This window comes from Lissotriton vulgaris, chromosome 11 (genome assembly GCF_964263255.1).
Source record: "Lissotriton vulgaris chromosome 11, aLisVul1.2, whole genome shotgun sequence".
Classification (NCBI taxonomy): Eukaryota; Metazoa; Chordata; class Amphibia; order Caudata; family Salamandridae; genus Lissotriton; species Lissotriton vulgaris.
Genome location: NC_141699.1, coordinates 583,101,437 through 583,389,794, shown reverse-complemented (window position 1 = coordinate 583,389,794; position 288,358 = coordinate 583,101,437). Strand labels below are relative to the sequence as shown.

At 45.0% G+C, this 288,358-nt stretch overlaps 1 protein-coding gene across 1 annotated transcript; it reads left to right on the top strand.

Moving 5' to 3' along the window:
- Positions 1-48,690: 48,690 nt before the first annotated feature.
- Positions 48,691-272,628, top strand: GFRA2 (GDNF family receptor alpha 2). Its single transcript, XM_086943661.1, has 4 exons — positions 48,691-49,782; positions 138,320-138,634; positions 202,509-202,592; positions 272,285-272,628. Exons 1-4 carry the CDS (start codon positions 49,743-49,745, stop codon positions 272,626-272,628), a joined length of 783 nt encoding a protein of 260 aa, XP_086799787.1. The 5' UTR covers positions 48,691-49,742.
- The last annotated feature ends 15,730 nt before the right edge of the window (positions 272,629-288,358 follow it).

Genomic DNA, 288,358 nt, shown 5'->3' with positions numbered 1-288,358 from the left:
GCTGACCCCTACGCAGCATCCCATCTGATCGTCGCCAACTTTGAAGAAAGTATCAAGCAGATGAGGTAAGAAAGTGCATTTATTCAAGAAGAGTCCTCTACAGAGCTTAACAGCCATAAGCTCAACTGGCCATTTCACAATGTCAGCATTCTAAAGTGAGCTGCCGGTGAGTGTTCTATTTCAGGAAGCAAGGCAATAACAATGGGGAAGAAAATGGGCACAAGAGAAAGGGGAATATACCATCTAAGTTAAATTGCAACACTTATTTTTCCCCCTCTGCCCCTCAATTATCATCTTATCACTTATATTTTGATCAATTTTTACCATTTCTTCTTCCTTTTCTTTTCACGTTGTTCTTTTTTATTTAAACAACTCTATTAATATAATTGCAGTTGATTAAAAACCTCTTGTATCAATATTTTCCAGTACCTCATCAGATACAAACTAAAGTGCTAAAAACATTTAAGTTGACATCTTCAAATTTTGTTTGAAATGCAGTCAATCCACAAACATGTATTTATGATAGGTAAACAAAAACTGAGAAATCAAATTACAGTCAGTGTCCTTTGTTAGCTGCAGTTTGAACAGAAAGGGTTTTCAAGTTAAGTACCTTGAACTAAAAGTGTAATATAAAAAAACATAATGGATAAAATATGTAAGATGATTCTGTATTGCCATCATATGGTGCTGGTGACATTTACAAAGCACTTGGCCTTTGGCCTTTTGGCGTAAAATGTCACCAGCAGCCATAGATGGGATGTAGTTTGTGTTGTGAATGAGTTCCGCACATTTAGTACTCCAGATTTTTGCTTTTTTAATAGTCCAATTTTGGACTTTTTTCGCCAAGGTAATTTAGATGCTCCCAAACTAGAATAGATTAGTGTTTCTGCTCTTTTATTCTCAGACAACACTCTCTTAACCTCCCAGACTCTTATGGAACTGCAGCAATTACTGGATAAATTCAAAACCTTTTGTGCAGCTAGGTGTTTGGAGATTAATGTGGCAAAAACAAAATTCATGGTAGCTAGGCCCCACAAATCATTTAGAAACTCCCTCACCTTGGATAACAGGAAATTGGATTGAGTTTTCAGATTTGAATTACCGAGTTTTATGGTGGATAGCAGGGTGTTGTGGTCCCCCTACATTCAAAAGCAAAGGACAGTGCTTCAGCACCAAGCCTCGCCCATCTATAAAAAATGCTAGGGAACAGCATCAATAATCCCACTTCCCTCTATAGAGATATATAAACTAAAGGCTCAGTCAGTGGCCTTATTTGATGCCAAAATCTGAAGCCACTTGAACACTGATTAACTCACCTTAAGTGACAACAAGTTTATTTGTTCACTCTTTCACCTCCCCAAGAGCACTTTCCTAGTACCCATGTACTTCGACGTGGCACTTAAAAGGCATTGACCAGCTAAGGCCTCTTTTATAATGGGTGAGGATCTGGACAGTGGAGAAGTTCCAGCCAGACCGGATTGCTGTAGAAGAACTGCTGGCACTCGACAAAGACCATACCTTCCTGTGGTTCAGACATGTCCATTCTTGGTTCTTAAGGCTGGGCCTTGGAATCTTCTGGTCTGACCCAAGCTCCCTAAATACAGCTTCAAAGAAACAGTTCGAATCTTTCTACTGGGAGGATATTCTAGCTAATCTCCATCAAACTCCCACCCTAGGGAGACTAACAGACCAGTTTCTGCTATTTAAAGACAGCGGCCAATATGAAGCCTTTCCATACATCCCTCAACAGCAATTGGTGAAATCTTTGTATCTAAAGTTTCGATATGGCACCCTCGAAATAGGGTTGTTTACATCCACGTGGAACGTCGGCAGGAGTACCCACCTTAGCAACATCTGCTCAATGTGTAGCCTGTTGTCCAAAGAAAATATAAGTCATATTTCATTTTTTGTCCTGTCTACATTAGGCCCTGAAGCTAATGGATTCGCCCACTGTGTAATCAACTAGGCATCAAGCCACACCACGAAGCTCTAAAAGTGTTGAAGGGAGAATGATCTACTTACACTGTGACTACCTTAGGCAAATATCTGTTTGCGTAGGATTCTTGAGGAAAGAAAATGATCAAAAATGTTAAGTCTCGACGAGTAGTTCAACTGGTCATTATTAACCCTGGGCGAAGAACTACGCTCCGTTTGCGGAGTTTGCGGAGTTTTGGCAACTCCGCGTTCCGCGGAGTTCGCGTAGCTGCCGATAACTCCGCTATCCGGTGCGGAGCGTAGTTGTCGCGCGCTAAATAACATTGTCGCGCGCTAAATAACATTATCGCGTGCGCGGCAATGGCTTACCTTGGTTCTGCGTTCGCTTTTTCCCGGTCGCGTCTGCCACCATGTTTGTAAACCCTCCCGTGCGACTGTGCGAACGCGATAACGTCATTGGAAGCGCGATAAAGCCATAAGGACGCGCGAACGAGAAGATGAGTTCCCGAACATGTCTTGCACAACGCGACCACGTTAATTGACCCGGAACAGGAAATAAGGGAACGCAAGCAGGCGGGACAAACCTCTGGGGTAATTTAGCGCGCTAGCCATCCCGAGCATGCAGGCAACGCCCCGAACACGTGCACCGCGCTCCCGAAGACGAAAAACGGCGCGCGAACGGGCCCAGCAAGCAACTCCGCATGGTTGCGGAGCTACGCGTAGTTCGCGGAGTGCAACTACGTCTTCGCGTAGCTCCGCGGAGTCCGACTCCGCGAACTACGCCCAGGGTTAGTCATTATATCAGATTATATTAAGTGTAGCAGCTCTCTCTTTACTTGCTAGCCCAGTAAAAAGAATTGCCTAACTTTGCATAATGTAGCTACCAGTATTAGATGTGAACTTTTTTTTAACTGGTTTAACTGATTTTTAAGAATTTTGAACAATTGCATATTATGTATGTACCATATCATTTGCACTAGCACTTTGGTGTGCACACGATCCATATCATTTGCACTAGCACTTTGGTGTGCACACGATTATCTGGATGGCCTTTGCAGCTTAACCATTAATTCCTTTTGTTTTCTAACTTGTATATTGACGTTGTAGCTTGATACTGAGTTGTTTGAGTGGTTATTATCCCAGCTTATTTTAAACATAATAGCTATTTCCCTCTGGCTAGTCCACTTAAAGAACTGCCTAACTTTGCACAACTTAGGGGTCGATTCCGATGTTGTTCAGAAGGACTCCGAATCGGATTTGTGCTCGCCAAACCCGATTCGGAACCCTTGTTTCCAACCAAATAGTACACACTTTCCAACGACCCAGTACAATGCCTGGAAACTGTTAGGGCTGTCTAAATCGGTTCCGAAAAGGATTTGGACAGGTTGCGACTTTCGGAGCTGAATCGTACAGCTCAATGGACTCGGTTTCCGAGCGAGCAAGTACGATGACCGATTGGGACGGCCCTTCCGATTTGTTTTCTCGGAAGCAAATTAGCTGCCTGAATCTGTCTTTGGGTGCCCATAGCAGGCCCCCCTTCACCTGGGGCATTCCGAATCGGTCCTGTGGTGTTACCCAAGGGACACCCCTTTCCAACCATGCATAATGTGGCAGGCACCATGGGGTGCCCGTCACAGGGTGCAAGGTTTTCCCCAGCCACCCCTTTCTTCAATGGGAGCCTGTGTTCTCAGTCAGAACACAGGCTCCCATCGAAGTCAATGGGAGGCTGGCCAAATCGTATCCGGAAGCATCTGGATACATTCAAATCGCTCAGTCAGACTCCCCCGATCTGAATTGTCAGGAAAGCATTCCAGTACCAATTTGGTAGGAATGCTTTCCGAACGAGATCGGAAACGGGCCCTTAGTCGTTAGCACTTGACCTGTACTATTTTAATCCCTCTATTCAATTTTTAAGAAATATGAACAATTCTTTAGCATGTATGAGTCATAGCAAATGCAGTAGCATTTTATTTAGTATACACTGAATGGTGGACAGAGTTTGTTTATTAAACCCTATTATTTCTTATTTCGTACATCACAACTTCCCAGCCTGTCGCTAAATTTCAAATGCCAATAATATGTATCTGATTAATGTTTTTAATAGAAATGTCTATTGAGTGTATGTTTTATGGAATTACATTTCCAAAATAACCATTACTTACTACTACTTAAAGCCCAGTTTTGGACTTTTACTTTGGGTGAGTCGTACACCCACAGTAATCACATAGTAAATGGACAGCGCATGTTATCCACGAGTGTCTGCCTTTTAAGATAAGGCCTCTCTGACTCAGATAGTGTAAGGGGCTCGTGGCTTGTTACATGTGAACACTTGCTGCTCAGCAATTTCCTATCGAACAGTCAGGCTTCCAGAAGGCTTGTTCCACAATTGATAATTCTGCATGCCTTCATTAGATCAGTGAAAAATATGTGAGTTTGAGTAAATTGAAGGTATTTGTGGTATTTGTTGATTTCAGCAGTGCTTTTGATTCTGTTGATGGTTCAACACTTTAGCATAAACTTGTGAGACTGGGCATTATGCATGATTTGTTACTCCCACAGATATCCCTCCATTCTGACAATTATTTGAAAGTACTCCTGCGCACTGAAAATCAATACTCAGATAAAATTTTCAGTAGTTAATTGTCTTAAACAAGGCTGTATTCTGGCTCCCTTGCTATTTTCTCTTTATATATCTGAATTTTCTATTTTTTATGCCAAAGTGTTACAGATCCTTCTAAGTTTGGTTCAAGGGAGGTATCCACCAATGTCACTCACCCACATTGATTTAGAGAAGCAACATGATATGCTTGCCTCTTTTACACTTACACATAGTCTTTCTGAGAATGAGAGAAAAACTAAAACTATTATAATGGAGGCAGAGAGGTGTTAAGTTTCAGAGGTCCTGACTTTTTAATGGGGGAACCTTAGGTAAAATGGTATATATACTTAGGAGTGAGTATGTCCAACAACTTGTCATGGGTAACTCAAGATACATCGCAGTTTTCTAAATCAAAGTCTACATGAATTGACCTTTTGCAATTTTTTAACGCACAGGGGATAAGAGATGCTCCATCACTTTTAAAGGTGTACATTGCTAGTGTTATTCCAGTTGCATTGTATGGTGTAGATGCATGGTCCCTTTCCTCATTTAAAACTATATCCAACTTTGAATCTGTCCTGTGGAAACAATATCTTGGCGTTAGCTGCTCAAGTTTGCTTGAGATGTTTTGTCTCAAACTGGGTTTGACTGGCATAATCTTTGGGTTTATTGCTAGATTGTCATTATTTTTTGCAGATGTTCTGTAGTCTTGAAAATACATTGGAAAACGATATATTAGGCAGGAACTTTTGAGGAATAACACAGGGATTTATACATTTGGGACTGTTTGCAATCATAGTTTACATCAGAAGGCCTTACTTAAATAGTAATAATGTGCTTGTTGGACTTGGTCCTTTTTTCAGGGACATCCCAGAACTTTTTGCCTTCCTCCTGTATTCTTTATGACCTGTCATTGGTGGTTGTATGACTCTGGGTACTGCTGTTTACTGCTAAAGTGCATGTGCTCTCTATAGTAAACTTGGTAAGATTGGTCTACAGCTGTTTGGCATAGTTAATTTACCTGTAAGTCCCTTATACAGTGGAATCCCATATACCCAGGGTCAGTAAATTAAATGCTACTGGTCTGCTTACAGCGCTGCTTGCGCCACCCACTGCAGGGCCTGCGCGCACAGTTTACTGCCACTGTGACGTGGCACATAAAGTGGTTGCACTATCTGCAACTCCCCTTTTACTATATGTCAGTCACCCCTAAGGTAGGGCCTAGCTAGCCCTATGGGCAGGATACGGTGTGCGTAATAAGTTGGACATGTGCCTCAACTGTGTGGCATGTCTGGTAGTGACAAACAGCCTATTTAGTTTCTCACTGCTGTGAGGCTGCCCACTTATAGGGATGCATTGGGGATTCCCTGAGATGTGCTTCAGTAGTAATTCCTGGTCTTAGAGGGGTAGAGTGATCAAGTTTGGCATGTTTGGAATAGTAGTGATAAAACCTGCTTATTGGTGAAAGCGGATTTAGTATTACTATTTTAGAAATGTAACTTCTAGAAGTAGTACAGACACCCAGGTCCAAGGACTGCGATAGGGTTACCCCATTTTTCCCTAATGGCTACTTATAGAAGTAGGCATTTCTGTGTGATATGTGTCTTTGTGCCTGCCTGTTGTTGTATGGACCGTCTGGTTCTGGCTGACAGGGAGAGAGGGGGTGAGCACTCACTCCAGCCATTCCCTAGGGGGGTTGAGGTGTGTCCTGGGTGACTCAGTGCTAGGCTGAAAAGACCATGGCTGAATTTAGCGTAGCAGGAGGGGTTTCCCCTGGCACCTGAACAGTCCTAGTCTGCATTTCAAATGGTGGGAGGAGTAGCATCTCAACCTGAATAGGGCTGTGCCTGCCTTCCACAATAATGGCTGCGCCCCCTGTGGTGTGTCTATTCAAAAACTTTGAATACCCCCTCAGAGGTAAAAAGTATGCAGAGACTTTTCCTGACATACTGATATGAAAGGGGAACCGGATATACTTCCAGAAAAGCCTTGAGCAATCAGCTGCCTGTGTGAGTGCTTTGTGCCTTTGTGCCTTCTTGTTGTGTATTGACCGTCTGGTTCTGACTGACAGGGAGAGAGGGGATGTGCATTCACTCCAACCAGTCCTTGTGGGGGGTTCACAGGGTGGGGTTGAGCTGTGCCCTGCTCTTCCTGGGTGGCTCAGCTGTAGTCTGAAAAGACCTTGGCTGAATTTAGAGTCGAGGGAGGGTATTCCCCTGGCACCTAAATAGGCCTGGTCTGCATTTGGAGTGGTGGGAGGAGTAGCACCTGCACCTGAATAGGGCTGTGCCTGACTTCCACAATGATGGCTCTGCCCCCCTGTAGTGTGTCTGGAGCCAAGTCTTACACTTTCGATGGGGAGTTGTGTGCACTGTAATGATATTGTTAGAAAGCCCCCAGAATTGATTTAAACTGGGCTCAGGGCCCTGTACCTGGACGGAACAAAGACTGTATGTACTATAAGTACTAGGGCTGTCACCCCATTTCTCTTGAGCTTGCTTGGAACTTGGGAGACCACACTGCGTGTGACCAGGAGGAACCGCCATGAGACTGGGCATCTGAAATGCTGGCCTGCAGCCTGTTGGGCTAAGAGAAGGACTTATACTCTAACTACAGACACTCTTGTGCTGGCCTTCCTGCCTGCACCCTGTTGCTGGTGCTACAAGTGCTCTGCCTCTCATGAGCGAGTGAGATTATTGGTTTGCTCAGCCCAAAGGTGAAGGGTGAACCTATTGGCAGTCATGCTCAATATTTTTGTTTTAAATATGCTGTTGTAAGGGACATTGGCGTGAGCTTTGACCAGTCTGTGGGGAGCACGGCGTGTGGCCTGAAAGGCCCTCCCCCCTTTCGTGATTCTGGCCACCAACAAAAGGGAAAATGAAAGAAGTGTGCTGTTTTCCCCTTACCTACAGGAGGACAAAGAAGTGTTGGCAGTCGTGACCACCTGGAGTCCCGGTTGCTAAGCAACCTCTGGAAGGAGCTGCATTGGAGGATCCCTGTTTGCCCAACTCCCGCCCTTCCTAGGGGGCAGAACGGACAGTGAGAGGAAGCTGAAGCCTTGCGGCTTCCTGTCAGCTGCTGGTCACAAAGAGAGAGAGAGAGGCCCCGTGAAGAGCAGAACAGACTCGACAGAGACTTCGGTCCGGATCCGACCGCAGCTGCCCTTCACGAATCAGAGGAGGAGTGGAGAGCTGTGGGGTCGCAGCACCCTCCCTCTCCCGGCCAGTGCAGGTCAACACATCCAGGTATTTCCTTAACCCAGCTCACCATGGTGAAGAGCTCCACATTGTTGCAGCTGCGCCACGTGGTCGCTGGCAGCTGCACCCTTTCTGGATGTTGGGGGCATTTGTTCTTGGCATTCTGGGGGAGGCCTAGTAGGGGCCCCGGATTTGGTAGTCACTGCCAATAAGGAGCCACACTGGATCTTGGCATTCGAGTGGGCGAGACCTCAACAGAGGCCCCTGGGTCCCACAGGAGAAAGGATCTCCACAGAATCGCCGCATTTGCTGATGTAGGCAGGCACGCGGCTCAGAAGCCTACACAAAGGACACCAGGTGCCCTAAAGGAGATCGCATGTGTTGCGCTGATTGGGGTGCTCATGTAGTAGTGTGTGCACCTTACGAGTTGTTAGGGTGGTGCACTGTGGCTATGATCTCATCCCCTTATGCATTTGTCTAAATGTGTGCACTGCTACAAGTGGGCTGTCGTGCACGACTTATGTTCGTGCTTTATATCATTAGGGTGCCAAATGTATCTGGGGGGACTTATGTGCATAATGCCTAATGCCTATGTATTATTACATTGCCCAGGTTGGCATCCTATATACCGCAATGGTGATCTACATGTGTCTAAGGTGGGCATAAGGTGGCTATGCTGTGTGCCCTGCTGCAAGTGTTTACTATGGCACATTGATAATTATATTTATGCATAATGTGTCCTACTAAGTACAGTTCCTACCAGTAGCTACTGGGTGGGAGCAACCCTGATGTTTAGGACCGTGGCCATGTTGGCCAGTGATTTATGTGAATCCCTGTGACGTCATTACAAGCGCCAAGTGGCACAGTGATATATGGGATTGTGTTATAATGTTTTTTTATGGATAATACAAAGGCTATTTTTATATAACCTTGTGTGGAGTTTCTTTTGTGGTGTGCCTAGTGTGTTGCTGCTGTGTGAGTGTGTTGTGAAAACGCTTTACACATTGCCTCTTGGATAAGCCTGACTCCTCTGCCAAGCTACCAAGGGGGTGAGCAAGGGTTATCTTCAGCGTGTAACTCCCTTGCCCTGACTTGAGTATGGTTTCTGCCTGACTTGGGCGTACGTCCTAGTCAACCAGAAACCCCATTTCTAACAGTGCTATACTGGCTAACTAGCAGTGCTTTAAAGTGCGGCTTGGAAGTTAATGCTAAAATTTGAAGCTTTTCTCATGACTTGCAACATTGCTTACAGGTAAAAAAAAATACTTCACTTGAGTTATATATTTGTGCAATGTTTTGAGATGCAATTTTATTTAAATGTCAATTTATGTCCTCTTGTACGAGGATTTTTTATGAAATGTAAGATTCATCAGATTCCGTTTGATGGAAATGTGTGGTTTAAGAAGGATGGGTTGAGAAGGCGGGCTTAGAGCCGACCGAAATGGTCACTCTGCTAAAGCTTTGTGTGGCTCTGTTGCAGTGCCCCCCTCACACTAGTCTGGTGGGCCCCCTGTCTGGCCACATTAATTCCTCAGAGTGCTGGGGACAGCTCCCTGTCTGGGGGGTCCGAATCAAGGGTAGGTCAGCCCCGTAGGAGCTGGGACCTGCAGTACGGCCTTCACCTCGCCCGAGCCTCCACTTTGCAGTGGCCCCAGTCCTGAACCCAGGGGTGGTGGGGGCCTCAGGCACATCAGTGGCCAGAGATTGGTGCCTGCGGTCCCATGCTCCCTTCATTGCGGCCCAGCACACAGGGACCCCCCCCCCCCGATGGAGGCCTCCAGGGGATAGAGGCCCGGTTTCAATTGCTGCCACATGCCGTGGTGGGTGCCACCATTGCTAGTCTACCTTTGGGCAGGCCAGCATCCTGAAGCAAGCAGTTGGGAATCCCGGGGGTGGTCAGTGACAGCAACCGTCACTATCCCCATTTCTCCTCTCTTATCCTGTGGTGGTCCTCTTTCAGTCCCCATAGACCGTTGCCTGTGGAGTTAGACACCTGTTGTGCCGATCTCACACTGCCGGACATGGCAGTGCAGATGCTGCCAACTTCATCTTCGACGTCCAGGGGGCTGGGATTGACACTGCCTCCCTCTTTGCTGTTGCTTACTCCTGGTTGGGGCCTTGGTAACTTTTTGCTGCCCTGGCCCTTGTCTTTCTGGCCTGGTGGTGCTCCGCTTGGGTCCTTGTCGAAAAGGGGGCCCCTCTTCTCCTGGACTGTCTTGCCTTGACTATCTCGATGTTGGGTTCCAGGAGCTGCCATAACAGCACCCCGTTCTCTGGACTGTTGAGGTGAGGGGCCACAGATGGGATTAATTTGACTGACCCAACTTTTTCTTCTCTTCCTGCAGTGCAGAATGCCCCTGGGTTGTTCTTTGCAGAGCATTGCCTTCCCTCCTTGGGCCTTTCTCTCTTGCAGTGTAGGTGTGTTTCCTTCCTTGGGCCCTGGCACATCACTGGACCAGCCTGCAGTGCTCTCCTTGTGGTCCTGGGCAGTCCTCTTGTCCGAGGTCCGTTGCCCCGGTGTGAGGCACTGATGTTTCTATTACTCTTGCTTGGCCTGCTGCATGGACCCCTCTTTCCCCTCTACGACTAACGCTGGTTTGCCCGCTTCTTACCTACAGGGTTGGCTCACTACCCCTGCCCAACAGTTGTGCTGCATGTCGATGCAGCAGAAACTGGCCTGCAAACTTCTATTTGCTGAGGCAGTGCTCCACCTTCTGGTCCTTCTCCCATGGCAGCCCATACAGCAAATGTCCACTCGGTCTGCCAGGAGGTGTCCTTCCTTCATACTCATCTGGACACGGTAGATCGTCGATTGGACAATGTCAAGTCAGTACGATAGCTTGTTTTGGGGCTGGGACATTGAGTTCTTGCTCCACTCGGTGACGGACTTCGAGGACCGGTCCAGGAGGGACAACTTTCCTATTTAAGGTGTGCCTGAGGAGTTGAAGAAGGATGCTATGCTTGGCTATCTTATGCCACTGCTGCTAGATTTGCTGCACCTCCAGCTGGAGGGCCCTCTGGAACTGCAGAGGGTGCTCTGGGTTCATTTACCACGGTCCCAGCAGCCCAACTACCCATGCTCCATAATTGCTTGTGCCCTCTGTCACCAACACAAGGGCTCTCTCTCTGCCTGGCGCTGTACAACGCCCCTGCTTATTGATGGCAGCCACATTTCCTTCCCGGCGGATATCTCTGCCATCACCAACTTCAAACACAGGTGACTTCTGGCTCTCCACCCTTGCTTGCAGCACTGTGGCATCAAATAGAGCCTTATGGAACCTGCGAGGATGGTGTTTATTGGTGACGGGGCAACAATGGCCTTTCCAGATCCAGGGGAGCTTGAACAGTTTATGGATTCCCTCAGCGACTCTGCCATTGACACAACCATGGCTGGGGCTGCAGCTCCCCCTATAGATGATCTCCTCCCACTGAAACCAAGGTACCAGCCCTATCACATCCACACTGGAGGCTTGTAGTGGCAGGAGTCTGATCGAGAGAGTCTGTATCGTGTGCTGGTGGTGCTTCATAAGGACAGAAACAGAGACAAATCCAGGACACCACTGAAGCTGGGGGGGGGGGGGTCACCACCACTACCAATGAGAACTGTGCATATCCTTTGTTTTGCAACTGTTCAGTGTCTTTATGTGCCTTTCTGCTGTCTCGTCTCTCTGACCCCTCCACCCTCCTAGTTGATTCATTGCTTGTGAGTGGCTTTGTTACCTGCTGCCTCCTGCTCACCGCTACTGCGCTCTCCTTTCCCTGGGTCCCACACCGGCTGGGCCTAGTGCCTTTGGCTCTCTTCTCTAATTTGCTGTTTTTATCTTGTAGGTGGGTCCTGGGGAGGGGGCTCTGCCTGTGTCCCTTTTCATGGCTGATGGTTGTTTGTCCCTCTGCCATCTGCTCCCCCAGCTGTCCCCCTGGCCCCGCTCCCTGTCCCTCTATCCTACTCTCATGAGGTGGCTTGTTCCTCTTTCCTCTTCCTTTCTTTACTCGAGGTTGACCCTTCTCTGAGCAGGCTAGCTGCACCCTCATGGGGCTTGGCCCACCTTATTTCTTCTTCATCTTTTCAGACTCAGACTCAGAAATCTTTATTACGGCTACTTTAGCCATAAAAGATACATACATAAAAACACAGAGCCATGTCGTCTTACACATACAAGTCTAAAAACAATTAGAAACGTATCCATTAGTTACAGAAGTCGTAATAATCATCCTCAATAAGAAATACGTACACAAATGCATTGGAAACACAGAGCTTCATGGCAGTTGACATCTAAGGTCTGGGCATATATCATAATTAGAGGGAGAATCATACACCATCATCATATAAAAGCAACTATAACGTTATAAACCAACAAAAGGGTAACGGCTCCAAGTAATTGACCAATCTTCCTGCGAGCAATATACACAGACTAAAGGAATCTACTAATGCTGAATACAATAGATTGGGAAGTGTTTGTTTTAATAATTCTATATGCCATGACACAAGATCTTATTCCTAGAAGATTGCACTTTTTTCCATGGCATGGAGGACGGGGGCCTCGGCGAGTGCTGCAGGTGCAGCACAAGCCCAATTCTAAAAGTAGCTTCCTTGTTGGGCTTTGGCCCTGTTTTGCTTTCCTTTGTTTTCTCCCTGGTTGTCCCATCTCCCTGTTCCTGTTGTTTTCCTGCCCCATCCGGCTCCTGGGATTGTTAAGCTGGGGCCCTCTCTTTGTCTGCACCCGAGGCTATTCCCCTTTGGGCTTTGTCCTGCACTCATTTCCTTCATCCCAGGGGTTATTCCTTGCCTCAGGGCCCTTGTCCCACCTCCCACATTTGAGCCATGTTCTCCGAACCCCCTAACCTTGATCTCCATGAATGTCAATGGTCTGTTCCACTATGTCAAGCGCAAGAAGCTTTTGCACTATCTCCATACCAAGCATGTGTGGACATAGCCCTCAAGCAGGAGACCTATCTGTCCCCCGTTGAGTCTGCCAAGCTTAATCAGGAGTGGGTGGGCCAAGCTATTAGTAGTAGTAGGTCGTGGCAGATCCCAGGGCTGCCTGTCGGTTGTGCAATAGTTCCAAGAAGTGTGGGGTGGCTATCCTTATATGAAAATCTTTGCCTTGTTCGGTGCTAAAGACCAGGTTGGGTGCACGAGGGCATTGGGTGCTGGCAAAGTTGCAGATTTTGGATTGGCATATGGTGGTTGGGGCGGTCTATCACGTCGGGAAATTCTGACTTCTTTGCCCAGCTTTTCCTCCTCCTGCTCTCCCTCAGCAGAACGCTGGTGTTGTTGGGAGGTGACTAATCTGGCACCAGATCCTCTCTTGGACCGTAAGGGCTGATATGCACAATAGGTACAATAGGGTACTTCTGTGTGATCTGATGTCCGACCATGCTCTGGTGAATGTGTGGCTCCTGCTACACCCTCGGGACCAGGAGTACTTGTTCCTCTTGTGACCACATGGGATTCAGTTCCAGATAAATTATTGTCTTTTGCCTGGCCGGCTCTTGCCCTGTGGTACCTCCTGTGCAACTCTAGAGACAGGACTCTCCAACCATATTTCGGTGTTGCCTGGCCTAGATGTGGGCTGCAAAGCACGCTTCCCCTCGGTCATTGGCACATGCAGGCTTTTGTCTACCAGCAACCTGAGGGAAAGGCCAAATTACGCGATTATGTCCAGTCCTGGTTTTTTTTAAATGACAGAATGATGTCCTCAAGTAGGGTGCTATGGACGGCCTGCAAGGCATCCCTGCAAGGCAGTATGAAGGCGGACACAGTGTTTCCCAAATGTAGGAAATACACAGCTAGGGATGTCCTGGAATGAGAGGTTCGCAATCTTACGGTTCAGTACATGAAATTCCCTACCCACCTCTCCCCCGGCAGCTGGAACTTGCCCAAATTCAGTTGAACTCCTACTTTGTGAAGGCTACTGAGAAGGCCCTGGTCAAGCTATGGTGGCGTCGCTACGACCACAGGGAAGTGGCGGGCTGGCTTCCGGCCGCTCAGCTGAACCAACAGGAATCACAATTCGCTATCATGCCGAGACACACTGGGTGTTGTATTTATCTTTCTGTTTTTCTTTTTTTGGGCTCTTTTTTGATGTATGTTGTATATAGAGGTAAGTCTTCTATAGGGCTGAGTACTGCACTATGAATAATTACTGAAAGCGTTACACGGAGAGTATCACTCTTATGATTTTACCTGTACACTGTTTGTTTTTATTGTAAGTGTTGTAAACCAAATATGTGACTATACATACATTGTGTTTGCAGCCCCGAGGAAGCCCCATTTGGGGCGAAATGCATTGGCTGTATTATTCCATCACTTTACGCTACCAGTGGTCCAAGAAGCTATTAAAGGATCATCTGTTGAAATCACTGAAGAGTCCGGATTGACTGATGTTTTGTGCATTTATGCCTTGAAATATTTGTATTGCCTCTCTATGCATTTTGTACAGAAGAGCCCTTGGCCCCTCATCGGGACGCTCCTCTCTTGACGTGGCTAGAGTGTAATTTGCTTGTCGTTCCATTTACACCCCTGCCAACCTATCTGCATTCCCCCCTGGTAGGGGTGTCCTCTAACCCAGTCTTGGCATCGATTGCAGTTGCCTGGAGAGATGTGCACCTGTGGCTGGGTGTGCCCCCGCCCTTGCACATGAAGACCCCATTATGGCACAGTTCTGCTCTGTGAATTGGGGGGCATCCTTCTTGTGGGAATCCTTGTGTGCCCATGACTGCTTTTATTCGTTTAGCTGCATGAGGGGGCTGCAACTAAGTCTTCCACAGTTCTTTGCACAGAGTTTGGCTGGCTTCCTACCCACAGACTACTGGTGGTTCTGCCAACTGGTGCACTGTCTGGAGGTGGCCCTGGGGCCAGCGCCAATGGAATTTTCCATTTTGCCTGGCTTGCAGTACCTTTGTGCCCTGGGTTACTACCGCGGTCTGGTCTCTGGCATTTATGAGGTACTCATCAAAGTTCATCATTCTTGTCCCTTAGCACTGTGATGCAGCTGTCATGGCGGGCGGTGCTCAGCAAGGCCTATTCCCAGGAGGCATGGGCTTCCCTCTTGCTGGGGAACAATAGGGTCCTCTGGGAATCCCAACTTAGATTCCTGTACATTATGGTGTTGTATGATTGGTCTTGGTCGCCATGGAAACTCAAGCAAGCCAAGTTTCTCCCTCACAACAGCTGCTTGAGAAGCAATACCAATTACTGTGCCTTGTTTCATATCTGGTGAGACTTGTGACCTACTGGCCCAGTATATGGTATCAGCTCTGCAATTACTGCTCCTTCTTGGTCCCCCATTGCTCTATCCTGCTCTCTTCCATTGTATCTTGGACCAAACTAACCATACCTCCCATGAACACCGGTGGGCTGCTGCCACTCTCTGCCACTCTCACCGTGTCAAAGCAGAGCATCCTTCGGTATTGGAATGGCACGTGGAACTTCATCGTATTGCACCTCATGAACAGGTGCCGTACAAGCTCAATGATAACCTGGTTGTCTTGGAGGTGAGCTAGGATCATTTTCTCGCTTTTGTTTGCCCAGATTCACCATGAGGTGTTTGGTGACCTCCCTCCCTACAGCAACCCACGTGCTTAAAATGTTCCCTGCCTTCTTTCTCCAGAAACTGGAAGGCACTACTCCTGTTAAAAAGGATGGGTTAACCTGCCTCAATGTTTTCAATATTGTGGAGCAGTGAAACAGGATTTGGATCACGTTTTAGTTTTTGGTCTCTTGTATTTGCAGTAAAAATGTATATATCCTGTGATTTCAAAGCACTTTATAGGAACTCATGAAGGCACACTTTATTTATTGTTAAATCCAAGTACTGTGAATGCCTATTTAAGTCTAATTAGATTTTTTGGATTGTTTCTAGTAAATGTACTTATTTTCTTGTTTGGATTGTTTCTAGTAAATGTACTTATTTTCTTGTCTTTTCATTTTTGTGTATCATGTATATTGAATGTTTTTATTATGTATAATTTGTTTTGATTTAGTTTACCTCCTTTAAAACATCTTTTTTTGTATTGTATTTATTTACTACTGGTTCTTGTGGGTTTAAGTGCACTCTGTAGATGCACTTTACAGATTAAATAAATAAACACTTATTCACATGTGTAAGTGTGTGTGTGGGCTGCATGTGTGAGACTACCATTGTGTGTAGCACGGTAACTGCGCACAAGTAGACTTTTGAAAATGGGTGTCTCCAAGGTTGACATGTTGATCTGTGATTGGCCTTATAATATTAGTGCAAAAACAACATTTGATGGACAGAATTCAGAACAATGTCATACATTCAGCCCAGGGACCTCAATGGGTAGTGTATTTGTGCCGAGCCTGGAAAACCTATACATGCATCAATTCGAACAAGATCATGTATTGAACCACAGTAACCCCTTTATCCACCAGGTGGTACTGTGGAAACGTTATATCGACGATATTTTGGTGATTTGGAGAGGGACGTCAACGGAGGTTTCGTCCTTTCATACATGGTTAAACTCAAGGAATCAGTTCCTTAAGTTTACCATGGAGAGCAGCAAAGAGAAATTGGCGTACCTGGATCTCCAGATCTTCCCAGCAGAAGGAGGCCTACAGAGTGAGCTCTTTAAGAAACCAATGGCACGGAACTCGCTTTTGTCCTATCAGAGTTTTCACCCCCAGTCCCTTCACGAGAATTTACCTGTAGGACAATTTCTTAGGGTGAGAAGGAACTGTTCATCTAACACCCTATACGAACAACATGCGAAGGAACTAGCGCTCAATCTGAAAGATCGTCATTATCCGGATCATCTAATACGCCGCGCGCGGAAGAGAGCCTTCAACAACAATCGAGAGGCACTTCTGCAACACAAGAGGCCAGAGACCACAAGAGGCCAGATGACTATGGTCCAAACTTTCACCACATCTTCCAATCAGGTGAAGAAAACCATACTCAAGCATTGGAAGATCCTGAATACAGCAGCAGGTACAATACCTCGCCCTTTGTTTGCATTCAGAAGAGGACCCTCTATTCGGGATAATCTGGTGCATACCAGACCTCACACCGAGATGAGACAAACTATCAATACCATCTGGAACAGCAATCCAGTTCAAGGCCATTACCCATGTGGGAATTGTGCTGCCTGTCCACAGACACGTAAAATCTTAACAGTAGACATTGGCACCAATAGACCCTGGAAATTGACAAGGCACACTAACTGCAATTCGGAAAAACTGATTTATTTGATCATCTGCCCATGCAAAAAACAGTATGTGGGCCATACAACGCGGATGATTAAGGCTCGCATTAGCGAACACAAAAGCACTATCCGATGTAGGAAGCAATCTACAGGCCTTACCAATCACTTCCTGGAAGCGAAACACAAACCTGAGGATATGTTTTGGTTAGTGCTGGAACAGCCATACATCCCACCACACATCACCAATGTCTCCCATTTCCTCTTTGTGAAGGAGCAACGGTGGATTCACAGATTGCAATCTGATGTCAATGGATTGAATGACAATATTCCATGGTTATCTATCTAAGGGGACCACTTGCCATGTGTGCTCTTGGTAGTCATAATGAGTCGGGTTCGGTGCGAGTAACCACTACACATCCGTGGCGCTAACGACACCAGGCTCTCCGTAAACCATTTTCAGGTTCCTAAGTTAAATGCAGTCTACTGGTCTACTTTTGACTTTCATAACAGACACCTTTATCATATATTCACCATCAACCCACACCCACTAGGAATTTATGTCCACAGTAGGGGTTAAGGTCTCCTTGTAAGCTGGCCCAGGACTTTGTTAATTCCTCAGGTGTACATTTTGTCATCGCCGTTTTTCGGCAACACAGCGCTTATTTACGCTTCCTGGGCTAGGGTATCAACTTATGGGGCTTTAAACTCACAACATTGCTAAATAAGATCCCTTTATATGGCTCCCGCCCGATAATTTAACTAACAAGTCGCGGTGTTATTTGCAACACAATCGCGTCCCCATAGCCTTTCAACACGCGATAAATAATGCTAGATTGGGGCCGTAATACGCAAGCGCGATACAGCTGCATGTAGGCAGCGTCTCGCCATTTGCCGAGACAGATCTAGTTAGCGCTGTGCTAATGTGCATGCGCGGTACGCGTGAGCAGGCGTACTTGTGTTCGCGCATGCGCGCTAGATGACTACTTTGCGGTGCACATGCGCGAGGGTGTAGTAAGTCGTGTATCGCGCAATTGCAGCGCGTACACATTGAGACTCAGCTGAGCCCCATTACGGATGGAGTAGCGCTATAAATAGACGCCAGACCGTCCGTTCGGTGCCTCCCCTTCGGCTCGTCATTCAGCCTCAAGGTACCGACGGACAGGTAAGCAGGGACTGGGTTTCTTAAACTGGAGAGGCCAAGTAGTTCATTGTTTGATTCCTCCACTTAGTTAATAGATAAGAACAGGAGGACTCCCTTTCACCAAGTTTTGAACAGCATTAATTAACACCCTTACTCTGCTGTTGAGATGGACTTTAGTAGGTAAAGATGAGGGGGATATTTCCCCACTGCTTCTAAACAGTAGTAATCAACATCATTACTCAGTAGTTTAGCTGGGAAACAGTAGTTGCTTGAGTACAATTGATGAGCATCCCCTTGAATACACTGGAGGGGTAGATGCCGTAGTCGTTAGATGTGGCCACCTTAGACACCGGTGGGGTACATGTGACAGACAGTTGAGAAAGTTAGTGGGTTTTAATAATATACTGAGGTCTTATCCTCTAGACATGCATCTTTCACAGATATTGTCTTTGTATGTTCAGAGCGGTGCCTTATCCGTCCGAGCAGTTGCCGGGTGAGGTGAGGTCCACTTCCCACACACAGCTGGGTAAGTGTTAAACTTGTGTACATCATTTCATCCACTGGGTGACGTATTACAATGCACTTTGTATGTGACTATTACTAATGAGTGATGGTCCAGTCTGAGGTTTGTGAGTTTTCACTGGTTTTGCACGGTACATCATCCACTACAAAATGGTTGGTGTAGATTTAATTTTTTGAACAATGTCTAAATGCAATGTCTACATTGTTCTTTTTCATCTTCTTGTGCTTCCACAGGAAAGACCTATCGCATCACCAGAACAACACTGTGAAGATGTGGTAGGATGGTTCTGTTTTGTTCACTTCGTTGTATATTTACTTTAGTTCAGCACATATTATAGTGCCTTGCAGTAGCAGATATTAATTTGGCCCTGACGAATGCCAGTGACCCTTCACATTTAAGGCAGAAACATGTTGGCCCTCTTATATCTTACTTAGTTTTCTACCAAGCAAGTCAAACAGTGATTTTTTCCCACTGTTATTTCACTATTTTTAATCTGACGTCCAGGTAAACGCTAATAAAGGTCTTTGTTTGCCTTGATAGCCATTTTAACACACATCACATTATTTTACTTTCTTGCACTGCACATATCAGCCTCACCTTCTGGTCTAACAACTGTGGTGACCATACCATGGTTTAGTAATGCGTCGCTAAATTACAACCGGGCGACTGCACACTTACCTTGGTATTGGAGTCCTACATGATGAGGCTCCGCCATCTGGTGGGCTGATAGGACTTAATCAGCTACAGTTGATAGTCTTTTGTTGGATTCACTCCTGTGCAATTATACCAGTGTCAATTTGTCATACCTCAGCACCATTTGACTGACAGGCTTTGTTGTTATTTAGAGGCATTCAGCCCAGTACAGAGATCTGGGCCTAAATCCATCGTTTTTTTTGCACTCCACACCACCCCAGTTCAGACATGGCCATATGCAAATCAGCCTTGACCCTGTGCCTCATGGGAACAGTCCAGCCCTAACTGCCAAGCCATGTCTTCCTTGGACCGGAATCAAGCATCCTAGGACCGTTTTCTGGCTATCAGTCGTCATCAGCCAGCATAGCTTAACTCCAGTGGTGTGGAGAGCACTGGACTCACGTCTGAGCATACCCGTCCCACTCGGGGTGATAAATGCAAAAACAACAGTTGATGGACAGAATGCAGAACAATGTCATATGTTCACCCAGTACAGAGATCTGGGCCTAAATCCATCGTTTTTTTGCACTCCACACCACCCCAGTTCAGACATGGCCATATGCAAATCAGCCTTGACCCTGTGCCCCATGGGAACAGTCCAGCCAGAACTGCCAAGCCAGGTCCTCCCTGGACTGGAAACAAGCATCCAAGGACTGGTTTCGGGCTTTCAGCCCTTATCAGCCTGGATAGCTTGATTCCAGTGGCATGGAGAGCACAGATCTGTTGACTGGGTGTGAGTGTTTGATTGGTTCAGATGCTCCGTCCATCACCACCCCCTTTTGTACCGCTTTGTTCGCCATAATTTGGCAGGGTATGCTCAGATGTGAGTCCCTTGCTCACTTTGCCACTGGATTCAAGCAAGCCTGGCTGAAGACGGCTGTTTTGCTAGAAACCAGTCCAAGGAAGCTTGAATCCGGTCCAGGGAAGGCATGGCTTGGCAGTTCGGGATGAACTGTTCCTATGAGGCACAGGGTCAGACTGATTTGCATGTGGCCATGTCTGAACTGGGGTGGCAGAGTGGGATAAATAACAGTGATGGATAAAACCCAGATCTGTTGACTGGGTGTGAGTGTTTGATTGGTTCAGATGCTCCGTCCATCACCACCCCCTTTTGTACCGCCTTATAATATTAGTGGGCACTCAGGTAAAATCAGTTTGGTTTACTGCTTTGTCTGAAGTGACACTGTATTAAATGCATAGGGGGGAATATTCCTTAGAATGCAGTTTCACTTCCCTTTGGCCTACAAAGTCTTATAAGGTACGAAACTGGGTCAAATATATTCACCAGGTTTGAAGACACAAGTCCCAAGATTGTACATATATACGTTATGGGTCGTCCAAAATGTTCATATTTCTTTGGCTCAGATCAGGTTTCACCTTTTCCCACTCTGCTCCTAAGCAGAGCGAACAAAGGCATCCCCACACAAAAGAAGTAATTAACAGTGCTTCACTCTACTCCTGAGGAGGAAGGAATGATAAAGAAAAGAAAATCTGCATGTGTTAATTAACTGTCGCATTAGCTGGGACTGCCCAGGCCCACTGAACAATGAAAAAAGCCCAGACCTTTGGAGCCAACACAGGAGGGCCCCCCTCTTTGAACTTTTGGTGAGAAAGTAATTTGCAGTGATGTCAGTAAGTGGTGGAGCTGAGGGTCTCAGAGGAGATGTAAACACTGACTTCTTGATGGATCCATCCTGAACTGCCCCAGCATGCTGTGCAGGAGGGTTAGGACAGGAGTGGAATGGTAACCTGTCACCCTAGGATCGGCCAGGGGTGCCTGATTTGTAGAACGTTCCAACTCCATTTAAAAACTCTTGCACAAGGCAGAGAGTTGTTGTAGTACTTCAAGTTGGACTCTGGAACTGGGCTGCACCGCAGCAACACTGTGCAAAGCTGGAAGAACAAGCACTCTGATTGGCTTGGGACTTTGCCCAAAGCTGAACTCAGGACCAGTGGGCCTCTCTGGACCAGAGGTCTTCAATCTGTGGGGTGTGACCCCCAGGGAGCTGTGGAGTCCTGGGAAGGTAGTGCGCACATTTCCCAGCCTCACTTGTTTCTGAAATCCAAAAAGTTTGCTTTTGTTTTGGAAAAAAGACAACTGTCTTGGACAGCTAATTTCGATCATTAAAAGGCTTCAGTTGAAGTTTCATTAATTGAGTCTTCTGTGCTGTGAAAAGCCATCTTGCCCAGGTACCAGCTTGCCTGAATGAAATGCAAATATTCACTATTAATTTGCAAGTATAAAGAGTGCTTGGGAACCGGTTCTGGGTTTGATTGATCAAATCACACTCCAAGTTTAGTGATGACGAAAAAATTTTTTTTGAGTGGTAGTGCATGCTGTTAATCGTAATTGTTTTTACACAACCCTTAGTACCCCTAAGGAGGTGTTGAAGGGAAAGTTATGTAAAGAAAAGTGCCTTACATACGCTCCGGTATAACTAAAATGAACATTTTGGAAGCATCATTTTATGGTAAAACTATTGCACATTTTAAATAAGTCTATCCTATACTGTGTGTAATGCAAGTATAAAATAATGACTTATGTCTTCACAGTGCTTTGTGTCTGTGCCCTCGTAGCACTAAAAATACATGTCACTATTCTCCAAAGCTCCACCAAAGATTTCATTCTGTGGCTCTCTGGTTGCACACAGACCTCTGCAATGCATTAACTAATAATGTACTACAGTGCATTTCCCACTGAGTAACAACTTTTTAAATTTATTTTTCATTTACGCTACCCATTAATTTATATGTAGCTACCTTATGGTGAAAGACCTAAAAAACATACAGAATGCTTTGGGGCTTATTTATGAGAGGCTCGCTCCACCAGAGCATCACTTGGTTTTGATGCTCCGGTGGTGCAAGCGTCCCAGCCATACCTGTGAGGCGGCGCAAAGTCACCCTGGATCGCTTTGCGTGGCCTCAGAGATATGGAGTAAGACAAAGCAGCACAAGTCACTGCATTGCCTTATTCTGCATCAAGGAGGCGTTCCATGGGCATGGCGTGTGGGTTCCCAACAACACCCATGGATTGTGATGCTGCCCAGGATTTAATAAATCATGTAAACCTGGGGTAGCACTAAAACGTATGCCTCCCCAATGGAGGCGTAATGAGTTGTTCCCTTTCCATGTGTGCTGCATTCAGCAGCTCACATATAAAGAAGAAACACCTCTCTGGATTGTTTTTGTGAAGAAAGGTGCCATTTCCTGCACAAAAATAATTCTTCTTATGTTGTGATAGGCAGCAATTTATTTTCATAAATACGGTGCATTCCTGACGTTTCACATTGGGGCAGGGTAGCGCAGCAAGAAGACTTGCGGTGCTGCCCTATGCCAGTTCCTCATGAATTAGGTCCTTTGTTTTTAGCTAAACCTTTGACCACACCCCCGCGCTGACTGACCTTTGGTTTGCAAAATACTGGTTATTATTATTTACCCACCATAAAAATGATTTGCTGTGGGAATTGGTGGTGGTAATGGTTGTCGATGAATAGAAGGCGTACTAGGTTCTAGAAAGTTTTGTCAGGAGATGATCCTTACACCTTAATATTTTTGACATGGGGATCTCGGCATCAAAAGGTTTGAAGACCTCAGGTTCTAGAACCACTGGCAGTGGTTCCCTTACACTTCTGAACGACCAGTTGGGGAAAATCTGGACTTTTGCACCCCAGAAGGAGGAGTGGAGCACAAGAGACAAAATCTTGGGGAAGTCTACTTCACGGAACCAGTAAATCCAGATCCCTGAAAAAGTCAGTAGACCTGCTGAAACTGCTCCTGGTGGCTAGAGCTCACAGCCCGAGGTAAAATGAGCACATAATCATCCAAATCAGACTAACTGGTCCAAGCTATGGCCTTTAAAAGGATGTAACCTTTGACCCCTGGGAGAAGACAGAGACCGTGGTGCTCTGCCACATTTCATAAAATTACCAGTGGGGTGGGCCAGTCCCAGGGAGGGGGGTTGATGGGGGTTCATTAATGATTAATGAGCCTGGGAAGGGGTGTGAGTGGTGCCCCGTCCCTAGGCTCTCTGAGGCCTGGGCACCCTATCACCAGGGACCATTTTCATAAAACAAAGCCAGAGCCACCTAAATGTGAGTCACTGCTTCCATTGCCTGTGCACCCCATAATGCAGTGCATGGTTTATCTACATGACACATAAATCGCTACATAGCAACACCCCCAGCTATTTAGCACAAAATCTAGAGCGGTCGGGAGGATGCAGACATTTGTGAAGTTCGAGCTCACTACTACTAAAACTTCAATCCTTTCACAAAAAGAGAACTGGGTACAGAGCTTTCTCAGGTATCGCACCGAAGATTTGGAACCCCCTTCCCCCAGATGTACGCAGAATCTCCTCCTTTACCGCCTTCAAAAAAGAAGCGAAAATGTTTCTAATGAACAAATTAACATCCTAAAACTTAGCTCTCGGATGACTATTTGCCACCGATTATATCCAAACACCAATGTCTACCTCTTTTATAATATATGCGATTTCCGATTGTATGTATAATGTGTGATAACAGTGTACCGTAAAACGCTCTGATACCCCGTGGGTCATGTTCGCGCTATATCAAACTTTATAAATAAATAAATACTTTTTTCCTGCTTGTGGTGGCCCCAGTTTGGCAAATGGCCTATATCTCTAGCCCAACACTAGCTGGGCACGGTCCTGGGGCAGGGTGCTTTCCATTCTTGCTCATCAAGGATGGCAGTATCCAATGAGTAGTGGGAATTATTTTAAGTATACAGCGCTACATCTGGCTGTATTGCTGTTGTTCTTGTGTGCATTCACATTACACTGGGAAGTATTTTATGTACAAATGGATGTTAGCAAGGCAGTCTAAGATACGTTTATATCAAGCACCCTGTGAAGTATTCTGTATTCTCTTGGAAGTACTGCAGGGAAGTGTTGCCAAAAAACGAGGTGAGGGTATTCGAATTGCCTGGGCGAATATTGCAAATGTTCTCGATAGTAACATTATTTTGGGGCGCAGTAAATTCCCTGGGAGGGAGCAGTGTTATAATGTGAAATCATGGGCCTAGTCCCTTCAGAAGAATGTTATGAGGCCCTCTGAGTCTCCCATATATCACAGATATTAATTGACCTTGGGATGAATGGGGGCCCTGAAGGGCTGGAGGCCCCCTGGACTATGAGGCTGCAAGGTCCTGCCTAACACCTCTGGGAAGGAGAAGTGACATAACATAAATTGATGGGACACCCCAGGTTCCCCCCCCCCCGCAGAAAGTGATGAGGGCCTCAGAGACTGCTATATATTACAGGTATTCATTGATCTTTGGGTGAATGGGGGCCCTGAAGGGTTGCGGGCCTCGCGCACCACGTGACTGCAGGGGCCTGCGTTGTGCCCCTGGGATGGAGTAGGGGAGCTCTGCTAAGCACAGCAGGTAATGTTAGTGAGCATTGAAGACACTATAGTGAGAACACCGAACCAGTTGCAGCTGGTGTTGTCAAAGAGTGGCAGGGCAGGGGGCGGTGTGTCAGGAAACAACTGATAACAAATGACAAAATTAAATTAAAAAAACATACCTGCAGCCGGACGCGTGGCGCTCTTTTGCTCATCTCCTCTGCAGGAACAGGCTCCCAGACTCCACTGTGGCCAATCCTGGTGCTGTTCTCATGCTGCTGGAAACAGCGTTGGAATTGGCCTGAAAGTTCTGAGTTTGCACTCCCAGTGAGACTAGGAGCCTGTGCCTGCTGTCTCCAAAGCAACTCAGGTTGGAGATACCTTAAGGGCGCATGATGGTTTGGCCGGCCTGAGATCGCCGGTCAACCCGTCATGTGCACTGATCACAGTGCACTTACTACTCCTCCTGCAGCCTGTCATTCCCGTGGCCACAACAGCAAAGACTTTTTTGTTTATTATCGTTTTCTTTTTCCTTTCCTGCTGTTTTGAGGCAGCTGGCAGGTGGGACGTTGTTCACCTGCCATATCGACCCACCGCTGCACCAAACAATATTTGAGTATAGTAGGTACTCCGGAAAACAGAGAAGGCATCCTGCTTTCTTGTCCACTGAATGCCTACTCTACTGCAGATGGACAAGTAATACTGTGTAGAGCATCAGCACTATTCCACAGCCTGCCTACTATACTGTGTATGGACCATCAATACTGTGTAGAGTATCAGTAATACTCCACAGCATGTCTACTATACTGTGTATGGACCATCAATACTGTGTAGAGTATCAGTAATACTCCACAGCATGTCTACTATACTGCGGATGGACCATCAATACTGTGTAGAGTATCAGTAATACTCCACAGCATGTTTATTATACTGCAGAAGGACTTGCAATATTGTGTAGAGTATCAGCAATAGTCCGCAGAAGAGAGACCTTCGATACAGTGTAGAGTATCAGCAAAACTCCACAGTATGTTTACTATACCTTGGATGGACTTTTGATGTTGTGTAGTGTATCAGTAATAGTCCACAGCATACTGAGGATGGACCATCATTACTGTGTAGAGGAACAGCAATACTTCACAACAGATGGACCTTCAATACTGTGTAGAGTATCAGTAATACTCCACAGCATGCCTACTATGCTGTGGATGGACCTTCGATGATGTGTAGAGCATGGGTATAAACTTTCTGTCGGGGCTAAAATTACAGTGTGATTTGTGGCCGAGGGCCGCACCGACGGGGATGGGTTCAGTAGGGGGTGGGGCTAGAGTAAAAAAAATCAAACCCATTTCAAAACATTAGACAAATCGACAATGCTGTATTTCAAAAGCAGATGTAACTAAAAAGAGCACATCTTGATAATACATTGTTATTAGCAGATAATAGCAATCTTAAGAGGCATTGCATAGCTTCATACACAGTTTGAGCCCAATTCCACCACAGTCTCTCTCTCTCTCTTTCTCTCTCTCTCTCTCTCTCTCTCAGTCAGTCAGTCCTTCTCTCGGTCATTCAGTCTCTCTCAGTCTATCTCTCTCTCTCTCTGTCAGTCAGTCTCTCTCCCTCTGTTAGTCAATCAGTCTCCCTCTTTCAGTCTGTATCTCTCAGTCAGCCAGTCTCTCTCTCAGTCAGTCAGTCTCCCTCTCAGTCAGTCTCAGTCAGTCAGTCTCTCTCTCTCTCTCTCTCTCTCTCTCTCTCTCTCTCTCTCAGTCAGTCTCAGTCACTCAGTCTCTCTCTCTCTCTCTCTCTCTCTCTCTCTCTCTCAGTCAGTCTCAGTCAGTCAGGCTCTCTCTCAGTGAGTCAATCTCTCTCTGTCAGTCAGTCTCTCTCTCTCAGTCTCAGTCAGTCAGTCTCTCTCTGTCAGTCTCAGTCAGCCTGTCTCTCTCTTTCTCAGTCAGTCAGTCTCTCTCTCTCTCAGTCAGTCAGTCTCTCCCTCTCTCTCAGTCAGTCTCTTTCTCTGTCAGCAAGTCTCTCTCTCTCTCTGTCAGTCTCTCTCTCCCTCAGTCAGTCAGTCTGTCTCTCTCTCAGTCAGTCTCTCTCTCAGTCAGTCGGTCTCTCTCTCTCGTTGTCAGTCAGTCTCTAACTCTGTCAGTCAGTTAGTCTCTCTCTCAGTCAGTCAGCCTCTCTCTCTCTATTGCAACCTCTCTCCAAGTCAGTCTCTCTCTAAATCAGTCAGTCTATCTCTCTCAGTCAGTCTCTCTCTCTCTCTGTCAGGCAGTCTCTCTCTCAGCCAGTCTCTCTCTAGCTCTGGCATTCTCTCTCTCAGTCAGTCAGTCTCTCTCTCAGTTAGTCAGTCTCTCTCTCTATTGCAGTCACTCTCTCGGTCAGTCTCTCTCTCAGTCAGTCAGTCTCTCTAACAGTCTGTGAGTCTCTCTCTCTCTCTCTGTCACAGTCTCTCTCACAGTCTGTCTCTCTTTCTCTCTCTCAGTCAATCAGTCATTCTCTCTCTCTCTCTCAGCCAGTCTCTCTCTCAGTCAGCCTCTGTCCGTCTCTCTCTCTCTCCCTAAGTCAGTCAGTCAGTCTCTCTCTCAGCCAGTCTCTCTCTCAGTCAGTCAGTCTCTCTCTCTATAGGTCAGCCTGTCTCTCTCTCTCAGTCAGTCAGTCTCTCCTTCTCTCTCTCTATGTCGGTCTCTCTCTCAGTCAGTCAGTCTCTCTCTCAGTCAGTCTCTTGCTCCATCAGTCAGTCTCTCTCTCTCTCTCTCTCTCTCTCTCTCTCTCTCTCTCTTTCTCTCTCAGTCAGCCAGTCTCTCTCTCTGTCTGTCAGTCTCTCTCTCAATCAGTCTCTCTGTCTCTCTGTCACTCAGTCTCTCTTTCTGTCAGTCTCTCTCTCTCTGTCTCTCTCAGTCTTTCTCTGTGTCAGTCTCACTCTCTCTGTCAGACAGTCTCTCTCTCACACCTAGTCAGTCAGTCAGCCAGTCTCTCTCTCCTAGTCAGTCTCTCTCTCAGTCAGTTAGTCTCTCGCTCAGTCATTCAGTCTCTCTCTTTCTCTCTCAGTCAGGCAGTCTCTCTGTCGCTTTCAGTCAGTCTCTCTCTGAGTCAGTCAGTCTCTCTCTCTCTCTCTCTCTCTCTGTCAGTCTCGCTCTGTCGGCCAGTCTCTCGGCCAGTCAGTATATCAGTCTCTTAGTCAGTCAGTCTCTCTCTCTACTCTCTTTCCACTCTCTCCACTCTTCCTCCACTCTCTCTCCACTGTCTCTCTCCACTCTCTCTCCACTGTCTCTTTTCATTTTTTCTCTCTCTCCACTTTCTCTCTCTCCACTTTCTCTCTCTCAGTCTCTCTCTCTGTCAGTCTCTCTCTCTGTGTCAGTCAGTCTCTCCCTCAGTCAGTCAGTCAGTCTCTCCCTCAGTCAGTCAGTCTCTCTCCCTCAGTCAGTATGTCTCTCTCTCTCTATTGCAGTCTCTCCCTCAGTTAGTCTTTCTCTCAGTCAGTCAATCTCTCTCTCATTTAGTCAGTCTCTCTCTATCCGTCAGTCTCTCTCTCTCTCTCTCTCTCTCTCTCTCTCTCTCTGTCAGTCTCTCTCTCAGCCAGTCAGTCTCTCTCTGTCAGTCAGTGTTTCTCTCAGTCAGTCAGTCTCTCTCTATTGCAGTCTCTCTCTCAGTCAGTCTCTCTCTAAGTCAGTCAGTCTCTCTATCAGTCCATTAGTCTCTCTGTCTCTCTGTCAGTCTCTCTCTTAGTCAGTCTCTCTTTCCCTCTCTCAGTCAGTCAGTCATTCTCTCTCTCTCAGTCAGTCAGTCTCTCTCTCAGTCAACCTCTCTGTCAGTCTCTCTCTCCCTAAGTAAGTCAGTCAGTCAATCTATCTCTCTCTCTCGGTCAGTCAGTCTCTCTCTGTAGGTCAGTCAGGCTCTCCCTCTTTCTCTATGTCAGTCTCTCTCTCTCTCTCTCTCTCTCAGTCAGTAAGTCTCTCGCTCTGTCAGTCTCTCTCTCTCTCTCTCTCTCTCTCTCTCTCTCATTCAGTCAGTCTCTCTCTCTGTCTTTAAGTGTCTCTCTTAGTCAGTCTCTCTCTGTCAGTCTCTCACTCTGTCAGTCTCTCACTCTGTGTCAGTCAGTCTCTCCCTCAGTCAGCCAGTCAGTCTCTCCCTCAGTCAGCCAGTCTCTCTCTCAGTCAGTCTCTCTCTCTCTCTCTCTCTCTCTCTCTCTCTCTCTCTCTCTCTCTCTTTGCCAGTCAGTCTCTCTCTCTGTCAATCAGCCAGTCTATCTCCCTCAGTCAGTAAGTCTCTCTCTATATATATTGCAGTCTCTCTCTCACTTAGTCTTTCTCTTAGTCAGTCAGTCTCTCTCTCAGTTAGTCAGTATCTCTCTATCAGTCAGTCTCTCTCTCTCTCTGTGTCAGTCAGTCTCTCTCTTAGTCAGTCAGTCTCTCTCAGTCAGTCTCTCTCTGTCAGTCAGTGTTTCTCTCAGTCAGTCAGTCTCTCTCTATTGCAGTCTCTCTCTCAGTCAGTCTCTCTCTAAGTCAGTCAGTCTCTCTGTCAGTGCATTAGTCTCTCTGTCTCTCTGTCAGTCTCTCTCTTAGTCAGTCTCTCTTTCTCTCTCTCAGTCAGTCAGTCATTCTCTCTCCCTATCTCAGTAAGTCAGTCTCTCTCTCAGTCAACCTCTCTGTCAGTATCTCTCTCCTTAAGTAAGCCAGTCAGTCAGTCTCTCTCTCCCAGTCAGTCAGTCTCTCTCTCTCTAGGTCAGTCAGTCTCTCAGTCAGTCAGGCTCTCCCTCTTTCTCTATGCCAGTCTCTCTCTCTCTCTGTCTTTAAGTCTCTCTCTTAGTCAGCCTCTCTCTCTCTGTCAGTCAGTCTTTCTTTCTGTCAGTCTCTCTCTCTCTCGCTCTCTCTCTGTCTCTCTCTCTCTCTGTCTCTCTCTTTGTCAGTCTCCCTCTCTGTCATTCAGTATCTCTCAATCAGTCTCTCTCTGTCTCTGTCAGTCAGTCTCTCTCTCAGGCAGTCAGTCTCTCTCTCTCTGTCAGTCTCCCTCTCAATCAGTCAGTCAGTCTCTCTCTCTATCTCTCTCTCTCTCTCTCTCTCTCTCTCTCTCTCTCTCTCTCAGTCAGTCATTCTCTCTCTCACTCTCAGTCAGTCTCTATCTCAGTCAGTCTCTCTCTGTATCATTCTCTCTCTCTCTCTGTGTCTCTCTCTGCCAGCCAGTCTTTCTCTCCCTAAGTCAGTCAGTCAGTCTCTCTTTATGTCAGTCTCTTTCTCCTAATCAGTCAGTCCCTTTCTCTATCTGTCAGTCAGTCTCTCTCTCTCTGTCTCTCTGTCAGAAAGTCTCTCTCTCAGTCAGCCAGTCTCTCTCTCTCAGTCAGTCAGTTTCTCTCTCTCTGTCAGTCAGTCTCTCTCTGTCAGTCTCTCTCTCTCTATGCCTCTCTCTCTCAATCTCTCTCTCTCTCAGTCAGTCAGTCAGTCAGCCCCTCTCTCTGTCAGTCAGTCAGTCTCTCTCTCTCTGTCAGTCTAAGTTAGTCTGTCTCTCTCTCTGTCAGTCAGTCTCTCTCTCAGTCAGCCAGTCTCTCTCCCTCTCTGTCTGTCTGTCAATCTCTCTCAGTCAGTCTCTCTTTCTGTCACTCAGTCTCTCTATCAGTCTCTCTCTCTGTCTGTCTCTCGCACTCTCAGTCTCTCTCTGTGTCAGCCTCTCTGTCTCTCTGTCAGTCAGTCTCTCTCTCCCCCAGCCAGTCTGTCAGTCAATCTCTCTCAGTCAGTCTCTCTCTCTCTCTCTCTCTCTCTCTCTCTTAGTCAGTCAGTCTCCCTCTCAGTCAGTCTCTTTCTCTCTCTGTCAGTCAGTCTCTCTCTGTCAGTCTCTCTCTCAGTCGGTCAGTCTCTCAGTCAGTCAGTCTCTCAGTCTCTCAGCCTCTCAGTCAGTCAGTCTCTATCTCTACTCTCTTTCCACTCTCTCTCCATTGTATCTCTCCACTCTCTCTCCCCACTGTCTCTCTTCAGTCTCTCTCCACTTTCTCTCTCTCCACTCTCTCTCTCTCCACTTTCTCTCTCTCCACTCTCACTCCACGCTCCCTCTCCCCCCCCTCTCTCTCCACTCTCTCTCTCCACTCTCTTTCTCTATCCACTTTCTCTCTCTCCACTCTCTCTCTCCCTCTCCCTCCCTTTCTCCACTTTCTTCCTCCACTATCACTTTCTCTCCACTTTTTCTCTCTCCACTCTCTCTCTCTTGTTCTCTCTCTCCTTCCACTCTCTCTCTCTCTCTCTCTCTCTAGCTCCACTCTCTCTCTCTCTCACCCCACTCACTCTCTCTCTCTGGTGGGCCATGGGTACATTACCTGCAAGGTCTGCGGGCCGCCAAGGAAGGCCTCCCGGGCTGCTGACGGCCCGCGGTCCGTACTATGAGTACTACGGGTGTAGATTATTAGTACACTTCATAGCATGTCTACTATATTGCAGATGGACCTTCAATACTGTGTGGAGTATCAGCAATCCTCCACAGCATGCCTAGTATTCTGCAGATGGCCCTTCAATACTGTGCAGAGTATCAGCAAAACGCCACAGCATGCCTACTATACTGCAGATAGACCTCTGATACTGTGTAGAGAATCAGCAATACTCCACAGCAGATGCACCTTTGATACTGTTCAGAATATCGATAATACTCCACAGCATGCCTACTATACTGCAGATGGACCTTCGATACTGTGTAGAGTATCATCAATACTCCACAGCAGATGGACCTTCGATACTGTTTAGAATATCGATAATACTCCACAGCATGCCTACTATACTGCAGATGGACCTTCGATACTGTGTAGAGTATCAGCAATACTCCACAGCAGATGGACCTTCGAATCTGTTTAGAGCATCAATAATACTCCACAGCATGCCTGCTATACTGCAGATGGACCTTCGATACTGTGTAGAGTATCAGCAATACTCCACAGCAGATGGACCTTCGAATCTGTTTAGAGCATCAATAATACTCCACAGCATGCCTGCTATACTGCAGATGGACCTTCGATACTGTGTAGAGTTTCTGGATTTCTCTAAGGAAGTCTTGCTCTACTCCATGTGGTACCCCGAGCTCTGAACAGAGTGCGTGGAATACTCCCTCATTCTCTTCTACATTACCCTTGGTACCCCCAGGACTGTGCTCAGTGACAAAACTACACCACAGCAAACTGCTCTCCTGCTCACGGTACCTGTGATGCTAGACAGAGTATCGGGACATAAGTCGAATTATACTTGCCATGATTACCTGCAATTCTGTTTGTAGTAGCTGGAAGTCTCAACCGAAGTCCTGCCATGGTACCTGAAACCCCGCACAGTGTAACCAGGGCCGGACTGGCCATAGCGGACACCGGGCAATCCCCCGGTGCGCCGCACGGGTAGGGGTCCAGTTTGGGACCCCTAGGGGCGGTTTTGTTACAGGGCCGTTTTTGCAGCATAGCTGCAAAATCGGTCCTGTAATAAAATCAGCCGAAAACCGTCCGTGCAAAGAGCTCGGCGGCACCCTGGGTACTGCATACAGTACACAGAATACACTATCCGAATCCTGCAATGCTTCTATACTACACCTATAATATTGCACCCTGCATGTGGAATCATTCACAAAGTTCCTGCGGTATTACCTTTGAAATAGTAAAAATAATGGGGTAACCTGGTGTCCCTCAGAACCTGGGTATAAGTATTAAGTAAAACAATTGGTTCTGTCGACGATTCTCAATTGCTTAGAATACTCAGGGAGTAGAGACTTATTTATAACACATGTATCAATAAATGAAATAACACACACCAGAAATAGAATTTCAATAATGTATTAAAAAAATAAACATCAAAATGTTTAAGGCTGTCATGCTTTACAAATTCAATTATAGTGAGGATAGGTGACTGTGGTGAAAATAGTGACATATAGTGATTGGTGATATTGACAGTACACTATGTACAAGACAAAAAGACATGTGACACTAAGCTTGGGAAAAAGGGGGATTTTGTTTTGTCCATAATATTTATTCACATATGCTGTAGGATCCATTGATAAGAATAAACTGTGATCATGAGCACTGTGCGGACAAGTGCAGCAAGTCGACGTTTCGACCCTGTAAGTAGCGCAAATATAAAAAGCATCAAGGTGGGTCTTCCTCGGGACTAGAAAGGGGGGATCTTGTTTGACAGCCGAAAGCAGATGCAACAGTAGATGAAATCTGCCGGTTTGTGTGATTCCTCTTATTTAGTATAGAGCCTGGTCTCCACCAATCGGTTGGAGCCTCAAATAGTTCTTCACTTAACTTTCCACCAATCGGTTAGAATCTGCTGAGTTTAGCCATTCAAGTCATTTACGTGATGAGGCAAATGCGTGTCCATCCGCTAACTAGAAGCAGTCTCATGTCTCATGTGTCACATGTTTATTTGTCTTGTACATAGTGTACTGTCAATATCACCAATCACTATATGTCACTATTTTCACCACAGTCACCTATCCTCACTATAATTGAATATGTAAAGCGTGACAGCCTTAAACATTTTGATGTTTCTTTTTTTAATACTTTATTGAAATTCTAATTCTGGTGTGTGGTATTTCATTTATTGATCCATGTGTTATAAATACGTATTTCCTTTGAAACCACAATTCCGTGAGAGTGTTAGAAATATTCCACAGGATATTGTTCTACAACCCCTAGTATCAGTAATCCTACTCGAAGCATCTGGAACCCTCCACATAAGTTCTACTATACTAGCCATATTACTAAAAATACTGTTGAGTAGCTCTAGAATATCCCAGAGGCTTCTTGTGATCCTACTCATAGTAGCTATGGTACTGTACAGAGTCCCTGAGTATACCGAGTACCCACAATGCTGTACAGAGTATCTTGAATACTCCTTGGGTATCCTGCTATACTACCTACGTACCTGCAAAGCTGTTTAGAGTGTCTGGAATAGTCCTCGGTGTCCATCTATGCTCCTTGATCCCAAAGCATTACTGTACAGAGTTTCTTCAATACACCACAGGTATCCTCCTGTTTTGCACGGGTACCTGTAATACTATTTAGAGTATCTGGAATTCTTAATCGGAGTCCTGCAATACTGCCCAATGTTCAGGCATGTGTGTACAGAGGATCTTGAATACTCCAGGGGTACCCTGCTGCACTACCTACATACCTGCAATGATGTTTAGAGTATCTTGTGTTCTCTATGGGAAACCAACAATACTCCACAAGGTTCATTTATTACTGTACAGAGTATCTTTAATACTCAACTGTTATCTTCCTATTTTTCCCAGGTACCTGCAAGGATGTTTAGGGTATTTGGAATACTCCACAAGATTCTTGCTATACTCCTTAAGGGCCTGACATTGTAGTACAGAGTATCTTAAATACTCCACAGGTATCCTGCTACATCAACCACATTCTTGTAATGTTGTTTTGAGAATCTGGAGCGCTCCACAGGAATCCTGCAATGCAACTAAAGGTACATGCAATACTGTAGAGAGTATAGTAAGTAAAGCTTTATTCGATTTTCATATAAAATCATAAAAGCACAACAAATACATCAATTCATAATCATAGTTAATACAAGAAATGCTTACTTATGCACATTCAATTAAAAACAAGTGTAAAAGACAACCAGATAAAAGAATTTCAGTTATTATAAATTTAAAGTGCAATATCTTCAATCAACAATCGTGGGCATCGTGAAACCAAAAAGAGGAATATTTTACCACATGGATTTCCGATACTTTATAACAGTTCTTAAAAAACATGAAACAGCGAAAATCACGTGCTCATCTTCAAATCTTAACAGTTTTGAAAAAGCTGGCCTGCATTTTCTTAAACCCCATCGTTTTAGTAAAGGTTTCAAATATAGTTTTCTGGGGTTAGAATAAAATGTGCAAAAGAACATTATATGCATATTAGATTGCACTGCGATATTATCGCATGTGCAGATCAGCTTAGTGGTTGACCAGTTGTTCATGTCAGGTAAAGTTACCATGCGATAAAAAATCCCAAGACGTAGGCGGGACAGAAGCATTCGATGGTACGGACTAGGATCGACATTTAGGTAAGTTTGCAAGCCTTCATTGGGGGTAATTTCCTGGAAATTTAAGATGGTTTGTTTGTGTTTTTCGGAATTCCATCTCGCAGTTTCCAGGTGGATGGTTAATATTTTTTTGAGAGCTGATCTTGAAACACCCTCCATAGATCTCGGGTTATCATAATATTCTGGATGACCTATTTCAGTAAGTAAGGATCTTACATATGATAACCATCTAAAATTAGCAACCCCATCTAGGGCTAAGCAATCTTCTAGAAGGTCCCTGTTAAAACTGGCTTCAAGTGTTGTCCACACCTTGTGCCACAAAAGAATAGGGGACATCTTAATTATGTTGCTAAGATGTTTAACTCCTGTCTCGATATGCGTCATAAATGAGGATGTGGTTTTAGGTACTCCCAAAAGGTAGCAGATAAATTGATTTTCACAGCCCTGCAGGCATTGGTCCTTCTCGATGCCCCATAATCCTGCACCATAGGTAGCTGTGGAAACGCATTTGGCCCGATAAATCTGGGTCAGCTCTTTGATTGGTTTGCCACCGATTCTGTTAGAAAAAACGCGCAAAGCGCCTATGGTGCGAATGAAAGCCAGTTTTCTTGCTGCAATCGCCGGCTTCCAACGGCACCGCCTGTCGAACAGAACTCCTAGGTAGCAAAACTTATCAATGGTAGCTATTTTTTGTTTGTCCAGAAATATATTACAGGGAGCCCTCTTGAGCTTATTGGTGCATGGCATAGTGTATGTTTTGGAGATATTCACTTTAAGGCCTCTTTCCTGCATGTAACCCGCAAATTTAGTAACCGCCCTCTGTAGGCCAACTTGAGTCTGGGACATTATGGCCGCATCGTCGGCGTACAGGAGGATTGGTACTGGTGAACCTTTCACAATGGGGTAGTCATTCGGAAAAAGGGAAAGGTATTGACCCACTGAGTTTATGTAATATGTAAATAGCCTTGGGGCCAAAATACAGCCTTGTCTAACCCCTCTTGAAAGTGCAAATTTTCCAGTACATTCCCCCTGTTTGCCATATCTCACTCTTGCCCCACAGTTGTTGTACAGCTCTTTAATAAAGGTGATTATACGGGCATCAATGCCCATATCGCCCAACGTGGACCATAATAACGTGTGGTCCACGCAATCAAAAGCGGAACTTAAATCAACAAAAGTTATAAAAAGTGCTCCACCTCTAGCCTGGGTATATTTGGAAGTTAAAAGGGACAGGTTTAAACACTGTTCGGATGTCCCTATGCCTTTCCTGAACCCGTATTGCAGGTGTGACACGACATTATGGTCTTCCTCCCATTCTTGAAGTCTTTTTAAAATGATCCTGCCTGCTACTTTCATTAGACCGTCCAGTAAGGATATTGGCCTGTAGCAAGTCGGGTCGTCTCGGCTACCCTTTTTAAAAATGGGGACCACTATTGCGTCCGACCAGGTTTTAATAAACCCCTTTCGGTTTCCCTTATTCAGAACATTTGTAAGCAGGGGAGCCCAAAAATCTGGTTCAGCTTTATAAACGCCTCCCGGAGTGCAGTCGGGCCCCGCTGCTTTGCCTGGTGCGCTATCCCTAATTGCGTCCTGGACTTCTCCTACTGTAGAGAGTATCTTAAATACTTCACAAGTATCCTACTATTGTAACCGCATACTTAGAGAGTGTTGTTTAGATTATCTGGGATTCTCCATGGAGGTCCTGGAATAGTTCCAAACATCCATGAAATATTGCACAAATAATCTTTTATACTCCAATGGTATCCTGCTACACCAACCACATACTTGCTATGTTGTTTCGAGTATCTGGAATTCCCCATAGGAGTCCTGCTATACTCCCCTAAGTCCCTGCAATACTGTACCAAGTATCTCAAATACTCCACAGGTATCCTGCTATACTGCCCATGTGCTTGTCATGCTGTTTCGAGTATCTGGAATTCTCAAGTGTTCTGTAATACAACCATTGGTCCATGCAATACTGTACAGAGTATCTTAAATGCCCCGTATGTATCCTGCTATACTGCCCAGGTGCTTGTGATGTTGTTTCACGTATCTGGAATTCTCTTCAGGAGTCCTGTAATACTACCAATGGTCAATGCAATACTATACAGAGTATCTTAAATGCTCAATAGGTATCCTGCTATACTGCCCTAGGTTCCTGCAGTACTGTACAGCGTATCTTAAATACTCCATAGGAGCCCCGATATCCTTCCCTAGGTTCCTACAGTACTGTACAGCGTATCTTAATTACTCCACAGGAGCCCTCTTATACTCCCCAAGGTTCCTGCAATACTGTACAGAGCATCTTAAATACTCCACAAGAGTCCTGCTATACTCCCCTAGGCTCCGGCAATACTGTACAGCGTATCTTAAATACTCTACAGGGGTCCGGATTTTCTCCCGTAGGCTCCGGCAATACTGTACAGAGCATCTAAATACTCCACAGGTGTCCTGCTATTCTCCCCTAGGCTCCGGCAATACTGTACAACGTATCTTAAATACTCCACAGGAGCCCCGATATCCTCCCCTAGGTTCCTACAGTACTGTACAGCGTATCTTAAATACTCCACAGGAGCTCCGATATCCTCCCCTAGGTTCCTACAGTACTGTACATCGTATCTTAAATACTCCACAGGAGCCCTGATATACTCCCCTAGGTTCCTGCAATACTGCACAGAGCATCTTAAATACTCCACAGGAGCCCTGATATACTCCCCTAGGTTCCAAATACTCCACAGGAGTCCTGCTATACTCCCCTAGGCTCCGGCAATACTGTACAGAACATCTAAATACTCCACAGGTGTCCTGCTATTCTCCCCTAGGCACTGGCAATACTGTATAACGTATGTTAAATACTCCACAGTAGCCCTGATATACTCCCCTAGGTTCCTGCAATACTGTACAGCATATCTTAAATACTCCACAGGAGTCCTATTATACTCCCCCAGGCTTTGGCAATACTGTACAAAGCATCTTAAATACTCCACAGCAGCCCTGATATATTCCCCAAGGTTCCTGCAATACTGTACAGAGCATCTTAAATACCCCACAAGAGTCCTGCTATACTGCCCTAGGCTCCGGCAATACTGTACAGTGTATCTTAAATACTCCACAGGAGTCCTGCCATACTCCCTTAGGCTCCGGCAATACTGTACAGCATATCTTAAATTCTCCACAGGAGCCCTGATATACTCCCCTAGGTTCCAAATACTCAACAGGAGTCCTGTTATACTCCCCTAGGCTCCTGCAATACTGTACAGCGTATCTTAAATACTCCACAGTAGTCCTGCTATTCTCTCCTAGGCTTTGGCAATACTGTACAGACTATCTTAAATACTCCACAGGAGCCCTGATATACTCCCCTAGGTTCCTGCAATGCTGCACAGAGCATCTTAAATACTCCACAGGAGCCCTGATATACTCCCCTAGGTTCCAAATACTCAACAGGAGTCCTGCTATACTCCTCTAGGCTCCGGCAATACTGTGCAGAGCATCTAAATACTCCACAGGTGTCCTGCTATTCTCCCCTAGGCTCTGGCAATACTGTACAACGTATCTTAAATACTCCACAGGAGCCCTGATATACTCCCCTAGGTTCCTGCAATACTGTACAGCATATCTTAAATACTCCACAGGAGTACTATTATACTCCCCCAGGCTTTGGCAATACTGTACAGAGCATCTTAAATACTCCACAGCAGCCCTGATATATTCCCCAAGGTTCCTTCAATACTGTACAGAGCATCTTAAATACTCCACAAGAGTCCTGCTATACTGCCCTAGGCTCCGGCAATACTGTACAGTGCATCTTAAATACTCCACAGGAGTCCTGCCATACTCCCTTAGGCTCCGGCAATACTGTACAGTGTATCTTAAATACTCCACAGGAGCCCTGATATACTCCCCTAGGTTCCAAATACTCCACAGGAGCCCTGTTATACTCCCCTAGGCTCCTGCAATACTGTACAGCGTATCTTACATACTCCACAGTAGTTCTGGTATTCTCCCCTAGGCTCTGGCAATACTGTACAGAGTATCTTAAATACTCCACAGGATCCCCGATATCCTCCCCTAGGTTCCTACAATACTGTACAGAGTATCTTAAATACTCCACAGGAGCCCCGATATCCTCCCCTAGGTTCCTACAATACTGTACAGAGTATCTTAAATACTCCACAGGAGCCCTGATATACTCCCCTAGGTTCCTGCAATACTGTACAGCGTTTCTTAAATACTCCACAGTAGTCCTGCTATTCTCCCCTAGGCTCTGGCAATACTGTACAGAGTATCTTAAATACTCCACAGGAGCCCTGATATACTCCCCTAAGTTCCTGCAATACTGTACCAAGCATCTTAAATACTCCATAGGAGTCCTGCCATACTCCCCTAGGCTCCTGCAATACTGTACAGAGCATCTTAAATACTTTGCGGAGTCCTGCTATACTCCCCTAGGCTCCTGCAGTGCTGCTCAAAATTCCTGCTGTACTACCACGTTACCTGTAGTGAATAGAACAATAAGGTACCAGTGGTGATAACCGCATGGCTTGCACATCCACAACGTGGGTCAAGTAGGTATATAAAGCAAGTAATGTGTGCTTAAAGGGAAAAATAACCACTAGGCCACCCAACTACTGTAGAGGTATACATGAAAAAGCAGCTCCTCCATACATTAATACAATAACTAATCCAGACCACTCCATAGTATTTTTCATCATGATCTGTCCAAGGAGCAGTTCCCAAGCTTTATTTTAGATACATCTAAAATTCAGTAGCATGTAAATCAGTGTCATAGGACATGAACAGCTGACACATGTTTCGTCGTCGACGACTTTCTGAAGTCTGGATAATGTTCGAGCAAAACAATTCAAATATAAGGCACATATATGAAAGGAGTTCTGTTGTCCACAGAGCCCCAAGGACTAAGCATGTCAAACTGTGCTAGAGATCCTCTGTCCAGAAGACCTATATTCAAAATATATATGAGGTGAGGACACCGTTAATGCATTTAGACCAAATCGAGCGACAGAAGTACAAATGTAGAAGAAAGTAATCTACCATGTTCTGAAATTGTAGTGACACGAGAAAGAAGTAAAGACAGCCCCAAATCGCACAAAAAACAATAGGTTAGATGTCATATGAGGATGTATATGCAACATGGGCCAACTATAGCACTCGTCACCACAGCCCACACTTTGACAATTTGGAGTTATCTTTACTTCTTTCTAATGTTACTACGATTTCAGAACACAGAAGATTACTTTCTTCTACATGTGTACTATTGTCACTCAGTTTGGTCTAAATACATTAATGGTGTCATCGACTCATAGATATTTTGAAGATAGGTCTTCTGGATAGAGGACCTCTAACACAGTTTGACGTTCTCAGTCCTTGGGGCGCAGAGGACTATAGGACTCCTATCTCTGAGGACTATAGGACTCCTATCTCTGAGGACTATGGGACTCCTATCATACACGAGCCTTACATTTGAATTGTTTTGCTCACAAAATTTTCCAGCCTTCGGAAAGTCGTCCATGACGAAACACGTGTCGGCTGTTGATGTCCTATGGGACTGATTTATTTGTAACTGAACTTTGGATGTTTCTACAGGATCACTCAAATAATATCGACCTCACAAATATCGAGTTGACAAAATATCGTTGACAAAATATCGATGGACAAAATATCGACTGGCTATCTTTAAACAGGTAAGTGCAAAAATATCGACTCTAAAATATCGAGTTACTAAAATATAGACTGTAAAAAATATCGTTTTTTTTAAATGTCTTTAAATTAAGTTAATACTAATGTAGTAATAAATATATTTAGTCTGAACTTACTTTAAATTATTAAAATAATGTTATATTAATAAATATTTATTTTAAATTAAAAATAAATCTAAAAAAATAATACATATATATTTATATAATTTTTTTAATATTAAATAAACATATATAATAATTTTACCGTAGCATAGCAAAATAGTTAACAATTATTGTAACAACTGTAGTGAATTCTACTATAGCTAAAGCGTTGGATAGCGTAGGGGTAAAATTTACTATTCCCACTCCAGTGGGTGCAACAGTAGGGAAAGCGTTGGATAGCGTAGGGGTTAAAATTACTATTCCCACTCCAGTGGGTGCTACAGTAGGGAAAGCGTTGGATAGCGTAGGGGTTAAAATTACTATTCCCACTCCAGTGGGTGCAACAGTAGGGAAAGCGTTGGACAGTGTAGGGGTTAAATTTACTATTCCCACTCCAGTGGGTGCAACTGTAGGGAAAGCGTTGGATAGCGTAGAGGTTAAAATAACTATTCCCACTCCAAAGAGAGCAAAAGTAGGGAAAGCGTTGGATAGCCTAGGGGTTAAAATTACTATTCCCACTCCAGTGGGTGCAAAAGTAGGGAAAGCGTTGGATAGCGTAGGGGTTAAAATGACTATTCCCACGCCAGTGGGTGCAACAGTAGGGAAAGCGTTGGATAGCGTAGGGGTTAAAATTACTATTCCCACTCCAAAGAGTGCAACAGTAGAGAAAGTGTTGGATAGCGTAGGGGTTAAAATTACTATTCCCACTCCAGTGGGTGCAACATTAGGGAAAGCGTTGGATAGCGTAGGGGTAAAAATTACTATTCCCACTCCAGTGGGTGCAACATTAGGGAAAGCGTTGGATAGCGTAGGGGTTAAAATTACTATTCCAACTCCAGTGGGTGCAACAGTAAAGAAAGCGTTGGAAAGCGTAGGTGTAAAAATTACAATTCACACTCCAGAGAATACAACATTAGGGAAAGTAAATCTTTCACATATAAATCAAAAATCTAACAAGAAATATCTAATAATAATTTATAAAAATTAAATAAAAATGTTATGTAATAGAATAAATAATAATTGACATTTAATAATTAACAATAATTCTTTTAATTATGCACCTATTAATACAAAATAATTAAACATAAACAATTCATTTTTTAATAATTAAAAATTATTTCACTATTATTTCCAAATAAATAACTTGTATTTTATTTTATTATTTTATTAATTATTAATATATTACTTTCCACCCTATGCCCCTATAAACTCACAACCCGCTACAGAAATTAAATTAGTAAAATTCACATAATAACCAATTAATCAATTAAAATAAAATAATTAACAATTAATATAAAATTAATTAACACATATAAATTAATTAACAATTAATTACTAATTACTATCAATAAATATATTTACATATTTAATTATTTTTTATTAAATTACTTCCCACCCTATTCCCCTATAATCCCACAACCCGCTACTGAATTAAATTAGTAAAATGTACATAATTACCAATTAATCAATTATTAATATTTATTTTGCAATTACTATTAAATTAATTGACACATATAAATTAATTAACAATTAATTACAAATTAATATCGATTAATAAATTTACATATTTAATTAATTATAATTAAATTACTTCCCACCCTATTCCCCTATAAACCCACAACCCGCTACAGAATTACATTACGCAATAATTATTAAAAAAATCATTTAATAAAATTATTTATAACATAAATACACACTTTTCACTAATATTAATACATAAAAATACACAATAAAATATTATATATTATTGAAAAATCGATATTTTTGCTATCTATATTTTATACATTCGATATTACTTCACTTACCTTAAAAACGATATTTTTGTAGTCTATATTCTGTCCAGTCGATATTTTGTCCAGTCTATATTATTTACTCGATATTATGTCCAAACGATATTTTGGACTCGATATTATGTCTGTGCACCGTTTCTACAAGAAAGCTTGGGATCTGCTACATGGACAGACCATGATGAAAAATACAATGTAATGCTCAGGATTAGGGGTGGGTGGACATCTCCGTTCCGCCCACAGAATGTGCGGAGATTTGCCCTTCCGCCCTTGCGCAAAGAAGGCGGAAAATTGCGGCAAATCTCTGCACATTCGGGGGCGGAATGAAAGTTGGCCGCCTGTCCGCCCGCCTCCTGCCCGCCTTAATAAATTATATGTAAAAGCCTAAAATTAAACTTAACTAAAACTTACCTTATTGCGGCCGCATCCTTGCCCATCGCGGCTTCATCTGGAAACTGTGCATGCGCGGGAGCGATGAAGCCGCGATGGGCAAGGATGCGGCCGCAGTAAGGTAAGTTTTATTTAAGTTTAATTTTAGGCTTTTACATATAATTTAATAAGGCGGGCCGGAGACCGGCGGGAGGCGGGCGGGCGTCGTGTAACGGAAATGTTGCGGAGAGGCACAGAGATTAGTTCAATCTCTGTGCCTCTCAGCGATAGTCTCTTCCGCGACTTCCGCCCACCCCTACTCAGTATTAGTTATTGTACTAATATATGGAAGAGCTTCTTTTTCAAGGTACCTGTAGTGTTGCAAAGAATATCTGGAGGCACCAAAGGATTTTGTCCATACTACCCTATTGCAATGCTGCACAGAGTATCTCTCCACCTACACATATCACAGTATTATATATCATGTATATCATGCTTCAGTATTCTCGTCTCTCCACCTTCCTCCTTTACCCACATCGGTGTGATGCAGTCTTTCCTCATTCGTTTCCTCCATTCCTTGGTCTCAGCAGCTTCCTCCGGTTGCATCTTCAGTTTCCTCCACCCTGTGCACACTCAGTTTCCTCTGTTCTCATTATCCTCTGCCCTTCTCACTCTCCCATATCTTCCACCGCACATCATCTGTCTGCCAACCTGCACCTTCCTGGGTATTCTGTGCCATGCTCTCCCTTAGTCAGGGTCGGATTGGGATCACAATTAGGCCCAGGCACTCCTAAAATAGTGGCCCACATTCCCAAATGGTTAGTCTTTTCTTGTGTAGCTTTATAAAGCATGAACTTGGTCCGAAGGCATTCGAGCAATTACCATGAGCACCAGCTACATTGCACACAAGTATTTTAGGTAGCTTAAGTGATCTGTCCAGAATCACTGGATGTTGCGCTGACGCCAGAACTCAAACGTACTTCCCCAGTTCCAATGTCAGCAGCTCTGAGAGCAGAATGCTACATCCTATGTTTGTTTTCCTCAGGGAAAGGTGATCTCATGTGAGGCCTAAGCAGAAACTCCCCCTTTCCCTCATCAAGGCCTAAAAGCAGGGGAGAGATGTACCAAAATCTGGCCCCTAGCGAGGCCACTTCTCTTAGGATGTATGACGGTACAACGTGTACCGTTACAACGCGTACTTTTACGACACAGGTTTAACAACGCAAGTCATTACAACGACTTGCGTTGGGGGGCGGTGGATAGTGAATAGTTTAATTTACTATCCCAACTCCAGTTCCCGTGGATAGTAGGGAAGGTGTTGGATAGTAAATTAAACTATCCCCTGTCCTAGAGCGCCTTCCAGCGAAAGTCGTTGTAACGACTTTCGTTGTAAATCCTGCGTTGTAACGGTACAGCGTTGTAACAGTTCCGTTGTAAAGGATGTTTCCCCTTCTCTTACTCACTCCCTCGCCAGCCCCCTATAGCCTCAGGTTATGCCCTGGCAGGGGAAGGGGTCCAGAAAAGCACACAGCTGCTACTCCAGGGGGGACCTAGGGGAGAATGCCCCCCTGTAAAGGGGCCCCTGCATACTCCCACCCTACCCATGCCCGCCATGGCCTGAAAGTCAGTGTCCAGTGAGGGAATGACACTGCTTCTGGGCCAGGAGGCCACATGAGGCAGGAGGGCGAGGTAGAATGACCTTCGGGCCAGAACAGCATCTGGCCCCCCAGGCCTCAGTTTCACAGCATGACAGGGGAGTGCCCTTGATACTGGCGACACTTTACAGTGGCCTGGCAGGGACCATGGAAGATAGTAAGTTTCCGTGGGCCAGTTTACAGAGGTCCTAAAAAACCGTCCCACAGATGACCCTGAGGCACCGGCCCACCGCCCAATGCCCGACTGCCCACCTTCCCAATCAACTCTGCCCTTAGTATCTTACAACCTTCAGCCCCAATTGTACCCCATACTGGGATAGCCTCTGGCTACCAAGCTGCACTTTCCTGGGTAGTCTGCGCCCTGCTCTCCCTCCCTCTACCCCATTCCTCCCCCATATAGGGACTATTACTTAGTGTAGCCTGTTCAATTTCCTCCTTCCTGTCCTTTAATCACCACACTGTCTTCTGCCTGCACCCTTCTCAGAATACTCGCTTTGTACCCACCTCGGTACGCCCCCAGATTGCCTTTGTTAGCATCCTCCACCTGCACCATTCTTAGTAAGTGCCACTCGTCCCTCCTCGGTGTCCTCTCCTACGCCCTCCTGGGTAACCTCCACCAGCAACTTCCTCGGCTTCCTTCACTTGTACCCAATGGTTAATTTGTAAAAAAACATAGGTGCCAGGAATCTTGTCAGGAGGCAGCTTGCACCAGCCCATTTCTCCTGTTAGCGCCACCTAAAACAGAAGCAACTACTGACCATGAAAGTGGGGAGAAGATGTGGCATAGTGGCCAGAGCTGCCGACTTCGGAGCTGGAGAACCAGGTTTGATTCTGGGGTCGGCCCAACATCCTATGATTCTGGGCAAATCACAATCTTCCTGTAAATTAAAAAATGGTGTTCATGAAAAGCACCGGAGTTGATGATTAAGTGCTGGTGCTGAGCAACGGAAACCACCGGCTGAAATTGAGCACTGCTTGTACCATTGTCGGTAGCCTCCTTCCGTACTTAACCGCCTCCTCCTGCACCCTCCTCTTGCACCCAGCTCGGTATCCTCCTCCTATACCCTCCTCAGTATCCTCTCCTGCACCCTCCTCGATATGCCCGTGCACACGATCTCTGTAACCTTCCGCACCCTCCCCCTGCACCCAGCCCGGTAACCCTTTCCTGCACCATCCTAGGTATCCTCCTCCTGCACTCTCCTCTGTCTCATCACCTGCTCGATATCCTCCTCTGCAGCCTCCTATGTGCCCCCCTGGTGCACCCTCCTCGATATCCTGCCCTCTATATCGTCCTCCTGCACCCTCCTCTGTACCCTCCTACTGCACCATCCCCGGTGTGCTCCTCCTGCAGGTATCCTCTCCTGTACCTTCCTAGGTGTCCTCCTCCTGCACCCTCCTCTGTATCATCGCCTATTCCCTCCTCCACATCCTCTTCCTGCACGCTCCTTCAACCCCCTGGTGCAGCCTCTCCTGCACCCTCCTCTGTGTCCTCCTCCTGCCCCCTCCTCGATGTCCTGTGTTTGCAGCACCCGGCTCGGTTTCCTCCTTCTGCAGCATCCCTAGTATCCTCCTCTTCGTGCACTTTACTGGGTACCTTCCGCCTGCACCTTCTTTTATCCCCTCTCCTGCACCGTCCTCGGTGTCCTCTTCTTCCTCCCTCCTCGGTATTGTCCTCTCCCTGTACCTTCCTAGTTGTCCTCCTGCTGCACCCTCCTCTGTATCATCGCCAGCTCCCTCCTCAGTGTTCACCATTCGCCCCTCCTGTGTAACTTCCCAGTATTCTCTTCTGCATTCTCCTCTGTGCACTCCCCCTACACCGACCTCGGCATCCTAGCATGCACCATCCTCTGTGTCATCCTCCTGCACCCTTCTGGATAATATCCTCCTGCGCCGCCCTCCGCATCATTCACCTGCACCATCATCTGTTCCCTCTTCGTGCACCTTGGCAAATATCTTCCTCCTACACAGTTAGCAGGATCCGCCTCTTGCACCATCCTCAGTATCCTCTTCTTGTGCCTTCCTGGCTATAATCCTCCTGCACGATTCTGCACCCTCCTCTGTACTCTCCTCCTGCTCCTTCATAGGTTTCCTTCCTCTCTTGCGCCCTCCTCTGTTCCCTCTTCTTGCACCTTCCCACGTATCCTCCTCCTGCAACCTTCTCGGTGTCGTTACCTGCTCCCTCCTCCTGCACCCTCGCCTGTATCCTCTTCCTGCACCATCCTTTGTATCCTCCTCCTGCGCCATCCTCTGTGTCCTCCTCCTGCACCATCCTCTGTATCCTTCTCTTGCACCCAGCTTGATATCCTCTTTCAGCACCCAGTTCGGTATTCTCCTCTTACACCCTCCACTATCTCCTCTTCCTGCACCTTCATAGGTATCCTCCTTCTGCAGACTTCTCTACATCGTGTCCTGCTCCCTCCTCTGTACCACCTTCCGGAACTCTCTTCTGTATCCTCCTCGTTCACCCTCCTGTGTATCCTCTTCCTGCACCCTCCTTTGTATCCTCCTCCTGCACCATCCTCTGTATCCTTCTCTTGCACCCAGCTTGATATCCTCTTTCAGCACCCAGTTCGGTATTCTCCTCTTGCACCCTCCACTATCTCCTCTCTCTGCACCTTTCTATGTATCCTCCTCCTGCAGAGTTCTCTACATTGTTTCCTGCTCCCTCCTCTTTACTCTCCTCCGGGACTCTCTTCTGTATCCTCCTCGTGCACCCTCCTCTGTACCCTCCTCCTGGAGTCTCTTCTGTATCCTCCTCGTGCACCCTCCTCTGTACCCTCCTCCTGGAGTCTCTTCTATATCCTCCTCCTGCACCCTTCTCGTGCATCCTCCTCCTGGAGTCTATTCTGTATCCTCCTCCTGCACCCTCCTCTGTACCCTCCTCCTGGAGTCTTTTCTGTATCCTCCTCCTGCACCCTCCTCTGTACCCTCCTCTGAAGTCTCTTCTGTATCCTCCTCGTGCACCCTCCTCTGTACCCTCCTCTGGAGTCTATTCTGTATCCTCCTCCTGCACCCTCCTCTGTACCCTCCTCCTGGAGTCTTTTCTGTATCCTCCTCCTGCACCCTCCTCTGTACCCTCCTCTGAAGTCTCTTCTGTATCCTCCTCGTGCACCCTCCTCTGTACCCTCCTCTGGAGTCTCTTCTGTATCCTCCTCCTGTACCCTCCTCTGTATCCTTCTCGTGCAAACTCTTGTTTATCCTCCTCTTTTACCCAGGTTAGAATCCTCATCCAACACCCAGCTCGGCGTCCCCCTCCTGTCCCCTCGGCGGTATCCCCCTGAACCACTCTCCTCTGTAACCTCTTCGCGCCCTCTACTCGGTATCCTCTCCTGCCCTCTCATTTGTATCCTCCTCTTGTACCCTCCTCTGTATCCTTCTCGTGCACCATCCTCGCTATCCTCTTCTTGTACCCTCCTCTGTACCCTCCTCGTGCACAATCCTCGCTATCCTCCTCTTGTACCCTCCTCTGTACCCTCCTCGTGCACAATCCTCGCTATCCTCCTCTTGTACCCTCCTCTGTATCCTCCTCGTGCACCATCCTCGCTATCCTCCTCTTGTACCCTCCTCTGTATCACCCTCGTGCACCCTTGCTTCCTGCCTGGTAACCTCTTCCAGCACCCTCCTCGGTATCCTCCACCTGCACTCTCCACGGTATTCTCCACCAGCCAGCCATCTCAGTTTCCCTCCACAGTATCACTCACTATGGAGTTACCTCAATAGTCTCCACTCTCTCCCCTTTGCTGTGCCCTGATCCTTTGGACAGAGGACCCGTTTAAATCTCCGAGCAAAGGCGCCTACCTCCTCTTCTCTTCTCGCCTCCTCTCCTGGCCTCTCTCCTTACCACAAACCGTACCCTTCCGTACTCTCCCCTCCTCTTCTCTCCTCTCTCCTCGCCACAAACCCTCTCCTCTCGTCTCCTTCTCCTCACCACAAACCCTCTCCTTTCGTCTCCTTCTCCTCTCCTCACCAGAAACCCTCTCCTCTTCCTCCCCTCCCCATCTCCTCTCTCTTCTCTTCTCTTGCTGTCCCTCCTGCTACCCTCTCTTTCTCTCCCCCACCCTCTCTTTCTGCCCTCCTGTACCCTTTTACTTCTTCCCCTTCCCTACCAGCCCCGTTCCTGCACCGCCTCTTTCCAGTACCCTGTCGCCTCACCCTTGCAATCTCCTTCTCTCTCCTCTCCTCCACATCCCGTGTTATTCCTCACTGCAGCCTCCCCTTGATCACCTTCATCCTTCCGCTTTCCTTCCCTCCCTGCGCTCTCCTTCTCCTTCCCCTGCACCTATCTCCTCTCTTCCCTGCACCCTCCTCCTCCTCTCTCCCCTGCACCCCTCCTACCTCCCCGCACCCCCTCCCCTGCTCTGCTCTCCACCCTCCCAGCTGCCTGGGCTGACCACTTTCAGTGCGAGCCGCGCGGTGCCAACGCTGCAGCTCCGTCTCTCCCCAGCTCCCCGCAGCCCTCCACCCGGCACTCCCCCCTATCCTCCACCCTCCAGCTGGGACTCCACCAGGACACTGAAGCGCTGGAAGCAGCTGCAGCCGCCCCACGTGAGAGCAGCGGGGAGCATGACAAGGATCGCGGTGCACCTCAGGGCCCTGCACCCCCTGCGCCCCTGACGTCTGCCCCCTCCTGGCGCCCCTGCCCCCATCACCTGCGCCCTGCTGCTGACAGGACCTTCCAGCCGCGCACTCCGGGCGCCGGCTCCTCTCCGGCCAAGGTGCATGCAACTCTGGCTTTGCCAATGATTAGTGCCCGGACCTCGGAATTGTATACCTTGGACGGATATTGGGGAGCCCAGGGCATTTAGTTCCCCGCAAGGAGACCCCCCTTGGTTGCTGCACCTGCGACTCCCCCGGGAGATCCGCGGATGTCCCACACTGGTGAACATCTGCGCTCGACAAGCAGGAGCGAGGAACCAGACACCCTGGATTCGTGAGTCCTTCGCGTAGCGCCCAGAACCAGGGATTTGTGGATTCAGGATCGGAGGAAACGACAACTTGCACCCCAGAACAGGTCCAGGGTCCGCGAACCGCGAATCCGCGAACAGGGAAGGCATCGGACCTCTTACTGATTGATCTCCGGATCCGAGTGTTCAGCTGAACGGGGACTGGGATTTTCGACCCCAGAACGCGCATCACGAATTCTTTTCTGCACCCTCTACCTCCTGGCTGTACCGCTCACCACCACACACTTGTGCAGAGATACCAGTCAAGCGTGCAACCGTCCCTACACCATCCCTGGTGCCTCCGAAAGATGCTCGGGAGCTGCTCTCGGATTTTGCTCCAGTGGAAGAGTTAAGGGGCACCTTTTTTGGCAGACTGCCGCGTTTTGGAGAAAGCTGCCGTGTTTTTGTCGGGGGGAAAGAGGGTTGACCCCCCACGTGAACGCTGGAATTGTGTGATCTGTGTTTTTGGGGAGTTTTTGCGGTGAACCCGTTGGATCTATCATGTTCTTCACACACGCCGTCTGCATCATCCTCTTTTTGGGTGAGTCCGGCCTCTGGGCGCTTGCACTGGCGCTAGAAGCTGTGGGTGTCTTCGTGGGGGTGTCGGGGCATTTGTGGTGCACGGGAAGGGGCCTTGCTTCAGTTTGGTGGGGAAGCCTCTCTACGAGGGACAGTCATCTCTGCCTGTTTAATTTGAGTTGGGGTACAGAAGACCAGGCTTGAGGGGTGGTTTCATACGTTTGTTAAAGTTGGACAGGGAGGGGGGATCTGAAACTCTTTCCGGGGGTGGGGTGACATGTTTGTGCTTCCGTTTTTAGTGGTGGGGCGCCTGGAATGCTAATGTGTCACCATCAGTTTCAGGGCACACCAGGGAGGGTGCGACTTTGTTCGACTTGCAGGTGTCAGGAATTTGCCTCACTTTGGGGGTGTTTGGTAGTTTTCTGTCATGTTCTGCTTCAGTTTGGGAGGTGTGGCACATGTGACAGGACTTCCGGTACAATTGTCGCTGCTTTGCTGTGTGACTGGGGGCTGGAGGGCCCTGAGGGGCAGGTGTCCTGTCGTTGCTTCAGTTTGGGAGGAGGGCATGGGGCATTTCTCGTGGGGCAGATGCCTTGTATTCAGTTTATTGGGGTGGGGTGGACCGGGGCGTATTTAAAGGGGTACTAGGTGCATTGACTGCAGTTTATTGGGGTGGTGGATGGAGGGGACATGTTTTGATTTAGTTGCAATGGCGTCCACCGTGGGCATTTTGTGGGGGGGAGGTCTAATCTGCAGGTTGCTGCGGTGTCTTTTCGGGGCAGCTTGTGGTGGTGCTGATTTCTCGAGGGACGAATGTCTCGGCTTCAGTTTTTGAGGTGAAGGGCACTGGGGGCATTTCTCGAGAGGCAGGTGGATTGTCCTCAGTTGATGGAACAGAGCGCACTGAAGGCCGCTGTCTAGGAGTAGGTGCCCTCTGTATGGTTCATGCCCATCAGGGGTAGATCCGCTAGAGGTTCGGAGGTGCGCCAGCCTCAGGAATGGTACCTCCGGCTACGAGGCTGTCAAATGAGGTGGGGGCAGAAATTCAGAAAAAAATAAAGCTCCGAGGAGGGCTTACTTCGCGCGCTAGAGACCACTTCCCCACCCATCCAATAAAGACCCCACACCCCATACCGGCGATTATTTCAACCTTCTTTAACCCAGCCCAGATCACACCTGTTGGAGCCATGCATAATTATCACCCCTTTCTACATACGCACGCGGCCACGCACGTACCACGCACGCACGCTCACTCACACCTTTCCTGGAGGTGCCAGGTTCCTGCTCTCAGCCACTCGATAGCGTCGCCTCTATCAGCCCCCTGAGGCCAGGGTGCAGCGAACTTCCGACCCCTCTCATTTCACGAACCCATAAACCCCTGACCTCAAGAGGGGGGGGGACGAATGACAGAGACTGTATGTTTGTCTGCCATGAAATGGGCGCCCGTTATCCCTGCCCTTGGGCAGAGTTCGAGACAGGCGGGCTAGTGATGCAATTCTTGGGGTTATATTGAGGGGTGCACCGCTGGCTTCAAGCCCCGCAGTAATGGGGCGACTGTCAAGGAATGGCTGCTTTAGCGAGGAAGAGATGCTCTGCGCACGAGCCACGCAACTCGAGCCACGCATATCGACGGGAGGTGAGGCCCAGCCACTCTGCCCACCGCTGCACCGCTGTAAAACCACAGTGCATGCACAGGGGGTCTCTTGATTTACACTCGTGCAGGCTTACCAGCCCCGCCCCTCTTCCACATCGCCCTCTCTCGCTTGCTCCTCTCCTGACCACCTCCGTCTCGCTCTCTTTCTCTCTTTCTCTCTCTCTCTCCCTCTTCCACCTCTCTCTCACCCTCTCTCTCTCTTCTACCTCTCTCTCTCCCACTCTCACTGTCTCTCTCCTTCCCTCTCTCTTTTTCTCTTCCCACGTCTAGTTCTTTCTCTCCCTCTATCTCTTTCTGGCTTTCTTCCTCCTCTCTATCTTCCACCTCTCCCTCCCTCTCCTGACCCACCCCCTTTCTATCTCTCCTTCGCTCGCTTGCTCCTCTCCTGACCACCTCCGTCTCGTCTCGCTCTCTTACCCTCTCTCTCCCTCTTCCACCTCTCTCACCCTCTCTCTTCTACCTCCCACTCTCTCTTTCTCTCCCTCACTCTCACTGTCTCTCTCCTCCCTCTCTCTCTTTCTCTCGTTCTTTCTCCCCCTCTCTCTCTTTCTGGCCATCTCCGTCCTCTCTCTCTTCCACTTCTCCCTCCCTCTCGTGACCATCCATCCACCCATCCATCCATCCATTCACACACCCACCCACCCACCCACCCATCCATCCATCCATCCATCCATCCATCCATCCATCCATCCATCCATCCATCCCTCTCCTTGTGTCCCGCTCCGTCTCTCTCTTCCACCCCCATCGTGACTCTCTGTACTTAGCTCTGCATGTCTGTTTCTCTCTTTTTTCTTCTCCCTTACACCACAATACCAGTTTTTTTTTGTTTTGGCGATTTTGGAGACATTTAGTTCTCGAGAACGGTAAATCGTAGATGCCCCCTCTCCTGAATGACCTCTTTTGAATCCCCCCCCCCCCAGGTGTCTTTCCGCATTGACCCCTTTGGAAAAGAACCCGTCTTGACCTCTTTTGAACCCCCCCCCCCCCCCAGGTGTCTTTCCGCATTGACCCCTTTGGAAAAGAACCCGTCTCTGGCACCCATGGCACGCGCACCTTCCTTCGTGCGTCCTTCCTCGCGCTTCTTTCCTTCCAAAGCCCCTCCCGTGCAAGCTGCACACCTGTCCTGCGCCCGAATCCCCACCCTGAAGTCACACCCTCCCTCTGCACCCCCTCGCCCAGTGGGCAGAGCTGGGGGTCCTTGGACTCTGTGCTGGATACAAAATATGGGACCCAAGGTTGCAATAACGAGCGGACATTTTGAGGCAAAGAGATGTGCGGGCTGTGACCGGTGCACCTGCCGTGTAAAGAATGTAGGGCTTATTTACAAGCTTCTTACGCCCCTTTTGCGTCATTTTTAACGTGGGAAAAGTGACGTATGGGTGGCGCACGGAGCTTGTAAATAAGCCCCTGTATGTTTACAAGAAGCAAACCACAGAAAACGAAAACAGGGCGAATCCGTTTCTAAGTGAGATGAAAGACTCGATACCGTGGTGTGTTGTTTTGTATTATAGCGCCTGTGCCGCTGGCATGACACGTCAAGGCGCTGCTACTAGACGCAGAAAAGGACGGGAGAAGTTGGTAATCGCATTGGAATGGTTGACTGAGCTTTATGAAGTGAATGTGGGCAAGAGAGCGCCATTTAGGCGAAAGGGGCGGTTTGTCGAAGGTTTCCTAATTGAGAGTAATCTAACATTTTGAAGACAAGAGCCTGGGATTTTCACCTCAGGGCTGGTTTAAAGCCAGTAGCGTCGCAAGTTCACCACGGGCCATGGTGCAAGAAAGGATAGGGCCTCTTTGACTGCTGTTGGGGTAGTGACATATAATCATTATCAGGGTTCAATGGGCCCCTCGGGCACTGAATCTTGGTGTCACTGCACCTGCTGCCCCACTGGCAGTTACACCCCTGTTTATAGCCCCCCTGGCTAGAAAGGGGAGGCCCCCCCTAACCTGGTAAAGTTTGATCGGAAATAAAAAGCAAGTAGAAAGCTGAACAGGGCTAAGAAGGCGGAGAACGAGTGTGCGCGCTTGTACGGTGGGGGAGGGGCGGGAGTCTGATGTTATTACGTCATTTGATTTACTATCCCACTCCTCTCGCTTTCGTCTCTATTCTTCATTCCTACCGCAAGCGCCCCAAAGCAGTCATCTGAGTCAATCAGCGCTATTTAGAAATCTTTGAAGCATGTCATACCGTCACACAACATCACACCACAACTTAACCTCCTGTTCACACCTCCCGCGTCACACGCGCCAGTCCAGTCTGCCACACCACACCATACCATGCCACTACGCCACTCCACACTTCATAACACCACATAACTCCACACCACAACATGCAGTCTACTCAACGTCACCCACCACACTGCAGTGTATGAAACAACACACCAGACAATAGCATGTCATACTTTACTAATCTAGAGTATTTTACAAAATGACCTCCAATATTCCGGCCCTGCTTACCTACCGTATTATATCGTTGCATGCCGTACCGTACCATACCACGACAAACCGTACTATACCATGGGATGACACCATACCACAAACATATATCATGCGGTACATACCACGTCATGTCATGTCGCACCACACAACACCACATGCCACACTGCACCATTCCATTCATGCAATACAAAACGATGCCATATCATACAATATCTTATCATACCTTGCATGGCATATCTTATACGTCATCATACCACACTTCACCGTACTGTGAACTGTCGCACAACTTAACACAGCGTTGTTTGATGTGTAGAAGGTATTCTCAATAAGACGACCTGATTTCCCACTGAACGCATTTTCCTGTTTTCGCTGGTATTTCTGATATCCTGATCCCCAAAAATGCTGTTTGGTCACTTTTTTCCCCTATTGAAGGGGAGAGGTGTGGCGCAGTGTCCAGACGGAGCGCGGGGCTCACGGTTCGTTTGCTGGCGACCGCTCAGCTCAGCATCATGTGACTGGACAATAGCTCACTTAATCTCGACCCCCCCCCCCCCCCCCCCCCCCCCAGCGCCTTGAAACCCTTGAGGGTGGTATGTTCGCGCTTTACACATAGGAATTAATATTATTGTATTGAAAGTATGTATTTCATGCGAGGCATGCCAGCGAAAGATGAAACCATGACTGCAATGTCGAACGTGCCTTGCAGGGAGTCTAAAAAGCTCCTCCCCCAGTACCACTACCATGTGGGAGACAACTTCGAATCCAAGCAGGACCGACTCAGCCTTTCGTCCGAGGGCCACAGCCAGCCAGGAGGATAGATCGCGCCGTTATTACCACGAAAGGGCCTTTTTCAGGATCACGGCTCCTTCGCTGGACCTGCAGCTCCTTCTCCTGCCCACTTGGGGCCGCTGTTGCCTCTGGCTGAAGCCATTTTTACTGTACAGTAATTTTAATCTCCCCTGCACCGGAGAGAAATGTGCTGATTTCCCCTTTCGTCTTTTCATTTCGTCTGTTAGAAGGGAGAAGAATGCAGTTTTTTGATCAATAAGGTTTTTTTTTTAATCGCTGTCCTCGCGCTATCTCCGTGGAGTCAGGAGGGAACGGCGCACACCTGCCTCGCGTGACACCTTACACCAGCAGTTTAGGAAGACACACAGCGCCCAGTATCCACCGCCCCCCTCCCCTTCTGCAAGTCTGTGTTGGGGACTCACACCTGGAAAGAAGAATTTTTGCTTTTATTACATTTGTACCCTTGAGCTTGCTGTCTGGGCAGAGCTCCAAGAATTTTCCAAAATGCTGTGAATTCTTGTTAACCTGTCCTATGTAAACACAGTTCTCCAAGTGCTAGAATATGGCAAATAAACCGAGTTCTTTTCACAATTACCAATAGACAGAGGAAAAGTCGAGGTGACCATTATACACGACTGATCTTGGGACATGACCTGTTTTATTTGTTCCTCCTTTATAACTTGAATGCATACCAAACATAATGTCGCCAATAATTAGTAAGTAGGTTCTTAGGTGAAGGAATAAGGGGCATAATAAAAAAATGGAATAAAATGTCGTGTAATACTGGGAATTAAAATCAGGGGTGGGCATAATCCGCATAATCCAATCACTAGAATTACCTAAAAATTAAATGAGATTCCGCGGAATTACGCAAGAAGAGTAATTCTAACTTTAGCACTATTTTCTAGCTAAAAAATGTCCCATTGTATTCAAAATGGATGCAAGGATGTATTTTGCGGTACGAAATAGCACCAAATTAAACAGAACACGAATAGCAGTGCGAACAGCCGCTCAGACTCGCAAAATGCGATTTTCCCCGAATGTACTCCTGGCATTTAGCGCTAATTTCTTTGTGCACATTGCACCCTCTTATCCAAAATGGAAGCACTAAGAAAATAGGACTAAATGCAACGGAACACAAACAGCAGGTAAATGTGCTCTCTCTGTAGGATTTTTTCCTTCCAAATTACTCTTAATTATGCCAGCAGGTGTAATCGCGTAATTTTGTGTCAGAGAGTAACATGGAATTTGCAAAATTGCTCCGCTTACTCCGGCGTAATTGAAATTTCTCCCTGGCCTAATTAAAACATGTGCAGCTACTTGCAATGTTCTTAAAACACTGCACTGAATTCCATAAGGCATGTTCGCAGAGCTACACAAATTGAACTTGATCTGAACCAACCGAAGGGTCTCTGAGTCTTGAGTAAAATTAGATGTGGCTCTTACAGCCTTTGACATTTTGAGAATTTATGACTTTTCAACTGTTTCCTCAGGGGGAGGAAGTGATATCATAGGGCAAAGGTCGTCTGGGAACTTGTAGTATAGTGAGTGAGATGGAGAAAATGAAGGCATGAGCGCGCTGTCAGCCATGTCACTTTTAAAGAGAATTTGTTTCAAGGGCTAATCATCACCCTTGCGATACTGGTGGCTTTAAACACAATACACAATGCTTGCTTCTGCAAGGATGTTAACAGAGCTGACTGGATGTGGCGGAAGTGATGTGTTAGGGCGACCAGTCTCACAACTGCGCTTCGAATTGCCGGAAACTGGGAGGAGAAGGGAAGATGGCTTGAGGAACACAACGGAAAGTGGATTTCTGTGGTTAAGCACAGCACTGATAGAGCAAAGTCTGTTCCACACACAAACAAAAGGGGTATGTGGAGTGCACAAACTCAACGGAGGGAAATTCCCAAATTTGGAAAAACTGCCCTCACTCACATACCAAAGTATGTGACATGCTTCATCATAGGGCCTGCTACAAACGCCCTGGTGTAGCCACATCCAGGGCGGAGCATTAGGAAGGGGAAAAAATAATAAATTCCACGTAACAAGACGTACAACACAATCAGTACGTACAACGAGCAACATACATGAGTGATACAATGTGCAAAAGAACACCTCGTGGATCTGATGTAAGTGCGACGAAAAATAGTGCAGTAGGAATATAAGTTAAAACTGATTAGGTGTGCCAATAGGAAGAAATACTTTATTAGACCCAATTGTGGTACCCTTATCAGGATTAAAAATGAAAGATGGGAAAAATGTCTTTATGAGAAAATAGGTCTGTTCCAGCCAGGCAGGGTTCAGAGTTTCTTTCAGTGGGTGGAGTCTGGACTGCAGTAACACGAGGATAGCTTCTGTCAGGTCTGTGTCTGCAAAAGGCATGTATGGCTGGGGCGGAATCACTCAAATATTTGGCATATCACGTCTGCCTTTTGGATGCACTCAACTGTTGGCAAATAATCAGATCACTCCCTGGCTGGTGTAACTTGGTTTGGAAGACGTGCAATTTAGTAATGGTCTGAAATTGTTTTTAGGGCGGTATGCTGGGATCCAAAGGCTCGCTTCAGGATTTTATCTGGATCATAAGTCAGTTTCACTGCAACACCTGGTATCTCTTTCTTCTGAGAGGCCTGGTTTGGAATGATCTTCTCCACCATCCTTTAGATCAGTGCCACAGTTAGGGACATACGTGAGAACGGTTCCATCTCCTTGGCATTACTAGGGGGAGTTGTCTTGAAGGAGGCGTGTTCCTGCCTACACCAGGTAATCGATAGGCCACAAGCTGTGCTCTCTAAGGAGGCAAAGCAATATAGACCTACAGAATGCTGAAGACTTGATCAAGGGCAACTGTCAAGATGACTTTTTGTCCGGTGACCAGGGTGGTCAAATTGAAATTGGTTGTACCCTGCTAGATCTTTTCTGGTGGCGGAAAGTCATGGACGACACAGTGAGCAAATTGGACACTTTGTAGGCAGCTAGACAAGCCTTCTGCCAGCACCAGATTGTTAAAAAACGAAAACAAATCTACTGCCACTGTAAAACAAGAGGAATCCTCTCTCCACAGCAGTGTTGCGAGCAGGCAAGACCATCCCCATACTCTCAGCACAGACTGTTGGACTCCTTTGTAGGAACAACTTTAGTGTTTCTTGTTTACATCAAAATTCATCTCCTGAGTGCATGAGACCTCCAAGCCTATCATGCCCAGCAAAATGAGCATGACTGAAACAAACCCATGTAGAGCCTGAACTAAGGATGTAAAACTCCCTTATGAATCCCACGGTCTTTCTATGGAAAAATACTGAATTCACATATGAAGGTAAGCATCATCAGAGTAAAGATACCCCTTCTTAGAATAATCACTTGGTGTTGCTCCGAAGTGCCATACCTCAAATCAGGTTTGAAGTGACCTGAAGGCCGCTGCATGCTAGCCATCATGATAGGGGCTTAATGTGTTCACAGATGTTGACATACGATGTATCAAATGAACGATCTTCTCTTTCTAAGAAATTGTTAGGAAAAAATGTGGAACCAAATTGTGCACCTTGATGCACATTTCCAAATGTATCTCAATATCGGCAAAAAAAATCCTGAAGTGTGCAAAGCAATTTTAAAAATGACTTACAAAATATGACTGGAGCAACCAATAACACACTTTTCACTATAGTGTATTTACTTAGTTCCAAACAAAATTAGGGAAGTCTGGATGCACACGTGTGAGGGACCAGCCCACAGGCCCTCTTGCTCATACACACAATAAAAATATGTTACTCACAACTCCAAAGTTAGTCACAAAAGCAATATGACCCCACAGACAATATGAGTCTATTGCTAATGTTTCAAAAGGGCAGAGTGGAAAAGTCCTATATGTGGTTACTATTCAGCTATTTAGTTCTCATCTTCTCATCATTTTTTTTTACTGAAGCCATGGCCAATGTGTTTCACCCCCCTGCCCCCACAGGACTTCTTCAGGGCTCCTTCCAATTACATTTTGAGGGAAAAAAATAACACGATTATACCTGATTACTAACATACCTTATTGGAGCACCAAGCACATTGTTTTGACATCACAAAATGTGATTGTCACTTGGAGTGAAAAAGAGTTCACAATTTGCCTGCCTACTTTGCCCAAAGCTCTCATCATCAAGAAGATGGAGCTGGGCAGCCGTAACTCAGATGCACTGGCCCATATCCACGCCCATCACATGGACCTCCACCATGGCTGTTAGTATATGTGACCTATCACTTTAAGAATTATAAGCTACCGAGAAAGGCAACTTGAATTTTTGGGACCATTTGAGTTAAATGCTGTGAAACATGGTATCAGCATAATCGAAGAATGCCTTACATATGTATAAATATTTAAATAAACTTTCCACTTAGATTTGCTGTAAACAGAGAACAAATAAATGAGATATTATTTTCTACAAGGACTGTGCACATATTGCCCATCATGCGCTACACCACAACATTTTTTGTGTCTCCGTTACTAGACAACGCGCTTTGGAACAATTGTCTGTTCACAATCAGTGTGCTGCGCAAAGCCTAAACTAGGAGTGTTAATCTTTTACTCAAGTGGAATGCCATGTAGACCCTGATAATTGGTCATGCATATCACAACTCATTTTGTTGACTTTCTGTGGCATATTTTTCACTTGCGGAAGACCTGGTCCAACCGGAAAGTGTCTTGTGGGAACAGTAGTGTGGCAAAGATACCATGGGAAATGGCCCTTTTGACTGCTATTGGGGTAGTAAGTATGGCAATTTTCAGGGTTCAGTGGACCCCTCACAGATCTTGGCCCCAATGCCTCTGCACCTGCTGTAAATAGGTAAATAAGTCTAACTCCACATACACGTATCTATGCAGTACATATATATTTATGGTATGTAGATGTTAGTAATAGTAAATCTATACTTTCCCATATGGACTTTGGGCATATATTGTCCCTTAATATTCTGTCCTCAATATTAGTATGCCACACAATTGTTGGTGTTGACATTCAATAGTACAATCCCGCTGCGCCAATGCTGGTTACCCCCCTGTGTGGGGGCAGTAGAACTAGATGTGTGCCATGGCTACAGCATGGAATCTTGTAGACATTTTGGATTCAAGGGCACACCCCATGTACAATTCCCACAATAGTGACTGCCCATGCACATGCTAATAAATTCCAGAACTCACATGAGAATCCCCAATACTACACGTGGAAAAGCTATACCTATTCTAGACCTCTCAACTCGCCTCACGTGGCAACACGTGTCCATCAGATACTATGTCACAAAATCAGGGGCTGCTTTAGCGCTGGGGGCGCCCAGTGCGATAATTTGTTTTTAGCACCCACCCACCCCCCACATGGCCTCTTCAGATTCCCTCAGTACCACCCGGCAAAAGGGCCCCTCAATTCTCCATAGCCCCTCTTTCTCATATATTTCATTTGTTTTAAAGCACTGGTGAAGGCTGGCTTTACTAATCCACTCAGATATCCACTTTAAATACAGATCTGTTCTTTGCAGCAGGCACATTAATCCTCCGTACTACTTTACAATGAGTCAAAACTGCCACCAGACAAAACTCTGACCTCTCTGTCTCTAGCAGGAACATTAACCAAAGATTTATCATGACATTTTTATTGCCGCCAGAAATCTGGACGTACAGTTAACTCTTCATCAGTTGCTTTTACACCATTGTAAGTTATTGGTAAACACAGTGCCCCCACCTGCGGTCAGCGCCCCCCCTCCAGGTCAACGGCCAGTGCGGCTGCACCGGTTGCACTGCCCTAAAGCCGGCCCTGCACAAAATGCCCACCAATCATTGACTGCTAAACAGAAGACCTGCCCATTACTTAAGTTACCGCAGGATGCAGTGTGTCATATACATTGATGGTAGCAATTCCTGCCCTGCTTTCAATTACTGTGCATAGAATGTCTATTAGTCACTACACTGTAAGACGCGTGTTCATCAATTACTCTAGCACAGAAAGTTTGTGATTCATTCAGTATAGACAGGTTACCAGCCTGTCAGTCGCTGTTCACAGTGCCTTTCACTCACCGTGCTAGGGGAAGCCTACACATCCATCAACATACCACAGCTTTCTGTGCACACCAAGCCACTGTTCAATGTGCCACTGAAAACATCACACAACTTCCTGCCATAAAAATGCAAGTGGGTGACTGACTTCCATTACACAGAAGGGCTACCCATCATTGACAGTGTGGGTGAAGGGTGAACCTCACATGCCTCTTATGACTTATTAAAGGCACATTCCCTTGAATACTGTTAAGGCCCGCTGGTACCCGCCAGCCCTTTCTTAGACCCTTGTGGGAACCAGCAATCTTGGCCAAACTTTCACAAGTTAAGTAAAGGTGGTTGGATTTGTGTATTATTTCCTTGCACAATTTCTCAACATTACGTAAGGATTTTGCAAACTTGTGATTTTCACTAAAAAATGGCTTTTTCCGTATCAGGTTTGACTTAGGGGTGGGCGATATATTCCTATCCAGCAGGGCAGTTGGCACAGTTTTGGCCACTCTGCGTAACGCTTGTAAAGTAGAGTTCCGGCCAAATTCTGCCAATCACTGCGTGGCAGAGTTTTTTGTCATGTGCAGGTCACTAATTGTAATTTGGAGAGTGCCAGAGAGATTTGGCGTCCCCTAATGCGATTTTCAGTCACTAGGAGTGCACCCAGCGAGATTTCTCCAACGCAGGCAGTTGTGGGAGGTCACAACTGTTCACGGTCAGAAAGTTGCTGCTCGAGTAGGAAACTTACTCTAACGGCAGAAAAATCAACTTGAGAAGCGGTGCCCTCTGGCATGCCAGGTGATGAAGTTGGCTGATTTTTAAGCATGGAGCAAGCTCCTGGTGCTAAATCACAACGCAAGCTGTGCAACATGCCTGTTTCCCTCTGTTTGTGGAGTTCTGTGGAATCACGCAGAGTTCCACAGAGTGAAACTCAGTGAGTTCTGCTCAACTTTACTTTTTGAATTTGAAAGTTCATTTTAAGACAAAAAGTCTCATGAGATACAGAAGGGAAACTGATTTTAGAAAAAAATTCCAAAATACTTTCTCTGTGAACGAGTCTCTCGCAGGAAAAAAAATATGCAAAATTCTGGAATAAGAAGTTTGAAGTAATTTCAGGAATTGCGTGAAACTTGAAATTAGAATTTAAACAAATTTCACCAGCATAAAGATAATTTTACCCAAGAATATTAATGAATCAGGCAAGACAATTCTGGAATAAGAAAGACAATTCTGGAATAAGAAGTTTGAAGTAATTTCAGGAATTACGTGAAACTTGAAACTTGAAATTAAACAAATTTCACCAGCATAAAGATGATTTTACCCAAGAATATTAATGAATCAGGCAAGACACAAGGATGCTGTGGCATGTTGAATCTAGGATGGTCGGAGGCGGGAGCTAAGCCTGGTCCTCTGTAAGGAGAGAGGATACTGTCACGTGGAGCATCGATGAATGCTGCGATGGGCCAGTGAGCCACGAACATACCAGAATATCAATAGATGCTAATGAAAAGTCCCAGGTTTCTTGAAATGTGTATGGTTACATGACTATGACCCCAAAGGGCACAGAATTAAGTCAAAATGAAAGCAATCAAGTTAGGGAAAAGTCAGCACACCATTACAATGCCATGCTCCTTCCTAACAACAGGATCTCAAACAAACCACAAAAATAGAGATGAAAAGTACGATGACATCCACTAACGTGCACTGTGAGATCAGATAAAAAAATAGTGCCAGTAAGAAGGAAGGTGGAATAACGTCAACTGACAGAGCGTGTAAGTCAACGATCCTACAAGAAACTAGGGGGCATATTATCAAGGGGGTTTATCTCCGCTTTTTTGGCTTTAAAAGCCAAGAAAGCGGAGATAAAATGATCTCTCTATTACCTAGCTGTCACTAACACCAGTTAGCGACAGCTAGTAGGAGATAGCGACCATCTTGGGCCCCCCTTTGCATGTCAGTGATATTTATCACTAATGACATGCAAAGTGGGCGTGCCAAGATGTTAGCGACTGGAAACAGTCGCTAACATCGCTATCTCCTATTACCAACTTTTGGAGATATTCGCGCTAAGCGCGAATATCTCCAAAAGCTAACACCTGCCCTGAGCAGTTCTTAGCCATGTTATCCAATGGTAGGTGGATAACATGGCTAAGAGCATTAGCTCGGTAATGCATGAATATCGCTGACTTTTCAGCGATATTCATGCTTTGCGGCGATTTTAATCGCTTAGGAGATAAACCTTGATAATAGCAAGGCTCCTAAGCGATAAAAATCGCCGCAGCTATGCGATAAAAATATGGCTGCTAAACCAACATAGCGATAATTATCGCTAGTTGTTGGTAATATGCCCCTTCATTTCCTTGACTTTAATCCAATTACACAACGTGTAAATTAATCCTTTGTCAGTCTTCAGAGCTTGCTTTGTAAAAAAAAAAAAAGTGCAAGCGACAAATTTGTCTCTTAGGAATCATCTCCTCCCACTGCTTGAGTCCAGGAGGGATGAATGCCAAGGCTGCCTAGTCTTGATTTCACCTCATGCCTCTTTCTTCCACAACTTTACACTTTCAGTTTCTTTCCCTCCATTTTGCAGGTCCCTTTTCCCACTCCCTGCCTTCCTTTGCTGCTGTTTGCCTATCTTTCTCTTCCTCCTCCTTTCTCCCTATTCTCTGCCTTACTCTGGATTGAGGTCTTATGATGACAATCACTCTTCAGTCCTCAAAAATGAGTGCAGGTGCCAACCACCTGCAACCGCAGATGTAAATTGAAGATTCATTAAAATCTGACATATGTTCTCTGAAATGGATACCAGCAGCCTTATCTATAAAGTCTCCAAAAGAGGGTCTACTCAACAAAATGGCTGAGCCTCAACGTTAACTGCATCAGGCTTTATCAGTACAAAAACTGCCGCAATTTGCGGTCACCGGTACTTCATCAGGTAATGTAATCTAAAAGAGAGAATTTGGTGACCCACCAGACAATTCCAAACATACTTTTATCTACTGAGAGAAGTCACAGTGGATACTCAGCTGCCTACCAGTTGTCTTTTCATATGCACTGTAAAGATTTCTTGTGGATAAAGATGGGACTTTCCGTCAGAAATATTATAGGTATTGCCCGAAACGAGTATTGGACAGGATAATTTGTTGTCTGTCCCCATTTCAAATTTGACATTACTGACCTACAAAATATCACATTCTTTCTATCTTCTGTCACATCACTGCAGACTAAGTACATTTTCTAAACTTAATCCCACAACTACTTACATAGACTTACCATGCGATGTTGTGATTAGGTCTATGTAGTGGTTAGGTCGATGTCGATGTCGTGACTAGGTCGATGTAGTGGTTAGGTCGATGTAGTGATTAGGTCGATGTAATGGTTAGGGTGATATAGTGATCCTCTACTGAAGAATCCTGGTGGCAAAATAGAGTCCCACTCCTTGGTGCAAATTTACAGCCTGCCTATCATGATGTGAAACCAGAGGAACGCTGCCCCACCAGATCGGTAGAAGGCTTCCTTAGCGCATTCAACTTTCAACGACAAAAGAGTCGTAAGCTATTGTGTCATATATTGTCAATTCATTAGTTACTGTACACAATAGTACTTACCTATTAGCAACAGTGTCAGTCAGTGTCTATGCATCCATTATTGTGCCATACAATATCTGCCAGTCATTCATTCTTCTATACCAAGCTTGTCCGTCTATTACAGTACCTCTACCTGCCCATTAATCTCCTCTCTCTTGATTGCCCAATTCCTCTGGTCCTCTTTCTTTCTAAATCAGTCTTATGTGCTTATCTAAGGTAATCAAAAGGTTGCTGTGGTAATGTCACATCCAGAATGACTGATACAGTGGTTCCTGGGCAAAGCAAAAATTGATCCCCCGGTTACAAGTAGTCCTCTACTGTGACTAACATCAAGACAGGGTTTCTGCTCCAGTTACAAAATGTGATTCTCCATTTCTAGACCTTTTTGTGGTGACACATTACTCCAGGCAACCGAACCCACCCCTATTTAAAGTAATTTGATGATATTTTCTTATTAAATTTTACTCCACATTCCCCTATAGCTCACTTTTATTTGTCTGTCTTTCCCTTCCCTCCATTCAATTTATTAGCCATTTTTCTGCCTCTATCTCCTAGTGTTCATTTCCTAGCTCCCTATCTTCTGTCCATTTCCTCAATGTGTGAATTTCCCTGTATCCCTTGTCCCTTAGTTTCATAATTCTTTGCTTTAGCCCAGGGATGTCAGAACTTGTGAGCCGGATCAAAAAAGGTCACGGAGGGCCCAACAAAAGATGAGGACCTGTTTATGAGTAAGATTCAAGATTTTCCAGGTAAAAGAAAGCATAGAAGCTTCAGCATCTGGCACTATCTAGTGGTTGGACGTTTGTAGCTCCCTATCATTAATAATAAGTAAGGGAGATTGCTTTAAAGTCTATATGTGCATTTGTATCCAGTACGAGTGCGGAGTCCTGAAAAAGCTGATGCCTTAGAGATTAATGCTCCCTCCGTGCCCCTTCTGAAAGCCTTGCCTCAGTTTTCACTTTCCTCTACCCACCCTCTTTCTTTTTGTCTCATGGCTTCTCTCACCCATTTCCTCTTCCTGCTCTTTCACTTTCGCTTTTCCCTATATCCTAGCCCCCAAGCCTTTGAAAGGATGATTGACAGTGGCATCCCAGAGAAAGCAAGGCTTGCCTTTTGATAGCATCTACCTCTGCTCAAAAGCTACTTTTGACTCTTCATCCTTCCTCTAGATAGTGGCTGGTTCTGGCAGCTGTAGACGAATGTACCCTCAGAAGTGTATATGAAGAGGCTCCTATATCCTTTTAATGGACCATTGCATGCCAGTATATCATACCAGACAGGGTTGTATGACGGAAAGCGAAGGAAAACACTTTCTTGATTTTACCACACCTTTTTTACCCTGCATTTTTCTAGAATGCAAATGCTTTTGCAACACCTCAGCACCACGCATTTTTTATTATATATATATATATATATATATATATATATATATATATATATATATATATATATATATATATATATATATATATATATATATATATATATATATATATATATATATATATATATATATATAAAATATGTTTGTGGGGGAGATCCCTGCAACCCCCCAACCCACAACTAAGCTTAAATGTGTGGTAAAGGCATGCATAGTAAAAAATGTGTGGTACAGGCAGAATGTGGTAAAAACCTTGTTGTAAAAGCTGTTTCCCCCAGATAGCACGGATCCTCCTCAGTGGTAAAAAACAGAGCAGTGGTACCAAGGGAGCTGAAATGAAACACAGAGAAAATTAGTAAAATGTCCCAATCCATGGTTCAATGTGAGTCAATGTTTTTGATACTTTACCCAGCCCGTTGGACTTCCCAGGTGAACTCCTAATCCAGAATAAGCTGTTGCTGATAATCTGAATCTCCCTCAGCTCCAGAAACATGGCACAATAGTTTCTGGGAGAGCAACAGGAAGCTACTTCAAGAGCAAGTGAGTGAAGTCAGCCAGAGGGAACCCTCCCAAGGATGGCTTCACTGGATTTGGAGTGCATAAGCCAAAATAAGAGGAGTCAGGGGAGGGTTACACAGCAGGGCGGTACAAGCCCCAGTGGCACTCCTCCTATGGAGGAAGGCAGGCGCAAGAATAAAGTCAGCGCTGAGTCTAAATCCCTAAAGTGTCACGGCAGAAAAGCAGAAGCATGCCTACTTAAAGGAAACAGTCTAGCAGAAAGTGTCTCATAAAGAGGAAGTTGCTGAGCAGTGGCGGCTCCTCCACTAAGGCAGAGGAGAGCCGCCTCACTTCTTTTCAGCAGTGAAAATAAAGGAAAAGTAAAATGATAATAACTCGATGTTATTATCACTTTATTTGTTCCTGCTGCTGCAACTTCGTGGTTGGGCAGGGCTGCTCTGCTGACAGAGGAGCAGGGGAGGAGGGGTGGGCACATTGTAAGTGCGCATGAGTGTTTGGGCAGCCGTCTCGGGCTGGCCAAACAGTCATGCACACTTTCCATGTTCTCCACCCAGGCTGCATCACAACCTGGGTGGAGAACATGCCCAGGCTCCCAGTCCCTGTCTGAGTGCCAAACCGTGGTGCTCAGACCAATCACAATGCTGCATTGCAGCGTTGTGATTGGCTTTAGGGAGCAAGGGTGCTTCCTGTTCTGTCCTGAGCAGAGGGACGACAAGGAGGGACTCAGCGAGGAGATAAGTGCAATTTTCTTTTTTTAGCGCCCCCGCCTGCCTCACCCCGATCTGTGCCAGCCGCCACTGTTGCTGAGACACTGCACGTTTGTGGGAATGCCATTGTTAGGCCTTTCCCTTATTCCTAATTATTGTCAGGTGCACTTGCGTGGGGCATGAGAGAGGCGTGGGCCCAGCCGCGGCCGGCAGTGGGATTACCTGCAGGGCGGTGACGTGGGGAGGGGGAAGGGCAGGGTGGGGGGTAGTAATGTATGGATTACGGAGTTTTACAGGTAAGTAAATAATTAAATAAATAAAACGAATTTCGTTGAGTGCACTGCATCCCCAAATGCGATGCAGTGCACGCAACAAAATTCGTTTTATTTATTTAAATGCTTTCTTACCTGTAAAACTCCGTAATCCATACATTACTACCCCCCACTCTGTCCCTCCCCCTCCCCATGTCACCACCCTGCAGGTAATCCCACTGCCGGACGCGGCTGCGTGGGCCCCTCCAGAGTGGCTTGCGGTATGAATGCAGAGCTTTCTTGCCAGCGGTTTCCAGTTCCCTGCATGGTCCTGGGGTTTCCGGGATCCCCTTGTTGTGTTGGCTGCCACCCTACAATAGCCGCAGTCTGCCTGATGCTCCACACTCCACTGTGCCAAGCCAGCATGGGTAAGTGGGCACACGCTGCCTGCAGTAGGTTGGCAGGAATGGTGGAAGGATGAGTGCAGTGGCAAAAAGCCCTAACAGCAGGACATGCTTCCAATGCTGGAAGCCAAAGACATCCCTTCTGTTTCATCCTCTACTTTTCCATATGGATTTTCATGGCAATTACTTTATGCGAATTAAACATGTGTGCTCGCCTTCATGACAGTTGTACTCCTGATGCGCTCATGCATACAAAATGCACACACTATAAGTGCCCGGTGTATTGGGCGGGTATTTCTATGACAGTTTCTACTCAAACTGTTTCCTGCATGCAATAATTATGCAAAAACATAAGTTAAGTGGAAAAATATGCAACACATGTGAAAGTCAATATTCAAGATTTGCATGAGATCACAACTGTGCTGAAAAAATCCCTTCCCCTAATGCTGAGGTCAATGCCCCCTCTGCTGCCAAAGCTTGTTAATTTTTTGATGTGTCAGCTGTAGTAAGTACCTTGTCACTGAAAAAAAATCCACAACCTATATCGGACTCTTTGGATTTGGATAACTATCTCCGAATTGCAGCTTGTCTTATTTGGCTAGGACCATAGTAAGTTTTGTGGAGGCCCAACTTCCATGATGTGTGAAGCAGGGGTGTCTCCTCGGTGGCCGACGGTGAGGGTTCAGCCCCCCCCCTTATCATTCTGGGGTCCTCTGAGGCGTCATCCTGCAACACTAGTTTCTCTTTTCACTGTATGTCATCTGCCTCCAGTTCTCCTTCCAACCTCCATGCTCCCCAGTTGAACTGCTCCTTTTCATGCCCCATCTGTGCTCAGCAGATGTAGAAGTCCTCTGAGGACGTCTTCAAACTTCTCAAAGAATGTTTGGCTTCATTTTGAGCAGTGCAGCGGTAACCGGATGTCCTAAAAAAATGCCGGATGTCCAGCCCACCCTCCTCTCCCCTTTCCCTCCTTGTTTAGAGTGTGGATTTCTCTTTGAGGGAACCTTTGGAATTACCACCATGGCAAATCTGTCACTGGGGGAAATTATGTCATAGAAGATGTACTTTTTATTGTGTACCTTCAGACGTCATTTCCTCCTGCATCCTCATGTTTGGTTGGGACATGTCAACCATGGAAGTCTTGGACAGAAACAGTGCAGTAAAGTCCCCACGTGCAGAGAGTAGGCTCCCAGCACATGGAAGACATTAATTATAAAGCAAGCAAACATGGACCCCTGATTTTGTTGGGGGCGACTTCAGAAATAACGTTACAAAATGTCCGCCATGACGGTATAGCATGGTCGACCTGCTGCTACAATTTTACACTGAATTCTCCCTGCCAAAGATATGGAAGCCATTTTGTAGGGAAAATGTGGACCAACAAGGTCGGCAGCTTTAAATGTGACAGGGCAGCCACACTTGGTGTGCCCTCAGTGCTGTCTCCGCTGTAACAGCCACTCAACATGCGGCTCATAGTAACACAAACGACCCTCAAAGTCGATGTGACACATCCTGTGGGGAGATATACGCGCAGAAGCATCTGCACTCGGAAGTCCTTGGACGAACCTTACCGGGCGGGGTGGGAAGAACCTGGCACAGTAAAACATTGGGTGGGTGCCACTCGGCTTTCGATAACTGCTGCTGAGAAAAGATGGCGATGACCCTTCTGGGGCTACTTCATATTACTATTTAATTATTTTCAGGGCTTAAAGTGGGCCGGTTCCCTCTGGGCCTCAGAGCCGGTGGTAATTAAAAACAGGCATTAAAAGGAGGTCCCTATCCGGGCCCTGTATTCATGTCCTGAACATTGCTGGCAAATAACACTGATAAATTTCATAACCATTATTAAAAAAAAAAACAGTAGGGTAATCCATGTCAGTAATTTAGTTCCTGTATATATTTCACAGGTTTCACTTAATCTTACATTCCCTAAGAGTGTTAGCTATTTCCAGGATGTTGTGTTTCTGTATTTTTTTGTAGCACATTACTCTAGTATACACACAGTTTGAACTGGGTTCCCTCCAGGTGTTTATAAAGAACCACGACTGAGAGCTCTCGAATGGAAGCTGAAGGCAGAGCGAGTTCCTCATAGTGCCTGTCAGTGGGTGAAAAAGGTGCTCAGAATACACAGTCATCCAATCTTGGCCTCTCTGCAGTGCGCACAGAGCAATGGTCACGCACCCATTCAAGTTAGAATTTTGACTCTGTGCAGCTGTGTGGGAGGGGGGTAGACAGTTGTCAAAATATGGACAAGGTGAAATAAAAGAAAATCAGCAGCAGCCGGCTCAGGTAGGCAGGGTGCGTCAGGGGGAAGCCTACGAAGGACAGAATAGGTATAATTAAATAAATAAACACCTATTCTGTCGTCTGCCGGTTTCTCCCCTGCCGCACCCTGCCCCGCCCCACCCCACCGAGCTTACCTGAGCCGCCTGCCGCTGAAGAAAATACAGTGCTTACAGGTGAGGGAGTGCGTTGCGTGTCTGGGTGATGAAGTGAAGGAAATGCAAGAAAGTGCCTTCCGAACGAAGTGAAAAGAAGGCCCCAATGGCAAAGAGAGGAGGAGCAAAATGTGAAGATGAAAGGCGCACGTGCAACAGAGTGAACATACTGGGAGTGTCTGAGACACTCTGAACACCACACCTCCTTTCACAGGCTCCAATAATGTTTAATTCACAGTCTCAACACATTCAGAATTGAAGCATTTTCAAAATTACTTCCAACAAAATCTTTGCTGCTAAGTCATTTATCTTAGAAAGCTGACAACCATTGATAAAGCCAATACTCCCAGCAGGCTTTAGTTTCGTGTCAGTTGTTGTGTTATACATATTAATAATAATAATAATAATAATAATAATAATAATAATAATAATAATAATAATAATAAGACTAATACTGCCATTTGTAAAGCACAAACAGCTACCTCCGAAGAGGTGTCCCGGTGCTATAACACAAAAGCATGCGGCGTTCAGAGAGTCCAGGAGATTAATCCGGATTAAAAAGCCATGTTTTAGCTGCTTTCCTAAATTGTGTTTCTGAGACAATTTGGCGCAGTGCGTTGAGCAAGGCGTTCCAATTCATGGATGCCCTGAACGTGAAAGATCCTTACTCGGGGGTGCACAACAGGTTCTGCGAACTAGACCTCAGGATGCAATAATTAAAGCTCAGAGAAGACCCAAACTATCGTCTATGGGAATCAAGGATACTGTAAATCGTTAAGCCACGCCCCTAACGACACATCCCACGGTCCTTTTGAAGACCCCCACTTTTTGCATCCCACTTAAAGCCCTGGTTCTGTTTCCCCCGTGATTCGTTGTCTCTTTTCTTTGCCATTGCAACAATATAAATAAACAGAATGTCATTTGAGATGCTGATCAGATCTGTAGCTCCCATTTCAGGGCATTTGGCCTGCTACCTCAGGCTTGAGGGAAGCATTTCACCCCTCGAACATATAGCTTACCATTGGTGCCTCTCACCAAGAAGGGCCTGGGAGCACTTCTGCGTGTCTCACTTCCAAAATGGAGACAGCTTTGAACCACAAAGCGCCATTTTATTGGCCTTTCATGCAGCCGCGGCCCGTGGAGGGAGTTCCGTGGGGCAGGCAGGCAGGCGGGGCTGGGGAAGGTCAGGGTGGGGGGTGGTAAACACCAGAATATGGATGATTGCAGGTAAGTAAATAATTAAATTAACAAAACAAAATTTGTTTCGTGCCCTGCATCGCATTTGCGAGCCCTGCATCGCATTTGCGATGCAGGGTGCGCAACGAAATTCGTTTTTTTAAATTTAATTGTTTACTTACCTGCAATCATCCATATTCCGGTGTTTACCACCACCCACCCTGCCCCTCCCCTGCCCCGCCTGCCTGCCTGCCCCACGGAACTCCCTCCACGGACCGGGGCTGCTTTCATGATGCAGTGAAAGCATTAGTTTGGTCGTTCATTCTTTTTCATTCACCTTTTGCATTTGACTGTGCATAGGGAGGTGATTGCACTTCTGAAATACATCAATGATGTACTGCATTATAAGATAATATATCTTTCTCCCCGTTTCTCGCTTTGCCCATCTCTTTTATTGTTCCCGCTTCTCTATATAGGTATAAAGCTCTCCTCTCTCTCTCTCACACACGCTCTTTCCGTACGAATGTAGTTCTATTCTTATCTCTTTGTGTGCCAATTTCCTACTCTGCTTATCTCTTTCCATGACCGATATCTCCCCTGTCAGTTTCCCCATATCTCTCGCTCTGCTACTTCTCTCGCTGTATACCACCCTCTCTCTCTCTGCCCTTCACCACCTCTGTCTGCCCTTAAATCTTTCTTTCTCAGTTCCTCAGCTCTCCCTCTTTGAGGCTATACCTCTCTGAGCTTTCCTCCTCGTCCAATGCCCGCGCTCTCTCTCAAACACACCCTCTCTGTCTCATGTCAACAACCCCACTGCTCACTCCCCAGCCTCTCTCCAGGCTTCTGCTTCTGCCACTTGTAATGCTCTATAGCACTGCCTCGCGCCTCTTACCGCGTGCGTCCAGGCAGCCGTCTCGCGCTTCTTCTTCAGACACCCACGTGCTTGCGTTTCCCGCTCAGACACGGGTCCGCTCTCAAGTAGGGTGACCAGACGACCCGGATTTGCCCGGACAGTCCTGTTTTTTCACCAGGTGTCCCAGCAGATTTCTGCAAATTTGGCGCATTTCCCAGTTTTTAGAGGGGGTCGGCTGAAAACAGCGAGAGACATTTTTTGAGTGTTGTAAAACTGTGCAAGTGAGCAGCTGTCACAAGTAAGCAATTTAATTATTAGGCATGATGTTAGTTCTAGAAATTACATTTGATGTATTTTCTTAATGCTTCTTCTGTGATCCTATGTTGATGAGAGGTGTCATTCTGCGCCATTCCGTGGATGAAAAATTGTAGTCCTTCTTTTATTTTTTCCAAAATGTCACGGTTTTTGGTTCCCGAGATTTGGGCACCCTACCCTCAAGGCAGCTTCAGAATTGGTGGGGGTTGCGCAGTGGCAACTTCTGTGTTACCACCGGAGTATCTAACTGCTTCTTAGATGACAGACTGCTCCCTCCTCCGACCCGGTAACAAAGCTCAGAGCGAGGCAGCCTGTTGCTGTGCAACCATGAGCTTTCACTCCAGCTACGACGGCCTACTCTCATGAGGTTGACTTTGTCCGGCTGTGGACGGCAGTTGTGTAGAGTGTTGGGGTTCTAGTAGAGGTTTGCAAGCCACGCAAGGCTTGAGCCTGGCTCTGTCCAAATGTCTTACTCTGGCTCGGCTCTTCTCCCGTGGCGACTGGCGAGCCAAATAGAGCCAGACTAGCCGAACAAGCACTGTCCTTTCTCTTCTCAATGCGGATTTGTCTGGAAAATATTACGTTCAGTAGATGTCACTAAGACATTCTTCCGATTTCGTTTATGACATTGATGACTTTTTGCTTTATTTTAGTGCATTGTGCTGAGCATTTGTTGTGACGTTTGTTGTAGGATTTGCATGCCAATATTTCAATGGTTCAGCTCATACTCTGGCTGCTAGGGCTAGGGCGAAGGCCTACCCCTGGAGCAGCCACACCCAGGCTGACACCATCTAGAGCACTTTCAGGGGTGTAGGGGAGAAGGGCATTAGGCAATTGACTCAGAAATAAGACCTCAAAATCATTCTGGCGTCTCTTGTTTCAACGCATCCAGAACGCCTCTGCACGCTTGATCCTCGACATCCCCCGCCGCAGCCACATCACACCCCACCTGAGAGACCTGCACTGGCTCCCCGTCAAAAAGAGGATAACCTTCAAGCTCCTCATCCACGCACACAAGGCACTCCACAACACCGGACCAACGTACCTCAACAGCCGACTCAGCTTCTACACCCCCACCCTCTAGCTCCGCTCTGGCGACCTCGCCCTAGCCACAGTCCCCCGCATCCGAACAGCAACCTCCGGTGGCAGATCGTTCTCCCACCTCGCCTCCAAGACTTGGAACACCCTCCAAATCCACCTACGGCAGACCCAAGACCTGCTTCCCTTCAGAAGACTCCTCAAGACGCGGCTCTTCAAGCAGTAGCAACATTCCACATACCCCAGCACCTTGAGACCCTCACGGGTAAGTAGTGCGCTTTACAAATGCTATGATATATTGGATGATTATTCTTTCCAGACTAGACTATGGAATAGCCTTTCTCACACGCATTCCCAAGGTTCACCTAGGCCCACTACACTACATGCTGCAGCACACTTCGTTTTAGGTCTCAAGGAATGTGACCACATTTTCCCTGCCCTGTTAACCCTTTACTGGTTTTCCTTTGAAGAGAGAGTCCAATTCAAAACTGCTTGCATTACCCACAAAGCGCTGCACTCCTCTTCACCCTCCTATCTAAACAAGAAATTGAAAATCTCCAGAACAAATAGGGTTCAGGAAGTACCCACTCCCTGCTACTGTAACCCCCCACCTTCAGTTGAGAATGATACATAAACCAGTCTTTCTCTGGAATTGTTCCAAGAATTTGGAACTCTCTGCCTCCCTCCCTCCCTCCATATAACCACTTGTCTAGTAACCTTCAAAAGGACCTCAAGCTCCTTTTTCTTTTTTACAGATATCATGGTTAATTCACCCTCAACTGGACTTAAGTACTCTCCCCACCGCGATCTGACCTGCCCATTTTCATATGAATCCACCATCTAAATCAATGCTTTAACTGTGTATTTCTCCTGCCCATTTGCTGTAACTGTTTCTTGTGATAACTCCTGCACACACTCACAATTGTAAATGTCCGAGTTTAACTACTCTTATTGTAACCCACTGTAACTCTTGTATCATGCTTGTTGTGAAGCGCTCTGATGCCTTTGGGCCATGTCCGCGCTATATAAAATAATAATATAATGTATATTTGGGAGATATGAGAAACTCAGAAGCCCGTCATCACATTCTGTGGGGTGGTCCCATCATTGTGCCTTAGGGCACTGACCTTAGGAGCATCTGCCCTCCAGAGTGCTGCACATGCAGCTCTCGCCTCTGGAGCCGCCAGTCTCCGAGTGCTTGCGCTTCAAGAACTAACATTCTCCGTAGTGTCTTCGCATCTGGAGCAGCCCCTTGTCACTGAAGTGGAATATCCAGCAGTCCTGCAGTAGCGTCACTCTCTGGAGTGCTGAGCATTCCTCATTCACTTCGAGAGCAGTGATATAGCAGAACATTTATTACTCACTTCAGAGGCCCTGGCCCTCCAGAATCATACATATTCAGACAGCAATCAATCCAGGATCAGTTCTATCTAGTCAGCATTACTGGAGGAACAGCCGCTCTCCGGAGTGCTGAACATGAGCACTCAGTTCACGAGCAGTCACTCTTCGGAGTGTTATCACACCATGTACAGCCACTCTCCGGAGAGTACATGCTTCAGGAGCAGCCACTCTTCGGAGAGATGCACCATCTGCTCTTAGTTCAGGAGCATCACTCTCCTGAGTGCTAAATAGTCATTCACTTCAGAAACAGCCATGATGATAAACAGTCATCACTCAGCTCAGGAGTGCTGTCCCTCCAGAGTGCTGCACATGCAGTAATCACACCAGGAGTCGCTGTTCTCCGGAATGGCGCTCATTTAGTAACTAACTGCATCAGGACCAGCCTCTCTCTAGAACAGAGGTCTTCAAACTAGTTTGATGCAGGGACCCCCTTGTTAAAATCTTTTAGGCATAATGACCCCCTCCTGACAAAAATGTCTAGAACATGGTACTCCTCATCATCCACAACTGTCAACAACCATAAACACCCCCAATTCTCACAGCAACATATTAAACAGTGTTCCGAAAAGCGAAGGTTAGTAAGCGCGGGGCGTGGTCAAAGGTGTAGCTAAAACAAAGAGCCTCATTTATGAGGAATTGGTGTGGGGTAGTGCCGCAAGTCCTCTTGCTGTGCTGCCCTATGTCACTGTGAAAAGGCAGGAATGCGGCACACATGGAAAGAGGAAAAAATGAGGAGAAATGAAAACATTTCTCCTCGTTATGGCTCCGTTTTGGAGGTGTAAGGTTTTAGCGCTGCACCAGGTTTCCATGATTTTGTAAATCTGAAGTAGCATCAAAAACCTCCACACAATGCCCATTGAACGCCTCCTTGATGCAGAATAAGGCAACGCAGTGACTTGCGCTGCTTTGTCTTACTCCATATCAATGAGGCCACGCAAAGCCATGCAGGATGACTGCACTGTCTCATAGTTATGGTTGAGACGCTTGCGCCACCTGAGCATCAAAAGACGCTTGCGCCACCGCAAGCCTCTCATAAATAAGCCCCAAAATATTCTGTACATTTTTTAGGTCTTTCAGTATCAGATAACTACATATAAAATAATGGGCAGCTTGAATAAAAAAAAAAGTTGTTACTCAGTGGGAAATGGACTGAAGTACACTATGAAACCTCTGTTAGTTAATGCTCTGCAGACGTCTGTACGGAACCACAGAGCCACAGAGTTAAATCTTGTTTGGTGCAGTGGAGAATAGTGACTTGTACATTTTTGTGCTACTATGTCACAGCCTTTCACAGAAAGCACTGTTATTATGTAAGTCATTATTATATACTTGCATTGCACACAGTATAAGAAAGATTGCTACAAAATGTGCAAATAGTTTTACGATAAAATGGTGCTTCCAAAATGTACATTTTCGTAGTACCAGAGCATGTATAATGCAAATTTCTTTTTACACAACTGTCCCTTGAACACCTCATTAGGGGCACTAAGGGCTGTGTAAAAACAATTATGATTAAAAACATGCACTTCACAGCCCCGTTGATAACTCTTTGCACTACCACTCAAAAAAACAAATCTTTTTCGTCACAAAGCTTGGAGGGATTTGATCAATGGCTCCAAAGCACCCTTTAGACTTCAGATTAACTAATAACACACATTTGCATTTCATTCAGGCAAGCAGGCACCCTGGCAGGAAAGCTTTTCACAGCACAGAAGACTCAATGAAACTTCAGTGGGAGCATTTTAAGGATCGAAATTAGCCATCAAAAGCAAATGTTTTTGGTTCCAGGCATAAATGAGTCTGGGAAATGCGCACACCTCCTCTCAGGACGCCACGCCCCCCTGGGGGTCGCGCCCCAAGGATTAAAGACCTCTGCTCTAGAATGATGCCCATACACCAATCACTCCTGGTGCATCCGCTGTCCAGAGAACTGAACATTCAGCACTCATTTCGTAAGCAGTTGCTCAGTGGAGTTGTTCAGTTTCTATTTTTGTAGTTTTATATTTGATTCAGTAAGTTACTTCAGTAACTCCCTGATCCCCGGAATGCTGTATATTTAGCGCTCACGCCAGGTGCAGGCGCTGTCCAGGGTACTGAACACTCAGTACTCCAGGTGCAGCTGCTCGTCGGAGGTCGGATTAACACCCAGCTCTCACTTTAGAAGTGTCCGCTCTCCAGGGTGCTGAACCGTCATCCCCTCGGGTCAGGAGCGGCTGCTCTCTGTAGCCCCGGCCCTCCAGCACGCACTTCAGATCAGCCACTGTCCGAGGTGCTGAACACGAGCCACCGCCTCACTCCCTCGAGGAGCAGCTCCAGTCTTAGCAGCGCTCAGTTCAGAGCCTGCACTGCCGGCACGCGCTGCTCAGGGCTTCGAGAAACGAGAAAAGTCTGATAGAGGGAAAATATGTATGCGTCAGGCGACCTGAACTTGCTAAAAGTGCACACGAGTGAGATCAACCTCTCTAATTTGAAATAATAGCTAGAATCACTGGTTGTTCCATGCTCAGAACTTTCTCGAATTTTGTGAGTGGAACGGATTATGACTTCGCTAATCAATAGTTTTTTTTAACCGTGTCTTCTATGAATATTTTAAGCTTACTCTGGATAGATGGAACCAGGGTCACCACATCAAACCACCCTCTGTGCTTGGTTGTGAGTGGTGAGTGTCATGTTTTCAGTGACTGAGCAGATTCTCTGCCACATCACGATGAGAGCCATATATCTTCTTACACAAGATACAAATCATATATTCATCTACCTTCTCCATTTCTCTGGCACAGGAACCCAAAGGGAGCAGAGGATCTTTGAACACACTCTAGATTTCTTCGGTTAAAACAATGCACTGTCTTTCTTCATACATTGTGCTAATGGTTGGGAGCAATTTTTATGTCCTATAAATTGCAACACAATACATGCAAATCATTGCAAACAGAAGGAGGAAACTGCGCATTCATTCGTGGCCTGTTTGTCAACACACACCCATATCATTTTCTTCAGCCGGGCTGTCCAGTTTCGCCCTATTTTAGATGTAGTGGGATGTCTCTGAGGTCTGAGTCAGGGGGTTAGCTATCATTGGTGCAGCAGATGCAGTGCCGCTAGGACCCAGGGCTCGGAGCCCCCCACTGTATTTAGGCTGTCTTTTAACCCCTTACTTGGATGGGGAGGGGGGCGTTTTCTTTGCTTGTGTTCACATCAATTCCACTCTTGCTGCACCACAAGCCTGAACAACCCACGGCCCCCCTAGCCACAATAACCATTATTTGTCATCGGCTTACCCATTTTCAAGTGGTATTTATATGAGAGTCATTTGACATTTTGCAAAACTGACACATTTCACATTTCATGACGATTGTGCAGTTTGTAAAACTTTGTATGTGGTGGTACTTCTAATAAAAAAATGTTTACAGACATATTTTTCTGTAAATCCTAATTTGCATCAACATTCTTATCTAAAATAGGGATTTTCATCCAATTCTTCCAGCTAAACCTACTTTTTGGGATTCAATTCTCAAATTTTTTTGGTTAAATGTTTACAAAGGTTTTATGGAGGAAACTCTTGTCAAGTTCACACACCTCTAATCCAGACTCCGTATTCATTTTAATGTGCCCTGGCCTATATTCAAATTAACTCACTACATTCTCAAAATAAGTTCTGCTTAAATTAAAATGCTGGGGCGCAAATACTGCACCCGAGGGAACTCTATGACATACACACTCCTGGTTCTGTGGAAATAGTGAATGTCACCCAACGCATGCCATATGTCACCGGCGACTTGCCCTAAAAGGCTTAAAACAGTGGGCTCTTTATTGGACTGATTTCTGGCCCAACATTCTAAAGGAAGAAAAGATTCAATTGGTCTCTCATGCTCTATTCTCACCCAAGTCCATCCAATGAACGTGGGATATGGAAGTGCCAGCCCTGAGTATGAATTACATTCCCAGAGTACAGGAGTTTCCGGATCTCAACTGTGTGGAGTGTGATAGGCTGTGGTTCACAGTCGCACAATTATGTGGAATGACAACACATTTGTTTGCCCCACAGCAAGCTCTGGGATGAGGTGCCTTGTCCAGTACTCCCAAACTTTGCAGGGGAGCAGAAGTCTCCCCACAAGTGCCCCTCAGCCCCCTATTGTGCGTTGACGGTGGAAGGGTGCACCTCAATGTCAAGTAGAGTGGCCTGTCTATTAGCAGGAGTGGTGCCAGTGCCTGGGCGACCATTTCATGGCATTGACAGGGCCCCCCCAGAGGGACGACTCCTCCATACTAACATCCTGTAGTATCTTGGTTATAGTGCTTTTCATGTCATCCACTGCTCCACCAGTGGAACCCTCTAGAGATGATGTAACATGGAATGTTGGTGTATGAAATCCACAGTTGGAGAAGGGCTGAGCGCCTTGCTGGCTGCTTCTGGTGGGGCTGTATTACTGATCATGTAACTAACCTGAATAAATCCTCTTGAACCACATCGACCTGCGTGGACTTGATTACTACAATTTTATATCGATGAGGACCTCAAAGAACCACACGCGTGTACCTTTCAAGACCTTCAATTTCAAGTCTGAAGTACCTTTTGTGCAGAGTGGTTTGTTCCAGTCTACAATATCTCAAGCTGCATGAGTGTCTGCCTCCTCTGGGGAGTGAGGTATTTCTGGTTTCAACACTCCTGCTTTTCTGTGAGGTCATTTAACGCCTTCCTATTGTCTGGACACTGCACAGTGAGAACTACATCTGAATTTGCAGTCCCTACAGTTTTCCAATGAATTCAAGTTAAGTTTTGACTTTTATTGCTGTGTTTGTGTGAGAAATTATACATAACAATCTTCTGGTTTATCGTGCTCTTCACAGCGGTGTCTGGCAGAGTGAAGTTTCAAGGGTGTGCGAGTTTATGTCACGCAGCGTAATTCACACACGGAAAGGTGACCGTTATATTTTGTCATCAATTTATGGTCTACTTTGAGACCTGACTTTAACTGCCAACTTCAAAATTCAACTTGGCACAGGCCAAGCATGGCTCGTGCTTTTGCATGTGCCAAAGGTAGCTTGCGCCCACCTACCTCCTTCTTGCTTCCATCCAAGGATCCTCTATGCCGTTTTCCTTTCATATCACAGTTCGCTGCTGTGCAACGTTGGGCTGCACGTCTTTGTTGCTAGCCACCCGGCGTGGCCGTCCTTGCGTGCCGCCATCTTCTCTTGTCTTCACTCTGCTCTGTTCATCTCATTGGAAGTTTCCTTGGGAACATGACTCCTGCCACAGACTGCTTCAGAACATGGACACTCTTGGCCGCACCACTTATAACTTTTGAGACACGCGTTGACATTTGCCTACGCATTAATTTGTTTTTACATAAGGTATTTTTTTATTGCGTTGTCTTTGGTCTATTTTTAGTTCGTAAATGACTTTGACCAAGCGTGTTTTAAAGACTCTTGGTTCCTCATAATGGTCATTTTTCTGCTATCCGCTACTGTGCTATTGCTTGTTTGTTTGGATTCTTTATGTCTGGTGCACAGAAGCAATGTATGTATGTTTTATTCTATGCTAAAATGACCGTTAGGCAGCACTGTCAGTGGCTTTTACAGTGAAATTTACTTTGCAGGGTTTTACAGTGGCAAGCTTATGTTTTACTGTTGCCCTACATAGAGTGTTGTGAGGGTTCGAGTCATATCACTAATGTCTGTACTCTAATTTTACTCTTACCTCACACAGTGTACACTGTCTGTTTACTACAGCACATGTGATAATTTTCTTCTAGGTTTCAGTCTTGATGGTTTACCTGTCACCACAGTGCACAACAATGGACCTCCACAAGGTCGTCTTTCGCTCATTCGTACTGTGCACAATGTTTTACCTCTTCATGGGGAGTTTCACGTGGGTTCTATTCCTGCTACTCTAATGCACAATGTTGACCTCTCCACGAGGTATGTGTCTTTTATACAGTGGACAATATTTTTTTACCCTCACACAGTGTACGACACCAGTGCAAAATGTTCCTACCTCCACACGAGGTGTACAGTGCACATGTTTTTTTTTTACCTCTTCACTGGGTGTTTCACGTGGGTTGTATTCCTGCTACTCTAGTGCACAACATTGACCTCTCTGTCCCGCATTCACAATCCTCAATTACACAAGGTTTTGCGCGGACTGTTGTCCCGCTCATACATGCACATTTCTTTCCCTCTCTCAGCGAGGTATGTTTTGGGTCATATCCCACTTTTATGTGCATAACACATAACCTCCAGTTGAAGTGCGTTTTTACACTGTCTTTCTTAAGACTTACTTATACCTTCACTACAGTGCACGTTCTTACCTTAGGTGTCTAGTGTGGGTTATGTTATTTTTGTAACAGTGCACATTGTTTTACCTCATGGTTAAGGTTGCACCTGCACACACTAGTTTTTACACAGTTTGGGTGTATGGTTTGGGTTCTAGCCCCATTACCATAGTGCAAGGTTTACGTTTCTAATGGTGCACAACAATTCAGTCTCCAAATGAGATCCCTTTGCACATTCAAATTGTTACCCTCTTTGGGTGTATGGTTTGGGTTCCAGTCCCATTACCTTATTGCAAGGTTTATGTTTCACTGGGCGTTTGTTTTACTCTAAATTTTTACATTTTGTTTAATTGTCAAAACTATAGCCCAGTGCTGTTCTCTATTTTTTTATTCTTTTCTTTATTACACGATGAGAAGTGTGAGTTTATCATTTGTATTTCTCCTCTTCTCTGTTTGCTTGTTTCCTCCTGATGTGGGTTACCCTCTTGCATACTTACCTGGCCAGTTGGTGTGCAGAGGGTAGTCATTGATGGTTTCTCTTTCTTTTCCTTATTCCTTTTTCTCATTTATAGAAAGGAGGATGGGAACAGGTTATATTTATCTGTTTCTTCAGGATTCTTGGTTGTTTTCTTTCTCTCTACCTCTGCCTTGTTTCTCTCCAGTACTCTCCTCTCTATTTCGTTCTTCCAGCTTCTACATTTGATTCTATATTTCCTTTCTGTTTTCTGTTTTCCTTCTGGAAGGAAGGAGGATATGTAGTATCTTGGTTATTATGCTTTTTATGTCATCCACTGCTCCACCAGTGGAACCCCCTAGAGATGATGTTGGTGTAGGAAATCCACAGTTGGAGAAGGGCTGAGTGCCTTGCTGGATGCTCCTGGTAAGGCTGTAATACTGATCTTGTAACTAACCTTAATAAATCCTCTTGAGCCACATCTACCTGCGTGGACTTGATTACTACACAGCCCTTATGGGATTTAGGGACGGAAGAGTGTACCTTGATTCCTCTGAATTTCCTACCAAAGCTCAACCTTAGATTCCAGTCTGTACCGCCACCCATGCATTTTTTGACAAACTGTAGTTCAAAGGGGAGGCGTAACCAGTGGCTTAAGATGTATTATGGAATATAAACCAGGAGGACAGCCCTTTTACTTTACTTTGTTGCATGCTAATGCACATTCATTAATGTTCTAGAAGAACACTGTCACTGATCATTTGGGAATATGAAGGGTCGCAACAGCAAGATTTGCGGGGGCACATGGAATGCACATAATAAACGTTGCAAGGCCACGAGTCAACAACCATTTACATCCACTTTCCTTTTATCATCTTATCAGCGGCATAGCTTCCGCGTGGTGTTTGGGGTGTGGAACTCCCCCTAATAGATGTATTCTCTAGTAAATAGTTGGGTACAGGTGCATTCAGCCGGGTATGGTAAGGTGGCTGTCAAATTTCACATAGGATTTCTATATGCCCATACAAGAAAAACACCCACGCATGCTCACGCACTCCTCTCTGTTTTGAAGTTCTTAAAACTGTTGGTTATTTTACAACATATCGTGGCATATTTATGAGAGAAGGTTCATCGCTCTTGCACCACACAACGTCGTGTAAGCGCAAAACAAGTCCAAAGTTAGATTTATGAAGCCACGCAAGGCTCCCTTGCTTGACCCGGAATGGCTTCATCAATCTCAAGTAAAGCACTTACACTGCACTAGGGAGGCCATCCATGGGCATTGCATGGGTGTTCCCAGACTACTTTCATGGTTTTTAACACATTCGACGCTCATGACGAGCTCAGCTCATCATGAGGTACGCCTGTCGTACGCTCGTGACGAGCTGAGCTCGTCATGTAACGCGAGTTTTTATAAAACTCAGCGCACAGCGGGAAAACCGCTAGTGCGCATGAGGTTAACTCATTCTCAGATTTACCAGAACTGGTAAACCTGGGAATGCACCAAAAAGTTACATCTTCCCAGAGAGGCATAATGAGGAGAAATATCTTTATTTAACCTTGCTACTTCGTTCATTGCTATATATGCTGCATTCTGCATCGCACAAAGAAAGAAGAATTTACCTCTCAGGATTGATTTTGGGCAGGAACGTGCCCCTTCCTGCACAAAAACAACCCTTGCACCCACCAATGTTTCTGACCAAAAACGCCCCTGCATCTCATCCGTGTTCACTACCTCCTGCTAGGGGGTTGCTACACTTTATAAATCTGCTGTCCCGTGTATGTTCAACAGAGCCTCCAAAGGTACTAATTCCTCTGGTGTCACAACTAGCTCCCATCCAGTACCCTGGATGGAAGCAGTGCATTTACTACATCTCAATTAAACACTCTGGAGAAGCAGTGACCTTATACCTGAAACACTCAAATTCATATCCCCATTGCACTTCCGCCAACATGATGAACATTGAGGACCAGTCACACTATGTAGCACCCACCATCTTCTCTCAGTAGATAACAAGCCCTGACTAGAAACTGTGAAGGCTAGGTCTGGTAGATGGAGGGGAGTGCTCCTTTCAGGAGCAAGGGCCCTCACACACCCCGGAGGGTGTCATGCTTCATCATCGGGCAGCTCCTTGTTGGGCCTGTGCTGCAATGCCCAACGGGCCCTTTGAGGGGGCTCTTTACTGGAGATCTTTTCTTTTTTGCCGATGTATGTTTGCGTGGACAAGTGGTGAAAAGTAAGTAGATTGGGGGAATGACAAGTGTGTTAAAATTGGCTAATGGGATCCAGTCAGGAAATGACGTTTTAATACTTGGGTCCCATTTGTCAAGGTTAAAAGCGTGATGTGAGCATATAGTAGATATAATGATCTATATTTAGCTACAGAAGTAGTGCATATCGAGGTCAACATGTTTCATGCCTGTTACAGTTCATAATGGATCATGGCACTTTATCAGGACCAAGAAGACCTAATTCTATTTTTCACAGGGATTTAGGGGATGAGAAATGTGTAAACCAACACATTAACAATATATCCTGTATACTTTACATAGACACGGGGAATGTCTCTTTGGTAGCAGACCTAGATTGAGGGAAACAAAAAGGTACAGAGATGACATTATAAACAAGTGTCCATGGTCGTATGTCTACCCAGTTGGAGCAGAGAACCACTAGTACATTAATCACATGGTGTACCAGTGATGTGAGGTAGTCTCAGGCGAACAGGTGTGGGTGTCATAGAAATACAGGCATAGTTTGACACAGGCAATATCAGTCTCACTGCCTGTTTGTCAAAAGGATATAATATACATATGATTAAAATAAGTGAGTTACACACTCGAGATATCAAGGATGAGCCCAGTCTGAGCTGTCTACTGCTTCACCAATAAAAGGAAGGTTACGATTTGGAAGTTACAGGTTGCATGTAAGCCAAAAAATCTGGGCAGGTAAGGAGGATTATCTCCCAGTGAGTATACCCCGTGAAACATGTGGGGCAGCAAGGTGATCTCTGGCTGGTGCAACCATTCAGAAAAACGTGCAAGCCATCAAACATGTAAGCCTTCAATCTGTGAAGGGGCTGCGGGTTGGAGGAAAGGGAAGGGGAGAGCAGGGAATGACAAGGTGGAGATGGGAGGAAAAGGAAAAGGAGGGACGGGAGGGGAGGGGGTGGAGAAAAAAATAAGAAAAAAGAAGAAGGGGAGGAAGGGAGGGGAACTGACTGCTAAGTGGTCCTCACTAGTGAGGACAAGGACTTACCCGTGCCTGTAGTCAGTGGTGTCCCCAATTGGACCGGACAGAGGGAGCACTGCACGGCGTGTTGTTGCTGTTCTGGGGGCATGGAAAAGGAATGAGTGTGGAGGCCAGGCATGGAGGCTGGGGGTTAGCGTGTCTTCACGTTGGATGAACTGCCCAAGACTGCTGGGTGCCAGTGGTGGTGGTGGGGGCTGCGGCAACAGAAAGAGGTGGGGACGGCAATAATGGGAAGAAAAGGGAGTGGGGAGACACAGGATTGTATCTGGCCAAATGTGACAGCCGTGCTAAACGGGTCCCAGTGGTGTCAGGACCCCATGAGAGGGCAAGTGGCATGAATTCAGGTGATGCCTATAGTGAGACTTCACCCCACAGGTATATTATCGTTCTATCAACTAGAACAACATCTTCCAAGTCTCACAGAAATCACATATTTCTGACCACCATAATAATGATTACATGAACTTGAATTATTAAAGGTTACATAAAATAGTACTTGAGCACGTATGTAAGAGACAGTGTGTGGTGTAGCCCTACATTCAGAGGATGGCTGAACAAGATTCACAAAGGAATACATATCATAGCAACCAAGACATGTTTTAGAAAAGGCTATCAAATGTCAGACTCCTCTGTCTGAAAGAGAAGCATTGGGAAGAATCACATTACACAAATTACATCTCTATGGCAGTGACAAATGGCTTGTTAACATAAACTCTCTGAAAGGATTGGTTGCCAACTAGGAATCAAGAACTGGACATCATCTATGTATGGAGGATGTTAAGATGAATGCCATGGTCTACATTATACCACTTGAACTCAGATGCACTCAAGAGTTGGTTGTAATTTTATTGTGCTCGGTTTGTATAACACATTCGTTACTGTTTCCTTGTTTAAGCATTCAGGTTGCTCATTAGGTTGGGGATGGTCCTTGGAAAGGTGCTGACAGCATATCTGTATCTCTCTTTTGGGTCAGAGATGCTTATGAAAAAATCTCACCAAACCTGAGACATTTCTAAAGGTATGATTACTCAAAGGTGATTTGGTGGTAAAACCCTGCATAAGTAACAGGTGTGTTAGGTTGTCTGTTGTGTTTAGCAAACCAATCAGGTGTCCCTAAATTTAAAGAAACTACACCTAATAAAAGGGTGCAGTAGTTGTAGAATACAGCAGAGGACACACATTTTCTGAGGACCCCATCACCAATGCTGCAAATGGTAGTCCTGATGAATTCCTAAGCTGACTGGTCTTTGTTCCATCTAAGACCTCTTCCTTCCACCGCCCTGCACACCCTGCCTCTTTATCTTATTTCTGCAGGTCTTTTTTTATCCATACTTTCTCACTTTGTCACAGTTTTCTTTTATTTCTTGTTCTCCTTCTTGCTCCCTTTTCTGGTTTGCCCTTACTTGTGCTCTGTATCAAATATGAAGATGAAAAATAAGACCTGCTCACCTAAACTGAGTGACAGTGTCCAACACCTGCAACCACTGGTACAAATGGATCCCTGGTTAAAAGTGTAACTTAATCAAATAATTGGCTGCACTCGTAGACACATTTATAAATGTTTGAGAAACGACACGAAATATGCACACACACATCGTGAATCTGAAATACAATTAAGGAATCAAAAATAGCCCAACACTAGTTCCCCTGTGCGCCCTAAAACGGTCTGCAGCAAGGGCCATTGCATCACAATCTAACATTTTAATTATAATTATTAAATAGGATTGACAAGTGAAATCCCTGAAGTATAAAGTTATTAATTATGTGGAGTGACTGTTTCTGTTGCTCAAATAAATTCTGGAGGGCCATTTAATATTTGTTTATCCAAATCTGGACCAATGCTTCTTCTCTAGATCCAATGTATGCCTTTGAGTCTTAGTAGACCCAATCAGCATTTCTTCCTTCAGAGATTAGTTAAAGGAGTATGGTTCATTTGTTTAACAATAAATATCTGTTGTCTGTCAATAATGCAGTAAATCACCCTGGGGGTGAATGCTGCTACACAAGACTACCATCTAGGTGACTGGTAAGTAATTTTTTTAGAAAGAGTTGGAATTGGAAATTACATTCAATTGACCTTTTTCAAAAATGTTATGTTATTTGGAAATTTCTAGCATGTACTCTGACTGTTTGTTTGGCGTTTAGAAAGTTACCAAATTTGCAAAACTTAAAAAAACTGTTCTGGACTAAAACGTTTTCAGTCTTTTTCCGAACCCTAAGAATAAGACGAAGTTTAAATTACCTTTTTTTCCAAAGGAGGAAGCAAGATCAGAAAATGCTTTTCTTTATCCTAGAGCAGTTTAGATCTTTGGAACTCAAAGATGATATGTTTTTGAGAACAAAAGCCTCCTCAGGGCACAGGGCTGACCAAAAAATCGCCTTACACGTCTTTGAAAAGGAAGAAGATGCCGGTTCGAGGTGGAACAAAATAAGCAGTGTGAGAGAAAACCTAGCTGCACAGCCCACTGGGGATACATTCATGAGTGAAGAGGGCAGCGACAGCGCACTTGTGAAATACCGGTACTACAAGGACCATGAAGCCACAGGGGAGACCGCGCCCTTTTGGGCAGGACTTCATGACTTTAAATGTAGTACTGAAAATTGCAGAGCCTTTCATTCTAGTCCTATGCCTCTGAAGAAGTGATTTGCCCATGAAACGCGTTAGGCTGGACTTTATTTTCACTGCAAGCCTTTGTTTCATCAGACTGCTTTCGACCTGGAATAAATTGTGGCTGGGTGTTATCTTCGTGAGTGGCTTACTTCTTACACAGGCATCTGTTGTTGGGAATATGAGATATATATATATATATATATATATATATATATATATATATATATATATATATATATATATATATATATATATATATATATATATAATATATATATATATATATATATATACAGAGAGAGAGAGAGAGAGAGAGGGAGAGAGAAAGAGAGATATGTATATAGATAGATAGATAGATATATATACACACATATGTATATTGATGTATAGATAGATATATAAATGCATACACCCTTATCACCCAAAAACCCATTCCTACCCTGAACCCTAAAAATACCCTTGCCACCTAAAAACCCACACCACCCTAAAAATACCCTAGCCACCCAAAAACCCATTCCCTACCCTAAATCCAAAACATACCTTTTCCACCCAAAAACCAATCCCCACTCTGAATCCTAAAATTCCCCTTGCCACCCAAAAACCCATAATCACCCTACACCCAAAAAATACCCAAAAACCCATACACACCCTAAACTCTAGAATTGCGCTTGCCAATCAAAAACCCATACCCATCCTAAACCCTAAAATTACCCTTGACACACAAAAACCCATACCTACCTTACACCCAAAAATACTCTTGCCACACAAAAACCAATACCCACCCTAACCTACCCCAAAAATTAATATGTAATATAGTATATAATACACCTACCTGTGAAATACATAGATGTTTACAATGAATATGCCTTTACCACACATGCCTTTTCATTGTAAAGGCATATTTGTTGTAAATTCCTTTGTGATAAAGGCATGCGCTATAAAGACACATGCGTTGTAAAGACTGCATGGTAATGGAATGCGGGGGTTCAGTCGTCGTTGCAAAGGCTGTTTCCCCTCAGTAACTACTATTGGAATTAACATTTCATGCATACTGATGTGCTTAAAATGTAATTATGTGTCTAAACCTGTGTTTCCTATTCTACACCTTCTCAGTAATTACTCCCTTCAATGTAGGATCTCTTTATAGAAAACTCCTCCTCCTCCTGTGGTGTGCACTTCTGCATAGTGAGGATAACTGCATTAACAAATATATGAGTGGGTCAAATATCTTTGTTGTTGTTGCCACTATCTTATCGTTACTCTGGACTGTCATTTCAAACATAAGACTGAACCACATGAAATGAGGTAATATTAGGAAGGAACACTAAAATTATTTAATCTTAATGCTTTCTGCATTACTCTGGATTTAACACACCTTCCACGCAATCCACCATCTGCTGATTTATTAGCAGATTTCAACAAAAAATGTTTCCCAATCCAACGGACGAAAAGTTAGTAAAAGGAACAGCAAAACACATGGTACATCACAGTGACAGTCCATTTGCAAAGGTTAAATGGTGACCTATGAATTGCAGATTTTTGTATTTAGATGTAAAGGTAGAATTAATGAGGTAACACATTTACCCAGACAGTATGAATGTGGGCTAAAATGTCAAATTAGTGACAACAATTGCCAATGAATGAGCCCAATTACTCTGCAGAATTTGCCTTTTCATGTTGCATAATTTACTCAGCCATGCGGCATAATTTGGTCCTCCATTGTCTGCTAATTCCAGTGGCCCTGCTATTATGAATCAGTGAATCACAGCATATGAAGGTGCAGGTTTCAGCCTAGAAAAGTCTATTCCTCTGTAAGAGCTGTGGCTTTGTCACAATGCTTTACAAAATGCCATGAATGAAACACCTACAAATGTTGATAATGTCAGTCAAAAGTTGGATTTCCTCATGCTATAGCCGAGATTTCAATCCTCTGGGGTCTACAGTTTCCAGGGTTTTCCAGCATTATGTTTGTTACAGCTAAAGGTGGTCCACCAGGGCAGGATGTGTGACAGCCATTTGGGACAGGCACTGAGAGTGAACTTGATTATTGTTTAGGATCAATGCATGTCCACACGTCCTATGTGGATATCCTGAAAGTATGCCATGGATTCAACCCTTGAAGACTGTCCCTGAACAGATATACATTATGGAATGATAGGAATAACTTTTTATGCCATTGCCATCAGTGGCATAGCAACAGAGCCATGTAACCTTGCTGAGGCAATGGAAATGGGCTCACATTACAGCCTTAGAGGTCGTGAAAACATCGATAGTTGCCGTTCAGAGAACGCCTCACTCCCTCGGGCCCCGGTACCACTGCACTTGATGCACCATAGATAGCTACATCCCTGATTGGAATATTGGTGAAGACTCAGGGTAATCGGGAAAGCTTCAGGAATGTGTGCTGCTTTATCGGGATAAAGACACCAATATTCCTTTACGCAAGACAACCGCGCCAATACAAAGGAACACTAGTGTGCCAGCTGAAATTATATGAGGTTTTGCAATCTTTCCAGCAAAACAAAATGCATTTTCCAAATTATGAAGCAGAGCCTCCATGTAAGAATCCTGGGCAGACTCCACTTCTGAATGTAAAGGAGGGACATAGAATATGTTTATTAAGGGTTCTTCCTCCTATTGACTAAAATACTCTTGAAAAATGGGACTCAAATTAAACAAACTGGAGTTCTAGGAAAGGAAACCGGCACGCCTCATAATACGATTCAACGCTATTTTTTACCTTAATCTTGTCCCATTTGTTTTAGTTTACTCAAATTTAGGGCCTTATTTATGCCGGTGCGTCACTTTTAACATGGGAAAAAGTGACGCACCGGTGGCGCAAGGCCTTCATAAATGAGGCCCCTAGATTTTAGTAGACAAAGATGTGCATCTTTAAGGGTGTATTGTGCCCTTTGAACTCTTCGAAGATTCTCATTGTTTAAGAACACTCCCCTCTGGGCCTTTTGGTGTTTGTTCCAGGATTTATTGTGGGTCCAGACACCATAGGTTTCATGACCATGTAGGCATCAGCAAACTACCACTGTACAAGTGTGAGATTTGAAAAAATAACAGGAATTAAACTAATAGTAATCACTATCATCTTCATCATTACCACCACCATCATCTTCATCACCATCACATCCAATCCAATCCAATCCAAAAATTCTTTATTTCGGCCGTATAGACCATAAAAGATGCAGTACAAGACATTACACATTTAAAATACATTTTAAAAAAGTACATGTATAAAATTCTCAGTCATCCAGCGAGGAAAGGAGCTATAACAGTAGAATGGTTCAGGGGGCTTTTTTCTTTCTGATCAGCCATACTGCCATTAAAAATTTAGATATAGCGAACACAATGTGACCCGAGGTGCTGGTTTTCATGATTCTGAATGCCTGGGTATACTTTCTAAACCCCAGGTTTCTACAGAGCGGCGCTATCCAATATTTTCTGGGCCTTTGATAGGCGGGGCACACAAACAAGATATGGAGGTCATCTTCCTCATGGGTGTTACAACAAGGACATATTTTGTCACCCCCATTGGTCCACTTGTGGGTAAATGTTTTAGTGGGGAGTGTGCCTAGCCTCCATTGAACAAACAATTTTCTCGCCAGGATAGGAAAAATAAAATCCATAAAAGGTTCAAAGACATAAGAATTTTTGGATTCCAGGAATCGGGCTGTAAGGGTGCCGCTGTTTTGAGCATCCATCATATGTGCAAGGGACCTGTCTTTATAGATTTGGGTCAAGGCTTTGCGTGAGATCCTTTGACAACCTCGCACAGGATCCTCCCATAACTCAGAGAGGTTCATAGTGAGCAGTTCATTTTTCACAGAGGCAAGCCAGGGGATTTTGTTATTGCAGTTCAGGCTCACGACATGGGTTAGATCCTCCCTGTAGTGATGGAGTTCCTTTGTGGACCAAAGCCTGTGCCAGAACTTCACTGGCTTTGACACAAGCTCCTCTGCAATAGGGGGAAGACCCATGTCCATTCTCAATGGCAGGAGTGGTGTGGCTCGTGGAAGAACTAGTAAGCGCCTTAGAAAACTGTTTTCCACTATCGGTAGGTCTTTACCTGCTTTGTACCCCCAAAGCTCACTACCATACATAGCCGCTGCCTTGGCCTGAGTCCTGTAAGTTTCAAGGGCCGGGCTTATGGGCTTGAAGGTGGAGGTGTTGGCCACCTTCAGGATTGCGCCCGACAGCTGGGACAATTTGACCCTTGATCTAGCTATCTGCCGGTCCCATGATAAATTTTCCTGCAGTGTTACCCCCAAATATATGAAGGTAGACACCCTCTCAAGGCTAACAGTACCCAGGGTGGGATTGGGCCTGGTTTTGTTTGGTGGATTAAAGATCATGAACTTGGTCTTCTCTGTGTTCACCTCCAAGCCGTGTTGACGACAGAAGAGACCAAATCCATCCAGGATCCTCTGGATCCCCATGGGGGATTTGGAAAGCAGGAGGGTATCATCGGCAAACATGATTGCCGGAACCCTCCTGCCTGCCAAATATGGGGCGTCATTGTCCTTAACGTTATCCAGATATGAAATGACATTATTGATGAAGAGACAAAACAGGGTCGGTGCCAGGACACAACCCTGCCTCACCCCTCGACGAACAGGGAACCTGGACGAAAGGTTGCCATCCCTCCCACACCTGACCTGGGCATAGTTGTTCTCGTGTAGCCTTGTTATGAGGTTAAGTAACTGGGGGGGTACTCCTAGCTTTTCCAACACCTCCCAAAGTTTCCTGCGTGGGACTAGGTCAAAGGCTGACCTCAGATCCACGAAGACCATGTACAGTCTTCCCCCCTCTAACCTCACCGTCTTCCAGTAGAGGAGGACGAGGCGGAAGATCTGATCCATGGTCGGCGTGTTTTTTCTAAAGCCAGCCTGCAGGGGACTCATGATGTCATTATCCTCTACCCAGTCTAGGAGATGGTTCAGAATAAGGCGCGCAAAGAGCTTTTGGGGAACATCTATAAGGCTAATTGGCCTTTAATTGGCCGGGAGCAGAGGAGACCCTTTCTTATATATCGGCACAATTTCAGCCCCTAGCCAGGAACAGGGGACCGCCATACCTCCTAATATAGCGTTAAAAAGAATAAGAAGGTAGGGACCCCAGATGTCAGGGTGGTGTCTAAAGAGATCCTCGGGTAGCTTGTCCAACCCCGGTGCCTTTCCCAGCGCTAGGCGCTCCAGTGCATTCACCACCTCACCTAGGGAAAATTCCAGGACCATATCCGGGGTGCAGGGGGGCTCCACCGCCGTGCCTTCGGGCCATAGAGTGGTTTCTTGATAAAGTGCTCCGAAGTGAGCCTCCCAGACAGAAAGGGCGATGTTAGGTTCTACTGCGGTTTTGAGTTCCCCCGTCCCGTTGTTTACCAGGGCCCAGAATTTCCTAGAGTCTTTAGTTTTTAGGGCTTCAGACAGCTCATGCCAGTGGTTCCAATCCCACTCTACCCTTGCATTGGCCAATGCTAGTTTATACTCCCTCCTGAGGACTACCACCTTCGTCTTGTCATCGCCCTCTTTAATGGCGGAGATTAGCTCAGATTTAATTTCCCTACAGGAAGTGGTGTACCAGGTGGGGGTACGAGTCTTTTTCCTTCGTGATTGCACCACCGGATGGAAGACCTCTGCAAGGTCCCTCACTAGTTCCTGATGAATGCTAGCTAGTCTCTCATTGAAGTCAAGGGGTCTTGGTAGATTTATGAGAGTATCCACCTCCTTGAACCTGGGGAGTGCTAAGCCATATAACTTGCTTATAGCATCTTCTTTGTCAATCAGCTTCCCCCATTTAACCCGGCGCCTATTTGTGGTAAGGAGCAAGTCCTCCCGATCATCACCACAAGCAGTGGATAGCGACCCTGCTGCGGGGACTGGATGCTGGATCTCCAATAGAAGAGAGTTGTGGTCACTATCTGTCCTCGGAAGCACCCTGAAATCGTGAACTTTAGGCCACATAGTGATGTCTATTAATATATAGTCCAGCCTTGACTCGTGGTCCTTTCTATTGAATGTGCACAATGAGGGAGTGTCGGATGGGGTACGCCCATTGCACGCCCTCATTTCAAAGTTCAGGGTGAGGGACGTAAGTTGTACTGCCAGCGGGGACCAAGCTTTCGGGTGAGGTGAGGACGAGGGTGGGACTCCCCAGTAGTCATCCTCAGCAGTGAGAACACCCTCCTTAAGACCTTCTAAAGGTTCGTAGTGGCAGTTGAAATCCCCTCCCATCACTATTTTGAGGTCACCTGGCAGTTGGCCTAGGAAGGAAGACAATTCATCTAGGGTGGGGGATTCATTGGCCGCAGCAACATTAACAATGGCCCATGTTATTCTGCCAGGCCATCTAAGCGGCACACATTGGATGTCCTGTGAAGGTGTGACCATCTTTTCTGCCTGACACCCAATGTGACTTGCAACCCAGATTGCTAGACCTCCCGAGGGTCTCCCCCTCCCGTTCCACTTTGCTGGAATTTCAAAAATGTCAAACCCCCTTCTAGTCTGTGGCTCCCTTGCCCATGTCTCCTGGAAAAGGAGGATGTCGCTACCATTTACCAGGAGATCCCAGTCCGGTGTACCTGCCTTACTATGGATGCCTGCCACATTCCAGGAGAGGATTCTCAGCCCTGGACCTTGTGATTGCAAGCCTGGCCCACAGGAGAGGGACGGTATAGTAACTGTAGGGGGGTCAGGATCAAACGGGTCAATTGTACTAGGCGGAGTGGTGAGCAATACAGCCACCTCCACTGATTGCGTGTTAGGGGCGATCAGTGTATTTGATGCTACCTCTGCTTGACCCGGGATACTTCCAAAGGAGGTCATTCCCTCGTTGGCAAGGACCTGGACCCTTTTGTCAGTTACGGGCACAGATGTAACTTCCCCCCTGGCTGGGACCCCATAGGCAGATTTGTCTGGAGGCTGTTGTATGTCTCTCGTTTGTGGTCAATCTACTTGGTCAAGGCAAGAGAATCTATTCTGATGGATGAAATTACCATGAGCGGGAGGTACATTATGCTTAGGCCTGTATCGTGAACCATCTACTGCAAAGCCCACTCTAGTCCAACTCTGTTCCCTCCCCACAACTGGATTACAAACATTTGGATAGAAGTGTGAGAGGGACACTAGTTCAATGTTGGACTTGTCAGGCCTTACCAACCAGTTGCAGATATATGGGGCAACCAGTGGGCTTTTGAAGCTGACTATGATACAGTCCCCCGCCCTATTCTTAGGGGTAACTCCAATCCATGGAATCCTTCTGACCATCAAAACATCTCCTTTTAGGTTCGGGGGGAGGGGCCTGTTGATGTTAAGCAAACTAATTACCTTGTTGCGGAGCGAGTCCTGCAGCTCTCTAGCATCACCAGTGAGCTCAGGGACTCCCACCATGATCGCCGTGTATGCCACTGCCTCGGGGGGCAGATTGACCGCCCTACGCCTAGCGTTAGGGCTCATGGGGCGGCCAATGTGTCCGTTAGCAGAGCTCCCCTCACCCGTTTGTTGGGGCGGTGTGGGTTGCTTGGATCTTCTTGGAGCGGGAACAGGGGGCCTAGACGTTTGGGATGACAAAGAGGGCATTTGGGGAGCAGGACTACCAGTATTGCTGTGTTGTACCCCTGCCTGGACTAGTGCCACATTTGGGGCCTGGATGCTTGTTGCAGCAGTAGGAGGTCTATTCCCCACTGATTCCCGAGGGACCGAATGTGCATTTGGACCCACCCCTGGACCAGGACTATTTCTTTTGTGAGCAATTTCTAAAGCCATAAGTCTAGCTTCTATGGAGTCCAGTTTTACAGACAAGGGATTCAATAGGTTCTTAAGGATGTCCGTGAATGAGCTGATAAGCAAGTTTGTGGTGTTAGGAGGGGTCCCGCCGAAAATAAATGGCCCCCTCTCATTTCTAAGGGCGTGCAAATACTTTTTTGCCGGCAAAGATTAACAAATGTTCCAATTTTCGCACTTTGCATATATTGCAACATTCCTGGCTTTAGTTCGCTGGTGCAAAGTGTATTCTTTAAACAGTGAAATAATTTTCATGCTCACAGCAGCCATCAAAGAAACAAAAAACACCCACAGGATGCGATCCACTCAGCTAGCATATTTTAATAATCATTCAGTGCTGGAATATGTATGCAGGCGTTTTCTTTGCCAGTTTATATTTTGCTGAGATTTTTCAATAAACGATGGGACTGCAGAAGAGAGGAACACTAACTGTTCTCTAAAAATACGTCTTCTATAAAGCCACTTTTTTAATGTTAAGAATATTTTTAATATACATTTCTGCAAAAGTCATTACTTTCCTGAATATGGAAAAAATGAAACTACACAAACTGTAAAATTATACTGTAGTCCGTTGTGAATGTTAAAAACAACGCTTACAATTTCGCACATCCCTTCTCATATCATGTTATTGTCCGGTTATTTCACCCTGATTGTTACATTCTATCGCCTACCCGTTTTTAGCCTACAATGCAACCAGGGCTTTAAGTGGGACGAAAAAACTGGGCTGTGGAGGATCTCTAACACCTGCTTAAGGGGCGTGGCCTGCACAATTAGAGGCAGAGCCTCAGTTGCAGCCGGCATGGCTCGCGGGTGGGGGGGGTGGGGCGGGCATGGGTTGTTGGGGGTGGGGGGGGGGGCGGTTGCACACGAAAGGAAGGGGGATCGGAAATAAAAAAATAAAAATTAAAACTTACCTTGAGGCCGGGTCCCGCGTCTTCTGTGCTCCTGCTCTCCTGCCTCCAACAGGAACAGGAAGCAGGCAGTCAGGCTCCCTCCCCTAAGTTAATCACAGCGCTGCAATGGCAGCGTTGTGATTGGTCTGAGCACAGTGACACAGTGCTCAGCCAGGGGCTGGAGGGGTGGGCATGATCTATGCAGGCTCTAGTGCAGCCTGCATGGAGAACAGGGGAGTGCGCATGACTGTTTTGGGCAGCCCGAGAGGGCCGACAAACAGTCATTGCACACTCAGGAGTGAGCAAACCACTCCGCCCCTGCCCTGCCCTGCCCAGAGAGCCGAGCAGCCCAGGCCAGCCCACCCGCCCGCCGCAAAGCAGCAGGAAAGGAACCATAAAATGCCAATAACTTTAAGTTATTGTCATTTTATGTTTCTCACTGCTTAACGCGTTTCATGCTGCCGCGATTTTGCGGCAGTGTAGCACTGCCGCAAAATGGGCAGGGCAGCATCGGCCATTGGCCGACGGAAGCACTGGGGAGGTAGTGCTGCCGTCGGCCAATCGCCGACGGCAGCATGGAAGGGGTTAAAAGCAGTGGGGCGATGCTCCTCCTACATTGCGGAGGAACTGCCCCTGCATGGCTTACATCGAACCGTGACTGTACAAAAAGCCCCAGTGTTTATTTTAATAGCCTGTAATGTTGCTCCATGTGTAATACATGAGGCCACATATAGGGTACACTGATTTGGGTTCACTGATAAAATTGTCATCAGAGCCCGGTAAGGATGTTTGTTGGTGCACGTTTAAAAACTCTTTCACTAAACGTCTCAATGCAGTGATATAATGTGATGCAATCAAGTAAAATGCTGCTTCGTTTAGGCTGCACACTTTTTTAATTTTGAAGACAATTTACATGTTGTATTTTGCACATTTGACATTTACTTTCTAATCCTGACCACTAAGCATGGGCGAATTTTGCGAATCTCGCGTTCGCGAACTTTGCGGATTTACTAACTCGCAATCCGCAAAATCCGCGAATTCTCGCAAATTTGCGGATTTTTTTTTTTGTGTTTGCCACTCTCTGTCACCACTGCCACTCTCTGACTACTCATGCCACCCTCTGGCCCACCCATGCCACCCTCTGTTTCATCACAGCACCCTCTGGTTGTCCAGTCAGTGTACATTATTGTGGCAAAGCAAAGCACACCTTCCCTGCCTCAAGTGACCTGAATTAATTTGGGGCTGATTATTGTGTCACAGAACATTTTTTTAGCTGGCACCTGCTTCCTTAGAGCTTCCTGATTAGTGATCTTTTGCACTTGCTAAGTGCTTTCATTGTTGCAAAATTAGTTACAACACCTGCCCTGCCCCAACTGACAATAATGAATTAGGGGCTGATTAATGGATTTGAACTTCCAGCCTGGCTCCTGCTTGTCTCCCTTAGCTGTAATTCAGGACTTTTGTGGCATATGTGTAACTATTCTGAGGTTCAGAGCAGGGTCACATAATAGTTGCAACTGGCAACTGAACTCTGGAGGGGCCCCTCAGGAAGCACTACAGGAAATGGCTACTAATGATGAGCCTGAACTTTTGAACCTGGTAAGTAGTTTCAGTTTTGCAAAGATCGTATTTCTGCAATTTAGCGCTTATTCGCGGGGCGCGAAGTTGTACTGGGAAGCCGCGAACTCACGCGAACAGTGCGAGCAAGCCATAAAATCCGCTGCTCGCGGATTTGCGGATTTTGCGGGAGATTCGCGAATCTCGCGGATTGCGAATTTACCGAAAATCCGCAAAATCCGCGAGCGAAACGGATTTTCCGCCCATGCTTACTGACCACATCAGGCGCTGAGTACACATCGTCCCTGTAGGACACAAACATATGCAGGCAGAAGGCAAGGGTGATCCCAGGGGAAGCGTCTCCAGCTGTAGTGCTTTGAATTGTGATATTTGCTTCACATCTTGTGTGATTGCTATAAATGCAGGGGTGCAACAGTGTGCTGTGTTGAAGGCAAGCCTCCATCTCATTGATGAATGTGTGGCGGGGCACATGGCCATCTCCAAGCTTACCTGCTTGCTTTGAGCAGTGCCAGTGGCAGTCAATGAATGAACAAACAGGACACATTGACAATGAATGCCTACAGGCATGTCGCGTCCAATGCCACATAAATGAATATATGACATACAGGGCCGGACTGGCCGTTCGGGCACTGGGCGTTTCCCCGGTGGGCCGTCATGGTGGGGGCTGTTTTTGTTACCGAGGGTAGGCAATATTGGCCAACTGTAACAAAATCGGTTGAAACCTGCCCCAGCGAACAGCTCGTCGCACCCCCTCTCATCCACAGGGGGGCCAGCCAAGCTGTTTGCCAGGGACTGTTTCCGTTCCCAGTCCGGCCCTGATGACATAAACGAAACCTACCAAATCCAGGTTCATGCCTTGCATAACTTGTGCTTTTTAACTTTAAAATGGCACAGTTTGACATTCACAGCAGCACGCATTTGAGGGACTCCGCATCAGATTAGAGGCTAATCCGCTACCACCTTTATTTGGTGACTCTATTTGACTCCGGAACTGATCAGATCCAGCATCAAGACAGATAAATGCATCCACCCACGAATCCAGCATCTAAACCTCTTAAGGTGATCCGGCAATATTAGGCAGTGAGGAGGAGGAAAAAGGGCGACAAAAAGGGAAAATGCACGGCCTTGAAATCATTATTTAGAAATAGGTCAGCCCCCATGAAGTTCCACCAGTGACAGGGATGGTGACTTGTTGCCAACAACACCTCATTTAGCAGCAAAGATAAGGTATGTGGCTAGAAAGGTCAGAACCACTGGACATTAAGCTGGGCAGCAGCATTAGGTTCCAAATTGACTCTAGCCACGTTGCTCTAATCAAGCAGGTAAGGGGGGATGGCAAGCCCAGGATGCCTTTAAAACAACATCCCGGGCACTCCTTTTCCAGTTACACTTCATTTGCCCTTTTTGTGACTGGGTGGAGGTGCGACTGACAGTAGTTATACTACATGTGACTCGCATAATATGAGCTGCGTTTGCTAGGTCTTGCTACCAACTGGTATTACCAGGGCATAAAAAAGCAGGGCATGGAAATCAGAGCCCGATACATACCTGTTTCAATGCTCCCTTTTGAAAACTGCCAGTGTTGAGCACTGGCAGGACCCGGCCGACTTAAAGCTCTGAATGCAACATACAATATCTGCTGTACCCAGAGGACTTCTGTAGAAAAGATGGTAAAGGGGCACACAACATTTGAATGAACCCCTTCCCTGCTGCCGTCGGCCAATGGCCGACGGCAGCACTACCTCCCCAGTGCTGCCGTCGGCCATTGGCCGACAGCTCCGCACCCGCGCACAAAAACGCCCGCACTGCGGCGGAATTACCGCCGCGGTTAACGGGTTAAATATGTGATAAAGTAGTCCCTGTCGCACATTATAAGGCTGCAGCAAGTCATTGAGGAGTTCCATGGCTATATAGAGGAATGAGGCAGAAGGCTGAGTTTCTTTGACAGGTTATGGAACTCCAAGGTATCTTGCAGTATCTTTTTCAGGTATAGCAGGGGGTTCTTTATCCCATATAATACATCATCACACCATCATGTGTCCCACAAACCACCTTGGTCCATAGCGCTTTCATATGAAAGAGTGAGCATGTTTGTCAACATGAAGAATAAAAATAAAATCACCAGTGCAAAATTAAACACATAAAAAAAGTTGTTAACTAGTTGTAGAAAAAGATAATAGAAGCAGTTGAAAAGAAGTCAGTGAAAAAATGATGCAGCAGAATCATGCAGAAAGGTTCTAACTTTCCTATAATTTCTTATGGAATGTAAAAAATAAAACTGTTGCCATACATTTCTTCTTTCTGCTTTGCACTGTAAAGTTAAAAATAAAGAGCAGAATAAAGAAAAGGAAAGTTACGTTTTTTCTGCTTTAAACAGCCACTTGTATTACGCTCCGTGACCTGACCCACCTTTCCCCTTTGGATTCCGACTCTGGCAGCAGGCATTGTAACATCAGAACTCTACTGAAATAAGCTATTACAGTTGAGTTCTGATGCCACTTCTTTATAATCGGTTACTGTTTGCATCACAAATCACCGATTTTAAAGAAATGAGAGGCACATTGTTATACAGGGTTTGATGAATCCCCTGTATTATAAAGGTAATTCATTCATTTCATGTTGAAAAATTCAAACACTATCCAAGTAGTCAATGACGTAAAGAAATATAAATAACCGGTGGTTTGATTAAACAAGGAATTAATTTGCCATATTGTTTGGTGGTTCTCATAGATAAAGGCACGTCGTCAAGAGGCAGACATCTGGATGGTAGACTTCCTGCACTGGTACATTAAAGGGAGCCATTACGGGGGAATCTTGTGCCTTGTGAAGAAGCCTTCACTTGATGAAGCAGGATTCAAGGGTATAACAGAGACCCCCATAATATCAGAGATGATGGGAAGATCCTCATACTCCCTTAACTCAAAAACTCTTCTATATCCTTGCTGTGGACATCCTAAGTGAAAATGTATGCACTCTTAATCAGAATTGTACATGATCATTTTGTGTTACTCCACTGCTGGGAGTGCAGAACATCTGACTAGAAATAAGCAATCAGTCCTGAGGTCTTTACACTTCCCCTTGGCTGCAATTGTTCTGTGCCAATTAGAATCCAGACGCAGCTCTACGCGCAGGCGATGCTACCTGGAATCTTGATGCTCAGCATGGGGGGGTGGAAGGTCTGCTGGTCGCATCAGATCCTCGACAGGGCCGGCTCCTGGGAATGAGAAAGTTAATGGTGGATGCAATGTAGGTTATATGCTTCTGCCCACATCTGATGTGAGAACATTAAGTCTGCCACGCACACACGGTCTGGCTGCCCACATCTGTGACTCCTACATCCTTCATTTGGGACCTGCCTGACACTGCTGGAATTGGCTCTGGTATATCTAGGAGGAGAATGAAGCTGCCCTTCCTCATCACCTAAGTATGGCCTGCATGAGCCTCGCTAAAGGTCAGACGCAGTGACTTTTTGAATATATAGCTAGGCTGTGGTGAAGTGCAAGCAAATGACCTCAGAACAGGTGGTAGGGAGGGATATATCATCAGAGAATGAAGAAGGGTCCTGAAAGAGGGAATGCTGTGTGTAAAGGCACAAAAGCATGATTGGGAGAGGAAAACCGCATCAAGAGCATAGTTAAGAACAAAAAGCAGCATTTTTTGTAAAATAGACAGTAGGCCCATTAGCACTGAGATTGGTTTAACAGGTGCAATTATATTTTATTTTACTGCCTAGACATTATCTCTTGTGATCATGTTCTGTTGGTTAGTAATAATTCCCAATCAAAAAATAGTCAAAAGGTTAACATATGGTGTGAATGTCTTCTTACAGTAGGACTGGCTAAAGACCAAAGGGCACATTAAAGCTGTGGATGCATTTTCTTACCAAAGAATGTCCTCATAACAGAATTCTTCAATCGGGAGGTGCACTCTTTGACTATAGGGCATGTTTTATAAGTCAATGCTCCCATAACAGAGCAGTTTTAGGTTACAGATACAGACCTACACTTTCAAGTACCTAGTGTGTGTTTGAAGTGGGCTGTGGGTCTGAACTTTGCTCATGATGGATGCTTTTGTTGTCTGTCTCAGATCTCTGCTCCTTAATTGATGGCTTTTTATTTTTTTTGCTTTTCCCACCCAGAAGCTTGTTTATCTCCCTGGGTTCGGGGTCGAGAAGTTGCATCCTTCCATTGTACATTTGAATAGGCCTGAGCTGTGAACTCCGCTCCATTCACAGAGTTTTCCACAGTCCATGGAGCATGTGGAGTTCCGAAAAACTCCGCTCCGCATAGCGAAGGGTAGATTTTTTCCTCGTCTGTGCTCGCCAACTTCAATTTGGGCAGCACGAGAGAGGAAAATCCACCTCCTTGCAAGATTTTTTCAGCAGGGGTGGAAAGTCAAAGTTCTCAACGTGGATGGTCGTGACCGCTCGCATTAAGTAACCTTCTGTTTGTGTTGGGAAAGCTGGTACTCAGGGAGAAATCTACTTGAGCAGCAGAAAAGAAGCAGCGCCCTTTTGCGCTGCACATGATGCCATTCACTCTGATTTTACAGTGCAAGACAAACACCAGCACTGATAATCAGCGTGAACTGCGTGACAAAACGTACTCCGCCGTTTATGGAACTCCACGTAGCGCGGCAGAGTTTTTGGGTCTCTTCGTTTAGTTCCACATAGCAGCACTCCACTGACTCCAGCCAGGCCTACATTTGAGGAAACTTTTTAAAATTTTAGATTCAGAGCTCCTAGGGAGTTCCATGTGTATTCTTGATAACTCTATTGCACTAGCTCTCTTTTCATTTCCTTCTCCAGTTCCCCCTGTCTGATACTACCTGTCTTGCTCCCCATCCTGCTTCCAATCCCATTTCTATAGCTAAATGTATTTTTTTATTTTGTTTTTATGTGGGCCCGGCAGCTGTAAAGTGGTGGTGTGCATATTGGATCCTTTTTTCTTTTATGCACACTTGGTTCAATCATTTAAGGTTTAATTATCTGTTCTCAGAACACATGTGTGTGCACCTAACTAATAACAAATTTGCCAGCCCTCTGTACTCATGAGTCTTGATGTATGCACATGCATGCAATTGAAAAGCAATGACTGATCTAATAGCTATTTCAGCACCTAGAACCAAGGCCCATTGGCTTTACAATTGCTTGTTTCTTGCGGAGCTCCATCCAAGGACTTTGGGTTATTTTGTTTAGTTGCAGTGTTTGCCACTACAACAAGAAATACTTCCACTGTGTCCGTGCAACATATTTATCTAGGGAAATATTGTAACAAAGGATTTGTTTAGGAATTGACAGAGTAAGGCTATGGAGATATGCACTGCTTAATTTGAGCAGGTGGGGCCTATCCACACTCATGTAAGAGAACAAGGACATATCTTTCAATATCAGACCATGCTCCAGAAGAAGAGAGGGAATTTTAGAAAAGGGGGAAGAAAGGGAGAAAAGAAAGACAGAAAACCCCACCTAGATTACCGGGGCTCTCAGACCCTTAACCTCTCCAGAAGGTTCAAATAGAGATGGTACAATAACTATTACACTAAAAATGGTATCTTTGTATATCATACAAATCAATTTTGGTGCCACTTTTACAGTGTTCCTGCAGACTAACTTCCACCAAGAAAGCAGCAGAACACGAGGCCTAAGGTCTGTCACACAAACTACATTACACAAGTCTGCTTAATACAAGTGTTCCTATTGTGGGGTTGCATTCTGCTTTAGCAGAATCTTTCTAAGACAATTGTACTGTAGATTTACTCACAGGGTCTTTTGGGGTTGTCTATCAGACAATATACACTTATGTTGCCCAAGGTCGAATGTGCACTGCTGATAGGACAACCCTGTGTTACTCTGGCCAAACACTAATCTGGATCATTGGTATGTGGGCAACTTAGTCACAGAATCGTCTCTTATTACCATTAACAAGTGATTACGTATTACTGTTGAAAGGTATGGGTCCAGAAAACATAATTTTAAATACTGACATGCAAACATATTGTGGCCATGATACTGACTACCAGAATATAGTGAAGGTAAGTATGGATAGGTGTTGGAATGTGGTTCACTGGTTGGGTGGGGTGAAACCCTATTTAAGCAGCAACCACACTCTGTGAGGGTGAAACACAAGCAAACCCTAAATTAACCTCTGTGTAACCGTCTGCTAACTTGGCACACAAGCAATCAGGCTTAGCTGAGAACCAATGTGTAAAGTATCTATGCAGCACTTCAAACAGTAATAAAGTGAAAATACAACACAAGAAAAATCTCACACCAACTTAGAAAAATAAACTTTAATAAATGATTTGAGATCAAAAGAACAAAGAAACAAACAATAGAACAGGAAATTTGCCATTTTAAAGTTTTAAGTGAAAACAGTGCTTAGAAGCACAAAGCGCCAACTGTGGTTATTTGGTTGTGTTGAACCAGGACAAAGTCACAAGTTCAGGATGACCACAATGGAGCACAGGCCGGATACAGGGACCAAGCTAGGCCCACTGAACAAAGTACCTTAAATCCTGGTTTGCGCAGCATTGTAAGATTTCATGTCGAGTATTTGTTGCGCATCAGAGGTTAGGAGGAGCTGCGAGGCTGCGATGCAGAGTCCTGTGCTGTCATCGAGGATGCTGTCTATGAGGGGCTAACAATGCAAAGTTCAGTGTCGAGGATGCGTTGCTCAGTGGTGGTTCCGAAGACGCTGTGGGGCTGCTATTTGGCATCCTGCAACATCACCAAGGATACCATTGACGAGGAGCTTGCTATGTGAAGATATGCCTCAAGGATGTGTCACACAGCAGTAGTTCCACGGAAGCTGCAGGCTGGGATGCAAAGTTCAGCATTGGAGATGCATCATGCTGCAGTGGTTTTGAAGCAGAGCTGCAAGGAGATGCATTGTGCTGTGTTGGTTATGCCCACAGGACCACAGCTGGCTTGGCAGAGCACCTTGAGGCCCACTTCCAAGGGTCCAGGACTGGGTTGGCACCACTTGGGAGGTAGGACTCACAGCAGGCAGAGTCCAGGTGCTGGGCTCAAGGTGGTTGCAGTGTTTTTTGTCCCTGAGGGTCTGATCGGGAGGTCATCCAACTTGTCCTTGGAATCACTCTGATGATCTTGGATTCAAGTAAGTCCAGTCCTTTCACTCAAGAAGAAGGGCAGCAGGGACGCAGGGCAGAAGAGTAGCAGTCCTTCTTGCACAGAAGCACAGCAGTTATTCTGAGACTTCCACAGGTCCAGAGATGTACTGAAAAGTTGGGTTTGAGATTCCAATATTTATACTCGGTACCCGCATTGAAGTAGGAAAAGGTTCTGGAGGTTTCAACCCCCAGAGCTGTCTGTCATTTCCGGTCCCCCTGCCCTGGGGAAATCTTGACTGGGGCCACAAAAGAATAGTGTCAAACCTTTGTGAGTGTTCCCAGGCGGAGCCTTTGTGATGTGCAAGTGTGGCAGGTGGCAGCTTCTCCACCTCATCAAGTGAGAGATGGTCTATTCTACCAACACCTAATGTCCTTTGTCTCGTTGTCTGGATAACCACCTGCCAGCTACATCTAGTCAAGGCAAAATGTTGGGGGAAACCACGGCAAGGATGTCAAGTCCAGCAATAGATTAGCGTGGATTCACTAGTCTTAAGTCCAGATATGTACATCTCTCTATCTCTCTCTCTCTCTCTCTCTCTCTCTCTCTCTCTCTCTCTCTCTCTATCTATCTATCTAAATATATATCTATATATATATATAATGATATATATATATATATATATATATATATATATATATATATATATTACCTACTGGCGATAGCCAGTAGGTATATATAGTTAGGATTTTTTCTCTATGGAACTTTTGAAAATTCTATGCCTAATAACTTTGGCGTTTGTGGACGGAATCGGCTGAAATTTTCAGGAAAATGGCACATTTTGTTTCTGAGCAGCCCCTGAAAATTTGGTGGGGTTTCGTCAAGGGGGGGCTGAGAAAAAAGGGGGGTCCCAAAACGCGTTTTTTGCATTGAGTTTTCCATAGGGCGGTTGGACTCACTTTTAGCTCGAACGGCTGAATGGATTTGCACGAAACTTGGCAAAATTGTAGGGACTGTTAGCCCGATGTGCCTTTGCTAGGTCTCAATATATGTGCTTCAGTGGATTTTGAGAAATTAACGTTTAAAACAAGATATATATCTGTAACAGCGCTCCGGGCAGCGCTCCGGTTCGCGAACTTTTCGCGTATCGGAACTTTGCGAAGCGAAGCTGATTGGCTCTCCGGTGTCTGTCAACATTCTAAACAGTCCGGAGCGGCCGCCATCTTGTCTCTCGGTAGGATCGAGAGACAAGAGGAGGCCAAAACAAAGGGGGAAATGAAGGAAAGGGGGCAAGGTAGACCCCTTCTGACCCCCTAGGATTGATGAGGGGGATATTATAGAGCCACGCCGGGCCCAAAAAAAAAAAAAAAAATCCGATTTTTTCGCCGTAGAGACGCGTCTTGGTTCGCGAACCGGGCAGCTAACCGGGCAGCTAACCGGGAAGCTAACCGTCAGTGTAACCCAAAAAAAAAAAAAAAAAAATCCGATTTTTTCGCCGTAGAGACGCGTCTTGGTTCGCGAACCGGGCAGCTAACCGGGCAGCTAACCGGGAAGCTAACCGGCAGTGTAACCCAAAAAAAAAAAAAAAATCAGATTTTTTCGCCGTAGAGACGCGTCTTGGTACGCGAACCGGGCAGCTAACCGGGCAGCTAACCGGGCAGCTAACCGGGAAGCTAACCGGCAGTGTAACACAAAAAAAAAAAAAAAAATCAGATTTTTTCGCCGTAGAGACGCGTCTTGGTACGCGAACCGGGCAGCTAACCGGGCAGCTAACCGGGAAGCTAACCGGCAGTGTAACGGGAGTCTGAGGAGTAGCTGATTGGCTGTCAATATTGTAAACAGTCCGGAGCGGCCGCCATCTTGTCTCTCGGTAGGATCGAGAGACAAGAGGAGGCCAAAACAAAGGGGGAAATGAAGGAAAGAGGGCAAGGTAGACCCCTTCTGACCCCCTAGGATTGATGAGGGGGATATTATAAAGCCACGTGGGGCCAAAAAAAAAACAAACAAAAAAATCCGATTTTTTCGCCGTAGAGACGCGTCTTGGTACGCGAACTGGGCAGCTAACCGGGCAGCTACCGGGAAGCTAATCGGCAGTGTAACGGGAGTCTGAGGAGAAGCTGATTGGCTGTTATCATTGTAAACAGTCTGGAGCGGCCGCCATCTTGTCTCTCTGTGGGATCGAGAGACAAGAGGTGGAAAAAAAAAAGGTGTAAATGAATGAAAGGGGTAAGGCAGACCCCTCCTGAACCCCTAGGATTGATGAGGGGGCTATTAAAGTTCCCTGGGGGGTGAAAAAAAAAAATTTGCGATTTTTCGCGGTAAAGGTGCTTCCTGGTACGTTAACCGGGCAGCTAACCGGCAGCGTAACGGGAGTTCGACATATTGTGTTTTTTGAACGTTTGTGATATGTGCACGTGTGGATTTTGTCTAATTAAGGTTAAAAAAATATATATATATCTTTAAGCGTGTTCTGGCGCGCTTACGTTTTGGGTTTGGTTTGCGCTGCAGAGACGATACGTCACGGTTATGCGATGCATCATGAGGCGTCTCACGGGCTACGTGATACGTCACTTAATAAAGAATATATTTTACAGCTATAGATATTAGCTTTTAAAAAACCAATGAAATTCACAGAAAAAACCATAGGTTATAGACCATATATAGTTAGGAATTTGCATTTACAAAACCTTGAAAATTCACTGAAAAAACCATAGGTTATAGACCATATATAGTTAGGGATTAGCATTTAAAAAACCTTATTTTATTTGCACAAAACCATTGAAATTCCATATATAGTTAGTTGCACTAACTATATATCGCGGACCCGCAATCCACTGCTAATGATGTCACATATTACATCATTCATGACATGGTCAGTGACATCACTGATGACATCACTGATAACATCTCAAATGACATCACTGATGACATCACTGATGACAACACCCAGTGACTGTATGTTTCTGTAAAGTTAAAATATGTCTTACATATTGAAGAATGAGTGGATGTATAAGTGTCTGGATGAAGGATTTAGTAGGTGCATGACTGACTGTATGAGAGAATGATTAAATGTGTCTCACTGAGTGCATGGGTTAGTGATTAAAGTGTCTTAATTTGGCAATCAATATTTATGTTCTTCTGTAAACTGCTGCATGTTTAAATCAGTAGCTATATCAGTAACTATATGGGTTATTGAATGGTTGCCCAAGTATTTGTATGGGAGACTGAGTGTGTGTGTGGGTGGCTGGGAGGTGTATAACTCTGTGCATAGATGTGTGAGCGGTTGATTCCCTAGGTGTATGGGTTCAAAAGTGCATGTAGAAACAGCTGTATGGACAGTTGACTGTGTGCATGAGTATATTGGTGAGTGAATGGATATCTCAGTTCTACATGTCAAAGTAAGTACATATGTAAAACACACTCCATGTGAGAGTTGACATATATAAATAACTGAACATAAGAGTCAGTGAATGTGAGAGTGGCTGTATGAATCATTGTGAACTTGTATCAAGGATTGTATAAGAGAGTAAATATGTGTTAGTATATGTTTGAATAAGTAAGGTGTGTATAACTGTATAGTTAAGGAAATGGAGATGTGATTGATTCTTTGCATGACTGAATAGGTGTGTGAGTAACTCCATGGATGTGTGACAGTCTGTGAGTGCCTGTTTACACTGAGTGTATCAAAGGTTATATTAGAGTCTGAAGATGTATTATCACATAAATGATATCATCAGTGATGTAATCAGTAATGTCAAATGAGATGTCAGTGATGTCATCAGTGATGTCATTTGAGATGTCATCAGTGATGTCATCAGTGATGTCATTTGAGATGTCATCAGTGATGTCATCAGTGATGTCACTGACCATGTCATGAATGATGTAATATGTGACATCATTAGCAGTGGATTGCGGGTCCGCGATATATAGTTAGTGCAACTAACTATATATGGAATTTCAATGGTTTTGTGCAAATAAAATAAGGTTTTTTAAATGCTAATCCCTAACTATATATGGTCTATAACCTATGGTTTTTTCAGTGAATATATATATATATATATATATATATATATATATATATATGTATATGGGTCGCCAGTAGGTATATATAGTTAGGATTTTTTCTCTATGGGATTTTTATATATATATATATATATATATATATATATATACACACACACACATATATATTACCTACTGGCGGTCGCCAGTAGGTAGTTATAGTTAGGATTTTTTTCAATGCAAAATCTCAACATTCTGTTGTGAATAACTTTGGCGCCTGTTGACGAATCTGCCTGAAAATTTCCTCAAATTTGCCTCGCGGAGCTCCGGTCCTTCCTTGAAAGTTTGGGGGGGATTCATCAAGCGTGGGCCGAGATAAAAGGGGGCTCCCAAAACATGTTTTCCCCATGTTAATTTCCATAGGGCGGTTGACTTCACTTTTAGCCCGAACGGCTGAATGGATTTCCACCAAACTTGGCAACATTGTAGGGACTGGTAGCCCGATGTGCCTTTGCTATGTCTCAAGATATGTGCTCCAGTGGATTTTGAGTAATTTAGGTTAAAAAAAATATATATATCTATAAGCGCGCCCCGGTACGAGCACCGGGGCGCTAACCAGCGCGCTACGCAAGTTCGCGCACGGAAAGCTGATTGGCTCTCGGGTGTCTGTAAACATTCCAAACAGTCCGGAGCGGCCACCATCTTGTGTCTCGGTAGGATCGAGACACAAGACCCCCCCTGACCCCCTAGGTTTGATGTGGGGGCTATAAAAGGACCCCGCGGAACCAAAAAAAAATTATTTTTTTTCGATTTGCGTGGGGGAGCGCCCGGTGCGCGCACCGGGTAGCGGACCGGGGAGCGTACCATGGAGAAAAAAGAATGACCTTTTTAAAAAAAAATGTTTTCTTAAAAATTAAAGGTAGTTCTAAAAACTGTTTTTTTTCTTCTTTTTATTTTTTTGGAACACTTTTGACTGTTTTGGGCTTTTCTGAACAGTTTTATATTTTTTTTGTATTTTTTATAGGGAGACACAAAAAACAGGGATTTGTAAACGGCTCAACTGGAGCAACAAAAAAAACCAGGAAAAAATGAAGGCTTCTTTGTGCATTTGTGGTTATCACCAGCAAGCATGATGAGTGTAATGCTCTGCTCACCATAAGTAATTAATTTCCCACAATGTACACAAACAATTTTGTATCCCCCAAACTTTGGTTGTATACTTGAAATCAACTGACTTGCTTCTGGACCCGATGGAGTGGGTTCTTTGGTTGTTGAGGTTGTGCCAGATGATTGGGGTAGGTTTTTGCAGAGTTCTCTCACCTCTGCTGCTGAATAGTTAATAGGGTGCAAACGCTGCATATGCCGAATCATTGTATGATTCCCAAAGGAATATTTTTTGGTAGTGTTTCCCCTGGATAGCACAGCACCACAGATGAGACAGGTCACCTTTGCAGCGTTTACTTTTTTGAAACCAGTTGGGATTTTATAAAACTCCCATATGAAGTGCTCCCTAGGTTTGTATGGTTGGCTTGTTTTCAGGCAGGAACTGCCTTGTCCCTTCCTCCTCTTCATCCTCCTCCTCCTCTTCTTCTTGACCACCAATGAGATGTTCTGGTAGTCATTGTGGTGGTGGTGGTGGTGGGGCAGATGCTCCAGCTGCAGATAGTACAGTAGCCATATCTGTAAGAAAAAAGCAGGTCTTCCTCACTCAAAGAACAAAGTGAGAATGAGGAAAAAAAGTGGGGGGGCTTTCATCATTTGGAAACCAAAACTGATCTGAACCAATGAAAAGTGTTATTTTCAGGTCACATGACCCGACGCGCTTACGCTACGCGTCCAGGTGCGCGCCCCGTGCGTATCACGCGGCTACGTGATACGTCACGATTATGTTTTCGTTCGCGCCAATAGCGCTAACGGGACGCTCCCCGATACGCGCCTGGGGCGCGTGGCAAAATTGCGCTGACCGGGGCGATGTCCGGGGCGCGCCCCGGGAGCGCACCAGGGAAAAAAATAAATAAATAATAAAATAGTATTATATAAATATACAATACTAGCAGTCCGCCCCAGCGTTGCCTGGGGCAGAAGGGGGCTGGGGGCAGCATTTATAGATATATAGGGTCAAAATAGTTTGAATAATAGGGAAATTATTGAGTCAACATTAATATCTGCCTGAAGACAATCATGTATTCCTCTAAGGGCTTATATAAAAGTGCATCTATCTAAATCTAACTCGCACATTATAGCAGACCGTTTTGTAAGCGTCCATCAGATATGTGCCCGCCCAGATTACGTGCATCCTTCTGCTTACACTTTTCACGGTGTGTGTTTTGTGTCTCTTGTCCATCATTTCTAGGACCATTGTCGTTAACATGGCACTTGGTGTGGCTTGCCGTGATTTCGCATTTTCATTGGCACACATTGCTTTTATATTGGTTCAGCATTCAAATACAGCCCCGACATTGCCCAGACCGCCTCCCGCCTCGCCTTTGCCTTTGCCTTTGCCTTACCCGTTCCACACCAGTTATAGATAGGAATTAGCATTTAAAAAACCTATGAAATTCACTGAAAAAACCATAGGTTCCACACCAGTTATAGATAGGAATTAGCATTTAAAAAAACAATGAAATTCACTGAAAAAACCATAGGTTTCCCACCAGTTATGGTTAGGAATTCGCATTTAAAAAACCTAGTAAATTCACTGAAAAAAACATAGGTTTGACACCAGTTATAGTTAGCTGGAAATTTTACTGACATAAAACCATTGAAATTTCCATGTTCTAGTTAGTTGGACTCACTATAACTTGCGCGCCTGCAATGAACTGCTGATGACGTCACATATTACATCATTCATGACATGGTCAGTGACATCACTCATGACATCACTGATGACACCATCCTTGTGATAGTGACAGACCTCCTTTCAGTGTAATGTAACCGTTGAAACACATATTCAAAAATAGAAACTAACATTTTCAAAAAAATGGATATACCCATACCAGTTACAACAACCAATTCAGTAATACCATCATCTATATACACATCCAGTCATTCACCAACAGTTCTATATAGTCACTCATACACCTGTAGTGAAACACCTATACATCCTGTTACACACCGACAGTCATCCAAAAGTTACTCACACACATAATCACACATGCAAATAAACTATTGAACATCCATTTATTTGCATATACAGCTATACACACACTACCACCTTACTTCTAAGGAAACTTACACATACTTACTCTCTTAAACAATCACTTATAGAAACACATACATATTTAAACAAGAACTCTTTTAATCTCTCACTGTCACATATACTCACTTATATACATCAATACTCACATATACTAGATTAGAGCATATGTAGTTACTGATAAAGACACTAGTCATTCACAAACTAACACACACATATACACACTCATTCACCCATACAGTACTGCACATATGCTGTCTTTAAAACACATACAAACAGTGAGTCAGTCATTAATACATCTATGTGCTGAGTAAGACTCTCTCCAAACCATACAGACACTTATACTGATACTAAAAAAAATCTAATAACTCATATACACACACATGTAGCTACTCACCAACCCATGCAGCCACTTATACACAGTGAAACACTGATACATATATTTAAAAATTACTCGCTAATATATGTATTCACTAAGATACACTTAATAGGCCAGTTAACCAATCAATTTTTTTTAAAAAACATCCATTAAGACACTTATTTAAACATTTATTCTTCCATCGACTTTTCCAAATACATTTGAAAAACATATTTATTTTACAGAAAGACACACATTCACTGGATGGTGTCATCAGTAATGTCATGAGTGATGTCACTGACCATGTCATGAGTGATGTAATATGTGACGTCATCAGCAGTGCATTGCAGGCGGGCAAGTAATAGTGAGTCCAACTAACTATAACGTGGAAATTTCAATGGTGTTATGTCAGAAAAATTTCCAGCTAACTATAACTGGTGTCAAACCTATGGTTTTTTCTGTGTGTATATATATATATATATATATATATATATATATATATATATATATATATATATATATATTACCTACTGGCGGTCGCCAGTAGGTATATATAGTTAGGATTTTTTCTCTATGGGACTTTTGAAAATTCTATGTCTAATAACTTTGGCGTTTGTGGACGGAATCGGCTGAAATTTTCAGGAAAATGGTACATTTTGTTTCTGAGCAGCCCCTGAAAATTTGGGGGGTTTCGTCAAGGGGGGGGCCGAGAAAAAAGGGGGGTCCCAAAACGCGTTTTTCCCATTCATTTTCCCATAGGGCGTTTGGCCTCACTTTTAGCTCGAACGGCTGAATGGATTTGCACGAAACTTGGCAAAATTGTAGGGACTGTTAGCCCGATGTGCCTTTGCTGGGTCTCAATATATGTGCTCCAGTGGATTTTGAGAAATTAACGTTTAAAAAAACAGATATATCTGTGACAGCGTCCCGGGTAGCGCTCCGGTTCGCGTACTTTTCCCGTAACGGAGCTTTGCGAAGCGAAGCTGATTGGCTCTCCGGTGTCTGTCAACATTCTAAACAGTCCGGAGCGGCCGCCATCTTGTCTCTCGGTAGGATCGAGAGACAAGACGAGGAGAAAAACGAGGGGGGAATTTAATGAGAGGGGGCAAGGTAGACCCTTTTTGACCCCCTAGGAATGATGTTGGGGTTATTAAAGGGTCCCGTGGGGCAAATAAAAAAAATTTGATTTTCGCGGTAGAAGCGCTTTCCGGTTCGCGAACCGGGTAGCGAACCGGGACGCGAAACGGGAATTCGCCATTTTGTGTTTCGTTTTAATTAAATTACAAGATGGAGGAAAAACAATGTGAGAAATGGGTATAAGGGGGTACGGGAGACGTATCCTGACCCCCTATGTTTTCTGAGGGTGGCTGAGGATGCTCATATATGTTGATACTTGTCTTCCAGCGAGACGTCTGTTAACGTTAGATTCGAAGGAAATCAGGAAGTGTTGACCGCCATTTTGTCACTGCGAGTAAATATATTGTTAAAAATAATTGTTTTAAATTAATCCGTATGGATAAACATTGTCTGCGCCATCTTGCTTTTTTTCCAATGCCACACTTTTGTCGTGCACGGCAGCCATTTAAGATGCCTTGACCAGACCCACTCTCTGCACGCCGCCGATCCTCAGCATGGCTCCCCACCCTGGCAAGCATCTCCCCCACGCACTGGTCACCCCCGCTCTCTCTCTTATGCATGGGCCATAAACCTCCCCTCATCTGCGCTGCTCTTCCCTGAGAATCACACCCTGTGCCCGCCCGACACCTCCCTTTCACCCTATTCACTACCGCACCCTCTGACACTCCTCTTCCTCTGTGTCTGATTGTCCAGGCCGGTCCCAGGCTATCACCTAGCCCTGCTGATGTAGTTTATGGCCTCAACTGTAAAGAATCACCCCTCTTCAAAGGAGTTACAGTAGATCAAGGCCCCCACCCCATGAGATCCGTCACACCACACGTGCTCCTACTATCTGATAACAATCCTGTATTGTGATTGGGGAGGGGATTCTCACTGTGAGGGTGTGTGGGACCGAGCCTGAAGCGGAAGATTCCAGGGATGCATTTTTGTACATCAAAGTCTTCACAATTATGTGTCACATAAAAAATATATAGCACTCCAACAAAGTAGTAGGATTTTAACACTTTAATAACTTATAAATATATACAACGCTCCAACAAAGTAAACACGTAAAAAAAAATTTTTTTAAACAAAAGCAACAATGGTCAGTAGCGGTCTGTTGTGCGAATAGTCCGAAGGCAGCACAACGCGCTGAGATCTGGACGGCACCCAGGTGATGTCCATTACTTGCCGCACTGGTCTTGGCATCCTGCAATGCTGCACCGAAAAACGGCGTGGGGCACCCCGGGGGGGGGGGAGGCGGCGTGAACGGGCCCCCCCAGGTGGAGGCTCGTCTGCTGTAGTGGGGCGCCCTTTTAGCGTTTCAGTGTCCATTCAGCGGTTTTCCGCCCGCTTTTGCTGCACTGTGCCTCATCCGCCATTCAGCTGTTTACCGCCCGCTCTTGCGGCTACAGCGGGGAGGCGGCGTGAACGGGCCTCTCCAGGTGGAGGCTCGTCTGCTGTAGTGGGGCGCCCCTTTAGCGTTTTAGTCTCCATTCAGCGGTTTTCCGCCCGCTTTTGCTGCACTGTGCCTCATCCGCCATTCAGCTGTTTACCGCCCGCTCTTGCGGCTACAGCGTCTCGCCCACCATCCAGTTGAATTGCGCCCACTCTTGCGGTGCAGCAATAGGCGGCTGCCACAGGACTCTTAAAATGGCGGCCGGCTCTTCGGATTTGGGCCTGGTCCACTAAAATGGCCCTGGGACACCTTGGAACTCGGACGCTTGTCTGCTAGGGCTTGGGCCCCATTCTCGAAAGCGTCCCCTCAGCCTTGAAGATTCTACAAAAGTCATCGGGGCCCCCGACTCCCGCAGGCTTCCGGTGGGGAGCGGCTGCCATGATTGCTTGCGGAATGGCCACGACGGAGCTACGAGATGGTGGTGTTCTCATGCTGACGCCAGCTTCAGTCTGAAACATCCAGAAACACTGTAGACTATCAATTCGATGGAGCCCCAACGTGACCCGGTAGGGAAGAACTTGCCCTCCCCTCTTTTGACTGATGGTTCTTGTTGCCTGTCCCCTCTGTTGTCATGTAACGGAACCTTTTTGGATTGCCGAGTGAGAAAAAAAAAGGTGGGGCTTTCATCGTTTGGGAAAAAAATGTTTCAATCCAATGAAAAGTGTTATTTTTAGGTCATATGATCAAGCATTTCATCATTAGGAAATCAAAAGCAAAATGAACCAATGAAAAGTTTTATAAACAAGTCACATGACCTTTTATGCGGCTTTGGGCTATAAAAAGCCTACAAAATCCGTTGGCCTGTGAGGCGGCGTCAGTAGCGGACCGATGTGCGAAAAGGCCGAAGGGAGCACAACGCGTCGAGATCCGGATGGCACCAAGGTGGTGTCCAGCAAGTTGCCGCACTGGTGTGGCTTGCATACAATGCTGCACCGAAAGACGGCGTGGGGTGCCCGGGGGGGGAGGCGGCACAAATGGCCCTCTCCCGCCTCCCCAGGTGGAGGCACCTCATCTGCAGTGGGGCGCCCCTTACTGTTTCACTCGCCGTTCAGCAGAGTTGCGCCCGCTCTTGCGGCACAGTGCCTCACACTCCATCCAGCTGAGTTTCGCCTGCTCTTGTGGTACAGTGACTCACCCGCCATCTAGCTGAATTGCGGTTACTCTTGTGGTGCAGCGATAGCCAGCTGCAACAGGACTCTCAAAATGGTGGCCAGCTCTTTGGATTTGGGCCTGGTCCACTAAAATGGCCCTGGGACACCTTGGAACTTGGACGCTTGCCTGCTAGGGCATGGGCCCCATTCACGAAAGCGTCCCCTCTTTTGACTGATTGTTCTTGTTGCCTATTTCTTCTGTTGTCATTTAACGGAACCTTTTTGGACTGCCGAAAGGGGTTCTGATCCGACCGCTGGCTGGTGGAGACATTTTGACTATATCCTGGACCTGCCCGGCCTCGCACAAAATGGCGCCGGTATAAATGGGACTCGTAACTCCTTGTTGTGTACTGGTTGCCCAACCTTGATATCACGAGATACGTATGCAGTTTTGAAGCACATGGCGGGCGGGGACGAGAATTGATTGAACATTTGGACATCCCTATTGATATTAAGTTCTGATGTGTTATTGATTACTGTACTATTGAAAGTTCGAATTAACGTCACCCATGGTACTTGCCCGCAAATGTATATCTAGATAATTTTATTGTAACTGGCCCTGTCGTACTTTAATTATAAAATGTACGTCCACTGATTCCGCAACTGTTAGACACCTTAGTTCTTGCAACCTAATGGCCCGCCCGTTACGTTCTTCGACAGTGTAAATGTCCCCACATCATATACGATTCCAGTTTGCTCCGTGGCCGGCCCACGTGGTTATAGGCCCGTATTTGTATACTGACATTTTCACAATAAAGGTTTTTAAAACAAAACATGGTAGTAGTACCTTTTTGGGTATAGTTTTGAAAAATAGCCACTGTTTTCGAATGAGTAAAAGGCAAGTGAAATAAAGCAGCCCGATTACATGACGGTTAAAAGGTATAATACGCAGGAACGCAGTAAAGATAAATGGTCAAGGGCTGTTGTGTTTTCCACTCCTGCAACATAAAGTGATCGATAAGAATCCGATATTCATGCCTATCAGCGACTAAGACAGCAGGCCGAGCCTCTTTTGCTCAACGGCTCCCTCATGGGAAAAAGAAACGCCCTTTTTCTCGAAATAGGAATATTTTACTTGCAGGACAGTTGTAAATTTCCCGGAAAAATACATTAGCCTGGAACATTGTTAGTGATAAACTGTAAAGGCATCTGGGTCCTTTGCTTTACAAGTCAGAGTGAGAAAAAAAAAGGTGGGGCTTTCATCATTTGGGCAAAAAAAATGTTCAAAAGCAATGAAAAGTGTTATTTTTAGGTCATATGACCAAGCCTTTCATCATTAGAATAACAAAAGTTAAATGAACCAATGAAAAGTTTTATTAACAAGTCACATGATCTGTTATGCTTACGTTACACGCTGCGCGCCGCGCTCTGGATCGTTTCCGGGAAGCTGCGCCTCGCGCACCGGAGCACTTCCGGGTGCGCTAACGCGGCGCGTCATATGACGCATTACGCGACAACGCAGATCCAGAATATAGTCAAAATGTCTCCACCAACCAGCGGTCGGAACACAACCCCTTGCAGCAGTCCAAAAAGTTCTGTTAAATGACAAGAGAAGGGACAGGCAACAAGAACCATCAGTCAAAGAGGGGAGGGCAAGTTCTTCTCTACCGGGTCACGTTGGGGCTCCACCGGAACTGATCGAATTGGTAGTCTACAGTGTTTCTGGATGTTTCAGACTGAAGCTGGCGTCAGCATGAGAGCACCACCATCTCGTGGCTACGTCGTGGCCATTCCGCGAGCAATCATGGAGTCGCTCCCCACCGGAGGTCTACGGGAGTCGGGGGTCTCGGTGACTGTTGTAGAATCTTCAAGGCTGAGGGGACTCTTTTGGGAATGGGGCCCATGCCCTAGCAGTCAAGCGTCCGAGTTCCACGGTTGCCCAGAGCCATCTTTGCAGGCCAGGCCCAAGTCTGTGGAGCCGACCGCCATTTCGTGAGCTCCGTAGCAGCCGCCTGTCACTGTACCGCAAGATTGGGTGCAATTCCGTTGGATGGCGGGTGAGATGTTGTAATAGCAAGAGCAGGCGCAATTCAGCTGGCGGAGCGAGGCACTGTGTCGGAAGAGCGGGCGCAAGTCAGCTGGTCGAGTGAAGCGCTGGGGTGTAGCTGAGAAACCTCCACCTGGGGAGGTGGGGGAGGCTCGTTCGCGCCGCCTCTCCCTTCTACTGCACCCCACTCCGTCTCCTGGTGCAGGTATATGTGATGGTCGGACCAGGACACCGCAGGACATGTCTTCAGGTCAAACGGATTGTGGGACAAGGTGTGGAGCAGGCGCAATTATCTCGGGGGCCTCGGTCAAGCGGATCAGGGAGGCACCGCATCACATTGTTTTCCAATGCAGTCAGGTCCACAAACAGCCCCCACTTACTTTGAGACTAGTGAAGCTGCAGCAGGTGCAAATAAGCTTCAGACAGTGTTACAAGCACTGCTCCGAACCCTCAACTATGGCACTCAACATCCAGGACTTATGCCATTTGTGCAAGGCAGTGACATCGAAGCATCTCAGGGACCAAGCAACATACCATATCCAGAGTCCTTCCCACAACCTCTGCCTTCCTTCTTACCTAGTTATTGTTCTTTCACTGCCACTCCAGGCTTTTAGTCTGTGGATGGAAAACCATGAACCTACACTCACCTATGAAAATCTTAATATTGATGCTTGACTGAGGCCAAGGAGATCAGAGTGCATGAGTCTCATGCTCGATCGATTGAGCTAGCCGGATCAGGCAATAAGAAGGTGGTGGTGGGGGTGGCGGCATCAGCAAGGCATCCCCCCACACAACTTGTCGGACATCACGTCTGGATGTACTGGGGACGAGCCTAGGCGCATGGTGTCATCCCCGGGCAATTTGCACAACGGTCCTCCACCCCTAGGCCGCCAGCTATGCTACCTCGACAGGAACAGTGATGGATGTTGCAGCAGGCTGCCATGTAAATAGTTATTTAATAAAACGTTTTACCCTGTTACTTTGCTGGCGTATTGTATATATTTATAATATTTGCATAGGGTTTGTCGTTGTTTTGGGCGGGGTGGGCGGCGGAGCTGAGCTGTCTTGCAGCCATCATGGCGTCGAGCTCAGTTCCTCTCACTAGTTTCGTATTTCTCATGAGGGGTTGTTCCTAATGTTTCTATTTTAGCGAGGTCAAAAAGAGATCCCATTAGTGGCCTACTGATTTTGCTTGATTCCTTTTGTTTTTTTAACGATTTTTCACTATCTGCAAAGACTAAACAGAGTATTGCGACTCTGTGCTTGTTTGTAAATAGAGAATGAACCAAAGAGAACCAATTCCAAAACAATAAATGCTAGGATAACAATCAATCAAATGGAGAGGGAAGCAGGCACGACGGATTACAAGGGGGGCAAAGGCCTGCGTTACCTACCCTTCACTATCTGCAAAGAGAGAATACTCCTAAAAGAAAAGAGGAGGGGGGGGGGCAGCGTTCAAAGCACATCAGCGTGCATAAACACGAAAATGTTTTTACCTACCACGTACTTCACATTTTACAGCTTTTGATATTTGCTATTAAAAAAACATTGAAATTCACTGAAAAAAACATAGGTTATAGACCATATATAGTTAGGAATTAGCATTTACAAAACCTTGGAAATTCACTGAAAAAACCATTGGTTATAGACCATATATAGTTAGGGATTAGCATTTACAAAACCTTATTTTACTAGCACAAAACCATTGAAATTCGCATATATAGTTAGTTGCACTAACTATATATCGCACACCCGCAATCCACTGCTGATGATGTCACATATTACATCATTCATGACATGGTCAGTGACATCACTGATGACATCACTGATGACATCTCAAATGACATCACTGATGACATCACTGATGACATCTCAAATGACATCACTGATGACATCTCATTTGACATTACTTATCACATCACTGATGACATCATTCATGTGATAATACGATGAACCTCTTCAGACTCTAATATAACCTTAGATACAATCAGTGTAAACAGACACTCACAGACTGTCACTCATCCATGGAGTTACTCACACACCTAGTCAGTCATGCAAAAAATCAATCACACATCCATTTCCTCAACTATACAGTTATACACACCTTACTTATTCAAACATATACTAACACTTATTTACTCTCTTATACAATCCTTGATACAAGTTTACAATGATCCAAACAGCCACTCACACATTCACTGGCTCTTATGCACAGTTATTTATATTTGTCAACTCTCACATGTACTGTGTTTTACATATGTACTTACTTTGACATGTAGCACTAAGATATCAATTCACTCACCAATACACTCATGCACACAGTCAACCGCCAATACAGCTAATTTCACATGCACTTTTGAACACATACATCTAGTGAATCAACTGTTCACACATCTATGCACAGGCACACACCTCCCAGCCACCCATACACACACACTCAGTCTCCCATACAAATACTTGGGCAACCAATCAATAACCCATATAGTTACTCATATAGCTACTGATCAACACATGCAGCAGTTTACAGAACAACAGACATAATGATGTACAAATTAAGACAGTTTAGTCACTAACCCATGCACTCAGTGAGACACATCTAATCACTCACTCATACAGTCAGTCATGCACCTACTAAATCCTTCATCCAGACACTTATACATCCACTCATTCTTCAATTTGTAAGACATATTTTAACTCTACAGAAACATACAGTCACTGGATAATGTCATCAGTGATGTCATCAGTGATGTCATTTGAGATGTCATCAGTGATGTCATCAGTGATGTCACTGACCATGTCATGAATGATGTAATATGTGACATCATCAGCAGTGGATTGCGGGTGCGCGATATATAGTTAGTGCAACTATATATATATATATATATATATATATATATATATATATATATATATATATATATATGTATATATATTCACTGAAAAAACCTTAGGTTATAGACCATATATAGTTAGGAATTAGCATTTACAAAACCTCGAAAATTCACTGAAAGAACCATAGGTTATAGACCATATATAGTTAGGGATTAGCATTTACAAAACCTTAATTTACTCGCACAAAACCATTGAAATTCGCATATATAGTTAGTTGCACTAACTATATATCGCGCACCCGCAATCCACTGCTGATGATGTCACATATTACATCATTCATGACATGGTCAGTGACATCACTGATGACATCTCAAATGACATCACTGATGACATCACTGATGACATCTCATTTGACATTACTGATCACATCACTGATGATATCATTTATGTGATAATACAATGAACATCTTCAGACTCTAATATAACCTTAGATACAATCAGTATAAACAGACACTCACAGACTGTCACTTATCCATGGAGTTACTCACACACCTAGTCAGTCATGCAAAGAATCAATCACACCTCCATTTTCTCAACTATACAGTTATACACACCTTACTTATTCAAACATATACTAACACATATTTACTCTCTTATACAATCCCTGATACATGTTCACAATGATCCATACAGCCACTCACACATTCACTGGCTCTTATGCACAGTTATTTATATATGTCAACTCTCACATGTACTGTGTTTTACATATGTACTTACTTTGACATGTAGCACTGAGAAATCCATTCACTCACCAATACACTCATGCAGACAGTCAACCGCCCATACAGCTGTTTCTCATGCACTTTTGAACCCATACATATAGTGAATCAACTACTCACACATCTATGCACAGAGTCACACACCTCCCAGCCACCCACACACACACTCAGTCTCCCATACAAATACTTGGGCAACCAATCAATAACCCATATAGTTACTCATATAGCTACTGATCAACACATGCAGCAGTTTACAGAACAACAGACATAATGATGCACAAATTAAGACAGTTTAGTCACTAACACATGCACTCAGTGAGACACATTAAATCACTCACTCATACAGTCAGTCATGCACCTACTAAATCCTTCATCCAGACACTTATACATCCACTCATTCCTCAATATGTAAGACATATTTTAACTTTACAGAAACATACAGTCACTGGGTGTTGTCATCAATGATGTCATCAGTGATGTCATTTGAGATGTCATCAGTGATGTCACTGACCATGTCATGAATGATGTAATATGTGACATCATCAGCAGTGGATTGCGGGTGTGCGATATATAGTTAGTGCAACTAACTATATATGCGAATTTCAATGGTTTTGTGCTAGTAAAATAAGGTTTTGTAAATGCTAATCCCTAACTATATATGGTCTATAACCAATGGTTTTTTCAGTGAATATATATATATATATATATATATATATATATATATATATATATGTATATATATATATATATATATTCATCAAATGTATGCCCTGCATGGAAGACGCCACTGCAATAGAGTTTTCACCTTCTTTTAATGGGGATGACAGTGCTATGCAGTTCCCATCTTAAGTCCTGTACTGCCATACCCGTTTCAGACATCAGTCCTTGATCACTATCTGCAGGCTGAGAAACGGCAGCTGTGTGGGACACCTTTCATAATGCACGAAGTCCCGCCCCAGTGGGCGTGCGCTGAACAGCCTTCTGGAACGTGTGGTTCCCATATATATATATATATATATATATATATATATTTTCAACAATTTTAGCCCAGAATGTTGACGCTGGCGTACTACAATGAGGGGCAGTGCGTTTCTTTTCCGGCAGAGCCAAGCCGGTTTTCTATTCCAAAAATGCGCCAACATGCCATGGCAAAAGGAAAATAAACTTGCCTGGAAAATCTTCCTGAAAATGAGTGAGTGCGTCTTTACTGTGCATATAGCTTTGAAATATAGAGGAAAAAATATGTTTAGGCTTTGATACACTTGTGTTCAATATTTTACCACACAATGTTGTATTGATAACTTTTGGGTCTCACTGGAGCACTGCAAATTATTTTCAGTAGAATGAGCCCAGTCACTGATCCAGAAAACGTTGTCCCTGTAACAAGCAAGAACTCGACAACCGACAGAGACTGTAAATGATAGAACCTTTTGTGTTAATATTAACTTTGTTCATGCTGTTGGCCATGGCCTTGTGCATGTGGAGATGCACCGGAAGACCCAAAAACCTGGGGGAAACCCTTCTAGTCACAGCTTTCTGCAGCCCTTAGTCGCCTACATCAATCCTGGTAAGCATCCTACTTTCAGCAGGAATTCACAAAACCGCCAGTCGCACCTGATCACTAGCAGGGAGTAGACCACAATTATGCTAACTTTTTCTCTGTGGTAACATCCACAACATTGTATCTACTGGGCCCAGGACCAGGACTTGCATGCTCCATCCAAGGTCTAACTTTTGCCAAGTATTGCAAACTTTGAGACTGCATTATACAGGGGGTGCGAGAAATTTACTTATTTCCCTCTGCTTAATTCTGTGAAATTTACAGGAAAATTAAAGAAATTACCCAAACAGTAAAACTGGCATTTCTCACTATTTTTTAGAGCAAAAGGCATTCTCGTTTCAATTTCAGACACAAAGATGTATTGTGTCCTAAAAATAGCAATGAATCACACATGACACAAACTGTAGGCCCTTGTGATCTGTTCGTTCCTATTGTTTCTGTGCTCCAGCAATAGGATTTATCCAAAAATGGACGGAAAATTAAGCAATGTGGCGTAATGCAGTCATTTCAGGGATTTCACATGAAAAGCATACTTGGAAACGCGTGAAATTATGCAAGCTTACGCCGGCATGACAAGCCAGGACCCCAGGAAGCCGAAGTTTGTGGCAGTCTGTCAGGTGACAGGGTTGTAGTTTGACATGTGTTCACACTGCCCTGTCCCTGCTGGTCACTCAAGGGTGACGGCTTGCCAATGGCAAAGCCAGGCCCTCATCTGACAGGCCTGCCTCGAGTCTGTAACTCATGAGAAACAGAAGGTGGCCGAGGCATCCCCTGAATAACCCCATCAGCAGTGAACTTGGATGGGTTCTATCAGAGGAATGTTCTGAAAATAGAACTCACTGTCCTAGGGAGAGACATGACAGTGCTTTGGAGAGATGCCCTTATTAGGATGAAGAAAGTGTGCCTGGAATTTGTTTTCTGAGTTTATGGGGTTAGGCAGCCTACTGCTCTTGTTTCTTCGTATGGGGATGTGCTGTTTAAATGCCAGTGAATCAGGCTGTGTGTTTGTGTTTTATTTTGGTCAATTTTAGGACTGTGCCCTGTGAATTTAGAAGCTTGACCAATATAATAAGAGCTGCCTTGGAATTATCTCGGTGCTAAATTTGTGAAAGAAAGAATGCCGGTGCCCGAACCTCTGGTCGGAAGTCCCTAAACATCAGCGTGCCGAATACCAAGGCTGGTAGTCTTCTTTAATCCACTACCAGGCACTTCCTGCCCTTTTTTCTTGCTCTTTCAGGTTCCTGGGGTTTCCCTTTGTGAGGTTTTGCCGCCTTTCTCTTCTACTGTCTTTCCCATCTTTGTGTTTTTCCTTCTCTTGCCCTCAGTAAATATCTGATGTGGGAAATAAGTACTGGTGTCCCCCACCAGCGACCACCGGCTCAAATTAAGCACTGAATTATCTGCAGTGGTAGGATCACGATCCACAATGTAAATAAAGCACATGCATAGTGTGAGCAGATTGCACAAGTCGTAGTGTGTGCTGCCGTATCTTGCTTTGTCTGTGTTTTGTGTCCCTGTGCTCTTTTGGTGCCTAATTGAATCTTGCTGTGTCGCTTGGAATGCTCATCTGACAGCTACGTCACTTAGGACTAGGTTGGTCCATAAATTATGTATTTTCTTTCACATAATTGCATGCAAGTTTGATAAAAATAAGCAAAATTGTCTTTTTTTCGTTGTATTTTAGCCCAAAATCAATTCTAAAATATGGCAAATAAAGGCCCAAGTGCTTCAAAATGCAATTGCTCGCCTTCCAGTTGTTACGTGCACTTGCACTAAATATTTTCCATAAAAGGCGATGTGGTATATTAGCATAAATTAAAGAATTTTATTTAAAAAGCATAATGTGAATTTACAGAAATTACACAAGATTACACAGAGTAAGAGAAATTTCACTAGGACCTAGTCAGGACTAGAAGCAGAAGAGGGAAATGTCATTTTCATGTTCAGGTATCTGATAGATATATACATGCGACCTGTCAGTGGAACTTGGTGTTACTAAACATATCCTGATGTGTAAATAAAGAAGCAAACTATTCATCAAGTCCAGATTTATTACCAGTGCTTAATTTGAGCCAGGGTTTCTGGTGTTCGGCACAGGCACTTAATTGTAAACACAGCACTTAGGTCACTCTGTCACATGGTGGCGCTGCTCACCTAATTTAGAGATGAGCAGAACAATGGTTGTTTATGAATGCAATATACATACAAAATTACTAATACCTGCTTACCCAGCCATTCCTTTAGATTTGGGGGCCTGAAATAATCTGAACTTGTTATTATTCTCTCTGTCCAGCCAGGTGTGGCTCTATCACACTGTACCACATACTCCAAGGGAGCACAAGGGAGCACATGGGAGAACATGACCAGGCGCCACCCGCAAATAGCAGAGGGGCCCTTAGTGGGTGGTGGAGAGAAAAAGAGGCTGATCCCTTATCTCATGATGCCTTATATTCTGTTTGTGCACCCCAAGTTAACGTCATTGGTGACCTTCTCCTCTTCCTGGTGAAACAGACGAGGGACTCCTGCTTTGGCTTCTGCCTGTGGAGTGACTAATAGTGTGCCACAGCTATTTGCAGCGGGCGCCTGCTCATAGAGCTTTCACAATGTGCAACTCGCCACTCCCCCTCCCCCCCACTGAAACGACTCCCAAGGAGATAATACAACTGCAATTAATGTGGTTTAACCAAGACATAGCCTTGTATTCACATAGTCACACTGCATCAGAGAGGAATGATAACCATCGTTAAGCATACATTGTTGTTTGAAGAGTACAATAAGCCAAGCCTTGATTACGTCCTGCAATACTTTGTGCCACTCTGGACATTTTACCCGTCATCTTGAAGTTTTAGTAAATACATAGAATGGTAAAAGTGAAACTACAAGTTCCAGTATGCAAAGTGTTCTTGGCTAAAAACCAATGCTGCTGGAAGGCGACTCACCAACCACAGGTCCACTTGATATGGAGTACCTATGGCAAATTCTACTTCCAAGTCCACTCAGACCAAATTCATACCTCCCACTTCCCCAGCCAGATGCCAGGAATGCTGGTAAATGTGTAAAGTTCTCACGTTTTACAGGACCATGGTGATAAGGTCACTCAGTCCAGACCTTTCTTTGGATTCCGCGATGTACAGCAGGAAAACAGGCCTAGAATTCATAGAAAAACCCTGGACAGGATAGGTCACTCATGCTTGGGTCTAGAAATCTTGATATCTCTGAGCAGCATATATATATGAGGTGAGTTGCAAGGAAATTCACTGAACATCATCAAGAAGTGCCGTCTTAATGCATAGACACACTGGGCAGTTGCCCGGGGGCCTCACGAGCAAAGGGGCCCGAGGCAGGACAGAATTTAACACTAATTTTCCGTTAAACATTTTTATTCCTGTGAGTGGTTGTGTAGGCACGGCCCAGTGCTCTGCTTTGCCTGGCGGCCAATAATGCTGTTCAGACAGCCCTGCCATCAAGTGCAATTTTTTGTAACACAACAGGCCTCCAGCCCTGCCCTCCAAAGAGACCTATTGATCTTAATTTAACTAATGCAAAACTAAGCCTGCCTGGAGCCAGCTTACTCACTGTAGCCAGTCACTTTCTATAAACCTCCAAGTACCAGAAGGATTTCTGATGAGCTTCTTTTATATTACTGCAAAAAGAACAATTGATGGACAGAATGCAGAACAATGTCATACTTTCACCCCAGAGTTTCTTTTATATTACTGGTGTTTGTTCCGATAACAAATTCTGACTGTTGCCTGCTCTATCACATGCCTGTCAGCCGTACTTTCTAATATTGTACTTTTGCAAACTGACCACCAGGCCCGGACTGGCAGTAGTGGGCACCTGGCATTTCCCTGGTGGGCCGCCAAGGTGGGGGCCGTTTTTGTTACCAAGGGTCGGCAATATCGCCCCCTTGTAACAAAATCATCCAAAACCGGACCTCGCAAACAGCTCGGCTGCACCCCCCCTCCCTCCAGGGGGATGGTCGGCCCGAGCAGTTTGCCAGGACCGGTTTTGGTGCCCAGTCTGGCCCTGCTGACCACATCATACCCCATTGACCACAACCCCTCCTTCTTTCAAACAATATCCCTGCAGAGTACAAACAACCTAATTTTGCCTTCCTACTCAGCGCGCCGGCCACTAGAAGGCCTCACAACTCTCATTAACTAGGCCCTCGCAATTTTAACCCCTTGCATGCTTGTGACGGAACCGTTCCGTCACAAGCCTCGAGTGAGCTGTGCTTGTGACTGAACGGTTCCGTCACGGCCCGCTCGCCGCGCCTGCGCGGCACGAATTTCGCACCTGCGCTGACGAATTAATGGGCGGGCGGGTTCGTATCGGAACCGTTCCGTCACAAGCACAGCTCACCCGCGAGCCGTGACAGAGCGGTTCCATCACAAGCACGGAACCGCCGCGCGGCCGCCCCACCCCCTTAGCGCTGCGGCGGAATAGCCACCGCAGCGAAGGGGTTCCTGAACTGATGGCATTATGCCCCTTTGTATAATTAGCAGCGGCGGCAGGCAAAGGTAAGTGCGGTAGGGCAGAGGCGAGGTGGGAGGCAAGGAAGTAGACAGAAACAGAATAGGTATAATGAAATAAATAAATAAATAATACCTCTTCCGTCGCCTGTCGACTTCCCCCCGCCGCAACGCCTCCCACCCCACTGCCTCACCACTCTTACCTGTGCCAGCCGCCGCTGATAATTATGATGCCATGCACTCACACTTATAAAGCGGGAAAGCCACAATCCCCCTGAATGCGTACAGCTTGTATTTCTTACGCTTCTGTTTTTTAGCACAAAATGCAATTTCTGGTCAAAAACTGATACAAGGATGCTACTTTGCTCTAAATGGCGGATTAGCATTTTATTCAATTAAGGGTAATTTCACCCAATTGTTATATGAATACTTTTAGAATGAGACTACAATTCAAGCTGCCATTAGTATGACCTGGTAGCCTCTTGGCTTTTCAAGAGGTGCCTCAGAAATCCATTCTGGGGCTTATATCACACACTGTGCTCTGAGTCATCCTGTGATATTACATTTACCTTGTTAGGTTCTAGTCCTGGACCAGGCATTGGAGAATGTTGAAACATGCCACCGACCCACGCAAAATCATCTCTCATAATAGAGAACTGTGGTCAACCTATCTTTTTTTTTCACTGATCCAGGTTTTATTACTTCTTCTAGGAAAAAAACATGCTTATTGTTTATTAGAACATTGGAATGTTGGGAGCTCCATTGAAAACAATGGAGTGCCCTGCGCTTATATTGGCTGGTATAAGCCTGGAGCTCCAACATTCCAATGTTTCTTTGTTCACAGCTCCTGCGGCTTTCCTGTCTGCATTGAGTATTATTTTTTTTGACACCTTACCCTGGTTAGTGACGTGGTCCGATCAAGGATACTAATTTTATCATCCTTCGAATGATACAAGGATGAGCTTTCTTATCAGCGGTGAAGTTTTTTGTAGCACCTGGTCAAATTCCCTTTATGTTGGTGTAATCTGACATAATGTCAATAATTTCACGTTATGCTTGTTACGTGAAGTTACCCTGTTGTGCCATGTTGCATAATTAAATGCCATTTGAGGTAAAATAAAAATTACGGATGCAATGTGAATTACTAAAATGGTAGTAGCTGCTGCTAGTGGCGCTTGTGTTTTTTGCACAATTTTTTAGTGGAAAATGCGTCCTTACGTCCAAGATGGATGTGAGTATGCGTCTTGCGCCTAAATATAGCGCCAAGTGCATAATTCTGCTTAATTTTTCAAAAATGGTGCAGAATTACAAACATGGAAATTATGCAAACTTTTTTTTTACAATTTATTCTGGTCAGTTGCATAGTCACGTTAAAAATACTCATTTTTATTGGATAAGAGGTGGAGCTTTCTTAGTAGCTGTAATATTTTCTGACTCTTCCTGGGATCATACATCAAGGGAACGCGGTTAAGGACAAGAAGTTTCAAAGAATCGATTTAGATGAGCAGGTTGAACCGACCCTTTAGGTTATAAAAAGCTCCTTTTAAGTTCCAGACTTCGCCTTCTGTTTAAGGTGCAGACTTCACTTCATGTTTATAGCAAAGGGGCCGAATATCAAATCTTCTTTGAAGCCAAATTTCTTTGAACTCAGTACAAGATCAGTGTCCAAAGGAAGTACAAAACTAAACACAGTTAAAGCGATACATTGACTTTCTAAGCACATACATTAGACAAAAGTTTATTAAAATAAAGAAAGATCTTGGAAAGGTAATCATAATAAAGAATGTGGGCCTTGGAACCAAATATATTAAGAAACTCTCAATAAAGGTGTATTCTCAAAGTGTTCTTGAGAAAAAAGCGAAGTCAGCCATCTTTAGGAGGTCTACGAGAATAATGTCCGAAAATATTTGCTTTATTTCATGAATTAAATGTATGTTTGCTGCCTGGCTCTTGGTCTAGGAATTCAGGTATGCTCAACCAAAAACACATGAATCCCAAAAGGATTCTCCATTTGGCCTTCCTGTGATTTCATTCTTGGACTGAAAAGGACTCTCATTTAAGAGAACGTTTAATTGTTGCACCGTGCCTTGAAGAAGGTCGCTGGCTTCTGCACAGTCAGACTGAAACGTGTCAATTAAAAACAACTGCCCTCTTACGCAGAGAGTCAAGGAACATTCATAAATTTAATTTGGATTGTGAAGGGATTCTACCAACCATGCTGATGCAAGCCATGGTCTCTCGACACCTCATTACTTACTACGGACAATTGCTTTATGCTGCCAAGGCCACTACAGAGGTGTAATGAAGGTTGACCAGTTTAGTAATGAAAGATCAGGGGGGCCCCCCTGCAAGGTACATGGAGGGGCCCGCTCCAGATTTAATCTAGAGCTCTCAGGCCTGAGCACTGGGCTGAGGGGGCCCCCTGTAGTTTGGGGGCCCCCCACACCAAAGGGGCTAATGGGGCATGTGTTATGCCACAGGCCACTTTAAGATCTGGCATTTTTAGCGGGTTCCTCCCCAAAGTTTTTGCTTTTTGGCCTCCTGGTTTTTACTTATTTTTTCATTGGTTTTAACACTCAGGGCAATTTATCACTGCTCATCCGTGATAAACTGCATATGTTCTCCGTTTAAATTGTGTTATGACTGGCTTTCCATGATTGGTATATTTGATTTACTGGTAAGTTTTGACTGCAGTTCACTGTGTGTGCCCAGGGCCAGTAAATCAAATGCTATTAGTGGGCCTGCAGCACTGATGATGCCACCCACACAAGTAGCCTTTCCAAGGTGTCTCAGACCTGCAACTGCAGTGTTTGTGTGTAGTTGTTACTGCCATGTCGATCTATCAAGTGCACCCACATGCCAGGCCCTAACCTTCCCTTTTCTAACATGTAAGTCACCCCTAAGGTTGTCCCAGGGTATCTCCCTAGGTAGGGTGCAATGTATGTAAAAGGTAGGACATGGGGTAGTGTGTTTTACATGTCCTGATAGTGAAATACTGTGCATTTTGTTTTTCATCATTGACACGCTGTCTGTCCCATAGGTTAACATGGGAGATGCCTTGTAACATCTTACAAGTGTAACTTTCCACTGGGACAAGATGGAAAATGCATTTTAAGCTCTCTGAATTTAATAACACAACTGTTAGTAAAGGTGATTTTTAAAATGTGTGTTTGAAAAGGCCACTTTTAGAAAGTGGGCATTTTCTTACTTACCATCCTGTGTGCCTCTGGCTGCGTGTGTATTGAATGACAGGAGATGGGGATGTGCATTATACAGGACAGTCCCAAGGGGGGGGGGGGGGGGGGGTGAGGTGTATCCTGCCTTTCCTGGGTAACTTATAGCCTGGCTGAATAGACCTTTTCTGCATTTAGAGTGGTGGGATGGGTTTTCACTGGCACCTGAAGAGGCTATGTCTGCTCTGCACAATGCTGTCTCCACCTCCTCTAGTGAAGCTTGACCAGGGAGGACAGAACTTGTTTTCACTGAACTCAGAGATCCTCTGTCTAAACTTTCAAAGGAAACAGTAGTAAAAATATTGGGGGCCTGACCCCAGATCTTTTTTGGACTAAGGACCCTGCCAAGAAGAAGATTTTGAAGAGCTGCCAGGAGGAATATTGCCCATTTGCTGTTTGTTGTGTTGGCCTGCAGTTTCTGCTTCTGTCTTGAGTAGTGAAAGGACTGCCATGAACATTCTTGAAACCTGCTGTTAAAATGTCTCCAAGGGCTTAAAGTAGAGCATTCCTTCTGTTGAAAGTCACAGGCACACCAAAGACTTCACCATCATCTGGGTAACCTCATGTGGAACTACATGTTTCAGCTGCCACAGAGGAAAAAGCAACCTGACACTGTCAAAGTTGCAGCTGCTGGCTATGTGACTTGTTGGCACCACAGATCACTGCCTCCTTTGCAATGCAATCCTTGTCTCACTGATGCCGACGCCCGATGCTGCCACCGAGCTACTGCTTGCACCGTGACCTGAGGGAACCACTTTTTGCACCGCCTAGCTTCACATCGCCGCCCTGGTGTCCCTGATGATGTCGCTCCACACCAACATCGACACTGTGGCTTGGGGGCACCGCTCGTAAGTTACTCGATGCACCCCCATCTCACACTGCAGCCTTGGCCTATCGACACCGGTGCCATTGACTCCAGATCGTATGACGACAACACACTTCAGCAATGATGATGCCTCAGCTTGCACCATGACCTGCCAGCACCGCAACAAGCACGCCCCACTTTGCACCTTAGCCCTGGTCTCACCAATGCAACTGGATGCTGTCACCGAGCTGCTGCCTGCACCACAACCTGAAAGCACCACTCCACTTCTCACCACAGTCCTGATGCCTGCCGACACCTTCTGATTTTCAACCTCACTGAGTTCAATCTGAAACGCATGTGGTTTCAAGGGCCCGATGACTCTTGCACCGACTTCCGAAGCAGACGCCTGCCTATGCTGCATCTTTTGATCTCATCGGAAGGTCCATGACTCTCTGCATTTCCAAGGTACTGTTTGTGGTCTTCCCAACACTGTAGCTGGTTCGCGACGCCGCGGTTAGCTAGAACTGTTGAATTTGTTTTGCTCATGATACCTTGAAAGCCGCGAACGGTGCTATTGACTTCATGGAACTGTATTAAAAGTTTATTCTTGCAAAATTCATATCTATAGTAATGTATGTTGGATGTGTATCCTTTTGGTCTTATTTTACATTTTAACTATTGGAAATGTTTCTAAAACTGGTGTGGTGTCCTTGTGTAGTGTTTATACTGTATTACTGTGTGTTATGTGCAAATGCTTCACACATTGCCTCTAAGGTAAGCCTGACTGCTCGTGCCAAGCTACCAAGGGAGCGAGCTGGTGTTATATTAGAAGTGAAATGTCCATCACCCTGACTAGAAGGATGGGTCCCTACCTGGACAAGGTGCATACCTCTGCCAACTAGGAACCCTAATTCTAACTGCCACCATTGCTTACCAACTACGTCGTCTCCACACATAAATAAATTGGGCTGTTCTATCTTTTAATGTGTGGAGACTCCGCAGTCATAACGATGCTGCTAGTAAAATACCTTTGTGAATAGCAAACAATTGCAAACTTCGACACAAGTTTAAGTTTACCTTTGTGAATCAGGCCCCGGATCATCTTCTCTGTGCTGTAATGTCCATAGCGGGTTCTTTGATTGACAGGGCCCAGTCTCTCAATTAAGTAGTAGGCAGTTTTGAGGTGGTCAACATTGAAAGCTTTTTTGAAAGCATCTCAATCAAAATACAGTGGAAGCATGAGAAGAAAGACAGGGGGGAGGTACACAAAGTTTCACAATTATAGCCCTTGGCAAAGTGCTTGCTCTGCCTTAAATGTTCCAGATTAGATTGCCTTAAAGACTGTACACTCTACTTCAAGGGGTATTTGGGAACTTTCACTCAAATTAAAAACTGTTATTGCTCTCAAAATTGTCTCTTTTGCTGATATTCGGTCTATGAGATATGAAAACACATGACACAGGGACTTAAAGTCTTATGAAATGCTTGGTAGCAGAGGCACTGCTATAAACCAACAGTGCTCCCACCCCATCAAACTTGATGTCCCCCTGCTCTGTTTACAGTCTGAGGAGGCGCCATGTTTACAACAATGGAGCCTCTACAGGCTCCGTCACTGTAAGCCTCTAACTGGTGGCCAATCAGCCAACGGTCTACCAGGTCACAAAGGCAGTCATCCCACCAGTGTAACGGTGAGGTGCTATCACTCATTTTCCTTACCCATGTTCACCATGTGATGTATGTCAGACACAAGTAGAGAACATGAAGAATGGTCCCTATGCATAAGCAAGACTGGATCTCTAAGGAGGGTACAGCCCCCCACACCAGGGTGGTAGAGGCTATGAAGCCCTGGCAGACTAGCAGACTGTCCACTATGTGGAGAGGTGTGGTGTAGCGGCCAGGGCTGCTGACTTCGGAGCACAGGGTGCAGGGTTTGATCCCTGGCTCCTGCGGCAGCTCAGCTCAGTACCATGTGACTCTGGGCAATAGCTCACTTAATTTCCACGACGGCCACCAGGGCCTTGAGACCCGTAAGGGTGAGTAGTTTGCACTTACAAATACGGATGTATTTATGGTATAAATAACAATGCCTATTTGCAAAAGCTTCTGGGAGCTGACATCAATATAATATTTGTGTGACTACTAGCCAGGTCTCTATCTTTACAGGGTCTTTTTTTGCAAGCAAGACAAAAAATTGTGTTGTATTTTTACTGGGGCATAGAAAAGAAAAAGTTAATTATTTTGACCAAGGGGGTTCTGGTGACAAAAATATTCACTTGGCCGTAAGCAGAGTAGTTTCTATATATCTCAGGATCCACAGATATTTGCTAAATCACTGGGTCTGTGATTGCTAAATGGCATTTTGGAATGGTATGAAGTGCCACAGAAATGCTATAATACAAGACAACGCAAAACAATATATGGCTGGTAACAAAACTGCAGTTTATGGGATTTACATATGTGAATCAACATGCTGTTGGTAAACCTGCAGGAAGTATATTTGTGAAATAGGTGCTTGTCAGATATGCAGCACAAGTCTCGAAATGTATCACACACGTATAGATATGGTACAGAAAGACACAAAAACGTGATGCTCTGGGTAACGGCGCCTCGAAACATTCCTGTAATTTTGTCTCTGACACCTAATTCCTGCAGACTTCAAATCTTTTTCACTCTTTCACTTAACACTTGGGAGAAAAAGGGATGCTTATTAGTTGTGTCTCAACAACCACCTGTTGAAGTACATTCCAGTAGAAATAGTACATCGGAGAGAGATTTTATGTTACCTTGTCTGGTTTTTGTGTAGCACATTTTTACCAGTTGTAAGGTTTCTTAACCCTGTCGAGAGTCAGCTGCAGAGTGAAGACTTCTGTCTTCCTGTTACTGATTTGCCTGAAAGGGGGTTCTCTCTAGGGGTAGCTGGGTATCGTAACCTTCTTCCTTAGGTAAGTGAATGTGACTGCCAGTGCAGTGGCGGCCGGCATGGCTCGCAGGGGGTGGGCACAAGTGGGAATCACAGGGGGGTTCGTGCGAGGGTGCGCATAAAAAAATTAATTATCTTACCTTCACGCCGGGTCCTGCAGCTCTGCTCCTGCTCTCCTCCATAGATGGAAGCACAGCCAGGCTCCACTGGCCAATCACAGTGCTGCAATGCAACGTTGTGATTGGTAGGCACGCAGGCTCCCCTGACCAATCACAATGCTGCAATGCAGTCCTGTGATTGGTTTTGAGCGTCCTGGTTGGACGCTCAACCGGGGACTGGGGGCCTGGACATGTTCTCCATAAAGGCTGTAATGAAGCCTGCATGGAGAACAGGGAGAGTGCACATGATTGGTTTGAGCGGCCCGAGAGGGCTGACCAAACAGTCATTGAGCACTTAGGAGTGGGCAAACCGCTCCTCCCCTGCCTTGCTCCAAGAGCAGAGCAGCCCCGCCCCCAAAACAGAACAAACATAAAATGATCAAAACTGAAAGTTATTATAAATGTATGTTTCCTCTTCCTGCACTGCTTTAAAGCAGTGGGTGACACTCTTCCACCATAGTGGAAGAGCCGTCACTACATCAGTGGCGTAACAAAACCTGAGGGGATCCCCTGCAATGTACATGCAGGGGGCCCCCATGCTCCGGAACTACTCTAGACCTCTCAGTTCAGGGACCTACCATTGTTGGGGGGGGGGTCCAGAACTCGCCCCCCCCCCCTCACTGCAGGGGCTTTTGTTATGCCACTGGGAGCCACTTGATCTGTTTAGGTAGCATGCTCTGAAAAGAAATGGCTTCAGTGGGGAAGGGAGTGTTACAACCCCCCAGCTAACCCCCTAGGGTTAGTGCATAGGAAGAAGAGCTTGCCGGAGCCATGGGCACATACATATCTTCATATCCTTCCTTTTTCATTAAAAACATGAATTTGATCTCTCAGCAAATTTGAGTCAATCATCTGCAGCTCATTAAGCGGCCTTCAGACGTGGCTATGTTTCACCAGGGCTCTTTTAATTGAAGTGTATGCCATTGTCTCTGATCCCTACAGCCATATTTAAGTCAGTGGGGGTTAGAGAAAATGTAAAATACTTCAATTAAAGGAACCGAGGCGCACCCCTGAGTCTTCTTACTGCCACTTATAGAACGTCACATGACTGAGTCTGATGCTGAGGGATCAGAAATGCAGTTCGCTATTAACTGTTTGAAGGAGTTTTCACAGTTCCAGGGGATTTGAAGGGGATTTAAAAGAGGTTACATCGAAGGATATCTCTAGGAAGAGTTCTCCATTTCTAAAAAGAATGCAGCAGAAGTGAGTGTTGGAAACTCTGACTAAAGCTGTATCACTCTGATGTAATCTTGAGTAATTCGTATTTTTAGCAGGTTACATGTGTTTTGCATAATTTTTCTGCTCAAAGATTATGTTTTTTGGTGTAACTTATCCTCACTTGGGGGCTGGTTTGAGAAGAAAAGGTCTACTGGAAAATGTAAAACTCATGAGTGCTAAGGCCTAAAGAAATCTACTTAACCCAGACCCCGGGCAATATCTCTTGAACTTAATGTGTTCCCTCACATCCAATTTTCAATCAGATGACCGTCTAACCGCATTACATGTCATATGAATCATTTTCACAAATATAACAAGATTTTGTGAAGGAAGTATTTAACTATTTGATGCCCAGACAGTGTGAACAATTGTACAAATGATAAAATACTGAATTCAATCACAAAATGTGCTGCATTATGTTGCATAATTTCCCTTTTATTGCAGCATAATTTACTCAACCCTGCCGCATAATTTGGCCCTCCCCTGACACATTAATCCAGGGGCCCTGCTTATAATATGGGATCGTTTAATTAGGGGTAGTGGGCTTCTTAAACAATCACTGGCAAAGACAATTGGTCTTGCCATTGGGACCTATTGGGTTTGCCAATGTTTTGTTGCAATGCTGCACAGCATACCCGATGCTGGGGGAGTGGAAGCAGCATAGGAATTTGAAGTTACATAGAGGTGGAGAGGATAATGTGGAAGCAACACGGGAGGCAGCAGCAAGACATGGAAGGGAGAAAAGGGGGTTGAAGCACCAAAAAGGATTGTGGGAAAGCAACATAGAGAGCATGAGGGTTGAGGGAAAGTAGAAGGCATGGGTGGGGAAGCAACAATGGAAGAGAGAAGGAGGGACAATTTATGGGTAAGCAAGATGGAGGGCCTGGGGAAGCAATGGAGAGAAACACATGTGTGAGCACACAAGGAGGGGCAGAGAGAAGCACAGAGGCGACAGAGAGCAACACGGAGTGAAGGGGGAGGGGAGCACATGAGGGAGACAGCTTGAAAACACATGGAGTGCTTAACACAAAAGATAAAAGAGGTGTTTGGAAAGCAAGCAGTAGAAAGAGAGATGCCAGCCAATCAAAAGAGATGGTAAAAAGGCAGTGCTCCATGAGAGGGACAAGCACAAGATTCACAAGATGGGACATGAATAGGAGGCAGGGAAGATTGACAGAAAGGCCACCCAGTGGTAAGCAATGGGTGGGCTCCAAGTTCTTGTACTTCTTGGTACAATATGCCACACAACATTTTCAATAACAGTTATGTTATTATAATGTTGTCATGCGTAGGATGTCCTAATATTCTTTTTGGGGGGAGCTTTTATTATATTACTACACTTCTATGAGTGGTGCTATTATAAGGGTGATGTGCTGACACAGAGTTTGTCCTACAGTGGACTTTCATGAGCGGGGGAGGTCGTATAAGGGGATGTTCTCATAAGTTTGTGTTCTAAAAAGGACATGGTATTTAATTTTTTTTGGTGGGGGGTTTATTAAAGGGATATTCATATATAGTAAACATTATGTAGGTGCTCCACATACTCAGGGGTATTTCTTTAACCCCTTCGCTGCGGCCGCGATTTTTTCCGCTGTGCGGTAAACAAAAGAACAGGGCGGGGCCGTGGCGAACCCCAGCCATCATCCGCACACGAGCATTGCGGAGCATGACGGCTGGGGTTCGTCACCAGCATGGGAGGGGTTAAACGACTTGCATGTTTAGGTGATTCTTATGATGTGATGATCTCAGCTTTTCATAAGGGTTTTATCACGTTCTTATTGGGATGAGTTTGTAAGATACTATTCTCTTAAATTGATGTTATTGCTAGATAGTTGTTATTTCTAGATAGGACTTCTTGGAAGGAGGTGGTTCTTGCTATGATGGTTGTCTCCTAAAAGAAGAGGATGTTTTCTTTGGGGGAACCATCTCAATGTATAACGTTCATCCATATACATTTTCTCTGTAATGTTCTTTTTTGGGCAGTTTTGTTCTTATAAATGGGCGTAATTTTCGAGAGGATTTTTAATAGACAGATGTTCTTAAGACTGTGATTTTGATGGTGTGTCCCTTTAAGGGTGTATTTTTCCAAGGAGGGTGTTCTTCTAAGTATATCATTAAAAAGAAGACACTCTCAAGGGAGGTGTTCTTTCGAAGAAGCTTTTCTTTTAAAGTGGTTGATTATTTATTAAGGGATGCAATTATATGGCTTGGTTTTTAAAAGGTGGTTTTTCTCTCAGGGGCCATCCTCGTGTAAAGAAATGTTCTTTCAGGTTAGGAGGTTCTTATGATGTACATTTTCTTAAACAGCAGATGTCCTCACAAGAGTTATTCTTCTGTGGGTGATGTTCATGTCAACGATATAGATTGTATTGTTTTTGATATATGCCTTTATTTGAGATTTTGCTTCTCTTGTTTCATTTCCAGAGAAGATCCTGAACACCATGGCTGCCCCTTCCTACCTGGCTGGCACCGGCCCTCACGGATGGCGGGCCCAAATGGACTGCGTCCGTGCCAGCGAAGTGTGTGCTGCGGACCAGAGCTGCAGTGCCCGCTACCGCACCCTACGCCAGTGCCTCGCTGGCCGAGATCGAAACACCATGCTTGCCAACAAGGAATGCCAGGCAGCCCTGGAGGTGCTGCAGGAGAGCCCGCTCTACGACTGCCGCTGTAAGCGGGGCATGAAGAAGGAACTGCAGTGCCTGCAGACGTACTGGAGCATACACCTGGGGCTGACTGAAGGTAAGTGCACAGACAGGCCTCTGGAAGAAGAGCGCACTTAAGGGGCCACCAACTTATGGATGTGTTGGTGGAAACTGGGAGGAGTAAGATGAGAGCTTGTTGTGCATCTGCTATCGGGCATTAACCCCTTGCCTGCGGTCGGAATTCCGCTCCTGTGCGGCACATTCCGATCGCGGGCGTGGTCGTGACGGCTCCCGGCCGTCATCAGCACACGAGCACTGTGTGCCATGACGGACGGGAGCCGTCACCAGCATGCAAGGGGTTAATATCTATTAATTGCTTTCTCCCAGCATTATTTGCAATTGCCTTAATCTCAAGGCAACAAATGGTAGGTGGGTGATTAACAGTGGTTAACACCCTCTGCAAAAAAACAAAGACAATTCTAAGCACCCGGTGAGAGGGCAATAACGAATAATTAGTGTCTAGCATGGAATGATGAGCCCAGGAGAGGCACTAAGAATGCCTACATTGCTAACACCGCTGTTTGACTGCACTCTAAGTTCATCTGAAGTGTGAATCTTGCCATGGTGTAGACAATGTCATATAGAGTGTTTGTCTATGCGCCTTGGATGGGATTAGAGGGGCGAGTGCCTATCGCCTAAATAACCACAGGCTGCGAGGCGTTCACTAGAAAGGTCTTTGCACCATCTCATTCCCTTTTCTTTTGTTCAGGTCTATAATTGGAGGACATGCAATGACCAGTATTTAACGCCCTGAGCAGATAGGGAACCCCTAAGAGTAGCTATGGTATACTGCCCAGCTGTGGCATAGCTGCTGTACAATGTTTTGGATTGCTGTACCCATGGCACACAGTTTTCTATAGGGGTAGCATTTGCACCATATCCTATATTGCTGTTGCAGTGACAGTGTTGATGAAGACATGCACGCTTTTTGTATTAATGTAACTGAGGCAGCATGCCAGAGCTGCTTGCTGGATTTTTTATAGTCCCACCTGCATACCGTACAGTCAGAAATACCTAGGGGCAGATTTACAAGCCCCCTGCCCCACCAGTACATCACTTTTTGTGACGTACTGGTGGCGCAGGGGGCTCCTCCATATTTACAAGGAGAAGAAAAGCCACCATGCCTGACTTTTCCTCTCCTTGTAAGTATGGCCCCTTCACACGCAGCACTTTGCGTTGAAGGGGCATTCCATGGTGTAGCTGTGGGTGTTCCCACGCAACACTCATGGAACAAGACATCTCCAGATTTAGGAGAAATCGTAAATCTGGAGATGCGTCTGAATGCTACGCCACCGTAGAGGTGGCGCAGCGAGGCACAATGAGGAGAAATGTATTCCTTTCTCCTTGTTTTTTCCTCTTTCAATGCGTGCTGCATTCTACAGCACACATTGAAAGAGGAAAATGCATGTAGGTATTATTTTTGTGCAGGAAGGTGCCCCTTCCTGCACAAAAACAATCTCCCCACGACTCAGGCATCCTTGCACCATGGTGCAAGGGTGCCTGCACCAGCGCATGGCTGCAGTTTGTGCGCCTGCGCAGGGGGAGGCACAGAGATGCAACATATTCTTGTAAATATGTTGCATGCCTGTGCTTCGGAAGTGCCAATGCGTGGCACAGCCAAAGGGCTTGCGATGCCACACTGCGGCACCTCCTTGTAGATCAGCCCCCTAATTATTTTGTTCAATGTCATACCAACCCCTAATGTCATTTCCTGAGATTTCCTTACCTCTCACCTGTGTTTCATGAAAAGATCTAGATAATTGCTAAGAAACACCATTTCTTTGATTCTTGTCATATTCCATTTATCTTTTACTTTGAGACTTAGGCCCATATTTACTAAAGTTTTGCAAAGGTGTTTGCGCAAATTGACGCAGAACGCAACGTCTATTTAATTTACTATCTGCATGAAAAGCCAGCACGTGCAATGCAAAATTCAACCTTTAGCAAATATGGACCTTGTTTTATTACTTTGCAGGGCCTGAGATCATATCATTTCCTATTCCTTACCAGTAATTATTGTTACTCCTGGTCCTGTTGTCCTCGCCCCATTCATCACAAGTGAGATAACTATCTCACCACATGGAAAAAAAAGAACAGAGGAATACAGATATATACTGCCCCACCCCCTCCTACTAGGGGATACTTAAGCAGAACTTATCCTGAACTGCTAAGCCCCCACCTGAACTACTAAGCCCCCACCATATGAAGTCCGGCAGTCCGGAATGGAGGGGCGTGATGAATGGGACGAGGACAACGTGACTAGGAGTAATGAAGATAACGGGTAATAGGACATTACCAACAGGTCCCACTTGTGCTCTTCCCCTTTATCACAAGTGAGAATACCCAATCCGAGCTCTCTGTTATTCATACAGGAAAAAAAATATCACACAAGGATACGAACATGACAATTGCACAGCCGCGGCCCGTGGAGGGAGTTACAGTGGGGCAGGGAGGCGGGGCGGGGGAGGGGCAGGGTGGGATAGTGCTAAAAACCAGAATATGGATAATGGGAGATAAGTTAACAATTTAATAAATAAAACGAATTTCGTAGCATGCCCTGCATCGCAAAATGCGATGCAGTGCGAGCTACGAAATTTGTTTTATTAATTAAATTGTTTACTTACCTCCAACTATCCATATTCCGGTTTTAGCACCCCCACCTGGCCCCTCCCCTGCCCCGCCTTCCTGCCCCACCGGAACTTCCTCCACGGGCCGTGGCTGCAATTGCAGCACCCCACAGTGATGTATTCACACAGATAGCAGGGCAATTTATGGAACTACAGCATATAAAACCCCAAAGCCAAATGTGTTAATGTCACAGAAAGCGTTTTGCACCCTGTAATGCTTCACAAAGGTATTGGAGGATGCCCAAGTAGCTGCCCTGCAAATCTCAGATATGGACACCCCTTTCAATTCAGGCCCGGCAGCAGCGACCCCACGGGTAGACCACCCCTGCACTCCAGCAGGAGGGGGAGACCCTGATAAAGAGGAAGCCAGAGAAATCAGATGCTTAATGCACCTACTAATGGACAAAGAAGAAGCACCAAAGAAACAAAGAGTTCGTAAGAGACTATGTCTTTTCCAGATAGACCAACAACGCTCTCTTCACGTCCAACAAAGACCAGTGGTCATCAGCAGAAGAACCTTGCTCAGGAGACAGAGACAGGAGACTCACCTTCTGATTCATGTGAAACTGGAATGCCACCTTAGGCATGAAAGAGAAATCCAATCAAAGAAGGATATTATCTTCCTAAAAGGATCAAATGGTTCTCTAGCCATCGCGCCCACCAATTCACAAATGCATTGGGCAGACTTTACTGTCACCAGAACTACCAATTTCCAAGTCAACAACCTAATATCCACTGTCTCCAAAGGTTTGAAGGGAGCAGAAACGAGTGCCTTCAAAACCAATTGCAAACCCCACAAAGGAAACAGAAGCTTCACCAGAGGGCAGGTAATTAAAAAACTGTGCCACCAAATCTGCTACATCAGTCAAATTCCCAGAAGAGGACCTAAAAGCCTTAATTGCTGCACACTGGGCATGCACAGTAGAAACAGTCAGCCTCTTCTCAAATACTTCCCACAAAAACTGCAGACCTTCATTCAGATTACAGTCAAGCAGGGACAGCAGGAGAGATTTACACTAATGTTGAAAACTCCCCCAAAGAGTCTCACGAGATTTCAACATAGGAGGTTTGCAGGATTGCTTAATAGCCACAGCTAAATGAAGGGGGAGTACCTTACTCTTTAGTCCCCTCCTCTCAACTTACAGATCGACAGCTGCAGCCTCAGCAGGGACAGCAAGGGAGATGATCTGAGAGGAGAGGGAAACAAGTATTCATCCACAGACCCTGAATTGCTAGAAACAGGAGTCTGGCAAACCATGAGTGGCGTGGCCAAAATGGAACAACCACTACTCGGACTTATCCCAACAACCTCACCAGGAATTTGGGAATGAGCAGAATGGAAGGGAAAGCATGCAATAGTTGATCTGGCCATGGAAAAGTCTATGCATCCACCCCCAACCCACCAAGGTCCTTTCCTGAGAACTGCGAAAATAAAACCTGGGAATTTGCTCATTGAGTCAGGAAGCAAAGAGGTCTAGAAAGACTACACCAAACCTCCGGCACAGCAGAAGGAAGACGGCCATGTTCAGCAAAATCTCATAGAAAGGAGGAAAGAACTGTCAGGGAGTATCTGTCACCCCATTGGCCATGCCTCTGATATGGACCACCACGAGGGACTGCAAATGAACCTCTCCACACTGGAAAAGCAGGTTAGCCACAGCTTTCTGGGAACTGGATCCGATCCCTCCATGAAGGCTCATGTGGGCCACTGTAACCTGGTTGTTGGAATGGACCACCAGATTGCAAACAAGACGGTGCCTGAACCCCATCTCAGCTCTATAAGCAGCCATCAGTTCTCGTCAATTGGAAGAGCACCAGCTCTCCTCCAGGGACCACCGTGCCTGCAGTAACTTGTCCCCCAGGATGGCCACCCAACCAAAGGAACTGGCATCTGTTTTGAGAACCAATGGAGGCTCTTACTCCAGAGCCACACCCTTTGAGAGAGACTCTCGCTGAGTCTGCCAACTTAGGACCTTGATTAACTCTGCCGTCACTGACATCACACAGTCGAAGATCCCCGACTTAGGGTTCCAAAATCAATGAAGATGAAACCAAAGAGGATGAAGGTAAAACTGGGCACAAGGAACCATAACCACAGCTGCCACCATGTTCCCCAGCAGCTTTAACCACTGATGAATGAGGAGGGACTGTCAACCCATTGCCCTCTAGGTTAGAGACCTCAAAAGAGCAGCCCTTGGAGCAGGAAGGAGCACCCTGTTCAGATCGGTTTGAAACCTGACCTCCATTAAAGTCAGATCCCTGGATGAAACTGACTGACACTTTCGCTGGTTGAGCAGAAAGCCTTGGGCCTGGGTCATCGAGCAGACCAAGGCCAGATTGTGCAGAAACTGCTTCTCAAAGGGAGCATGGAGAAGCCAATCATCCTAGTACAGATACAAGTGTATGCCCAGCAGATAAATAGACACCACCAAGGGAGCCACTACCTTTGTGAAGACCGTGGGCACCGACTTGAGGCCAAGCAGCCGTATTCTGGACTGATAGTGCTTCTCCTTGATGCAAAATCTCATACACTGCTGGAATTGCATATGAATTGGAACATTGGAGTAAGCATCTTGAAGATCCAAGGTGCACATTGGATGACCCTTGATTACCGACGGAATCACTCTCTGTAGAGTTTCCATCCTCATGGCCAGGGATTGCACCCATTTCTTGAGAGCCTTTAAGTCCAACACAAGCCTAAAACCTCCCTTGACTTTGCCACAAGAAAGATTATGGAATTGAAACCCTTTCCCTTCTCCATCTGAGGAACTTCCAGAATCGCCACTTTCTGATTCAGAGATTCTATGCCTTGAGTTAAAGCTGACCTCTTCTTCTTTCGAGATTGCTACATAGCTGTACGGGCTCCTAACGGATGATAAAGATCTGAAAACTCTATCTGGTACCCTTCTCTCAGGATACCCAACACCCATGCATCTGAAGTAGATGCCTCTCATGCCGGCAGAAACTGCTGGATTCGACCTCCTACAGCACACTACTGGCCATTCACCATATAGCCAGGAGAGAGGTTTTGAGAGAGACTTGGGTTTCCTGTCTCTACCTCGACAGGCCAGAAACCGCCCCTGAGAATGCAGATACTGTCTCCTAGAGGGCTGACAAAAAGGAAACTTACGCTTTGCAGGTTGCTTCTCAGAGGAAGCATGTTTCATGGAGGAGGAATATTTATTTTCTTTAAACAATTTGTGGAGCTTTTACTCCAGCTCTGCCCCAAACAGCTGATTACCCTGGAAAGGCAAACTGAGAGTAGAAACCTTCTAGGCTGAGTCTAATGCCAGGTTACAACAGGCTGTCACACAAGCCCCACTGGACAATGCCTAAGCCCTCACAACATCAAAATAGATGTTAGACATATATTCAACTGGACAGTGTTTTGCTCCAACAACCCTGAACGGTCTAATGCCTCATCCATTGAGCTGAACAAAGCCTCAGTTTCTGAAATCAAAGACTGTCCTACGTCGGTACCATATATCCCCGCACTCAGAGCCAGACGCGAGCCTGAATACACCTTACACAGAGCAGCATCAATCACTTTGTCCACAGAATCTTTTATGACTGTAACCTCTGCCAACAATGTTCTCCCTGAAAAACGTGCCACAAAAGAATCAATAGGGGTTGAATCCAGAAAAATCTGCAACATATCTTGCAACAGATATAATTTCTCCATAAATCTAGGGAGTATACGTTTGTCTGGGTCCTTCCATTCTCTCTTTAGGACTTCATTAATGTATGTATGCACTGGAAGATCCAGAGGAGCCACAATCTGAAACTGGCATATGAGAGACCCCCCTGCTGTCTCTGGAACCTCATCCTCTGGCAAATCCATGGTAGCCTTAACATGTGCGATCAACTCAGACTTTATCTCCCTAGCAATGTATTTGCCCTTCTTATGTTTCTCAGCTCCAGGACCCTCATCCTCCGATCCTGAGGTCTGAGAGGACCTCACAGGTAAGGCATCCTTCTGCTTTACTTTGTCTGAGCCCCATCTCTAACAAATTCTCTTTTATCAGCCTTTTAATCCTGACATTTTCACACTCCTTACACCTCTTTGGAGGAGAAGACGAAGATCCTGATGAATAAGAGGATGCTTCAACATGTCTCCTCTTTTTTGCATGTTTCCCCATATCAACCAATGCAGATACTCTTCCAAAACTGCCAATTCCAATTCACAGGTATAACTTTCACAAAGAAATAGCTACGTGGTACTCACACTGCATGCAATTCTTAACGACTCTCTGATTCACATTTTACCTGCTTGTTAAAGCCGAGACAGGCTCTCGCATACGCGTACTCCTCGCTCGGCGTGCATGTATTGCATTGACCAGAAAGTCAGGTGTCCACATCACAGACAATGCAGGCTGCTTCCAGAGTAAACTCCCTTACATGCATGCTTCATTGGCCCTTGATTGAATCCGTCACATACGTGCCCATTGCTCAAATTCCAAAATAAGAAAGGAATTCCTGACAACCAGTCAGGGCCGGACTGGCCGCAGCGGGCACCGGGAGTTTCCCTGGTTGGTCGGCATGGGTTGGGGGCGGTTTTGGGCCCCTGAGGGGCCTTTTTTGTTATTGAGGGCTGGCAATATCGGCCCCCTGTAACAAAATCGGTGGAAATCGGCCCTCGCACAGCTCGGCCATATCCCCCCTGTCCCACCGAGGGCTAGCAAAACAGTTTGCCAGGGCCAGTTTCGGTTCCCAGTCCGGCCCTGCATCCAGCGCATCTCCCCACGAGCCCATCTCAGAGGGTAACTTGCAATCCTACATGCTTGCATCCTCGCCCTGTTGACATGTTGGCTGGTGACATCTACAACAGCCGCTCCAGCCCTGCAGGAGCAATTCTTTCTCCTTCCCTCCTTCAGTCTGTCGGCAGACAGAAAAAAAGAAGAGGAAGACTTCTGCGTGAGTACTGCCATTGGGAGGGGGTGGAGCAGTATTTACCGGTATTCCTCTGTTCGTTTTTCAGTGCGGTAACATAGTTATCTCATTTGTGATGAAAGGGACGAGGACAAGTGGGACGTGGGTGAAATATGGCTTTTCTTGTTTTTACAGTTGCTTGATTCGTCAGGAATTTTCACACCCTTTGGGATATGTGCATGAAACTGTTGAGCAGTTTCATTGTTTGGAGGATTATTAAAGCCTGGGTCGAAGTCATCTTCTGGATTCTGTGTTTGTGTGTGTGCGTGTGTGTGTGTGTGTGTGTTTGTGTGTGTTTTCGTCTTTCAGCACTTCAGGTACAAAAAAGTTTTTCAGTTGTTCTACCTATTTTATTGGCGGTCATTAACCACCCTAAATTGCAATTTGTTGAAACTTAATATATTATTATTATTATTATTATATAAAATTTGTAACGCGCGCAGTTACCCAGGGGCATCCTGGCGCTGTGAACACAGACACGAAAGGCTCTTACTCAATCCTACACCGGAAACAAGTGTGTTTTAAGTAGTTTCCTGAAGTGCAGGATATTGGGCTCAGCGCGGATCTTAAGGGGCAAGGAGTTCCAGAGTGACGCTACTTGCACCGAGAAGCGTCGGCCCCCAGAGCGAGCTCTTTTTACTCTTGTGGTCTGCATCAGATGTCTTTGATCCGAGCGCAATGGGCGTGTGGGCTTGTAGGGGCGTGCCATAGAAGACAGAATAGAAGGGCCCCTGCCGTACAGGATTTTATGGGCCGTACATAGCGCCTTAAATTTCACCCGCTCCTTAACAGGGAGCCAGTGGAGCGCTTTCAGGGCGGGGGCAGCTGATTGTCTACGCGGCACTTCCATTAACGCCCTCGCGGCTGCGTTCTGCACCTGCTGAAGGGTTTTGAAAGTTGGTTCTGGGGCGCCCAAAAATAGCGCATTCCCGAAGTCGAGCCGCGACAAAATTAGGCCGCGAATCAAAAGCTTCCTGGAAGAATTAGGGAGCAGAGGTAGCACTTTGCGAGCAGATCGCAGCAAGCCAAAGCATACCCCCGCGGTTTTCCTAGCATGGGTCCTGAAGGATAGATCTTCCTCCAACCAAACCCCCAAGCTCTTGATTTCCTTCTTGGGGGATGGTGGATCACCCAGGGACCGCGGCCAGCAACTGGTGATGAGAGAGGGACAGGCCTTGCCCAGCACCATCAGCTCAGTCTTGTCACCGTTGAGCTTCAACGCGGACTGAGACATCCAGCGATGAACATTGGAGAGACAGTCATGAAGGACTTCGGGTTGTTCTTCCAGCTGGGTGAGGCCCACAACCAGCTGCGTATCATCAGCATAGCTGATGATCTTCACTCCTGAAGGGGAGACCACTCTTTCAAGGGGAGCCATATAGGTGTTAAATAATGTAGGGCTCAAAGATGAGCCCTGCGGGACTCCACATTGAAGAGGGAACAAGGTGGACTGTTCTCCCCCTTCCCATACTTGATAGAACCGGTCTGAGAGGAAGGATTTCAACCATTTAAGGGCCATCCCTTTAACACCCACCTCTGCCAGCCGTTGGAGGAGCACCTGATGGTTAACGGTGTCAAAGGCCGCACTCAAGTCCAGGAGGATCACTGCCACTGACCCCCCTGAATCGAGAATGCTCCTTGCTTCCTCCACCACTGCCAGTAAGGCTGTATCTGTCCCCTGACCAGGGCAAAAACCCGTCTGGGAATCCCCTAGCAAATGGTGGTCTTCAAGATGGCGTGAAAGCTGGTAATTGACCAGCTTCTCTGCGACTTTAGAAAAACCGGGTAAGAGTGAAATGGGCCTAAAATTGGCTAGATTAGACGGATCTAATCCCGGTTTCTTCAAAAGTGCTTTGACAACAGCGGATTTCCACCTTTGAGGCACTATATAGGTATATTTCTTTCAGCATCAGGAACCACTTAGTCTACAAATTCCTAAAATAGTTTCTATTGAAATTTGACTATTTCACCTTTTAAATTTCTTCTTGCCTAAGGCTCTGAAAAACCTTAAGATGACACTGAACTTTCTTGTGTTGTGTGTGAACTTGAAAAAGTAAGCCAGGTGTCTAAGGTGCAGAACTTTATATGCAGTGCAGCATATCTTCAAGCAAATTATAGTTTCTAGCGGCATCCAGCGACGATGGTCAGAACGGGTATTAATGATCTGCTATTATTGGCATTCCTATGTGGCTGCTGGTGGGACGGTAGAGGGGCACATTGGGCATCAGTGTTTTAGATGGTAGTATATCTGAAGAAAATATTTCATCTGACATAAATATCATAGCCTGAACATTTTTTACCAAAATATCACTCTATGGGGGTAGATTTCCTATTGTTAACACCATGAGGTAATATTTTTACAAAAAACATTTAGGACACAGCTTTCTTGTTACATACTATTTAGGCCATGATATTCTGGTACCATAGCCTTTAGTCTTAGTCTACTCTTTAGTTCTATTTCAATATTGTCTGTGATTTTGAAGTCATAATCTGACATTGGTAGAATCAAACTTTTCTGAGCTCTCCTTGCTGTTCTTCTATTTCTTCTTTGGAAATCTTTCCTCTCCTTAGCTGTGTGAAGGCTTCTGCTTGTTTTGTGTTTTGTGCATTCAGCCCTGCATTGCCTAAGTCTCAGCTGTCACTCAACCCAAGGTAGTGACTTTATTTAGCATGTGAACCATGCGGATAGCATGTTGCAGTCACTTGGGATAACATTTTCGAGTCCTTGAAGAAGGTGTGAAAACTGAGCCAATGCCAGGTAGCAAAACCTGACATCATATGCATCCATTATTTCACAAATCTCATGTGCCGTTCATAGAAACACGTGTCTTTCATAATTATGTGTCCGAGTTATCAATTTAAAAAGGTGAATTCGCCCAAATACCGAAGAAAAACACTGTGATGTCGATTTGATTTCAAAATCACATAGGAAAAAAGAAAAGACATGCTTGGAGCTCAGCAGGTCTTCCTGTTATCGAGAATGACATGGGCTCATTGCAAGCACCGGGGGATGGGGGGAGGGGGTGGGCTCCTCGATAATGGGGAAGGAGGAGCGCCGCCCACCTGCTAAAAGAGGAAAATTACAATGATAATAAAAGCATTTTATTACTATTTTATTTATGCCTAACAGCTAACGAGCGAGTCTTCAGTGGGGCCAGGCAATCCTGTTGGAGAGGCAGGGAAGGGGGAGGGGTGGTTAGCACTTTTAAGTGCGCATGTATGTTTAGATGGACGGCCTAGGGTTGCCAAACACATGTTCACTTAAGTTTCTCCAACCTGGCTGTGTTGCACAGTCACATTGGACAAACATCCAAGGCTCCGATGCACTGTCTGAGCAGAAAATGAAGCCACTCGGATCACTCCCAGCATGAGGGAGATGTGCTGGATTTTGCATCTAGGAGCTTGCACAGTTGGAGTCCAGGATTGGGGGAGAGAAGGAAGGCGGTGGCCGTTGGAGAGGCAGGTAATTGTGATTTTATTTATCTTTTTCCTTGTGCGTTTAGTTTTAGTTGTACTCCCTCTGCCCCGCCACTAATCATTGATAGCAGCCGCCACTACCATGCCCTCAAAATGGATTTCAGGAGGAGGAGAGCTGTGCCTTCCAGTGTCAGCTGGGTCCATACTGACTGGTTGTATACCACTTTCATAGTGTGGGTATGGAATATTGAGCCTGGGATACCGTGCTACTTTAATATCTCAGCCAAAACATGGAGGGCAAAAATATCAACAGGTATGTATTGATCTTCTATACCAAACTCAACATATATTTACCTTGAATATATATACTAATCTTCCAAGTACACAGAGGTTGAGTAAAGAATAGTGGGTCTATACCTCCCAGCATATGCTTACTTCTTGATGATTTTTTCTATGATATTTTGGCTACAATAATATTCCATACTTGATATTCTGCTCTACAATCCCCTCTGATGGGGCATAATTATGGGCACCTGTCTAGTCAGGTCACTGGCACAATAAGTGGTATGTGGGGAAAAGTCACTGATTGTGTTGTATTATATTGTAGCATTTATTTTGCACCTACTACCCCTATATGGGATACTGAAAAACGTATCCACACGAGGAGAATGCTACAACATACATGGCGTGTGGTTGGAACAGTGTTGTCTTTGTTTTGGATTTACGTGGAAAGTGTTTTGGTGTTGTGAGTAGTTGCCTAGAGAAGTGCTCTTGCCTTGTGATTCAATGTAAAGAATGATGGATCTAAGAGAAAGACAATCAAATTAAAATTGTGTCAATTAATGGCATCAATGTGCTCAACAGCTCCTTAGGCGTTGCAAATTTACATCCTGTCCCTTTCCAAGCTGGTTGCAACAGAAAGCACGTCCGCTTGAGTTATGGTGGCGCAGTAGGTAAGCCAATCGAAGAAGGGAGAACAATTGGTGATCTGCCTGGATTGTGTATATTATTGTCATTTTATGTATGATTAAGGAACATGCATGTAGGTTTAGAATGGGTCTGAACACTGCCTGGATAGACTAGGGTTACAGTCTTCCAGTTCGCAGCCCAGAGGCTGTTACCGGGCATCACAAGAAACCGCCCACCTAGTCCTGAGTATTTAGAAATTGTGGATTCTTAGTAAAGGGCGGTGGAGAACTTTATCACAGTGGCTTCATTATTTGGGGTAAAAACCCGGCAAAGTATGTGAAGATGGGATGATTGACACAGTAACTGTTCTATTGAGCATTGGTTGTTGAGACTGTGAGTGATGGAGAAATTCTTCAGATTACTGGAATAATGAATGCTCTACTGGGACATCAATGCTGGCACCATACCATCCTGGAGATGACATGATTAGTGGCAAAATAACCAATGTGGTCTAGAATCCAAGCACAACTGCCATCAGATGGGCATACTCGGACACCACATCTATCTCTTTTCATATAATTACATGTGTTTATATCAGGGTTCTCCAATGTCGGTCCTGGGGGGCCGGATCCATGCCAGATTTTCATTATAATTACATTTATCTAAATGTGGATATGCTACAAATCTGGCATGTATCCGCCCCTCCAGGACTGGCTTTGGAGAGCCCTGGTTTACATGACCAAAGTAAACTTGACATTTTGTTATCAATATCAAAATAATGGATGTGCATTTTTGCTTTTCATTAGCCTTCTTGACATGCTCAGACACATTTGGGAACATATCACTTGGCTTTCAAAAGGTGCAAAATGAAAAAACTGGAAAATACTGATCATATAGATGAAATCATAAATAGAGACAATATAAGTGGAATTGATTAGAAAAAACAGGAAGCAAGTGAATAATTGTCATTTTCCTATTTGAAATAGTGTCCTTGTTTTAAAATGTGTGTCTCCTTTCTTTTTGCTTCAGGAAAAGTATATGTTTGGGAGGCCATCTCTGTGCCTGCAATATGTTTCATTTGAGAGCACTAGTGTTTTTTCACTTTCTACCAATTATCCTCAATCACAACAACACAAACAGAAAAGGCTGCCAATCACTACCAGGCATAGACCCATGGCTCTTTCCTCATATGATCATAATTCTTGACAGATGACTAATCAGCAGCTCCATACTCACTGTCAAAATATCTTGTCAAAGTGCATTCAGAACAAGACAGTACTCATGTTAAAAAAAAATGAGAATAATGATTGATGGCACTCATGAACAACTAACTCAATCATCCACAGATCAATTCCAACAAGACACCAAGCTTTGTGTGTAGGTCATAGAAAAAGTAAGGTGTGTCGGTAAAAACTTGTGGCCTCGTATGGTATTATACTTATTGTCTTTGTACTGAGTAGCCGTTGGCTCCTGGTTTGTTTGATGCTTGTTTTCAGAGTTATTTGGTACCTTATTGTCTTAATTTCATTGTTTAAGATTTTACTCTATTACTTTTATGGTTATAGCCCAGAAACAAAATGGCCACAATGTGTGTTTTCTGCCCCTTCAAAGATGGCCGCCCTATGGGTCGTTTCTCCGTTTCTCAAAAAGGCTACAGATATTTCTCTGCCTTTCAAATGATCCTTCTTCTAATGTGTGCAACTTTTCCATCGCAGTGAAGGTATCCACATTATGGGCCTGATTTAGTTGTTGGCGGGCACACCATCAGCCTGCGACGGAGGCAGTTGGGAAAATGCCGACACGCATGCGGGATCCCGACTGCCATGTTGCTATATCACCTGGCGGCGCAATCATGGAGGCGGAATGCTGTGGCTCTAGTTGAGCCACAGCCAATGCCGGCCATGCATCTGGGCTGTTGGGCACACTGTTTCCCTGCAGCACAGTCTGCATGGGTAGCAGTGCGGGCAACCATGCAAATGACATGGGGGCACACATAATTAGGTGTCACCATGAACAGGTCTCCAGGGCACACTCATGCTGGAGACATGTTTTCTCCCTCAAAATATGCCTTTCTGCCAACCTTTTCATGGTGGCATCCTTCTTATGTAAAGATCAGCGAAGAGGCAGGTAGTAATCCTGCTGGCACTGCCACCATTGACTGCCGCTCTCCTCACATCTGCTGACACAGAAGCCCAAATCTTGGCAGTGCCAGTAGTTTTGAGTCGGTCAGATGGCAGTCTCCCCACCCACATCTTAATCAGACAGTCGAACCACCAGGTATGCGGGTGGTTGGATCGCCAATAATAAACGACCGCGGTCCCAGGACCACCAACAACTAAATCAGGACCTATGTCTCACTTCTGTCCTTCTCAAAGATGCCCATTGAATAAGCCTTCTGACAACCTCAGAGGTCGTCATTATTGTCTTCCTTTTCTGTCCCTCTCAACAATGGAAGCAATGTACATTAGCTTTCTTCACTAATTTGATTGCCTTCATTTCTACTTTCTTTAACGTTTGTGTCTATTTTCAATAAAGGTCTTTGCCTTTCCTTGTTGATGGTATGGACTGTGGAATGCATGTTTTGCTCGGTTCTTGCAAAGGACGTGTTTACAAGGGTTTGGGATTGCTTGTACATGTTCTTCTCCGTCTGAGAGTCCTTGGTTAGTGTTTTCATCGTGGCTGTAATTTCCTTTGTTTGATTTTTCGTTCTTGTGAGATTTGATTTTCTGTTTGATATTTATTTAGGATGCAATCTATATCGCCACTTGTTATATATTACTCGGGAGAATGGTGAGCTAATGAAAGCAATATGCCAGGCATTGATGTAGCTCGAAAGTAGATTGGTTTGAGGAAAAAAGAACGAGATAGTGGCATTTGTTTTTATATGTGATGCTATCTTGAAATAAACCATGTAATGAAATGTATGCTGCTCGGATGTTCCCCCTTTCATTTCGTTGTGGATATGTGGCATTTTAACCTCTGCTTCATCTCCATGCCAATGATTAGGCAAAGTTACATTTTGAAAATTGCACATCTATTTATATATGCTCACTTTAAAAATGTAGGGGCCTCATTTATGAGGCTGTGCGTCACTTTTAAGCTGCTGGTGCGTCACTTTTTGTGACGCACCAGCAGCGTAAAAAATGTGCCTTCTTGCACCAAATTTCCAAAGTACCGCATCTAGGTAGATGCGTCACTTTTTAAGCCCCTGCGCTACATTATACCCGCGCCAGGTATAATGTATGCAGGGGGCGTTCTGACGCAAGAAAAGGTCATAGAAGTGACGCAGTGAAATCTATAAGATTTCACTGTGCCACTTCTAGAACGCAAATGCGTCAATTTCTTATGCCTGCCTCACAGCAGGCGTAAGACTGACGCAGGCCCTTTCACATGGGGCTTGCCCCATGTGAAAGGACACATTGCTGGAGTTGCGTCACTTTTGTGACACACTCCAGCAATGCGTCACTTTTGCACCATGCAGATACGTCAGAAATACTGACGTATCTGTAACTCCTTGCGCAGTGATGTGTCATACTGTAAATATGACGCATCATTGGTGTCGCAAGGAGGGCGCAATGAAAAGTGATGCATCGTTGTTTTCACGCAGCGATGCGTCACTTTTCATAAATGAGGCCCGTAGGCCCTCAGTTACGGGGATTTGGAGTAGGGCAACACCAAATCACCTTGCTGCACTGCCTTACGCCAAAGGAAAGGTCACAAATGCACCGTATTTATGCAATTCAGTGCATTCCTGTCCTTTCTCCCTAAGCTGGCGCCATTTTGGCAGCCTAGCGCCAACGTAGGCACAGTTACACCAAGGCGAAAGGGTGCCTGTGTTGTCAGGAGGATTTTTCATTGTGCAGGGAGGAGCACCTTCCTGCACAGAAACAATCCTAAGAGACATTTACCCTCTTTCAATGTGTGCTGAGAAAGAGTAAATGAAGAGGAGAAATTAAGAAATGTCCCCTTGTTACTCCTCACCTAGGGAGGCATAAGGATTGGGCACTTCCTCAGGTTTACATGCTCTTGTAAATCTGGGACAGCCTCAAAATCCATAGGTGTTGCATTAGAAAACCCTCTGCAATGCCCATGGAACGCCTCCCGAGTGCAGAGTAAGTCAACGCATCGATTTGCGCTGCCTTGCTCCATATCTATGAGGCCATTCAAAGCCATGCATAGTGGCTTTGCGCTATCTCGTAGATCTGATCTAGTCATTAGCACCACTGGGCATAAGGGGCCTCATAAATACCCCCTGTAGGATGAATGCAGGTTCACTTGTCAACCACTCAGAGTAGAGATGTGTGTAGCTTAGAAATCATATTTTATTGCCAATGGGTGTTGCTTCGAGTCAGAGGATCAAGCCAGTTTCAGGGGGCGGGGGAGGCAGAAGAGCTTATACGTGAGCTGCAGTGCACAGTGGTTCACCACAGACTTGCAGGAGTCCCTTTCACCCCTTGTGGCAAGTACAAGAAGTTCATTGGTTCTCCTTTGCTCATTGGGTGGTGGAAAGACCTCCACTCTCAGCTATGTCTTCCTTACAGTTGTAATTGTACGCCATTGAAGTGTCCAGGCTGGCAGCATTCCAGACGTGGGCAGTGGTACTCACAGCAACAATTTGACACCTTGGCCTTGGGATCCTGAGCTGATACAAGGCAGGTTCTCAGCACGCAGGGCGGTCTACTTCTTTTCACCGTAAGGTCAGTGCTTATTTGTGCAGGGACATTTCTGTTGCTGTGGAAAATGTAATATGACATTTAACTGGTAATCTTTGATTGAAAAATGCAATCACATCCAACTTGGCAGCATGCAGAGTGACATTAGATTCCAGTTATCCTCTACACATATATCAGTTACGAGACATCACACAAAGTCAGCATATACTCAGCATTAGTGCATTCCAATCAGATACACATATTACACAGCCTGTCATCATTTTAGTTGATAAGTCTACACTTAGTTTAGTTTCTCAGGGACTTGGGAAACTGCATTGGCTCCAGGCCCCTACATGGATTCTTTTTAAGATTCTGACTTTGGTCTTCAGAATCTTCCACCACTCAGATCCTTAATATCTCTGTGACCTTATTCAACTTTACAAGCCGTCAAGAACCTTGAGATCTTCCCACCTTAATTTGCTAGCCATCCCTGTTTTCAGATGCAAAACAAAGGGAGGTAAAGCTCTCTCTGTAATGGGATCCAAAAACTGGAATCAGCTCCGTGCCCCATTCAGATTTACTAACTGTGAAACAGAATTCAGGAAACTTCTCAAAATGTGGCTTTTTTCTTTATCTGATGAGTCTTGTAGGCATTTGAACTACTGACTTCAACGTTCTCCTTTCTCTTCTCGGTTCTTCATACTACACTCTTCTGTGTTAGGTAATGGTTTACTATGTTGCTGATCTAGTACCAGGATGAGTGACAGTACACTTAATAAATACCTCCTATCATATCTTATCATATCATATCATATCACACATCATATCATATATCATATCACATCATATTACATCATATCACATCATATCATATAATATCATATACTATCACATCATATCATATAATATCAAGTCACATCATATCATATCACATCATATAATATCATATCACATCACATCATATAATATCATATCTTATCATATCATATCTCATCATATCATATCACATCATATCAATGCCTGAATTGAGCCTACACTAAGTATTAAATAATTCTGCCTCAGTTCTCAGTTCTACAAAGCAAAGACCATGCTGGGCTACTGGGAAATCAGAAGAACGCCTCAAGCTAAGGTGGTGGGCAGCAGGTACGACTGTGTCAGGGTAATTCAAAGGATGGTTTATTTTGTGTGTAAAAAGAGCAATGTTGCCAAAGAATGTATAGTATGATCAGTGGAAGTCAGAAAAACCGACGTTTTTTTTCTGTACTGAGGATTTAAGTCGATGTTATGATACAGTGGACCTTTGTGTTTCAACAATGTTTAGAATGTGGGCTTCCATTCATCTTAACCCCTTCGCTGCGGCGGCTATTCCTCCGCAGCGCTAGGGGGGAGGGGGGGCCGAGCGGCGCTCACATGCTCGTGGCGGAACCGCTCCGTCACGAGCCTCGGTTGAGCTGTGCTCATGGCGGAGCGATTCCGTCATGGCCCCGCCCGCTCAATAGATCGCGCCGCGCAGGCGCGAAATCAACGCCGTGCAGGCGCGCCAAGCGGGCCATGATGGAACCGCTCAGTCATGAGCACAGCTCAACCGAGGCTCGTGACGGAGCGGTTCGGTCACGAGCATGGAAGCGTTTAACATCCTTTGCAATGATCAGCGATTCACGCTGCCTCCCCGACCCTTCTCTGATTGGCCTTCTTAATATCGCACGGCTGAGTGTCTCTGTTTTCAAACTTTTCATTTCACATAAATAACGGGTAAATGCTAGATTTATAGAGAACATGGTAGTGAAGGCTTGCTTAGTCTTAAAAGACAACTCAGTGTTTTTGAATTGATGTATGAATGGATATTCCCGTTACAACGTGCGCCTTACGTCTACACTGCACGACATCTGGTTTGGAGGTGCGGCTTCCGGTTTGGGTTAGGCTGTAAGTGTCTCTGCTGATCTGTTTAGGCTTAGACATTCTACCACTCACATAGTGTAATTTCCTCATGATGTGGAAATCTGCATAGACACATGGTCGTATCATGTCATAATCACTTTATTCTATTTGAATTAATCAAATCATAAAAGAATATACAAATGGAGATACAGAGATACCAAAAGAACAGTCCGTACAGACCGACAAATGATCCTTTATAACTTCTCATGCATATGAATGAAACACCCTTGCTAAAAACCAACAGACGTAAAACGAAACTGTGGGTGAGTCTAGAAATTGAAGATACAATAAGGCAGAATTAACCAGTGTAAAATTAATTGACAAAAACAGCGGGTACATATACTTAAAACGTAATTGAGAAAATGTAGGGCATATAAAAATCTGCACTGCATCAAATATAGCAGCAAGTGCAAAGTGGAGGCTGGGAAGACTATCTAAAAACACTAAAAACTGTGGAAACAGGTTCAGATAAGTGGGTCAATTGTCCTCTGTGGTGAGCAGGCATGTCAAGCAGCAGGTATAGGTCAATGAGGTTAGGGGATTTGATCTTAGAATAGTGCACAAGGGAACGTTTGGACTTCACACTCATCGCCCTTTTTTCCTGAGCTTTACATTTGACCCACAGAATATTTGCTTTGGTTATAGTATTTGGTCTAGACACATCAGCTCACATAATATATGCTGACAATGACTCATCTATTACATGACTATGGAGCTCATTTTTGCATGTGGCTGATGACACCCAGATTATCCAGAAACTTCAGGAAAACCTGAAGGTTTCATTAGACTTCCTCACTGGTTGTTGCTTAACTAAGTGTTCAATGTTGGATAGCTGAATTACTTAAGAGGTTATGCTAACTTTAATTAACTCACCACTATAGGACTCTTCACTTTGGCTGACACTTATTAGAGCATAACCTTAACCGACTCAAGTGCTAAGGAATCTATTCCTATTTTGGATTGCAAACTGAGCCCTGGTGCTTAGTTTAAGGTAGAATCATGTAGTTTTACAACCTTAATCTCTTGAAACATATCAGACCTTAATTGTCCTCTAGTCCTCACATCATGTCCCGAAACGCCTTTAAGTAGTATTGCAGGCATTTTGGCAACAACACATAGTTTGGGGCAGTAGCCAAGGGTGATGCTCGGCTGCAATGGATCCCAAATGATGCAACCCAATTCACTCTGAATCAAATAAAATGTGTCTCAGCTCTAGAGTCTAAAAATGTCCTACTTTGGAAAGCCAATTCTTGGATTCCAAACTAAGATGTCCTACTTTAGAAAGCCAATTCTTGGATTCCAAACTGTACCACTGTCCAGGACCGACATTATGATCGTGCTTGTGTCTGAAAATTTGCCCCTCCGGATTCAAACAAGTACCTTTTTGTGTCAGAGCCTTCTGGACACATGTAATAATAATAATAACGCAGAAAGCCACGTGTACATATGCATACAATGTAGCACAAAATGAGAAAGGGACTAAGCAATGGCAGTCTGTTCTAGTAAAACAAAATTCTACCTTCAAAAAGATAGCTGCCCCATGTTCAGGATCAGATATTGTTGCATTTTTTGGGTGAGTATGTCATGTTTGAGAGAATACCTGGCTCTAAAATCCAAAATGTCTTTTAGTTCTAGGCACTATACAATATATATATTTGATGCGGTATGGATGGAAAATAAATTTTGAGGCCAATAAACGTGAACATAATTTTCGTGAAAATAGATTCTTTTTTTTAGATTCAATTCAGAGGTGTGCGGCGTTGTGTAGATTTTTTCTTGTGTTCTACCCTAATTGTGGCAAAAAGTATGGAAATTAAACGTTTTAGTTACAGTCTCCACTGTTAACTGCAAGAGCTATTGGCTTTGCCAATGTGTTTAAGCCATGTTGTACACCAGGGTGGCTGCTGTTCAGCATCGCTAAAAGTTAGTGGCGTAGAGGAGAATGGCGTGGAGTGGAGTGTTGTAGAGTGGAGTAGAGTGTCTTACAGTGGAGTGGGATAGATTGGAGCAAGACAGAGTCGGAAAGAGTGAAGTAAAGTAGAATGGAGTAGAATGGCATAGAGTATAGTGGGGTCGAGTGTCATAGAGTGGAGTTGATTAGAGTAGCATGGAGTGGAATAGAGTGGCATAAAATGCAATGGTGTGGAGTGGCGTGGAGTGTCGTAGAGTGGCATTGATTGTCGTAGACTATAGTGGAGTGGCATAGAGTGGCATATAGTGCAGGGTCATAGAGTGGAAGGTTGTAGAGTGGAATGGAGTAAAGTGTCATAGAGTGGAGGGGTGTAGAGTGTTGTAGAGTGTTGCAGAGTGGAGGGTCATAGAGTGAAGTGTCATAGAGTGGAGGGGTGTTGAGTGGAGTGGCGTAGAGTGGAGTGGGGTAGAGTGGTGTAGAGTGTCCTAGAGTGGAGTGTCATAGTGCAGAGGGTCATAGAGCAGAGGGTTATAGAGCAGAGGGGTATAGAGTAAAGGTGCATAGAGTGAAGTAAAGTGTCGTAGAGTAGAGTGGAGTGGCATACCATAGAGTGGAGTAAAGTGTTGTAGAGTGGAGTAGAGTGTAGTGGCGTAGAGTGCATCAAATTGTCATAGAGTGGAGTGTTGTAGAGTGAAGTGTCATAGAGTGGAGTGTCAAAAAGTGGAGTGGAGTGGAGTGGAGTGGAGCAGCGTCTCAAGGTGGGGTGGTGTAGAGCAGAGTAGAATGGCCTAGAGTTAAGTGGCATGAGTGGCGTAGAGTAGTGTACAGTGGAGTACCACAGAGTGGTATAGATAAGAGAAGAGTGTCATAGAGTGGAGTGGCACTGAGTGAAGTAGAGTGGAGTGGAGTAGAGTGTCATCAAGTCGAGTGACATAGAGTGGAGTGACGTACAGTGAAGTGGAGTAGTCGAGAGTGAAGTAAAGTATCATAGAGTAGAGTGGCATAGCATGGAGTAAGGTGGCATGGAGTGTAGTAGAGCGGAGTGAAGCAGAGTGACACAGTGTCGTAGAGTGGAGTGGAATAGAGTGGTGTAGAGTGGGGTAGAGTGAAGTAGAGTGGCATAGAGTGGATCAGAGTAGCGTGGTATAGAGTGAAGTAGAGTAGAGGGGTGTAGAGTAGGGTACAGTAGAATGGCATAGAGTGGTGTAGAGTGGAGTGGCGTAGAGTGTCATTGAGTGGCATAGGATGATATACACTCAAGGGGCTTAAAATTGAATAGAGTGGAGTAGGCTGTCATGGAGTGGAGTAGTGTAGAATGGAGAAAGCATGGTATAGTAGTGCACTGCCATTATAGAAAACACATTTTCAATTGATATGACCATTACATTTGAACAGAATTTAATTTTTACACATACAACTATCCAGCACACAAACAATAATGTGTGGACATGGCATCTCCTAGTGTACGGATTTGTGTTGATTGTATTAAGATATTTGCTTACAGCACACTTCAGAATTACAAACAAAACGGCCTCATTTGTGCTTTCCTAATTCTGATATATATTCTGAAATATTTGGACAGTTAATTCAGACATTTAAATGTTGTTGTGTGCTAGAAAAAAGCCACACCCCCAGATTGTCAGATACATCCTCTCACTTTAAATTTAGAGAAGAAAAGTAAACACCAAGCTCCGTCAGACAGAGCCTGACATTTGACTGCACAGCAAATATGATAAGAACAAAATGTACAGGCCTGTCTACAGAAAGCGAGCACTAATGGAAGAATACAGTAAACAGGCTATACTCCAGGGAGGGACAAAGACATGCTGGGCAGTCTAAAACAAATAAAGCCGGCAAGTAGAAAGCAAGCAACTTTGAGTCACAGAACACAAAGCAAATGGAATGCATTCCCAGAGAACCTTTCAAGACGTCTTTAGCAAACCATTCAGTAGCCTTCAACCTAAAAAGGAAAACCATTCTTTCCATGGTTAGTGCAAATGCAGTTACGCAAGATTACGCCCACTCCTAATAAATCTTGTCTTTGATACATTTCTAAACTTGATGTGGGGCTCTTATAGCACCTCGTGGTCGGGGGGTTTGGTTTCATCCTATTGTAATGAGGTCTGGCATCAGTGCATGTGCAGAAATCATGAAACCTGCTCTGGTAGCACAGCCTATGTATGCTGGCTGGCAGGTGGAGTTTGTGCCCTGCTAACACAGAGTCCAATTGATTGTGAACACCGAGTTTGCTCCTCAAACACACGGTGCCTAGGGCTCTGCACACAGACCGCGATCCCCGCGCTGTGAGGAGAGTCCTGCTTGTCATTCATAGCCGATGCTTCGCGCTGTTTTGTTATTCATAGAATTCCGCACTTTAAACAAAAATGAAGCGAAGGCATCGAGTGAGTGTCGGCTCTTCATTTGCAAGCCGCCTCGCTATGGACTGACCCAGGCCTGGTAGCGGCAGAGTCAGCTCTCGGGGACCGAGGCGTGATTAGTCTCTCTCCACATCGCAGGCTTTTGGCCCCTCCCTCTTCCCTCTTGAATTCCACCCATCCCCTGCCCTCAGGGGATTTTCCTGCAAGCTGTGAAGCAGCTATTCTAATTACAGCTGTGAAGTGAGGGCCCATGGGGAAGCCGAAAGCTCTGTGCAAACCCCCCTCAAGACCTGTGCAGGTTGCAGCTCTGTCGATGCACCTCAGTTCTGTCACAGAGTACCCCTTGGCATCAGTGGCATAACGAAACTCGAGGGGACCCCTGCAAAGTACATAGAGGGGGACAGGCCGGATTGGCCAGAACGGGCCCCCGGGCAATCCCCCGGTGCACCGCAAGGGTGGGGGTCGGGTTTGAGCCCCTGGGGGCTGATTTTGTTACAGGGCCGGTTTTGCAGCATAGCTGCAAAATCGGCCCTGCAACAAAATCGGCCGAAAACCGGCCCCGGCAATGCGCTCGGCGACACCTCCAACCCCCCCGAATGGGGAGGGGGGCCGGCGGAGCACTTTGCCAGGGCCGGTTTTGGTTCCCAGTCCGGCCCTGGAGGGGCACCACCATGCTCCGGACTCGGTCAGGAGCTTTCAGGCCATGGGCCCAGCTCACATGAACAGTGCCAGACAGGGGCCAGTGGAGCTCGGGGGTCCCCCGCACCACAGGGGCTATTGTTATGCCACTGCTTACCATCCTAATAAATGATCCTACCCACAGGGTTTATGAAACTCATCAGGCTGGCCATGCATCACCCACTACATGTCTAATTCAGAGATGTACATGCAACTCTACTAGGGCATGTCAAGCCTGCCCAGCAACATGCAGCCCTTCTGATATGCCAGTCCTGTTACATGCCAATATCTGTAATTCTACATTAGAGTTCAATGCACAGCTCTACCAATGCACCTCAAACCCATCATGCAACACTGGGTGATATTTCAGTACGGGGACCCACACACAGTTCTTCTAGTCCACCCATGCTTTAAATGGAAATATAGGAGTGCAGTCACTCACTATTTAGAGTACCTGTTTGCTGCTGAGAAGTGCCTGTACTCTCCTACTACCTATGTTACAGCAGTGCTGACAACTGCTGGCTCTCTACCTTTCAAATGAAAGAAGTGCAGGTACTCAGTGCCGGACAGTACCTGCCCATTTAAAGCTTTGAGTCCACCCAAGTGCTAGCTGCGGCAACCCCTGCTGGTACTGGGACACACACGCAGGTCTGTGGATTCAAATAAGCCTTGTCAGGCAGCTATTCTAATTCTGGGACCACTACAACTCTCATGAGGCACCTCAATTTTTGCCCGCGTAGCCTCCTACTTTTGAAGTACTTGAATACAAACAGTGCACACGCATCCCAAGCAGCAGCTCACCATGCTGTACCAATACTGGGACAGACAAGTACTGATGACATTTCACCCCAATCCAGATCTTCACTGCCCCCGCTGTCCCAGTACCAGAACCAATAAATACAGAAGGCACTGAACCGGATTTCTCACACACACAAGCTTCGGCAACTTCAATTTTGAGATGAATGCACCATTATGTCATTGCACCACAATCCTGAAATGTAGTACATCCCAATATTTCAATATGGGAACAGACTCATGCGGTGCCAGTACACCTCAGTGCTCATAGGCATTAGACATGCTATTCATTTATTGCAACACATAGGCCTAGTGCCAGTACACCTCAGTTCTTAACTGCAGCAGCCACGCTGTTCCGTTATTGCAACACACAGGCTCAGTGCCAGTACATCTCAGTGCTTAACTACAGAAGCAGTGCTATTCCCTCTTGCAACACACAAGCCAAGTGTCAATGCACCTCAGTCCTTAACTTCAGCAGCCATGTTGTTTCTCTCCTGCAACACACAGGCCCAGTGTCAATGCACCTTAGTCCTTAACTGCAGCACCCATACTGTTCCCTTATTGCAACACACAAGCCCAGTGATAATGCACCTCAGCCATTAACTTCAGCAGCCATGCTGTTCCCTTATTGCTTATTATTATATCAAAAACAATGGTTCCAGTGGTATAATCAAAGGGATATGAATTAAATATATAGCTCAATAGCGATGAACATTATTACTGAGGATTGACAAGAATGGCAAAAAGAAATGTATGTACAATTGTGTATATTTCTCTCATGTTTTTTCACTTCATAGTATAGACTTTGTTGAAATATGTCATACAGTTCAGTGCATACATAAACAAAAACATAAACAGTACATAAAAGTGCAATGTGTTCCAAGTGTATCAGTGAAACCAAGCTAACAATACACAAAACATATGTTCTATCAAGGCACGGTGGTTTCTAAATGGATATATAAAAAAAAAAAAGACCAAAGAAGAATGATTTGATTATTAGAAGTGATTCTACACAATCGTAGACACTTTATTTAAAGGTTCAATTCCTTGTTGCGTCGACGGCGTTTCGACCCTTTAGGATGTGGGTCTCGTCAGGACAGGACAATGAAGGACATCTGAATGTTATCACGTATTCACCCATGCATGGTGAAAAAAATGGAAAAAATTCACTCACTTACAAGTGACCCAGCCGGGTACACATGTAGTGGTCAAAGAATTGCAATGAGCAATGTGCACCTGAGGGCACTGATAATGTTGTCTCAAGGTAATACCTTAGGTCAATTGAAATTAGCGCGGATAGCCAATTAAGCATCCGGTTCGTGGGTCCAATGATTGCCGTATATTTGTATCGAGCAAAATGCCTCGATGCTGTGGAGCCCGGTCGCGTCTCACAGCTCTCTCCTTCCGTCGCAATCATTGGACCCACGAACCGGATGCTTAATTGGCTATCCGCGCTAATTTCAATTGACCTAAGGTATTACCTTCCAGGCTGTCTTAACAGCATTAGAGCCCCACAGGCAAAGCAGTGCACTGGGCCCTGCCTACGCAACCACTCACAGGAATAAAACATTTTAAGGGAAAATTGGGGGCATACTATCAAGAAACAGCGTTAAAATTATCGCCGCTTTAGCAGCAGGAAACTGCTGCTAAAGCGTTGATAATGGGCTTGATAATATGCCCTTGTGAATTCCCATAGAAGCCCATGTTCTGGTGTGAACCTGGGCTTATATTGGAATTCTCTACAGCATATTATCAAGCCCATTGCCGCCGCTTTAGCTAAAGCGCAATCATTTTAACTCAGGTCTTGATAATATGCCCCTTAGTGCTTAATTCTGAACTGCATGGGGCCCCTATACTCGTGGGGCCCACGGGCAAATGCCCAGCGTACCCATGCGTTAAGACAGCTCTGCCTCTGCTGTGTGATCCCTTTCTCAAATGGTCGCAAGGGAGCAGTGTCTGGACAGATCATAACATTTGGGAGTGTATTGTTCCCTTTTACACTCCAATGGGGAGAATGGGTGCTGTCTGCACTCATAAGATCAAGCCAGTTTCAGGGATAAAGGGAGGCAGAAGAGTCCATGAGTAAGCTGCACCGCACAGTGGTTCGCTAAAGACATACAGAAGTTCACCCCCACCTGCTCCTTTAATGACATTTCTTGCGGCAAGTACAAAAAGTTCATGGATTTTCTTTTTCTTTGTGGTGGTGAAAAGAGCTCCACTCTCATTGATGTCTTCCTTATGATTGTGATTGCCAGGGTATGTATGCCCCCTGAAGATCAAAGCTAGACTTCTGAGGTATACAAATATCGAGGACAAAATATTGAATTCAAAATATCGAATGTTATGTATGGATTTTCTATACCTAACGCCACATATATGTACCTTGATGATATATATATATAAATAAATAAAAATCAACAAAAGGAGAGGAGGGGAGATTCAAGGACACCCTCTTAGTCCCCGGTTATCATGTATAAACAAAAGAAGAGAGGTCAGTTGTCTCAACAACCACAGAGACGGAGCAACACAAAAACAGGAGGTTACCTGGCCCAACTTAGGTAGGTAAAAAAGCCCTCACACACCGTCCTGGTCAGTGTCATGCTTCATCATCGGGCCCCACCAAAGAGGCCGCGTGCCTCTTTGGTGTGCTGCGACGCCAGAAGACTGCGGAGCGGGTTGTGTGAGTAGGCGTGCAGTGAAATTAAAGATAAAAGTGCCTTCAGAGTATCTATAAAAAAAAATTTAATAGTAGATCCCTATGACACGAGTAAAAAATATTTATGTGTCTGAAATTACAGCCAAATTTAATAGTTTGGTTAGTTCGGAACAATCATTAAATCAGTCAACATGTTTCTGCCTCTGGAAACGGTGTCAATTTACCAGGCATTCTTCAGGACTTGTGCTAAACCCTGGCGGTATGGGCTCTCTAAGGCCCACCCTTACCTAGGAACGTGAAAGTGAAAAGTAAACAAAAAAAGGGGGTGTAAAAAAGTGCAAAATAGAATGAGCAATTGCCCATTCCTTGATACTCCTGATTTAGGAGTGTTACTGGAATTTTTCTTTTGATGCTAACTGCACCATGGGTCTCGGGAGGGGGGTGGGAGCGTAACTGGCACACCGCCCTCAACGCTCGGCACCCTCTCTGCACCTAGCTTATCCTCAATATCGGCCTCTTTGGTGGGGCCCGATGATGAAGCATGACACTGACCAGGTAGGTGTGTGAGGGCTTTTTTACCTACCTAAGTTGATATATCTATATATATATATCTTCATGAAGCACAGATTTGGAGTTAGGATTAATAATCTATACTTCCTCTACATACACTTACCTTGTGATGTGATAGTTTGGTCTTCGATATTTTGTCCATGATTTTCTTGTATCTCGACATTCTTAGACTCAATATTCGGTAGGTAATACAATCATCACCAGGTCTTCAAGTCTTTGGTTCTAGCAGCACTCCACACTTGTGTAGTGGTCCTTACAACAACACTTGGGCAGCTGGGCCTCAGGTTCTTCAGCTGATGAAAGACAGGTTCTCAGCATGCAGGGCAGTCTTATTCTTTTTGCCTTAAGGTCACACAATGCAAAGTTTTTCCCCAGTTTCTTCAAGTCTGGCTTGACTCCAGGGAGGGGACCCAAATATTGTGTTCCTGGTGCAATCCTTCCACTGGTTGTGTGCGGAAAACAGCAAATACTACAACTGCCGAACAATGCGTTGCCATTTCAACGCGGGTGGAACAACAAATGCATCTGAACCACGCATTCCATTTACAACACAAGTCGTTACATTTTCCCTAGTGTAGCGGGGGCTGGAGTTGGAATAGTAAATTATACTATTCCAAAGTGCAGCGCCCACCTGAGGCAAGTCCTTGTAATGGCTTGCGTTGTAAATGAAATGCTTGGTTCAGACACATTCATTGTTCCGCCTTTGTTGTTAAGGAATGTGTGGGAAAGGAAAGCGTGGTTGTGTCATACAACTGTTGTGTACATAGCTTCCAATGGAATTCAAAGGGGAGCACATTCTCTGGATTACAGGGTCATCTTGTATTCTCATACAGTAACAACTGGGGGTCAAATCCGACTTTATGAACTCATGCAGCATTTTATTTTTGGGGATCCCAAACGTTTCATAATGGCATCAACATTTTAACCCATCATATTAGTAGAAGTGTCAGAAAAGTATTCGCTATCACTAGATATATACATACGTGTTTTTTTTAAAATATAAAATCCGTAGGAAAATTAAGGCAATATATTCCTAATGGGTTCCAGACATTCTCCATCAGTTTTAAATTAACTTACCCATTTTGGCATTCAAATTGTACTAGACAATTTCATCTATTTAATTCTGTAGCAGTGTCCTTAATAGGCGCAGCTACAAATTTACCAGTTTAAAATTGCTTAGTGGGCTCGCTCTGTCTGCAAGATGAGCACTCACTCACAAATGTGTGAGGCTCCCTAAGTGTGGTCATTTCAGCAGTGCTGTGATGCTATTAAAAATCCTTTATTTGGCCCTTTGATTGACACTTGCATTACCCCTGCTTTTAAGATTTGGGGGCATATTAACAGATTGTGATAATTATCGCAATGCGCACTTAGCGCATTTTCTCTTATCGCGTCTATCAGTGGTTTACATCGCATGTTAGTGGCGTATTACCAACGCTTTGCTGACAGCCGATGCCAAAACCAACGATAGACGGTGATTAGCTGCATTAACGTTGGAATTCCAGTGATAGTCATGCGGTGATAATGAACAGCTTGATGATAGTCATGTGTGGACTTAACCATCCAATCCACCTCCGATCCACAGGATGGTTAAGTCAGGTTTGAAATAGGTGTTAGATTCCAGCAATAACCGTGCCTAGCGCAGCTTTTTTGATCGCTTCGCGGGTCCGGGGCCTTGTTGCTAATACGGTGAAGTTGTAATAGGGACTTTCTGAATGCAGTTCATGTAGGGAATGCCTACAATGCATATAATTAGCGATATTTATCGCTGCATTGCAAGGTAGGCTGCTATCGTAGGTTAACATGAACTAATGCATGTTAGCCTGGCCTTGTTGATAGTCTGTTAAAAAATTTGCCGCTTTAGTGCCGGAAAGGGGCGCTAAAGTCACGATGAAATGCTTGATGATATGCCCCTTGGAGTTTACTCCACAATTTGTTTCCAATAGAAAAGCTGAGATGACTCTACAGCAATGGCTGAATAGAATGTGCGCTGCACTACAGTGTAACAAAGACAGTAGAGTTTGGATTCTCACAATGCACAGATATCCCTACACCGCAGGTGTAACACAAGTCCCTGCTGCACCTGCGGCACAGGGGGGGTCCCAACACCTCCAGGTGCCCCCAATAACTTTTAGGGTCCCCAGTCAGGCCAAGGTCAAGGAATATCTATGAGATGTGAGAAACTCGTGGGACCACCCTCATAACATTCTGCTTGGTGGCCCATCGGCGTCACTGCCCAACATGTAAATCCGTATTTGTAAAGCGCGAACTACTCACCCTTACGTGTCTCAAGGTGCTGGGGGCCATCATGGAACTTAAGTGAGCTATTGCCCAGAGTCACATGGTGCTGAGCTGAGCTGCCAGTGGAGGTGATGATCGAACCGTAAGCCCTGTGCTCCGAAGCCAGCTGACAGAGGTGACACAGATTTCATGCTCATTCAAAGCTTGGCCTCACGGCTGAGAGTGTTAATAAAAGTGCCACCCCCATGGAATGTTTTTTCTGTTAAGGGCTAAGGTAAAGGATGAATTAAAGTGAAGTGTTTCCTGAAAGACACAAGATAACCAAGAGGGAAAGATAATGGAATGGGCAGTGAGATGCTGAAGAGGCGATGTTAGGCAATGTATATATATTCTTGTCTCATACTTCCAGTATTGCTGCCTACGAGGGACTCATTCGAGCCTCACAGCACTAGACACGAGAGCAGTTATTACTACCCAACTCATGTGGATTCTTATCCTCAAACTTGGAAGCATAAAAGGCTGAGGTTCCCCTTTACCTTGGAAGCAATCTTGTGACTTGCAGGTTGCCAAAGATGTTCTCAAGAGATGCATTACCCCACTCAGAAACGGTACCAGCAGTTTATTGGCTACTTTTCCAAAACTGCTCAGCGAGAATGAGGATGTCTCTTGAACTGAAAGCGAGCTGGCGGCGTCTTGGCCCGCTCCAGATGCTGGGCGACAGGGTTGCTGGGAAAGGAGCAGATTCATGGGGGCGCACATGTGCACATTGCTCACATTGACTGCTGAACATCTGCATCTTTGATTCAGATGCAACGCCCCCACTGCGCTGCATCCCTTCTGCTGAGCCTCAGCTGTAAATGGCCACAGCTGGACTCTCCCACTGGGCAGCATCACCGGGTGCTGTGCCACCAGCAGAATGCAAGACTGGCAGCTGGGCTTCTGAGCCACCTCCAGCCCCTGATTTGCTGCCTGTGAGCTGGTGCTGGAGGTGGCTCGAGGAGCCCAGCTGCCAGTCTTGCATTCTGCTGGTGGCACAGCACTGGGTGTTTTTTCATGTTCTGCAGCTAAAATGTTATTATGCACTGCACTTTATTCTACGCATATAGGGACTAGCTCCTCCCTTTATGGAGTTTTTTTCCTATTATTTAGCTATTTTATTGTGGTAAAATGTTATTATGCACTGTACTTTGTTTCATCGTGTATCTATAATGTGAGGAAGTATGGTACAATGGTGCTGCATAGCACTTTAATGTTCATTTTGTACATCGTACCCTCTTTGTTGGGTATTTGAGGAAAAATCTATAGGAGATGAGAAATTAGTGGAAGAGATCTTAGATATAGGCTAAGAGGATAGATTTTATTTTATTTATTTTAATCAATTATATCTGTTAGTATGGTTAAGGATATGCATCATTGTAACTTTTAATTCTCCTCAATAAAAAATATTTAAAAAAATAAAATAAAAATTGTTGCCTGTGGCATGAGAGCAGCAGGATGGCAAGTAGGCACTGCGAATAGGACAAGCTTCCCCACTTGCAGAAAGGGAGCCCATCGCTTTGCATCATGTCAATAAATGACTGATTATTTACCGTAGTACAGCGGCAGCACAGCGCGAATCCGCCATCAGAGATTTCTGTTCCTTTCAAGCTCCACGTCAGTCAAACTTCACTTTCAGGTATTTGACTTTTGCAGACACTTTGTGGAAAGTTCAGTGGAATGTAGTCAAAGTTTTTTTTTCGTGATTCCCATCTATTGATTAGTGCACACTTTGCTATGCCCACTTAGGCAAGGGATATGTTTAAACGCATTGTGGTGCATCAGGCAGTAAACAACAGGCGGCCAACTGACCTTAGAAACAAAATAAAACTTGTGTCACCACTAGAACACAGAGAGCCAATAATATTCTTCTCCAAAGGACGAATGTCCCCATTACAAGCCAGGGAGAATATGGTTAAGTATTTAACCCTATATAACAAGAGAGGAAATATTTAGTGTGGTCCAACACACATCCTTCCCAAAGAGTTGGGAAAAGAGTAAGCAGTTCTAGTATGCTGACTGCTAACTTACCACAAAGCCGACTCGACTCATCGATACAATGTCACCCATTCATCAAAGAGAGCCTTTTGCAAAGAATACAATAGCCCTCATGCATCTAGGTGAGGCATGCTTTAGCATCGAGCTAGCTCCTTGCCGGGTAGGCGCTACAATACCCTGTGGGCTCCCTAGATATAGGACTCTCCCGGAGAGATCTTCTCTCCTCCTGGCATGGTATTTGATAGGGGTGGGTGAAACCTATGGAATTTAACTCTGCAGATTTCTGAAGAGTTGCAACAAAAACCTCTGTGAGATTCTGCAGAGTTCTGCCAACGGGCAGAAATAGACACATCACACTGCTCGTGCTGTGATTTAGTGCTGGGAGCGCGTTCCGTGCTGAAAAAAACACGCAGCATGCCAGAGGGCGCAGCTACTCGAGTTGATCTTCCTGTTGTTCGACAGGCCCCGACTGGCCATAGCGGGCACCTGACAATCCCCCGGTGCGCCGCAAGGGTGGGGGCCGGTTTTGAGCCCCTGGGGGCCGATTTTGTTACAGGGCCGTTTTTAAATCGGCCGAAAACTGGCCCTAGGAAAGCGCTCGGCGGCACCTCAAACCCCCCCCCCCTCCCGATTGGGGAGGGGGGCCGGACGAACACTTTGCCAGAGCCGGTTTTGGTTCCCAGTCTGGCCCTGTTATTTGAGTGGCAGCCTTCTGACCGTAAACAGTGGCAACGGCCCACAACCGCCCGTATTGGTAAAATCTCTCGAGATGTCTTCCTGGCGACCGAAAATTGAGATAGGTACTCCAAATCTCGCTCACGCTTGTCAACTTTCCATCTGACATGCAAAATTGCAAATTGCTAGAATTTGGCCTGAAGTCTGCATTGAGTGATGTGAGTTCACCAAAATTCCACCCGCGGAATGATATATTTCGGCCACCCCTAGTATTTGTCAGAGCTCAGGTCACCGCCCTATTTGAATGGGAATAAGAGGGGTAGGTAGACTGGGGGAAGGTATAGTTTAAATTGGCTACAGGCCCTCCCTTGACAGGATTACTTCCTGGCGAGTGTCCATCCCAAGAAGTGAGGCATTTATCACATCTGCTCCAAGCTTTCAACTTACAAATAAGGTATGATTTTTGTGGATTCAGATCTAACGCACCAACGTCTACATGTGCACATGGTTACTTCTGGATTTGTAACGAGAGACTCTATATAAAGAGAAAAGATATCTTTATCCATAAAAGGGGACAACCAAGTGGAACACAAGGCAATGAGGCTGGAAAGGAACAGAAACGCATCATTAACATAACTTTATTGGCATGATGAGTTACACCAGTGTTGGACCTAACAGAGAGGCAGTTACATTGTCACTCTTCTATTCTGATACAAAAAACATACATGCAATTGGGAACAGAAACATACAATATTTCCTGTCTAGCCGGATGACAGGATGTTGCATTTTGGCAGCCATTTATGGACATTCAAGTGAACTTCTAGAATGAGGCGAGTTTTTGTCTATGTTTGCTTATTTCTTGTAAACTCTCTTTTGTTCTAAAACTATCCCAAAAGAATGTTTTACTGATATCAGTAGACCCTGGACGGTGCAGAAGAAAATGCCTCTCAGTTGTTATTTCTTGAATGAATGAACGAATGAAAGAATGAAACTATTTATTACCATGAAACGTATGCCCGGAGGAGTCTTGGTGCTAAAAACAGGACATGGAAGCATAGTTCTAATCTCCTATTTCTGTACAAAGAGCCAAGTTTTTAGGGATTTCTAAAAGCAGACAGGGAGGAAGCTGTTTTAGGTTCCAACGGCATACTATTCCAGAGTAGGGCTGTGTTCACACTGGGTGAAAAGTAGGGCTAAGCATTTTACATTCCTCAACTGGCTTTGTACAAAAGTTCATAGCTTATTGACTTGAGACAAGTGGCAGCTGAAAGGAAGAGCTTTAGATACTGTGAACCAGTCCCCCGGATGGAAACTTTAATGTGTTTGAGTCATTTGAATTGTTCTGGGGGTGGAACCAAAAGAATGTGCGGGCAATAATGAAATATAACTGTCAATTTTACATGAGCTTAGAGGAAGCCAAGGGACGTGTTTGTATGGGTAACACCGATGCTAGCAGACGAGGCAGTAGTCTGGGAAGGATCTGAACCAGTACTTAATTTGAGCCGGTGGTTTCCGGTGCTCGGCACCAGCACTTAATTGTCAACACCGACGCTTGTGACAGTCTGCCAGAAGGTAGCGCTGTCTGGCTAATGTAGAGATGGGCACAACAAGAGTTAATTACTAATTCAATATACTTTAAAATGGCTATTACCTGCCACCCAAGCATTTCTTATAGCGTTGGCGGCTTGAAATAGTCTGACTGATCACACCTGTAGATTGTGATGGTTAGTTGTTGTGTTGCTACTGTCATTGGCAGCATGTCAGGGGCAATGTGCGGTGCAAGCTGCAGTGGCCTCCTGACGAAAGCCCTGGCACTTATTGTTTTTACAAATTGAGCACTGATCTGAATATCCTTCCATAGACCGTTTGGAAGGTTGCCATCAGAAGATTGTCATGGGCGCTCCAACTCTTGTCCTCATCAGTGGAATACAGCCACTGCAGTGCTTGAAATGGAAATATGAAAATGCAGGAACTCATCATCCCAGAATACCTGTTTACTAATGGGAATTGTTGGTACTCTCTCATTTAAAGTATTGAAGCCCTGTTGACAAGTGCAGGTAATCTCCCTTATAAAAGGGAGAAGTGCAGGTACTTGTTACCTGACAGTGCTTGCTCATTTATAGCAATGTCTTCATGCAGTTCTCAGGGACATTCCCCCTCGATAATTTTTAACACCTATTCTCCTTTAGTCAGTGTCTTCAGATCATGCATGAACCCGACTCCCTCTCACTGTCCAATTCAACTTGCCTTGTTCATTTCAAAGTTGTGCGCCTCATCTGAGGCACACTGGGATCTGGTAATATGCACTTTACTTTGTCCCTATCAAAAGCCCAATTTGGCCTACGTACTATGCTCTTGATCCTCAAATAAGGGCCTTTTCTTAAGGATTCTGCAAAATTGTGAAGTTGGGCTATTTGAAGTTTCGAAATTTTGTTAAAAATATACTTTGCAACAATAACATTTTATTAAATAAAAAGGGGCTCCTGCTTGAAACCCCTTTTGGGCTGAATCCTTCCTGCCTGTCCCATCCAGCCCGACTGATCTCCTTCGGAATATTAATCCCTGCCACTGATGCAGTCCATGATGCAGCACTCCCTTGTCATGCACTGCTTCCTTCTGAGCACATGCCTCACCAACCAGGCTGCTCCCCATGTGGCTTGTTCCCACTCCATAGTCCCCCTTCTGCTCATTCATTTGCTCACCCATCATTGGAGTCGTTTCCTATGAGGCACCACGTGTTGTTTTGTTCCACCTCTCTTTCTTCTAGGCACCAGTAAGCATCAGTAATCCCACTTCATTTCCTACTGCGGGATGTAATATCCGTGGGACATCTTGCGGCAGCCATGAGCAGTTTAACTTCGTGTCAGGAGAATATTGGCATAGATCCCACTATAGCGAGCTCTACCGGCCACTGAAGGACTGCTCCAGCGTTAAATGCCCAAGCCTAAGGCAAGGCCCCTTAACAAGGGAGCGGGCCTTTAAAGGCCGGTAGATCTCGCTACTGAAGGCTCTAAGGCTATTAAAACATTCCGCCCCTAGAAGGCAGAATGTTCTAATTTGTAAAACAAAGGCCTCACAGAACCCGTGGGGAAATCACCTCGGACTTCGTGAGGCCTTTTGTTCACAACAACCTTGGAATGTTGGAGTTCCGGGCTTCTACCATCCATTAGAAGCCCGGAGCACTCCATTGTTTTCAATAGAGCTCCCAACATTCCAATGTTCTAATATAGCCTTAGAGCCCATCATAGTGGGATCTGCTAGCCATTAAAGGCTCGCTCCAGCATTCGGCACAGGCCTTTAACAAGGGAGCGGCCTTTAATGGCTGGTAGAGCTCCCTATAGAGGGCTCTATTAGAACATTCCGCCCCTAGAGGCCAGAGAGTTCTAATAAGTAAAAGCAAGCGCTACTCAGAGCCCAAGAGGGTTTAAGTCCCCTCTGCTCTGAGAGGCCTTTATTCACAGCAACAGCTGTGAACAAAGTCAAACATGGGAATGTTGGCCCTCCGGGCTTCTAGAGGCCATTAGAAGCCCGGAGCACTCCATAGTTTTCAATGGATCTTCCAGCAATCCAATGTTCTAATATGGGTTAAAACAGGAAATTTCACCTGACTTCACCTAAAATGAACATCCCATGACTTTGTAGAAGGTAAAAACTTCACATACCACTAGTTTCTGCTTGAAAATATTGTGTTCTTTTTAAATGCCAGGAAAATATATAGATTGGGCAGATGGCTCAGCCCCCTCGGAAAACAGGAAGTGCGCCAGACTGATGCCTACCATTTCAAAGATGTTGTCCTTCCGAAATACCATGTTTTGCTGCACCCGAGCCCTAAATTGTCTAATGCCAATGGCTATTTCAAGAATATACCCTTCGCAATGTATGTTGAGCAGACGTTGAATGACAGTTTTCTTGCAAAACTAGTCATCAGCTGTGATTGGAAGGAGCTGATTACTCAAACATTTCTGGACTAGCTCACTGAGGGGCATAGTTACAAGCCCCTGTTGCCACGGGAACGTCACTTTTTACAACATTCCTGTGTCGATAGGGGCTTTGGCCCACATGCATCAATCTCGGCTTTTGCGACTTCTAAATTGCGATAAAAAGCGAATCGCAATTTAGAATTCGCAAAAGCCTATGCATGATTATTTTTTAAATATTTATGCAATTCGGTAGAAACCGCAATTTCTACCGAATCGCATAAAAAATGCAATTTTGAAATTGCGAAATCGCAATTCCCATTCATTCCTATGGGCCAAAAGGCCCATAGGAATGAATGGGAATTGCGAATTCGCAATTTCAAAATCGCAAATCCTGATTGCATTTCAAGGGTGGTGAGGGGGGTTCAAATGAACCCCCCCTGCACCCCTGAAATGTATTTTTCGCATCATGTTGCACACACACATGTCCTAAGGACATGTGTGTCCGTAACATGAATGCTTTTAAAATGCGTTAAAAGTGTTAATTACATTTTTTGCAAATTTACCGAGTAGTTCAACTACTCGGTAAATTTGTCCCTCTAATTGCGAATTCGCAATTTCAAAAGTATTCATGCATTGGATTTTAGGAAATCGCACATTTGCGATTTCCTAAAAGCAATCGCATTTTTGGAAATCGCAAAAATGTTGCGATTTCAAAAAATGCTTGATGCATTCCAAAAAGCATTTTTGGAATCGCAAACGGCCGATTTTAAGGAATCGCACCGTTTGCGACTCCAAAAATGCTTGATGCATGTGGGCCTTTGCCTTATTTACAAGGCAGAGTTAAGCCACTCAACTTTGCTTAACGCTGCCTTGTATATAAGGCTCCCTTTCGTGCTATGCTTAGCGTGAAAGGGGAAGGCAATGGGTGTTGCTGTGGGCGTTCCACCGCAACACTCATTGATTTTGACACTGTCCCATATTTACAAGGGCAGAGTGAATATGGGGCAGAGTCAAAATTAAGACTTAGAAAACTTGTTTTTTTCTTGGCGCAAAGAGGAGAAATGTTAAATTTCTCTAAGTGTTTGCTGTTTTCATGGGGCTGTGTTGTGGAGCGCACACGGAAACAGCAAAACACCAGTGATTGTTTATGTATAGGAAGGACCCATTTCCTGCACATAAACAATCATTTTTTTAAATGCTGTTTTGCAACTTCTATGTGTGCTGCATTAATCAGCAAACATTGAAGTTACAAACTGCCTTTTTAGATTGTTTGTGTGCAGGAAGTGGAACTTTCCTGCACATAAACAATCTTCCCATCAACGCAGAAACCCTTGCAATATGGTGCAACGGTTCCTGCATTGGCGATAGGCTGCCATGTTTAGCACCAGCACAGGTGGAAACGCAGGGCTGCACCATATTCTTGTACATATGGTGCAGCCCTGCGTTTACTGAATTGTCGGCGTTAAGACAGGAAAGCTAATGCCTCACTCTGCCACTTCCCTTGTAAATATGCCCATGAATTTCTTACATGAAAATACTTACGATCAGCAGGGGGAGGATTAAACAGGAACTAAATATGGACAGTGGAAGTCTCCGAAGTTAGGGGCCCATTAGGATGGTGGGCGGATTGCCCCCGCCAGGCTGGCAGTAGCCACTGCCAGCCTGGCGGGGGTTATCCGCCCGCCATCCTACCCGGAATGACCCCCCACCATATTAGTATGGCGGGGGGACCGTGGCGGATGGAAAGACAGTCCGCCGCTTTTCCGCCCCGGTCGCCTTGCGGCCGGGGCGGAAAAGGTTCGATATGGTGGCAGTGCCTATCAGACACCGCCAGCCATATTAGCATGGGAATTTTCCAATGCCTTTCCAAGGCATGTGGAGACATGGTACATGTATGTGGAGTTAGATGTCGAATATCTAAACTTATTTACCTTTCGATAGTCTGTTTTTGATATTTCGCCCTCAATATTCTTTTACCATGATTTTCCAACTTCAGTATTCAGGTGGTGCAACATGGTTTGGTATTAAAATATAGCCATACTTGGATGCACTGGGCTCCTCACTACTCATGGTGCTGATGCCACTGCACATGCTGCATGTTTGATAGCTATACCCTGTTTGTGGCTTAAGTCATCTTTTTGACAGATTTTGCTCTGTTCATTCTTTTATTAATGAGTTTCGTAAAGCCGTAACATGTTACCTGGCTGCCAGCTCAGAGCACTTAACAAAGAATAGCAGAGTCCAAACGGTGCAGGGAGGGACATGGGTAGGTTAAGCATGAGCGAATTTTGCGGATCTCGCGTTCGCGAATTTGCGGATTTGCGAACTCGCAATCCGCAAAATCCGCGAATTCTTGCGAATTTGCGGATTTTTTTTTTTTTGTGTTCGCAAGGATTTCTGCCAGTTCGCGAGGGTTTCGTACCAGTTCGCAATTGCAAACTTACATTTCGTCGCGCAACGGTCGCGAATTATGTTGTTTCTACGTCTGGTTCATCATCACAGGTTCCCAGCACCCTCTGTTTCACCACTGCAACCCTCTGTTACATCAATGCCACCCTCTGGTTCATCATTACTGTAGATTATGGGGGGGAAAAGCAAGCACACCATCCCTGCTTCAACTCAGATGAATTAATTTGGGGTTAGTTTATTAATGTGTCACTGTTTTAAAATTCCAGTCTGGCACCTGCTTCCTTATCTGTAATTTTGCTTTCTGTTGCAGTGCATTTTTTTTCCCCAGGACCTTCTTTGTGGCCTACTTGTAGCTATTGTATGAGCCTGCTGTGAGGGTCAGAGCAGGGTCATACAATTGTTGCAACTAGCAACTGAATTCTGAGGGGCCCCAGTCAGGAAGCACTACCGGGAATTGTTACTAATGATGAGTTTGAACTCTTGCCCCTGCCGAGTGCTTTCACTTTTGAAAAACTCGTTTTTCTGCAATTTCGCGGGGTTCGCGGGGTGCGAACACGCGCAAGATCGGATTCGGAAGCCGCAAATTCGTGCGAATATGCAATTTGTTTTTTTTGCGGCGTGTTAGTTGGCAAGGTTTTGTGCGTTTTTGCGAGCCGCTCGTAGCGCAAGACGCGAAGTTACCCTCGCGGTCGTTCAAGGGCGCAGCCATCTTGTTTGCCTGACGTATTTCCGTTTCCGGGCGCAAAGTGTAATCTCGCAAAGTCCGCGGTTTGCCAGTACAGTCTCGCGCGTGTTCGCAAGGAAAATCTCGCGCGAACTTACCCGCGCGGTCGTGAACGGGCGCGGCCATCTTGTTTCTCATTCATTGCTATGGTTCTGGGCATGGTCTTTGTATCCTCTGTCAATCTCTGCCATCCTTTGCTTGTTTGAAGTTTTTTTTTATCTATTTTACTTATTATCTATCCCTCTATTTTTCTAGCCCTATATTTTTGTGTTTACTGCTACTTTTGGTTAATTTTAAACTACTTTTGTAAACTCTTTTCTTTTCTTCTCTTCCCTATTCTATTTTCTTTATTCCTTTCCGCCCAGACCATGGTGAAGGGAGCCGGGAAGCATCCCGAGAAGGGGAAGGGTCCCGCACCCCGTGTCCGGCTCCCGTGCGGGCGTTTGAGGGGGGAGCTAGTGATGCCACGGGAGATCTTTACCCCGGAGGAGGTGGCCCAACTCATTTTTTATGTTCAGCGCCGCCTCCCCAGGACCATCATGGGAGGCGGCAAGATCAGTGCCGGGTACGGGGCCCGGGAGCGCCGGAAGCGGTGGGAGAAGGTGTGCCAGGCCATTTACCACCACTCTCGGGTCTGGCGCACCTACAACCAGGCCACCCACCGCTGGACGGATGTCCTGACCCGTGAGCGAGATCTGCTCGACCTCCTTGGCCTTGAGATCCCCGGGCTTGGTGAGTAGTAGTAGCTATGTCTTTACTACTATGTTTTCTCCTGCTGTGTTATTATATTGCAAATTTTTGTTTTTTACCAAGAGCAATAATGCTGCTCATTACATTGTAGGTACATTTTATTTCAAAATCTTCTGTGCATTTCAGGTACACTGCTCTCCTTCTCAGTAGTGTTGCTACTATGCTTATTTTTTTTAGATTTTGTGTTCATTTCATTGGCCTGTGAAATTATGTATGAGTGTAGTTGAAAGAACTGCGCAATGCTACACACTAAGGTTCAGATTTTTAATTACCGGCGCATCCCTGCAAAGTTGCAGGGATGCGCCAGTAATTGTGCGTCACGCCACCATCACCCATGGTGCGCCGTATTACAATGCGGCGCGCCATGGGCCCAAAACGTCACCAAAGCGTTACGCATCTGTGCCGTAAAGGTGGCGCATTGCTGGAGTTGCGTCGCAACGATGGTGCAGCTCCATCAATTCTCTGGGGTGCCCTATCTCCCCAATGCTGCGTCAAGCCGTACGTCTGCTTCAAGCAGGCGCAGGGTTTGAGTCACGCATCATTGTCCTCAAAGTGACTGATTGAAATCTTGTAGATTTCCCTCAGCCACTTTTAGGATGCGTTCCTGCGCAGGAACGCCCTCCCTTGCGCCGGAACACCCCTATTGGCGCAGGGCTTTACAACGTGATGCATCTCCCAGATGCGTCACGTTGTTAATATACGCCGCACCATTGCGCCTCTTTTGTGCTGTCGCTGCGTCACAAAAGTCACGCAACAATGGAGCAAAAGAGCCGCAAGGGCCTTATAAATCAGCCCCTACAGACTCAAGTCCAGTCCTTCCTTTGTACACATGGCGATAAGAAGAAATAGTGGTGGTGGATTAATAGTTTGAGTATTTTAATGCCTGGTGAATGTAGTAGGAAACTTTAGTGTTGTCGCTGATCTTCAATCACGATGGACTTTGGCTGTCACTTTGCGTGCTGCGGACTGCTGCCTGCCAATCCTAGGCAAACCTTTTTAGTACTTTGTTTAGTGAGTTACATAGGGTAGTTTCCAATTCGACGGTCCGCAAATCAAGCAATACTAAAGTAATGACGTAGTCGACCACATGAGATTGGTCAATAATATATCCCGTGGAGTCGTTCCCTATTTGCTATTTCGCAAAAATATTTTGTTACTTTGTTAGTTCTTTTTTAAATGTTTGATTTGGTTGAGAAATAAATATCATCCATGTTTTCTGTTTTTCTTTCTTTCATGTTGTACATCAGCTTCCCCCAGGGGCAAGAGGAGGACACAGGAGGAGGAGGAGGAGGGTGCTGTTGTCGATGCAGGCCAGGACCGGGCAGTCGAGGGCTCCTTTGCTGGCCCCAGTAAGTTTTAATTGTAATATAGAGTACTTATTTTTTCCTAGCGTTCCTCATTCGATTTTTTCTAAATCGTCTTTGATCTTCTTGTAGACAGGATCTAAATTCTTATCCCTATGACTCCGTGTGGTATTACTAGATTATTCTTATTAGTCTGTCTGTGTAGCTAACTAAGATTGCACATTTGGCATTTCCATTGGACTCCCATTCTAGTCAGCAATAGCTCTATGCACTGAGTGTAGTCCTCTGGGATTGTCCATAATGTCTTTTCAAGTATTCTAAATGTTTATGCTTTGACCATTGCCAACAATAAAAAGGTGAATGACCACCACCAAGAAATAATAAGATACTACTTTACTTTTGGTTTGGATAGGACAATCCATTCTACTACTGTTGCAGGGACAAATCTGCACAAACAGAACTATGGACACTAAATAATGCATCGCTTAGCTTATCAATTATAATAGGTGCTGTAACTGTTAGACTTTCCACATACCTCAGTGATAACAGACTTTGTAGTTGAACCCCCAATCTCCTTACTGACTAGATAGTGTGGCAGAGTCATTTAGCTCCCAAAGTCACCGATGGCAGAGGCACGGACTCATGCTTGCAAAAATTCGAAAACCTTTAGCTCATCCACTCTAGTCTGGAGGACCAAAAACCACAGAGTCTATTTAAGTTTAAAAGCTTTATTAAAAGTAAACACATTTATTAAATTCAAGTTTGTCATAAAAGTGAACGTGTAACTGAAAATGGAAAAGTGCTTAGTGCTGACGATTAATTGGACACATTTCTTGTGGTCGAGCCGAGCTCTCACCTGGTTTGAACTTGATCCTGCTCGTGTTCTTAGAAGTCAAGGTTCTGTCTGTTAGGAGAAAAAGTGGTGCGTGTCAAAAAGTAAAAAGCAAACATTCATCAGTTGTGCCAAAAAGTGCAGCAAGACAACAGCCTTCCCTGGAAAAAGGGACATTTTTACTCTAGAGTACACAGTCAAAAATTATTAAATTGTACACTTTTTTTCACATTTCTTTCTTCCTCCTAGACCAAATATTATATAGTAGTGAGTGGTGTATTCTAACATTATTAAATGTACTTTGTAGGTGGAACATCTGGAGACGGGGCCAGCGCGGAGGTGGTGGCATTGGACGAGGAGGACAACTCTGGGGAGGAGGCGGTGCAAGTGCCGGAAAAGGACATGCCTGTGAGGGTTCACACGGTGGTGGCGGGCAGAGGTAAGCTATACATTCCTTAGTCATTGAGATTGAAGACTGCAGAGTGTGCTTTCTGCACGGGTGTATTATAAAAAAAGCAGGTAGTAGCCTCCTCTAAATGTACTTCGACTTAGCTGTGAAGTTTTTGGCGAGAAGAATCCCAATCAGATCTGAGGTGAACTTGATGGATGGGATGAACGAAAAGCGAAAGAAGGGTGTAAGTAAGTGTGGAAGCACGAGAAATGTAATGATGACTGGCAAAGAAGAATGATATGTGTTTGCTTGGTCCCCGAGGTGGCTGGGAAGGTAAGAAAATGGTATGGTGCATGGCTGGGTGAATGATGAAGCAAGGATGGGTGGAAGGAGAACAGCCTGGGTGGGTGAGACAGAAACTGTATGTGTGCAATATACTTTGAATGGATGGATGGATGCCTGGATCATTCATGGTACTATCTGACTCTTAGATAGCATATGTGAATCTAGAGAGAGTAGACGGTCACTGGATGAACTAAGTGTTACTTTGAAGAGCATGTAACACCGCACCCGCACGTCCGTTCCAGTGTAGGAAAGGCAAGGAAAAGAAGTTGTAACGTTGTCCAAAGACTACCATGAATAGTAGCAGTAGTTTGTATTGCAACTGCAAGCACAGCATATATCCAGTTATTACGGTGGGCACTCCCTACCTCCCTTAATAACTTTAGTTTAGTAGTAGTACGTCATTCATGTGTGGGGGTATCACTGTTCACTCAATAATAAGCAAAGCACCTAAAGTCATCCCATATGTCATCAAATACATCCCATGTGAAGTGATAGATAATCAGATAATTTAGCTTCTTCATTTTCCTTTTCTAATACTCATTTGCACTGTAGGGTGAAAGCTAAATTAATTAAGCAGTAGCCCTTTTAACAGAGTATTCTCAGTGCCACCCGTAATAGAAAAGTAAGAGCTTCACCACCTGCATGTACTGGACCGGTACAGTAACGCAAGTCTGTCTCACTCACCATGGTGTGCGTCTGTTTTTCTCGGGTGCAAGTTCACTGCGCTGGCATTATGCCGGCTTGCATAAGATAACGTACCAATTTTCCTAAACAAGAGAGAAGAAGAAGAATAAGAGTGGTGTACTGTCATAGTCGACTGTAATAGAAGTCCATAGTGCTCGTAGAATTTGTTCCTTAAACTCCCACTAATGTTAGAGCAAGGATGAAGAAGTCGGAGGTTACATAGATACTGTCCTCAATAGTTATGCACTGTGCTTTCAATTTGCTACTTGTACTGTGACAACTTTCTGCTCAATCATTTTGTGTTAATCTTAAGGAGCATTGGTTACAGACTATGTCTTTCTTTTTTCATGTAGTTGCTCCTTCCAAATCCAAGACACCATCAAGGAGGAAGGAGCAGGCTCGAATGGCCCGGCAACGGAGGCTGGATGCCACTGTTGCTGAATATCGGCGGCTGGTGTCCCTGGAGGAGGAGGAGACGCAGTCTGGAACAACAACAACGTCCACTGGGACAGCTGCCTCCTCCTCCGTGCGGGCTGCCAGCCAGCGCAGTGCTCCAGCGGTACGGAGCCGGGCTACCAAAGCCAAACGCCACCGCCCAGCAGCAAAGAAAGCAGCTGCCCCTCACAGGATTTGCAAGGCACACCGGCGCCGCTTATCCCTCAGACTGTCCTACCTGGAGCAGGAGGTCCATAATTATAAGAACGTGGTGGAGGGCCTCCGCTTCGAACTTGCCACCCTCCGCAAGGAGCATGATGCCCTGGCTGCTAATTCCAACAGCACCCTGCCATAGTGTCCCTTGCCCCTTTTTTAGAGACTTTTGGGGGGTGGGAATTGGGAGTTGGGATTTTTGGGGACTTTTGAAGGACAATCGTTGGGGTTAGGGAGGGTCTTGCGGGAGATTCTTTTGTTAGGGCTATAAAAATATACTTTTTGAAACTTTATCTGACCATACCTGTTTTTTACTGCTTTTGAGTCTGGTGGGTGGGGGTTTAACATAACAGTAAGTTTGTTTTCCTGAATAGTCCTAGGACTTTAGTAGTACTACCGTCAATCAAATCTCTCGTCTCTCCTAATACTCCATTATACTACCTCCAACCAAACGCCTATCTTACCTGTAATTTCTGTTTGCAAGTAGGGCTAGGCCCAGGGCTGGCTCCACGGGAAACAGCAAATAAGGTTGGCAATCCTGGGCGGATAAAATTTCCTCATAGCGGTGGTACTAGTGGTGTGACACAGTGGCAGTTGCTTGCCTATGAAAAAAAGAAAATGAAATCTGGTTTGTCCTCCTGAGCAATACAAAGGTACAATACAGAATATAGCAGGTGACAGAAGTACACTAGAACAGTGCCACGTTGTAGCCTAACAAATGTTAAAGTATAACTAATTCGGTTGAAGTTCTTTGACATTAGCCATGGGTCTTTGTCAAGCAGAGTAAGAATATATCCTCGGATTTCTTCACCAGCCTGTTGCTATCACCTTATCCTCCCCAGCAAGTGTGTGGATTTATTGCTGTAATTTAGTCACACATCAATCAAAACCACACAGCCCGGGGGAAGAGGGTTAGGGTTTGAAAAATGGATGGGTACGGGGGTTTTTGGGAAAGGTTTTGGGAGACAAGAAAAAGTAGCACAGCATGGACGAACAATTGTGAACATAAACAAATCTTTGGGTACAAACCTATCCATCAATCTTTGAAAGTGCATACACTACTGTAACTGCATGCATGTCAGTTAAAAGTAATTAGTACTTTCGACAACTGTGGAAGAAAGAATGCGACAGTACAGGGCGTGGGTGGAAATATTGATAACTATATTCAACATAAGGTCTCTGTAGCCAGATACCTGAGAGCCTTGCTGGTCACTATAAATCCATTCACAACAACACTCAATGGGGTTGGTCTGGAAGGTGTCAGGTTTACTCCCCGTGATCCAGTCGATGCAAATATGGTTCCACCTCCAAATGTCACCAACACCCAGAAGTGTAAACACAGGGTGTTCGAGGCATTAGGCGGGGGAGAAAAATAACAAACTAAAATAAAAAATGTGGGATGGGTAAAGGTAGGGTCAGCAGGGAAAGGATACCTGTAACAGAAGACAAGACAGGCATCAGTGAAGTGCTGTCCTAACATACAAGGGTACTCTCATATAGTCTCACTAAATAGTCTGCAAGTCTCCCGCCTACTCATGGGAAATGTAGTTTCATAGTACGGTAGGCGCTTAGGGGCTGCGTAACCTGACAGAAGGTATAGTAGATAGAAAAGGAGAAATTGCTTTTTTTCTAGGTGTCCCCTCACTCACCAGGGTTGCCCCTTGGTGACATGCTTCATCATTGGGGCCATCCCAGTCCTCTACGGCCTGGGGCGTGCTGCGACTTGCGAATTACGTAGGAGCACTTACAAATGACTATGTGTGGTGCAGATGTGATAGTGGAGTGGACTAAGTGATGTGTTAAGGGATCAATGTAGAAGCAGAGAGAGAGCCAAGAAATGCAGTCACAGTCAGAGAAAAAGGCAAGGGATACTTTATCTATGTGGTTGTAGTGGTCCTGTTGGAAGTGGTAAGTAAGTTGCCCGCAGAAAAAAAATCCTCCTATTAGCGGCACTCCTCCATTGCAGCCGACGCTTCGTCCATCGATGTTGGTCACCAGAAGACACCCTGTCCACTGCCTGCCTGATGCTGAATTGTGGCTCGCTACTGTGAAGCCTGACTCCATCCTTTTTTCCCCATTGCAGAGACTGAAACCCGGCCTGTAATTATTCAACGAAAAACAGGAAGTGATATAATATTACAACACCACTGATAAATAAATATAAGGTATGTAGGCTGTAAACTGTGTTTTAGAACAAAATTAGATCTTCCTAGCAGTGCTCCCACCCAGACCCTTACTAAAGCCAGTCGCAAAAATGTAGAAGACCCCCAATCAAATCTCAAAAAACGAGGCCTAGCAGAAAACTGGTGACAAAACTTACTTTGAAAGTAAAAGTAGGCCGAAGTACCCTAATTACCCATTACCCACCGTGGATTGCATTCAAACCACTTGCAAGCAACCAAGCAAAAGTAGCCATAGCCAGCATCGCTCCAAGACTCGAAATCCCCCCCACTCAAACACATGCAATAGAAATACTGCTAACCCTAACGAACCCTAAGTTAAGAATAGTGGCAAAGGCTTTCTTTAACTATGCCAAATCCCCCCTTTCCCACCATGGATTTTCTTCAAATGACTTGCAACCAAAATTACACATTCTCACGAGTGCTCTAAGACCCCAGAACTCAGTTTGAAAAATCTAGAACACCCCGAAACACATGCAATCCTGCTGCTAGGGCTAACCCTAACGAACCCTAAGTTACAAAAAGTGCCAAAACTAAAGGCTTTTCCGCGCGGATTTTGTCCCAACCACTTCTACCCGGTATTAGACCTTCCCAGGAATGCCCCAAGACCCGGCAACCCACCCGCCAAGAAGCGTAACACCCCCAAACAGGCCAAAAGCAAAATCTCATACTTGCAATATTTCTGGGCCTTCGGTCCAAACGCGCTGCGTAGCTAGGCCATAAGTCGGGGTTGGCACGACGGATTTCCTGAAAAGCAAATGCAATCAAGATTAGAGTGTCCCAGCAGTGCTCCCAGACCACGAAACTCACCCGCAAACAGACGGAACCCCCCCTAAGAGCACCTCAAAGGCAAGCAAGTCATCAAAAACACAAAAAAAATTCCGCCTGGGATTTGGTCCAAAACACTTTTATCCGGTATTAGAGCTTCCCAGCAATGGCCCCAGAGCCGTCAACCCAGGAGAAAACGAGTAGAAGACCCCCCAAACAGCCAAAGAGCAAAAGTACAAAAATGGGGACTTAGTCACTTTTTCACAAATTTCCCAAATCACTCCGCGCGCGCTCTGCAGCTAGGCCCTAAGTCCCCTCAGCCACCATGGATTTGCTTCAAACCTCTTGCAAAGTAAAGTATATATAGCCAGCAGTGCTCCCACACCACGAAACTCACCCACAAACACCAGGAAGCCCCCCAAACAGGCCCCCGAAAACGCTACATAGAGCAAAATGTCAGAAATAGCCCCAAAAAAAATCGGCCTGGATTTTGTCCCAACCACTTCTACCCGGTATTAGACCTTCCCAGGAATGCCCCAAGACCCGGCAACCCACCCGCCAAGAAGCATAACACCCCCAAACAGGCCAAAAGCAAAATCTCATACTTGCAATATTTCTGGGCCTTCGGTCCAAACGCGCTGCGTAGCTAGGCCATAAGTCGGGGTTGGCACGACGGATTTCCTGAAAAGCAAATGCAATCAAGATTAGAGTGTCCCAGCAGTGCTCCCAGACCACGAAACTCACCCACAAACACCAGGAAGCCCCCCAAACAGGCCCCCGAAAACGCTACATAGAGCAAAATGTCAGAAATAGCCCAAAAAAAAATCGGCCTGGATTTTGTCCCAACCACTTCTACCCGGTATTAGACCTTCCCAGGAATGCCCCAAGACCCGGCAACCCACCCGCCAAGAAGCATAACACCCCCAAACAGGCCAAAAGCAAAATCTCATACTTGCAATATTTCTGGGCCTTCGGTCCAAACGCGCTGCGTAGCTAGGCCATAAGTCGGGGTTGGCACGACGGATTTCCTGAAAAGCAAATGCAATCAAGATTAGAGTGTCCCAGCAGTGCTCCCAGACCACGAAACTCACCCACAAACACCAGGAAGCCCCCCAAACAGGCCCCCGAAAACGCTACATAGAGCAAAATGTCAGAAATAGCCCAAAAAAAAATCGGCCTGGATTTTGTCCCAACCACTTCTACCCGGTATTAGACCTTCCCAGGAATGCCCCAAGACCCGGCAACCCACCCGCCAAGAAGCATAACACCCCCAAACAGGCCAAAAGCAAAATCTCATACTTGCAATATTTCTGGGCCTTCGGTCCAAACGCGCTGCGTAGCTAGGCCATAAGTCGGGGTTGGCACGACGGATTTCCTGAAAAGCAAATGCAATCAAGATTAGAGTGTCCCAGCAGTGCTCCCAGACCACGAAACTCACCCACAAACAGACGGAACCCCCCCTAAGAGCACCTCAAAGGCAAGCAAGTCATCAAAAACACAAAAAAAATTCCGCCTGGGATTTGGTCCAAAACACTTTTATCCGGTATTAGAGCTTCCCAGCAATGGCCCCAGAGCCGTCAACCCAGGAGAAAACGAGTAGAAGACCCCCAAACAGCCAAAGAGCAAAAGTACAAAAATGGGGACTTAGTCACTTTTTCACAAATTTCCCAAATCACTCCGCGCGCGCTCTGCAGCTAGGCCCTAAGTCCCCTCAGCCACCATGGATTTGCTTCAAACCTCTTGCAAAGTAAAGTATATATAGCCAGCAGTGCTCCCACACCACGAAACTCACCCACAAACACCAGGAAGCCCCCCAAACAGGCCCCCGAAAACGCTACATAGAGCAAAATGTCAGAAATAGCCCCCAAAAAAATCGGCCTGGATTTTGTCCCAACCACTTCTACCCGGTATTAGACCTTCCCAGGAATGCCCCAAGACCCGGCAACCCACCCGCCAAGAAGCATAACACCCCCAAACAGGCCAAAAGCAAAATCTCATACTTGCAATATTTCTGGGCCTTCGGTCCAAACGCGCTGCGTAGCTAGGCCATAAGTCGGGGTTGGCACGACGGATTTCCTGAAAAGCAAATGCAATCAAGATTAGAGTGTCCCAGCAGTGCTCCCAGACCACGAAACTCACCCACAAACACCAGGAAGCCCCCCAAACAGGCCCCCGAAAACGCTACATAGAGCAAAATGTCAGAAATAGCCCAAAAAAAAATCGGCCTGGATTTTGTACCAACCACTTCTACCCGGTATTAGACCTTCTCAGGAATGCCCCAAGACCCGGCAACCCACCCGCCAAGAAGCATAACACCCCCAAACAGGCCAAAAGCAAAATCTCATACTTGCAATATTTCTGGGCCTTCGGTCCAAACGCGCTGCGTAGCTAGGCCATAAGTCGGGGTTGGCACGACGGATTTCCTGAAAAGCAAATGCAATCAAGATTAGAGTGTCCCAGCAGTGCTCCCAGACCACGAAACTCACCCACAAACACCAGGAAGCCCCCCAAACAGGCCCCCGAAAACGCTACATCGAGCAAAATGTCAGAAATAGCCCAAAAAAAAATCGGCCTGGATTTTGTCCCAACCACTTCTACCCGGTATTAGACCTTCCCAGGAATGCCCCAAGACCCGGCAACCCACCCGCCAAGAAGCATAACACCCCCAAACAGGCCAAAAGCAAAATCTCATACTTGCAATATTTCTGGGCCTTCGGTCCAAACGCGCTGCGTAGCTAGGCCATAAGTCGGGGTTGGCACGACGGATTTCCTGAAAAGCAAATGCAATCAAGATTAGAGTGTCCCAGCAATGCTCTCAGACCACGAAACTCACCCACAAACAGACGGAACCCCCCCTAAGAGCACCTCAAAGGCAAGCAAGTCATCAAAAACACAAAAAATGTTCCGCCTCGGATTTGGCACAAACCACTTTTAGTGCTTCCCAGCAATGGCCCCAGACCCGTCAACTCACCTGCAAAGAGGTAGAACAACACCCCCACAAGTGCTGAGTCTTTCTTCATTGGGCGTAAACCAGCCCTCTGCTTTGATGGAAATAGGAGTCTGGAGGAGGAGGATAGAGGAGCATGTTCTTCTGAACTTGTGAACCTGAGGAATGCAGACTGCGGCACCTTCAAATAAATTAGCAAACAAGTGAAGACAGTTCTGCTGATGGGCTTGTTTTTGTGATTATCTGATTAAAGTTTGAATTATATTAACTGTGCACAACAAAGAAAGACAGACACACAGGAATAAAAGTGAATAAGGATGAAAAAGAAAGTTATTGATTCGTTGTCTCATTTTCAGGGCTCGAAGTCGGTATCACGGTCCAGGAATAAGAATAAGGCTTCGTCATCATACTCTGCGAATTCAGCCAGGGTGAGGTCAGTGCCACCTGACAGAGTAGAAATTCCCTCATCTATGGTGCTGGCCACCTCCTCTTCATCCGGCACGCTCTCTCGTACTCTTATATCTGGTGGTATGAGGTGCTGATTCATCTTGATCATTGTTAACCTCTCCACATTTTTGGGCGAGAGGCGGCTCCGTTTGGGAGTTACAATCCCACCAGCCGCACTGAAAACCCGTTCAGAAGACACACTTGCGAGTGGGCAAGACAAGTAGTTTAAAGCCAGGTTGGTGAGCTGTGGCCACATTTCTTTTTTCCCATGCCAATACGCCAATGGGTCAGAATTAACATAGACCTCTGTGGAGTCATTCAGATAGTCCTTCACCATCGACTCAAGGTCCTCCTCCAAGGTTCCTCCACTTTGCGTAGCTCTTGCTGTGCCTCTGACCTTTTGAGAACCAAACCCACGCAGAGCTAGCCAATCCTCTTCAGCCTCCAATGTTTCTGTTGTCTTTCGTGCAGATGATCCGGTTGCCGGTGTCTTTAACGGCTGAGAGGTCACTTGTGCCACAGCCACAGGTGCAGAAGTGGATTGTTTTGACTGGGGATGGCCTGCTGATGTACTGCCATTTCCTTCAATTTCCAGCCGTTCTGTTTCAAACTTCTTGGCTGACAAGGCTAGCCAACGTTTGTACTTTGTAACATCTTCATCAGCAAAAGGAAAGAATGCTCTGCCTGCCAGCGCCTTTTTGTAGCGTGGATCCAGAATAGTAGCACAAATGTAATGCTGTTCTGAGTGGATCTTTTTAAGACGTTCATCACCTTGTAGGAGCTCTAATAATTGCTCAGCCAGAAGCAAAGAAGAGTCTTTCTTTTTGTCATCTTTTCGAAACACAGAACACACCTCCTTCAGTTGGTCCTCCAGCATGTACAACAATGGGATAGCTTTTCCCAAATTAGAGTCCTCCTTGCTGACTGCACGCGTGAAGACCTCAAAAGGACGAAGCATGCGTGTTAGGCTTTCAACTATGTTCCATTGCGGCCCACCCATCCTCAGCTCCTCTATACCCTCTTTCAAGAAATATTGATCGAGTTGCGTATACTGCTCATACAGACGCTCAAGCATGTAGAAGGTTGAGTTCCAACGTGTTACCACCTCCTGGATGAGTGCTTTCACTGGCATTTGACATTGATATAGCATGCTCCTCAGCTGCTTGCGGGCCTTAAAAGAATGCCTGAAATGCTTGCAAATTTTTCGGCAGTTCTCCAATACACTGTACGCTGCACTGCGTTTATTACCCAAGAATTTTAGGACAACCAGGTTTATACAGTGCGCCAAACACGGCACTCTGAAATAGTAACCGTCCCTCATGGCCTTAACTATATTGGAGCCATTGTCCGTGGAAACATAACCAACCTTGCGTTTTAGTGGGGACAGACAGTTAAGGACCTTTGTGTTAAAGACATCCAAAATGTTTTCTGCTGTGTGACGTTTCTCCAAACCAAACATGGCTAGTGTTGCATGTTTCCGAGCACCTTTAAAAACAATGTTAGTGTCAACACCTGAGTTTAGCTTTGCTTTAGCCCCTGAAAAAGAGACCCAGTGTGCAGTGATGCACATGTAATCAGCGCCTGCGCCACTGGTCCACATGTCTGTTGTCAGATGTATAGTGTGAACAGCACTCTTCTGCAAAGCTGCCCCAATCACCTTCAGAACATCTTCATGTAGTGCTGGAACCGCAACTCGGGCAAAATAGAACCGGCTAGGAACCTTCCATTTAGGGCAGAGCACTGCCACTAATTCTAGAAAACCAACCCCTTCTACAAAAGAAAAAGGGAGAAGGTCCAGAGCTAGCATTTTAGCCAGCTTAGTGTTATACAGACGGGTCATTGGGTGGTTGCGTTCATATTGCGCTTCTGTAAACAACATCTTTTTAATGTTGCCCTGGACCAATGATTTACGGGATGATGATGATCTCTTCGACCCAGTTACGCTCGCTGATGAACTTTTCCGCATTGATGTCTCACTCTCTCCCACACTCTTAGTGTGGCTCCCATGGGGTGTGCTGCTGACATGGGAACTGGGTGTAAGTGAAGTGTTTGAATCGTCTTCTTCTACCTCCTCGTCATCAGCAGATGACAAATCAACGTTTTCATTACGTGCAATTCCGGCTTTCTTGACCGCCTCTAGGTGCGGAAACCATTCGACAGCGTGCCTTCTCTCAAGATGACCTCTCTGGCCTCCGGTACCATAGTTAGAACCAAGCTTACCACGACTAAATCGAAGCTTACAAAGGCTACAAATGGCTACGTTTTCCTTTTTTGGGCAAACACTAAAGAAGTCCCAAACTGGAGACTTGAAATGTCTTCGGGGGCCGGAGGAGGCGGCGATACTGGTGGTGGTGGTCCTGCTGCTAATGACAGATGAAGTGGAGGATGTGGATTGCCGAACTTCAGTACGTTTTGCACTTTCACCACCACGAATTGAGGTCGAGGACGAGGTGGGTACCTTCTTGCGAAGAAATATGGAAGCGGTAGGTTTTGGTGTACTACTTAACTCCAAATCTAATGATTCCATTTCCATTGCCTCCTCGCCGACATCATCATCACGCTCAGCAGCTTCTCGGGATAGGGTCAAAATGTCTCTTTGCTGCATGCCCGGTGGGGCTGCAGTGACCTTTGTGATGACTGGCTCGTCGTCATCGTGAGAGGCTTCATCACCAGCAGTATCTGTCACTTCTTGTTGAGCCTCATCACACTCCATAGGTTTGAGTTTTTGGACGACCTTCCTTTTACGCTTAGGTGCCGGTGTCAGATCATGGTGTGCCTCTGCCTCACTGTCAGACCGCAGTTGTTGTGGTTCCCAAGACAGATCACTTGCACCAGAACGAGGTGGGCTTGAAGAAGATGTAGACACCCCCCTTGATCTTTTCCTTGCTAGGGATGTGGAAGACAATGAATGATCATCAGGAGGAGTGGCTTCCAATGATACCTCAGCTTCAATGTCGATTTCCAAATGTGCCCCTACTTCGGGAGGAACAACTATTGTGGGCACTTGTGAACCTCCATGCACCTTTGCTTGCGCATCTCCTTTTGCTGCCTCTCCTTCCACATGTACTTGGGCGTGTACTTGCACATGGTGTTGTTGCGGCTGTGGTTGTTCAACACTTGTCAGATGAGTTACAACAACCTGTGTTGATTCAGGGACATTGCTGCTACTTTCTTGCGATGAGCCAACATCACTGGTCGATGGTGATTGGAGAAGTACACTGACTGCCTCTGAAGCACTCAAGGGCTTTGACTTAAGTTGCCTTGGTGGTGGAGGCACTGAACCCAATGGAGCAGGGGTGCTGCTCTCAGGTTGGTCCCCAGCAGATCCTGCTGCTGCAGGCGTACTTTTTTTTTTGCTCCCAAAAAAAGTGGCGGGTGGCACACCAGCCTCCTTGGTAACTTGCTTCTTCTGCTCCTTACTAGCAACTTTCTTGCTAGAGGAGCTACGGAGAACTTTCTTTGGGGGCGGGGCCATCTTCTTCAGAGCAGGTCAGACAGCAGGCCGCAGTTGCACGAATTGTAGAGTTGTCTGAGGCCAGACGTGACGTCGCGTGACGTTATGCTGCACACACACACGCACCGCTGCAGGACTTCTTCCTGGCACTGGTGGTTCTCTTGAGTCTTGTGCACCTAAAAAAAATGGAAGACAGAGGAACATCAGTTCAGTTATAGAGCACAAAAAAATCGAAAAACACTGCAAAATCAGCACAATCCCAATCCATCCATGCCCTCCATAATGTTTAAATTCAAGACAACCCACAGAAAGACTAGGCCCATGCAAGACTCACTACCCCTGGGCATAAATAAAGGTTGAAAAGTAGGCAAAATGGTTGGAGGCCTAACAACAAAGCCTGCATTCAAAATGGCCACTTGCCTGCCAGCACATGGCCAGTGCCTGTAGCTGCACTCAAAATGGCCACCAGCCACATGGCATGTCCCTCCCCATGAACACCCCCAAAAATCGAAAAACACTGCAAAATCAGCACAATCCCATTCAATCCATGGCCTCCATGATGTTTAAATTCAAGACAACCCACAGAAAGACTAGGCCCATGCTAGACTCAAATACCCCTGGTGAAAAGGCCACAAGTACAGGCCCAAAAATCGAAAAACACTGCAAAATCAGCACAATCCTATTCCATCCATGGCCTCCATGATGTTTAAATTCAAGACAGCCCACAGAAAGACTAGGCCCATGCTAGACTCAAATACCCCTGGTGAAAAGGCCACAAGTACAGGCCCAAAAATCGAAAAACACTGCAAAATCAGCACAATCCCATTCAATCCATGGCCTCCATGATGTTTAAATTCAAGACAACCCACAGAAAGACTAGGCCCATGCAAGACTCACTACCCCTGGGCATAAATAAAGGTTGAAAAGTAGGCAAAATGGTTGGAGGCCTAACAACAAAGCCTGCATTCAAAATGGCCACTTGCCTGCCAGCACATGGCCAGTGCCTGTAGCTGCACTCAAAATGGCCACCAGCCACATGGCATGTCCCTCCCCATGAACACCCCCAAAAATCGAAAAACACTGCAAAATCAGCACAATCCCATTCAATCCATGGCCTCCATGATGTTTAAATTCAAGACAACCCACAGAAAGACTAGGCCCATGCTAGACTCAAATACCCCTGGTGAAAAGGCCACAAGTACAGGCCCAAAAATCGAAAAACACTGCAAAATCAGCACAATCCTATTCCATCCATGGCCTCCATGATGTTTAAATTCAAGACAGCCCACAGAAAGACTAGGCCCATGCTAGACTCAAATACCCCTGGTGAAAAGGCCACAAGTACAGGCCCAAAAATCGAAAAACACTGCAAAATCAGCACAATCCCATTCAATCCATGGCCTCCATGATGTTTAAATTCAAGACAACCCACAGAAAGACTAGGCCCATGCAAGACTCACTACCCCTGGGCATAAATAAAGGTTGAAAAGTAGGCAAAATGGTTGGAGGCCTAACAACAAAGCCTGCATTCAAAATGGCCACTTGCCTGCCAGCACATGGCCAGTGCCTGTAGCTGCACTCAAAATGGCCACCAGCCACATGGCATGTCCCTCCCCATGAACACCCCCAAAAATCGAAAAACACTGCAAAATCAGCACAATCCCATTCAATCCATGGCCTCCATGATGTTTAAATTCAAGACAACCCACAGAAAGACTAGGCCCATGCTAGACTCAAATACCCCTGGTGAAAAGGCCACAAGTACAGGCCCGAAAATCGGAAAACACTGCAAAATCAGCACAATCCTATTCCATCCATGGCCTCCATGATGTTTAAATTCAAGACAGCCCACAGAAAGACTAGGCCCATGCTAGACTCAAATACCCCTGGTGAAAAGGCCACAAGTACAGGCCCAAAAATCGAAAAACACTGCAAAATCAGCACAATCCCATTCAATCCATGGCCTCCATGATGTTTAAATTCAAGACAACCCACAGAAAGACTAGACCCATGCAAGACTCACTACCCCTGGGCATAAATAAAGGTTGAAAAGTAGGCAAAATGGTTGGAGGCCTAACAACAAAGCCTGCATTCAAAATGGCCACTTGCCTGCCAGCACATGGCCAGTGCCTGTAGCTGCTGCACTCAAAATGGCCACCAGCCACATGGCATGTCCCTCCCCATGAACACCCCCAAAAATCGAAAAACACTGCAAAATCAGCACAATCCCATTCAATCCATGGCCTCCATGATGTTTAAATTCAAGACAACCCACAGAAAGACTAGGCCCATGCTAGACTCAAATACCCCTGGTGAAAAGGCCACAAGTACAGGCCCAAAAATCGAAAAACACTGCAAAATCAGCACAATCCTATTCCATCCATGGCCTCCATGATGTTTAAATTCAAGACAGCCCACAGAAAGACTAGGCCCATGCTAGACTCAAATACCCCTGGTGAAAAGGCCACAAGTACAGGCCCAAAAATCGAAAAACACTGCAAAATCAGCACAATCCCATTCAATCCATGGCCTCCATGATGTTTAAATTCAAGACAACCCACAGAAATACTAGGCCCATGCAAGACTCACTACCCCTGGGCATAAATAAAGGTTGAAAAGTAGGCAAAATGGTTGGAGGCCTAACAACAAAGCCTGCATTCAAAATGGCCACTTGCCTGCCAGCACATGGCCAGTGCCTGTAGCTGCACTCAAAATGGCCACCAGCCACATGGCATGTCCCTCCCCATGAACACCCCCAAAAATCGAAAAACACTGCAAAATCAGCACAATCCCATTCCATCCATGGCCTCCATGATGTTTAAATTCAAGACAGCCCACAGAAAGACTAGGCCCATGCTAGACTCAAATACCCCTGGTGAAAAGGCCACAAGTACAGGCCCAAAAATCGAAAAACACTGCAAAATCAGCACAATCCCATTCCATCCATGGCCTCCATGATGTTTAAATTCAAGACAGCCCACAGAAAGACTAGGCCCATGCACCACTCACTACCCCTGGTCAAGGCCCCAACAACAGGTCAAAAATCGAAAAACACAAAATTTTACAACAAAAAAAAATCGAAAAACACAGAAAAATCAGCACAATCCCAATTCATCTATGGCCTCCATGATGTTTAAGTTCAAGACAACCCACAGAAAGAATCAGTCCACCCACCACTGAGTACCCTGGGCCCTGGGCAAAAGGCCCCAAAACAGCCCAAAAATCGAAAATCCCAAAATTTTAGTTGCAGCAACTGTAATGCCCCAAACAAACTTACTTGTAAAATTTCTAATCCAACAGTGATCCAAACAAAGTCAAAAAGGCCTCAAATCCAAAGATCCAGCAGCATCCACAAAAAGTAATCCTTCCAGGTCCACATCCAAATGAAAAGTGACCAGGAGATGGACAAAGCACTGGGAGGAGCCTGCTGAACAGGAACAGGAAGTTGAAGACTATGGGGCACTTCCTTCCTCCCACCCCCCTGCCCCCTCCCCAAAATGGACTCCTCGCTAAAAAAATTTGTCCTTCGATAGTATGTCCTCAATTTTCTTACACCACAATTTTCAGGGGGTTGACAAACAGTAACACACTTCCCAGAAACCTACATCCTTGTTTCTCTTGGTTGAAGTTCAGTTGGTGGGTAAAATGGAGATTGGTTGATCATAGGTTTGTAGCTGTGGTCCAGCTGAGAGGCAAACTTTAAAGTTAACTAGGTCTATTGTATCAATACATCTTGGTGATGGTACTGAGCATTTTGAATTTGAACATTTATTTTACTGGGAAAGAACGGAGGGCTTTCAAGAACAGTTTCACACGGTTGAGTTTCTGAAGGTTCAGACAGATTTTGACCGTATGATCCTCTGTCATTTCATATATGTCTCTTCTCTCTTTTGTGATAACTGTGTATTCCACATTCCATCACTACAGCTGTCTCTTCACCTTCAAAAAAGGAGTTTGCAGTAGCTAGAAGATCATTCCTTGCAGGGACAAATGCATGTATGAACCACTGATTACAGCTTTCCTTTAGGGAGAGGATGACAGACTAAACTCAAAAATTATGCTCTGTTTTCTTTTTTTATGTGGAAAGTTGAGACTATAGACTTTTAGGCTATTGAAAAGGAAACTCATCATGGTCTGTTCCTCCTAATAGTAGGATTTCTGGCCCACATGCATCAAGCACTTTTTCATTCGCAAACGGTGCGATTCCTTAAAATCGGCCGTTTGCGAATGCAAAAGTGCTTTTTGGGATGCATGAAGCAATTTTAGAATTCGTAACATGTTTGCGAATTCTAAAATTGCGGGTGCTTTTAAGAAGTCGCAGATGTGCGATTTCTTAAAAGCAATGCATCATTATTTTAAAAAGTGAAAATTCGCAAATAGGGTGCCAAATTTACCGAGTGGTTGAACCACTCGGTAAATTTGGAAAAAGTGTTTAAAATGTTGAAAATGCTTTTTTTTCAACATTCATGTTACGGACACACATGTCCTTAGGACATGTGTGTGTGCAACATGATGCGAAAAATACATTTCAGGGGTGCATGGGGGGGTCCTTTGGACCCCCCCTGCACCCATGAAATTTTCTAAGTGCCACTCGCAATTTGCATTGACTCCTATGGGCCTTTTGGCCCATAGGAATCAATGGGAATTGCGAAAATTAACTTAAGAATTCGGTATTTCTTTGGGATTCGGTAAAAATTGTGATTTTTACCGAATCACAAAGAAATACCGAAAAAAATGATGCATAGCATTTTGCACTTCTTAATTTGCGATTCCTTATTTTTCGCAAATTAAGAAATGCAAAATGACACAATGATGCATGTGGGCCTCTGTGTATACGCCCTTCAGAGAGAGGAAATATCCCTTTTCTCAAAGAAAAGTGGAGTCGGTGCATTCCTTGATGCTTGTTTGACTCTCGCTATCATCAGAGTGCGTGAAAACTTACCAGAGACAATGGGTTCTCATAAATGTTGATGTGTCGGAGGGACTTCTGATTTACTCAACATCACCCGGCTTATTGATGATTGGTATGATCCACTATGATATTGCTTCTTTTGATTATGGGAGAAAAGAGCAAGTCCACTGTAGGTGCCTGCCATGTAATAACTAGCAAGCTATATATGTGCTGTGGGAAGAATTACAACTTAAGTGCAAAGTAAAGACAATACCAATCAATTTGTGACCTGCGTTTTAAAGTGGATCTGTAAAGATTTTTAAAAAACTAAGCCATTATAACATGAAGTAAATTGCAGAATATTGGAAAATGAGAAGGCATGGTGGTGGAGCAAGATTACAATGGTTTTGTCAACCATTGGATGGAGGGGAGACTTTTGGGAGCGGATCTATAGGGTGAGAGTGGGGTAGGTTGATGAGGGCATGTGAGGTTTGGGGAAAGAGTTGTAAAATACTATGGTTGGCCGTGGAGGAGAGGTAGAGTTGGTGAGTAGGAGAATAGGAGTCATGGCTAGTGAAAGGTGTAGGTTTCAGAGGTGAGCAATAGATGTATTTGGGGGCTGGAGAAGAGCACGGCTGGGAAGTGGTACATTTGTAGTGGGAAGGGTTTCAAATCTGTCACTGGCAGAGTGAGGCAGAGGTGTTTTAGAGAATAGCAGGTTTAGAAAAGAGGAAGAGGTGTCGCTTGAGGAAAGAGATTGCGAGAATGTTAAGAAGTGGAAGATGAAAAGATTGGAGGGATATGAAACAGCATTAATTGGGTGTGGCAAATGGGTAGCCTTTGGCAACAGTCACAAGGCAGAATTTATGTGGAAGAGGATGGCAGTCTTGGGAGATAGAAATGGTACAGATTTTGGAGGCGGGGTGGGGAGGGGGTTCAAAAAAAAAAAAAAGAAAAGCGGAAAAATAAACAAAAAAAAGAAACTTAACTTACCGGCGGCCTCCTCTCCCCCGTCCTTCTTCAACAATGCAGGAACAGGAAGCACCCAGGCTTCCAGACTCCTCTAGCCAATCACGACGCTGCTCATAGCAGTGTCGTGATTGGTCTGAGTGCCATGGCTCGGTGCTCAGATGGGGAATGGGAGACTGGGCATCTTCCTCACAAAGCTGTGCATTATAGCCTGGTGGGGACCATGGACAGTGTGCATGACTGCTTGGCCGGCCCGAGATGGCTGACCATATCTTCATGTGCACTTGGGGAGTGCCTACCACTCCTCCCCTGCTCTTTGGGTAGCCCAGCCCCACCCCGACCCACACCTGGAGATCCTCTAGTGAAAAATAAAACGGTAATAACCTAGCGTTATTATTTTTATTTTTTTTCTTGTGGGGCGACAGAGCCGCCACTTTTGTCTGAGAGCTGGGGATGTGCAGGATTTGGCAAAAGGCAGAATATATGGGGCGGAAGAGCATGACAGTCTTGGGGTGTGAGTGAAGTGCAGTTTTTGGAGAAAAGATGAGAATACGTTTTCAAGCAGCAGAGAAACATTGTTGTGCAATGGTGAAAGGCCATTCTTTGGAAGCAGGTAAGAAGCAGGAGCCGTCGGCCAGAGAAGTGCAGATTGCACAAGGAGGAGGATGATGCAAAATGAATGATTACTGTAAAACTATGGTTTTCAAACTCATTTTGCATGTAAACTGTACTTTTCTTGTAAAATGCTCTATTTAATCCTTTTTTTAAGTGTTACTAAAGATAAACCTTCCCACTAAAATATCCCTTGGGAAAATTAGGCTTGTCCCTCTTCAAAGCATGAATGAACAAAAAATGTAGACCGGCTGTCATACCAGCTAGAAGTTGCGATCCCTTGCGCAGCATAGGGAAGAAAAAGAGCTATCCATGCTTTATATTTTAGCCAGAGAAAATATCACTATATTTGTGTGGGTTTGTTATGTGATGCAGATCTGTAGAACACGCTATCACCCAGGAAGGTATCCTGGCGCTGAGCAGGTGTGAGTCTAGCCACATCTAGGGCCTAGTGGGACCACTCGAAAAGCCAGGTCTTCAGCTTCCTGTGGAGTTCAAGAAGTGAGGAGGATGCTCTTATATGCAGCAACAGGTCTTTCCACACATTATGAGCGAAGTAGGAGAAAGCTCAACCAACAAATCTAGTTTTCCATATGTGCGGCATGTGAGTAGGAGTCCGGACAAGCAAAGGTGTCCGGAAGGTTTCTGAAATCTGATTAGGTTGTTGAGGTATGCTGGGCCAGTGTTATGTATTGCCTTGAAAGTGTGGGAGAGGAGTTTGAATTGTGTTAATTTTTGAGCCAGTGGAGCTCATTCAGGCATGGTGTGATCTGAGTGCTGCGTGGGGAAGGTTGAGAGCGATTTCGGCCGCTGAGCTCTGAACACGGTATATGCATAATATGTAGTGTTTGCATGGCATTGCATAATGTGCAGTGTTAACCTACCTGAAATGCAGTGGAGTGTTGTACACTGCTAACGATGGATATACAGTCAGAATGGATAGGTGGGGGGCTGGTTTCTCAGGGGGAACTGGACTATTTACTGTGTAGCATGCAAAGTTACATGAAGAAGAGTGTCTTCAAATCTTTCCTGAATTGATGAAGGGAAGGGCTGGTCCTGATGAATACAAGGATAGCATACCATGTTTGAAATAAAAAAGGGAATTTAAAAATGATAGCTCGAACCCAATGTTAGATTGTGTATTCTTTTTCTCTAAAAGAACCTCACTTAATTCAACAAATTGCCCTTCATTCATTATCTATTTTGCAAACCCAGCTTATTCTCTTCCACACGTTGACAACATTCTTTTAAAAGAGAAACAAAGATCTTTGCAAGTTGCTTTGAATCTGAATCTATTAAGGCAGATGGATGGTGTGAGACGCACGACTGGCAATATGTTTATTGTATAGAGGTAATGTAATGGCTGCTTCTCCTGTTGTGGGTGGTAATTGATGCGATTCACATGATTTTTAAATCAACAACTTCAAATGCTCGAAAATATCTCCATTGTTCGGAGGGGAATCCATCTGAAAACCAGTGGTTTATTTATGGGCCATTCTATCACAGACAACCATCCTTTGTTATATAACAATGCAAACTGCAATGCAAGTTTTCCATAAGTCTTGTAGATTTAGTATTTCTTGAAATTGATAACTCGATTACTCGGTGCATAAACAGCAGCAAAGAGATTATTGAAAATGGGCTGAGGGCTGGAATAATGTAGCAGCACTTTGAAAGCCCCCAGAAGACAAAATGGCTGCCACAATTTGGTAACATTTATAGCAGGCCTTTTGATGGTTTGTCCTTAGTGGGATAAATACATAGACGTTGCTAATTGGCACAGTTAAATAATAAGGCAGTGGAGCAAAGCTCATGCCCTCAATCTCAAGAAAACAAGAAAGGGATATGAGAAATTTGGGCCTGATGTTTTTCCTCAATGGTTCCTTAATCCTAGCCAAAGGAACAACATATTTGCTATGTAAAGCGTTGCCTGCAAGAGCCGCCATGGAGAGCGGTTGGAAAAGTTTACAGGTGGAAGCGTCAGCCCTAGTGAAAATGTGGACATTTGCTCTGGTGCAGGGTGACTAGATCGATTGCACTCACTGGGACTATATTGCGCAGGAATAATTCAGTGGAGAGGCCCTTTTTTTGTTGCAGTTTTATTTAGCAAGACCTCCACCTGAAGGTATCAGAGCACCTTACATGAGCACCGGTTGCATTACAGACAGACACATGAATTTTTTTTTGTAGGAGCAGAGAGATCAGGGCCCTAATTACGATGTTGGGTGGACTTTAGTCCGTCTGACACCGTTTCGGTGTAGGAACCGACTGACCAATGGTCTGCGGATCCGAACACCCTATTACAATGTGAGCGCACATGGTGCGCTCGCAAACTCCTATTTCTCTATGGAAATTTGTGCAGCGGTCAGAGACAGGCCACAGCAGAAGCTCCCATAGAGAAATGGGAGGTCCTGTAAATCACTGTGCATGTCACATGGTGCAGAGATTTACAGGGGGGTACCATAGGTACACCCAGCCCCCCAACCAGAGGCCGAGGAGGCATGGGGACCCTGGCTAGGGGCCCCCAAAGTTGATTTCCGACAGGCTTATTGTGTTGGGAAGCCCAACATGAAAAGCCTGTCGGAAACTAGCATCATAATTCTGATGGGGAAATGCCGTCCGTAGGGGATTATATGCGGCCTCCAACTGGTCAATGGGCTCCTTGAGCCCGTCGGAAGCCAGTCTGTTGAACCCGCTGGTTTAAACTCCAAGCGCCTAGATTGTAATTAGGTGGTCAGACCTTAAACCAAGGATGTCAGTTGGAAAGCCTCCGACCTACATCCTAATGAGCCCTGAGCGATTTGCCCAGAATCACAAGATGCTAGAGCTTCTGGCCTGACTCGAACCTGGTTCCCCAATCTTAAGGTCAGGCGCTCTGACCGTTAAGACATATCCTCTCCATGTGGCTGATGCTAGCATTAAGAATGGGACCCAGAGCTGGTCACCTTACCTCTTGTGGGTGCACGAAGACTCCAGAGTAGAATGGGTCAGAATGGTGATCTGAAACAAGAGTGTTGTTCAAGGAACAGGTGAGAGGGCTGGGTACCCATCTCGGTTGTGCAGAAATGCATTCCCTTGTGACGAGAAATGTGAGTTCAACATTTTGCTTTTCTCTTGAGGGCAGTAAGATTTCCTTTCCTCAGAAGGCGCCGGGTAGAAGTGACATTTTTTTCTCTGCCTCACAAAGTGCCACTGCATTCACAACCAGGTCGCTTTGTTTTTCAGGTGAGGAGTTTTATGAAACTTCGCCGTACGAGCCTGTTACCGCACGCCTCTCTGATATATTCCGACTGGCCTCCATCGTCACAGGTAAGAAGACTTTTCTTGAGAGGGAAGTGCTCATTTTTGTGTTAATGTAAGCAGGGTGGCAGATGTTGGCTCTAATAGTATCATTAAAGGGCCGGATTACAAGCCTGATGCTAATTCCTTTTTACTCTCAAAGTATCAATTGCAGTCGCATTTGCCCATGTGCTAATTACACATGTACTATTCGCCTATGTTTAAATTGCCTACCCTGCATTATTTTCCCATAGTTATGTAGCAGGTACATATTGACAAAAATCTAGGTGGCAAATAGCACAATTGTGTCATTCATGCACCATGGACCACTCACAGGTGTTCCGATGTTCACACTGGGGAACACCTTTGCACAATCCATGGTGATCAGCTTGGAATATCACACTATTTTTTAACAATATTCTTACTAGGGCCTGACTTATACACAGGCCTGGTCTGTGCCTGGTGGACCTTTAACTTGGTGCACCGGGTGCCGATCGGGTCAGTGCATCCTGTTACAGTTAGTGCACTGCCCCCAGCAAATTCACACCTGCCCTAAGGGCAGCACATTCATAAAAGGCAAATGTATCTTTGAAGCAGGCAGTCCATCTATCTCTGTGCAGGCAGGAGAGAGGCCTGCTTTTGAAATGAGAGCAGAGATCTGCCTGCAGGCAGTGCAATGAGTGACTGAACACACCTGCAAGGGGATGCATAGATGGTCCCTTTGGTTTCCATTTCCCCCTTCAAGGGATCCCTCCTGGCACCTCCTTTGCATCTGTGCACATCTGTAATGTACCACAGAACAGAGAGTAGGCGTTCACTCATTTGCAAGAGGACACCCCCTTACTAAGGAGGGAAATCCCCCTTGAGATCCCACTGGCACTGCATGCGATCTGTATTACAGAAGGGGCTGTACAAGCATCTGCAGATTCTTCTGTAATACCAAAGTGGCCAAGGGGCAAAAAAAGGCAGCACACGAGCCTGTTGACGCTCCAGTTTTTTTCTGGCGGGAATTTGTAGGCACTTAGAAACTGCCAGGCAATGTGCACATGTGAAATTAGCGTATAGCAAATACCATCCAAGGTAATCAGTACCTTAGAGTGACATGTATGCAAAATGAAATTAATCTGTTTTTTAATCCTTTAATATGTACATTGTTTAATTCTAGAACTGTGGAAATGAGTGTTATTGTCTGACTTCTAGAACCCAACTTATTTCTTGTGTTTCTTCTCACAATATATGATTCAATTTCGATAAGGGCGATATCCCTACAACATGCTTATTTTCATTTTGGAGGACATCTATCTACAAGCCAACAACTTTAGATAGGAAGTACACATCACACCATGTCAATGAGAAACAATGGGCCTCGTTTATGAAAAGTGACGCATCGCTGCGTGAAAACAGCGATGCGTCACTTTTCACTGCGCCCTCCTTGCGACACCAATGATGCGTCATATTTACAGTATGACGCATCATGTCGCAAGGAGTTACAGATACGTCAGTATTTCTGATGTATCTGTATGGCGCAAAAGTAACGCATTGCTGGAGTGTGTCACAAAAGTGACGCAACTCCAGCAATGTGTCCTTTCACAAGGGGCAACCCCCATGTGAAAGGGCTGCGTCAGTCTTACGCCTGCTGTGAGGCAGGCGTAAGAAATTGACGCTTTTGCGTCCTAGAGTGGCGCAGTGAAATCTTATAGATTTCACTGCATCACTTCTATGACCTTTTCCTGCGTCAGAACGCCCCCCTGCATACATTATACCTGGCGCAGGTATAATGTAGCGCAGGGGTTTACAAAGTGACGCATCTACCCAGATGCGTCACTTTGTAAATATGGTGCAACAAGGCACATTTTTTACGCTGCTGGTGCGTCACTAAAAGTGACTCACCGGCGTCGTAAAAGTGACCCACGGCCTCATAAATGAGGCCCAATGGTTCCAGTCCTAGACTCTTCTCTGCCAAAGCAGTGCATTTTGGGAGATTTAACCATGCTATAATTCGATCAAAACAATTTGAATCAGCACTGAAAGCAGAAAGAAACCTCAGAACTATAAAAGAGGTGTTCCTCCGTCTCCAGAAACACTAGGGTTCGTGTACCTCCTAATGCAAATGTCCCATTAAGGGGGAAGGGGAGGTGGAGGGGATTGCTGTAGAATGTCCGGAGTGTGACTTTGGTAACCTTCTACCTATATCCTTTGATGAGTTTTAATGAATGATTTGACTGCAGACGTTTCCTGAGAACATAATCAGAATCCTCTTCAAAAATTGCACCCAATCAGTTACAAACTGCATTTAAAATCGTTGTCTTTCCTAACCGAATCGAGTGGTGAATTTGACTTTGAATGCATGAACAGCAATACAGTGCCAGTGTTACACCCATCAAACACAACCCTATTACCACACCACTGCAGCGATTTTTTTGATAATGAAAGAGCACCTCCTACAGATATTGAATGTACTCCTCTTCCTTGCACAAGAGTTAAAACGATTATAGGAGCGATAACTGCAGAAGGTTGCTGCAAAGCAGGTATTCAGGAGGAAGTAAACAATTTAGAGTCTGACTAGCTAACAGGCAAATACAAAGATTCTTGTAGATGAGTGTCTTTAAAAGTATAGCAGAATTTGGGCCGAACTGGTTAATTGAGTATGCCCCAGCCCTAAAGGCATTATAACGGTGATGGATCAAGCCCTGATCTTTGGACTGGGTAAGAGTGGTCTGCTTAATTCAGATACTCTGTTCATCACCACCCCCTTTTCTGAATCGTTTTTGGCCAATATAGGTGTGGCAGTGTATACTCAGACATGAGTCCCTTTCTCACTGCACCATCAGGATTCAAGCAAGCCGGGCCGAAGACGGCTGAAATGCCAGAAACCGGTCCCCGGTAGCTTGTCTCCTTTCTGGTGAAGAATTGGCTTGGTAGTTTAGTCTGCCCTGTTCCCATGATGCACTGGGCCAGGGACAGACTGATTTGCATATAGCCAGGTTCTGAGCGGGGATGGTGCAGTGAGATAAATAACGGTGATGGATCAAGCCCTGATCTTTGGACTGGGTAAGAGTGGTCTGCTTAATTCAGACACTCTGTTCATCACCACCCCCTTTTCTGAATCGCTAAAGGCAGTATCGGCTCGTAGTGGGAGTGTTGCGGGGCGGTGAGGCAGGGGAGAGGCAGGGTGGGGGGTGGTAAATAAATAAAACAAATTACATTGCGCGCGCTGCAACGCAAATTGCGTTGCAGCGCGCACAAAGTATTTCGTTTTATTGATGAGGGATACAGAATCACTGGCAAGGGTTTAGAGAGGGTTCTATCCTCGTGCTAGAAGGAGAAGAGCTGAAGAGATTTGGTTTCAATGGGGTGGTATTGGAACACAATTGAGGGGTCATGTGACATCTGGTAGGTGTGCCTTTTGTTGTGCACCCTTTCCTAACAGATATTCATGCACACTATGTGGGAGCTTGTAGACTGCAGCAGGTGCATTGCTGGCAGAGCAGTGGGCATGCCACGTGCTACAAGGACTGGAAGTGAGCTATTGCATTTCCTCCAGAAAGAAAGTATTATACAATAGGTGAGGAATTATTGAGTTTTTGATTGACGGGGAGCAGTGTTGCTGAACGGTTGGTCATTTGCAAGAACATACAAGGGTGCAAGTGGACGTTCATACTGTTTTTTGATAGCTAGTTTCTCGAAGAAGCCTGCGGACCTCTACCTTGTCTGAGAGGAAAGTTGTGGGACCTCTGATCTTGGAAAGCCTGACAAGCAGTGATGGCTCCTCTGCTAAGGCAGAGGAGCATAACCCCTCTGTTCTTTTCAAGAAATATAAGAAAAGATAAAATGATAATAACTTAGTTATTTTAATTTATTTTTTTTACTTTATGCGCGGCAGCTTTGCGACTCCAAGGCGAGGCGGGCGGGGCTTACAGAGCAGCCAAGTGTATTGCTCTACCTTTCAGATAACACAGAATTTCCCACACGGTGGCTGAAACACGGCAAAGCAAAACACAACAACACCTAGAAAAGGGTTTCCCTTTACAAAATGCAAATAAGGCTTGGGGTTTTATTTATGCAATGCTCTCTAACAGAAATGCTTTCCTAAATGTCAAATGAACCACATTCAAATGTATATAGTGATATATATTTATATGCAAGCCATAATAACACACTTGGTAAATGCAACAGTTAAATACATGAATAATACTAATGGATAAACAAGCAGCAAATAGTACTGGACGTCCTGCAAGAAATAATCAGAAAGATATATAAACTAAATACATCAAATGATTACTTTGGATGTGCACTCTGACTCATTCACACATCACAAAGAAAACACTTCACATGATCAAAGCCACTGGCCACACATCACAATGGCAATAATTAAAACTCAACACTTCACCTAGTGCAAACACTGTATCTTAGCCTACTCCTGACTGGGGGATTTAACATCCGGGGATAAGAGCCTTAGCAACCAGGGTTCCGCTGTACCAAAGTAGATGCGTCCATCCCCATTCAGTTTCCAAAATCCTGCGTTCTAAGTCAACAACCCTCGGCTTTATAATCTCAAAACACACAATAGAAGGTTCGAGAGTCTTCCCCTCTGAGCCAAGGAAACTTACTGGAACTGGCAAGCTTCCAGGCAAGCATTCCACTGTAGTTCCCACGTTCCCTCTACATTCTCACATGCAAACCTTTATCTTGACAAAGCTTATGAAAGCCTTCCAGGGTACATTATACAATCTCTCACAAAACAATCCTTGAACGTGATTAACCCAAACAACTTGCAAGCCTGTCTGTGCACCCAGAAAAGCTCAAGCAAGGCAGAGTCAGAATTCAGGATGACATGAGGCCATATCAAAGCCAATAGTAAGAAATTAATAATACCTGCCAATGTACAACACAATGCACATTTGTGCACCACTGCTTATAGCATCACAGAATTCATCTCTCAATGTACAACACAGTGCACATTTGTGCACCACTGACTGCACTTCGAGATCAAAAAAAAAATATTCCACACCTGTCTCTCTTTCTCTCATGCTTTCAAGTGCACATCCCACATGTTCTGTTCTTGACAAGGCTGTTATACTGAGACAGCTCCTACTTCAAAACTACGAGAAGAGAAACAAGGCATATGCAGGATGTCGTACATTCAGGCTAGTGTAAAATAACACACAAAAATGAATTAAAATGATGGTAGTCAAAAGTCATCACAGGTTATCAGACCAAAGGGTTCCTCCACCACTACACCGAGAAGTGGTTTTCCCCCACTCTCAAGTGTGCAATGACTGACCAGTCATCTCGGGCCGCCCAAACCAGTCATGCACACTTTCCCTCTTTTCCACCCAAGCTACATTACAGCCTGGGTGAGGAACATGCCCAGGCTCCCATGCCCTGTCTGAGCGCCGAGCCACAGCGCTCAGAGTAATCACAATGCTGCAGCATTGTGATTGGCTAAGGGAAGCTTGGGTGCTTCCAGGCTGCTTCCTGTTCCTGCCTGCGGGAGGAAGAGAGATGCGACCAGGAGGAGTGGCAAGAAGGACGCGGCAAGCAAGTAAGATAATGTATTTTATTTATTTAACCTGCTATGCCCCCAACACCCACCCCCCCCCCCCCCCCCCCACTGCCACCCCCACCCAACCCGTAATCAGTGCAGGCCACCGCTGCTGCTGACAAGGGCAGCAAAGACCTTCATTCCCCCCTGGTGGAAGGGATCCTAAATGGCATGGGTTATCAGTCCGATAGAAAGGACTGGACTGAAGGGGACCCAAGGGCTGGATGGCCAGGAACTGTGCCTCAGGAAGGCAACAGAGAGCAGACGTCTCAAGACTCTACCTGACTTGGAGCCCCTTTTCATCAAGCATGTAAGTGCAGAAGAGGGAGAGGTGTTGCTGAACCCAAACCTGCATTTCATTGGTGGCCTATTTACTGGGCACTGTGGGCACACAAATATAAGGAGGGAGCTCTGGCCCCCCAAAAAAGGGTCTTCCTCATTACCACACACGCGTATGCCATTGATCCTTGTCTCAGTTCTTTATTTAAGTGAACTAGAGAGAGGTATGGGGGGGGGGCATTCGCAAACCTACTCACATGATGAGTTGTGCCTTATTGTTTACTATGCCACCACCAAGAGAATGTTCTTCTGGGGTAGAAAAGCACATTTAAGAAATGGTTGAGTTGCCCCTGCCCGAGATCCAATGGAGAGAGAGATGTTACATTTCTGGTATGAGCGAGCTACAAGGGCTGCTAAAATGAGAAGGAATATGATCTGTAAAGATATTGAGACAATGTAAGAGTACCTGGCTTTCCACAAAGCCTAGTTTGTTTTATTACATTTTGCACTGATGCTTAAGTAAGTGTAAATATTATTTTCAAAGTATGACAGCGAGCCAGCTGGTATAAGTGTTTCACTAAGGACATGCATGAACAAGGGTTTTTTTCTACTACAAAAAATTGCAGTATTTCCCTAAGACCCCTTGGCATAAGTACCAAATAGACCAGGAACTATGTCGACTCTTGTACAGGCAAGAATCAATTTGACTAAAAAGTGTGTAATATCCCCTGGGCGTAGTTCGCGTAGTCGCACTACGCGTAGCTACGCGGAGTGCACTTCGCACTACGCAAGCTACGCGTAGCTACCCGAACTGCGTAGTGCAGTAGGGAAAATGCTGTTCGCACTGATTGCACAGTGCCAGATGCTTGTCTGCACTGTGCAATCATTGCAAACGCTATCGTCCACAGTGCAAGCGGTCGTTTTCTACCGCTCGAGTAGATTTGTACTCGAGCGGCAGTTTTCTCAATGCGGACAGGTAGTTTCTCATCATGAGGGGTCGCGAGTATACGCGACCACTCACAATGAGAAACCTGACCTCCCCGCATTGAGAATCTCGCAGGTGGGTTTATTTTCCACGCTCACGATCGGCAACTTGATGTTGCTGATAGTGAACGAGGAAAAAGTCTCGCCGGCATGTCATTTTGCTCGCTCACAGTCGCCAACTTGACGTTGAGGACAGCGAGCAAGCAATAAATGCCTGCTACGCTACACGTTTTTGCACAGTGCTACGTGCAATTCGCGTAGCACGTAGTTGTGCAAAGTACACAAACTATGCGAGTGTCGCGTAGTCCTACACCCAGGGTTAATACAGATATATGAATGAGCGAAATATTGGGTTAAATTAATTGTCTTTGCTTACTACAGGTGTATAAAAACAGGCACTCAGGTGGTTCTCCCTGAAGGGCTCCATGACTATGCCCTTTTTGTTTGCAGGCCCATTTTAAATAGCGCAAAAGTGAATGTAAGTTAATATTCAGTCTTACTACTATAAGAAAAGAAGTTCTAACATGCAGTAAATCTGTATGATGGCTGGCGAAGGCGCATGAAGAGGCCTGTACCAGCCATCAGAGAGATTATCCAGGGCTGGGTGAAATACCAAACTTGGCCTCTGGATCCCGGCATATGATGTGCTGCAACGTCACACCGAAAGATACCCATGGGCACTGCAAGCTTAACCCCTGGATACATGCCAATCAACCTGCCACCCTACCCTTTCCCAACTCGTCACAGAGTTGGAAAAGTGTGGGACAGACGATCAAAGACTGAAATCTCAAATCTGGGACTGCGTAGATTTGAGGTTTCAGTTTCATGCTCCAGTCCAAGAGGAAGAAAAGATCAAGGGCCCTCATTTACAAGAGGCATGTGCCACCAGAGCATCACTTTTTATGAGAGTTTGGTAACGCAGGCCTCGTAATCATATCTATGTGATGACGCAAAGCCACCCTACGTGGCTTAACATGGCTTCATAGATGGGAGTAATCCAAGACAGCGCAAAGCCCTGCATTGCATTACTCTACATCAAGTAGGCGTCCCATAGGCGTTGCTTTGGGTTTGACACATTCCCAGATTGACAAGGATCTGTAAACCTGGGCATGCGTCAAAACTGTGTGCCTCCCCAGGAGAGGTGCAGCGAGGAGAAATAACTTTATTTTTCCTAGTTATTTCCTCTTTCTTTGTGTGCTGCATTCTGCAGCACACATAGAAAGAGGAAAAGCCTCTGTTGATTGTTTTTGTGCAGGAAGATGTCCCTTACTGCACAAAAACAATTGTGCCAGCAATGCAGACACCCTTGCACTATGGTGCAAGGGTGCCTGCATTGGCGCTAGGCACCAATTTGTGGGCAGCGCAAGAAGAGAGGACAGGAATGTGAGGTACTTCATTAATATGGCGCATTCCTGTCCTTTACTTTTGATGCAGGGCAGTGCAGCAAGGAAACTTGTGGCGCTACTCTGCGCCAAAAAGTAGTAAATGAGGCCCCATGAGTCCAAAGGGGCTCTGCGCAGGCAACAATTTAGGACAAGAAAGCTTTCAAATTTGTGTGTAGGTATGGATGAAAGTGTGTGTCTGTAAAAGCCTGCATGTTTATGTGTGAGCATGTTTGTGTGTCCAAGCATGTGAGTGTGAAAGTGAGAGAGTCAGTAAACAAGTGTGTCAGATTGAGTGAGAATGTATGAGAGTGAGTGATGGGGAATGACAGTGTAACTTAGAGCTGCTGTGCGTGAGACTGAGTGAGTCAGGAGGAGACTGAGCTAGTCAGAAAATGAGTGAGAGTTAGAGTGAAAATCAGTGAGATTGATTGAGTCAGACTGAGTGAGTCAGCAGGACTGAGTGAGTCACAGTGGGACGATATAAGTCAGTGAGTATCAGTGAGTCACAGTGGGTCAGAGTGGGAATGAGTGAGACTCTGTAAGGCAGTGAAACTGAATGGGCTACAGTTCGACTGAGTGGGTCAGAGTGAGCCAGAGTATGATTGTGTGGGGCAGAGTAAGAATAAGTGAACTGCATAAATCAGTGAAATTGAGTGGCTCACAGTAATACTAAGGGTGTCATTTTGGGACTAAGTGGGCAAGATTGGGAATGAGTGGGTCAAAGTAGGAATGAGTGTGACTGCATGAGTCAGTGAGACTAAATTGCTCAGACTGGGACAGAGTAGGCCTGAGTGGGTCAGATTAGGACTGAGTGAGACTGCACAAGTCAGTTAGATTGAGTGGGTCACAGTAGGTCAGAGTGGGAATAAGAAAGACTGTGTATGTCAGTGAGACTGAGTGGGTTAATGTGGGACTCAATGGGTCAAAGCTAGACTGACTGAGGCTGCATAAATCAGAGGTACTGAGTGTGTCAGAGTGGGAATGAGTGAGACTGGTTACGTCAGAGAAACTGAGTGAATCCGAGTGGAGCTGAGTGGGTCGGAGTGGGCAGATGTATGAGTGAGTGAGACTGCATAAATCAGTGTCACTGAGTGATCACAGTGGGATTCATTGGATTAGAATCTGAATAAGTAAGACTGTGTAAGTCAGTGGGACTGTGTTGCTCACAGTGGGATTGAGGGGGTCAGAATGGAAATGAGCGAGACTCCATAACTCAGTGAGACTGAGTGGGTCAGAGTGGGACTGAGTGGGTCAGAGTGGGTATGACTAATAATGCATAAATCAATGAGTTTGAGTGGGTCAGAATAGGATTATGTGGGTCAGAGTGAGAATGTGTGAGACTGCATAAGTCACTAAAACAGAGTGAGACTATGCGAGTCAGCGTAAGTAAACATGACTGCAACTGCGAATGATAGTAAATCAATCAAGCTGAGTGAGAATGAGTAAGTATGAGTGCAAGCAAATCCCCCACCAAACCCCCCGTAAAGTAGTCTGGCTCAAAAACTGGAAGTCGAGCCAGTGATTATGGCCCACCGTTTTTAAAGGTCACCAGCCACAACTGGTGCTGTGGCAGTGGAGCTATAATGATATGACCCATGTCAACATAGTTATAATCAATATAATGGATGTGATATTTTTGTCGTATGATAGAGTAAACCCCAAACCTAGACGGACAAATTTGCCATAAAAATGTATATTTCTGCAGAAAGCAAAGTGCTGTCATATCACTTCCTCCGGCGCACACCGAATGGCCTTCTGGTATTGATTGGCTCAACAGCACTGGATAATTGTGCTGATGAAGCAGCTACTCCTGACCAATTCTGTTCTACTGAATGCCTCAGAAGTGAAGCAGCGTTTGGAAACACAGCTTCCGTCCATGATGCATTAAATAGATGGATACGCACTCCGTTATTTGCTAGTTACTCAGTTTGTGTGAATCAGGCAGTCTGAAGTGTGGGGAAATCAAAATGCAAATATATATAAGATGGAAAAGGGAAAGAGGGAAAGGACGTTCAGACACCAAATAGGGAAAGAGATGAGAGTCTTTTCCTGATGGTTTCAGAGTGCTTTTTCCATCATGCTCATGTGCTGCAGTTGTATGTGAAAATATTGAGCTTTCTATATTGACCTGCAAAAATATTAAGTCCAGAATACCAACTACCACTCTAACTCGTCAATGGAAGTATATATATATAGTTACAGATTTAGTATTCCTAGCTCTACATCTATGTACTTTGAATATATATATATATATGTGTGTGTGTGTGTGTGTGTGATATACACATACACATATATGTATGGATATAACCATCAGACAGCAGATTTGTCATATATATGTATATGTGAAGAAACCTCGCTCTTCAACACGATCCCATCCGCAGGAGACATATATAACAAAGCTGCTGTCACGTGAATTGCACAGCAAACAGAAAGCAGCACAACAGTTCAGGTTTTGACCATTTAATCGGGCTCAGAATATATATATATATATATATTTCCTTGTGCTACACACACCCCACTTGGTTTTTTAATTTTTGAACATTCGAGTCACAACACGATGACTCACTTGAGGAACACCATGCACTACGAGTCCCACAAGGCCAAGCGAGTGGCCACGCCCACTGGGGGCGTCATACATCATTAAGTAGTGCTGTTTGAAATCATTGTGTTGCTGGCCCAGAAGTCCGTGGCCTCTGAAGAAATGCTACCTGCATGAAACGCGTCAGGCTGGACAGGCTGGACATTATTTTGTGTTGCAGTTCGAGTGCCTCGCTGTTTCCCCCATTAAAGATGGATGGCTAAATGAATTTCAAGTTTGGGTACCTCCTTTACAGGCAACTTGTGTTGAAGTGGATATATATATATATATATATATATATATATATATATATATATATATATATATATATATATATATATATATATATATATATATATATATATATATATATATATATATATATACCAATAATAGTTACTTAAGCAAACATAACTTGTGCCCTAAAGTATATATAATTTGCACCCCACCATGCACACTGTTAGCAATGATGTAATTTCAGATGTTGCAGTGATGTTATCAATGATGTCATAGAACATGTCATGAGTGATATAATATGTGAGGTAATTAGTAGTGATCTGTCGGGTCTTCAGAACCTCTGGAGTGTAAAATATACATACATTTCAAACCATAATTTTTCCAAAACAACTGAACGGATTTACACCAAATCACAAGACTTTTTTTGGGAAAGGTTCATCACAATTTGTCAAATGGCGCAAAAAATAATTAGCAAACCAAATACTGAATGTCCTCTGAAACATTACCCCAACACTTCTCATTGCAAGAAGAACGTCGACTCTTAGTTCAAAGGGATTCAAGCACTTTTATTTTACATTTTGAGATATGCGACAGTCATCTATCAGTCCTTACCTATGCATTTCACCTCTCCTGTGACCCTTGCTCATTCATAACCCCCCCCCCCCGGCCATCCGATGTCACAGTGGGTGTGTGCAGTGGACGGCCGGGGGCCGTCCAAACCCCGCCCACTCATTATTTCACCCGCACCGCGGCGAAATTCGCACCATGGTCAACGGGTTAAAGACAGACACCACCAGTAGTCTCCAGGGTCTGGTGCTCTTTCTGCACGGAGAACGGTGTTTGGTTGTTTTAATGAAAGAAGCCTAACCCGCCCTCCTATTCTGAGAAAAATATAGGACTTATCCTAAGAAAAAATTGTAAGTGAGGAGGGCAAGGGTTTGCAAATGGAATATTTGCTTTTCTTCTTGTTGATTTCGAATGGATTCAAAGCGCTGAAAGCGAATGGCAGACTCACCATTTAATAAGGCAAGATTTATGCACATGTAACCTGTTTATAATATAAACCAATGCTGCGGCTTTTCAATAATGAACTGTGAAGGGGACAAGTACGCGCCGTGGAAAGTTCAGTGTTTCACTGCTTTCAATGCGCATTCTGAAAATAACATGACAGAGAGACTATTGAATAATAAGGTGGGTTCTTTCTTTAAGAGACACATGGTCCGTTTTAAATGGAGATATAAATCACCTGTGAGCAAGGCTCAGATGAGAGCTGAAACACATAAAGGAAGGACTGATCGAGTACTGCGGAATAGCTCAAAATGTACAATAAAAGGGCTTGAAATCCTTGAAATAGGAGTCGATGCAGTGGCGTAGCTGGGCGAGGCCAGTACGCTCCGGGCGTCCCTTTTTTTGAGGGCGGCGGCAAGCCACGAGCGCAAGGTAAGTTTTGTCCTTATTTTCTCTTCTTTATTCTCCCTCGTTACCCCTCGCCGCATGGCATGGTGAATCGCCAGCAAGCCCCTCCCCCCGCTCTTATCAGCACTGGGCAGGGGCAAACTGAGGTATCGCCTCAGGCGTCAAAAGCCCTGGTTGCGCCACTGAGTCAACATTCTTCTTGTAATGAAAAGTATTGGTGGTATGGACAGATGGGGTGCTAAGTGTCTGTCACGACGAAGCAGCCATGCCTCGGGCTCTTTTTGCATGAAGAACAATTTATATATATATGTATCGTAAAGGATGTTTCCCTATATATATATATATATATATATATATATATATATATATATATATATATATATATATATATATATATATAAACATCCTTTACGACGCAACTTTTACCACGCAGTGCCTTTACAACGCAGGTTTTTCCCGAATTGCGCTGTGGGCGCTCTAGGATAGGTAATAGTTTAATTTACTATCCAACACCTTCCCTGGACTGGAGTTGGAATAGTTAATTAAACTATTCACTATCCAGCACCCGACTTGCGTTGAAAAACCTGCGTTGTTAAGGCATGCATGATAAAAGCATGCGTTGTAACAACGTACATCCATATATATATATATATATATATATATATATATATATATATATAGAGAGAGAGAGAGAGAGAGAGAGAGAGAGAGAGAATGATAGATAGCTATCTGTTCCGCTGGGTGAAGGCAGACAGCCTGCGAATGCTCAGCACATGCCTTGCACATCTTGAGAAGAAGCTCAGCCTAGAAATGTAAAAACAGGGTGTACGGCATTCCCTGCATGTCCTGTGGCGCAGGCAGCCCTCAATTTGAAGCAGTGGTTTCTGGTGAGGGCCACAGTCACTCATGTTTGGGGACCGTCACTTATTTTTCTGCGTAAGGCATTATCTGAGAGCAAGAGAGGGAAAGCACACAAAACAGAAAGACAGAGGAAGAGAAAGACAGAAAAAAACTTCTAAAAGGGACAAAGCAGGAACCCACAAGAGTGAAATAAAAAAGCAAGGAGTGTCTGCTGGTGAATTAAAGAGGCATAATTCGGATTTAATTCTACACAGCGTTGGTATTTGGCAGCCGACATATAATTGCCCCTGTCGTGGGCTTTTGAGCAGGGCTTCGGCACCGGCTCTCATTCTTTTGCAAATTAAGCACTGGCAGGGGAGTGGGCCCCAGTCAACCTAATGCTTATGCATATCTTGTCGGAGACCCCGGATCACAGGGCACATGGTTTTGCCTGCGCCACTCCGAAATGACCCATACAGCACAAACCTGAAATTCCTATTTCAAACAGATATTATAGGCCTTGGTCTGAAAGTGGGCTCCTGAGGTGCGGCCTTAATCTGACGGGGGCCTCCCCTACGAGGCTGGGCATGCACGCGCCAGCAGAAGCCTCGCTGCCCTTGGTTCAGAGAAGCGCGCGAGAAGGTTCCCTCGGTTTAGGTCTGGCGGCAGGATTCCTTCACATCTCAGCAGAGCCTCGAGTGTACAGCAACGCTCCCTCCCTGAGTGACAGGACAATATTTACCCAGTGTAAGATGTTTGGCGCTGCGCCCCTGGAGCTGAAATGTTCGATCTTCAATATTTGCTTAAGAGACTCGCAGCCTTCCAGCTACGTGAGGGGGAATAATGAGAGGCTGCGACATAAAAACACGGGTCTGGGCTGGCAGCTTCGTGTAAGCACGCACTTAGAATGCAGAAGTGCTTTTGCTTATGTAGTATTTGGAGGGGAGCCTGTTTCCGCTCTAGGAACTCCCATACATGTCAGAGAGAAAACCGCGGCACAGGCGGATATAGAAATGTCTAGGATCAGTTTGTCGAAAGTAAGTCATGATTACAACTCAGTTTTCTTCGTTCAATAACAGAAACCTTAGCCCCGACAGAGCATACAAATATTGGGGCATATTATCAAGGGGGTTTATCTCCGCTTTTTTGGCTTTAAAAGCCAAGAAAGCGGAGATAAAATTATCTCCCTATTACCTAGCTGTCGCTAACACCAGTTAGCGACAGCTAGTAGGAGATAGCGACCATCTTGGGGCCCGCTTTGCATGTCAGTGATATTTATCACTAATGACATGCAAAGTGGGCGTGCCAAGATGTTAGCGACTGGAAACAGTCGCTAACATCGCTATCACCTATTACCAACTTTTGGAGATATTCGCGCTAAGCGCGAATATCTCCAAAAGCTAACACCTGCCCCTGAGCAGTTCTTAGCCATGTTATCCAATGGTAGGTGGATAACATGGCTAAGAGCATTACCTCAGTAATGCCTGAATATCGCTGACTTTTCAGCGATATTCATGCATTATTTCGGATTTTTATCGCATTTGCGTAAAACCTTTGTAATACCAAGGTTTATCTGAGATAAAAATCGCCGCAGCTCAGCGATGATTTTTTCTCACTAACCAAGCAATAGCGATAATTATCGCTATTGCTTGGTAATATGCCCTAGTGATTTCTAAGAATGCTAATCAAGTTGCAATACCGTGCCTACAAAATGGCACAATTTTGCTATAGAGCAAATTCAGTGGCGGCTGCTCTGCTAAGGCAGAGGCGTGTCGCACCACTGCTTCCAGAGCTGTGTAAAAGTAAAATCAACAAAAAATGATAATAGCAGAAGCTATTTCTGTAGTTATCATTTTATGTAAAGTATCAGCCAGGTTGGGGGGGGGGGGGCGGGGCTGGGCCCCCGTGACATCCGGGAGGAGGAGTGGTTGCTGCACTCCAAAGTGTGCATGACTGCTTGGCCGGCCCGACCGTCATGCACACTTTGCATGTTAGCCACCAGGCTGCATTGCACAGCCTGCTGGGTAACATGCCCAGCCTCCCATTCCCCATCTGAGCACCGAGCCATGGTGCTCAGACGAGTCACAATGCTGCATTGCAGCATTGTGATTGGCTTAGGGGAGGGAGCCTGTGTACTTCCTGGTTCAAGCGGCCACAGAAAGAGACAAAGGATCACGGCGGTGGCGGCGGTGAGGAAGTAACTGTATTTTATTTTGTACATCCCTCGTGCCCCCCAAACACGCTGCCTCTCCATTCTCGTTCCCTGCTTGCTGCTACTGAATAGCATGTTATGCTGTTGTTCGGTCCATTACTACGCATTTCCGAATTTGTCAGATAAGGATGCGGAGGCAGCAGCAGAAAACATGATTTGTCCAAGATCACACAATTTTGATTGAGTGTGGAAGTAGCTATGAGTGCCTATTATGGCTTACCGACCACATAGTGCAAGCTGTCAAACTGTAAAAGATCAATGGTGAACTTACATTGGGCTTACAACCTAACCTTTGCTTATTATTGTTTGGCTTTATTGACACTTTCATGCTTGCCTTCCTCTTGTATTTGTCCACACCCTGGAAAATAACCTCTTTACCATTATTGTAATTGGCTGACTTGTATCCTTCCAATGCTCGTGCTTAGGGAACTAGTTTTTTCTTTTTGGTTAAGCACTTTGAGGGAGCATGTGTTTTCCATCTTTCTCCCTCGTGTACTTCTCCCCCACCAAATACCAGCTCATCTCGTCATGATGCTCTCTCCCTTTTGTGCTGCTTGCGCTACTTCTTGTGTTTGATTATCCAATGTAAGAAATTGGGTTGTTGGTTGACTGGGGGGGGGGGGGGGGGGGGGGGTGAGCCCTGACCAAGTAACAACCAGAATCCTTGTCAGGATGAGGCACAGGCCAACCCTAACTTAATCAGTGCCTAACCCTCTGGTAGCTCACACAGAGGAGTCAGGCTTAACTTAGAGGCAGCACGAAGAGTGTGCACCAATTAAAACAATGATAAAATAAAAAACACCACATAAAAACGATCCCACACCAAGTTAGAAAAGCAGAGTTATTTTTAATAAAGAAAGCAGACACAAATGACAAAAACCAAATCAGTAGCACCAGAGATGTACAATTTTAAAGATTTCAGTAAAAATAGGGCCAAAGAGCCAAAAGCGCCAACTGTGGACTGGGCGTGCTGGACCAGGACGAAGTCGCACGTTCAGGCTGAACAGCATGGAGGGCAGTCCAGCTACAGGGACCCAGTTTGGCACGCAGAACAAAGTATCTTAATCTTGGTTTGCAGAACATTGCAATGGTCCGAGTTGGAGATGCATTGCGCAGTCAAAGTGATGCGCTGGTCTGAGATGTGGTGAGGTTGCACTGCGAGGTCCTGCGTCGTCATCAAGGATCTCATTGACAGGGGCTTGCAATGCGAAGTCCAGCGTCAAGGATGTGCTGTGGTGCTGAGGTGATGCATCGGGTCTGTGGAGCTGCGAGTCTGCGATGCAAAGTCCTTTGTCTTCCTTGAGGCTGACATGACGAGGGATGGAAAGAGATCCAATGGAAAATGGGTCTTAAAGTGGCAGTTTTATTGAGGCTTGTGATGCGATGTGGGTCTTTGCAACAGGGAGACTCACGCAGAAGTGATGATGTGTCAGTTCTGCTTGGGGTGCAGCAGAGGAGATGCATCTGTTTTGCTGAATCCACAGAGGCTGGCAGAGCACCTTAGGCCCACTTTGAAGGACTGGGGAAGCACCACTTGGCAGGGTAGACTCATAGATGGCAGATTCAAGGTGCTAGGGTTGAGGTTGTTGGAGCCTTCTATCAGGAGGCCAGGTAGCTAGCCCTTGGAGTCACTCACTGGTCATGGGTTAAATTGATGCAGGCCTGGTCCTTTTCACCATGGCAAGAGGGCAGCAGGTCAGCACAGCAGGGCTGTAGTCCTTCAGAGCAGCAGTCCAGCAGAGTGGCAGTCCTTTCAGCAGACAGCAGTCGTCTTTCTGACAGAGTATCCACAGGTCCAGAAATGTACTGAAGAGTTGGTGTCTGAGGTCCAGTATTTATACCCAAGTGTGCCGTTGAAGTGAGGAGGTGCTTTTAAAGGCATGCCTTTGAAGTGCACAGGTGCCCAGCCTTCCCTGCCCTGGCTCCACACTAACTAAAGGGGATATGCAGACATTTGAGTGGGGGCAGAAGACAGCCTATGTAAGTGTAAGTGAGGCGGTGCCCAGCTTCCCCCCTCCCATCCCGTTGGAGATGGCATCCAGGCACACCTAAGCTCCCCATTGTGTGTGACTGCCTAGAAGGAGCACACATTTGAGTGGGGGCAGAAGACAGCCTATGTAAGTGTAAGTGAGGCGGTGCCCAGCTTCCCCCCTCCCATCCCGTCGGAGATGGCATCTAGGCACACCTAAGCTCCCTATTGTGTGTGACTGCCTACAAGGAGCACACAAAGGACAGCTATCAACTAAACCCATAGACAGGCTGAAGGCACCAAATGGCTCAGGCAGGAAAATGCCAATTTTCTGAACTTTTCTTGTAATTTGGCACCACCTAGAGGTAGCACCCTACGGCACCTGCCATGCCTGGTCTTATGAAAGCATCAGTCTTCTTGCCCTTATTGGGATACAGCTAAAATCAGAAAGAGAAAGGACGGAGCAGTAGATTGCACATAACAATGTGTGCCAAGGAGTCATAGGGGGGACGCCCCCTTCGCTCCAGTAACCAATTACTGTTACAGGTTCCCTCAATTAGAAAGGCAAGGCAGGGTGGTCGAGCACTTTCATACTTGGGCCCCACCCTCTGGAATAAACCTCCCCCCAGTCTGAGACAAAATACCAACTACCTTGTCTTTAGGAAAATACTAAAGACATTTTTGTTTCAGACAGCATAATTTCCTGCGCATTCCTAAAACTCTGCTTCATGCACACAGGGTGAACCAAGCGCAGAGATACCCCTTCGGGGGTCGATTCCAGCGCTATATAAGCATATAAATAAATAAATAAATAGTTTGAGAGGTGAGCAGTCCATGCTCCGGCCAACCTTTGCTTTTGTCGAACCCCTTTAAGTTATATAGTACACACAAGTTCCAAGGCGAGCCTCCTGGGGTCGGAGGATTGTTTGCTGTGCGTCCACCTCTCAGCCCCACTTCTCCGGCATGTCTCACTCCCCCGCCCCTCCAGTGCACTATCTCCGCTTCTTCTTGCATAAGGAGCATCTCTCTAATGAGGCAGTGGCTGCAAGGCCCGTGGGAGCCGCCGAGCAGAAGCCCGAGTGATTGAAGCAAATGAGCTTCTCCTTGTTGTTTGTGGATAATAAGGCCGGGCCAGCGCAGAGGTAATTGCCTGTGGGGATTACCGGGGAATGGCTCTACCTTTAAAAGGGGGCCACGGAAGACATAGCACGGCCGAGTGTTGGGAACATGGGACTCACATGGAATGTTAAGCGTGCTGCAAATGGGTAGCCCTTGCTCAGAGCCCATTGAGGGGAAAAATATAGAAACAGCCCTGCTGACAGTCTGTTAAATGTTTATAGTGTCGTCTTTGGGCCTGAAAGAGTCAGAAAGAAAGTGGCAGACACTGAAAAGATGCATGGCATAACGCAGGATATCGTTGCACAGAGGTGTCCAAGTTAGGTCCAGAAGAGCAGAGTTAATGCCATGGTTTCAGGGATTCCACATAAGCCTTCATGGCCAGGACCCACTTATCTTGCAGTTGAGGTCACCATCTCTGGTGATTCTGTGCAGACCCTCAGCCAGGACACCATCAGACTGCAGACTACGAAATGTAGAAAGGACAAAACAAGACAACAAGCTTTTTTCCAATTATGCACACAAGATCTGGAACAACATCCCCAAATCAATCAGAACTGCTCCCATGCTGCTCCAATTTACAAAAGAGTTAACGATGCAGCTCTTTAAAGAATATTACATCACAATGCGTCAACTGTCCGCAAATCAGCTACCTCTCATATCTCACTTAGACTTCAAGCCTGCTGTTGACCCTGTCCAGCACTCCACTGCCTCTTGGCTAGGTTTGTACTATAGAAATATCTCATCAATAGGGGCAAAGATAAGATACATTAATATATATTGGCTCTATATCTTCATCATTGTGGGAGGCATGATGCGGAGCGGGCCTGCACAGTCCAAGCTCGGACCTGCGAATGACATGTAACGCAAGAGGTCTTCAGCGACACTTACAAATAGAAGCTATAGATTTAGCAACAAGATCCACCTCCATCTTTGGCTTTTCATTTAAATCTGAACAAAGATCTAGTAGTGGGTGTGCGTCACCGGTGAACACGAGGGAGAGCCATAACCCAAGGCACAGAAAGAGTCCATGCCTGGAGTGTTGGTAAAGCAAAAAACAACTGATGTCTACATTTCAAAGTGTCACATAGAAATCAAACAAACTTTCAGACTCAGTGACAGTAACCAGCACGTAATGCAAAGTGTACCTCCACAAAAGTGTCTGTAAGGTAACAAACCAATTTCTAAATTCCATAGGCTGATGCAACAAGCAACCAAACCCACAGATTATGTGATAGTAAACAACAATCCAGCAATTGTAAGGTCCCTGAAAGTGTTTGCAAGGTACCAAAGAGCAACTACAAGTACTGACTCAGAAATCAACCACACTCACACCCTGCATCACAACAAGCAAAAGGGCAAGTAGTAGAAAGTGCCTATCCTCGAACTAATTTCTAAAGTGCCAAAACATGTAGCGTTATGTAGCAATGAAGCAAACTCACAGACCCCATGTTAATACGCAATGGGACCATCAATGGAAAGTAGTCATCCCAAGAAGAGCTTACACTGGGACCAAGCATTCAGTTGGGTTATTTGAGGTACCAACAAGTGGGCAAGTGATTAAAGATACCACCCCTGAGTGACTATGTCCGGCAAGGATCTTGTTGACGAAGTCGGCAGATTTGCCCTCCCAAATTAGGTACATAGTTTGGAGTGATCCTTAACCCCTTCACTGCGGCGGCTATTCCGCCGCAGTGCTAAGGGGGCGGGGCGGAAGAGCGGCGGGCGCATGCTGGTGACGGAACCGCTCCGTCACCAGCTGTGGTTGCGCTGTGCTCATGACGGAGCGGTTCCGTCACGGCCCCGCCCGCTCAATAGAACGTTCAGCGCAAGCGCGGAATCCGCGCCGCGCAGGCGTTCCGAGCGGGCCATGACGGAACCGCTCCGTCATCAGAACAGCGCGACCGCGGCTGATGACGGAGTGGTTCCGTCACCAGCAGGGGAGGGGTTAAAAAATAAACTGGGTGTATTAGTCCACAGAATCTCCTCAAGCGTCAAGATAACAATGTAGCATTGTGACATTTAAACTTTTCGCCGCAGCGGACATTCCGCCGGGGTGCGGTCGAATGCGACGCATGCGCAGTTCAGATGGCCCCTGGCCGTCTGACGCACACGCCCACCGTGACATCGAACGGCCGGGGCCGTCCGACGCATCGAAAAGGTTAACGATTATTTCGAACAGACACAAAAATGAAATACGAAACAAGCAAAAATAAAACTACAAATGAATGGAGATTTATTAACAACTTTGGTGCCTAAGCTGGAACCAAAATTGGTTAAGAAGACATATAGCTTCATATGCTGTTTACACTTTGCTGGGAATAAATCACCAGTTACCACTGTTATTGTGCAAAGTACTTTTTTCCACCAGCAGGACGTTCACAATTTCCACTGTCCGCAAAGTTGCAAAGCCTTGTGGTTTTCATTTGCTCATGCAAACATTTTCTGCATATTGCAAAATAATGTTCACTACATAGCAAAATTCATTGTTCTGGACAGGCTGAAATGAATGACTACAGCTGAAATTAATGGTTCCGGCTAGTATCGCCGGGTGAATCAAATGGAATAAGGAGTTAAATTCTCGGAAATGGAGAATAACCTGGTAGACTCTGAAGTATTGATTTGTTTGGCATAAGTGCTGATTCTTGGACATTTACTGCAGGCAGTTACCACCTGCTCTGGCATGGTGGTAAATTGCAGTGGGTGTGGGTGGTAAGGGGCAGGGGGTGAGGAGAGGGCTTGCAATGTCTGGTTGGAGTGAGCATTGTCTGCTCTTCCTCTGGTGCTGGAATGTGTGGGCGGGGCCTAGCAATGGAGCTTTCCACAGTCCCTGCAGATCTGCACCTAGGGAAACCAGGCCCAGGGTTTCCAGACCCACGGGCAGATTTACAAGCCCGTGGAACACTTTTGCACTGCTGTTGTGTCACTTTTGTGACGCAACGGCGGGGCAAAAAATGTGGCAAATTTACAATGTGACGCATCTAGGGAGATGCGTCACGTTTGAAAGCCCTGTGTGATATTATACCTGCGTCAGGCATGATGTTTGCAGGGTAGGCGTGCCCATGCAGGAAAGCCTCGTAAAAGTGACGCAGCGAAATCTACAAGATTTCACTGCGTGACTTTTAGGATGCCACTGCTTCAAAATCTTACGCCTGCTTGAAGCAGACATTAGAAGTGATGCAGTGTATTAAGTATAGGCCTTCCCAAGCATTTCTAGAGTTGCGTCGTGCTTGGGACACGACTCCAGCAATGCATGACCTTTGGGTTGACAGATGCATCAGAATTTCTGACGCATCTGTCATTCCTTGCACCATGGTGCGCTGTGTTGTAAATACGGCGCATCTATGGTGGCGCAAGGGTCTCGCAAGGAGGTGCAGGGTAACTGACGCATCTCTACAGATGCGTCAGTTTCGTGTACATCTGCCCCCCAGAGTTTTAAGTCTGCCCCTTTGCAGCCATGATTTTACTCTACAACTGCACACAGTACAATGTGGTTCCCTGTTTCCAGACCCAGAGCTTTAACTCCAGAAACAATGGCACTGGACCAATTGGATTTGTCCAGATTAGTATCTCTGGGAAGGCCACTCCAAACAACTTGTAATGGGGCCCCAGCTGCTTCCTGCAAATTATATCTTATACAGAGCAGATCTGTGTTAAAACAGGACATATGCATTATGAAATATTGCAAAAGTCACGACGTTTTAAACAAAGATGGCAATGTGGAAAGCTGTACAACCTCTGCATAGCTGGGAAAGATCCAGCGTTATGAGTCGCATCCGGTTTTCTCTTGCACACATTCACGATTTGGAGCAGTGTTAAATAAATACTGCTCCTGGGTACTGTGCCAGAACGTGATGTACTGGAATAGTACGTGAAAAATTATCTCCAGGACTGTTTGTTGAACAATGGCATGCTTGCCAATATTTTTTAGAGAGTTGTGTATAAAAATTATCTCCAGGACTGTTTGTTGAACAATGGCATGCTTGCCAATATTTTTTAGAGAGTTGTGTATAAAAATTATCTCCAGGGCTGTTTGTTGAACAATGGCATGCTTGCCAATATTTTTTAGAGAGTTGTGTATTCTTTGCCTCAATTTTAAGAAATTGAGGGGCAGAGCCCCTCCAAACCCTTAAGGAGAGGAGGGAACTCATTGAAGCTTTTAAGGCCTCCGGCGGATCTTGGGCTCCTGTGGTACCTACTGGGGACATTTACCTCTGGTGTCCTCGGCCACCTTCCCATTGGGCCCACAACTGAGCAGCAAGTCATTTGACTTCAGGACAGCTTGGAAGATGTTGTAGACTCCGAGAGCCAGCTGCGGCCCGTGCAGATAAGAGTGGTGGGGGGGAAAATGTGTTATTTATTTGATTTTCCCTCATCATTGTCCTTCGAAATCGCCCCACCCCCCCTGCCCCATCGCTCTTACCTGCATAGGTCACGGTTGACTAGAGCAGTTGTGTGTTTTCCATTAGGGCTCCAGGGTTACAGCCCCCTTGTTATACCAAGAGTGAAAAATAATCTTTTATTCACTCTTGATATAAAAAGAAATTGCCCTCCAGCAGCAGCCTAAGACAGCTCTGCTTGTGAGAATGTCTGATGTCTGGCTGAGGCACACAAAGGGACTTGCACCAGCCAGCAGAGATTATACTGGGCCAGGGCCGGACTGGGAACCATAACCGGCCCCAGCAAAGTGCTCGGCTGGCCTCCCGGGGGGAGGTTGGGGGTGCGACCGAGCTCTTTGCCTGGGTCGGTTTTCGGAAGATTTTGTTACAGGGCCGATTTTGCAGCTATGCTGCATAAACGGCCCTGTAAACAAAACCGGTTCCCACCCTTGTGGCGCACCGGAGGATTGCCCGGTGCCCGCAATGGCCAGTCTGACCCTTTCCTGGGCTGGTGAAACCAGCAGACCTTGCCTCTGGCCCTTGGCATGCCTCAGTGCTTCCCAATCTATGACGTGTTAAAGCGTCACCGCTAAAGTTAGCCAAAATGCATTGCAGGCTTAAGTCCTGCAGTGCCCAAGGCTAGATGTCAATCATCCTGTCTCTCCATCCTTTCCCAGCTCGTCACAGAGTTGGGAAAGGGTGGAGTGAATGAGCAGAAACTTAGACCTCAAATCTGCGACTGCGCAGGTTTGAGGTTTTAATTTCAAGTGTCCCAAGTTGAAAACAGCAGCTGGGGCCGTATTACAGTACAGGCACATTTTCAGTGTTTGCAGCGGGTGCACCTTTTAACCCCTTCGATGCTGATGACGAGCTCAGCTCGTCATCAGCCACGGGGGGCATGTGCAGATGACGAGCTGAGCTCGTCATGTAACGCGGCTTTTGTAAAAAAGTCGCGCAGCGCAAAAATGACCCCCGCAGCGATGCGGTTAAAAGGTGCACCACAAGCATCAGTGGCCCCTTCTGTAACACCAAAGTGCCCTGGGTGCGCACTCTCTGTAACACAGCCCCAGGGGCCATATTATGTATTTAGGCACACTTTCCCTGTTTGTGCCTGGCGTATCTTAAGACGGGTATGCCAGGCTCAAACAGAGAAAGTGCACCCAATTACCTAGAATGCGCTTCCCCACGGCAACTGCGAACTCGTGCTGCCTTTAGTACAGCGCATTCAAGTCAAATACAGAGTGGTTTTGAAGCAGAGGCTCCGTGTTTCACTGTGCATTAGGCAACCCGCCTGCACTTTGAAGGGGGATTAGAGATCTACTTGCAGGCGGGTCCAGTCAATGAGGGCATGTCTCGGGGGTCCATAGGACCCCCTTTACCAGCTGCAGAGGGCTGCTCTCTGAGGGCACACTAACAGCGCACCACCATTTAGATGGCGCACTGTCAGTGTGCTTCCTCACAGCTCCTTTGCCTCTGCACCAGTGTCTGTAATACAGTGCGGTCGCAGAGGCAAAGGGATTCTCTTATTTGCATGGGGCACACCCCCAAGCAAATGAGGGAACGCACCCTGCAGATAGCACTGGCGCTTTATGTGCAAACGCCCATTGCGCCCCCAGGGCACTCTCTGTAATACAAACTCAGGCAGCAATGCAAGCAACAAATACTTTTAAATACTGTGTATATGTGTGTGAGTGTATGCCCGTGAGATAGTGTGTGTATACGTGAGCCTCTCTGTGTGTGTAAGTTTTGAGTAAAAGTGAGATCGTCAGCTAAGGTGTGAGTCAAAGTGAGAACAAAGAATGATAGGAAGGGTCAGTACAAGAGAGAATGAATGAGAGAGAGGGAATAACAGGGAATGTAGCTGAATTATACTGTGTTTCAGACTGAATGAATCAAGTCTGAGTGAGTCTTCGTGAGTCAGAGAATGAGTGGCATAGATTGAGCCAGTGTGAGAGTGAGTGAGACTGATTGAGTCAGACTGAGTGAGAATGGTTGTGTCTGACTGAGTATGAATGAGTCAGAGTGATGTTAATCGAATCAGAATGAATATGAGCGAGCAAGTAAGTGAGAATGAGGGAGACTAAGTGAAAATGACTGAGGCTCACTGTGAATGAGTAAGACTGAGTCACAGTGAAATTGATTGAGTCAGAATGAGTGAGACTAAGTTGAACTGAGTGTGAGGGAGACTGGTTGAGTATGACTGAGCCACATGGAGACTAAATCGGAATGAGTAGGACTGAGTGAATGATCAGAGAGGATGAGTGAGTTAACGGGAGACTCAGGGAAACTAGGTGAGAATGAGTGAGAATGAGTGAGTCAGAGTGAGAAATTGAAACTGAGTGAGTCTAAGTGAGACTGAGAGACTCAGAGTGAGATTATGTTGCCCGGGCTTTAAGTGGGCCGAGTTCTGCCGGCTTAAATGCAGGTGCGAAGACAGGTCCCTGTCGGACTTTCCATTTTTGCCCTCACCCTCAGGATGAAAAACAAATCTGAACTCTGCAGCAGTGCCACCCTTCACTGTATTTGATGAATAGTGCTTTCATAGCCTCATCATGTCAGAACTGCATCCTTTACAGTGAGATATACAACAAATCCGTAGTTGGTGCTTATTTATCTATGCAACTAACAACCATTGACAAAGCCATTAGTCAGTGGAGAAGTGTGGCTCACAAGTTAGAGGAGGCTGACTTGGAAGCAGAGGTCAGCCCGGGACCAGGGTTCAATTCCTGGCTCGGCGGGGTCTTGACTCCTAATATGTCCATGGACTCGACAATTCTCGCTCTGGTGCCCACTCGATTCACGGGTTCACACTCTGGGCAATAGCTTGCTTAATCTCCACAATGGCCCCTCGTGGTGGGATGCCTGGCTTTCACCATGCAGATACCCTGCCGGGGTTATCTCACAGGGGAATACCAGGACGGGTTCTCTAAGCAAGTGCTTAGAAACCGGTTGGTGATTTGCGCTATATAAATTCCTGCACATTTACATTAGTCCTGGCTTGTTGTAGATCGAATGTTACTTGTTACATTCTCTATCTGGATGCAATTACAAAAGTAGTAAAATACAAATTCGGGCGGCACACTTTGCTAAGCACAGATGTTTAGCTTATGTGTTTTTAAGCCACACCCTTAATTACATCGGCCACGCCCCTTTGAGAGACCCCCCCCTAGCTTTTTCATCCCACTTAAAGCCCTGCTCGTTGCCTGTCAACACCAAGGCAAGAGGTAAAAGGCCTGCTCCTTCTGCTGTAAACACGTGATGCCTCCACTGCCAGCTCTTCTCAGTGCAGCGAGATGACAGCAGTCACTCTCAGAAAGAAAGGATGCGCCTGGTGTGCTCTTCCAGAGCATAAAGTCCCACTCTGGGTCAAAAAACATTTCGCAGAAGACACTCAGCATTAAAAATGCAGGATTGGGGTGTGTTCTGAGGCTGAACAAACGTAAACCTACAGTGACCCGCTGCTCGGGGAGGTCAAGGCACAGGTGAAAGCCCTACAGGGCCATGCAGAGGGTATTTCCAGGCCAACTGAGAGTTTCAGGGTCGTTACCCTTGCACGTTGAGATGTGTGGCTTGTGTGGTAAACATTTCCCAGTGTTGCTTTTAGCTCGCAGTCCGTGGTAAACGTAATGAGGCAACCCAGTGTCCCTCAGAACCTGGATATACGTGTTTTAAAGAAAAATTGGTTCTGTCGGGGTTTCAACTACTTAGGACAAGTAGCAACAGCTTACTTAATACAAATATGAATGATTTGCAAAGAAAAACAAATAAAGATATCACACATATTTCATATTGCAATTCAAATTGTAAATTGTGACAGCCTTGATTATTTGATTTTCTCTTAATACATTATTGAATTCTATATTTTGGTGTGTGGTATATATTTTTTTGCTTTTCTTTGCAAATCATTCATATTTGTTGTAAGTAATTGAAACCCCGGCAGAACCAAATTTTTCTTTACATTTTTTTTTTAGCTCACAGTCCAGCCCTGTCCTAGTTTTAATTAAGGTTAACTATAGAAGCCCCAATCTCTTTAAGATGTACTTTACATACAAGTGACAACTGTCTTTGCCATAACTGGCAAGAAAGGGTACCTCAGAATAAGATTGGTGTGGTTTGGCCCATGCTGCGTTTAGGCAGCCCTTCAGTCCCCGACTTCTGTGCATTTAGGGTAACAGCACATATTAGCAGCCGCGGTCCGTGGAGGGAGTTACGGTGTGGCAGTAAGGCGGGGCAGGGGAGGGGCAGGGTGGGGGTGCTAAAAACCGGAATATGGATAATTGGAGGTAAGTAAACAATTTAATAAATAAAACGAATTTCGTAGCGTGCCCTGCATCGCAAAATGAGATGCAGTGTGCACTACGAAATTCGTTCTATTAATTAAATTGTTTACTTACCTCCAATTATCCATATTCCGGGTTTTTTTTAGCACCCCCACCTTGTCCCGACCCCCCCCCCCCGCCACCCTCCGCCCTGCCCCGCCTTCCTGCCCCACCGGACCTCCCTCCACGGGCCGTGGCTGCATATTAGTCACTGCTGCAGTCTTGCCAGAGTGGAACTTCCGAACCCTCAGTGGGGCCAATCAAGCAAGCGGAAAATGAGGCTTAAAGTGTGATGGAAAACAGGCAGTGGAAAATCAGCCCATGCCTGCATCTTGCTTTAGGAAACTCAGGCTGAGAAGAGGTCTGTCTCACTGCAAATCAGGAACTCCAGCAGCACGCTATGAGCACACCCATGCTAACACTTCATTGCCACGCCAACTTGACTTACTGTGAAGTGCATCTGTAGTCCAGATCACAACAAGACCATAAACAGATTTTCTTTCTCAGATAGAATTACCGAGCCTGACCGAGGGACATTTTAGGGATTTTTTGGACCTGGGCTGAAAGTGTTTTGGGAGCTCCTGTGCAGAACAGCTTTGAATTTATGAACCAATTTCAGCTCTTTCATGCCCTCCTTGGCCAGGTCCCTGACAGTGCCCAGGCACATTGGTCCAAATTCTAAATGTCATTACGTCTAATATTCAGGGATAGTGAACTGTGTTTTCAGTATTGTACAACAGCAGCAGCTTATTAATCTTACTACAACTAAGCTCTGTGACAATCTCTCAAATCTCATATTCTGGGTCCTGTTATGATAAAAAATTTACTTTTTAATGGATGTTGCATAACATATAAACACAACATTTTTCTGTAAAATATCTACAATAGACTCTCATGCATGACCCACATTAACATAAAATTAAAGGAAAACAGTTTTTAAAACAGTCTGTTTAAGAATTATTCAATTTCATCAGTCGGCACTCTGCAGAACAGAGTTGGCTTTATCGGGGTCCCACATGGGAGTCTAGGCTCCTGGGCCAGAGGTCACTTAACCCTTGCCTTAAAACGTCTCTAACCTGACCCAGTCACCCTACTGAGGACGAGCATTTGTCGCTGGGCTGATACCTCGAACTCCTTTCATTATATGGGATGTCTCATACACATCCCTCTCCCACTAATTAGAGGGCAAACACAGGTCTTACCAGCCCTTCTCCCATACCTGCCACTAGGCTCCTCTATGTGAGAGCTATGGACAAGTAGGGGCGGCTCCTCCACTAGGGCGGAATATAGTCGCCCTACTGCTTTCTCGCAGTGTGAGAAACAGAAACATAAAAAAATAGTAATAACTTCTCAGAGTTGCGGGCGGGCTGGTCGGCGGGGATGCTCTGTGAGCAGGGGAGGAGTGGTGTGCCCACTCCTGAGGGCGCAATGACTGGTTGGTTGACCCTCTGGAGCTGCCCAAACCAGTCATGCACACTCTGCCTATTCTCCATGCAGGCTGCAATGCAGCCTACATGAAGAAAATGGCCTCCCTGTAAGCCCCTTGCTGGGTTGCTGCCCCACCAATCAAAATCCTGCCATTGCAGCATTGGGAGTGGCTTAGGGGAGGGGAGGGAGGCTGCCTGCAATGTTTTCCTGCCAGAGGTAGGAGAGCAGGAGCAAGCGCCGAGAAAACAAGGTACCCGGACGGCGGGCAGGTACGTTTTTTTATTAGTTTTAAGTTAACCCTTACCCTCCTACCTTCTCGCGAGAGCCCCAGATCCCCACCCATGATTAATGCCAGCCGCGACTGCAGGCAAGTCAGCTCAGGGGAGAGTCCCCTTTAATCTTTACTGCTCCTGTGCACTAATGCTGAGCAGAACAACACCCACACACCTCGACAACCATATTTGATTTCCTTGATCCTCACCCTCACTCATTTCTCGTTTCTCATTTCTCTTTCCTCAAACATTATTCCTCATTTCCAATCCTTAATTTCTAATCTTCATTTTCTATTCCTCACTTCTCGCCCATTGCACCTCATCTCTTAATTTTTCTCGATGGTCCTTACTGCTCAGCCATCACGGCTCCTCATTCACTTCTCATATCTCTTTCATTTCCTCCGGCCTCTTTCCTCACTTCTCATCCCATAGCGATCATCCTCATTTCCCCTTCCTTCTCATTCTTCATCACTCACTTCCATCCCTCAGTCCTCATCATTAGCTCTTCATCCTTACTTCCTATAGTTTACCTCTCACGCCTCACCCCTCAGTCCTCATACTTCAGTCTTCATCCTTCAGAACTCTCCCGCATTCCTCACTCCTAACTTCTCATCACTCATCCTCACTCTGCATTCCTCATTCTTCATCAGTCTGTACTCCATACTCAACATGTTGGAATAACTACCCGGGGAAATGGGAAGTTATTAGATGGAATATATATATTTTTTGTGTCAGGCACAGTGGGTCTTCATGGGTGTGGAAAGCAAAAGGCAGGCCGGGCAGAGAAACAAGAACCGAAGATGGTCTGGGAGCTCCTTTGCAACTATCTACAGCTATGATGCCAATGGCGCCTTGTGCCCTCCCCTTCCGCACTGATGCTGATTAGAAGTGGCGGCAGTGGGATGGTGCATGGTATGCCAACCCGGCATACGGAAACCCATCCAACCCGACATTGATCTCACAGATACCCGGCATCAAGAGCAGTGTCCAGAGAGCTGATGCTGGCACCTGGCACCAGGCATGAAGAGTGCCAGCTGGCTTGAGATTCACACCGAGAAAAAAAGCGAGCATGGTGCCAGTGTTACAAAGCCATCTTCAGTGATTTCCTGTCCAGATATATCTGGTGCCCTGAACAGAAACAGTATGGCTGCTGGTGCAATCAGGATAGCTAACAGCATGCTAATGATCTGGAAATGCCAGGTGAGATGGCTGGAAGAGCCTGCATCTCAGAGAGCAGTGTGTTAAAAGAGCTGCCTAGGGCTGATCCTTCGGTGAATTACTATCAAACATGTAAAACACATAACTAAGCAGTTTTATGTGTTTCAACAGCTTGAAATCTACTCCCTAAAACTGTGAATTACTGGCATACTTTTTTCTTACATTGGACTTGATTCTGTTTAGGCTCATGGGGGAGGGATCAAGTACAACAACAACAAGAAAAAAAAGGGAATACCCCCACTGGCCATAAATTAAACATTAATTCATCCACTTATTGATTCAAACCAATGTGCCGAACCGGTATGTTTCTTTTATTATTTTCAATCAATTATTTAGTGTTGAAGCACTCTACAGAGATTGAAACATGAATATATTGCAAAACATACACCTAGAAAAATATAAAGGCTATATACATTACACGATTACAAACAAAAATAGATGGTGTCCATAAAGTTTAGCAAAAAAACTCGTATTAAACAATGTAGTTGTGATTTTGGATTGATCTTATAAAGTTGAATAAATGAGGCCCCAGAGGGGACGTTTGCCTTCTTAAGAGTTCCCAAAGACAACAGTTCAAGTACTCTGTGTGGTAAACAGCCAAGGGAAATGTCCTGCGTTAATCAAACACTCCTCCACATTCTATATGTACACAGCCGACATGTAACGACCACCTACAAAATGTGGAGGAGTGTTTGCACATTAAAGATTCATTATGGCATGCAGAGGCCCCCCTTTTTAGGTCTCGCCTGGCGAACGCAGCGTGAAAGCGCTGTCGCCAGCAAGATCTATTGTTGCCGACTTGCCTCGGAAGTGGGACAGAAATAGGTAGGCGCAGTGCGATTGGCATCTGTGAACACGCCTGAAAACACACGCGATGTGCACATCTCCTGTCCCCCTTCCTCCTCGAAAGCCAGCATGCAGTTTCAATTTCACTTTTTTCTTTTTAAAATCTTACCCCATAGTGGAGCGGCCCACTCAGGAAATAAACATTGACACTCTGCCTTCTTTGACACAACCACTGGACAAATGGAGAATCCCCCACTCACAGGGTCTGTGGGGGGAATCCACCTGAATGGCGGCTGGCTGTGGCGCGCTTCCGGACCACTCCAGCTCCTCTATACTTCTGCCAGCACAACGCGGTGCTCTCTGTTCAACATGGGAGCCCGCACTGCTATCTGCCGTTCTTCACCCGGGCCCCCACCTGGGATCCAGGACTTCAGCTCCCGCACTTCGTCTCTGGCGCCGGAGCTCCCTCTTCATCACAGGAGCCCAGGAAGGGACAGGTGCTGCCTGCACCGGCCGCACGCGATAGTTACAGGTACCGTGCATGCGCGGTCAGCCTTCGCCCTCCCAGATCTCCTCTCCGGCCCGGATTTTGAACTGCTTTCTGTTTTGCTTGTTTTGGTAGGCAGCGCGGCAGCTTGCTTCATATTGCCATAGTGTGCCTTTATTTTTGGTGTGACTTTGTCTCTTTAATTTTTTTTATTTATTCATTTATTAACAGACACGCACACTTAAATTATAGCGGCCGTGCCCCTTCTATTTTTTTCTTTTTTATGGCCAGCATTGCAGCTTGCTCCTCATTACCGTCCTGCAGTGAAACGGCGTCAATCTAGCAGGAAGCTGCCTCTAAAACCATTATTTGTACATGGTGTTCAAATCTGATAGCACACCCCAGTGCCCCGTTCAGGCCCTCCGTGCAGTAAATAAGTTGCAGAAGCTTTGTGTTTGCATGGTGAATGTGAGCAGCGCAGACCCCATGGGTGGCAGTGGTAGAGAGGGTCCGAGGCTCGGTTCGGACTGCTCTGGAGCAGGGGACTGGAGTCTGATTCTCGGCCAGTACTGTCACAAGGAGACCGGCAGTCAGGGGGCTGCCTCCTGGCGGACACAGTGATGGGGCGGGGGGGGGCGGGAGATGAGAACAGGGTGGGGGCTGGCTATAAGCGATTGGGCGTTCCCTCAGATCTAGCCTGTGGGGGTGGAGGGGGATACATCAGGGAGGGAGTTGGCTCCATTATATTGTAACCGGAGTCCTTTAGAGTTGCCAATAAAAACAAAGATTTGAATCTTGGACACAGTGTGGTGATCTCGGATGCCCTCGGGTCGTCTTGGTTCTTTAAGTGCAGCACGGTCGTGATATGGCCGCCACATGCAGGCGCGGGGTGGCGGGGGTGTTTTTGAGGGTCGTAGTCTTGTGTGAGAAGTGTGCCCCTCCCTGCTGATCATGGTGAAGTGTGTGGGAATGCTGCTGTCTGCGCGCGGACCTCTTGGCATGAGCATTAACGTGAACAAGAGACTCCGCGCTGGACACGTTGTTGGTACTTCAAGATGACAGGCACATGTGTGCTGCAAAGAGGAAGGCATGGCAAGCCAACCAGAATCAGCCTTTTTGGGGGTGAGGCCAGGAGACCCCATTTGCACCATATGTTTTTCCTAAGTATATGATGGAAGACGCGATGGCCCTCGCGGGGGTCTGTCTGCTCGAGTGCACTTTACTGGCATGCCTGGCAGAGCGTCTGCAGGAGTTCCCCTGGCACTCTGCCTTTCCTTCTTCCAAGGCCAGTTGCAGTGATTGCTGTGTTCCTTCTGAATGATGGCGGGGGCCACGGTAGCGCTTGGATGGCCCAACACCGGGGCGGGAGCCGCTGTCTACGGGGAAAGATGCGGAAGAGACTGAAGTTGGAGTGCACAGCTGTGTGCAGGGGTAACGCTCGTGAAGGGGGACAGTGGCTCCAACTGCTGACAGCACACTTTATTTTATTGATTTATTTAATTCATTTTTATATTGCGTGGACTTTACCCCCCCTCAAAATTAATATCACTAACACCACAGATCTTCAAAATAGCATGATGACGGCAGTGCTGCTTAGCACTTCAAGCCCTCTTAGGGTCTGATTACATGTTTGGTGTGCAGGTTACTCCATCACAAATGTGACGGATATCCTGTATGCCGTATTATGAGCTCCATTATGTTCCATTGGATATAATGCAACTCGTAATAATGCGGACGGGATATCCGTCACTTTTGTGATGGAGTAACCCAACTGCCAAACTCGTAATCAGGCCATTAATGCTTATCTTCAGCATTAAAGTACCCTGAAAACTCCTGAAATCATGATGGGTCCAACAAGGAAACTTTGCCTATTTCATTGACTTAAACTGCTTTCTTCTCCAATGGGCCACATATCCGGCAGTTGCCAGCTCTAATGCCTATATCAGATCCCTCATTCTATATCTACCCTGAGACCTATGCCCTATCTCAGAAGCGACCCAGAGAGACTGTCGTCTCCAATCTTTGAAGGAGCATTTACATTAACCTGTGGATGCTTTTCATCTCTCCTGAGGTCCTGTCCCCTCACATGGTGCATCCCCCTCTACTCATTAATTTCTGGAAAAAATGCAGTGCCCTCACAACACCTGAAAATAACTAAAGTTGCACCACCAGCCGATCCTTTGCTCCTGAAGCATTGCTAAGCCCCAACGAGATGCTGGTGAACTTGTGACACAGCAAAGCACAAGCTTCTCTGGTACCTCCTGCAGATGTGATGTTTAGACCTAGCCAGCATCACACCAATTATGAATGCGGTGTTTCTGAGTGAATACCTCCTTGACTTTAAAAGTGTGGTCCAGACCCGTGCCTCAAGCCCTACGGTTGGTTTAAGGCTATGAGGATCGCAAGTAAAAAAAGTTAAACAAACAGTTGGCTCATACAAATTATTACGGGGCAGCCCTGTATTCCTGGGAACCTGGGCAGTTACATAAAACAACAAGCATTTGCAATGCAATAGGTCTCGCATTATTAAAGTTTGAGCTATTGGCATTGCTGAAATAATGCAACACCAATAGCTCAAACTTTAATAATGCGATACCTATTGAATTGCAAATGCTTGTTTTCTTTGCTACTGGCATATTTTGCTATTGAATTGTGAATCAAGGAGCCAGTAATGGAATTGTATAGCACAAGCAGGTTACTAGCTTTATTTCTAGAAGACAACCCAATATTCTACACACTAGCTTATCGCTATGTCTTTTTTGCTCCTAATGCACCCTATCTTTTTGTCAGCACACACAGAGTGTTGTTTCAGTTCAGGCAACTAATCATTTGTTATTCCTTGCTGTAATTGGGCTGCTCCCAAGAATCAAGATAATGATAGCACTTTAATGTTTAGCATTCAATTTCTAATCCATTCACATTTACAAAGTACTGTACTTTACATTTTTCCTTATATACTTTTTCTTCTTTATGGATCTGCTGATAATATTTAATTTTTTGAACATGTGCGGACTCCTTAGGTTGGCATTGTGACCACCACAGGTCTGCTCAAAATTATAAAATTCTGAGACTGCCACTCCATTCAAAGCAGGTTAGAAATGTTGTAATGGATTTTAAAAGTGCAGAGCATCCACACACAAGATGGAAAACAAATTTGTGTACTAGTTTTTAGCTCACCCTTAAGCCTGGGTGAAGTTCTGCTACTTGGAACTCCGCGAAGAGCAAAAAAACTCTGCTGCCCTACGCAGAGCTCCACTAGCTGTGGAGTGCGCTGGATAAATGCTGTTCATGGTGATTTTCAGTGCCAGGTGCTTGTCTGCACTGTGCAATCATCGCTAACGGCACCGTGCAGTGGGCACCGCTTCCTTTCTGCAACTCGAGTAGATTTTTCCTCGAGCAATTTTCTCAACGCGACCAGACAGTTTCTCAACGCGAGTGGTCGCAAGCATACGCGACCACTCGCAATAAGAAATTTGACCGCCTGCGTTGAGAAATGTTGCCGGGAGGTTGATTTTTCATGCTCGCAAACTTGATGTTGACGATCGCGAATGAGGAAATCTCACTGGGAGGTGGATTTTCCTCGCTTGTGCTCGACAAACTTAACGTTGACGAATGCAAGCGAGGAAAAAACTCCGGAAATCTCCGAGCTGAGCGGAGTTCACTGCTCAGACTTACCTTATGCTCGTTGTGTGATATTGGTCATTCACTGGTGACCGTATGAAGTGTGTTCATATTGTGCAATGCACACAGCACGTTATGAGCTAGCAGCTCTGTTAGGCTTTAGGGGAGGGGATTACCATGGTGATATCATACCCATTGAGAGGAACATGGAGTTCAAATATTGACAGGCTTCTTTAGTAAAATACCTTATGCCTGGGTGCATGCTAGATTGACAAAACAGCTTTAGAAGCCCTCTTTCCTGAACATAACTTCGTGCATTTAATTCAGACTTTTTTCTGTCACAGATTAGAGTAAGGTCCAAGTTCTTTTTATTTAAACTGTGGCGAGGTACAGTTTTCCTACTGCTGCCATCTTATGGGCAGGGCGGCTTGAAAAATAAGACCCACACTTGAGCTGTTTTACAGCATAGCCCTGTACTGGTGACCAGTGTACTTGCCACTGGCTTCTTTAAGTCCATGGTGCTTTAAGTGTGAGAACCGTTTGGGGGAAAGCAGCTCTTATAGGGATCAATTTATCAACACTTTGTGCCACTGCAAAGTCGCGCACAGTTATGCAAGAATACGCAAACTGGAGAAAAGTATTGAGAAACCATTTATCCTCCAACGCAAAACATTGCTCTGGAAAGCAATCTTTCAATCAATCAATCAATCAATCAATCAATCAATCAATCAATCAATCAATCAATCAATCCATTTGTAGAAAGCATCACTTACCTGTGAGGGTCTCAAGGGTCTCAAGTAAAGGAAATAGTGCTTTGTGCTACTTTGCATCAAGTGACAGTCTAATGGTGGCCATTTCCACGCTACCACGCTCCCACCCATGGTTTCTGATGCAAAAATGTTAGGTAAGGCTTTGTGTCAAAAAATAAATCCAACTTGAGGCAAACACCAAGGGCTGGTTACAAGTAAAGGTGCTACTTATCACACCTGGAAACTACGATACCCAGGGGGTTGTTATAAATCAGGGGGTGATAAATAGCACCTATTTCAAGTTATTGGGAAAAAGCATGCAGATTTTGGTGTGTAACACACAAAAAAATGCATGGTTCGGCAAATACTGTACACATTTCCGTGTTAAATTTCACCAGGTTTGATTTATTTAAAGCCCTCGATAGTTATTGAATGCGCTAAATAAAATCAAACTTGTGCATGGGACGGAATTAACCGCCCAACTTGTAAACAGAGCCTAAGTAATAGAAATATTTTAATTTCTCTTAACCTTTCACATATTGTGTGCCTGATGCACTGTTTATCACACATGCAGTGTCTAAAAATGTGTCTAGGCATAGTGTTTTGTCCTAGAAGGAAACACTTCCGGTACCAAACATATGCAAGACATTAGGAACAATATTCTTGTGCAATGATATTTAGGACTCAATATTGTTTGTAGTAAACTCCACCATAGAGGTCAAAGCTAAAAATATGAATTTAAAATGTTGCCTTGCATAAAGCATTTACCCTAACTTAATCTGGGACTCTCGTTAACAAATCCAGTTCCAGAAGTGTAAAGGGGAATATTGCAAGGAAGACAAATGTATTTAAAAAATAAATGACAGCAGTTCTTAAGATTTAAATAGAGTCCACAATTTGTCATTTCCCAAAAAATATTCTCCTCCAAAATAGATATTATTTCGAGTCACAACTTTTGAGGAAGCATTTATCACATAGATCCATTGTTTTTAAGTTTTAAAAGTCGTGCTATTTGCATAAGTGGTCTGCCATACTATGGTACGTTGTGTCGTGTTTTATTTACATCTTGCAAACGGCCGTCCAAAGCATATTTTTTTCCTGCGACCCGAGGGTCAGATTTTTATTTCAAAATAGGTGTTTCAGTGAGGAGCACTTACTTCAGCAATGCTACCTGAACTGTGAATGGTGCTCGCCTTGGGAGTTTTCCTGCGTCTGCTGGTGACTTTGACTAGATTATGACTACTTGGGGGGAAGTGGGTTTGTTTGCTACCGAGGAATTTCGAGACTTTTCCAGGAATGGGTTTGCGAGTGAGGAAGAAGGCTTTTAGGATGATAAAACATTCATAGCGAGGCACTAAAGTGTCCTTTAGTACAGGCATGCAGTCGCTGTTCTTTTTTTTACGAACTGCATGTTTAACAGGCACAATAGTGATGCTCCTGAATTATGGTTGCTGGCTGATACCCACCTCACATCAACAGTTTGTCCTATAGACCTGTGCAATACACCTATCAACCAATACACCCCTTTCACAAGCAAATGATGCTCCGATTAACAACACGATTTTGACCTCAGTCCAGATTCCTAAAAAGCCCCCACCTGTTCCCCAGGAAACCTAACTCATCAATATCCCAACTAAATGTGACAATCTACAACACATCTAAACACTCCATATATGAGACAAGCTGCAGCACACACTTCAACCAAACCTATGTCATAAATGCTTAGACTGAAACAAGCATAAGAAGGGGCACCAACCTCAACACTGGAACCACCCAGGATCATCTAATGGCTCTAAGGGGTGACCTGCACGCCACACACCAGATCTCCCATCTGTCTCTCAAGAACACAGCACAAAAAAGATAATTAAGACAAATCTTCTTTTCACACTTCACACTCCAAAGGAAACCAACTCCTTCATTTTGTCTTCTCTCACCATAAAGAAGGAACGCCATGCCCTCTACCTCCCTTACAGTGTCCCTAAATACAACCTTGCTCTCAGAAATAATTACCCTCACATACCCATCATAACACAGACACATATGTCAAACAGTAGTGAAGTAGTGTGGCTCACTGGTTAGAGGCGGCAGACCCGAGAGCAGAGGACGGCCCGGGACCAGGGTTTGATTCCCGGCGCGGCAGGTTTCTGGACCAGGGTCAGCGGACTCGATAATTCTCTTGCCTCGGTGCCCACTCTGATCAGCGATCACACTCGGCAACTCTGGGCATTAGCTTGCCTCATCTTCACTAACGGCCCCACCAGACCGCCGGGCATGCCTGGTCTCACCCTGGAGATACCCAATAAGGGACCATCTCTCAGGGAAGCCAGGAAGGGTTTCGCAGTGGTCGAAGCGCCTTGGGACCCTACGGGTAAGTAGTGTGCTATATAAATGCCAATACATTTACATTTACAAACAGTACACCATCTCACCTAACTCTACCTTGTCCTTACTAGTATATTGATCACCATTATTTAGCCCTCTGTTAGACCTGGCATCTTTTGATCATGGTTACCACTGCCTTTTTGACCTCTGACCTCCTGTTTTTGATCCTCTGCTAAATTTCTTTTTGCTGGTGTTAGGACTCTGGGCACTTTACCACAGCTGATTAGTGCTAAAGTGCAAGTACTCTTCCTAAAATGTAAGGTGATTGCTTTTGGCATATTTGATTTATTAATAAGTATCAAGTATAGTGCACTACATGTGCCCATGGTCTGTAAATCAATTGCTACTAGTGGCCTGCAGAATTGATTGTGCCACACACAAGTAGCCTTGCAAACATGTCTCAGACCTGCCATTGCAGTGTCTGTGTTTGCAGTTTTTTAAACTGCCATGTTGACCTGGCAACTGCACCCATTTCCCAGGCCCAAACCTTCCCTTTTATTGCATATAAGACACCCCTAAGGTAGGCTCAAGGAACCCCATTGCAGGATGCAGTGTGTTTAAACAGTAGGGCATGTACTGTTGTGTTCTACATGTCCTGATAGTGAAATACTGCTAATTTCGTTTTCCATTTCAGCAAGGGCTATCACTCCCATAGGATACCATTAGAGCGGCCTTTTAACATCTTACAAGTGTATCTTCCAATTGGGAGTTGATAGAAAATTGGAGTTTGGTTTGTCTGGACTCACAATTTGAAAAAGCATCTTTTAGTGGAGTTAGTTTTTAAATTGCAGGTCTGAAAATGCCATTTTTAAGAACGTTTATAATATCTAGAACCACTGGTCTAGACACCATGTGCACTAATGTGTCCCCCTCGAAGGTGCCTTTCCCAGTGTAACTTAATTCAAATTGTTAACAATGACAGACAATCATTGATTCCAATGAAGGGTGGTCCGATAAATTCTACTAAGACAACGTGGTTGATGTGAGTTGGTCCTATTGAACTGAGCTTCTTTTATTTTCATGAAGATTAATAAATCATTTCAAACACAATGCATTTTAGGCCACCACCCGGCCGTTCATCAGTGGTATCTATAAACAGACATACAGCATTTTCAACATCAGTCTATTCAAAACAACTCTTGATATAACAAACAAATCAGACCAATTATAACCTCATAGTTAGAAAGTCATGGTCTAATAAACAAAGTAAATATGATTGTGAGCCATATGCCTATGGTCAATTACACCAAGGAAAAAATAACAGATTGATAATAGTGTCTCCTCTGTTTCATGTTCCTTTTTGCATCAATGTCGCGTGAAACCTGTGCTGCTAAACGGCTGCATGAACGTGTTAAGCTACGCCTAGTGCGCAATTGAAAGAACAAAAAATTACTCCCAATCATGCAAAGAAGTGCGTGATCTTCAAAATCATGTGTACTAGTGCTTCCTTCATAACTAGTAGAAACACATGCATAGAATACAAAAACTCCAACCTTGTAACTATAATGGAACAGCTAATCTGGTGAGCGAATAACTGAAGTCTATTAGCATCCAACTTCCTTGACAACCGTAAAACAAGCAAAAAAGTGATCAGAAAAAAACAAAAACCCTACTGGTACAGTATCCCGTCCATAATCTCCCAAAAATGCACTAACCTTGTGAATCCAAACGCGGGGAGAATACGCAAGTGTATGTCGTGCACGTTGCTTGAGAAAGCAAACCCTGAGTCCACCATTAAGCAAAGGTTACATGAAGTCATGCCGGGTGAAATACGTGCCTCTTCGTGAGTTAGTAAGTGAAAGGGAAAACAGACTATGTAAAACCACATGCAATATGGAAGTAACAATAATGTTTTTTTTAAAGTGACTCAAAGCAAGAAAAAAGAAGTCAAAGCCAGGAAAAAGAGAAAACATATATCCTCAGTGAGAATGAGCCTAAAAAGTCAATTGTTTTGCAGCACATCAATAAAATACTTCACATCAAACAATGATTATTGTTAAACTGTGTGAACAGCAGAAATATGTATATAATCAAATTGCGAAAGCCAACTTTTAGAAAGTTGGCATTTTTTTACTTTAACTATTTTGTGCCTCTGCCTGTCTTTGAATACACGTCTGGGTCAAAATTACAGTTGGGCTGTTTGTGCGTTAACTCTAGACAATCACACAAAGAGTGCTGATGTGTGCCCTACATATCCTGATGGCCCATCATCAGGCTGATGGGTTTTCCTGAGCTAAAGATGTGGGAGGATTTGACAATGACACCTGAATAGGGCTATACCTGTCTTCACACAAAGAAGTCTCCACACCCTGTAGTGTGTCTGGGGCACTACATAGACAGTTCTTTGAAGCTTGTCTACTCCAAAGGCTGAAATGGGAATATGTACTGGATCTGTGACACCACATACTCAGAACAACTCTGGACTGGGGACATTCTGCCAGGAAGAAGAGCTAGATTGCTGTCAGGGGGGACTGTCACTTTGGTGTTTGCTTTGCTGTGTTGGCCTGCTGCTTGCTGCTTCTGACCTGGGAGCGAAAGGACTGAACTTTGCTTACTATATCCTGCTTCCAAAGTTCTCCAAGGGCGTGAATTGAGCTTTCTTCCTGTTAGTCTCAGGGCCTTCAAAGACGTCACCTGCAATAACCTGGACTCTGCTGCTGCAAGTCCTACTCTGCCATGTGGTGCAAATCTAGTTCCTGGGCCCTTGGTAGTTAGTTCTGGTGATACAATGAAGAAAATCCATGCATCAACTCCAAGCATCATTTGGAATCGGCGCAGCATCACCAAAACTTGATGCTTTACTGCTGCCTGCACCTGAGCATGGTCCCCGCTTGAAGCAACAACCGCAGCTTACAACACATGCCCCAGTTTTTCGCCGTAGCTCCTCTGAAAAACTGCTGCTGCGTGAGTCTCGAGCACCGCATCACCGAAGTCTGTGACTCATCACCAAACTCTGACGCAGCACCTGCTTCAACGCTGTGGAGTCATTTCAGTGTGACTAGACTCTTGACGCATCATCGCAGGGTGCTGATTTTTTCCGTGACAACCCACCCAGTAAGGAACCAAGGTATTGTGCCCAAAAACGATGCATCACCTCCCCTGTAGCAGTAAGGAACCGATGCGCCCCCTTACCTGTCTAGCAGTAAGGACCCAACGCATCACCTGCCCTGTAGCAGTAAGGAACTGACACAACACCTGCTTTTTCAACCCCTCACCTCACCTCCCCTACGCCTTGCATCATATTTAATTTTTGATGCATCTAAGGTACTTTGTCCTGATCAAGAACAACCCTTGATTTTTAAGAACTATAACCCTATGTGGTCTTTGAAAATTCATAACTTGACTTGTATATGTTGGATTTTTATCGTTTTGGTCTTGTTTTATTCAGATAAACATTGGCTATTTTTATAAACTGGTGTGGAATCCTTTTGTAATGTTTTCACTGCATCACTGTCTGTGTGAGTGTGTAGAACATCTTTACTCATTGCCTCTGGGATAAGCCTGACTGCTCTGTGCCAAGCTACCAAGGGGGTGAGCGGGGGTTATCTTAGGTGTGTAACTTACTTGCCCTGACTAAAGTGAGGGTCCCTACTTGGACATGGTGCAAACTATTGCCATCAAGAGGCCCCATTTCTAACACTCCCAAATTCACTACTCAACTTACTAAGTGGAAATGTCACACTTGATAATGTACATATCACTGGCAGAGGAGGTTTCAATACTTGGAATAACTGACCTAAAAACTTTCAATACAACCTCTGACCACTAACATAGTAATTATACACCTAAACTGGTCATAAGCTCCACCTATTAGGGCACATGATGCAATTGTGCACTCTAGCATCTTTTTGGCAGTAGTGCCACCTATGCCAACTCTATAGGAGACCAGTTACTTATCCGAATTTTAATCATGCAGCCAGACAAAAATCATAAACTCACAAACACCCCTCAGTCAATATTCAAAGGACAAAAATAGACCTCTTCACCCTTGCTGTTTATCCCAGAGCTAGATAATTCGCCAACAAACTCTCTAAACTCCAGCTACAAATGGCTATCCAATACTAATGTAGTTATACAAGTGATGAATATCCACTGATTCCTAAAGAACAGGCAAATGGTTCACAGCCACACATGCCATCCTAAATATGGCAAGCCTCTTTTCGAAACAGTGATCATCCAACACCAATTAGGTCAGGCTGGCATTCCAATAATAATTAAGAAAACACAATAAGCCATTCACAATGATAAAATAACCCACATCACCCAAAGTGTTGCTTCAGCAACTCACTCACAAAAATAATTCTTCAAATTGACAAACAAATACCTCAAATGAAAAATTCTGACCATGAGCGCTCCTCCATAATCAGAGTTGTATTCATAGATTTTCAGATAGCATTCCCTAAACTCCAAAGCCCGATTGGCACAATCAAAGGAATTGATTTAGGCCATTGGTAAATTCTCAGAACCTTATCCCATCATTTTTTTGTGCTGATCATGCCACCTTAGACAGGAACAAGCCATACGCAAATCAGCCTTAGTCAACCTCCAATAGGAACAGTCCAGACCGAACTTCCAGGCCAGGTCACTTCTGAAATGGAACACAAGCAGCCGCAGATGGGTTTTGACCTATATAAGCTTCATTAGTATGGTGCAGCTTGGTTCCAGTGACATAGTGAGCAACAACACTTGCAGCATAACCTCACACACTCACCCAGCCCCTGACCCGTCAGCAAACCAGACCCTGAGATGATGCCAGAAATCTTTCACAACCTATTACTACTAAAAGGAGCACAATCCAGTAGACTGCCTGAATCATCTGACCCGGGGCCACCAACCATCTTACTGATGTTCGGATGCTAAAACTAACTATTAAACTTATTTCACCTTCCTAAACATCTGCCTGCAGGAAGTTATGTGCAAAAAGAATTGAAAGAGGCATCAGACCAATCCCCAAAGAACTAGGCACCTTTCTAATGTGCCGTAAATGAAATAATCCTCAAACGGTATCTTTAACCAACCGAGCTTCCACCTTGAATCACACCAGCTGTAGCCCGTGCAGGTAAGAGCAGTGGGCCTAGGGGAGGTGGGGGAAGGGGCTGGGCGCGGCTTTTCGACAGACGACTACGAGGGAAAATCAATTATTTCTTTAATTTTCCCTCGTGGTCATCTTTCTAATCACCCCCAACCCGGCCTCACCGCTCTTACCTGTACGGGCCGCTCCTGAATCACACAAACTCAAACAGAGCCTAATTTGAAATCCATCGGATGATGTCAACCGAGTCTGCACTTGTTACAATATGGAATGATATACATATAGTAACTCTTGACACCAAAACTGGGATCTTCCTTCCCTTGAGTCTTCATAGACACTGTGAGCAAATACCCGCTAGCAATCTGCACCCACCTGGTGTACTTCCTTCCTCGTAACACAACCAATACATAGTAAATACTGGCAGACTTATCGCTGTGCCTTCTTCAATATATAGCTGATACCACTAATCTCCCCAAGTTACATTTACACCTTTGCCACCACCTCTTTTGTTGATAACACACCCACATGTTATCTTCAGAGTAATGTGATTGCTGCATGTGAGCTGAGCTCTTGCCAATGTCAGCCATCACTACCTGTCAGCGATGGGAGGAAGGAGAGCACAGGAGCCTGGCTGACATGCGCATGTGCAGTTCATGCAGTAGATGAGATGGACCAAGGAGGTGGTCCAGGGACAGTCTTTGCCTGTAAAGGTGGCTGTGAAGAGGGATAGAGCTGGTAGGAGGATGTGGAAGTGGGTTGTGTGTTCTGCAGTGAAATTCAGTAAATGATAAAATGTGCTTCAAAACATGGTGCTTAAGGAAGTTACTGTGGCATCAGTGTATAGTTATTTAGATCGTGCCATGGGATGTGGTGAGAAGTTTGGATTTACATTCCCAAGCAGTCTGTGGCCCCACAAGGTTTAAACAGAATAATACAAGATTTCAGCCAAACATGCAGTAAAACAGAAAGCTAATTTGGTGAAAACCTCACCCCTGGCAGTTTTGAAGAACCTCAAGGCTCAGAGCTGGCGATGAGAATATAGTGCCTGGAATAGAAAGGAAGTGGCTGGAATAGAAAGGAAGTGGCCCTTCAGGCGGTTCTACTGGTCTGTTCCCCATTTTACTACAGTAGCCTAGCACTCCATTGACTAGGGGCTGGGGTCGCGTCTCTTCATGATGAGGAGCCTAGATTGGTAATCTTGGTCTGAACATGTCAAAACCTGACCCTACCATTCAAACAAATGTGCTCAGGCCCTATGGATTTTTTTGCTGAGGCCCTTATCTCAGTCCTGAATTAGTATTGGTGGGGGCAAGTGGTGGCTCCAGCGTGCATTTCTGGGGACCATGACTTATGTTTTATCATGAGCTTTTGAACAAGAGTGTGAAACTCAGAGAAGGAAAAAAGGAAAAGGAAGCTCATCATACGAAAACAGTGACTAAGTGAAAAAGCATGAAGTTGCAACAATGTCCAAATAAGTATCATTTTAGTATAAACATCATTAATCAAACAATTCCTATGAAATTGTATCACTGTAGGCAACAAGTCAGTAAACACAATGTGGCCAAACCAAACATCAGTCGAAATATACACTTTGTATTTCTCCAGAAGCAGCATCAGTAAATAAAGCAAAGTAGGTTCTCACTTCTCAGTATGTACAGGGAGCCAAGAGTGTTCTGTTGACAGCGTTACAACCTTTCACAATTTAGCAGGCGGTCGTGTCTACTGGCAATAAAAAGTGGTGCGGCAGCAGCGGGGGGATTAATAATTTTTTTTAAACATATCTGATGCTGCCGGCTGCCTCGCGCCTCAGTGGTCCTCTGCTTCCTGCTCCTTGCAGTCCCCGGGACAACATCAGAGACTCCCCATCCAATCCCTGTGCTGCTCTCATGCCTGCTCTACTCTCATGCTGCATGAGAGCAGTGCGGGGATGGGACTGAGAGGGCCGGTTGAACACTCACTCAGGGACAGGGAGTCTGTGCCATTTCTCCCCCCCCCCTCTGGAATACAGCTGGGTTGGAGAAACATAACTGCGCATGTCTGTGTGCCAGTCCTAAGATGGCCCCCCAACTGACATGCGCACCTATAGGTGCACTCCACTCCTTCCTCCTCCCATGGCCCGGCCCACACCTCCCTGCAGTGCTTAGCCAGCAGCTAAAAAAAAAATATATATATATATATATACATATACATATATATATATATATACACACATATATATATATATATATATATATATATATATATATATATATATATATATATGTATATATATATATATATATATATATATATATACTTTTATTTTTCAGCTGCTTGCTCTGAGCCAGTGGAGCGACGCTCCTCTGCGATTGCAGAGGAGCTCCTGCTGTTAGCAGGACATCATCAAAGCAAAGGAAAGATGTAGAGCACGAGATGAAGTGAGGTGCTGCATACAAAAGGGGGATCAAAAAGTAAATGGAGTACAAAAATTAGTCATGAATCGTCATCCCTGGAAAATACTAATACAGAAGTGCACAGCCTTATTGAAAGTACCAGGGATGTGGCTTCATAGAGAGTCTGTAAAAGAAAGGAATTAGTAAAATCAAATGGTCTTGGATACCAGCAATCCTAAAATACACAATCAACACACAACGATTCGGAAGCTCGCAGCTATCCTTTTTACATAAATCCACTGGTATCACATAGGGGCGACAAGTACAAGGCTACAAGGCAACACCCACGCTTATAACCTGTGACATATTTGACAGACACACAACTTATAGTCATAGGGCATAACTCCCAAATCCCCTATGGAACACATCCATAGGAAAACCCTCCACTGAACACCATAACACCAGTCGCGGCTCGCACAGGTAACGCTGTGGGGCGGCGGTGCGGGGCTGGGTGTGAGGTAGTGGAGTGTGACATACAAAGGGAAAGTGGAGAGTAAAGAAATCATTAAATAAAAGCACTTACTTACGTTTATTTATTTATATATTTATTTATTTTCCACTTTCCCGCCGTATGTCACACTCCAATACCCCCCCAACCAGCCCCGCCCCCACCCGGCCACTCCGCAGCGTTACCTGTGCGAGCCACCACTGCATAACACCCAGACTTCCCTTGGTACTGAGAGGACAAATTATTCCCCTTTACCTTCCTCTGACTCCCCATGCTAGGAGATCTTGTAGATGTGAAACCCCTCATGCATAAGTCACCCCAAATTCTTAAAGGAGCCAGAGGCCAAGGATACTGCACTCTTTGTCCTATGTAAAAACATGTGACATAACATATTATAGATAAGGCATGATTGGAGACAATTGTCTTCTGTATTTAAGTGGTAGAGAAGATTGTTTATCCATGACCATGAGGAAGAGAATGGCAGATGTTGAGGGACTCACATGACCTGTTGAGAGTCAGACAAACATGTGTGTGTCTTTTGTGAGTTGCAGTTACAGAATAACAGGGTGCACCGACTAGGCGCTTTTTGCAACAGTGTGTTTGGGTCCCAAAGGTGTAAGTGAGAAATGAGGTGCATTGTTGGAGCTGTACATGGGTCTTTGTAAGGCTGTATATGGTTTACTGTACTTGAACCGTAACAGTTGTTTATGGTCCTAATATAGAAAATGTCAGTTGGAAAAAATTGCTAGAGCTATGTATGAATTTCAATAAGGAGCACAAGGATGTGCTGCAGTTTAGGACTGAGGTGCATTGAGGTTGGCCTTGAGGTTCATTGCAGCATCGGCAGCGGGTATTAGTAGATGAGCAGGATGGTCTACAGAGCAGGTCTGAGGAGAATAGAAGTGTACTGGGAGAGCTTAACATTTTTATGTATTTTCATCTTTATTCTGAAATTGTGATGAAATATTTGTATTCTTAAAGTTAGAATTTCGATTTTTGTTACTGTGAATTATTTATATGTGCTTTTATGATCCTTTTAATATGATCAAATAAAGATGGTTGATTGATTGATACTGGGAGAGCTTTGTTGGGAGCACTCTACCACAGTTGAGAGCTGTGGTACTTTAGCAGATCTGTGCAGAATCTCAGGGTTCTGCAAGGTAGGAAGTCCCAGTTCTACAGGGGATGAGTGGGGTGCATTGGTAAAAAATTGGGGCATATTTACAACTAAATGGTACAACACGGATCTGCAAGCAATATGGCAGTGCCGCGTCATTTAAAAAATGCAGGGATGTGCCATATAGACAAGAATAAAATGCACTCCTGTGTTTTCCCATTTGCCGGTGATAAAAAAACTGCCTAGCACCAGCGCAGGCATGCCTGCAGTGCAAGGATGATTGTGTTTATGCAGGAAGGGACACCCTCCTGCACAAAAATAATCAATAATTGCATGTCACTCCTTCTGTGTGTGCTGCATTCTGCAGCATACATAAAAAGAGCAAAAAAATTGGAGAAATAACCGTATTTCTCCTTGTTGCGCTACTCTGATGGCCTCCTTTATAAAGGTGTTAGTTGTTGATGCCGCCTCAGATATCCAGATCCTTGTAAAGCTGGGGCAGCGTCAAAAAGCAATGGGTGTTGCATGGGTATGGCCACAGCAACACCCATTGCACACCCCTTTGCGCAAAAACCTACAGCGAGGAGTTCCATATTTACAAGGCGACGTTAAGTCACGCAAAGTGGCTTAACACCGCCTTGTAGATAAGGAGCAGGGCATAGCACCACTGGAGAACTGGAAAAAGTGACTCTCCGGTGGCTCAATGCCCTTGTAAATATGCCCCATTGTTTGACCATCAAAGTGAGTGCTTTGAATGAGTTGTGAGGTGCAGTGGGGGAGCTGTATATGTGGAACAGCATTGGAACAGCAATGTGTGCTACAGGTCAGTTCTGAGGAGCATTGAGAAAGCTATGTGTGAGTGTCAGGTCTGAAATAAATATTGCTGAAGGTAAGTCCTGAGGTGCACCAGTAGGTCTGTGTGTGTGTGTGTATCAGCGCCCTGAGGGCGATGATTGCTCGGTTTGGTCTTGTGGTGCATTGGTGGAGTTCTGTGTGTGTCAGCACCCACCAGCAGTGAGTGCTGCAGGTTAGTTATGAGGTGCATCGATGGAGCTGAGTGAGGGCACCAGCCGTGTAACAGCACTGAGTGTCAGAAATGAGTGTCCAGGTGCCATAATGTGCATTGGTGGAGCTGGGCTGCATGTGTGTAACAGCCGACCATAGCGGTAAGTGCTGCTGGCTGTTTTCGAGGTACTCTGACAGAGCTGTGGGAGTGGGTCTCAGTATGGGAAAAGCAGAAAGAGCTGCAGGCCAGGCATGTGGCTCATTAGAAATGCCTGTGTGTGCAGAAATGATCCATATCAGTCTCTTTCCCTCACACAAGGAAGCGGTTTGTATAAATATTGGATGAGGGACAGAAGATCCCTTCCGGAGGTGGGGGTGGGGGGGGGGGCAGGCCTGCCTCTGAGCTGCATGAGACAGGGATTACACGAGATTGAGTAGGGGAGGCTGCTGGTCGATTGCTACTTTGCTTTTCTTTGTTTCATTAAGTATCTCCAACAAGGAGAGAACAACTCCCATCGAGCTCCATAGGAGTGCACTGAATGCAACAGAGGCTGGCTGGCCTATGGGAAAAGGTTTACAGAAAGCCCAAGGCCACTGTAAGGGCAGGAAGGCACTCATTTTTGGGGATCTTGGCTTATTTTTCATCATCTAACTTTGTTGGAGAGCAGGAGACGGAGAAGGAGAAAAGGGAGAAAGGAAGGGAAAGGTAAAGGTGGGAAAACACTGACAAGTGAAAGATTGGAAAACACTGCCCCAAGGAGAAAGCAGGATGAGAAGTATCTTGCAAGAGTGACAGAAAGTGTAGGGTAATAGAGGAAAGAGGGATGAGATAGAAGCAACACCAGATAGCTGCAATATTCGGCCAGTCCGGTATTTCCCAGAAATGGCATTGGGCTCCTAAGAAAAACTTTGACCATTACACGTATTTATTTAATTATTTTGCAAATCAAGTGCTGCTAGCATGTGACTAGTTCATGCCCAGGCACTTTCTGGAAGGACCTCTTTTCATAAAGTACCCAAGGATGCAATGGGCATAGGCACTTGCCTTCTGTGCCTCCAGGATATTATGGTATTACAGAAAGGGGCACAGATGGATGTGTAGATTCTTCTGTGAAACAAAATGCGGCTGTGTTACAAGTGCGCTGGTATGGTATAAAGTGGGGGGTTCCCTCATTTGCATGGGGCTTATCTCCATGCAAATGAGGAAACCCTTCTACTCTGCACTAGTGCAGTTTCACAGAAGTGGGTGCAGAGGTAAAGGAGCTCTGGTGCAATGACTGTGCACCACATTGAAATGAAGTGAAATAGGGGGTTTGTAAAGCGCGTGTATGCCAAGGCGTCTTAGCGCTGGAGCTTTCACATCCTGAAACAGAGGGGGTAGAATGAAATTAGGAACTGGGGGCGAACAACAACGTTTTAAGCGCCTTTCTAAACAGTTGTTATAGTTTGGGGATCTCAGGTTAAAAGGCAGAGTATTCCAAAGTTTAGGGGCCAAATGGAAGAAACTTCTTTTACCCCACTTTACGGTCTTCACCCTGGGGATAACCAACAACGAGGCAGTCATGATTGAAGACTGCATTGAGGAATATGTCATCTGATTCGAGGTAGTGCGCAGTGAGTGCCCTCCCATGAATGCCCTTTAAAAGTGGGTACTATGCGTCCCCAGGCCACCCTCTGCTGGCAGGTGTGGCACTATACTCGCCTGCAGGGGGATTTCTGCTGCCCCTTTCACATGCAGACCATGTTGCTGTCTGCTCACTGAAAAGCCGAAGAGCTCCTTCAAAAAGATGGGCCATCTTTCACTAATGTGCTGTTACCTTTGCAGGCTTACGTTGCACGGGGAGCAGCTCATTGGTTGTTACACTCTGTGCCCGGTGCACAGACTTAAGCAGAGTGGATCAGTGCCTCATATCCATAATATGACCCAAGAATTGTAGTTTGTTCAGAAGATATATATATATATATATATATTGAAACTACCACCCACAACCCCACATCCTTTGAACACGCATGCACTTATCTCAATGCGAAGTTTGCACATAGAAGCAGATTTGCACAAATAATGAATTGAATATACAATATGAAATAAGTATCTCACATTTTAGATATATATGAATATTTATTGTTTTTAATGATATTTATATATTTGCGGATATTTGCACATATTGTGTTGCAGTATACAGATGAAACCCAGTTGAAATACCATAAAAGATGTGGTTTTATGTGGGGGTTGGGATTGGTGGTGAGATTTTATGAGGGGCAACAGTTTTTTAAACAACATTGTTTGTGTAAATAATTAATTGGTGTGCTAACCCTCGTAGCGGACGACACTGAAAATAGGCAGCAGTATGTTTTCTGTGTCCTCAGGCCCGGTGGTCCAATGATCCGACAATGCACTTTACAAATCTGGTGATTGGCTAACTACGTCGTGTGATCAAGGGCTCAAGGCCCGAAACGCGTCATGGCGGAGAGAGAAATGCACAAATAAATACTTGGCAAAATTACCTGACTGGGTCCGGTTCGTTTTTTATCCTGACTACAGCGAGGGATACAACAATGTTCCTGGAATATATATATATATATATATATATATATATATATATATATATATATATATATATATATATATATATATATATATATATATATATATATATATATATATATATATATATATATATATATATATATATATATATATATTTCCATGAACTAAAGCCTATACAAATCCTATTTATAAACTTGTCACCTCTTTCTACCAAACCTAATGGTTATGCCAAGCTTAACCAGAACCCACAATATAATACACAGTAAATCCAAACTCTAACAATAAGCCTCATGCTAGCCTTAATCCACATATAAATAGGATCCTCTCTTCGCAAACTGCTTTACCGTATTCTTAGCAAGAGCCCTAATGCCAAGGTTTTAAAACACTAATGAATCAATGCACAATCTCTGGCCATGGGTGTGCCTTATGTTATTTCTTTCTAGAAACTTTAAGGGTAACCCCAACCCTTGTTGTGCTCACAACTTTCAGCTTATGACTTACTTTTAGCAATTGCTTTGCAAGACCCCATGTTTCTGAAATTGCATTTTATTTAATAATTAGCTTTTTCCACAACTGGATCTTTTTGCGGTGTTTGATATGGTTTCCCTCATATACTGATGCAATGCTTGTGGCACATCGGGATGGTTGGGACCACGCTGGCCTGACTGGGCGCCTTCCTGTCGAGCAGATGCCAATCTGTTATGCCAACATTCAAACCTCTTAAGTTCGGTGTCACCCAGGGTTCTGCCTTGAGTCCTACATTGTTTAATGTTTATATGCCGCCCCTGGCAGCCCTGGTGGAATCCTTCGGAGTGCAGGTCATCTCTTACGCTGACGACATGCAGATTCTACTAAACTGGGATGGGAACATCTCTACTGCCCAGAATAGATTTGAAGCGTGGATTTCAGTAGTGTTCAAGTGGATGCGCTGATGTAATCTCCAGTGCAACACAAGTAAAACTGAAGTGCTTGTCTTTGGATCCCCTCCCCATTCCTGAATTCTGGCCTAGCTCTGCTACTTGCCCGCCTATTCCTGTCAGAGAGGTTTGGAATCTCAAAGTGAAGTTTGATAACAAACTGCCCTTCAAATTACAGGTGTAGAGTGTAATTGGGACCTGTTTCGATCTTCTCTGATTCCTGAGGAAATTTCTATTCCTGCTTCCATTTCCATTTCAGAAGATAGTAGTCGATGCCCTTATAACTTCTTGGTTGGACTATGCAAATGCCTTATACTGGGGCCTCCCTCCGTACCAACTCGAGAAACTCCAGTTGGTGCAGAATGTTGCAGCCCGGCTCCTGCCAAACATTCTGAGAATCAACTCAAAATATTCACATCTGAAGGAACTGCATTGGCTGCCTATTTGGAAGAGAGTGAAGTTTAAGGGACTGGTGATGGCTCATAGAGCCTTCAATGGCCTAAGTCCCAGCTATCTAACCAAAAGACTCTCACATTACCATCCGCCTAGAACTTTACGCTCCACGGACGCACTGTCGTTGGTGGTACCATGGCTAAGAGGATGAACTGGGGAGGTACCTCCTTCTCAGAATTGGACACTTTGGGCTGGAATGCCCTTGCCGAGTGCCACTAAGGATACAGGAACTTTCAAATGCAGGATAAAAACTTGGCTGTTTAATTGTGCTTTTTACCTCATGTTCCACATGAGAGATCAGTGATCGATGATCCGTTAGCGCTAGGACACTCTATAGAGTGGCCGTGCACTTTAAAAGTTCTATTTTGATTTGATTTGAAAATAGCGCGAGAATGTTAAAGTGGGGAGTGAGGTTGTTGGGCTAGGATTAGCATTGACGACTGGATGAGCATGGGTGCAATGTGTCACCATTTTATTGAGAATTGCAAATCATCTCTGCTCTTGACTGCTACGACATAAGAATTCTTCTGGAGTGTATACTGATTACGCACAATTGAGGTTCCCTACCGCATATAAGATTTAGCAAGACTGTGAGCCGGTGCAAAGTCTTAGTTAGAGAATGTACTTTTGGCAACTTTTTTTGCTCAGGGAAAGTGCCTTTTATTAGACCAAATACAGTTTTGAGCTTTTTGTGTCAAAGAGGTGTTCCATGGGTGATAGTTGACAATTACAGCACAACCATGCATGGTTTTTGATGCAAAGTCCTATCCACTAAAACTGGGAGGCTGGACTTTGTGTATAAAAAATAACACCTATTACTAGATCAGGTGCAGAACTGGAGACATATTTGTATTCTCTTAGCATTTCACATATTGCAAGTGAGTGCTGTACTGGAACTATATAATTCCAGCACATGACCTAGGCCAAACATCACACACACATTTGCACTGTAGTGCAAAGGTCTGTGCTTGGCGCTATGCAGCTAACTTTTGTGCTAGCACAGGGAGGAAGAGCTGCAGAAGGCTTTATTTTGTAGAGACAGCTCTGTGCAGCTCTCTCCTCTTGCACTAGTTAGCACAGCTACTTTGGTTGCTGCACTGCACAGTATTTTTTTTTAAATCCCTAAAGAATTGACATTCATTATGGATTGTTAGGGTGACAAACAATCCCTTCTGTGGGTCTACAGAAGCAGACCTCCAAGGTGAGAGGCTGTGGGAGCAGGCACAGACACAATACCAACAAACACCGCAGGAAAAAAAACCTTGCGCAGTCAGGTGACCCAGTTTGGCTTTAAAATAGCACCTGAGCTTCTTGAGCAATTCATCATTTTGACAAAAAGTTCAGCATATGATTCCCCCCTCCCCTTCATCTCTCCCTCCCAGTTTGGTTCTGCTGATGGCTGGGATTCAGAGCCCAGATGCTGCTGTCCTGCGGCTCACGCTGATGCAGAGTCACGCGGCGCATTCTGCGGCGCCACGGCTGTCCTGCAGAGATGACAGTTGCATGCCTGCACTCCCCTCCCAGAGAGTACCATTGAGGTGAATATTTACAATAAATAATGAATGGATAATTCAGTCTGTGGTGGATGCCATATAAACACTTTACATTCTTAGGATTATGATTAGCCCTGTTATAAAGGACCCATCAGCCCATCAGTTCTTCAAGCTCTCCTCTAGTGCACTGCAGAAGCTGTAGATGTGTGTTTCACACACTGTGCTTCATTTCAGCAGAGAGGCTATCAACTATGCTGCTGATGCAGGCCAACCGAGGCTCTGTGATTTCAGGGGTCCCAATGCTCCCAATTTAGACTGGTATTTTACCTTCCAGCCAGTGGGTGAGGGGCATTTGCCTTTCTTGCACCAGGGTCCATGGCACTATATATACGCCAGTGCTTCATTTGTGCCGGTGTTTGCTAGTGGTGAGCATCAGCACTTATTTCTGGAACTGGGACATAATTTTCAAGGTCAGACTTTGAGCTAGAGCAAGAGAGAGAAAGGCATAAATGGGAGAAAGTAGGAGGAGAAAGGTAGGAAAACAGTGACAAAGGGAAAAAACAGGGATTAAAGAGAACCTGCAAGAGAGAGGTAAGGAGACAGGGAGTACTCGGAAGTGGAAGAAAGAGGCATGAGGTGAAATCAAGACTAGGTGGCCATGGTAATCATCAATCGGCAACACTGTCTGTGGGTTCCTAAGTCAAATTGTGGGCCACCGAATACATTTTTTTGTTTATATTATTTAGCAAATTAACCACTGCACCTCACATGGGTATCTGAAGCTGGCAAAGGTGTGTCCACAGAGCTGTCAATAACACGCACCTTGGACTGTCACTTTGTATGTCAGAAAGATGGTTAATGTCTAAGCTACCTTCCCCTCACCCTTATGATTAGTTGAGTGTGTATGATGCTTCTTCGTGTAAGGTCTTCATGGCCCAAGGCCTTGCCCCAAAACTACTGTCTTCTCTCGGTAAATGTTTAACTGACACCAATGACACCTCTCTCTGGGGCCCACACCACTGGCCTCCGGAGATGGGTCCTCTACCCATTCCATCAGTGTCTGCTCGCAACCTCGGTGTGATCTTCGATAACCAACTTACTTTCAAACATCATGTTGTGAAAGTTGCGGCCACCTGCACTACCATCATCAGGTGGCTGAGAAAGATCACTTGGATGCTGCCCACAGACACCTTGAGGACCGTTGTCCAGGCCCTTGTCATCTCACGCCTGGACTATGGGAACATCCTGCTCTTAGGTGCTGCCAAAGAGGTAACCAGAAAATACCAAGTGGTTCAAAATATGGCAGTTCGTCTGATTTGTCACCTTCCCGCAAGATCCTCGGTCACTCATCACAGGCGTAACCTGCACTGGTTGCGCATTGAAAGCAGAGTGCACTTTAAAGCACTCTGCTACATGCATAAAATCATGACTGATAGAGCCCCGCGCTATCTTGCTGCTCTAGTCCAGCAATATGTTCCCCCCCGTACACTCAGGTCCTCGTCGCATAACAAATTCAAAATTCCACGCATCAACAGAGCCAAAATGGGTGGCCGCTCGTTTGCCCTGCTGGCCCCATCCTTATGGAATTCTCTTCCTCAACCCTTGCGCACAGAATCGTGCTTTCTGAAATTCCGTAAGGGAATAAAAACATGGCTTTTTAACAACTAATGTCCCTCCCTCCTTTCACCGTTCAGTTTGCTCTAGCGCCGGGAAACCTCCGGGTAGCTGTGCGCTTAATAAATGTAATAATAAATAAAATAAATAAATAAATGAGTTCAAATGATTTGAGATTTGTACCAGACCTTTATTAGTGAGAAACACGTTTTCACATTTCCTTTCAAAGGTTACACCCCAGTGTAAGAGACACATCAGGACCACTAACCAGCCATTGCCATGACTAAAATTGTGTCCTCATGACCCAAGCACCAGCCATTGTGCAGAGAAAAGTGCACAAAAAACAGAAGGGTTTCGTTTTTTGCATTGTTCTTGTTCTTCCCCCAAGACAATTTGGGGGAAATGTTGCATACTCCAACACATTTATCATTATATATTCAAATGTATTAGCTTTTAAAGCATAGTAAATGTTGACCTTACAGTGCACCAGAATACGACAATCTTTGTTGGGGCTCTTCAATGATTCCCTCACTATGACCCTCCAACATATCTTATCTCTCCATAGCCCTTTTCTTACATGTATTTCATTTGTTTTATTGCACCACTCATACCAGTGTAAAGGTGTTGGAGCACTTTACATCACACATACATACATACAGAGAGCAAGAATCATATGTGTGTAAATCAGTGTATGGAAAATGTTACATGGTTGGTGTCGGTTCCTCCTTCCCGGTTCTGGGATTTGTTTCCCCGGTTCTGTGTTCGGCCCTTGGTTGTTTTCTCTTGGCTGTGCCCTGGCCGTGTGTCGAGTCTGTTGTGGTTGGCACTTATTGCTCTCCATGGCCTTGATTAGGTGGGTACCTGGGTTCGTGTCCCTGTGTCTCCTGCTTTTAGTTGCCTCGGGCCTAGCTGCTGGCTGGTTCCTGTGCCCCAGGTTTTCTTCTCCCTGTGTGACAGCCTTGGCTGCGGCCGTCCGGTGTCTCTGCTGGGGTTGGTGGTTTGTCTTTCCTGTCTTTTGGCTTGGGCCTTCTGTGGGATTTCTGTGCCTCCGGTTCCCTATTGCCGCCGTTGTCGTCTGTTGGTCACGGGGGGGGGGGGGCGTTGCCTGGAACCCTCGGCCCCTCTCTTCCTTAATGGTCCTGTGGTTGGTCGCGTTCGTTGTTCTCTTGCTTTGGCGTGCCTCTTCAGTCTCGTCTTCATTCCACTCGCCTTTTGATGTGGTCGTTTGTGGGTTGATCTGGCTGTGGGCCGCCTTCTTCCCTGATCTGGGTGTTCGCTCTCTGTCTTGCCCATGCTGGGTTCCTTCCTGGGCCTTTGGCCATGTCCCCCTGTGCAGCCTTCTCTTTTGCGCTCACAGGCATTGGGCCGGATTGGCCTGTTTTGTCCCTGGTGGGGCGAATGCTTGGTGGGCTGTGGGCTTCTCCCTTGGTGGTTTTCTCCCTGGTCGTTTGCCCTTCCTGGCTGGGTTGCTCTGTTGGGGTGCTTTCACTTCTCCGGGGCTCCCTTCCCCTGGTAGTTTGGGGGGAGGGGGACTTTATTTCTGCCCCTCTGGATGTTCCCTTGGGGCTTGGCTCTGGGTGCGGGGCCTCCTTAGGGCTTGCCTGGGGGGATCCTGTGCTTGTATGCGGTCCTTTCTTGGTCATCCCCTGCTTGTTTTGGGGTCTCAGCTCTGGCGGCTTGGTTGAGGGCGTGGCCAGTTGTGTGCTCCTGCCTGCGTTTTCTTGTGGGCTCCCTTCTGCTTAGGTTGGGTGCCGTTTTGTTTCTCGGTCTGGTGCCCCTGGCGTTGGTGGGTGTCCGGAAGGCCGGGTTGTTTGCTTTGGTATTCTTCACTATGTTTAGGAATGGGACGAGGACAGGAGGGACCTGGGGGTAATGTTCTATTACTTACCTGTAATCTTCAGTACTCCTGGTCCTGTTGTCCTCATCCCATTCCTAACACTCATCCCTCCTTCCCAGGCGGCCGGCCTTCCAGTTGTTAGCTTGGTATTTTCAGGCTGCATGCTGCGCTGGTACCGCTTATGTACTCCCAGCGGGAGGGACTGGGCTACGTATCCCAGCATGCTCGTGTTCTTTTTTTCTGTCGCAGAGATAGTGATCTCCACTATGTTTAGGAAAAAGACGAGGACAACGGGACCAGGAGTAATGAAGATTACCGGTAAGTAATAGGACATTATTGTACCGTCTTGTAGCTTCTATAAGGTGTCTTGCACTATTTTTTAAGGGTACCAACATAGGTAGCACAGGCGCCTGCACAGTAGCAGAAACCGTTTAATATACAACTCCAAGGTGGGAGCAAAAGCATTTAAAACATAAACACTTTGAAGTAAACTGACATGGTTTACTCAATCATCAGCTGTGGACACACATTTGTATGTTCAATTGGGTGAGTTACTATGGTTTTGATCTGTTGGAAGATACTCAAAACCCCCTTCCGAATGCAGATGTGGGTCCTAATATATCCTCTGCCCATGATGGTCGATCAATATGAGTATGAAGCATTGTCGATGTTATTATAATGGTGCACTGAAATGTGATGTTATGTTCATTTTTATTTGTCTCATTGTTCCTATGTACAATCAATGATGCCTATATAAACAGTTTTATTGTGAATATCCTCCACGCAATGGTTGTTACCATTGTGATGACATGGTGTTCGTTATGAAGGCAAAAAATAATAAAAAGATATTTGGAAAAATAAATATGTTTGTTGAGTTAGGGCGTACTAGTGCATTTAATTTTAACAAATATACACTGTTCATCTGCCATCATGTCTACCATCCACACACATGGGATTCACAATGGATTCCTGCATGTATGAAGAACAACCACACCACACTCCCCATAATCAAAACATGCAACATTTACAGTGTGTATGTACACTCAGCACATGTCCCCAGCAAACTGCACAGAGACCCCTCCATTAGCTGTCTAAAGGCAGCTGGTCTTAAATTAAAAGGTGGGTATTAATGGTTTCAGGTCATATATTTCAACGTATGCAGTGCTTATAGAGTGTCAACCCCGGCTAGGGAGTCTCACCACGCAGCAGATGTCCAAGTACCAGATGTTAGAAAGTGGAAAAATCAGATTTTTCACATGTTAGTGCCAATTTTCCTTACAAATGTTTCTATGGCAATGTTCTTATAATTCCAACCTGCCATGATAGAAGTCAGTATTTTTCCTTGACCCTATTAATACTTAATAATGTTTTGCCTTTACATTGCCAAGTGCAACTGGACAATAAATAGGGCAGGATGTTGACCCAATCAACTCTGGATAGTGATCCCATTAGTTCATGGAATAGATGTGGAAACCTTGAAAGAGAGAATTCAGGTCTTACATTGCCTTCTTTGAATATCAGATGAGACGGCTTTGCCCACCATCTTGGTTAGGCCTGCCACATGTGCAACGGTGTAGGAAAACCTGTTGTCAGTTGACCAATTTCAGTAAAATAAAATGTTTTGGGGATTTTCATACAAAAGGGTCCGTCTATAAAAGGCTCAACATCCCTAATAGCTGCTGAATGGAATAAGTGAATCAAAGTCTGCACTGTTATTGTAACTTTTTTGCTCATATTATCAATAAAGTTCGATTAATATTTCAGCAGTTTTAGTCTACCTATTTATTCATGGTAGTCTCGCTGACTTGCACAAATTGTTCACATGTATGTTTCCATTATCCTTGCTACATTTGTCTGTCTGTAGCATTGGTTTGCATTGAAATGCTAGTCCTCAGTAAGACTCAGCTAGCTGGTTCAGCAAATCTTTCCTGTGCATTCATATCAACTCAGAACCACAATTGATCTTTCTGCAAGACTTGGACATGTTGTTACTATGACTGCAATCAATGTTAACATAGTAACTTGGCAGGCAGTTGGGAAAGCCTTTGCCATTAATTCGAAAGGAGAGGCATCTGGGAGATGAATGCAAGGCAGAGATGTCGAAGGCAAGTTATTCTCAACACACAAAGGGAGCTTTTTGTGTTCCATGAAGTATATATAGCGAGCATCTTTTCTAGTAAATGTCAGCTGTACAATCTCAAAGGAAGCACCAACTGGGACTCAAATACACCCACTTAATTCCCTAAAAAACATGATACTTTGCTAGCGCTTGACCAAATGATCTGATGGTTGTTCAGTGGTTCATCTGTGACTGACAAGCAATTGCCACAAATTTGTTCTATGTGGAAATAAAAACTTTGAGCCTGATTCAGAGTGTGGCTGATGGTTACTCTGTCACAAACTCTGCCATATTACAAGTGCCATTGGATATAATACATTTGTAATACGTTTGATGGGATACCTTATTTTTTTTAGCATTAAAACAAGAATCATGGCAAGACCTGTGTGCATAAAGCATCTGATCTACTTGTTTCTTGAGTGTTTTTTCTGTGCAATTATGTGAAACAACATTTAGGAATTAAAAATATTTTCTTGTCTCTTAAGATGTTTTCGAAGAATAGTATGTGGTAGGTGTTTGTGAAGGTAATGAAATCAGTATTGCAAGCATTGTTTAGGAGATAATTTGCATTGACGTATAAACCTTCATTGCAACGGGATAATTTGGCATCAGTCATTTATCATGATTTACTTTCTATGATCCATACTTTTTCTTTATGAATAGGGATATGCTAATCTTGCATAATTTGCTTTTTGCAGCATTATGCAAATTATGTGTTATTATATGAAATGGGAATCCATCATTTAGTGCCACATTTTACTGTGAATCACGTCCTCGCGTCAAGTTTTAACACTGGGATATATTCTGTTAAAATATAACACAAAAAACACAACTGCCGTGAACAACAACCAGGCATGATATGGTTGCTCCTGCACTCCTGTGCTATTATTTTACCACACGTGGTAGGGTATTTATGCAAAGTGGTGTCATGACGGAATTTTGGGAATTTCGCATAAGAAGAGTAATGCAAAATTCCTGTAATTACACAAATTGCACTGGCAGAAATTAAAATTGTCTAAGCTTAGTCATGAATACCAAGCGATCCTTTGTTTAACTTTAAGACCACAAATTCCCTGTAAATCAGTGGGTTCCTCTGCTTCAGCATCTTCTTGGTTAGCTGTAAAATGAGATGTCCTCAAAAAAGATTAGAGGTTAAAGAAATTATATGCTACCTATATAGGGCAGCATAAAAAACTTTTACACTTCACAAGGTTGCACAGTTTCTGCATTTCATACAATTTGATATGGGGGGACATATTGCTACAAAATAAAGTTATGGAAGAGTTTTCAGCAAAAATATTTTTGTTGAGGAAAAAAACTTTTTTAATAAAAAATTTTTTTATGAGAAAACAATTTTGTTAAAATGTACTTCTGTTCGGTTTTTCTTCTACAATAATCGAATTCAATCAGAGTTTTTCAATTCTTTCAACTTTTTCATTCTTTTGAAAGTCCATAAAGATGGTAACGATTTAATAAAGCTCGACAAAGTTACCGTAGGCAAAGGTTCTCGAATATTCCCAAACCCCAAAAATTAACTTTCTATGCCATGATTTTTTTAACCATTGGTATTATTTTATATGCAATTTTGATTCTTAGACACATGTCCATCTTGGTGTTTATCCTTTACCTTACAGTCTTGAAATTCAGAAAAATCATTTAATAAATCCATAATATTATGCTTTTATTATTTTCTTGAAAAACTAAGACATATAATTCTTATTTTGTGTATTGAAAAGGTGTCTTGCTTTATTATGTCTGGCATGAAGTATCTTCCATATATCTGCTAATTATTTACTATAGGACAGTAGTTGTATACTTTAGTATATTCTGGGCTAGACCTAGGAATGTGAAAATTTGCATAATTTTCTTCGCCAACAGACCTGTTTGATCACAGGATTAGGCATTGACTCATGAGAGACATTTTGGACTCAAAAGTGTCCTCTTGCTGGCATCTTGCATGACCTGTGAATGCAATGAATGCCAGCGTCTTCAATGTTCTCGCAAAAAATAGCAACATGTTTATTTCACAAAATTGTACATAATGTTGTGCCATTTTCATAGAATAGTAACAAATGTTGCAATATCATGCAGGCCTATTCATAATCTCTTGCACATTGTTGAAATATGTCGTGCATTTTTTAAAACATATTTCAAGTTTTTTGATAATAATGACCACCCCCCCAAGTTGTTTTTTTTTTAAATCACGGCTCTGTGAGCATGCATCCTTCATAGGTGATGAGATGTAAATTGTTAAAGGATTCCTCGATGATATGTCAGTTAATAATCAAATTATTAAAATGACAGGCACATGTTATAGTTGTTTTACTACTTACGGGCTGAATTTGAAGATTCATTTATTGCGGTCTGGTCCAATGTTTAAACCACTGGTTGTGGAGCCCGAAAACCAGCATTCTAACCCTGATTTCTACACTTGACCATATTGTGTGATCCTGGGCAAGCCAATGTTGCTCCCTGAACTTCAGACTACCTCTGCAATATTTAGAACCACTTAGAAATTGATTAAACACAGCATCAAGCTTTGTGTAAAAGGAACAGGTCTTTCAAGTAGCTAATGCATTAATAAAATGTCACCTAACTTTTCTTTTACTACTAACCAATTAAAATATTTTAATAGGTTTCTGTGAAGCAATATCAAGAATCCTGTGGCCCTGATTTGTATTGCAGCGGCGTGCCACAATTCAGGCAGCCCTATCCCTTCTCTGACTTTTGCATGCCTACATTAATTTTGCTCAAGCGGTGAAAAGATCTGCAGCAACCACTGGGGCACAGTATGGGAAACACAAATAATTGCACATTACATAGGGGCAGAACTGTGAAAGAAAAACAGAACTTGGAGGAAATAAAAAGTACAAGTCATTATTAGGGGTTATAAGCCGTACTTTTAAGTGCTTCTAAAGCACCCTAATGTGGGTCATGTTGCTAAGTTAACACACAGTTCCAATACATTACGAGTATATATACGAAGCCTAAAACTGTCTGCATGCCAACAAATATATAAATGCAGATTTGAGGGACGTGGAAGATGGTAGAAGCACGCTCCACTACAGTCATGCTCCCCCTATTTGCACTGGAGAGGGGTCTATGACAGAACAACGAGCACTATGGCACAGCCATTTGTTATTCCCAGCCGCGGCCCGTGGAGGGAGTTACGGTGGGGCAGGAAGGCGGGGCGGGGGAGGGGCAGGGTGGGATGGTGCTAAAAACCGGAATATGGATAATTGGAGGTAAGTAAACAATGTAATAAATGAAACGAATTTCGTAGCATGCCCTACATCGCAAAATGCGATGCAGTACGCGCTACTAAATTCGTTTTATTAATTAAATTGTTTACTTACCTCCAATTATCCATATTCCGGTTTTTAGCACCCCCACCTTGTCCCTACCCTGCCCCGCCTTCCTGCCCCACCGGAACTCCCTCCACGGGCCGTGGCTGGTTATTCCCCATTTCCCCACCCATACTGCTGTGTCACTGTGACGCAAGAATGACAGAATCAAAATATAAAAATCGGTATCCAATTGTTATAGAAAAGAATATCCTTGCTTCATTTAAACTATCTTACATTCAATATAGTATATACATTATACTTCATGAACCTCTTTGCCAATCACTGAGATATGACACCAGTAGTTTCCATTAACTAACTCACTCCATCATCAAAGACAAATCACATTCAGGCTCATATTTATCAAGGTTTTGCGTCACCCTGGCGCCACGCAACGGGGTGCAGGGGCGACGCAAATCCTAAATGAGATTCATCAAGCCGCGCTAGTCCCCCTTGCATGGCCCTGCATGGCTTGATAAATCTAGAGTAACGCAAGCCGCTGCCTTGTGTTACTCTGCGGCAGGAAGGCGTGCCATTGATGGAGCGTGGGTGTTCCCACTCATCCACCCATGGATTCTGACACATTCCCAGATTTCCCGACACTGGTAGACCTGGGAATGTGTCCAAATTGTACTCCTCCCCACCAGAAGCGCAATGAGGAGAAATACCTTTTATTTCTCCTCGTTGTTTCCTCCGTTCTAGGTGTTCTGCATTGTGCAGCACACTTAGAAAGAGGAAATTGCCTCAAACTATTGTTTTTGTGCAGGAAGGTTCCCTTCCTGCACAAAAACAACCCTTTCTGCAAAGCAGGCACCCTTGCAACATTACCCAAGGGTACCGGCATTGGCGCTAGGCAGTGAAAAGTACACCAGCACTAGGAAAGGACACAAATGTGTCGTATAATGGCAAATGTAGAGCATTTCTGCCCTTTCACGCAGCTCGGCAAGCAAGATGGCTAGCTGCGTTGCGTGAATTTTTGATAAATATGGACCTCAGTGTGTTTTCATGAGTAAAAGGTGACTTTCGGTAGAATTCTGCATGATAGAGAGAATTATGTATTTTCATTACTCTGTAGCGCCATTTTTATTTCCACTTGTAAGTAATTATTAGTCAAGGAAGGGAAATCTCTGCGCTGCTCAGGAAGAAGCATAGCGATTTATAACTTGACTATACCTCTAAAAAAACAATAAACAGTTAAACATTAAGAAACACACAATGATAACTTTTGAACCCCGATTTCATATTACAAAGCAAACTCCCTCATGGAAATGGATGTCTCTAACAAAAAACACAACTCCGATCAACTATATTTGGGGGGGAAATCTTTTGAGTTTCTATCAGAAGCAAATCTGAGGGAGCAACTGGTAAACTGTTCCATAAGACAAGAGCCACTAATGAAAAACCTTGCCACTTTTCTTTTTACTATCTGGACCTCCAACAAAGCAGTAAATTTGCTGTGAGCTGAATTCTTATCACAAGAAAGCTGTGGTATAAGTGGGCAGTTAACTGGGTTGTTACAATATCACTGCACTGTGACAGCCACAAGTTTGTGTCTACCCTGCGGGCAGTGCATTATCTGTAATAGGGTACACTGTCCCTGATTGTGCCGGGAAGAAACAGGGACACTGAGCAATTGGTATGACTTGGACTATTGGGTCCAAGTCATATCCAGGTGTTTATTATGGAACAAACCATGTCCCTGATTCCATGGGGACCCACCATAGGGTCGTCAGCTAGCAGGAGATAATTTATCAAAGTGACATGCATACAGGGTTGATATCCACTTCATCCAGATAGCTGGACTTCATAAAACATATAATACACAATGAAAATCATACATATTTCTTCCACTTATTACTTGTCCTGTTGACCTCTGATCCCCACAATGAGATTCTAGGTCGCCTGGTCTCATAAGCTTGTCTAAATGTGAAGTCTTCACTCCACAAGTCTAAAAAGGTAGTTGACACACCAACCCTAAGACGGACTGGTGCCCTACAGTGTGGGAAATAAAATAGTGATGCAATGAAGTAATGTTGTGAGTTGGTGTGATGGGCTATCACTCCTCGGCTCTCTCCCTGGTTGTGTGCAAAGGTCTGGAGTGGCCCCAGTGCCCAGAAAAAGGGGGAGTCCCACCTTGGCCCTCTTTTCGTCACCTGGATTGGGATCCATACAGCTCCTCTTCCTCTTCTAACCTTGCTGGACACTCAGAAAGGGTAGGTGGAAACTCCCATTTGTGGCTCAAGTAAATCTAATGTTGGCTGAGATTGCTTTTGAAGCCCCCTCCCTCACCAAGGATCATCACAGGTGAATCATAAATGCAATGAAATTCATTTAAAAAAGAACATTAAAAAAGAACATTTGCCCTAATCATCAGTGCAAACATTACATTAATTACATTTTGTATCAGTTAGTCAGTGCAAATGTCTGTTGGAAGCATTTGCGCGAGAAAACAGGTTTTTTGCAGGCTGCTCCGTCTCACTTTTTGCCTCATTTGGACTACTGGCTACTAGTTTTTTGATTCTGAGAGTGCTCCGAGGCCTGTTAACCAGACCTCGGTGCCAGTGATCTAACCCCTTCCAAAATGTATGTTGAATTGGAAAAGTTGTTCCTGAGTGCAGGCCAAAGTAGTGACTGCAAGAGTCAGTTGGCTGACCCCCTGTTCCAGCACCAGAGCCATACATGGTGAATTGTGCCATTTTGGACTGTTAGTAGCCACTTGCAAGAAATTTCTGCTGACTGCCGAAGTGCAGCCAAGAAGACTCAAAAGTTGCACCTGTGTCTGATGGACCCGGGAGAGTCATTATAGTGTGGACTGGTCACCAAAGAAGGACACTAGACCGCACCAAAGAATATCGGTGGACTGTAGAGACTGGAGATCATAACCCAGCCACAGCTGGGCTTACTGGCTCAAAGAAGACTTCAAGGGACTCTGACCCCTGGGACTAAAGTCGAACCACCTTACCTGTGGACTGAGAAATAACGCCAGGAAGGCCCCCGTGAGCCGCATAGCACCCAGAGTATCTTTCAGCATTCTCGGCTTCCTGAATCCCCAGTATCAGGAACAGGGCCGGACTGGCTGTAGCAGGCACCAGGCATTTCCCGGCAGGGCCACCATGGTAGGGGCCGGTTTTGGGCCCCTGGAGGGCATTTTTGTTACCTGGGGCCAGCCATTTCGGCCCCCTGCAACAAAATCGTCCGAAACCAGCCCTAACAAACAGCTGGGCTGTACTTCCCCTCTTCCCTCTCCCCTCCAGGGGGGCCGGCCGAGCAGTTTGCCAGGGCCAGTTTTGGTACCCAGTCTGGCCCTGATCAGGAACACTCCATTAAAGCCTGTGACTGTCTTGAGGTACAGTGTGGAACTGAACTTGAGACTGCTTTGATGACCAGATAGCTTCAACCTGTTGGAACCGGTAGCCCAGTTCAGGCTTGAGTGGTCAAACACAACTCTTTCAAAATTTTCAACATTTTACAAACTTCATGGTTACCATTGCTTGTTTGTGCTTTGAACTACAAAGCCGAATTTTACATTTTACTTACAAATGTATATCTGCGGAACCCTCCAGTGGATTCTGCTCTTCTTGGTGTTGAAAAATTCCTAAAAGTAGAATCAACTTTTAAAAATTGGTGTTGGGTTCCTTTTGTGTTGGGTTTCTTTTGTGTTGTGTGCCCTTCTTATTTTGTTGTTTGGTGCTTCTAAATACTTTACACTAATTCCTATTTTTAATCCTTGTTGCTCAAAGTCTCAAACAAACCTGACTAGACCCAAGACGGCTTTGTGAGTGTATTACACAGTTGTTGTAGATGATTCTAGGACTCTAGTAAATATTCCCAATTTCATGCCCTTATGTGGTTATTCAAATAATACCCTTATATAGGCATAGAGAATCCTACCCATATTAAGACATAGCCAATGCAGTCCAAATACGGCAAGGCTACTCCCATTGACTCCTATAAAGCACAACGCGTTCTTAAACAAACCAAGCCTCCAGCAGTCCGGGAATTCCCGCTGCTTCTGTATTGATTTGTCCTAGAACTCCTGGAGTCCTGAAAGAACTGCGAGTTCTTAGTGACGTCTTATGTCCAACCTTACGTCAAACTTGGCACCTTCCAGGTATAAATATACCAGCATCTGCCTTAAGCAACACACAGTGGTTTGGAGCAGATCGGCTATCTACTTGCCCGACGCCCTGCTGATGCGAGTGCCGAAGGAAGCCGACCCTCCCATTGACACACTGAGAGAGACGCTGTCTTTTCTCCTACCTAGAAATCCAGCTCCAGTGTTTTCCGGTCACCCTTGCGGGTTGGTGGGAGATCGAGTCCTGAGAAAGAGATACAAGACCTCCTTCATTCTTTAACCAAGGTACGGAGCTGATAAGACCCACAGAGAATTCTTGATTCAGATTCTTGGCAAAAACTATAACTCATCTACTCCTTCCCTGTACTAGGCTTAGGTTAGGTACACTGGGGTAGGCGTATCTTAGAAACACCAGTTGAGTACGTTTAGTCATTATTTTATCGTTGTATGTATTTTATCCATTTTAAGTATCTTATGGCTTAGAAACCATATACATTCTTATACAGTAGTATTTCATAATACTCATTTTACTGTACGCACTTTACTTTATGACAAGTATTGCAATTGTAGCAATTCACTTCTCTTGCATGAGAAAGTAGACTGCTCAATAAATAACCACTTTTATTGAAAACGCCCGTGTCTCTATTTCTCTGCACTTCTGGTGAAACTAAGCATGCACGATTGACTAAGTGAAATAGCTATCTATTGTTTCCGCGACTCTGGAGATATACTCCTTATTCTGCGGGAGCAAAGTTGTCATGTTTATGCGGTTGTCAGAAACTAATCCCTTCTTGTCTATTCAGGAAAGTTAATACCTTCCTGTTCACTCGAGAAAGTTTCTAGTGACCTCTGAGCTAGCTGGCATTCATAATTAAGTCTAACATATTCAATAGAGACCTAGTCGACCTCAATCCTATGTCTACACTATCGTTTATGTTATTCCAATGCGCAGAGCCTATTGGGAATATAGGAACTACACTACACTGTAAGATTACACAACCATACCATGTGATACACCACTATCCTCACAGTGTTTTCAATTGTTCACCACTGGTTCAATCTAGCTGGCCTGGGAGTACACTCTGATTGCATTCCTATCTTTTAAGTCCTTACACAAGTAGTATGTGACAGTCAGATACCTATAAAACAGTTTTCAAACAAACGCATTACGTGATTGGGGTCTTCAATCATAGTCAGTGCTTACATAGACCAACTTACGATTGCGCCACATATCATGTAACAAATAGCTCCCAAAGACACAGCCTGGCTAAAGGAAAAGAATCACACCTCACACCAAATATGCTACTGTGTTGGAGGTTCATATAGTAAAAAACGTTTGACCGAGTGGCAAGGTTTTGCATTAGTGGTGCTTATCTTATTGAGCTGTTTACCAGTTGCTCCTTCAGTTTTGCTTCCGATAGAAACCAAAAAGTCTATCCACAAATATAATTGATGTGAATTGTGTCTTTTGTGAGAGTTATCCATTTGCATGTGGGACTTTGCCACACATTCTGGTTGTCACAATGCTCCTTGCAGCTAGACCCCATTTATCGTTTTCTGGTTAGGCCTGGCCAAATGAATTTTATACGCAAGATCTCACAAACTTAGTTGTTATTTTGGTGGTGATAAATTGTGAGTAACTTTCACCCACAGGGGACTGGTTTTACCAAACAATATCTTGCGGGCACATTAAATTCATATCCGAGAGATATGTTCTTCTCGAACCAGACTCCTGTATCAAATGTTAAACTTTATTGAGATGGTATGGCCTCACATTGAACTTGCATATAAGATACCAGTCAAGTACGTGTTTTGTAGGTATACAAAATTGTACATATTTTCATGAAAGTAAACTTGAAAAAAAGTTTGGTCTTTTGTCCACCCCTAGTTCTGTTACAGCAAAAAGCAAGCCCGGAAGTGAATTGATGGAAATAAAGCAGCAAGGTTGATGTGTTTTGTTGAATGGGATGTAGCTAAAAAAACAAGTTTTCACTCTGCATCAGTATCAGCCTGAATGTAATCCTTCATTTATTACTATACCTCTCTCTGCCTCTCTCTGCCCCTCTCTCTCTCTTCTGGCTCTTGGTATAACAGTATAACCTGGTACGCTAGCGTGGCGGCGGCTGCTCAGGATCCGAAGAGGTGCGGCAGTTGGGGGGGGGGGGGGGGGGGGGGGGGAGTAGAGTGAGGAATACAATGATAAGCACAGACAACAAAATACATAAAAAGAGAAAAATTACTTTTTATTGCTCCTCTCCTGATCCTCGACTCCAGGGCTGGGGCACACTGCGCAGGCTCCAAAATGCCAATCCTGATGCTGTTCTCATGCTGGGAATAGTATTCCCACCATGTGAACAGCGCTGTGATTGGTCTGAGCGGCCTGGTTTGCCACTCAGACAGTGACTGGGCACCTGTGTTGTACAGCCGGGTGGAGAAATGGCAAGTGTGCCTGACGGTTTGGCCAGCCTAAGATGGACGGCCAAACCGTCATGCGCACTTAGAAGCACCTATCATCCCTCCTCCCCACTGTTGCACATAGATTGCATGACCCCATCCTGTCCTATAACACGGCTCACTGGCAGCCTGCAGGAAGTAAGAAGAAATGTAAAATGATAATAACATTTGTTTATTATAATTTTTATTTTTCATATGTTTAAATCTGCTGCCACCTAGATGGGCGACCACCAGGAAGCAAGCACTATTCTCTGAATATCCAAAAGCTGTTCGGTTCCTATCAACAACTGCATCGGGCTGTTCTCCTCATTGCTATTCATTTTATTTAGTGATGTTTTTATTTCTGTTTTGAATTGTAGCAATTGGATTTACTTTCTTTTGTATGAAACATCCACTGTCCTTTACAAAATGCTTTAAGAGGCACTCTGCAGCTTTGATTTAATCTACATTTTCAATAAAACAGAACACTATCTCGGATTGGTCATCATTTTTCCCCTTTATCCAGGTGTGAGGTGTAGATTAAGATGTCAACCTTTGAAAGACCCCCATCTACAACTCGCCCACCTGCTTTTTTCTCCCTTTTATTCGCCTTAATGGACCACTGACCCATTTACTTTCTTATGTCTCCACAGGCATGGAGCCCACCTCCTCCAAAAGTAACCACTGCTTGGATGCTGCCAAAGCCTGCAACCTTAATGACAACTGCAAGAAACTGCGCTCTGTCTATATCTCAACCTGCAGCAAGACAATGAGCGCCAGCTGCAATCGCCGCAAGTGCCATAAGGCCCTGAGACAGTTCTTCGACCGGGTGCCTAGTGAGTACACCTACAGGCTGCTCTTTTGCTCCTGCAAAGACCCGGCCTGTGCTGAGCGGCGCCGACAGACCATTGTGCCTGGCTGCTCCTATGAGGACAAGGACAAGCCCAACTGCCTAGAACTGCGCAACTTATGCCGAACTGACCCACTTTGCCGGTAAGGCAACTCAAACCAAGTGCAGTATCAATCAATCAAGGGTTGGTAAAGCGTAGCTACTCACCCGTGAGGGTCTCAAAGCACTGGGGGGCGGGGGACTGCTTCATTTAAGGGTTCAGCCCCTAGCCGACACTCTAAGATAATGCTACTTTGAGGTAAAAGGTTAGAACTGTTGTGAATTGGAAAAATATATTTGTATGCAGCTAATTATGTCTGTCATGGTAGTAAATACTTAACTTGTGTGGATTAGGTACGGAGTAGGATAAGCTTGTGATTGTGCACCTATGCAAACATATGTATGAGACATGCTAAACCAACCCAAACACTTCATTTTTCACTGGTATGTTATGGTGAAATGGATTGCATAACTCCAGGAACCCATATTGTGCATAAGCCTGAAGAGAGCTTGATAAGGCATCCGTCCCATAAGGACCTATGCTGTGTTTAGTACAGGAAAACCACTTTGCAGACTAAAAGCAACATATATTTCAGAAGGGTATATGGTGTCTTCAGGTCCTCAGAAAATGTGCAGTTCACAAGTAATCCATTCACTGTTACGGCTTTGAGTCATTGTCGCCAGTTTCCATATTCTCACCCTGACTACTCACCTTTTGGCTTTACTGCTTAGAATGGGGAGGAGAAGCGAGAGTATCCAGCATCCTTCTAAACTTTTCAGGGTAACAGTATGTCGCAAAGTCTCTGGACTTGTGAGTTCCTGAACACACAGAAAATGTGTTTTTTCACTAACACATGCAGTCTGGGAGAATGGTCCCTCTATAGGTCAGAAATAAGTTAGTTATAAAGGTAGATATTTTCCAGAACATAAATTGGCATTCACTCTATGGAAGAATTTGCATATTTAAGAACTTTTCATACATAGAAAACCTAGGTAGATCCACCTTCCAGATGGCCGTGCCACAAGGGTTTGTTGGTGAATATGATGGAGAGCCATGGACATGAACTATACCTAACTAAAGGAAACAATAGAAAAAAAGATCAGAATGTGTAGAAGGAAAATCATAGTAAAATGCAAAGAGATTGTTTGTTCTCTGATTGAAATAGAGAACTTGTGATCTCAACTTATTGACCCTTATGGCTGCCTCTCAAAGAGTTCATCGGAACTACATAGCCTCTTACCGACTATTAGGTTATATGTTTGAGCACATGTATATGATTTTCTTATAATATGCATCTATGACTTAAAAAATAGAAGAGAGTTTTGACCCGGATGTAGATCTGAGATCCTCCCTTCACACTGACTTAAAAAAGTCTGATGGCCTGTTTTATTAATTTCTTTTTGACTTAGCAGCAAAGAAGGATTAGAACGGACAGATAAACCATAGCACATAAAGCAGCTCTTCCACATGATGATGGCCTTCAGAAGATAGGGTTTTCTTCAAGAGAAAGAAGGTGGTACTTTGGCGATGGGGAATCATGTGTGTTCATGTTCTGAAACTGTCTGGGACATTAGCTCGTGAAAACAAAATGGCTGCTGAATGAGTCTCTCTGAAAGAAAAATCGAGATGATTTAGACCAGTTCTTATCCATTAATGGCTATCTCCTGGTCTAGTCATTAGTCCTTAAAGCAATGTGTGAGCCCCACAATATTCAAAATATAACTAGGTGTGATCTATTTGAAGACCTAGGTCTAGATGTAGGTGGGCAAATACAGGTCGGTAGCGGCTGAAAATCAGTAATTTTCCCATTACCGACCGGTATTTAGCCCTTTGTGATGTTGGAGGCTGGATTTAAGGATTCAGTAATTTGCAGATTCGTTATTTTAAGGAATCGGTAAAATACTGATTCCTTAATTTAAGGAATCGGTAAAGTACCGAATCCTTAAATCCTATGTAGGGAGCACTCAAGTGAGTGCATTTTTGGGTTAAGGATTCGTTATTTACCACCAACTACAAGTTGGTGGTAAATACAGAATACCTTTAAAAAAGCAATTTTGTGCTTTTTTAAAAGTGCCTTGTGGCAGACATACAATCCCATAGGGCATTTATGTGCGCCAAATGTGCACACATGCAAGATTCAGGGGTGCAACTGGGTGTCAATGTGACACCCTGCCACCCTTGAATATGCTCTCCCTATTACCGATTCGGTATTTACCGAATCGGTAATAGTGAATGGCTTCCTAATAATTCCTATGGGCCTCCAGGCCCATAGGAATGAATGGGAAGGTATTCCTTATTACCGATTCGGTAAATACCGAATCGGTAATAATGAATATTACTGAATCAGTAAAATTTACCGATTTTTTTACATACATTCTATTTACCGATTCTTAAATACCGAATCGGTAAAATTCGGTATTTAGGAATCGGTAAATAGAAATTACCTACATCTAGCCCCCCCCCCGTGACTTAGCCATCCAAGGAAGATGAGAGCTTGAGTTGTGCTGTCATGCACATTCTCACCGGGCCTTTGCCTCTAGCTCACATACTTTTTGTACAACGCTTTCATTCAAAGATCCAGGTAGTGCAACTGCCTATTTCAGATTACTGCAAAAAAAAACCAATATAGTTTATGATTACTGAATTAACATACTAGTTTAAAGGTCTAACAGTTCAGCTTCTGCCTGCCTGCCTATGATATATGACATCTACCCTATTGTTAGTCTGAAATATTTTTCAGGGGTATTTTTGTGATCGAAGGTTGAACGGATCTTAGCCTGTTTGGTCTTTAAGGGACTTACCTAGAAGCACGACGCATGAATAAGCAGGTCTGCTGCTGAGTCATGCTGGGTTGGGCGGCCACCGTCTGTTAACTGTACCTACCATAAACTGCTGTTCTTAAGCATCTGCCTTGAAAAAGCAGGGGGCATTCTTACATTCAGTATGCATGCTCAATTTATTAATGGTGGTTCAAGTAAGTGAGCAGGTGGACACTGTGTACATTAGTCATTGCAAAGCGCTCAATGGCGGGGATAAAGTTAGTCACAATTGCTAATGATAGGTCTCAATTCTATAACCATTAGAACAGTAACCTATGGAGTGTGTAATGGTGTGGAAACAACTCTTCCTGCCAACGAGAAACCCAATTCTGTAGAGACTTTAAGTGCAGTCAAATTCAGAGTCCCGTATGGACATAAAACCTACTTAGGTCTGACAAATCTGTGTTCAAGGGAGAGATAATCACAAAGCATGTGTTTGTAAATGGATTCATATCTCGAGTAGGGAGGTGCACAGTTTTTAGTATACAAGTAAAGTTTTGCGTAGATCCCAATTATTTTCTGTTCTCGTTTGCATAGATTCCTGCTTTGCTATGCACCATTTATGTAGTTTTCCCCCAAACCGCTAAAATTTCGCGTAGGTGCTAGATGGTGCTCACAATTGTGAGCTGTTTTCTCTTGAGTTAACTTTAAACTGTTTTCCTAGTAATTATGAAACTGGATGGATATGGGCAACCTTTTTTGTTCTGGCAACAACTTAAATGGCCCTTAATCCTGATTTTATTTTAAAACCCACGTGCAGAAAACGTGGAATTCTACAAGGGGAAATGATGGTATTTGCAAGGATTATGGGCGAACTTTGCAGCCCCTAATTATGATGAGGCAGTCACGTTCAAGTGAAGACAACTCTTCCCTTCTTGGACAGTAATTAGATCTATAGATAGCTAACTTCAGGGTCCTATGTTGTACTCAGGCACAGGAAACCTTTGTTCAGTGAAAGAGAAATTCATTATGCAGTTAGCACGATAAATGTGCTCGCAAGGGAAAATATAAGGGTATCATGTTGGTGTCTTCTGAAAGCCTTATAAAATGCGGCAATAACTTAAGCTGTGACGCCTTACACTAAACAGTAGAGACTTCCTGCCTTCCTCTGAAACAGAGGGCCAAAGATGCACATTTAGTGGCCATTCGCCAATGTAAATGAAGTAAAGGGTCCTAGAAGTTAGATACTCTTCCTTTAGTTCCTCAGATTTGATTGCAATAACTTGTGAGAGGTAACCGATCTTTTTGTGCGTGAAATTGACCCTAATACACAGATTTTCTAAGCACACCGACAAGTGAAGCAGAATGCTTCAGATATTCAAAGGTGTAATATTTTTTTTATTAGGCAGGCCAAATAAATCTTCAAATATATGTGACTGATTATTGTTGTAGTGGGTTACATATTGGTGCTGTGATTATAGGTTTCAGATGCTCTGTCCTTAGTTGATATAGACCAGGGATCTCCAACCTTTTCTGTAATAAGAGCTGCTTATGTTGAATGACAATCATACCAGGCTGCTACTATTATTAGTGTTTTAATAGTGACCACATCAGACATGATTGCATTAATGGCAAACGTATGCAAGATTCGAGCAGTGATCACCTCATCTAAACAGGCACGGCTGCCAGCATAATGTAAAAGAAGCTTTTTTTTATGTGGAATGCCTATACATGAGTGATACGTAAAAGCCACAGCTGCAATGCCATGGACACTAAGGCAATAATAAAACTAGGTCTTCCCAAAACCACATGAACTATCACTCAAAGATCACCTTTAAATATATTTTGGAAATTCATCTATTTTTCTCCAAACATCAGCTTGTAAGTTCAGAAAATGCACATATTTTCATCTTAAATTCAATTTGATATACATACACTAATTATGCCAAACACATTTTTCTGATTTAGTATGCTGGTCAGCATACCAGGGAGCTACGCCTAGGTAGCTGGAGAGCTACCAGTAGCTCATGAGTTACTCGTTGGAGAAAGCTGATAGAGGCAATGGAGTTCACATTCCATTATCATCCCTAAACACGTGTTACACTCTAAGGTGTTCTTCAGCAAGGGGCTTTTTCAAGGCTTCAGTTTGAGACAAACCCAGTCATGTCGGTTGTGTTCTAAATAGAGAACAAAAAGAAAAAAATACTGGATCTGTGAAGACTTTGCTGCTTGATCAGAATAGGCTCCAAGACAGACAGACACATTTGGGGATTTATTTTACTGTCCACCAAATGATAATACACCTTTATGTATCTCTGTATTTGTTTTTAGGTCTCGCACCTTTTCTATTTCTCAGAAATAGAAAACAGGGGTGAGTCCTTATGTCGCTGATCCAGTTCTTTCCCCAAAGGCTCTCTTCAGGCAGCTGATTGGCTCTCAAGGAGGATTTCCAACAGTTCATGTGCAGCCCAATCATGTGACCTGCTCTCATGCACGATCCTACAAAGCCTCAGCCATTTGCTTCCCAACCAGCGCTGCAGGCCGTGACTCGCATCAAAGGCAGCCCAGCCCAGCTTCTCCCAGCAGGCAGCCCACTCCCCTCCCTCTCTTGACTTTCAGTGACTTCACACTTCGTGCCCCTGTCCTTTCAAGGCAGCCCAGCCCAGCTTCTCCCAGCAGGCAGCCCACCCCCCCTCTCTCTCTCTTGTTTTATTTTTTTGTCTCCATGCTTTTATGACCTGTCGACCTTCGTCGCCAACCAGCCTGCACAGCTCCGTCAGGCCGTGTGGAAGGTTCCATAAATCTGGTACTGGTCCGTCAGAAGCTGTTTTGCAGAGGGGCTTGATACCGCCACCACGGAAGTGCTATGAACAGCCCTGCCTTTGATGTAAGATAGGAGTGACCTGACCATGGGATACCGTGAGACCCGCCGCAGAGGCGACTGGCTTTCCTAGCCTCCATTTCCCACTCTTGCGGCCGCCATTACAGCCCTTTGAGGAAGGAAGCAGAGCAGACAGACTTCCCTGAATGTCGCACTAATTGTCAATTATTGGATTAGCTCAGTGTCAGTGTTTATGGCAAATTCGCTTTGTCATGAAAGCCTGCAGATCTCCCAGCGGTGACTGTTGCCTTTATGATAACTGGCACCCACGTAAACAGCCCCGGGCCTGGATGCGTCCTTCCTTTTTAATCTTTTCAAAGTTCAGTAGCCAGCTTGCCACTGCAACCATTCAAAACCTTCACATGGCTCTCAAGTTACCATCAGCTTGGTGCCGCTCCACCCCCTGCGGCATCAAAGGCTTTCACGGCCGGCCGGCCGTGCTTTCAGTTTCATGGCCGGCCGGCCGGCCGGCCGGCCGTGTCTCCTTTTCTTATAAGCAAGGGGGCTGATTAGTAGCCACACAGCTTGAGTCACAGGAAGTGCGTCAGCGAACACCTCAGTCTGCTGGTAACGGGCATCTTTACATTCAACACGCTGATACAAACTTTGCACAGGAAACAATATTAATATAGGATTGCCTTTGAATAAATGAATGATTTGCAACGCACAAGCCTATTTTTAACGAATATTGTTAGCTTTTATAAATATGTAATAAACGTGTAAAATAACAATTAAAGGTGCAAACCGTAAGCAATGTAGAAAAAGAATAAAGGTGATATGCACTCTTAGGCTCTTTTCACTTATATTTCAAACTCATCTAGCTGATGACAGTGTTGACTAATGACGTGGTAGAGAATTCTTAATGGCAACGCATTCAAAAGGCGGGGCATCCGTGTGGTGGGTATGTTCTGTTAGCACCCTGAAGCGCGAGCGCTTTATGAAGACCCCAAAAAGCAAACATAATGGCACTCAGAAATGTGAAAAAGCATTTTAGAGTTAATGTTTGCTTTCTATAAATTACATGATTGTTTTCCACATATAAGGAAGGGTACAGCAGGCTGGCCCCTTAGAAGTAACTCAAGCGCCAAGCTCAAACTAACAAACACTTTAACCAATGTTTGCTTAGCTACATTTCAATACTTAGGAAATACAATGCCACGCCAGAAGTTATGTTGGGTGACGGACGGGTCATTAACTATTTTTGTGTTGTTCACTGAAAAGCAGGATTACAACAGTAAGTAGGTCACGAGAGCAAATACGATGATAGAAAAGAAAGCAAGGGAGCATGATTGTATGGTAATGTGTTTGTTTCCAGCTGGTGTGTTTCCAGAAGCAATGCACAATCAGATCTCGTAATCTATTTAAGAACTCCCTGTTTGCCTCCAACCCCGTCCAAAAGCCCAGTATATCATATTATTAATCCGGGACTACACGTACCAGAATGCAAAGGTAAAAACATAGCTTGAATGAACTACTCGGGCAAATATGCGAGAAAAGTTGAGAGCTTGTGTGTGACAGCAAAAGATGGAATGCAGATAACTTTGGGGGCGGGGTACTAGGTGACTGACTGCACGACCGAGGTCGCACACAGGGGGCATCATCTGTTCTCACTAAATAACGGCACAAACTTTAACATGAGGTTCCCTGTCCGTGCATCTCACCCTTGCTTCACTCTTGGGCTCCCTCTCCATGCTTCTCTTCCTTGCTGCACTCTCTGCTCCCTCTCTGTGCTTCTCTCCCCTGCTGCACTCTCGTGCTCTCTAGAGATGTGGCCTAATGACCAGAGCTGCTATCTAAGTCACGTAAATACAAAACATGCTGCATTCCAAATGCTATAGGTGTCACATTCGCGAAAGTTATAACTATTGGCATTGTAAATGACAAAGCTATCCATTTAGCTATTTTAAAAACCAACACATAAATAAAATATTTTTCATTTTCAAGACCAATAGCTCCAACTTTTCTAATACGAGACCTATTGCATTTCCAATGCTTGTTAATGTAAAAGGAGTGCTTTTTAGGGCGAGCCTGGGCAACGCATTTGCTGCTCTGCGAGGCATGCTGTATTCGAGTATGGACTTTAAGCCCCACCCACTCTTTGCCCATATTTGTCATTGGCTTGTGTCATTGTCCTTTTTAAATTATGGCTTCTGATTCATTAATAGGCTTGTTAGTCCCTCCTTAGTTCCGCCTTGTCTTCATTTTTAACCTCCCATGAGGACTGTCCCTTTTACTTCGGTTGTTACATGGTATGTCTTATTTAGTCTCCAAGCACTATTTTCTTTAATGAGTTTCTCCTACTGCAGGCACAACATGTTTTCCTGCCACATTCAGCATGTCATGCGTGCTTTCACTTTCCAAGCAGCCCGGGACAATGGCGGCCGAGGTCTCGCATTTACAACAGTTTGAGCTATTAGCATTGTAAATGACAATGCCTTTTATTTATGTGTTGATTAACAAAACAAATAAATAAAAGGCGTAATTTACAATGCAATAGCTCAAACTTTCGCAAATACGAGACCTATTGCATTGCAAATGCTTGTTATCGCTACTTTTCAAGACATCGGCGAAAGGCTAAAAGTAAAAGTGAGCTTGAAGGGAAGCATTTGTAGAGAATGTACAGCCAATAAAAGACTTTTATAGGGCTGCTCAGTGACTCAAAGCCCGGTTTTGCTTGCACAAAACTCTATTATATATGTGTACCTTTTTATCCTTGCTTTTTGAGAGTTGTAAGTGACTCACGGCGTAGAGCTGTGGGGGCTCTATATTTACTCCTCCTCCCTCAGCTGGAATGCATTTTGATAAAGCTGTTGTCAAAGGTCGCTGCATAATGTGACTTTGTCTACTTCTGTTCTGAAACCTGCACCGCCTTCAAGATGTAGCTAAGACGCTGCAGCTGATATCACGAACCGCGAAAGGACGCTAATGGGAGCGCGGTGACAAATCTGTAGCATTCAATGGAAGTAATGAGTAATCGGTAATGGGTACCCATTGGCAGTACTTAACAGGTGTCAACAGAATAACAGCTAATGGATGGCCCAAAAGCAATGCCTAATGGGAGTCTATTGTTCTGAGCAGTCATTGCTGGGATGGATATAAATTTAACATGGTTGTAAAGTAAGTGATTGGTTGGTATAAAAGGACAACAGATTCATCATGTAGGCAGGGCACTTTTTAGATACACAGACCAAAACCAATCATATAGAAAACATTCTCTGTTAAAGAGGATGTTGGTCGTGTTGCTAAAATCCAGGGTGGATTATTAAGGGCTCAGTTTTTTAGATCATGGTTAGATGCAGTTCCCAAAGTGATTATATGAACATTACACTGCCAGCTCATGTGTATTTTAAGTGGATGCCTCTGATTTTGATTGGCTGCATTTCACACTGAAGGCAGGAGCTGGATTGGTTACGTCTTACATGGTGAGGAAGACATTTAGAGCCAGATGTAGGAGGCCATTTACCGACTGGTAACGGCCGATTTCGGCCGTTACCGACCGGTAAATGGGTATTTGTGATGTAGGGGGCCAATTTTACCGATTCGGAAAATTTACAGAATCGGTAAATTTACTGTATCGGTGAAATACAGAATCGGAATTTTTACGGATTGGGTAACTGCCAGATGTAGGTGGGACTCTTCTGAGTCCCAAAGGCCTTACAGATTCGGTATTTTACCACCCAATCCAATTGGGTGGTAAAATACCAAATCCAGGTGTGCATGCACATGTGTGCATGCACACCTATGCCATGTGACAGACAGACACGCCCTTAGGGCATGTCTGTGTGTAGAAAAAGGTAGGGCTAGGACCTTTCTCAAGATTTGCCCGGCGCTAACCGCCCTTGTACCATTCAAGTTTACCAAGCAATGAGGCAGGCGCCGGAGACCAGAAGGCAGGAAACAGAAGTTTATTCCGACGGAGCAGAACACATCAGATCAGACAACAAGGTATCATGTCGAGGTGCTCTAACAGCCTCTCGGAGGCCTGGCCTCTTATACACTGGTTTATGGCATGTGACCTTCCTTTAATACAATCGAGTCTTTGTAAGGCAAGAGAAAGAGACATCCCCGTAATCCTAGCGTCAATCCCACCCCCATATACCTTCACAATAGAGGTTTTCAACCTGCTGATAAGAGGAGGGGACCATCACGCAGCTGAGTGTTCCGTCGAGTCTTAGGATGTGTGCGCCTGATCATATCACAGGGGGTGGGGAGGCCTGGATCAATAGAGGGTCCTTTGAAGGAGAGCGACCTCATACAATAAAGGGCAGTAAATGATATCTCCCGGCTTAGGCAATGGCCTCGGACCTGTGTGGACAGTCGGACACGGGGTGAGGGGCCATCAATGGAGTGGTATTCATGCCGCGTGGACAATCCAGCGCAGGAGGGAGGTTTGTCAACAGAGGGGCATTCATGGGAGGAGAGGAGGTGTTGGTCAGGCGCTAGCGTGACTCCCAAGGACAGGGTCATGCAGAAGGGTCCTGCTCGTAAGAAGGAGGAGGGAGGGGGAGCCAGGGTGCGCGGAGGATGCTTGCTGGGTCAGAGGGACGTGCTGGCGATCGATCGTGGACAGGGAGACCATGATATCTAAAATGGCTGCCATGCACGTAATACATAGGTGACCTAGAATAGCTGCCGTGCATGTAGTACATAGGTGACAAGCTGGCGCAGATGATGTTCAGATCGCAAGTCAAAATTCCACATGTGTGCCACATGACACACATGCCTGTATTTGGGGTGCTAGAGGGTGTCAAAGTGACACCCCCTGCACCCTTGCAGGATTCGGTATTTACCGAATCGGTAAATACCGATTCGATAATGCCTATTGATTCCTATGGGCTTCAAGGCTCATAGGAATCAATGGGCATTACCGAATCGATATTTACCGATTCGGTAAATACCGATTTTTACAGATTTGGTAATTCAATTACCGAATTTACCTAAATCTCCCTCCTTCAATTTTACCGATTCATAAACACCGAATTGGTAAAATTCGGTATTTATGAGTCAGTAAAATATACTTACCTACATCTGGCCCTTAACTAGTAGCATCTCACTTTAGAGGCAGATTTTGATTGACAGTATTTCACAATGAGGTGGGTGTTGGATTACTTCCGTCCAGCATCCAAAGCAGAATGATAATTGGTAGCTTATCAAAACAGGACAAGTGTCTGATTATTTGTATCTTGATTAGAGATTTGATTTGGTTGTTATGATGTGATGGCAAGAATTTGATTGGTTGGTGTGGGCAGCAATTTGATAGGGTACTTTGATTAGTTGCATTTACAGTTGAAGATATAGGTTTGGTAGGTTGCTGCACAGACTTTGTGAGGTAGTTTGATTGGTTGTGTCTCATGAAGATTGAGCAGAATTTTATTTGATTCCATTGTCTGCTTGTGTTGGCACATGTAACGTTCACACTCAGTTCGCTCCCCAGTATCTTTTGTTTTTTCTGGCATTTGATGAGGAGGTGTCTGTGGGTTTGGTGCTTGGAGTCATGATTTCTTTAGTAGCAGTGGGGCGCACTATCTGGTTGCACAGGACACCGATCTTTCACTGAGCGTATCTTATCTCAAAATCCTTCGCATTTCCACAATAATATGAAAGTAGTGAGGACATTTACTAGAAGGGTCTAAATCCAATTTACTAAGCTGCTTCTATACTTTGCTTTTCCTCTCAGGTATTGGCTTTAAAACTACACAAGGAATCTAGGAGTTGTGACTCATTGTAGTAGACATCTTCCTTAGAGCCACTGAATTCTTCCAACTTGGATATTCCTTATTCTCCAGTCCTAGGGATTCCAGCCCTACCACTATTTGCCAAAATACCGCCCTCCAATCCAACTTCACCACTTCGCTGCAACCAGGTTGAACATCAAGTGCCTGTTACATTGCTCAAGGACTTGTAAGCCTCATCCTCTGTTTTTATTTGATCTTCCAGTCTAGCTTCCAAGCCTGTTCTACATTTCCAGTCTATCATTTCCACACGCGGTGCTTAATCTTCCATCCTAAAAATATGGTGCACAAATCATAAACCTGTAGATGATGCCATGAGCACTGGGTAGTCCAAATATCAAGTGACCAGAGAAGTTTTCTTGTTTAACCTGTTTGTTATGTTTTTTACCTTCTGTGATTTGGGCTTTACTTTCCAGGATTCATCGTTTTGAAAACCACACATTTGTGTCAAGACAAAATAGTGTGACTTCTGCAATGGGGCTTCCTCAAGAACATACTGGAAAACACCATTGTGCTGCTTGTTGTCCCCAGTGTCTCATTTTATAAAACTGCACCATTGCCAAGCCAGTTCTGATAATTTCTTCCTCAGCGGTGTATGGACAAAATATAGAGGAAAAAATATTGTGGGGACAAAATATTGTGTCAAGAATATTGAGGACAAAATTATTGTGTATTTCTATGGCAAAGCAAAGTTTTACTATACTTAACTCCACATCAGAGTACCCTGGTGATATATATATGTATATATCTTCAAGTTACATAGATGTGGAGTTAAGTATAATAAATCCATACTTACCTGTCTGCACTTACCTTCTTGATATTTTGGCCCACTATAATTTCGACACAATATTCACACAATATTTTTGCAACCGATATTCTATCAGCCATCCCTCATCAGCACACCCCTAGAATGCCCTACCTACTCTGTGCTCTTCATGGAGAACCCAAGCAGTGCTTAATTTGAGCCGGTGGTTTCTGATGCTCATCACTGGCACTTAATTGTCAACACCACCACTTATGGCAGCTGCCACATGGTGGTGCTGTTTGTTCAATTCAAAGATGAGCAGAACAACAGTTGTTTACTAATTCAATAGACATGAAAAACAACTAATACCAGCTGCCCAAGCCATTCCTAAAGCTTTGGGGGCCTTGAACAGTCTAAAAAGTCACACTCGCACAAGTGTGATGGTTAGTAGTTGTGTATGTACTGTCATTGGCAGCGCTGCCAGTAGCAATCGGTGGTGCAAACTGTGGTGGCCTCCTGACGAGGGCCCTGGCACTTATTTTTTTACAAGTTATTTACTGAGCCCAAGAGACAGTGCGTGGTGCAGCATGCCAACCACAGTGGTTGGAAGTGGGGCACTTAGGCCTTACTTCAGCCTCAGCCTTCATTCTGTGCATCACAGCCTGTGGCACTACAGCTCTTCTGTTTAAATACACCAATTTTCTTTCTGAAGTTGATGTGCAAAGGTGCTCCATAGGGTGAGAAAGCAGAATTCTTTCAGTGGTGTCTTGTTGTTTTTGGCTACTGCCTGAAATCTTGCTGCTTGACTCAGTCAAAGCTCTGGCTGAGTTCCGTGGTATTTATAGGGGCTGAAGGAACTCAGTTCATACTGCCTTCTTTCAGTTCTTCCTGAGTAGGCCCTGAAGGCAGCCCTCGTGCAACAAGCCTACTGGAGAATTCCCTATTTGCCCTCAAGGGCAGCTTGGGTGAATATCATACTGGGCAGCAGTTTTGATGAATCTTTTATCTAGGGATGGAATTATGATTTATGATTGCATTTCATTATGTACTAGAGATTATGTTGTGTTGCACAATGTAAATACCTTGCAGCCGCATGTACTACTGAGGGCAGGGGTTTGGATGTCTCTCAGGATGTGGGCAGAATGGCGATCAAGCCAATTGCATACAATGTGGTGGGCAGGCTTCTCAAACTCAACTTTTAAAGTTTCAAGTAGATTGAGGAGTAACACATCTTTGGCAGCCATGTTTGAGAAATCTAAGATGGCACTTTTTTGAATGGAGGTCAGACTGCTTTTTATTCTGAAATGCCAAGCTCCAAAGAAAGCAACCGTCCCAACAGGCAATGCAGTATGTGTGTTCTGCAGGGCAAAGGTGCTAAAAATGGCTTGTAAAATCAGCGGGTGGCAATGAAACTCCGAAAGTGGGATTTTCCTTTAAAAAATGCACATGGAATGGTAAACTCACCCATTTGGTACTTTTTATGATTCCTGTCTCAAGACAAAAGAGGGAAGCATGTGCAAGGAAACAACCTACCACCACAATCAGCAGATATATTGGGCAAAACAGTGACAATTCTAAAAAATAACTAAGGGCCTCATGTACAAAGTGTTTTAATTTAATGGTCGCAACCCCTTATAGCCCTCACGTACAGAGGGGTTTAGTGTTTGCAAAACCTCTGATTCTGTATATCAATGGGTTTGCAAATGCTAAAAATGCTTTTTTTTAAATGTACTAAACCCATTTAACCATTTGGAGAAGGTTTTCTAAATTGTTAAGTTAGTTTTGGAACCCATTAGGAATCGCTATTTGGAAGGGCATGTAAAAGGCGTGCCTTCCAAATACCAATTACGTATTCCCTTATGGTATGCACTACTGTTTGCGACAGAAATCCGCTTAGAAAACATTGATACCACCAACTCAAAGAAGGTGGTAAGCCATTCACAAACTGTAAGGGGCCCCCTTGGGGTCCCTTTCCTTTTGTGAGTGTTGAGAAAAAGGTTTTTAGGCAGTAGGCAGTGATCCTGTTCTAAATAAGGTTTGTGTAACTTTTCATTTCTTTTTAAATGCATCCCATTTTCCTTAACAGAAAATAGGCTGTATAAAAAAAATTGCTTTATTAAAAAGCAATCACAGACATAGTGGTCCGTGGTTGTGGCTAATCGTAGTGGGTCACAATTTGTGACCTACCTCATACATATCAATGAAGTAGGTCGAATTTCAAAAAATGATGACTCTGCATTTTGACAACCAACCTATTAGTACATAGGCCGATTCGCAAAAATACCAATGTATTCAGAAGCAGTTGGTCCGTAAATTGCGGGCATTTTTACAGTATCCATTTTACTACATTCTAAATAAGAAATCATAAATCGTCATTCGCGATTAATCACAATTTACAATTTCTTATTTTTAATCTTTGTACATGAGGCCCATAAAGTGATTACGTGTCACACAGCTTGTAAGTCATGTTCCTTTTTATGTTATTTCCAGTTCTTACATTTTATATTTATACTTAAATTTAAATACACTAAAAGTCATACATATTTTTAAAAAATCACAGAATTAGAATTCTAAAAAAAACGTGTGGTTGTTAAAAGGTAAATGTATTTTTAATGTAAAGAGTATAGAGCCAAAGTTACAGCAGATTTCAATAACAAAGTCTCAGTAATGGTCTATTTAATGTAAAGCGTATATGGTATCAGTAATGGTAGGTCTCAGTAATGGAGTCGTAGTAATGTCCATTATGATGTAAAGCTCACAGAGTCTGAGTAATGGTAGATCTCAGTAATGGAATCTCAGTAATGGTAGAGTCAGTAGAGACATACATCAATCTAAGTGTAAGACCCTGGTGGCCTGCTCTCCATTCGGTCAGGACAGCAGAGGGATGTACTCTGGTTATTTGTAGATCTCCACCTCCTGGTGGTTGGTTCAGTTCTTCAGAGGAACTATCACCACAGCAGCGCCTCTGAAGGTACCAATAGTTTGCTGAAGGGTCGCCATCTTTGGTGCGACTGTTGTGCAAACTCTTTTGTATTAAAAATATAAAACTCCTAAAGTGAGTGTTTGTTTCCGTAAAAGAAAAAATAATGGCATTGACACCCTGGAAGATTTCTCCTATGATGCTGGAATTTTTTTTTTCTGTTTGTGACCACCAGGCTTTCCTTGGGGTTTTGAACTGGAAAAAATATGCCTCAGAATGTCTGTCCTAATGAGGTACTTACACCAACAGTCCCGAGTCCATTAGACTGGCAGACTTGCAGAAACATATCTGCCCACCTGACCACCTAATTCTAATAGAGTGGGTGGACTGTCGGTTTGGTGGACAGAGTACGCCACCCCATACATTGTTAACCAGGCTTGTAATCCCGGTTAAATGTTTACAATGCATCATCACATCCGGGTGTTTGCAAACCTTTTCATCCTTCCACATTTTTTGCAGCATATAGAATTACAGTAGAGTGCATCTCTGTAGAGAGTTTATAGGCTTAGTATAACTGAACAGTGTTTCCATATCTTAGTATGGTTACTAGGTCTAGGCAAAATTTTTATTACACCAGGGAAGTTGGAGTAATTCAGTAATTATGCATTACTCTTGTGATGTGTAATTAACAAAATTATGCAGTTATGCCAGCTTGAGTACTTAAGAGTAATTTTGGGCAAAAATCCTACAGCAGGAGCACAGGAACACCGAACTAACAGAGAACGTGTGGCTGCTGGATC

What these genes read in the sequence shown, in the direction of transcription:
- GFRA2 (XM_086943661.1), top strand. Translation starts at nt 49,743, where the DNA reads ATGTTCTTCACACACGCCGTCTGCATCATCCTCTTTTTGG. An exon ending in CTGCATCATCCTCTTTTTGG is followed by an intron (nt 49,783 to 138,319) that starts GTGAGTCCGGCC and finishes TTTCATTTCCAG; the next exon opens with AGAAGATCCTGAACACCATG. An exon ending in ACTGGCCTCCATCGTCACAG is followed by an intron (nt 202,593 to 272,284) that starts GTAAGAAGACTT and finishes ATGTCTCCACAG; the next exon opens with GCATGGAGCCCACCTCCTCC.